Source organism: Heptranchias perlo, chromosome 10 (assembly GCF_035084215.1).
Source record: "Heptranchias perlo isolate sHepPer1 chromosome 10, sHepPer1.hap1, whole genome shotgun sequence".
NCBI lineage: Eukaryota > Metazoa > Chordata > Chondrichthyes > Hexanchiformes > Hexanchidae > Heptranchias > Heptranchias perlo.
This window is the reverse complement of record NC_090334.1, coordinates 52,659,736-52,915,615: the sequence shown is the minus strand read 5'-3', so window position 1 is coordinate 52,915,615 and position 255,880 is coordinate 52,659,736. Positions and strand designations below refer to the sequence as shown.

General features: G+C 42.6%; 1 protein-coding gene across 1 annotated transcript; it reads left to right on the top strand.

Moving 5' to 3' along the window:
• Nucleotides 1-79,146: 79,146 nt before the first annotated feature.
• rcor1 (REST corepressor 1) lies at nucleotides 79,147-204,645 on the top strand. The gene is made up of 12 exons (XM_067991775.1): nucleotides 79,147-79,509; nucleotides 79,628-79,684; nucleotides 133,210-133,290; nucleotides 172,008-172,060; nucleotides 177,786-177,947; nucleotides 184,989-185,110; nucleotides 187,284-187,368; nucleotides 192,084-192,281; nucleotides 194,622-194,699; nucleotides 197,416-197,473; nucleotides 199,354-199,583; nucleotides 202,359-204,645. Exons 1-12 carry the CDS (start codon nucleotides 79,368-79,370, stop codon nucleotides 202,398-202,400), a joined length of 1,308 nt encoding a protein of 435 aa, XP_067847876.1. The 5' UTR covers nucleotides 79,147-79,367; the 3' UTR covers nucleotides 202,401-204,645.
• The last annotated feature ends 51,235 nt before the right edge of the window (nucleotides 204,646-255,880 follow it).

Sequence of the window (255,880 nt, the reverse complement as noted above, 5' to 3'; positions counted from 1 at the left end):
AGAGTGTGGCTAAAGGTTAAAACGGCAGTGGGATTGAAGTAAGTTCAATGGTGGAGAGATGGAGTTGCACATTGTCAGTTTACATACAGAAACTGACTCCACTGGGACATCATGTACAGAAGGAAAAGGAAGGGGCCAAATGTGGAATCTTGGGGTATTCCAGCAGTGATCCTGGTAGGGGTGCGAGGAGAAGCCATTGTTGGAGATGGCACATGCAGAATACTTCTGATGCTACATTTACATTACAACTGATCTTGCTAATACAAATTACCACCACTGCTATAATATAAATGGAATGGCACTCCTGCTTCCAGCGCCACAGAGTACCATTTTAAGATGTAGATCATTTTCTCTGACCAAGGATGGGCTGGGCGTTCAGCTTGCCTGTACAGGCTAACAATGTGATTTTTGAATAGCTGGCCCGTGCAAACCTTCCCCTAACCTCTGAAAAAGGTCATGGCCGGAAAGTTAAAATTACTTTAAGCATTTTCCCATTGCACAAGGTTACACATGCAGTTTTTTTTGTTTGTGTGTTACAGTTGACATTCTCAAATCTGCCCTGAAATATAAACAGGGTGGATTTCAGCACACCATGAGCTGAAACACACAGGATCCATTTGAAACAGTTCTGTTCAATATAAGCTGGACTTGTGATATTGTAACTACCCGTGTACAATAATCAAGAAAGAAGGGTGCCAAGTGCTATAGCATGTCTGTGTACTAACCTATTGCACTGTGAAATGCCAGGGCATGGGATTGTCCTGAGATGCCCCCATGTGGAAAACATACTGGGCTCGATTTTAGCACCCGCGATCGGGTGCGTTCCTGGTGGGGGGGCTACGAAAATCGGGGATTCCCAGGGCGGGTCGGGAGCCCGGCTCCAACCCGCCCATTTCCGGGTTCCCCACTGACGTGCTCACATGCGCGCGCAGCCCCCGCATGTGGGACTCGCGCTGGCAGTTAAAGCCGGCGGGGTGCCACTTAAGGTATTTATTTAGGTATTTCAGGTCATTTAGAGACCTGATTAACATGATATTTTAGGAGGGTTGGGACTTTGCAAACAACTGGGACTGTTTCCCGTACTGGGGGAAACACTCCCAGTTCAAATGGACGTGTTGCAGCCATCAGCCTATGGCAGCTGCAAAGGTCCATTTGACAGGTGAGGGGGGGAGACCATCACTCATTGCAGGAGGCCACTCTGTCACTTTGGACAAAGTTTGGCCTCCACCACCCTCCTCCTAACAATAAAATTCACCAACTTGCACACTTACCCCAGTGTCCAGACACATGTACCTACCTTGCGGACCCCCTCAGATGTACATCTTCCGGATGGGGGCTGCCATAGCTGCAGTCATGACCTCCTCGGAGGGCGAACAGCATCACCAGCCTTGCCGGCCACGCCGTCCACCTCTGACACGTGGAGCTCCACAACACAGTGCTATGACACATCCAACTGCACAGCAGGATGGAGGGCAACCGCAGAGAGAGATGCGTCGCAGAGGGCACTACCCTCGCCACAGGGTCCACAGACCGAGGCTCAGCTTCCTGGACCTCTCTGAGCAGCAGTGCACACGGAGGCTCAGAGTCACTCGACATGTAGTCGTGGACATCTGCAGCCTCCTTCATGCCGAACTGCTCCTGGCTGGCCAAGATTGGGTTGAGTGGTAGTGGTGGGATGAGTACTGGCGAGGTGAGTAAGTGCAGGTAAGATGAGGATGAGCTTGAGTGGGTATGAGGGGTGATGTGACAGAGTAGTGTTGGCTGTGCAGAAGGAGATGTGAGGTGGGGGCGGTGATGTGGCAGACGGAGTGTAGGGGAATGAGTAAGTGTACTCACTTTGGCTGACCTACTTAGGTCATTGAAGCGCCTCCTGTACTGTATGCAGGTGCGCGATATGTTGGTGGTGCAGGTGACCTCCTCTGCCACCTCGAGCCAGGCCTTCTTGTTGGCAGAGGCAGGCCACTTCCTCCCGCCCGCCGGGGGGAAGATCTTTGTCCTCCCCCTCCTCCTCATCCCATCCAATAAGAGCTGGAGTGAGGCATCATTAAACCTGGGAGCAGCCTTCCCCCTGGGCTGCTCCATGCTGTAATTTTTCCTATTTCTTGCAGCATCAGTCAGTGGAGGACTGCCCCTTTAAATAGGGCTCCTCCAGCTGACAGACCTTACTGCGCATGCGCAGTCCGCCCTCCGCGCAGCTTAGAAGCGAGGAACCCGGAACAAGAGGTAAGTGGATCCAATCAGCCTGCGATTGCACGCGGGGCAGGCTGATTTCACCGGGCGCATTACCCACACGCCCAATCGACCCCCCCCGCCGCGAACCCGCCGCCCTGGTAATATCGGGCCCAATGTCCTGGTTGCTCAGGGAAACAAGAGGTGACAGGAAAGACCAGGAAGCTTAGAGTGTGCAGTTTAGTTGTACTTATTACCATGGTTGGCAAATCAAATGGACAGCAGATTCAATATCCATTTACTTCAAGTTACGAAACTGCCATCACCCCTGTAGTTGCTGACCTACATTGGCTCCCCATCCCCCAATACATTGAATTTAACATCCTCGTCCTTGCCTTTAAATCCCTCGGTGGCCTTTCCCCACCCTGTCTCTATAATCTTCTTTGGCCTTAAGTCCCCCCGAACTCTCTGTTTGCCACCAAACCAATGGTGTTAAAATCCAAAATCGGCAGGAACGGAGTGAGAAATGGAACTGCTCCATTTTTTAAATCCCCCCCCCCCCCACACCAGCGGTTTTCAGGAGCCAGTGGTGCTTCAAGCAATAGCTGGAGAGTACAAGAGGTATATGTTGTGGTACAGCATTTACAAATGCCTTACATGTGCTAATTGGCAGACAATTCCTGAGAGAACGTTAATGTATCACCAGCATGAAAAGTAGTGCCTGTACGTCAGGTATCCTTTCCTTGGGAATTGCTTTTCTGCCTCTCGTGCTGTAATATAAATGTACCATCAAACTACTGATCAGAAGTTCCATGATGCAGCACGGCAGTTGCATATGTTTATCCCTCAGTGTAGCTTATACACATCAGTAATATTAGCTGGCTGGATAAAAATTTAAAAACAAATACTGTGACTTTCCCCCTCTACCTTTCTGCTTGATGAGGAAGAAGGAGCCAGAAGGGTCATGCCTCATCTTCATTACAATTATCCAGTTACACTACTGATGTGATGATGTCCTTCAATGTGGTTGATGCCATTCTAAAATGTGTTTAACAAATACAAAACATAATTGCCAAACACTTTTTATGAAGAATGTCACCTTTAAAATAAGGAGCACAATAGTTTCCTGGGAAAATCCTTGGCATGGATGATTTCTCCCTCAGAAGTAGATCACCTGACACATCAACTTGTGCTTACTTTTTAAATATAGGCCATTGAAAAATTGTTGTATGAATATATACCCTTAAGAGCCTTGGAGAGGGTGCAGAGGAGGTTTAATAGAATGATAACAGGGATGAGGGATTTCAGTTACGTGGCGAGACTAGAGAAGCTGGGATTGTTCTCCTTGCAGCAGAGAAGGTTAAGGGGAGATTTCATAGAGATGTTCAAAATCATGAAGGGTTTTGATAGTGTAAATAAGAAGAGACTGTTTCCACTGGCAGGAGGGTCGGTAACCAGAAGACGCAGATTTAAGATAATTGAGGAGAATTTTTTTAATGCAGTGAGTTGTTATGATCTGGAATGCACTGCCTGAAAAGGTGTTGGAAGCAGATTCAATAGTAACTTTCAAAAGGGAATTTGATATATACTTGAAAAGGAAAAAATTACAGGGCTATGGGAAAAGAGCAGGGGGGTGGGACTAAATGGATAACTCTTTCAAAGCCAGCACAGGCACAATGGGCCGGATGGCCTCCTTCTCTACTGTACGATTCTATGATTAACAAGCCTGACTATGAACAAAGGATGCAAAGGCACATTACTGCCTGCTTATACTGTGAGCCTCACATGGTTGCAATCACGTCAGGTCATCATGACCCCTACTGAATGTGATCCATTTGGTTTTGTGCAGAGGATTGCTCTATGTCAGGAGGTCTAATGACCCACCTAATACATACACTAATAAGATTTAAAGCAGAAAAACTATCAGGAGTGTCAGGTTGGACTATTTATACCATATGAATATGATATGAATCTCCAGCCCAGATCTGTATCAAAGACAAAGAAACATGGGAATTATTTCACTGATGTGCGATTGGAGTAAATAACCACACTGTTTACACTGAGCTTCTTGAAGCACGTCAACTGCTTCATAACAGCTGTGAATTACCAGCTGTTGCATGAATGGGCCCGGTTTATACTGATCCTGTGCAACTGAAGCAGCAGAATTGTCTTTCACTACGTTGATGCTGAAACCCATTGTTGTAATGTGAGTTCAACATTCAAACCCACACAGGCATTTTTTGTCAACTGCCCAATTTATTTAAAATAGTATCAGAATATGCACACTGCAATGTACGGGCGTTTTCTTCCTCTTTTTAAAAAAAAAATGCGTTCTGCTTTCCTGAAGATGATGGACTCTTCTTGTCACATGGTTTGATAAGCCTCTTGGAACCTTGCCCAAGTGACTATTCTTCAGTATGAACCTAGACAGTATTGGGAGGTTATTTGATCAGGGGGGCAATCACAGCTAAACTTGATCTTGACCTCACCCAATGGCTACATACACACACCTTTCAGCAATGGTCACTGGAAAGTGAGCAGGAATTCTTGCTGGGTTTTTTCACTCCTCTCCAGCTCTGTGGTGCTGGGGCCAATTGTAGTCCCCCTTATCCCTGTCGCAGCATGGACCAGGGATTGAACTCGCTCTGCATGAATGAGTGCAGAAGGCTGTTAGGGAAGCCTTTTAATTTTAAATGTTACTATCCCTCACAAATGCATAATGTGTGTACGTTTTAAAGGAAGCTTTCTCTCGTACCCTCAACAAAAGCCAATGCCATTACAAGAGGATGGAAAAAAGGAGAGGGGGAGAAAAAAGTTCTCTGCTATGAACCACCAATGTTCCTTTCCTCTGTGTAACATTGCAGGCAGCAAACACCTTACAGGAGAATAAGTGATCAGTTGTCACCATCCGGGCTCAATATTAATGCTATCTGCATTGTGCATCAGAAGGAGATTCACCATGTGAATGGGGAGGGGAGACAGAAGATAGCAAATTATATATGTCATAGCAAACTATAATTTAGCTACTAGCTTTATGGAAGTCAACTGTTGTTTTTGACTGATCAGCAAAGCAGACACAGTCAAAGTGGCTTTCTAGCACACCCAGGGGAGAGATATTATAGTATACCTGGAGGACATATGGCAGTTGAATACTTGCAAACAAAAGCAATCTACTGCCTCAGATGGTGCTTAATTCAAATGCATCAAATAAAAACGCATTTCACTGGAGACTTTATAGAAGTTAAACCTAATAATTTTAAAATAATTCAGTGTAAATACTCTGGGGAAGAAGGAGTTAAGGCACTGTGTGGTGTGCACAGTCGCACAAATCAGGAAGATCCCAGGTTAGGTCCATAGACCATGCTGAGTTAGCTGATTTCAGCTGGGCGGGTAGGATGGGGAAAAATTACAGTTAGCCTCATTACTCCCAAGCCAGGGTTCCCATTCCTTTTTGTTATCTAGTGGCACCTTCTGGAAAGTGCAGGTCTTCAGGTGAAAACAGGATCGGGCTCAGCTGCAGTGGCTCCTCCATAGGTGAATAGTCTGATGAGATTCACTGTCTAGGCTCAAACATGAAGAATGGCCATTTGGGCGAGGTACCACATGATTGACAACACATTAGCATTGATTTGGGTGGACTATTGTACATACTGTCACACGTGGGTCACATTTTGGCTGATTTCAAAGCCAACCTGACATTTATGGACCTCTTGGGATAACCAGGATATTGGACATAGATACCCATATAGAGTCAATTATCTCCTTTTTGCTTTGTGTCTGCTTTGTGTATTATGATGTGCATTTTGTACTTTGTTATTTAATGATCTCAAGTGGCCTCTGGTTTCAGAATCAGACCCCCATTACAAATGAAAGAAAGTTAATCCATCTAATCTCAGATCCAAAGAAATAGTTCACATAGTGCATAGATGTTTTTATTATTGGACTATAAATTCTAGTGATTACCTAAATGACCAGATGGTTGTTAGGGTGGTACAGTTAGGGAAGGGGTTAACAAGATTTTTTTATATTTCTTCTTGGGATGTGGGCAAGGCACTATTTATTGCCCATCTCTAGGGCATTAAGAATCAACCATATAATGTGGAACTGGAACTGTCTAGGCTCGTGCTTGAAGGGGTGTCACTTGACCGAGGTACTGGAGAACAGCCGGGGACCGTAACTCAGCATGAGTCAGCACCATCAAGAGCGGAAGAAAAAAAACTGGAGGAAATACACAAAAAAAAAGCTTACAGGTCTTGAGCTCTTACTGGGGCTGCATGGCTGTTAATTATAGTGGAAGTGGCAATGCTCTAACTTTTATCTAACTAGCACCTAGAGGAGGCTTACCATACTGGAGCAGCTAGAAAAAGGCACAAAACAGCAGAGGGAAGGAAGCATTTGAGTTTCAGGTACAATTCCAATGGTATAATGTAGCTTTTTTAACAACTCTTTTTTTAAGTTATTCTTTGGTCTTTTTCACTGTTGCTGTGGCAACATGTGCGGTTTCACTCTATGTTGATGCTGAAGGTTTTGTTTGAATCTTTCTGGAATTTTAGGCCTCAAGTCTAACTGTTCCCTCCTTTGTTGTTCTTCCACAGTTCTGCTGCTGATCGTATATATCATATCATCTGGCATTTGAGGTTATTTTACACATTTGGTCCTGAGGGCATTTGACTGTAAGCTGAAACCAATTTATTCAAATATGCTCTTACTGCAAAATGGTTCTGATTCTACCAACAAAGAAACCAGTGGGGAGCAAAACCTCCCAAATACTTTTAATTGATTGCAGTTCCAATTACCAAGGAATTTGGATCCCACAAAACTTACTGCAAAGTTTGTGGACCCTGGCTTTTATTCTCCTGGTGATCTGGTCTTACTTTTAGTATAGGGGTAAGTACCAGAGCTTGCGCTATGTTATCAATCTTAAAACTATTCTAAACATACTTTTAAAGGATGAAGAATATAAATATATATAACCAGTATCAGAGTAAAAGGCAGATTTTAACCCCCTGCGCCCGCAGGTGACGGCCTCATAAATATACAAAAGTCAGAGTCCTGTGATGCAAATCCTTAAAATCGGATGCTTAAATGTGTGGGAGTAAGGATGGGGTGGGGGGGAGGGGAAGGTTCCTTCTATTTGCTATTTGTAATGACATTGTAAACTCATTGGCTCCAAAATTCATCCAGGGAAGTTGCACCAGATTTGTGCCAATGAGTCAGGAGATGTGCCTGCAGATGGTGTGCAGAGCTGAATCCACTAGAATTTTGCAGATCAATTCATTTGTATATCCATTGGAGTATCTCCAACATAAATCCAATGTAAAATGGGAGTAATGTGCTGGGGGTGCTTGGAAATTAAGAGTGCCGTCTTTTAAAAGCCAGGTCTGGCTGAAGATGGGAGCAGCAGGTAAGTAGGAAAATATTTTAACTTTTGGTGATCGTGTAAAATGGATGATATCGGATTGGCAGCCCATTATACACCTTCCCCGATTTACCTTTCGGGAGACATGTATAACCGGCAGCCGATCAAATACTGTCCATTTTACCCAAGTTAAAATTACCCCCACTGAGTTCACTCAGGTAGCTGATGTGTGATTTTTGTCTCATTTTTCAAGAATGTCTTCCACTGGAGGATCTGGTGCAGACAGCCGAAGAAGGGACAAGGGTGTTGCAAGAAGGAACATAAGAAGAGCTCACAATTTCAGTGAGAATGACTTCCATAATCCTCATTGAGGAGATTGAACAGTGAAGAGAGAGCCTGTTGGGTCTGCATGAAAGGAATCTTCAGAAAGATATCTCTCACGCCATGTGAAGGAAGGTGGCACTGATGCCAACTCACTCATATGAAAAATCCAAACCAGTGCCACAAGAAGTTCAATGACCTGACCAGGGCAGGCAAGGTAACACACCAACCACCTTTTTTTGCTTGGGCACCAGTACATTCTTTACTTTCTAAAATTAACAGCTGTACAACTGACACTGCACACTGGTTATAGGATTTGAAAGCTGCCATTAGACCAGCCAGAAGAAGCATGACGTTGGGAAAGAATAGGTTGGCTTATGTTCACTTTGGACTTTGTTGTATTAAAATAAACTGTGTATTTATGTCATGCTTTGTTTTTCATGGGATTTAAAGTCATACAGGAAAGGGTGCACTTGTCTTGTACTGACTTATTCAATCAGACGATATTTTTGGTCAAGAAGGGACAAAGAGGTCTGATATGCTGTCATGTTCTAGGATGAATACTGAATAACAGGAATTGTCCTTTATTTGAAGATGGAGAAGAAGGAGTTATGGCAGTGGTGACAAAAGTAGATTTTGTTAAACAGAAGAGAAGACTTCACAGTTGTGCTCTGATATCCCTTGCAACAATCACTGAGGAATCATCTGAGTGACTGCCATTGTGATGCTCTCCTCAGTGTACTTCTGCCTCCAAAACAGGCTACCTCACCAGGAATGTCCAAGATCAAGCCTTTTTGGATGGTGGAATTGTATAAGGTACAGCAGGCTACAACAATGCAGAAGTTGAAGCATACTGTAGAGCCCTCCATCCCTTTTGAAGCAATGAAAGCATCCTTTCAAGACCTCAGTGGTCCTCTCAATGGCCACTCTGGTAGAGATGTGTGTCTCAGTGTGGCGCTCTTCGGCTGCTGTTCGGTCATTCTTGGTGGGGTAATTATCAATGGGGTAATGAGCAGGGAGTAGGCCTTGTTACCCACAAGCCATTGTTGACATGATTTCCTCCTTGAAGATCTCCAGGAGGGCTGAATTCTGAAGGATAACTGCATTGTGACAACTTCCAGCAAATTTTTTATTGATGTGCAGGATTCTTTGCATGTTCTCACACACAATCTGTATGTTCAGGGAGTGAAAGCCCTTTCTGTTGAAGAAGTTGAGGAGGTTGATTATAGGAACTCACAAACAATGTGCATGTCATTAATTCCACCCTAGACCCAAGGAAATCCAGCAACCTCATAAAATTAGTTGCCCTATCTGAATTCTCCAGCTCTGCTCAAAAGTTCGGCAGTCAGATGATGAACATGTGCCCATATGTTGGCTGATGTTATAGAGATCCTCCAAAGTTGCCTGAAAAGATCCGTTGAGTGTGGTCATAGCCATAGAATTGTCTGGGCAGATAACCATGGCTCCAGATCTTCGTGCAGCATCGAGTCTACAGCACAGAAACAGGCCATTCGGCCCAACTGGTCTATGCTGCTGTTTATGCTGTATACAAGGCACCTCCCTCCCTACTTTATTTAACCCTATCAACATACCCTTCTATTCCTTTCTCCCTTGTGTGCTTATCTAGCTTCCCCTTAAATGCATCTATGCTATTTGCCTCAACCCCTCCCTGTGGCAGCACGTTCCACATTCTTACCACTCTTTGGGTAAAGAAGTTTCTCCTGAATTCCCTATTGGATTTATTAGTGACTATCTTGTATTTATGACCTCTAGTTTTGGGCTCCCCCACACGTGGAAACATTTCTCTACATCTACCCTGCCAAACCCTTTCATTATCTTAAAGACCTTTATCAGGTCAACCCTCAGCCTTCCCTTTTCTGGAGAAAAGAGCCCCAGCCAGTTCAACTTTTCTTGATAAATATATCCTCTCAGTTCTGTTTTCATCCTTGTGAATCTTTCTTGCACCCTCTTCAATGCCTCTATATTCTTTCTATAATATGGAGACCAGAACTGTGCACAGTACTCCAAGGTTCTATACAAGTTTAACATAACTTATCTACTTTTCAATTCTATCCCTATAGAAATGAACCCCAGTGCTTGGTTTGCTTTTTTTAATGGCCTTATTAACCTGTGTCGCTACTTTTAGTGATTTGTGTCTCTGTACCCCCAGATACCTCTGCTCCTCTACCCCATTTAGACTCATTATCCAAGCAGTATGTGGCCACCTTATTCTTCCTACCAAAATGCACCACCTCACACTTATCTATATTGAAATGCATTTGCCAATTACCCACCCATTCTGCAAATTTATTAATGTCTACTTGTATTTTGTCGCATTCTTCCTTTGTATTAACTACACCCCACAATTTGGTGTTGTCTGCAAATTTTGAAATTGTACCAATTTGTTAATGTAAATTGTGAACAACAGTGGTCCCAGCACCAATTCCTGTGGATTATCGAAGGCCTTTTGAAAATCCAAATATAGTATATCTACTACATTACCCATGACTACTTTTTCTGTTAGGTGGCAAAACTAACCCTGTTGTTTCTTGAGTAAAGCACACTTGTCTAACACAGTTCCTCACCAAGATCCTCATAGAAATGGTGTTGCCTGTATATCTTTTGAAGGGAGGGTAATATTTGGTGGGTGTAGCCTCTTGAAATGCCTCCTCACTGTCCTTTCCTCCATCTTCCCCTGCCACTCCTCCTCCGTGATAATACCCTACAAAATAATGCCCATAGGGAATGTCATCCCTGTTTCTGCGAAGCCCTCACTGTGGGGGAGGGGAGAGTCGAAATCTCCCAGTTGTCTCACACTCCCAGAGTCAGGGGCTATGTAAGCTGAGTGCAAAAAGAAAATCTGCCTAAAAAGTCACTCCCAACTGCAATATTTACTACTGTACTTTTAACGGTCTTCAGGCTGAAAACCTCCTCACTTCCGCCTGTCTCAGCTGATCCTGGCAGCTGTTGCGCTTTACATTTCTCAATCTAACTTAACCCTAGTGCGTTGCGAGACAATATGGGCTGCGGTGCCACTGGCCCTCATTATAATATGTTAATTAGGTGGGGATGGGGACTCAGCAGACAGATTGCAGGGAGGATCAATTTTGGGGTGGAAGCACAAGTTGCTCCAAATTAATGCTGGAGAACTGCCAGGAACAGTTTAGCATTTCAGAGCCATATACTTTACAATTGTGTAGACAAACCATGTGCAGAGGAAACCTTCCCCCAGTGTGGTTAGTGTTTTATCTCAAATAATAGGCATCCGAGCTTGAGGGTAGGGCAAACTTTTGTCGGTAACACTTATGCAGGTAATTTAAGGATAAACTTATTGGATGGAAGCCGTGATTCCTCCATCATTCCTATCATTGCATTGGTTTGCTTTACTGCTCCTACAAACGAGCTCTATCACTGCCACAGTAATTAGACTGCTTACCAAAAATTAAGATTAGTCATTGGACACCAGCTGCATGCAAACAAATAATTAGCTGGATTAGGAGGCAACCATTATTTCCAGGCATTGTCATCTGGAAGATAAATAAGGTATAATTAAGGATTCAGTTTTAATTTTGAATTCCGTCTTTTTTCTTTTATACTTCAGCTGTTGAATATTGCTTTCAATGCTCCATGCATAGGTTCAGCCCTTTGTCCATTGGCCATGGTAAAATAGTTAATTACAATCCTGGCCCTTTGTGTAGCATTCATACAAAGTAATAAGCCTGCAATTTAGCATATAGTGGGGCATATTTTCCTGGCTCCTCTCTGCCTCTCAGGCTTGCACCTTTGCTCCATTTTGCTCTCTTGTTTTCCAACGCTGAGCCTGTCCAGCCTAAGCTGAGGCAGACTTTGGGGTCCTGAGTCAATAATATGGCCTGGGGACACCCTCAATGCAGGCCTGCTTCCTGACGGGGCCTAGCGCTGGAAAATGAGGAAGCAAAATGGAGCACAGCTGCAAGTCTGTAGCTGTGGACCTGGCCACACTTTTGGTGACTTCTGGCTCCTAATGGAAAACCTTATTTACATGAGATCAATGGGCCTGTGCCTAATACAGTGTAAAAATCCTCTTTTACACTGTATTATTGTTGGAGACCGAACAAAATAGATTTCTTTCCCTTTTTCCTGACCTTTGCACCTGGGGAATGGACATTCCTTGGGGACAAAGGACAGGAAAGTAGGCCCTAGTATGTTTAAGGAGTATTCATTTTATTGAGAGTGCTTTGCTTTCTTTTATTTGTACTTGGGACATGGGCAACACTGGCAAGGCAATATTTATTGCCTATCTGTAGCTGCCATGAGATTCAAGTACATAATGTGGAATTGGAATCACACACAGGCCAGACCAGTTAGAGGTGGAAGGTTCCCTTCTCTGAAGGACATTAGTGAAGCACTTTGGTTTTTACAACAACCTGGCAGTTTACATAGTTCTGGTGCCAGCACCACAAATGACCAGATTTAATGAATTTATTTTCTCACTTGCCGTGGTGGGATTTGAACTCGTATCCACTGGGTTGCTACTTTGGTCTATAACTGCTAGGCTACCGGACCTAATTAGTTGTATGCATAGTTGAAATGCATGTTGAAGTAGGCCATGTAAATGCATCGTTGAAACTGGTTCCAGTATATTGCAACATACAAATCTGCAGCCTGGCATGTAGCCTTGACAGTATTGCATAATAATCCATTTTCTTATACCTCAGTAAACTGCTTTTGCTTTTATCCAACTGTTTGTAGCATTCCATTTGAACTTGCTGACAAAAGTACTGGTCAAAGGTCTGCCCTGGATTACGGAGGTGGAGTAAATCATGTAACACCTAGATAAATAATATCTGTTTAGTTTTTATTGTAAATTTCACTAACAGAAGAAATGCTACCACCAGGCCTCCTCTGTGGAGTGCTTTGTTTAACCACTTAGTGTCATAGTAGGTACAGCACAGGAGGAGGCCATTCAGCCCATTGTGCCTGTGCCGACTCTTTGACAGAGCTATCCAATTAGTCCCATTCCCCTGCTCAATCCCCTGCTCTTTCCCCAAAGCCCTGTATATTTTTTCCCTTTTGAAAGTTACTATTGAATCTGCTTCCACCACCCTTTCAGACAAGCTATTCAACTCCAGCAGGCATTATAACTGAGGCTGATCCAGTTCTTGCCTAGCAACTATTGATAAGTACTTTAATCAGGGGTTGTTGGATAGTAATCAGGAGCAGGAACCCCTGCCATATCTTCCCCCCCCAACTCAGCACCACTAGCTTTATGGTAGATTTACAGACCAATTGTGGGTTGTTTTTTGTTTGATTTTTTTCAATCTCTGTTGAATATTTACATTTTAACTTTTTATGCTATGGCAGATCAGGAGGCTCTAAAGTTGAACTTACTAAAAAATACAAACTACTTACTACTGCAAACTACAAACATTCAAGAATGGGGCTCAAAGGAGGAAGTTCAGGCTTTTTGAAGAGATGTGTTAATGCTCAGTCCACTTGTTTAAAACTTTTTAAAAACCAGGATTCACCTGTACCTAAGCTGAGTCGCCAACTCTCCCAAATGTATCAGTTTTTACTTTATTATTGCTAAAATAAAATGTGGATTTTTTAGACTAAGCTTCTAGTGGTTCTTGAAGTTAGGTACACCTCAGCTGAGCTCACTGGCTACCTGAAGGCTGCCAATGCCTTGTACATTATCAGACAGCCATTTTGAGTCAGGTGATTTGTACCTGCTGTAATAACTACTGTCTGCTCCTTCTACCTGTGGCATACATAAGAAAATCATTTTTAACAATGGGTCAAAATGAACCCCACACATTTGGGGGACATGCTGCATTGATTTAATTTTTAGTTTAAACAAATAAAAATATATCCATTATTATTGGCTATTGTGTTCTGATCAGGTTAATTTCAATATGTGCTTTGTAAACCGAGTCAAATGTAGAATGATAATTACACTTAATATTTATTTGTATCCTTACCAGCAGTCTATTCTCAATGCTGTTCAGCTTTGCAGAGTTTTAGCCTGAAATGTATACAGCAGTGATACATTCATGTTTAAGTATAGCAGCCAATTTTAGTCATGATAAATCATGATGTGATCTTTGCCTAACAAACCAGTTAAATATTAATGTTGTCCTTTTCAATGGAGTATGTAGTGTAGTAGCTGGTCATATGCTCTCCCAACCCCTTCCCTCGGTATCCAAGTCTGCTGTTTCTATACATTTTATAACTTCAAAAAGTTCCATCTTATTGATGTGGAGAGCAAAATAAAGCAAGGCCTTTGTCACTTTAGTGGAGAGTGATATGTTTCTTGTGGCCTCTGCTCTTGAGCTTCATTCCTTACTGCTCTGCTGTTATCATTTTCATATGGTCAGTAAAAGCAAGTTTAAAAGTCAGTACTTTCCTATTTCCACTTACCTGATAACTTCCAACTATCTGCCTTGCCAAAGTTGTTAATTGAACGTCACTACTAGATGATGTAGCAACTTCAGTCCAAAATACATCAGGACAAAAATCTGCCTGTTTTAAAAGGTTGCATAGAAATTGATTTTCTCATTTTATCTGGAACTGCACACAAGTGGATTTCCCTGAAAATATTTGTGAATTGAGTTTTGTGATTTTCTGTATTGTGAGGAAATTGTTTGGTCACCAGTTTTTATACACTGTATGCAATGAGATGAGAGTTAACCATTTCAGAAGCTACAAATCTAGTCAGCTATCAAAATATACTGTTCATTTCTTTCACATTACTGAAAAGAAAATATTTTTGGCATATTCCTAATGATAAATGTTGTAAAGTAGAACAGAAATATAAAACATTTCATGAAAAAACATTTCAGAGAGCAGATTTCCCTGACCTTTGCCCCCGGGTAAGGCCCAGTTCTCTGATGCAAAGGTCAGGAAAAAGGGGCAGAGACTCAGTTCAGCAGGTCCCTGTCCCTTTTATGTTGTCCTGGGATTTCTGAGACTTTCCCCGAGGGAGGGGCAGCGTTTGGTCTGTGTCCACATAGGCAGAGACCTGTCGCAAGCATGTAAATAAGGTGGGAAGAGTCATTCCCAGCCTTCCATTTTCCGGAATCAACATTCAAAGGGTACTCATAGGAGCATCTAGAAAACTTGATGGAGTGGCCTTCCCCTAAACCCCTGCTGACTGGACAAACTGCAAGTAGCCTGGGGGCAGGCCAAGGACTAGAGTTCTGAAAACTTTTAATTTCTTGCCTCCTGCCCCCTAGCACTAGGCCCTGTGTCACAGGAAATCCCAGTGATCCTGGGACTGGATGGGAGCAGCACCACAGGAAAATTTGCCATCATAATTCACATTAATCTCCGATCAAACAAAATAATTAATCTCATAACAATTTGTGTTTGGTTGCTTACTCAGTTATGCACCGTCCTCCTTTAGTTCATAGGATGTGCCAATGCAAAATATAGACATAGCATAGAGTAGAAATAGATGCACTTTGAAGCTGGAGAAATTGATTTCTCTCATTTTCCCCGAAGTTATTGAGGGAGATATGACACAGAGGGGGGCAATTTTCATCATCAGGTTTACGTCATTTTTAAATGGTTTAGAACTGGTGCTAATCCTTTCTGAAAAATCGGGGGGTAACTTTCACCTTCACCGCCTGGATGGTAATCTGGAGGAGCTGATTTCCTCCCTCCCCCACCCCATTGTAGAACCCACCCAATTTTCATTCCATTGATAATGGATGAAAAGGGGTAGGTTCTACAATGGGTGAGTGATGTGCTCCTTTGGATCACTGCCCTGGTGTGAAATTTAAAATTATCGCCATCAAGTGCAAATAGCATTCAATTCTCTGTTCTCAGGTCATTTGAATAATTATTTACAATTCCAAGTGCAAACTAGACAAGTCAAGGAAAGACGCTGCTGGTGGGAGAGGAAAATTGTAAGTGAAATTCAAAAGGATTAGGATAATTAAAGGGGAGTGTCACAATGGGGGAACAAAAATTCTGCAAATCTCAAAAGGTTCTCATAACCTCCTCATAAGGGATAACTGGACAGATGTTAGGAGATCCACTTCCTGCAAGTGTTCTCTAGCTTTTATCGGCTGTCCTCTCCTGCAAGTGGAGCAAGTGAAGCAAGTGAGAGGTTGCAATTATTCTGATGATACACTGTGCTACCGAACTGTCAACATGTAGCCCACAATTTGATGGTATATTGTAGCGTGCAGCTACATTACATGAGATGGATTCCTTGGGCGAAAGGCATGCAAGCTGAATGTTCCAGGGAAAGCTGACGGTGCGAAGTGAACCCAAAAGCATAATGGTCATTCATGCCAGCATCCAGAACAGAACCCCCCTCCTGTGCTTCACTTTTTTTTTCATTCGTTCATGGGATGTGGGCATCGCTGGCGAGGCCGGCATTTATTGCCCATCCCTAATTGCCCTCGAGAAGGTGGTGGTGAGCCGCCTTCTTGAACCGCTGCAGTCCGTGTAGTGACGGTTCTCCCACAGTGCTGTTAGGGAGGGAGTTCCAGGATTTTGACCCAGCGACAACGAAGAAACGGCAATATATTTCCAAGTCGGGATGGTGTGTGAGTTGGAGGGGAACGTGCAGGTGGTGTTGTTCCCATGTGCCTGCTGCTCTTGTCCTTCTAGGTGGTAGAGGTCACAGGTTTGGGAGGTGCTGTTGAAGAAGCCTTGGCGAGTTGCTGCAGTGCATCCTGTGGATGGTACACACTGCAGCCACTGTGCGCTGGTGGTGAAGGGAGTGAATGTTTAGGGTGGTGGATGGGGTGCCAATCAAGCGGGCTGCTTTGTCCTGGATGGTGTCGAGCTTCTTGAGTGTTGTTGGAGCTGCACTCATCCAAGCAAGTGGAGAGTATTCCATCACACTCCTGACTTGTGTTTTGTAGATGGTGGAAAGGCTTTGGGGAGTCAGGAGGTGAGCCACTCGCCGCAGAATTTTTTTTTTTTTAAATTCGTTCACGGGATGTGGGCGTCGCTGGCAAGGCCAGCATTTATTGCCCATCCCTAATTGCCCTCGAGAAGGTGGTGGTGAGCCGCCTTCTTGAACCGCTGCAGTCCGTGTGGTGAAGGTTCTCCCACAGTGCTGTTAGGAAGGGAGTTCCAGGATTTTGACCCAGCGACAATGAAGGAACGGCGATATATTTCCAAGTCGGGATGCTGTGTGACTTGGAGGGGAACGTGCAGGTGGTGTTGTTCCCATGCGCCTGCTGCTCTTGTCCTTCTAGGTGGTAGAGGTCGCGGGTTTGGGAGGTGCTGTCGAAGAAGCCTTGGCAAGTTGCTGCAGTGCATCCTGTGGATGGTACACACTGCAGCCACAGTGCGCCGGTGGTGAAGGGAGTGAATGTTTAGGGTGGTGGATGGGGTGCCAATCAAGCGGGCTGCTTTATCTTGGATGGTGTCGAGCTTCTTGAGTGTTGTTGGAGCTGCACTCATCCAAGCAAGTGGAGAGTATTCCATCACACTCCTGACTTGTGCCTTGTAGATGGTAGAAAGGCTTTGGGGAGTCAGGAGGTGAGTCACTCGCCGCAGAATACCCAGCCTCTGACCTGCTCTCATAGCCACAGTATTTATATGGCTGGTCCAGTTAAGTTTCTGGTCTATGGTGACCCCCAGGATGTTGATGGTGGGGGATTCGGCGATGGTAATGCCGTTGAATGTCAAGGAGAGGTGGTTAGACTCTCTCTTGTTGGAGATGGTCATTGCCTGGCACTTATCTGGCGCGAATGTTACTTGCCACTTATCAGCCCAAGCCTGGATGTTGTCCAGGTCTTGCTGCATGCAGGCTCGGACTGCTTCATTATCTGAGGGGTTGCGAATGGAACTGAACACTGTGCAGTCATCAGCGAACATCCCCATTTCTGACCTTATGATGGAGGGAAGGTCATTGATGAAGCAGCTGAAGATGGTTGGGCCTCGGACACTGCCCTGAGGAACTCCTGCAGCAATGCCCTGGGGCTGAGATGATTGGCCTCCAACAACCACTACCATCTTCCTTTGTGCTAGGTATGACTCCAGCCACTGGAGAGTTTTCCCCCTGATTCCCATTGACTTCAATTTTACTAGGTGCCACACTCGGTCAAATACTGCCTTGATGTCAAGGGCAGTCACTCTCACCTCACCTCTGGAATTCAGCTCTTTTGTCCATCTTTGGACCAAGGCTGTAATGAGGTCTGGAGCAGAGTGGTCCTGGCGGAACCCAAACTGAGCATCGGTGAGCAGGTTATTGGTGAGTAAGTGCCGCTTGATAGCACTGTCGACGACACCTTCCATCACTTTGCTGATGATTGAGAGTAGACTGATGGGGCGGTAATTGGCCGGATTGGATTTGTCCTGCTTTTTGTGGACAGGACATACCTGGGCAATTTTCCACATTGTCGGGTAGATGCCAGTGTTGTAGCTGTACTGGAACAGCTTGGCTAGAGGCGCAGCTAGTTCTGGAGCACAAGTCTTCAGCACTACAGCTGGGATGTTGTCGGGGCCCATAGCCTTTGCTGTATCCAGTGCACTCAGCCGTTTCTTGATATCACGTGGAGTGAATCGAATTGGCCGAAGACTGGCTTCTGTGATGGTGGGGATATCGGGAGGAGGCTGAGATGGATCATCCACTCGGCACTTCCGGCTGAAGATGGTTGCAAACGCTTCAGCCTTGTCTTTTGCACTCACGTGCTGGACTCCGCCATCATTGAGAATGGGGATGTTTGCAGAGCCTCCTCCTCCCGTTAGTTGTTTAATTGTCCACCACCATTCACGACTGGATGTGGCAGGAGTGCAGAGCTTTGATCTGATCCGTTGGTTGTGGAATTGCTTAGCTCTGTCTATAGCATGTTGTTTCCGCTGTTTAGCATGCATGTAGTCCTGAGTTGTAGCTTCACCAGGTTGGCACCTCATTTTTAGGTACGTCTGGTGCTGCTCCTGGCATGCTCTTCTACACTCCTCATTGAACCAGGGTTGATCCCCTGGCTTGTTGGCAATGGTAGAGTGAGGAATATGCCGGGCCATGAGGTTACAGATTGTGCTGGAATACAATTCTGCTGCTGCTGATGGCCCACAGCGCCTCATGGATGCCCAGTTTTGAGCTGCTAGATCTGTTCTGAATCTATCCCATTTAGCACGGTGGTAGTGCCACACGACACGTTGGATGGTGTCCTCAGTGCGAAGACGGGACTTCATCTCCACGAGGACTGTGCGGTGGTCACTCCTACCAATACTGTCATGGACAGATGCATTTGTGACAGGTAGATTGGTGAGGACGAGGTCAAGTAAGTTTTTCCCTCGTGTTGGTTCGCTCACCACCTGCCGCAGGCCCAGTCTAGCAGCTATGTCCTTCAGGACTCGGCCAGCTCGGTCAGTAGTGGTGCTACCAAGCCACTCTTGGTGATGGACATTGAAGTCCCCCACCCAAAGTATGTTTTGTGCCCTTGCTACCCTCGGTGCTTTCTCCAAGTGGTGTTCAACATGGAGGAGGACTGATTCATCAGCTGAGGGAGGACGGTAGGTGGTAATCAGCAGGAGGTTTCCTTGCCCATGTTTGACCTGATGCCATGAGATTTCATGGGGTCCAGAGTCAATGTTGAGGACTCCCAGGGCCACTCCCTCCTGACTGTATATCACTGTACTGCCACCTCTGGTGGGTCTGTCCTGCCGGTGGGACAGGACATATCCAGGGATGGTGATGGAAGAGTCTGGGACGTTGGCTGACAGATATGATTCTGTGAGTATGGCTATGTCAGGCTGTTGCATGACTAGTCTGTGGGACAGCTCTCCCAATTTTGGCACAAGTCCCCAGATGTTCGTGAGGAGGACCTTGCAGGGTCGACTGGGCTTGGTGTTTTGCCGTTGTCGTGTCCGGTGCCTCGTGGTCCGATGCCGGGTGGTCCGTCCGGTTTTATTCTTATTATGACTTTTCGTAGTGAGATTGTACAACTGAGTGGCTTGCTAGGCCATTTCAGAGGGCAATTAAGAATCAACCACATTGCTGTGGGTCTGGAGTCACATATCGGCCAGACCGGGTAAGGGCGGCAGGCTTCCTTCCCTAAAGGACATAGGTGAACCAGATGGGTTTTTACGACAATCCGGTAGTTTCATGGCCATCATTACTGATACTCGTATTTTAATTCCAGATTTTTATTTAATTAATTGAATTTAATTAATTAATTGAATTTAAATTCGCCAGCTGCCGTGGCGGGATTTGAACTCATGACTCTGGATTTTCGTCCAGGCCTCTGGATTATTAGCCCAGTAACATAACCACTATGCTACCGTACCCAGCCTCTGACCTGCTTTCGTAGCCATAGTATTTATATGGCTGGTCCAGTTAAGTTTCTGGTCAATGGTGACCCCCAGGAAGTTGATGGTGGGGGATTCGGCGATGGTAATGCCATTGAATGTCAAGAGCAGGTGGTTAGATTCTCTCTTGTTGGAGATGGTCATTGCCTGGCACGTATCTGGCGCAAATGTTACTTGCCACTAATGAGCCCAAGCCTGGATGTTGTCCAGGCTCGGACTGCTTCATTATTTGAGGGGTTGCGAATGGAACTGAACACTGAACACTTGCTGCAGCCGAATTTCTGTGGCCTGATCCAATAAACAGGGAGTTCTCTGTGCTGCATACTTCCTGCCAGACCAAGGAAGTTTGCAGCCCTGAAAAGTCAGACACCATGATGTCTGGTCCTTTTAAATCCCAAAGCAGCATTTCATTTCCCACCCTCCAATGGGTGAGCTTCCAATGTCATGCACTATTCACGCCAAGAGCTTGCCCCATTATACAAATCACGTTCGTCCTTCGATATACATGCATGCAGAGTTAGTGCATTGCTCATTGACGGGGTACTCTTCTTGTACAACCATACTTCCACAACGAAAAGTCTAACATTGTGCATCAGCTAGCTATTTAACTTTGGGGAGGGTGCATCACAACCAAGCCAAGTCCTCTATTCACTCCACATCCAAACATGTGCAGTTCCATCAGAGGGTCAATATGTAAGCGATTCGGAAGTGTCAGCAAATTGGGTACAACAGTCATTATTTCAAGCACAAGCGAATATTAATACATTTCAGTATTTAGTGAGAAGTAAAACGATATTATTCCGTTCCTCCCCTGGGTAGAGCGCGTAGTCCAGCTGGCCCTTTCCAGTGCGGCATCTCGACCTCTACAACTCTATCCAGTGATATGCCCTTCCTTTATATGGTTCTAGTCACATACGCCCTTTCAAACAAGGAATTTTTTTTTACAAACCTCCAGGTGGTTATCAAGCAAAGTCAATGGATTTCCTTTTACTGTCTTAACTGTCTCGCCAATGTTCCTAAAGTCAATGGTTTTTCTGCTGCTGTCTTGGAACATTGATCCGTTATCTTTCTGGAGTCAGGCAGGAGTCTTGTAACTGTCTTGTGGTTTGAGTTATCTAAGTTCAGTCATTGTGTTAAGCCAGTAATCTTCCACTTTAAGAAAAAGCAATCAAGAATGATTCACAATGCAGGATGGTTAATATAGCCAAACAAGAGATGTCCATTTTACTCCTATCCCCAATATTCTTACAGACTCCCCACCTTGAGCGTGAAGAACAATTTCTGATCCTTGATTATTTAATCAATGATGCTAATTCATAGTTATACATTTGCCGTGACAATCGCTGCATCACACGCTTAAACCAACATACCAAGATAATTAAAACAATCAATACAATTGCTAACGCTATTACAAAGCATATGGAGATTATTCGATACTACAGGTGCGTTCCCACATTATAGACTAATTACCACCACTCGTGATCCCCTAACTTTTGTATTGTCATTGAACTGCCTCATTGCCCTGCTTCATCTCTATTAGGTGCTGTGTCGATACCTGCGTTCAGGCCAAAATAGCCATGAGATTTAGGGATAGTGGAGGAATCGGATGCCATAGCCTGCATGGCCTCTGCCTGCAGTGAAACATTGACCTGGATCTCAGCTACATTGTGAATTTGGACCAGCATAAGGGTGTGGTCTCCCACCTGGGTAATTTCAGTAGGGGTCAGGCAGAAGGAAGGACTACTTATAGGACAGGTCACACCCACAAAGTGGCACTAGTAGTGATGCAGTATCTACCCTTATTTTGATAAGCTGACCTCGTCCCCCTCCAACGATTGGTCACCCGGATGGTACATTCCAGATCCTCTTCTCCCATCGTGGGAACCCACATCGTGATATGTTAACTTGAAGCACATCACAACAGCAAATCTAAGGCCTCGCCACCAATCAGCAACAGGACAGGTTGGTGGTGTGCCATTCTCCGTGGTGCCCCTTCACTAAATGTTTTGGGTATCTCTCAATTCCCTTAAGGGTACCCCCTCTAATGTCCCCACCGACTCCACACTAAACACTTCCATAGGTTCTCTGATAATACGGGGTAGGGCCAATAGTAGGGGCAGGACCATCTTTCCCTTTGTGGTATTACAAGGTTTCCTGACCAGATAGGCACTCCCATAATTCCTTGCCTTACATTGGTCATGGTCTGCTTTATACCATTTTCATAGATGTTTATCTGTCACCCACTTTGGCACCCTATTATTCTCAATATCGTTCAATTCCTGCTGCACTTGTCCTAGTACAAAACTTCCATACATCCCGCAGGTAATTCCTGTAAAAACCTTCTGATTTTCATAGTCCTCATTTGTGGCGTTGATCATCTCATTGATTTTGCCCATATCCATAGTCAATTGCTGGATGGAAATCATCCCCTGCTCAGTTTCATATATTAAGTCTCAGTCCACCTGATTCAGTCCCCTGAGCATACTCTGAAGTTGTGACCTCGTGACCTCATCATGCTCCCACGAGGATTCTATGTCTATTCTGTTCCCAATGCCAGTTCCTGCAGTGGCCCCTATTCCTATCCATTCTGCCACGCTACACTTTTTCCAAATATTTGTGTACTCTTGTTCCGAAGGGGACCTCCTCCTTACTATCCTCCCTTCTGGCATTCCATTGGTGGAAGGCGTGTACCAATTCTTGTAGCATTGCTCCGTACAATCTTACATAGGTGGGGTGGCACAGACCAGGGGTTACGTGGACCTTTGAGAGGGAAACTAGTACTGGCGCCAAGTCATATCGGGTGTCATTGCATAATTTCTGATCAATGCGTACAACCACCAACCCATTGCTGGGTCCCGGTTGCGTTAAGGGGAACCCTGGGTTATCTGGTTTCACGGTGGTATTGGTTTCGTTAAATTACGCAGCAATCTTGAGGATTAGCCACCTTGTCCCAAAGACCCACTGCCCATTCCACGTGCTATTTTTCATCAGGCTGGCCTGGTCTCCTGAGGTGCTTATATAATGGCCACATAGTTTCCTCCGTGCCTTTTATGCACTTTGGGAAACTGCCTTATTGACAATTGGAAACGGCCCTTTCCACTTTGGCTCAAACACATGACCTCGTTTCCCATAGTCCACCACCATTACAACACCTCCCACCTCGTACTCAAATGGTTACACTTTTTTGTCAAAGTACCTCTTAATTTGTTTCTTTGATTTCCCAATATTCTGAGCTACATACCAATTAGTTGTTTGGACATGTTTGATCATCTTTACCATCCATGCTCCACCAACTATTCCCTGTAACAATGGGGTTGCTGTCGGTAGTAATAGGTGTCCTGGTGTGCACATAAGTCGGCCCGTCATTGGTTGGTAGGAAGAAACTTCCTTGGTGACATGGGGGGTCGATCTTATGGTCATCGAACACATTGGCAGCAGGCTCGATCACTGAGTGTGGTGATCTGCACAAAATTTCCTCAACATTGTTTGTAACATTCGGTTCCCCCTCTCTACCACCACTGATGACTGTGGGCGGTGTGAAATGTACAATTTTTGAGTACTCCCCATAGCCTTTTGTATGCCATAAAAAATATTCCTGTGAAGTGGGACCTTTGGTCACTGTCCACCTGCATTGGCACTCCCCCGCCCCCCCCCCCTCCCCCCTGCAGATTACCTCACTCAGTATGCGAGCAGCTGTAATTGCGGTATTTGCCTTGCAAGGGAACGCCTCCACCCATTTAGTGAAATTATCAATAATGACTAGATGTCCTTTTGTTTTATTCGTTCATGGGATATGGGCGTCGCTGGCGAGGCCGGCATTTATTGCCCATTCCTAATTGCCCTTGAGAAGGTGGTGGTGAGCCGCCTTCTTGAACCATTGCAGTCCGTGTGGTGACGGTTCTCCCACAGTGCTGTTAGGAAGGCAGTTCCAAGATTTTGACCCAGCGACGATGAAGGAATGGCGATATATTTCCAAGTCGGGATGCTGTGTGACTTGGAGGGGAACGTGCAGGTGGTGTCGTTCCCATGTGTCTTCTGCTCTTGTCCTTCTAGGTGGTAGAGGTCGCGGGTTTGGGAGGAGCTGTCGAAGAAGCCTTGGTGAGTTGCTGCAGTGCATCCTGTGGTTGGTACACACTGCAGCCACTGTGCGCCGGTGGTGAAGGGAGTGAATGTTTAGGGTGGTGGATGGGGTGCCAATCAAGCAGGCTGCTTTGTCCTGGATGGTGTCGAGCTTCTTGAGTGTTGTTGGAGCTGCACTCATCCAAGCAAGTGGAGAGTATTCCATCACACTCCTGACTTGTGCCTTGTAGATGGTGGAAAGGCTTTGGGGAGTCAGGAGATGAGTCACTCGCCACAGAATACCCAGCTTCTGACCTGCTCTCGTAGCCACAGTATTTATATGGCTGGTCCAGTTAAGTTTCTGGTCAATGGTGACCCCCAGGATGTTGATGGTGGGGGATTCAGCAATGGTAATGCCGTTGAATGTCAAGGGGAGGTGGTTAGACTCTCTCTTGTTGGAGATGGTCATTGCCCGGCACTTATCTGGCGTGAATGTTACTTGCCACTTATGAGCCCAAGCCTGGATGTTGTCCAGGTCTTGCTGCATGCGGGCTCGGACTGCTTCATTATTTGAGGGGTTGCGAATGGAACTGAACACCGTGCTATCATCAGCGAACATCCCCATTTCTGACCTTATGATGGAGGGAAGGTCATTGATGAAGCAGCTGAAGATGGTTGGGCCTAGGACACTGCCCTGAGGAACTCCTCCAACAACCACTACCATCTTCCTTTGTGCTAGGTATGACTCATGGCGGTGTCTTGTGCAATGGACCTATAAAATCGATCTGAATGTGGGTCCATGGACTGTCTGGGGGTGGGTTGGTTCGTAAGAAAGCGTGGTTAGGATGCGAGGTTGGGTTATGCTGCAAGCAGACCAAACATCATTGGACACATTGGGTTATATAGTCGCGGCAGTCACACCACCAAGCAACTTCATTTAACTTATGATAGGTGGTGTCTACAGAATAATGTCGGATGAGAGTGGAACACCCACAATAAGGGTGGGAGTGAAATATATCACAGAAATCCTTGGCCAACGAGGGTGGGACGCATACGTCAGGAATTAAGTCAGATTGTGGCTAGTACATTAACAAGGATTATTCAGCCCTGATGAGTACGATGTCTCCTGCCAAGGAGTTGGCTGGGGAAGGGGTTTATCGTCTAGATACTATGCGATGACTTGTTCATACAGTGCTCATGATGTTTGGAGGGCATGTAGATCTAGTGAGGGTTTGACATGGGATATGGACGCCACAGTTGGTCCTGGTGGTTGCCAGGGATCACCGATATTTGCTGCCTCTTTGGTCGTTTAGTCTGTTGCTGAATTACCTGGGGAATGGGGATCCGCAGCCTTAGAATGGGTTTTAACTTTTCCAATAAAACAAGTGACTTTGAGGGTTTTAAGAGCTTGCCACAATTGCTGGAAAAGATGGGCATGAATAAGGGGTTACCATCAGTGGTATTAAATTGATTTTTCTGGTATAGTGGCAGATATAATGGGGCAGAAATCGCTCCCGAAATAATGGAGAGCTCAACAGTGCTCTCCGTGGTTAGTGGCGAAATGAAAGCTCAAGTTCTGGCGTTCGCACATACGCAGTGAAACGTGGAAATCCGGAACTTGCTCCTAGTGGTTTGCCAGTGATATGACAGCTTCAAATTAAAGGGACATCACACACTGCAATAGGAGAAATCATTGAAAAATCGCAAACTTGCTTATCTGCCCAGCTGGAAAGTAACTAATTACACCACTAAACAGGTACGTTTAAAAATACCAGGTCTAAACTAAGTTTTAACAGTCTGTCTTTAACAGTAAGTCTTAATGACAGCCAAACAACTAAAAATTAACTTTTAAAAATGTGGAGTCTCATTACTCCTTATTTTAATAGTTTTTGGTCATTTAAAAAATTTTTAAAAAATAATTTTTACTTTTTCCTTCTGTCTCTTTTATTTAATTCATTTATTTCTTACCTTTTTTCTTTGCTGTCTATAACTGTTCTTACAATGATTTTAATGTTGTACCTTTCACTTCCTGGTTTAACTTTGCAAGCCTGCAGAGGCAGCTGTCAAAAATGCTGCAATCTGATTGGTCGAGGGGAGGGATCGATCCTCTTGCTTCTCCCAGGGTCCCAGCTTTGCTTGAACTGACGCCGGGCACTTCTCCGCTTCCTATCAGGGGAAGTGGCCGAAGAAAAGACCGCGGTAAGTTTGTGGGTTAGTATAAATCTGTGGAGTGGCGAGCAGTGTTGGGCAATTTCTCCCCAAAGTGCTGTTAATGGCATAGGCACTATTGGACCAAACGTTCACAGACCGTTGAGAAGTAACTAGGATCGCAGTTAGGAGAGCTGCAAGTTCGACATGCTGGTTTGGATGAATGTTACATTTGTATTGCAATGTTTCGTCTGGGAAAATGACAGCAAAACAAGCAAGGGGTTCCTTTCCTTGCTTGTGGAATGACGATTCATCAATGTATACATCCGTAGCCTCTGGTATAGGATTCTTCTGAACGGGATGGATTTTGAATTGCAACAGGGGAAGTGGGCACTCATGAAATTCCCCTTCATATAGCATTAACTGTGGTAGTAGCATGGTTTGTTTTGGGATGATGTCCAAGTGTCTTTCTATGAGTTACAGGTTCCAGTGGCTCAACCTGACATTGGATACTAGTGTATCGCCAGGTCGCATGAGCTGGTTCAGTGGTGTATGCAGGGTGTTAAGCCCTAGAATCTGGAGTTCGGTTATAAAGATGAAGTGTTTGACCGCCCAAAAGGTGGTGTTCACAGAGGTTATAAGCCTTTTCCACTCCATTGAGTATTCTGGAGGCATATGCAATGGGAAAGAGTTTCCCTTGAACCTCCTGACAGAGGATGGTGACCAGTCTCCAATCGGTAGACGCCACCTCCAGGTGGAATGGCTTCTCAGGATCTAGGGCGATAAGGCATGTGGCCTGCATTACAGCCTCCTTAAGCGCCTGTACCGCCATAGTATACTCCTCCGTCAAGTGTACCCTTTCAGTAGCTCATACAAAGGTTTAGCCAATTCAGCAAAACGTGGAATAAATGCTCGCTGATATCCTACCAATCCTAATAGTGATCAGAGCACAGTCTTGGATGCAGGCAGCGGGGGTCTCTGTATGGTTTGCACCTTGTGCTGGTCTGGGCTCTAGCCGGTGTGAAAGATAGATATCCCCAAGAAGATGACCTGTGGCTGCATTAGCTGTGCCTTTCTGGGATTGACCCTCAAGCCAGCTTCCTGTAAAATCTGCAGCAGTTCCGTCAGCCATACTTTATGTTCCTCCTTGGTCTTTGTGGCCAGCAGCAGATCGTCAACGTAGTGCAGAAGGCACTCTGGAGGGGAGAATCCCTTTAAGGCCTCAGCCATTCATTTGTGAAATGTAGTGGATGCGTTGTGGAAGCCCTGCGGCAAGCAGGTCCAGGTATATTGTTGTAATGTAAAAGCAAATTTGTATTGGTCCTCTCTTCGGACTGGGACGTTCCAGAACCCATTCGAGATGTCTAAAGTGGAGAACCACTTTGCCCCCGGTGGGATCTGGGAGAGGAGAGTGGGCACCTCCCTTATGACTGGTGAGCAGGCTGGTATCACTGAATTGAACTTTTGATAATCAGTAGTGAACCACCAACTACCATCAGGTTTCTTCATAGGCCAAATAGGTGAGTTGGTGGTGAAAGTGCCTTTCTGTATAACACCATGTTGTAGCAAGGAATCGATAGTGTCCCGTACGTGGAAGTGACTTTCTAGTGGTATTGGGTATTGTTTAGCATGTGGGTGATGTGGTCCATTGACCTCCTCTTCCCCCTGCAGCTTTCCACAGTCATGTCTACAGGTTGCGAATACAGATTGATGAGCAGTAACTATGCTTTTGATATTGGTGTTGGGGTGGCCGGGAACGGAATAGGCCTCAGATTTCTTTAACGTGAACACTAAATGTGCACTGGACACGACCCTCAAGTTGGTGGATAGCCATTCAAACCATAGACAATTGTTACATTAATCAATCACTACCCCATACTTATGCATAGCATCGGACCCCAATATCCCTCTCCCATCCACCATACGCATCGCCACTGTGGTGTTCAACTGACAACTTGTTTCCAGAAAATGTAGCATTACCGAAATCTGCTCAATAGCATATTGAGTAGATCCATCAAAGCCAAGCAAAGGCATGCGCGTCCCTCTGGCCGCTAGATAACTTTTGGGATGTGAAGTATGTACGATCGTGACTGCAGAGCCAGAGTCTACCAACATTTGCTGCTGCTGGGCCCCATCTAAAGCAACAGACAAAGGGTCATGCATCACGACCCCGCCAGAACCTCACTACTAGCTGGTTCGGGGGGGGGCCGATAATTTTCATTGACTCCCCTCTGAGACATGAGGTAGCAGTAAAACCAAAGTGACGGCTGCCACTCTCTGTCCCCCTTTTTGCGTTAGTTGTTGTGCGGTTATTAAAGCCAATAGTTTATCCAATTTCTCATTAGTCGGGCCTTGGGGGTATATGTTGGAGGGGATTCATTGGAGGGGATTCGTTCTCTGGCTCTCTGAGGCGCCCTGGCCCTCAGCCCACTTCTACAGTCCCAGGTGAAATGTCCAGTACGTCACAATGGAAACAGCGGGGCTCATCTCTGGGAAATGACCTTCTAGTCGAGCGGACCTTTGGTTTCCCCATTGCACTCTATACTGGGGCCCTTCTACCAAAGCAACTGGTCTATCTCCCTTTGCTTTTCCCTCCTGACCTGTCCCTTTTCCCATGTGGTTTGTTACATATCCCTAATGTTAAGTAGTCAGCACATTATGTTATCCCATGCTTGGGTCTTGTGTACTGCCACTCCCAGTGCTGTTTTTACCAGGGGATGTAGCTGACTTAGGAACATTTGCTTAAACAATTCGTCATTTCTCCAATTGGGAGGGGCAACTCCCGCATCAGGTGCCCTTGTGGGCTGGGTCAGAACATACTGATTGAACAGGCGATTTGCAAATGCCTGTGGCTGCTCAGTAGGACCCTGTAGAGTCTGGGCGCATAACTGCATGGCCTTTATTTGATCTGGATCTACTAACTCTAGTACTTCCCCCATCACCATATCAGGCCCAATAGCTGGCAGATACACTACCGGGCTTAATGCTAGTTTGAAGGTTGCCTCGCAGGCAGCCGTGATAACCTTCTTCTTATCCTCATCACTCAGTTCCGGGTGTCCCCTCCTAAAGTTGCCCCATGCTCGGGTTACAACCATGGGGTCATCCCCTTCTTTTATAGGGCCAAGTTCCCATGCCAACGCACTAGCTTCTTCTGCCTTTAGGAGTCATTCCTCGGTCTCTTGTAACGTGACTTGCCCCTGAGCGTTTCGCCAAACATTTATTATCACATTCACTAGCATCCCTTGTGATAAAGTGCCAGAGCTTCGCCATCACAGTCTGGTTTATGATAGCAGGTTATCTAGATCATCCCAGTCTCTAATATCATCATCCCCATCTCCTGCACATTCTCCCCTTGAGATGGCTGAGACCAGAGCCACTTGCCTTCCTAGCTTTGCCTGCAACGCGTAGATTTTTAGTCTACACTGAGTCTGGACTGCCTCTCCTGTGACTAGGTTCCTCATCTCCCATAGTGCTCCCCGTGCATCTTCTAGTCATTGTTTCAACTGACGATTTACCGCAGTTAAATGGTCTACCTGATGTTTAAGTTGTTGGGACCCCAATCCCTTTGACCGTGGCTGTGGCTGCAGCCATTTGGGCACATCCCAGCATTGAACTTATTCCTTTGGTTAACTTTTTCCATCTCTTTTTTCATGTTTTCCCATCTCTTCTTCTTTTTCACACAATAATTTCACCACCCGCTTTTCGCTTCTTTCCACGCAAAAATGAGTCGCATACATCAACTTTTACCATGCTGTCTTGAGCTTCAGTTTCTTTTTGTCTACCAATCCTTGAATCCAATTCTTTGCCGCCTCATATGGTGCCTTGCCCATTGTGAGTACCTGTATCAACTCGGCAATGGGGACTTTCTCTAGCTTCCTTTTTAACGCCTCTTCTACGACCCCCATGACTACCTATGTTAGTGGCGGTCCCTTTACGAGACCCGTGCTCGCGCAAAACGGTTTCCTCCCTTAACAAATGGGGTTGTACTGTCCTGGCCTGTCCTAGGGACTTGCTTATACTCAAAACACTGGCTGCTGTTTGTCACCTCCTACCGGGCTCGCCACTTTGTAAGAGATTCAGAGGTGATACCAAATTGGGTACAATAGTCCTTTATTTCAAGCACAAGCGAGTATAAATACATTTCAGTATGTAAGCAGTAATTTATTGAGAAATAAAACAATATTATCCCGTTCCTTCCCTGGGCAGAGCACATAGTCCAGCTGGCCCACTCCGGTGCAGCATCTTGACCTCTACAACTCTACCTGGTGATATGCCCGTCCTTTATACATGTGTACCCTTTCAAACAAGGAATTGTTTTGCACAAACCTCCAGGTGGTTATCTAGCAAAGTCAATGGATTTCTTTTAACTGTCTTAACTGTCTCGCCATTGTTCCTAAAGTCAATGGTTTTTCACTTAACCATCTTAACGGTCTCGCCATTGTTCCTTAAGTCAATGGTTTTTCTGCTGCTATCTCAGAATCATTGTTCTATTATCTTTCCGGAGTCAGGCAGGCAGCTTGCAACTGTCTTGTGGTTTGATTCATCTAAGTTCAGTGATTGTGTTAAGCCAGTAATCTTCCACTTTAAGAAAATGCAATCATGAACGATTCGCAATGCAGGATGGTTAATAAGGCTGAACAAGGCATGTCCACTTTATTCCTATCTCCAATATTTTTAAAAATAGATGATCAGTAGTGGGAACTGCTGGCCAGCTTTTCCCTTCCAATGCCCCAGCTGAAATCAACTAACTCCACACAGATCTGGAACCAGACCACAAAATACATTTTACTCATTGAGCAATTGCTGGGAACTCACTGGTGACCTCCTGGATTCAATCAGGCATTGTTGAATATGTGGTTCCAGTAATCGTTCCCTGGTGCTTGGTAGTACTTAGTAGCATAACAGTTATTAGCTGGATTTATCTTCCTAGCTACAGGTAATGCAATTGCTACTAGTAAGTATAATTCCAGGTCAGTATGAGAGCTATCAGTAAAAATAACTCTGCCAAGATGCAGCTACAGCTGCTTTGTAAATGCCCAGTTATTCGATTTTGTCCTGTAAATCCTCTGGAAGAATTATTGCTTCTCCTCCAAATTCCCCTTTTCTCTATTCTCCTTCATATTTCTCCACTGCGTAATAACTGCCACATGCCTGGTACAAAGCCAAATTAACAACTGCAGTGTACATAGTGTGGAAAACACCATTTAGACTATAGCTTTTAATTCAAATGCAGGGTGTATTGACAGATCCACTGAGTTAATAGCTGTCTCGTAATGGAAATAATGTGGAGCAGGGAAATCAAAGAATTAGAAAGAAAAAGGTGCCATCGCTCCATCTTGGATTTGGAAGATCTTTGCTGCTGTTTACATTGGAACAAGAATAGACCATTCAGCCCCTCGAGCCTGTTCCACCATTCATTTAGATCTTGGCTGACCTGTACCTCAACTCCATTTACCTGCCTTTGTTCCATATCCCTTGACACCCTTACCTAACAATAATCTGTCCTCTCAGTCTTGAAAATTTTAATTGACCCAGCATCCACAGCTTTTGGGGGAGAGAATTCCACATTTCCACTACCCTGTGTGTGATAAAGTGCTTCCCGATTTCAACAACAACTTGCATTTATATAGCGCCTTTAACATAGTAAAACGTCCCAAGGCACTTCACAGGAGCGTTATCAAACAAAATTTCACATTGAGCCACATAAGGAGATGTTAGGACAGATAACCAAACGGTTGGTCAAAAAGGTAGGTTTTAAGGAGCATCTTAAAGGAGAAGAGAAAGGTAATGAGGCAGAGAGGTTTAGGAAGGGAATTCCAGAGCTTAGGGCCCAGGCAGGTGAAGACACGGCCACCAGTGATGGAGCGATTAAATGCGGGGATGCGCAAGAGGCAAGAATTGGAGGAGCGCGGAGATCTCGGAAGGTTGTAGGCTGGAGAAGGTTACAGAGATGGGGAGGGGCGAGGCCATGGAGGGATTTAAAAACAAGGATGAGAATTTTAAAATTGAGGCGTTGCTGGACCGGGAGCCAATGTAGGTCAGCGAGCACAGAGGTGATGGGTGAACGGGACTTGGTGTGAGTTAGGATACAGGCAGCAGAGTTTTAGATGAGCTCAAGTTTGTGGAGGGTGGAAGATGGGAGGCCAGCCAGGAGAGCATTGGAATATTCCAGTCTGGAAGTAACAAAGGCATAAATGAGGGTTTCAGCAGCAGGTGAGCTGAGGCAGGAGCGGAGACGGGTGATGTTACGGAGGTGGAAGCAGGCAGTCTTGGTGATGGAGCAGATATGTGGTTGGAAGCTCATCTCAGGATCAAATAGGACGCCAAGATTGCAGATGGCTTGGTTCAGCCACAGACAGTGGCCAGGGAGAGGGATGGAGTTGGTGGCTAGCTAACAGAGTTTGCAGCGGGGATGAAAGATAATGGCTTTAGTCTTCCCAATATTTAGTTGGAGGAAATTTTTGGTCATGTCGGACAAGCAATGTGACAAATGAGAGTCAGTGGAGGGGCCGAGAGAGGTGATTTTGAGGTAGAGCTGGGCGTCATCAGCGAAGATGTGGAATCTGATGTGTTTTTGGATGAAGGGGCAGCACGTAGATGAGAAATAGGAGGGGGCCAAGGATAGATCCTTGTGGGACTCCAGAGGTAACGGTGCAGGATCAGGAAGAGAAGCCATTGCAGGTGATTCTCTAGCTACGACTGGATAGATTAAAATGGAACCAGGCGAACGTAGTCCCACCCAGTTGGACGACAAAGGAGAGGCGTTGGAGGAGGATGGTGTGATCAACTGTGTCAAAGGCTGCAGACAGATCAAGAAGGATGAGGAAGGATAGTTTACCATCGTCACATTCACATAGGATGTTATTTATGACTTTGATAAGGGCCGCTTCAGTACTGTGGCAGGGGCGGAAACCTGATTGAGGGTTTCAAGTATGATGTTGCGGGAAAGGCGTGCACAGATTTGGGAGGCGACAACATGTTCAAGGACTTTGGAGAGGAAAGGGAGGTTGGAGATGGGGTGGTAGTTTGCAAGGACAGAGGGGGGTGATGATGGCAGATTTGAAGGGGAGAGGGTCAGCACCTGAGGAGAGGGAACCGTTAACAATAACAGCTAACATGGGGGCCAGGAAGGGAAGTTGAGTGGTCAGCAGTTTAGTGGAAAGGTGAAGATGAGCTCAGAGAGGGTGTGAGGGGAGATAGGAGAGAAACTAGAGAAAGATATGAGTTCAGGACTAGGGCAGGGGGGAACTGTGTGGGAAGTTTGACTTGGGCAAGGGGACGGGAGGGAAGTGTCAGAGGCAGCTGAACAGATGGTCTCAATGTTGACAACAAAGAATTCCATGAGCTCCTCGCACTTGTTGTTGGAGGTGAGGGTGGAGGGAGCAGGGGAGAGGGGGTTGTGGAGAAGAGAAGCCGGGGGCTATCTTTGCATTCCAAGATGATCCTGGAATAGTGAACAGTTTTGGCAGAGGAGAGGAGGGCCTGATAGTGCTTTATATGGTCCAAGCCAGATCTGGCGATGAATGGCTAAACCAGTTGTCTGCCATAAACATTCAAGTCTGCGTCTCTTGGATTTAAGGGGGCGGAGATAAGGGTTGTACCGGGGGAGCGACCAGGTTGAGAGAGAGTAATGGTTTTACTGGGGACAAGGGCATCAAAGGTGGAGGTGAGGGTGTGATTGAGCAGATCGATTGCTGCAGAAATACCGTGGTGAATGAAGGGCCAAAGGCTAGACAGTTGGGAATTTGGAAGTGCCATTATAAGTGACTTGGGCAGACACAGAAGGAAGTGGGGTTGGGAGGGAGAAAGGAGATGTGGGTGCAGAGGGATAAAAGGAGGTGATCAGAGATGGCCTTATCCATGATTGTCACGATGGAAGTAGAGAGGCCACGTGAGATGGCAAGGTTGAGGGAGTGGCCGTGAATATGGGTAGGTGAGTTTATATGGAGGGAGAGATTAAGGGAGGATAGGAGGGCAGTGAACTCAGAGGAGCGAGAGCATGATGAGTTGAGATGGAGGTTGAAATCCCTGATGATGAGAAGTCGCTTGGTGCAGAGGTTCAGGGAGGAAAGCTGTGAAGATATCTCGGTGAGAAACTTGGCGTAGTACTTGGATGGGCGGTAGAGAACGATGATTTTAAAGGAGAGGTGAGAGGGGTGGAACAAGGTGAGATGCTCATAGGAAGAGGAGATGGAGACAGACCAAAGTGTGATAAGGGCCACACCGCTATGGCGGCGATCTGGACGGGCAAGTAGTGGAAGATATAGCCAGGCATGGAGGCTTCATTAAGGGGGAAGTTGTCATCACCCGTCGGCCAGGTTTTCGTCAAGGCTATGATGTCAATGTAATCATCCACAATAAGCTCATGGATGGCAAGAGCCTTGTTCACAAGTGAACGGACATTTTGGAGAGAGATGCGGAGAGGGGTAGTGATAGTTGATCCACTGGCAGAGCCCACAGGGTCTAGGGCTGGGAGGGGTGAGTGGAATGGGAAGGAGATTGGCAAGATTAGCCCCCAACGGGCACGCTGGGCGGGAAGGTCAATGAGAGAGTAGGATGGGGGAGTTGGGGTTGCTGCTCATAAAGAGGCAACGACGAGTGTCTCAGTGGGCCCTTTGGAGGATGCCAAGGGAGGTGCAGAGGGAATCCTAAATGGCCTAGATCTAATTTTAAGGTTGTGCCCCGTTGTTCTGAATTGCCTCACAAGAGGAAATAGCTTCTCTGTATGTACACTATCAAATTCTTTTCTCATTTTAAACACCTCAGTTAGATCACCTTTCAACCTTCTGAACTCAAGGGAATACATGCCAAGTTTATGCAACTAGATTCATCAGGCATGACCTACCCTTTGCAAATCTATGCTCTCTTTGATCAGCTCATACTTGTTCAAGTGCTGAGTCACTCTGCCCTTGAAGATAGATTGCAGTAACTTCCCCACAAATTATGTTAAACTGATAGGTCTGTAGTTTTCTCATTTCATCCTCCTCCTTTTTAAATAATGGTGTGACATTTGCAATTTTCTAATCCAACAGCACAATTCCCAATTCTAGAAAGCTTCAGGCACTGATCCCTCCCTTTCAAAACCAGTATTATCACCCCGCTCCTCGAAAAACTCAGTACCCTCCTCGAAAAACTCAGTACCCTCAACCTCTGACCTTGCAAGTTACTGCTTCATCTCTAACCTCCCTCCTTCTCAAGTCCTTGAACAACTCCAGGTTTGAATCTCTCCGACCAGGTTTCGACACTTGCCACAGCACTGAAATGATCCTAATCAAAGTCAAGCATGACATTCTCTGTTACTGGAATCATAGTGTATTTTCCCTTCGTCTCCTCCTTGGCCTCTCTGCAGCCTTTGATATGGTGGACCACATCAACCTCCTCCAACGACTCGTCTCTATTGGTCAGCTCAGTGGAATGCCCTCACTTGATCCCACACTTTCCTATCCAATCATAACCAGAGCTTCTCCAGCAATGGATTCTCTTTCCATCTTCGCACTATTACCTCTGGTGTTTCCCAAGGATGTATCGTTAGCCATCTAATCTTCCGCATCTACATGCTACTTCTTGGCAACATCATGCAAAGACATGGGGTCAGCTTCCACGTGAATGCTGATGACATCAAACTCTATCTCTCAACCACCTCTCTCAACCCTTCCACTGCCTCTGTGCTGTCAGACTGTTCGTACAAAATCCAGTCTTGAATGACCCACAATTTCCTCCAGTTAAACATTGGTAAGACCAAAGCCATTGCCTTTGGCCCCTACCACAAACTCCATACCTTTGCCACTGATCCCATTCCCCCGCTGTCTCAGATTGAACCAGAATATTGACAGCCTTGGTTTCCTAATCGACACTGAGCTGAGATTCCTACCCCATATCTTCTCCATCATAAAGACTATCTACTTCCACTTCTATAACACCGCCTGCCTCCACCCTACCTCAGCCCATCTGCTGCTGAAACTGTTAGCCGTGTTTTAGTCACCTCTGGACTCAACTATTCCAATGCTCTCCTATTCGGTCTTCCATCCTCCACACTCTGTAAACATCAACTCATCCAAAACTCTGCTGCCTGTACCCTATCCCACACCAAGGGCTCGATTTTAGGGTCGGGTTACCTGCGGGTTTCCAGCGGGGGGGCCCCGAAAATCCCGATCTCCGATCACGTGACCGGATTCGGACGAAATCCCGGCCACTTCCGGGTACCGCGCTGACGTGCGGGGCTGCGCGCGAAAGCCCCGCTGGTGGGAATCCCGCAGGCAATTAAAGCCAGCGGGGTTCCACTTGAGAGCACTTAACTTGCTCGTTGTGGTCAGTTAATGAGCTGAAGCAGCTGTCAAAAGAGGAAGTGTGGGATTTTAGGTTCAAAGCAGTCAGTTTCCCACACTGGGGGAAACAGGACCCTTCAAACCAGGCGTGTTGCAGCCAGCAGCCTGTGGCAGGTGCCAAGGTGCGCTCCACGGGGGAGAGCCCTCACCCACGCAGGAGGCCACCGCGTCACATAGGGCAACCCCTGCCCCCCACCACCCCCCGGCCAAGCCAGAGGACAGACCGACACGAAACCGCAGCCCCAGTCCGAGGACCCACACACCTACCCTGCACAACCCCTCAGACCAACACCTGCCAGTTGGGTGGTGTGTGGACACCCTCGGAGGACGAAGAGCATGACCACCACCAGCAGCCTCGCAGTCCACGCCGTCCGTCGCAGAGACGTGGATCCCCCCAACACGGTGTGGTTGCACGCCCACCTGCACAGCAGGAGGGAGGGCTACCGCAGAGAGAGACGCGTCGCAGAGGGCACTACCCTCGCCACAGGGTCCACAGACCGAGGCGCAGCTCCCCGGACCTCTCCGAGCAGCAGTGCACAGGGAGGCGCAGATTCGCTCGACATGTAGTCGTGGAGATCTGCAGCCTCTTTCATGCCGAGCTGCTCCTGGCTGGCCCCAGCACCAACTGCTTACCTGTCGCTGGCAAAGTCACCACTGTCCTCCACACCTTCTCCTCCGCATCCTTCCAGGGTGCAGCCGGCTACACCGCCGATGTCTCTCAGTCGTCTGCGCGGACGAGCCCTGCAAATACACCTGCACCTACTCTGCAGTAACACGATGGGTGGCATCAGTGGTGGGTCCTCATAGTGATACCCAGGAGCGGGCATTATTGGACACAATGGACAGGATTCGCGGAGACATGGCAGTGGTGGTGTCAATATAATGTGTGCTGTTTGTGGCTCTGAAATTCAATATGGGTAACACCCATGACAAACCCTCAGACACCCTTGTGCGCCCCCTTCATGCTGACGAGACGTTTGCCTTACCCTGCCTACTGCACATATGTGATGCATGCCCTGTGGCTGCAGCACAGGTGGTGGCAGGTTGAGTGAGGCTGGCCGTGAGGGAGATGCACGAGAGGGTGAGTATGGGATGGAGCCATGAGATTGTATGAGGATTGGGTCGCGTGTTAGTGGCAGGGTGAGTACTGGCGAGGTGAGTAGGTGGAGGTAAGATGAGGATGGGGTGTGAGTGGGCATGAAGGGGTGATGTGACAGAATAGTGTTGGCGGTGCCGAAGGAGATTTGGGGTGGGGGCAGTGTTGTGGCAGACGGAGTGTAGGGGAAAGACTTCGTGTTCTCACTGTGGCTGACCTACTGCGGTCATTGCAGCGCCTCCTGCACTGTATGCAGGTGGGCGATATGTTGGTGGCGCAGGTGACCCCCTCTGCCACCTCAAGCCAGGCCTTCTTGGTGGCAGAGGCAGGCCGCTTCCTCCCGCCCGCCGGGGGGAAGATCTGTGTCCTCCCCCTCCTCCTCACCCCATCTGATGATACCTGGGGTGAGGCATCATTAAACTGGGAGCAGCCTTCCCCCTGGGCTGCTCCATGCTGCAATTTGTCCCATTGGTTGCAGCATCTGTCAGTGGAGGACTGCCCCTTTAACTAGAGAGCCTCCAGCTGACAGATCGTACTGCGCATGCGCAGCCCGACCGACGCGCAGGCCAGCGCCGTGGACCCCGGAGGAGCAGGTAATTGGATCCTATTAGTGGATTGCCTGCTACGATCGCGTGGGCAACCCACTAATTTCGCCGTTCGCGTTTTCGACGCTCCCGGAGGACCACCCGCTGGGAACCCGCAGGCCTGCTAAATTCGAGCCCCAAGTCTCACTTGCCCAGCACTCCTGTCTTGCTGACCTACATTGGCTCCCAGTCCCCCAACACCTTCAATTTAACATTTTCTTCCTCGTGTTCAAATCCCTTCATGGCCTCACCCTTCCCTATCTCTGTAGCCTCCTTCATTCCTACATCTCCGTTTCTCCAGATATGACCTCTTGTGCATCCCACCCTCCCTTCACCCCATCATCTAGTTATCTAGGCCCTATGCTCTGGAATTCCCTTCCTAAATATGTCTGCCTCTCCACCTCCCTCTTCCCTTTAAGACCATACTTAAAACCCATCTCTTTAACCAAACTTTTGGCCACCCCTCCTAATATCTCCTCCATTGGCTTGGCATCTATTTTTTCTGATTATACCTCTGTGAAGCACCTTGGGAAGTTTCTATGTTAAAGGCGCTATATAAATGCAAGATGTTGTTGTTGTTGAATAAATTCACTAAGCTGCTTGGGAACCAATACAAACTTGTTTTAATTGTACCTCAGACTTCAAATTTGCTTAAAGTAAACAAAACTTAATTACAACGGGTCCAAAAATGTATTAGGACCGTATCCTGCGTAAGAGCTGAAATGCAGCCACCCATGACTTCTGGTGCGGACCCCGTCTAAATGTGGTGGGGGGTCCATTCATTTAATACCAAAGGAAGTCGCATACCATGCCGTAGTGTGCTGGTTTTGGGGGGATGCCGCCCTACCACTCTGGAAACACTACACGAGTGCCATTCTGGTGCTTTTGTAAAGGACTGAAAAGTTTAAAAAAATTATCTGGCTTCATTGAGGATCCAGGCCATAGCCCCTAGTTGATCGGGCAGATATGCCAGATCCCAGACACCCGGTGAATATGAGGCTGGGACATGGGAATTACTAGCACTGGGAGTCCCCACCACTGATCCCGTCCCTCCTACGCCAATACCGTTATTTGGGGCAGGGGGAAATCCCACCCCATACAAGACAATCAGGGAGCTCCAACATAAGACAGCCGGCGTATCTTGTTCCTAATTTGTGGCCGTTCCACCAAACTCCTGCTGGTATTATGGAGGGGGTGTGCTGGAAGAGCCACAGATTTTCTGTTCTGTAATATACAAGCATTCTAAAATATTTTGCTTCAGTGACATTTTAGAAACTATGGGACTGATTATTATGAATTGGTGTAAATCAGTTCTAATTGGTGCTAATCTCACCAGAATGAGAATGTGCTAATAGAAAGAAAGAACTTGCATTTATATAACAATGTGCATGAACTCAGGATGGATCCCAAAGTGCTTTGCAGCCAACCAAGTGGTTTTTTGAAGTGTTGTCACTGTTGTAATATAAGGAAACGCGGCAGCCAATTTGTGCACAGCAAGGTCACACAAACAGCAATGAAATAAATGACCAGGTAATCTGTTTTTGTGGTATTAGTTGATGAATAAATGTTGGCCAGGACTCAAGGAGAACTTCCTTCACTTCTTCAAATATTGCCATTGGATCATTTACATCCACCGAAGCAGGCAGATGGGGTCTCGGTTTAACATCTCATCCAAAAGACAGCACCTCTGACAATTCAGCACTCCCTCAGTACTGCACTGGGGTGTCAGCTTAGATTATGTGCTTAAATCTCTGGAGTGGGGCTCAATTTTCCAGGGTCAGCTTATTTGCATAATTATTTACTGCTCCAAGTGCAGATTTGTGTGGGTGCATGAAGCTTGTCTAGTGGTGGAATTGGAAATTTGCATGGGGGTGAAAGGGATGTGGACAATTAAAGAAAAGTGGCAGAATTGGGGGGAGGGTTGCAAAAATCCTTCTTATTAATTCTCTGCAAAAATGAGGTTTGTGCACCTTTGCCTACACATGTGCATGTGAGGGTGCCAAACAGGTCAGGCTGTGGTGCAGCCTGACCTGTTTGGCATCACTTTGCTGGTCTTCTTCCTCCAAAGAAAGGGGGACTCACATTAGGAAACCCATTGATGGCATTAGTAGGAAAAATAAAGCTTCAGAACATTTGCTACAAAAAGCTCACCGAAATCTAAATGGCAGCAGAGAAACAGTGCATTAATGGCATTAAAACAACATATGAAGCCCATTAAACTTACTTCTGTATACAGGTCAGTGCTTAACAACCCTTTATGCCCATTATATATAGACATCATTTATAATCTGGTGCTGTACCAGTGCAGTGGCCAGAAAATTACACAGGAGGCATGATGAAACAACTTTCAGGCAGCAACATCCTACACCCACCCCCGCAAACAGAACAAAGACCCAACTTTGCACCATTATGCCCACAAACTGGCATACATGGAGTTATAGTCCAGCAATTTTATTTTAATTTCACAAGCTTTCGGAGGCTTCCTCCTTCCTCAGGTGAATTTTGTGGAAAATTCACCTGAGGAAGGAGGAAGCCTCCGAAAGCTTGTGAAATTAAAATAAAATTGCTGGACTATAACTTGGTGTTGTGAAATTGTTTACAATTGTCAACCCCAGTCCATCACCGGCATCTCCACATCATGGCATACATGGAGTTTAACAAACATGAAAATTGGCTCCTATTGTTTCCTTGGGATTTTTTTTTTCTTTGCTTTGCCATTTTTTTCTTTTTGTACATGCCATGCTATTTCTTTTTCTAATTGTTTCTTCCTCTCTAAAATTTCTTCAGTCCTTCTTTCTTTTCAGCTAAAGTTCTTGGAATTGACACCAATTTGGTTGCAAATAATCTTTATTGAGTTTGACTGAGTCTTGACACATTCAATGTCTTAAGCAATAGTCATACAGAGAAATAAACAGTATAACCCACTTTCGCTCTGGACAGAGAACGTAACTTTCGTTGTCTCTTTCATTCTTGCCTTTCTCTACAAATTGTGAAGAAAAGCTTACGATCTTTATAAGGCTCTAATCACGCACAGCCATCCCTTAAAAGGAGTTGTTTTTCAATTTCCTAACTGATCTGTTGATCATTGTCTTGTTTGTTTGTGATATAGGCTACCCTCTTATCCGGGAGACCACTGACCTCCTACTCAACTTTCCTTGCTAACAAAAGATCTCTCCTTGCTGACAAAGCCTTTTCTTGCTAAATGTCATCCATACCCTGAAGAATTCTGGGAAAGAGCAACTGACCATTTTATTATTTCTATCTACAGTACAAGTCTACAAGCTATTTATAAGTGAATAGAAAGCAAAAACCTTAATCATATGAGATTAAACCAAATCCTAATCCTACGTATATATGTATATAAGAATAGGGTATCTTACAGTTCCCCTCTTTGAGGGTGAAGAAATCACTTTCTGATCCCTCATTTCTGATTCAACAATCCCACCATTTTTAATTGTTCAAACTGGTGTTTTAAGCTTCTCGCTAGCCTTCAAACCCACTGAACACTAATCAACAATGCTATGATTGCTACCATCTGGACAATGAGAAACACATGAGACAACAACCTCACCCAAGGTGTTTCTTCTGTATTGTACACAGTTTGCCACCAGGAACAAGCTCCTAGCACTTGTATCCCTCTACCGGCCTCCTCAATTGTTTTGTTGCATTTATACCTGATGTCTTTGAGATGTCTAGCTATTACACTCTGCAGACCAAAAGACAGAGGAGGTATAGGGTGTCCAAATGCTACAATTGCTTTTAAGGCTTCTGCATGAAGGTCACCCCCTCACCTGTATTTTGGTAATGTGTTTTGCAACTGGGACTGGAAAAACGGATGGTTTACCATCCCAAATATACGAGAAGGTAAACACACCCGTTTGGTGTGGGTAGCAGGCAATCGCTTCCACATGGTAAAACATGGTTTCTGAGGTGATATAACAATACTCACTTTTTCCTTTATATGCAATATTCATCCCCCCTCCCCCCAAAAAGAGGTTATCCACATATCACATAATGGTGATTTGTCTACAAAGGTATATCCACATGATTGTGATATCCTAATATGATTAGCTTCAAAAGGCAAGTGATCTCCTTATCTAACACATGAATCCTAACTCACTTTCATCCATTTGTCCCCTTTTGCTAAGTATGGTGGGTGATTAAGGTACTCCATTAGATTTTTACCCTCTACTTGTCCTATAGACTGAATCTTATACAACTGTTGTCCAGTTTGGTTCCCAAACCGTGGTACCTTAATAAGGGCCCCAAATGACCCACTAGTGGATGTACAGTTACAGAGTATTTGTACGGTATGAACCCGAGTGAATCGTCAAAGCAAGCAAAGGTTCTTTTCCCCCGGCACTCATTTTCATAATTATTCGTCAGATATCCAGTTGGGTAATTTCTCATTTATTAGATCCTCTAGTCTCTAATTTACCATATTCTCCCAGTGTGATAAATATAAGACACACATAAACGCACCCGAGGCATTTGAGACTATCACGTTTATTTTATTAACCTTGTCCTTAGTCATATCTACCCCATTTACAATTTCCCTAAATGAGATTATCCCTTCCAATCCTCCTTTAATTAAGGCCATATTGTTTTGTTCATACTGGAGAGTAACCCTTTCAGCTGATTGGTTAATTTGCCTTGATTGTAATATTGATTTTCTATATCTAATTGGTTCCACACGGCCCCAGCTGCAGTTCCTCTTGCCACCCAATCCATAATGAACCTTTTTTGGCGAGAGTGTGCTGAAGCATTGTAGGATAGAATAGAATCATAGAATGGTTACAGCACAGAAGGAGACCATTCGGCCCATCAAGCCCCTGCCAGCTCTCTGCAAGAGCAATCCAGCTAGTTCCACTCCCCTGCCCTTTCCCCGTAGCCTTGCAAATTTTTTCCCTTCAAGTACTTATCCAATTCCCTTTTGAAAGCCACGATTGAATCTGCCTCCACCACCTTTTCAGGCAGTGCATTCCAGATCATAACCACTTGCTGCGTAAAAAAGTTTTTCCTCATGTCGCCTTTGGTTCTTTTGCCAATCACCTTAAATCTGTGTCCTTTGGTTCTTGACCCTTCCGCCATTGGGAACAGTTTCTCTCTATCTACTCTGTCTAGACCCCTCATGATTTTGTACACCTCTATCAAATCTCCTCTCAATCTTCTCTGCTCTAAGGAGAACAAACCTAGCTTCTCCAGTCTAGCCACGTAACTGAAGTCCCTCATCCCTGGAGCTAATCTAGTAAATCTTTGCTCCACCCTCTCTAAGGCCTTCACATCCTTCCTAAAGTACGGTGACCAGAATTGGACACACTACTCCTGTTGTGGGTGAACCAGTGTTTTATAAAGGTACATCATAACTTCCTTGCTTTTGTACTCTATGCCTCTATTTATAAAGCCCAAAATTCCGTATGCTTTTTTAATCACTTTCTCAACCTGCCCTGCCATCTTCAACGACCTGTGCACATATAACCCCAGGTCTCTCTGTTCCTGCACCCACTTTAGAATTGTACCCTTTAGTTTATATTGCCTCTCCTCATTCTTCCTACTAAAATACTTCGCTGCATTAAATTTCATCTGCCACGTGTCCGCCCATTCCACCACCCCTTCTATGTCCTCTTGAAGTCTATCACTATCCTCCTCACTGTTCACTGCACTTCCAAGTTTGGTGTCATCTGCAAATTTTGAAGCTGTACCCCGTACACTCAAGTCCAAGTCATTAATATATATCAAGAAAAGCAGTGGTCCTAGTATCGACCCCTAGGGAACATTACTGTACACCTCCCTCCAGTCCGAAAAACAACCGTTCACCACTACTCTGTTTCCTGTCACTGCCCTTTTTATTCCATGGGCTTCAACTTTGCTGACAGGCCTATTATGTGGCACTTTATCAAATGCCTTTTGAAAGTCCATATGCACTACATCAACTGCATTGCCCTCATCAACCCTCTCTGTTACCTCATCAAAAAATTCAATCAAGTTAGTTAAACACGATTTGCCTTTAACAAATCCGTGCTGGCTTTCCTTAATTAATTAACACTTGTCCAAATGACTGTTAATTTTGTCCTGGATTATCATTTCTAAAAGCATCCTCACCACCAAGGTTAAACTGACTGGCCTGTAGTTGTTGGGTTTATCCTTACACGCTTTTTTGAACAAGGGTGTAATATTTGCAATTCTCCAGGCCTCTGGCACCACCCCCTATCTAAGGATTATTGGAAGATTATGGCCAGTACCTCTGCAATTTCCACCCTTACTTCCCTTAGTGACCTAGGATGCATCCCATCCGGACCTGGTGACTTATCTGCAGCCAACCTTTCTAGTACCACCTCTTTATCAATTTTTAGTCCATCCAGTATCTCAACTACCTTTTCTTTTACTGTGACTTTGGCAGCATCTTCTTCCTTGGTAAAGACAGATGCAAAATATTCATTAAGTACTTTAGCCATGCCCTCTGCCTCCGTGTGTAGATCTCCATTTTGGTCCCTAATCGGTCCCACCCCTCCTCTTACTACCCATTTACTATTTATATGCCTGTGGAAGACTTTAGAATTCCCTTTTATGTTAGTTGCTAGTCTAGTCTCATACATTCTCTTTGCCCCTCTTATTTCCTTTTTCATTTCCCCTCTGAACTTTCTATATTCAGCCTGGTTCTCACTTGTATTATCAACCTTACACTGGTCATACACCCCCTTTTTCTGCTTCATCTTATTCTCTATCTCTTTCGTCATCCAGGGAGCTCTACCTTTCCCCGTCGTGGGAATGTACCTAGACTGTACCCAAACCATCTCCTCTTTAAAGGCCGCCCCATTGTTCGATTACAGTTTTGCCTGCCAATCTTTGATTCCAATTTACCCCAGCCAGATCCATTCTCAACCATTGAAATTGGCCCTCATCCAATTAAGTATTTTTACTCTAGATTGCTCCTTGTCCTTTTCCATAACTAATCTAAACCTTATGATACTATGATCACTGTTCCCTAAATGTTCCCCCACTGACACTTGCTCCACTTGACCTACCTCATTCCCCAGAACCAGATCCAGCAATGCCTCCTTCCTCATTGGGCCAGAAATGTACTGATCAAGGACGCTCTCCTGAATACACGTCAGAAATTCTTCCCCCTCTCTGCCCTTTACATTATTACTATCCCAGTCTATATTAGGATAATTGAAGTTCCCCATTATCACTACTCCATAGTTCCTGCACCTCTCTACAATTTCCCTGCAGATTTGTTCCTCTATATCCTTCCCACTAGTTGGTGGCCTGTAGAATACGCCCAGTAGTGTAATGGCACCTCTATTATTTCTTAATTCTAACTAAATACATTCTGTCCTTGACCCCTCCAGGACATTCTCTCTTTCCAACACCACAATATTCTCCTTAATCAATACTGCCACCCACCCCCCTTCCTTTCTTTCCTTCCCTATCTTTCCTGAACACCTTGTATCCAGGAATATTAAGCACCCAGTCCTGCCCTTTTTTGAGCCAGGTCTCCATTATCGCCACAACATCATACTCCCATGTGGCTAATTGCACCTGCAGCTCACCAACATTATTTACCATGCTTTGTGCGTTTACACACATGCACTGTAAACCTATATTAGACCTTCTTGTATTCTCTCTTAGTCTGATTCCACCTAATACCATACTATTTCTTACTCTAGTGATATCTCTCTCTCCCAATCCTTTGTGCACTTTGTACTCTCTTTCTGCCTCCCAATATCTCCCAGCAGTACGTTTATGGAACCAATCCCACCCTTGTTTAAGCACTACTTGAGCCCAGTCTACATAATGATTATCACGCAGCCCCTGAGATAATGTGATACTTGTTAAATCAATTACAACCGGCTCAGTTTCATATCGCACCTTCGAGTATGCCACTTGATGTGTAACCTGAGCCACCAGTCCATTATTGGGTCCCTCTGTAAAGTAGACCCCATCACACACCATTTCCTCGGCTTGAGGGTCGTAGGTTTGAGGGTCTTGTAGGACCTGGACAGATATTGACTCATGTGCCCATCCTGGGTGACAAACATCGCGATTAATCCTAACCCGATTCCAGCACTTTATTGCTGCTATGCACCCGTACTTGCCCTCATGTCTTTTGTGAATATAAGGGAAATGTAATTGCCACAGTGGCTCGGCAGTACCTGGCGTAAAAATAACATAAGGTATCCCTGGGGAGGATGCCCTGCATGTGATTTGTCCATGCTTCTTAACCCCCAACCCGATGGCATTTATTGAAGCTTCAGTAGCCATCATCTTTAACTGTGCTCCACCAACGTTCCAAGCCCGTACTAGGACTGGGCGTATCCCTTGGCAACCATGTAATATTAACTGGCAGTTGCATTCTGCACTCTAAGATCAATGATGAGCCACCTTGTAAATCACAGTTTGGTTTATGGGTCCATCAGCAGAGATGCGATACCATGCCCGAACTCGCTCATCATCTTTGTTTCCACATACAAGTCCCAAATGTTACACACATAATCATAGTATCATCATCATCGTGGTCTTTACATCTGTAAATCAAGCATTGTATCTAGATTACTTATCAGATCAATTTCTGACCCCCCTACACAGTCTTCAACTGATTAATGTGATGTCATCTAGTACTTTTACGTTTCTTTTTATCCATGTATTGTATAAGGTTCACAGCTGGACTCGCCTTAGCCACAATTGGAAAAGGTCCTCACCATTTAGGTGCAAACACATGATCCTTTTTTCCATAGTCTATGGTGTCACTGACTTCATGTTCAAAAGTTTTAACCTTTTTATCGAAATACTTCTTAATTTGATTTTTCGATTTCTCAATCTTTTGGGCCACATATTGATTGGTGGCCTGGACATGGTCAATCATATTAACCAACTATGTGTCTCCAATCGTTCCCTGCAGCAATGGTGTTGCTGCTGGTAGCAAAAGGTGTCCTGGGGTACATATTAGTTGCCCTGTCATTGCTTGGTAGGATGACATTCCTGTAGTGGAGTATGGGCTAGAACGTAAAGCCATCAAGCACATTGGCAGCATGGTTGCCCACTGAGTTAGGTGATCTGCACAAAACTTTTTAAGCATCATTTTCAAGTACAATTTCCCCTTTCAACCACCCCTGATGACTGAGGATGATGGGATACATGTAATGTTTGTGTAATTCCCATTGCTTTCTGTAATTCTGTAAAAAAATTTCCCTGTGAAGTGTAAACCTTGATCACTATCTACCTATATTGGTAGTCCGCACCCTCAGATCACCTCTATCAGTAGCAAGTGTGCTGCAGTGAGTGTCACATTAGTTCTGCATGGGAATGCCTCAATCCATTTGTTGAATTTGTTAATAATCACTAAGCAATGCTGGTAACCCGCACTGGACCTGTGCAGGGGTCCGATAAAATCAATTTGGAGGTGGGCCCTCAGGGGGCGGGGTGGATCGGAGAAAGACATGGTGAGTGTGCAAAGAGGGATTATGTTGCAGGCAAGCTAAACAGCGCTGGCAGCGTATTTCAATATCCTGCTTCATATCAGGCCACCAGGCAACCTTACTCACTTTTTGACAAGTTACCTTGGCTGAGTAATGGCCCCCTGTAGGATGAGAATGAAACCTGTGAAAGAAATCCTCGGCAAACTGTGGGGGCACACACACGGTGAACACTGGGCAATTGGGCAGTTTATGGACTAATAGGGGCTGATCTGTCCCCAGTGTCTCAGTATCCTTAGCCCACTGAGTAGGCTGAGGCAGCGGTTTGCCAGCGGCGTGCCACTCCTTGACCATTTGGTAAGGTTCAAGGATACTAAATCCAACTCTCATGGTACTGTCTTAGCTAAAGTGAGAACGCTGACCTGGGGAGGTTCCCAAGGCCGGACTATTCAAGCTGCCTATTTAGCTGCCCTATCAGCCATTGAGTTTCCCTGTGAATGTTTACTACCTGTCTTAGTATGTGCCTTTACTTTACCAATGTGGCGTTGGGCCTGTCTGGATTTGAGGGCGTGCCATAAGGAAATCAATGGTGATGCGTGTATTAAAGTTTTCCAGTCGGACGTTTTAAAATCACTTTTATGGTATAGCGGGAGGGACAGCGTGGTTTTAACAGCATTGACATTATCTGACCAGATATTGACGGGCCACTGGGAGGTGTCCTTCACAGCTGTCAGCAGAGCAGCTAGTTCGGCACACTGAGCTGAATGAGGGGTACACTTGTACTGGCTGACGTCGTGCAGAATACAAACAGCGAATCCAGTCATAGGTGTAACATCTTGGTGAAAGGATGACCCATCTATATAAACACCTTCACCATCTGGCAGTGGTTCCTTCAGCACAGGGTGTGTTTCGAACTCCAACGGGGCAATGGATGCTGGTGAGGTTCCCCTGGATAGTCAAAGTTGTGGTAGTAAGGTAGTTTTATTTGGGGTGATGTCCAAATCACGCTCCATTAGTCACAAAGTCCAACGGTTCAGCCTCGCAGAGTAAACCAGAGTGTCGCCCTGTCGCATCAGGAGATTCAAGGGTATATGAGGGGAGTGGAGAATCAGCAACTGCAGACCAGTGATAAAGGTAAAATGTTGAACTGCCCAAAACATGGCTAGTAAATGTCTCTCACAGGCATTATATATCTTCTTCACCCCAGTGACAATCTGTGAGATAAATGCAATGGGAAGTCGTTTTTTCTGAACCTCTTGGCGTAAAACTGCGGCCAAGCTTTCATCAATAGCAGCGACTTTGAGGTGGAATGCTTTATTTGGATAGGGTGAGGTAAGGCAATTAGCTTCCATCGCTGCAACTTTTAACTGTTCGATTGCTTTAGTGTGTGCTTCTATCTAGTTATCTTTAAGTTCTTTATCCTGGAGCTTCAGCAGGTCATGCAGTGGTCTGGCGAGCTCGGCAAATTGTGGAATAAACCATCGCTAGTAGCCCACCAACCCCCAAAAAAGATCGCAAAGCTGTTGTAGAAGCAGGCAGGGGCAGTCTCGGGATCACATCTACTTTACGTTGACTGGGGCTGCGTCCTTCATCTGAGATGGTATTGAGGAAAGTAACTTCAGGTTGTAGGAGGTTTGCCTTTCGAAGGTTAATTTAAGACCAGCATCTGTCAGCAGCTGCAGCAATTTCTGAAGCAGTTGCATATGCTCGTCACAGGTTTTGGTGGCAAGACGCAGATCATCTATATACTGTAACAAACAATCTGGGAAGTGAAAGGTTATTGACCGTTGCTGCCATTCTCTTATGAAAAATAGTGGGAGAATTATGAAACCCCTGTGGTAGGCAAGTCCAGATATATTGTTGATTCCCGAAAGTAAAAGCAAATTTATATTGGTCCTCCCTCCTTACAGGAATACTCCAGAAACTGTTGGCGATATCGAGTGTCGAGAACCATTTGGATTTCCTTGGTATCTGGGATAAGATCGTGGGGATTTCTCTCACCACCGGGGAGCAGGCTGGGGTCACCAGATTGAACTTCTGATAATCGGTTGTGAGACGCCAGCTCCCATTCGGTTTCTTAACAGGCCAAATGGGCGAATTGCTCTTGAAAGTGCCCTGCCGTGGAACACCCTGCTGTAACAGCACCTCGATCATAATCTGCAATGCAGGATAGCTCTCAGCTGGAATAGAGTACTGCTTAACTTTAACATGTGTCAGCCCGTTAACTCTCCCTTCAGGCGCCCACAGTCGTGCTTGTGTGAGGCAAACACTGCTCTGTATTGTATTAATAGTGCCTGTATATCTGGATCTAGGTGTGAGGGTAAGGGATATAGCTCGGGTCTCTTAATCTCAAATTTCTCCTCATCTCCGTCTTAAATGGGAGACCCTTTATTTACAACGGGACGATTACTACGATCATGCCAGAACCCTAACACTGACTTTGGGGAGGTCCCGCTTCGTCATTGCGTGGCGTCCGTCCCTTCCTTGCAATCAGGAGGAGTGGATGATTGTACACTGGCCACAGTTTTATCATTGTTATTCACCTGTTGAGCTGACATTGGATCAATTAGCTGTCCCAATTGTTGCTCTACGGTGCTGACTTTGGGTAATTCCATTAGCGTAGGCCCATTTTTACGTCGCTGATCGTGATTGTCAAAGCTGTGGCTACAACAATCCCATGCATGGTGCCCAAATTTCTGGCACCGATTGTTACAAAAGTTGTTTCCAAATACGAACATACGAATTAAGAGCAAGAGTAGGCCGTTCGGCCTCGCGAGCCTGCTCTGCCATTTGATAAGATCATGGCTGATCTGATTGTGACCTCAACCCTACTTTCCCATCTACCTACTATAACCTTTGACTCCCTGTTAATCAGGAATCTATCCAACTCAGCCTCAAAAATATTCAATGACCCTGCCTCCATCACTCTCTGGGGAAGGGAGTTCCACAGACTTATGACCCTCTGAGAGAAAAGATTTCTTCTCATCTCCTTCTTAAATGGGAGACCTCTTATTTTTAAATTGTGGCCATTAGTTCTAGTCTCTCCCATAAGGGGAAACATCCCCTCAGCATCTACCCCTTCAAGTCGCCTCAGGATCTTATATGTTTCAATAAGCTAACCCCCTAATCCCAGGAATCAGTCGAGTGAACCTTCTCTGATCTGCCTCCAAAGCAATTATGTCCTTTCTTAAATAAGGAGACCAAAACTGCACACAGTATTCTGATGTGGTCTCACCAATGCCCTGTACAACTGTAGCAAAACATCTCTACTTTGATATTCCATTCCCCTTGCAATAAATGACAAGCTAAATGGGCTAGATTCAGAACAGATCTAGCAGCTCAAAACTGGGCATCCATGAGGGGCTGTGGGCCATCAGCAGCAGCAGAATTGTATTCCAGCACAATCTGTAACCTCATGGCCTGGCAAATTCCTCACTCTACCATTACCAACAAGCCAGGAGATCAACCCTGGTTCAATGAGGAGTATAGAAGAGCATGCTAAAAATGAGGTGCCAACCTGGTGAAGCTACAACTCAGGACTACATGCATGCTAAACAGCGGAAGCAACATGCTATAGACAGAGCTAAGCGATTCCACAACCAACGGATCAGATCAATGCGCTGCAGTCCTGCCACATCCAGTCGTGAATGGTGGTGGACAATTAAACAACGAACAGAAGAAAGAGGCTCTGTAAACATTCCCATCCTCAATGATGGCGGAATCGAGCACGTGAGTGCAAAAGACAGGGCTGAAGCATTTGCAACCACCTTCAGCCAGAAGTGCAGAGTGGATGATCCATCACGGCCTCTTCCCGCTATCCCCACCATCACAGAAGCCTGTCTTCAGCCAATTCGATTCACTCCATGTGATATCAAGAAACAGCTGAGTTAACTGGATACAGCAAAGGCTATGGGCCCCGACAGCATCCCGGCTGTAGTGCTGACGACTTGTGCTCCAGAAATAGCTGCGCCTCTAGCCAAACTGTTCCAGTACAGCTACAACACTAGCATCTACCCGACAATGTGGAAAATTGCCCAGGTATGTCCTGTCCACAAAAAGCACGACAAATCCAATCCGGCCAATTACCGCCCCATCAGTCTACTCTCAATCATCAGCAAAGTGATGGAAAGTGTTGTCGACAATGCTATCAAGCGGCACGTACTCACCAATAATCTGCTCACCGATGCTCAGTTTGGGTTCCGACAGGACCACTCGGCCCCAGACCTCATTACTGCCTTGGTCCAAACATGGACAAAAGAGCTGAATTCCAGAGGTGAGGTGAGAGTGACTGCCCTTGACATCAAGGCAGCATTTGACCGAGTGTGGCACCAAGGAGCCCTAGTAAAATTAAAGTCAATGGGAATCAGGGGGAAAACTCTCCATTGGCTGGAGTCATACCTAGCACAAAGGAAGATGGTAGTGGTTGTTGGAGGCCAATCATCTCAGCCCCAGGACATTGCTGCAGGAGTTCCTCAGGGCAGTGTCCTAGGCCGAACCATCTTCAGCTGCTTCATCATTGACCTTCCCTCCATCATAAGGTCAGAAATGGGGATGTTCGCTGATGATTGCACAGTGTCCAGTTCCATTCGCAACCCCTCAGATAATGAAGCAGTCCGTGCCCGCATGCAGCAAGACCTGGACAACTTCCAGGCTTGGGCTCATAAGTGGCAAGTAACATTTGTGCCAGACAAAAATGCCAGGCAATGACCATCTCCAACAAGAGAGAGTCTAACCACCTCCCCTTGACATTCACGGCATTACCATCACCAAATCCCCCACCATCAACATCCTGGGGGTCACCATTGACCAGAAACTTAACTGGACCAGCCATATAAATACTGTGGCTACAAGAGCAGATCAGAGGCTGCGTATTCTGCAGCGAGTGACTCACCTCCTGACTCCCTAAAGCCTTTCCACCATCTACAAGGCACAAGTCAGGAGTGTGATGGAATACTCTCCACTTGCCTGGATCAGTGCAGCTCCAACAACACTCAAGAAGCTCGACACCATCCAGGACAAAGCAGCCCACTTGATTGGCACCCCATCCACCATCCTAAACATTCACTCCCTTCACCACTGGTGCACTGTGGCTGCTGTGTGTACCATCCACAGGATGCACTGCAGCAACTCGCCAAGGCTTCTTTGACAGCACCTCTACTACCTAGAAGGACAAGAGCAGCAGGCACATGGGAACACCACCTGCACATTCCCCTCCAAGTCACACACCATCCCGACTTGGAAATATATCGCCATTCCTTCATCGTCGCTGGGTCAAAATCCTGGAACTCCCTTCCTAACAGCACTGTGGGAGAACCTTCACCACACGGACTGCAGTGATTCGAGAAGGCGGCTCACCACCACCTTCTCAAGGGCAATTAGGGGTGGGCAATAATTGCTGGCCTCGCCAGTGACGCCCACATTCCATGAATGAATAAGAAAAAAACATTCCATTTGCCTTCCTAATCACTTGCTGTACCTGCATACTAGGTCAGGACCCGGAATTATTATGGGAAGAACCCTCAATAGCTGTCGCAGGCTTTTTTTTCACAGCTGCGGTGACTGATCTGGTCCTTCAGAGAGTCCCATGCCCGAGAGGCAGTTTTAATAGTATTAATCCAAGGGTATTTTTATTAAGCTTCTTTTGAAGAGCTTCCTTGACAGTCTCCATGGTTACTCGTACTACTGGAGGGATAACCCAACGCACCCGCCGAAACGGTTTCCTGCCTTTACGGACTGGGTTTAGCTCCTTGTCCATCATAGGCACTCAGTCTCCCTCAAGTCATGAACAATTAAAAAAAAGTCAGATTATTGCTTGTCAAGTCCCTTCATTGTCACCATTTTGCAAGGTTCTTGAACTTGACACCAATATGGTTGCAAATAATCCTTATTGAGTTCGATCGAGTCTAGACACATTCAATGCCTTAAGCAATAGTCATACAGAGAAATAAAAGATATTACCCTCTTTCACTGTGGATAGAGAAAATAACCTTTATCGAATCTTTCGTTCTTGTCTCTCTCTACGAATTGTGAATAAAAGCTTATGATCCTTTATAGGGCTCGAGTCACGCACAGCCATCTCTTAAAGGGAGTTGTTTTTCAGTTTCCTAACTGATCTGTTGATCATTGTCTTGTTTGTTTGTGATATAGGCTACCCTCTTACCTGGGAGACCACTGACCACTTATTCAGCTTTCCTTGCAAACAAAAGACCTCTCGCTGCTGTCAAAGCTTCTTCTTGCTAAATGTCATCCATACCCTGAAGAATTCTGGGAATGAGCCACTTGACCATTTTATTATTTCTAGCTACAGCTCAAGTCTACAAGCTATTTATAAGTGAAAAGAAAGCAAAAACCATAATCATATGAGATTAAACCAAACCCTAATCCTACACATATATGTACATAAGAATAGGGTATCTCACACCGGATGTCCTGCAGTGATAGATGACCTAATTTTGTCAGCTGTATCCTAGTGCTCCAGTGAAAAAAAAAGTTTAGTGTCCCAGATTTTTATTGATCCATTCAATGTCCCACAAAATAATAACAAAAGCACTTACAATGTGATCTTATTAGGACAAAATGCTTAATGGGGACAGAAAATGATAACCCACTACTGTCAAAACTCACACATGAGGTAGGAGCAGAGGCAGGCAATATTGTAGAGGTGAAAGTAAGTTGTCTTTGTGATGGAGAGGATTATAGGATCTGAAGCTGAGCTCAGTATCAAACTGGACAGCCAAATTGCAAATGATCTGGTTGAGCCTGAGAAAGTGGCTGGAGAGGGAAAAGTAATCAGTGACAAGGGAGCAGAGTTCATGACAGGGGGCTCGATTTTACCGTCGGGTTTCGTGTGGGTTTCCAGCGGGGGGGGGGGCCCCGAAAATCCCGATATCCAGGCACGTGACCGGATCGCGCCACGATCCCGCCCACTTCCAGGTTCCCCGATGACGTGCGGGGGTGCGTGCGTGGCCCCCGCTGGTGGGAATCCCGCAGGCAATTAAACCCAGCGGGATGCCACTTGAGGTTATTTATTTTGCTTGTTCAGGTCATTAACTGACCTGATTAAGGGACTGTGTGTGATTTTGGGGAAACATGGGACTGTTTCACACACTGGGGGAAACAGTCCTAGTTGAACTGGACGTGTTGCAGCCGTCAGCCTGTGGCAGCTGCAAAGGTCCATTTGAAAGGTGGTGGGGGGAGACCCTCACCCATTGCAGGAGGCCGCTCTGTCACTTGGGACAAAGTGTGGCCTCCACCACCCCCCTCCGGACGGTCAAAGTCACCAACCTGCACACTCACCCCGGGGTCCGGAGACATGTGCCTACCTTGCGGACCCCCTCAGATGTACATATTGCGGATGGGGGCCGCCGTAGCTGCAGTCATGACCCCCTCGGAGGGCGAACAGCATCACCAGCCTCGCCATCCACGCCGTCCACCTCTGACACGTGGAGCTCCACAACAGAGTGTTGTGACACATCCACCTGTACAGCAGGAGGGAGGGCTACCGCAGAGAGAGACGCGTCGCAGAGGGCACTACCCTCGCCACAGGGTCCACAGACCAAGGCGCAGCTCCCCGGACCTCTCCGAGCAGCAGTACACATGGAGGCACAGATTCACTCGACATGTAGTCGTGGAGATCTGCAGGCTCTTTCATGCCGAGCTGCTCCTGGCTGGCCCCAGCACCATCTGCTTACCTGTCGCTGCCAAAGTCATCACTGCCCTCCACAACTTCTCCTCCGCATCCTTCCAGGGTGCAGCCGGGTACACCGCCGATGTCTCTCAGTCGTCTGCGTGGAAGAGCCCTGCAAATACACCTGCACCTACTCTGCAGTAACACAATGGGTGGCATCAGTGGTGGGTCCTCTTAGTGATACCCAGGAGCGGGCATTATTGGACACAACGGACAGGATTCGCGGAGACATGGCAGTGGTGGTGCCAATATAATGTGTGATGTTTGTTGCTCTGAAATTCAATATAGGTAACACCCATGGCAAACCCTCAAACACCCTTGTGCATCCCCTTCATGCTCACGACATGTTTGCCTTACGCTGCCTACTGCACATATGTGATGCATGCCCTGTGGCTGCAGCACAGGTGGTAGCAGGTTGAGTGAGGCTGGCCGTGAGGGAGATGCACGAGAGGGTGAGTATGGGATAGAGCCATGAGATTGTATGAGGATTGGGTTGCGTGTTAGTGGCGGGGTGAGTACTGGCGAGGTGAGTAGGTGCAGTTAAGATGAGGATGGGGTTTGAGTGGGTATGAGGGGTGATGTGACAGAGTAGTGTTGGCGGTGCCGAAGGAGATGTGGGGTGGGGGCAGTGTTGTGACAGACGGAGTGTAGGGGAAAGACTACGTGTTCTCACTTTGGCTGACCTACTGCAGTCATTGGAGCGCCTCCTGCACTGTATGCAGGTGGGCGATATGTTGGTGGTGCAAGTGACCCCCTCTGCCACCTCGAGCCAGGCCTTCTTGGTGGCAGAGGCAGGCCGCTTCCTCCCGCCCGCCGGGTGGAAGATCTCTGTCCCCCCCCCTCCTCCTCACCCCATCTGATGATACCTGGGGTGAGGCATCATTAAATTGAGAGCAGCCTTCCCCCTGGGCTGCTCCATGCTGTAATTTGTTCCATTGGTTGCAGCATCTGTCAGTGGAGGACTGCCCCTATAACTAGAGAGCCTCCAGCTGACAGATCGTACTGCGCATGCGCAGCCCGCCCGACGCGCAGACCAGCAGCGCGGAGCCCGGAGGAGCAGGTAAGTGGATCCAATTAGTGTGTTGCCTGCTACGATCGCGCGGGCAACCCACTAATTTCACCGAGCGTGTTGACCACGCTCCCGAAACCCAACCCGCCGGAAACCCGCAGGCCTGGTAAAATTGGGCCCAGGGTCTTCCTGATGTTGAGCTGGAGGAAGTTGTGCTTCATCCAAGCCTGGATGTTAGACAAGCCGTCTGACAACACAACAGCAGTCAAGGGAGAAGGTGGAGAGTTAGTACTAGGTGTCTTTAGCGTACTTGGCTATGGATGATGTCACCGAGGGGCAGTGTGAGGAATGGGAGAGGGCCAATAATGAACCGTTGGCAGGCTTCAGAGGTGATAGTGAGGGGCGGGGGAGAGGTGAGGGGGGGGAAGAGAAGCCATTTCTGAAGGTGCACTGGTTACGTTCAGATAGGTAGGAATGGAGCCATGAGACGGTCCCAACAGGATGATGTGGTCAACCGCGTTGAACGCTGTGGAGAGGTAGAGTAGAATAAGGAGGGATAAAGCGTGCCACATCCGTGTCCGTTTCCAGAGTATAGCACAGATTAAAATTGGTTCCTACTGTCACGTAGTTTTAAAAAATTTGTTCATGGGATGTGGGCGTCGCTGGCGAGGCCGGCATTTATTGCCCATCCCTAATTGCCATTGAGAAGGTGGTGGTGGGCCGCCTTCTTGAACCGCTGCAGTCCGTGTGGTGAAGGTTCTCCCACAGTGCTGTTAGGAAGGGAGTTCCAGGATTTTGACCCAGTGACGATGAAGGAACAGCGATATATTTCCAAGTCGGGATGGTGTGTGACTTGGAGGGGAACATGCAGTTGGTGTTGTTCCCATGTACCTGCTGCTCTTGTCCTTCTAGGTGGTAGAGGTCACGGGTTTGGGAGGTGCTGTCGAAGAAGCCTTGGCGAGTTGCTGCAGTGCATCCTGTGGATGGTACACACTGCAGCCACTGTGCACCGGTGGTGAAGGGAGTGAATGTTTATGTTTAGGATGGTGGATGGGGTGCCAATCAAGCGGGCTGCTTTGTCCTGGATGGTGTCGAGCTTCTTGAGTGTTGTTGGAGCTGCACTGATCCAGGCAAGTGGAGAGTATTCCATCACACTCCTGACTTGTGCCTTGTAGATGGTGGAAAGGCTTTGGGGAGTCAGGAGGTGAGTCACTCGCCGCAGAATACCCAGCCTCTGACCTGCTCTTGTAACCACAGTATTTATATGGCTGGTCCAGTTATTACTGAAACAGTGTTGTTGCATAATAGTTACACAATATGACAGTGAACATATGGGCACCGGACATAAACATTGCACACAAACTTGGAGTAAGTGGTCACTGGCTTGATATTCTTTAAAATGTTTCAGGTCCCACTGGATTAAGGTAAAAATGTTAACTTCTTTCTATAATCCTACTTTTGTTCAACTATGGTTGCTGTTGTGCTGTGGTGTCCAATTAAAATTTACTTCCAACAAAAATTATGAATTTTCCAAATACTAACTCATTTATATCAATATTTTATAGGTCTGTAATTACCAAACCTGTTGAAGCCTTTTTCTTACACACCCCTTTTGCGCTTATGTGCTTAACATTTTCTTACCCGGATCCGAAAACAAGCTCATTATTTTCACAGCCATTTTTCACTGCCTTGGCTGGAAAAGAGTTATGTATGCATGTCTGTAATTATTGTCACACCCTTAGGGGAAATGAAGACCTCATAATTAGAATTGTTTGTCTGCATCTGTCTCCTAACCAATAAGGGATATATTTCAGATAAAAAGGGAAAACTGAAAATGTTGGAAATCTGAAATTAAAGAAAAGAAAATGTAGGAAACACACAGCAAGCCTGTCAGTATCTGAAAAGAGAACAGGTAGTTTAGCATTTCAGGCATAAAATTGTCAGGAATTTATCTTCCTCTTTTGCTCAAAAAGAGTGAGTTGCAGTGAAGCCATATTTCATGACCACCAATCAAAATGGCAGATGCTCCTGAGTTCATTTCAGATGGTTTCATCCAATTTGAAAATGGGAATAACAAAAACCAACCAATCACAATGCACTTCTAAGAATGTTCATTTCACACTTCTCAAGCAACTGAATTGGCAAATAAACAGCAAAATGGGAAATAATTCATTCTTAAAGCTGGAGTGTGCAAAGCAAAATCAAAATGGTCCAACAAAGAATTTGCAAAGCCCATATTACACTGGGTTGTTGAGGTCTTATTATGTAGCTTGATCGAATTGCATGGCCTCCGACCCGACCCCTACTAGCAGATCCAACCTGACCGATTTCTACTGGCAGCTCATACAATCAAAATGAATGCAATTGCGGTAGACCAGTCAACTGTATCTTCATTCATTTGTGTGTGTGAGCTGCCAGCAAGAGTTGAGTTGACTGGAGCTTTTACTGGGTGTCAGCTCAGTGCTGCTACTGGGAGTTGGGTTATAATAAGGTGAAAGCGACCAATAAGTCTGTCACTGATTATTTTTCAATAATATGTAGCACCCGTGTTGACAACTGACTTTTAACAGTCCTCAACGAGCATTTTTTTTTAGCGAATTGCTTTTTAGCTTTTCACAATGTAAGCAAGATGCAGAATAGCACAAATAGAATTTTTCATCTGTTTCTGCTTCCAGCTAGTCTTGCTTACCTGTTTACTTATCTCTACTTCTTTATCCACTTTGTACCAAGAGAAAATATAACCTTTACTTACTGTATTATGACACCAAAAAATACATACATTTTATACAATCATGATGAATGTAATGCTTACAGATCATATGATCATTTATATTAAATCTCCTAAAACTATAATTATGCAACAATTATATCTTTGTAACACAGCCACCTTTCTGATTTCACATTATGGACTAGTAGACATTCATGAAGCTGAGGCAAACCATGAATCTGGAGAGCTGAGGTCTATGTGACAGAGCATGAGGCCAGACAGAATGTGAGTGTGTGTGGATGGGTGGAAATAATTAGGAACTTGGAGTCAGTTCAAAGGAATTGGATCTTCAAGCCAGGTAAAAGAAAGTGTGTGCAGAAAAACTGCAATTGGAGGTATTTTCAAACTGCAATGCTGGTTCTGCTGTAAATCAGCTTCATCTGCTGTCTCAAAACCATGGTGTATATATCAATCATGTCAGCTTTTTCCTGTACACACAGATTTTCTCATATATTTTCCCCCGATACATTAGCAGCCCTTAATTCCTTTTGTTTGGTGAATCTCAGGACCTGCAATACTAATAATGCAGTAGTAAATGCCTAAAATAAATTGTAATAGCTGAGTGTTAAAAAGTAGAGCAGGCGTGAACTCTACATTTGAAATCCACAGGATATGAAGAAATGATTGGGCACTTAATATGTTCTGGGTTCTCACTGTATATGATTAATTGCCTCACTTTAAAAGTGCAAAGGTGTGACCATAGGGAGCACCTGCTCAGAAATTCAAAGAAACAAGGATTATTTTATGAGCATTGCGCAATTCTCCTAATCATCATTGGCCCTTTTTTTGAGAACATCAGTCATAGATGTGTTTGCTTATTTTGTAATGTAGCTCAAACAGGCTGGGTGGTTAGTTCACTTTTATTATCAGATATGAATGGACATTTCCTGTTGTGGTCTATGAAGTACTCTTATTACCATGCTACTGAATAAGTTTTCACCTGTTCTATGTGCTGTGGCGCTGTTATATTTCCATACTCTATTGAATAAAAACTTGATCTAATCTCTTTATTTAACCTTTGATACACTCCTTTTTTTCCTTACTGGATTTGTACCATTCCCACCTCCTGTTTAAACATTTCCCATTGCTGGTTTACAGTTCAATTGCCAATTTTTCCTTCCATTTAATGTGAGCAAGGTTCCTTTTCATCTTGTTATAATTTGCTTTTTCCAGTTAAATACTGTTGTTCTTGACTTTTCTTTTTCCTTTTCAAATCTTATGGTGAATGTAAATAGCCATTTCTCCCATAAATGGCCATATGTATGTCTATTTTAGTTCGTGTATATCTCTTTACTACATGCCATTTCTCTTTCTTACAAGCATTCTCCCACTTCATATGTTTCTGTCACGATTCTTTCTCTCAATATATGTGTTTGTGTATGTGCCACTCACTGTTTATTCATGTATATCTCTTTCTCACCTTGTGTGTCTTTTTTCATTGTATTTTTCAGTTTTGTGTGCATGCAGCCTCTTTTTCTCATGGTCTTGGATGGAATTATTCCACACTGAATGTAATCTGAAAATGGTGTAAGATGATCTACTGGAGGGGATATTCTGCCTTATGGCTTTATTGCCCCTGGTACCGTCCTGAGCTATACTACCACTTTTGTCTTGGTGCACACCCAATATGAAAGTGGCAGTCTAACTGCACAATTTTTTCACTTAATGTACATACTTCTCTCTCATTTTGTTCCTTTATCTCTTTTTTGCCCTATCTCTTTCTCCTTCTTTTAGTTTTGTCCTTTTCTTTCTCAGTGTCTTTCTAATTGTGTCCAAACGTCATTTTCACTGTGTCATTTTCTCACCCACGGTGTTTCTTTCTCGTTATATTTTTTTCTTGCTCTATCTTTCACCTCATTTTTCTTACTCTAACTGAGTCTCTCACTTTTACTTTGTATTTATCTATTTTTCTTTTTCACTGTGCGTACGACAGTTTTTCATTGTATGCATGTTTATCTCGCTCATTTTGTTATTGAATGTGTGCGTGTGTCTTTCCCTCTCCATGCTACTATATTTGTTTATGTGCCTTTCTTACACTGTGTTTGTATATTTCATTGTGTATACAGTATTTATGCGAGTATGCCTTCCTCTCTTTCTGTCTATTTAAGTCTGCGTTTCTTTGTGCAATTATGTCTGTCTTTCTCTTTCGTACTGTCTGTATATGTCTATTGTGATTGAAAAATATATATTTTTTTGTTTTTGTTCCTTTCATGTATTTTTTTTGCTGTCTTTGTTCTTCAGCGTATCTTAAACTACAGAGCCAAGATGATCAGTAAAGTTTATAAATAAACTTCTAGGCTTTTAGACACGTCAAAAATGGCACACATGTTTCCTCTTATTTTGAAAGCTGAAGCACTCTTTCTTGCTGACTTCAATTTTCTCTTTATAATTCTATCTTTATACAGTGCCTCAAGATTGTATATGAATTCTTGCACACTTATGGAGTGTATTGTACGTTCCAGGGGCATGACTGTCGGAAGATCCTATTCACAGTCTTCTAGCTTTAAGATTACAAAATAAATTGGAACAAGGTTTTGTTGACCTGCATAGACCATCTGAAAACCATAAAAATATAATATTAAATTTCACTGAAACGCAATTTAGTCTTCTTTCCAAGCTTTTTCAATACAGTATCTGCTATGTTTGACCATTATCTCATTCCCTGAAACATGGAAAATGAAAAATTACCTGTATTACTGTGGGAAATTATTCTGTTTAGCTGGATTTAGAAAGTGTCACCAATGTTGCTAAAGTAGTACCCAACAGCAAAAATAAATACCACATAATAGAGTATAAGCTTCCTTCTTAAAATTCAGTTACTATGGCCTTTCTTTGCAGTCAGTATGACTTACCAGAAACTATCTATCTTGCTAATAATAATTCTGTAATAAAAACAGAAAATGCGGGAAATACTCAGCAGGTCAGGCAGCATCTGTGGAGAGAGAAACAGAGTTAACATTTCAGGTCGATGATCTCTCGTTAGAATAATAATTATGAGTCTGATTGAGAATGACAATTTCTTTCCCAATATTTCTCTTCTCTTCTCATGATGGCAGTACTCATACTGGAGCATGGTTCCTTGCACAACTGAGTGGTCTAGCAAGCCACTCAGTTGTATCAAACTGCTACAAAGAATAGGAAGAATAAAACTGGATGGACCATTTGGCAGCGACCTAGGCATCGAATTAAGACATGACGAGGGCACACCCAGCCCAATTGACCCTGCAAAATCCACTTTATTAATATCTGGGGACTGGTGCCAAAGTTGAGAGAGCTGTCTCACAGACTAGTCATAATCACAGAATCATAGGTATGATTCTGTGATTATGACTATCAGACAATGTCCCAGACTCCTCAATCAACATCCCAGATGTGGGGCACAGTGGTATAGAGTCAGGTGGGAGTGGCCCTTGGAGTCCTCAACATTGACATGGACCCCATGAAGCCTCATGGCTTCAGGTCAAACTTGGGCAAGGAAACCTCCAGGATCACCACCTACTATCCTCCTTCAGTTGATGAATCAGTACTCCTGCTTGTTGAACACCACTTGGAGGAAGCACCTAGCAAGGGCACAGAATATGATCTGGGTGGGGGACTTCAATGTCGAATACCAGGAGTGGTTTGGTAGTATCACCACTGACTGAGCTGGCTCAGTCTTGATGGACATAATTGCCAGACTGAGCTTGTGGCAGGTGGTGAGAGAACAAATGTGAGGGAATAACTCATTTGATCTTGTCCTCACCAATCTATTTGTCACTGATGCATCTGTCCATGACGGTATTAGTAGGAGAGACCACTGCACAGTCTTTGTGGACACCAAGTCCTGTCTTCACATTGAGGACACCCTCTGTCATGTCATGTTGCACTACCATAGTGCTAAGTGGGATAGATTAAGAACAGATCTAGCAGTTCAAAACATTCCGGCCACACAAGTGCCAGGCAATGACTACCTCCAACAAGAGAGAGCCTAACCACCTCCCCTTAACATTCAATGGCATTACCATTGTCAAATCCTCCACCATCAACATCCTGGGGGTCACCATTGATCAGAAACCCAACTGGACCAGGCATATAAATACCATGGCCACCAGAACAGGTCGGAGGCTGGGTATTCTGTGGTGAGTGGTTCACCTCCTGACTCCCCAAAGCCTCTCTACAAGGCACAAGTCAGGAGTGCGATGGAATACTCTCCACTTGCCTGGGTTGGTACAATTGCAACAACGCTCAAGAAGCTCAACACCATCCAGGACAAAGCAGTCTGGTGATCGGCACCCCATCCATCAGCTTAACCAGCCACTCCCTCCACCACAGGTGTGCTGTGGCTGCAGTGTGTACTAACTACAGGATAGACTGCAGCAAGACGCCAAGGCTTCTTCAGCAGCACCTCCCAAATCCCAACCTCTACCAACTAGAAGGATAAGGGCAGCAGATGCACGGGAACACTATCAACTCCAAGTTCCCCTCCAAGTCAGACACCATCCCAACTAAGACATTTATCGCCATTCCTTCATCGTCGCTTGGTCAACATCTTGAACTCCTTACCTAACATCGTTTTGGAAGTACGTTCGTCACATGGAGTGCAGCAATTCAAGAAGAAGGCCCATCATCATTTTCTCAAGGGCAAGTAGGGATGGGAAATAAATGCTGACCTTGCCAGTGACACTCATATTCCGAGAATGAATTAAGAAAATTACAGGCCTCCAGTACTTTGCCTCAGTGGCTATTCTTAACATTTTAGCTGTAGGATGGTATGGTTTTTGGCAAATTGAGAATCTGTGAGATTAAAGGAGATGTTTTTGTATATAACTCTGGCATAATTCTATATCTGAATAGAATTTAGGGTAAATTTTGGGACACCCCATGGCACTGCTCAACTTTCCCTTCCTGTCTGTGGATGAATAGTGAGCACCTGCTAACAAGCTGGTTTGAATGAACTATCAAAAATTCTAGAAGGAATCTGACCTCCGGTTAAAATCCAAGGATCCCACTTGGACATCAATAAGTTTATTTCTGATATCAATAGGGTTGCCAACCCTACTGGATTTCCCCGGAACTCCAGGAATTTAAGATTAATCTCCAGGACACTGTTGCGAGCAATCTGGGAAAAAAATTATAGGGGGCATTAAAAAAATTGTGTTTTTCATTTTTGTTTATTAGTTATAAAAATATTGGAGAAGGATTAATAGGAATATGTCTAACCAGAGTTGGCAACCCTAGATATCAGTGAGCTGGTCAGCTTCTCCATTAAATTTAGGATTTATAACATTCCTTGTTGAGAAGCCTGGTTTGGTTTATTTAATTGGAAAGACAGATTCCAACTCTATAAAGTTTGTTTCTATATTATGGTTACCAGAGCCAGTTCAAAACACCACTGAATCCTATGATCCCATGGATCTCCCAGCTTGACAATGGTCTTGATGCTGTACTACATAAGTCTTATTTGGCTCTGAGTTATTTTTTCAATCTTGCTGAATTATGAAATGTGCTGTGAAATCAGCTATACAGGAGCTCGGGGATCAGAAGTATAGGTAGAGAGTAACAGAGAAGCACAGAAAGCAATAGGAGATTGGAGACACAGAAGAAGAAGAGTGAAACTCAAAGAAGGAGAGTAATAGAGATGGGATGAGGTGCTGACATTTTTGTCTTAATCACAGGAAATACCACCTTATACAGTTTATACTGTTTTTTTGTAAAACTTGTCAAAACAGGAATTTCAGCCCCAGGAAAAGACAAACAGAGGGAGAAACAAGACACAGGGAGGGAATAACAGATAGAGATACTTCTATTGGGCTCATAAAACCAGGACTGGGGGACGGTCTTATCCAGATCTCAGTAAGATCAATGAACGAGGTAAGTGGGAGGACTGGTTCCCCCAAAAGGGCGAGGGATTCTTCGTGATTCTCATGTGAAAAAAGGGGTCGGTGATACTACAATGCTATGGAACCATTCACAAGTTATACAATGATGGTTGTACATAACTTTGGAATGTCATTCATCCAAGGAGGATTGTAGCAGACTTCAGGAGGATATAGATAGACTGATGAAATAGATGGACACATGGCAGATGAAATTTAATGCAGAGAAGTGTGAAGTGATGCATTTTGGAAGGAAAAATGAAAAGCAATATAAATTAAATGGTACAATTTTAAAGGAGATGCAGGAACAGAGAGACATGGGGGTTCACATATATAAAATCTTTGAAGACGGCAGGACAAGTTAATGAGGCTATTAAGAAAGCATTCAGGATTCCTGGCTTTATAAATAAAGGCATAGAGTACAAAAGCAAGGAAGTTATAGTAAACCTTTATAAATCACTGGTTAGGCCTCAGCTAGAGTATTGTGTCCAATTCTGGGCACCACACTTTAGGAAGGATGTCAAGGCCTTGGAGTGGGTGCAGAGGAGATTTACCAGAATGATACCAGGGATGAGGGCCTTCAGTTATGTGGAGAGATTGGAGAAGGTAGGATTGTTCTCCTTAGAGCAGAGAAGGTTAAGGGGAGATTTGATAGAGGTATTCAAAATTATGAGAGGTTTTGATAGAGTAAATTGTTTCCACTGACAGGAAGGTCGGAACCAGAGGACACAGATTTAAGATAATTGGCAATAAATCCAGGGGAGAAATGAGGAGAATTTTTTTATGCAGTGAGTTGTTATGATCTGTAATGCACTATCTGAAAAGGTGATGGAAGCAGATTCAATAATAACTTTAAAAAAGGAATTGTATACTTGAAAAAGAGAAATTTGCATGGCTATGGGGAAAGAGCAGGGGAGTGGGGCTATTCGGATACCTCTTTCAAAGAGCCGGCACAGACACGATAGGCCGAATGGCTCCTTCAGTGCTGTGTGATTCTATGATTCAAAGTTATATTCATATAACTATAACAAGACTGATGTAACTAAATTGTGAAAACCTAATGGGAAAAAAAAGCAATTCCAAACAGTGTGTGGCAAGGTCATAATATAAATTTGGATGAGTAAGGCTGTTTGGCCTATCTTAGTTCATCCATCCAGAAAGACCCTACTGCCTACCACCATTGTGGCCTCCAATTGTATCCTAAGTTATTCCAGAGTTTTCTACCTTAACCAAAATTCCATTCTACGTATTGGTCACTCTTTGTGTGAAGACCTTCCTGACAATAATCCTACATTTGTCTTTTACTAGTTTGAAATAGTTTGTCCAACACTTGCTATTTAATTTTAAGTAATTTTGCAGATTTACCTTTTCAATACCGTTTACTATCTTAAACACCTCTACAAGGTCACCGCTCAGTTACCTGCTTTCAAGACTAAAAAAAACAAGTTTCTCCAGTTTCCTCATACCGCAGATGTCTGACACTAAAGATCAGCCTTATTTCTCTCTCTGAACTACCACCAAAGTCCCTTGTGTCTTGATAATCAGAATTACACATAGTACTTAAGGTGTGGTCTGACCAAAGCATTATACAGTTTAAGCATGGCTCATGCTGACTTGTAGCTCTACTGTTTTAGCTTTATAATTCAGGGTTCTAATTGCTTTGTTGATTGTTGCTGTGAAGTGGTTGAATATATTTAGCGTCAAATCCACTAAAACTCCTAGGTCTCTTTCAACTTCATCTTAGCTATTTCAACACAATTGATGGAATACTTATGTCACTCATTCTTTCTTCCTTTATGTAATATATTATATTCACATTATACTCATTTGCCAACATTCTGCTCAATTACGTATTTTGTCTAATTCATTTTATATGATTCTGCCTTCTCAGAATCAACTGCCTTTCCTCATTTGGCATCATCTGCAAATTGATCATGTTGTATTATGTTTCTAAAGTGAAGTCACTGATTGAAGTTGGAAACAGTAGTTCACTCACTCACCACCTCCTCCTCACCCAATTTAACTCCTCTAACTAGTTCCTGCAGCCTTCTATGTTTCAGCCAATGTTGTATCCTTTCCCAAGACTTAATTTGAATCGCCACCACTTTCAGCATTACTGGTAGCCTTTTGTGCAGAACTTTGTCAAATGTTTAATGGAAGTATAAGTACAACACACTGCATGGCTTGCCACAGTCTACTTAGGCTGTCACTTACTCAAAAAGGTAAAGAAGATTGGTCAGGCATGATCTTCCCCTTCTGAAACCATGTTGGCTTTCTCGAGGTGAATCCTGATTTATTCTATTATTTTACACAATATTAAAGATTAATGGGTCTATAGTTGCCTGTATTTGCTTTGTCACTATTTTACAAAATAGACACTACAATAGTCTGTTTCAAGTCTATTGTTCATCTTCCTTCTGATATTTGACGCCAATGCTTCACTAATCTCCCTAGTCTCTTCGTACTCTGGGATAAATAGCATCTTCCCTGTGGACTTAAGCAGTTCTAGCCCGTCCACGACTTTCATCTCATTATATTGAAGTGACTAATTCTACTTAGGTTATTGTTACTAAGGGAGGGCATGTTCATCATGTCTTCCTTTATGATTACTTATACTTGGAGGAAGTGGTCATTTAGAATATTAACTATCTTGCGCTTATCCTCTGTCACAGCTCCATTCATATCTTTTATGGTTCTTGCTTCTTTTCTCACTGCCCACTTACTGTTAAAGTACAGAAATAATTTCTTACTGTTATTCTCTGTAAATGCAGCTGTGCTTTTTTCAGGTCTCTCTTTGCCCCATATGACCATTCTTTTATCATGTTTCTGCACATTCCTATATCCCAATGAACGACTTCACTTTTCACTCTGCAAGAGGTTGTACTTCCTCCTTATTTCACTTCTAATTAAATTGTAAATCCATTTAGGGTTATACTTGTTTAGTCTACTCCTTGCTGATTCTAGGTATGTATTTATCCTGCTTGCTTAGCTTTATGGCTGTGAAAATCCATGAACTGTGATCCTAACACTTACACCAGGATCACACCCTCCGGTACCCTCCAGCACTGACCCCATCAGATTTGCAGGGTCAGCATGAGGGTACCTAATTCACATGGGGCCCCCAGGCGCCTGCGCCATTATTGGCGCATCACCAATGCCCGCATGCCCCATGCAGCCAGAATATTGTGAAATTGGGCTGCCCCAGCGCCTGACTCACCCCATGCAGCCAGCACATGTTTGTCATGTGGAGGGGGTTTTCCTAACCCTCTCCCATACCTCTCCCATACTGCAATCCCCCAAGGACTCACTTTTGAGGTCCAATGCTAGCCTACACAATTCACTGACTTTTTATGACTTACTTATTGAATCTAGTACTCACCTTTGATAATTCCCTTGCATTTGTCTGCTTTGTAAGATCCTGTACCCTCTTAAAACCATAACCTTTTTCTTAAGCTTTTTGATTAATAGACAATTTTCATACCTTACTCCATCTATTTTACACGGCTTTCTCATGCATTAACATCCCATAGGAAGCTCACCTCGGATTCTTCATCCTATTTATATTTCTCTTGTGTGCTCCTATTTTCATTCTACTTCTCTGAAATACACTCTTTTAAATTTTACTTCTCTTAGACACTCACTTTATAATTTGACTTCTTTCATATGCCCACTTTAATTTTACTTTTCCTGGGTGCAGATCTGTGCCCGGTATTCTGGCAGCAGTCATTGTTAATTGTATCAATATGATTTATATCAATTAATGTTAATTGTATTCAGGTGGTGCATATCAATTGAGGACTCTCTTGTATCCATTTATAAGAGAGCTTATCTATGGTGTAATGTGGAGCTCTGTGAATAAAGGCTTGGAAGCAACTGAAGACCAGGCTCTAGTATTCTATCCTTCACCACCTGGCTTTCCAATTTATAACAGTTATGACTCATTTATCCTGCACCAGTCCTCTGTGCCGCCTATATTCCAATCAGGCCATCAGATTATAGGCTGGCTACCAGGTGACAAAGGCTATCCCCATCAGACTTGGCTCATTACTCCTGTCAGGAACCCGGGCACAGCTGCAGAGATGACTTACAATAAGAATGATACTACCACCAGAAACGTTATCGAGTTGCATGCTCATGCAACACTTCCACTCCCTGGATTGTTCCGGAGAAGCTTTGCACTATAGCCCTGAGTGGGTTTCCAGGTTTGTAGCTGTCTGCTGCATGCTGTATAACTTTGCCATCATGTGGGACCAACCCTTACCACCACCTGGGCAGCAAGAAGTGCATCAGGAGAAGGAGCAGCATGAAGAGGAGGAAGAGCTGAAGCAGCATCGACCGCCAGTGCCCCAAACTGCCACAGCTCTCAAAGAGCAGCATATCCAAGAGAGCTTCATGTGAACCATCCCTCCCATCCTCAATACACCATAATCCTTATCACCATCGTCCTTACTACCACCATCCGATTGTCTTCCTTCAGTCCAGTATTATGGGTGTGGAGTTCCTTCACTACATATATTAACACCAATATTAAATCCAGAACAAAAAACAAATTTATCGAACAACTCAATTCCATCTGTGTCTAATAGTTAACAGGAATAATTAAGAATCACCCTTATTCAACCCCATAGTGCCTGTCTTCTACCTATCCTAGTGCTCCTATGATGTATTTCCCCAGTGCCTACCACTTTGGAGGTGGAAGGATCCAGACCTTTCATTGGGACACTTCAGATGGCTATGGTGTATGACCTCAAGCAGCTCTGGGCCTTGAGGGCCCGGCTGCAGACTGCAGCATCTTGGCGTGGTCCAAGGCAGTCTGGCCCAGCTGGCTGTGTGGCACTAATAAGGGCACTGGCAGAGTGGGTGTTGGGGAACAGGCATGCTGTCTTCCTGAGAGTATAGCAGGTGCCTCTCCCATGGAGCCAAGGCCACTGTCCTGGGACTGCACCACCGCACTCTTGCTGCCCTGCGTGAGAATAGAGTGCAGGGGTGATGTGATGCCCTAGAAGCCCCTGTCAACACTAGCCCCCAGAGATAAGATGGCAGCAGTGTGAGCTGCCATGGAAGCTGTCAGAGCTGTCAGCAGAGACTCCATCATGGTGGATGCCGCTGTCGTGTTCATGGAGCTCACCACTCGGTCCATGTTGGACACAATTCTCTCCATGCTCTGCGTGAACCCCCGACGCAAGTTGGAGTTGGACTCCTCCATACCCTGAACAATTGTGTGCAAGCTCGCTGGCAAGCTGCCCTGTGCACCTAGCATTTCCTGATGTATGCACATCAACCTTCTTCAGAAGCCTGGGCCCTCAAAGTCAGCATCTGAGTCCTCTGCAGCAGAGCTAGTATCTGATCTCGCTCTCTGGCAAGGTGGCACCTGTGGTGCCCTTTCTCCCTGCCCTACCTCCTACACATGTGCCTAGTGATACACCACGTGAAGACCACTCCTCTAGCCTTGCCTCTAAAGTACATGTGGTGCCAGTCTCTGAGTTGGTACTTGCTAGGGTCAGCTTGAGTGACGTTGCATCTTCAGGAAGTGGCAGAGGTGTCTCCACATTTTTAGCACCTCAAGTGAAAGAGAGGCACAAAGCTTAGCTTTTAGTGTGAAGGGAGAGCAGAGGATGATGTGGCTGGTGAAAGCATCTGAAGTTTGTCATGCAGAGTGTGTTGGGTGAAATAGAACTAAAAAGGGGAAAAAGTGTGTTAGTGACATCCTTGTGAGATGTTTATAGAATGTGCCTGAAATGCAAGAATAATTGGAATGCAGTGAGTAAGATGTGAGGTGTGGAGAAGTGAGAGTTGCAATAATGGTGAGTGTGTGAATATGAGGAGAAGGAGATGGAGTGAAGTGTGGTGCAGTGATTGTAGGAGAGCGGAGAGGAGTATTGTGAGTAGTGAGGCTGGAGGTGATGGAGGTGTGAACAGAGAGTAAGAGAGCAGTATTCTTACCTTGACGACTCTGGTGAGGTCATTGAACTTCTTTCAGCATTGCAGCCCTGACCTGGGAGCTAAGCTTCTCGCTCTGCCCACTGGCGGCGGAGGTGTTGCCTGGAGGGCTTTCTGCCCCCTGGGGGGATCACAGTCTCCCTCTTCCTGTCCACCGCCTAGACCTGGGCCTCCAACACAGCATCAGAGAACCTGAATGCCCTGTCTGGATCTCTTCCAGCCATTTTATTCAATTCCTCTGTTGTCTGCAGCCAGAGTGCATTTCCCCTTTAAGAGTTGCTGGTTGCCTTTAAGTGGCGTCAGAGACGCTTTATTTCCCTGCCCCCCAAACAGGTGCGGGTAGCACTAGCTGAAGACCTGAATCATTTTAATGAGGTCCCAGCACCAATTTTGCATTTTCTCGGCCAACATCTTTTATCAGCTTTAAATCCAAACATAATGCAAAGTTCACGGGCATTGCCGTCAAATTATTATATTCACTTTTATATTCCTTGTTCAGGCTTTACCCTTTTGAATGTGATATTCAAATTAAATTTGCCACTCAATCAAATGAAATGGGAAGAACAATCCAGTTTTACAGCACTAAGAAATGGTAAAATATATTTCTTGTTTCAAGTTACAATTTCTTGTATTTTCTTCAATTTAAAATCGTTGGCAGAACATATATGAACCTTTAGACCTTATGGTTTATTAAATTCTCTGGGTTCTATTGATATTTCAGTACATTCCTACTAAGGAGCTCATTGACCCTTAGTCTGCCTATCATCTGTGTTCACACATTTTGTTTTAATAAACAGAATAACTTTAGCTCCTTTCAGGTTTTGCTGGAGTTTTTAAATTGTGCTGCAGTAAAAACTAATTGGAAAAAAATATAATGATTTGCAATAAGATGACTGTATGGAACATGATTTTAAACTGGTTAAGTGCCAGGTTAAGGTCATCAGTTACAATACTGGATCCAGGATATGGACAACAAAATATATTTTTAAAACCTGAAACTTGTTTTAAACTTATAAAATAGGCCTCCAGAAACTGACTGTTGAAGAAGTGTTCTGCCCATTGAATTTAAGTCATTTGGATGTTGGACCTTGCTGTTAAAGATATATAGTTTTGCAAAACAACAAATTTTCAAGTATTTGTGGAACCTATTTTTGGTCCATATCCTGGTTCTAATATTGAAATTGTTGATCATACCACTGGAGTCTAAACAACTTAAAATCATACAGTATTTTTATTATCAATCATTATAAATGTTTCCAATTTGTTTGTGCTGCAGCACTGTTTAAAAACATTGGCAGAGCCAGAAGTTTGAATCCACTATCTTCATGTCTAATAAGGCCACACTTAGAATATTTATCCAATTTAGCTCTTCATATCTTCAAATGGATATTGATTTGTCAGAGTAGAGAAGAGAAAAACACAGACAAGAGGCAAATTTAAAATCAATCAGTTATAGGAACTGAGATTATTTTGTTTAGTAAAACAAAATGTGTGAACACAGATGATAGGCAAACTAACGTCAGTGAACTCAACAGTAATACATAATAATTTTAAAAATAATTCTAACTACTACAAAGGAAAATGCACAAAGGAAAATAACTTTCAGACAGAACAGAGGATAGAGAAACTAGGGGACATAATGTGACTAAAAGGAAATTCGGATTAAATAGGGAAGTCAGGCAGAACTATTTTAACAAAGGGTAATAGATACAGGAAATAAGTCACCAGAGAAGGCTATTGAAGCAAATAGTATAAATAGGTCAAAGAGACAACTTTTTCTGGAGAATGAGTGGCTGAGGAATACGATGAGAAGGCTGCAAGATTGGGTTGAGATCAAACAAAAAGATTTTGGCCTTTCCTAAAATTTTCTATGTTCTTATGTTTACCACTTATCTAATTGCAGCCATTCACTGTTTTTAATTTAATTTACCAGCTTTTACTTTATCTAGTATCATAGTATCATACAGCACACAAGGAGGCCATTCGGCCCATTGTGCCTGTGCCGGCTCTTTGGTACAGCTAGAAAATTAGTCTCACTCCCCTGCTTTTCTCCATAGTCTTGTAAACATTTTCCCTTGAAGTATTTATCCAATTCCTTTTTGAAAGTTATTGTTGAATCTGCTTCCACCATCCTTTCACGATGTATGTTCCAGATCATAACAACTCGCTGCGTAAAAAAATGTTTCCTCACGTTGCCTCTGATTCTTTTGCTAATCACCTTAAATCTGAGTCATCTGGTTACCAAACCTTCTGCCACTGGAAACAGTTTCTCCTTATTTACTCTATCAAAACCCCCCATAATTTTGAACACCTCTATCAAATCTCATCTTAGCCCAAGGAGAACAACCTAAATAACTGAAGTCCCTCATCCCTGATACCATTCTAGCAAATCTCTTCTGCACCCTCTCTAAGGCCTTGACATCATTCCTAAAATGTGGTGCCCAGAATTGAATACAATACTCCAGCTGAGACCTAACCAGTGTTTTATAAAGGTTTAGCATAACTTCCTTGCTTTTGTACTCTATGCCTCTATTAATAAAGCCCAGGATCACATATGCTCTTTTAACAGCCTTCTCAACTTGTCCTGTCACCTTCAAAGATTTGGTGTATGTGCAACCCCAGGTCTCTCTGTTCCTGCACCCCCTTTAGAATTGTACCATTTAGTTTATATTGCCTCTCCTCATTCTTCCTACCAAAATGTATCACTTCACACTTATCTGCGTTAAATTTCATCTGCCATATGTCTGTCCATTTCACCAGTTTGTCTATGTCCTCCTGAAGTATCCTCCTCATTGTTCACTATATTTCTGAGTTTCCTGCAAACTTTGAAATTATATAATGTACACCCAAGTCTAGATCATTAATATATATCAAAAAGAGCAGTGGTCCTAAAGCCGACCCCTGGGGAACACCACTGTATATCGGAAATAGTGGGGAACCAAGGGCCTAATGAGAGTGAGGAACATAAAGTAATTAATATTAGTAAAGAAAAAGTGCAAGAAAAATTAATGGGCTAAAAGCTGACAAATCCCCTCGACCTGATGGCCTACATCCTAGGGTTTTAAAAGAGGTGGCTGCAGAGATAGTGGATGCATTGGTTTTGATCTTCCAGAATTCCCTAGATTCTAGAACAGTCCCTGTGGATTGGAAGGTAGCAAATGTAACTCCACTATTCAAGAAAGGAGGGAGAGATAAAACAGGGAACTATAGGCCAGTCGGCCTGACATCAGTAGTAGGGAAAATGCTAGAATCTATTATTAAGGGTGTAGTAACAGGGCACTTAGAAAATCATAATATGATTAGGCAGAGTCAATATGAAAGGGAAATCTTGTTTGCAAATCTATTAGAGTTTTTTGAGGATGTAACTAGCAGGGTAGATAAGGGGGAACCAGTGGATGTAGTATATTGGATTTTCTAAAGGCATTCGATAAGGTGCCACATAAGAGGTTGTTACACAAGATTAGGGCTCATGGGATTGGGGGTAATATATTAGCATGGATAGAGGATTGGTTAACAGACAGAAAACAGGGATTAGGAATAAACAGGTCATTTTCAGGGTGGCAGGTTGTGGGGTGCCGCAAGGATCAGTGTTTGGGCCTCAGCTGTTTACAATGTATATCAATGACTTAGATGAGGAGACCGAGTATAATGTATCCAAGTTTGCTGAAAATACAAAGCTAGGTGGGAAAGTAAGCTGTGAGGAAGATGCAAAGAGGCTGCAAAGGGATATAGATAGGTTAAGTGAATGGGCGAGAACGTGGCAGATGGAGTATAATGTGGAGAAATGTGAAATTATCCACTTTGATAGGAAGAGTAGAAAAGCAGAATATTTTTTAATAGGTGAGAGACTAAGAAATGTAGGTAATCAGAGGGATTTGGGTGTCCTTGTACACGAATGACAGAAAGTTAACATGCAATCAGCAAACAATTAGGGGGTTGGAGTAAAAAAGGAGACCTTGCTGCAATTATATAGGGTTCTGGTGAGACCACACCTGGAGTACTTAAGGAAGGATATACTTGCCTTAGGGGAGGTGCAACGAAGGTTCACTACATTGATTCCTGGGATGAGAGGGTTGTTCTATGAGGAAAGATTGAGTAGAATGGACCTATATTCTCTGGAGTTTAGAAGAATGAGAGGTGATTTAATTGAAACATATAAAATTCTTAGAGGGCTTGACAGGCTAGATGCTGAGAGGCTGTTTGCCCTAGCTAGAGAGTCTAGAACTAAGGGTCACAGTCTCAAGATAAGGAGTCAGCTATTTAGGACAGAGATGAGGAAAAATTTCTTCATGCAGAGGGTTGTGAATCTTTGGAATTTTCTACTACAGAGGGCTGTGGATGCTCAGTCGTTGAGTATACTCAAGACTGAGATTGATAGATTATTGGACACTAAGGGAATCATGGGATAAGGAGATAGGGTGGGAAAAAGGAGTTGAGGTAGAAGATCAGCCATGATCTTAATGAATGGCAGACCAGGCTCGAGAGGCCGTATGGCCTACTCCTGCTACTATTTCTTATGTTCTTATACTTCCCTCCAGTCCGAAAAACAACCGTTCACCATTACTCTCTGCTTTCTGTATCCACACTGCCACTGTCCCTTTAATCCCATGGGCTTTAATTTTGCTAACAAGTCTATTATGTGGTACTTTAGCAAACGCCTTTTGAAAGTTGATGTACACATCAACCACACTACCCTCATCAACCCTCTCCGTTACTTCATAAAAGAACTCAATCAAGTTAGTCGAACACGATTTTCCTTTAACAATTCCGTGCTGACTTTCATTCAATAACCCATACTTATCCAAGTGTCAATTCATTTTGTCCCGGATTATTGTCTCTAAAAGTTTCCCCACCACGAACATTAGACTGACTGGCCTGTAATTGCTGGGTTTATCCCTCTCGCCTTTTTTAATAGGGGTGCAACATTTGCAATCCGCCAGTCCTAATCTATTCTAATCAAATCAGTTCTCACATTTTATTTTGCTAAACAGAATAATTTTAGTTTGTATAGTGTGTTCATAGTTGATTGGTCTAATTCTGTCTTGTCTACTGTTTGCATTCTCTGTACCCTATCTAATGCATCAGTATCTTTTTGGAGGTATGATGATCTAAATTAGATACTGTATCCTAAATTTGGCATCACTAAATAATAAAAGAATTCATACAATATTCTTGACCCTATTAGTGAATCTCCTGTGACCTTGCTCGTGGTTAGTTGGAAGAAATGGTATATCCTTTTAGCTGTGTTTGTTAAAACAGGCTGAGAATGGTTACAGTGCCATCTCTGAAACAAGTAAGAATAACAGGCAAAATAATAGGAGCATGACGGTGGCACTTATGACAATGTATGTGTTGGAGGTGTTACCTGTTACATTAATGTAAAGAAGCATCATATATTATTGATTAAAGCATTACTTAAGTGTTACCAGTGTCATGGAAATATTACTAAATTGGGACAACAGAAAAATTGTGTGATATACAGGAAGTTACAAGAATTTTAACATATATTGGTCAATCTCCAGCGTTGTCGCAAATGGGGAGTTAAGACCAAATGTAGTTTTCAGGTGAAGTGGGGTTAAAGGGTGAGAGATAACTGGACCAGGGTACACAGACATGTTTCAATCCCCATTTTAAGATCATACATTCTGTCCTTATTTTTATCTAATACTTTGATTTTATATATTATTGTTCTTATTATTATTGTTGTTATTAGTTAAATAGCAAAACCTACTGCAATTTGGGAAACTGAGGGGCAGAGTTGATTGAAGCATAGGAGTTTTTCTGCAGTACAGGCTGAGCAGCTGGCCGATGCAAAACTGAGGTGCTACAGTGCCCTTCCTGATGGGAGGGTGTAATTACAACATGACAAATTTACATAGGGGTCACCATTATAAATGTGGATATAAGAATTCATAATAGGAAAAGTTAACCCAAGAGTGTTACAAAAACATGACACTCTTATCAAGACGTGATACTTTATTTTGAAATCATGGTTCAAGTTTTTTGAAACTACATCTAAATGACGAAATACCATGTGCATTTCTCAGCCCAACTATTGTGCCTCTCCAAATTCCTTCCAGTGGTATGGCATATCAATCTTCCCCAAAAATACTGCCTTCCTGCAAATTCTTTTGATACAGGCATCTCGGTCATTATGTAAATTGCAACAAGTACAATTTTGAGAAGCCATCCATGACAAACTCCAATATTAACACTAAAGATCTTTTTATTAAGATAGCTTTTGTTAGTGACAAAGAAAAGGACAGTTTCCCCTCTGTTATGGAGCCATCCTGTACTCTACGAGAAAAGGAAAGTTCGAAATAAACATAATTTCTATATTTCAAAGTATGTACCAAGTAACAAGCAGTATAACATCATGATCTGGTTGCAAAAGGATTGCTAACAATATCTCAAAACCAGTTAGAAGCTGCCAAGAGATAAGTGGAAACAATCAGTTTGAAAGAGGAAAAAGCCATTATATTCAATATATCACAGAGTGAAGACGTTTGCTGTACATTATTAACTATATGGTTTGGATGTCCCAAGTTTTTCTTTAAAAGGGTAAACACTTCGAAAAGAGGTGGACAGTATTACCCAATGGGCTTCACTCTAAAGGGTGTATAGCACAACTTGAAGGGTAGGATTTCAGATTTAGTTGTTCTTTAGTCAAAACCTCACCATAAGGAATTCGTAAAGGATATACGTGTATGAGAAACTGACATCATTTGACATTTTTATTTATGTATTCTCTTTCTTTCACCATGGTTGGATATGTCCAATGTATTTTCATAAAAAATATAAAATTGCACGGGACAAGTGCAGCTGAAACATAAATTCAATGTTCAAAAAGATTTACGCGGGCTACTAATGCACCACAAAGGCTTTGAAGGAGACGATCTTAGTACCTAAGTCATCAGAAGTATAAACTTTTTGTTTACTACACTCAACGGAGTAATGCTGTATCCCTGTTACGTTACATGAAACACTATCTTTAATTGCTTCCTCCATTGCAACCAACTGGATGATGCTGGGGAGCAGCCTAATGGTGAACTCAGGTTTTTTAGACTTGCCCAACAGAAAGTATCAAGTACCTTGTCACCCTTGTCGGTCTCCACCGTCACATATCTAATGTTGCAACATTTTTACCTTAAAATCCCCACTATGTTAAACTATTATTAGGAGTTTGCTAGTGGATATGATGTAACCAAATATTTGCATTGCAATATTAAAACCATCATGCATTGCGTGTTTTCACAAAGGAATGGAAATGATAGAAGTTTTATAAATATTTAATCAAGTATTTATTAGAATTTTTGTTAAATTCACCCGAAGTCGAATAATGGGCGTTTAATGAACTACAGTTGGACCCGGGCGTTGGACTCCTTAAATCATGAACAGATAATCTTCCATAATTTGTAGACGTAGTCCAGTACATTAGGGTTATTTTTAATGCATCTGACTTTCTAGAGGTAAAACAGTCAAATTATAGTTTATTATATAATCAGCTTAAATAATATCAATTATCAAGAACATAACTTTAAACCTTTTAAGTACCTAAAAGCACTTCTTCTGTGCTACGAGTTTATCCTTTTAAAGATGGCAAATCTTTCAGTTCGGTGGTAACTCCCAGTTTATGGAATAATTTAATCTACATCTTAACTGTAATTATATAGGAAGAGCTGAATGAAACTTAATAAATATTTTTTTTAAAATAAAGGCAATTCCTCTATTCTAGCCACCTTCAGTGTTCTTTTTTGAGTAAGTAGTCCTCCGCAACAATAAATAGTTCGAAAGAATGACCAAAATTCTTCGTCAAAGACGTGTAACGTACAATAATAATTATGTTGTTCATTTTTAAAAAAAATCTTTGATTATTCTCCGCACTTATACACTAGATAAAAGTATAACAAAGAACAAAAGTAGATGTGATGTGTATGTATTCGTGGGCACCAGCGGTGGCGTAGTGATTGAAAACCACGTACAGTAGTGCGCGCTCAACCTAACTTGGAGACGGGAAGTGCAACGGCCCGTTTGATGGACGTGCGGCCCGACCAATAAGGTGAGCGCAGCCGTGCCGAAGGCGGCCCTCGGCCAATGGGAGGGCGCGTGTGGGCGGGGTCCGGGCGGCGATCAGGTTGGGTTGTGCATCAGTGTGGTCGGTGGTGGAGAGGGAGCGCGGAGCTGCGCTGGAGGCTGAGGGTGCTGCCGCCGCCGTTCGCTCACTCACACACGGAGGCGCTGACACACACCGAGACAGAGGGACAGAGACAGACAGGCAGAGAACCAGGTGGAAAGTTTAACGCAACAAAGTGTCTCGGCGCAACAAAAGGGGGCATCACGGAGGCAAAGCAGCGCTTGCCGTACAGGAATAACAATGCCGACCATGATAGAGAAAGGGCCCGAGGTCTCGGGCAAAAGAAGAGGAAGGAATGGTGCTAAAAGTTTTGCGGGGGGAGCAGCGACGAATGGCAATAACTCCTGGGAAGAAGCGAGCAGCGGCTCTGATGACGAGCACGGTACTGGCAGTAGTGGAGTAGCCTAGAACTGACTTTTTATCATTGGTTTTATTTAAATGCACTGACATCGGTTTGTTCATTTATGTTAATAGAAATATATTTTAACTACTTGTTACAGGTGGAGGAATGCGAGTGGGTCCTCAATATCAGGCGGTTGTCCCTGACTACGATCCTGGTGAGTTTTTCTTTAATTCTGTCTGTGTCTCTGTACAGAAATAGCCTCAAACTGCCTTATTCATCATCACCCCCCCCCCTTTCCATTACTTTATTTAAAGGGTTAAATTAAATAGGAGACAATGAAGGAGAGGGGTGAGTGTGAAGAAAACAGATTGGCTTCATTCTGGGTCGTCGTGAGAAGAGTAAATAAAAGCAGATATAAAAGTACAGGACATTAATTATAATGAAATGAGGACAGATGAATAACTTTTTTCCCCTCTTCACCCTGCTGTTCGTCTTGAGAATAGCAGCAACAGCAGCGTGTGCTGCAGGCGTGCTTTGACTTAAATCATCATTTCCTACCCCACCCTGGATAAAATTGAAATATTGCACTAATATTGTTCGTGCGTTCAAAAGTTCTTGATGAGAAAAATCTTTGCTCCCGGGTTTAAATGTCGCTAATTGGTTTATGCGATTTATAAAACTTCCCCCCCCCCCCTCTCGCTTCAGGTGCGGTTACTTTCACATTCGTAATGAATGAGGGTAATGAGCATGAAAAAATGCATTTGAGCAAATTTGGGCTTTTAAAACTACTTCGATACTCTATTCAAATTCGTTGTGGTTATATCGGTTTAACTCAGGTCGACAGTGCGATTAAAAACTAAAGTGTATTTTGAAGTCTGCATTATTTACCTCTGAGCGCATGTGCGAGAAATAGGAAAATAAGAGGGCACCGAAAACGATGCTAAAGTTGTCGTCTAGTCAATATATATGTCGGAATATAATTAAAAGTTGGCCAGTTACATATTCTAAGGTATTAGTGCGAGTAAAGGTTCGATACTAAAGCCCTTGTATTTTATGTGTACGGTAGGAAAGTCATCTACTGTAAGACGTTGAAGGGAAAGTTTCAAATCGATAAGAAATTGTATTTAATGTAAACATTGGTAGTCATTTTTATTCAATGGTGAGTAGTTTGTAGTATCCTCACATTGAAAATATTTTTTATTGCCTATGACAGAAGTGTTCCAGAATTTGTGTTTGGATGTTGTAGCTTGGTCTGCAATCTTTTTAATAAAGAAAATGTTTTAAAACCACAATTTTAATTTAAGCTGCATGCCGTTTTGTTTGTCACAATAGTAACAAGATTTAGGCTTAGGTCAAAAAGATGCAACTTAAAAATTGGCTTTGTTTGAAATCAGAAATTGATCTCAAAAGATAATTTAATTTCTCAAGTTTCAGATTTTGTTGTCTTGGGTGATTTTGGAAAGTTTAGGGGATGAAGGGGATGTCATAGTAATAAAAGTTGCAGCCTACTTACAATAAGTACAGTGCTGCAGGGCAAGTGTACTAAAGGTTGAGAACTGCAGTAAATTGATGATTTTCTGATGGTCAATGTGATGGGGTTGATGGAGATATTAGAGGTGACTAAAAGCTTGGTCAAAAAGATGGGTTTTGAAGAGGGTCCTAAAGGAGGAGAGGGAGGTGGAGTTTAGGGAGGGGTGCATAACAGGCTGGAATCACAGGAATAATCAGTCTAGGGGACTTTCATAGAAAGTTACAGTACAGGAGGCAGCCATTCAGCCCACCGTGTCCGTACCGGCCAAAAAAGAGCTTATCCAGCTTAATCCCACTTTCCAGAACTTGGTCAATAGTCCTGTAGGTTACGGCACTTCAAGTGCACATCAAAGTACTTTTTAAATGAGTTCAGGTTTCTGCCTCTACCACCCTTTTAGGCAGTGAATTCCAGACCCTCACCACCCTCTGGGTGAAAAAAGTTCTCCTCAGCTCCCCTCTAATCCTTCTACCAATTACTTCTTCAAATCTATGCCCTCTGGTCACTGACCCCTTTGCTAAGGGAAATAGGTCCTTTCTATCCACTTTATCTAGTCCTACGATAATTTTAGATACCTCAATTAAATCTCCCCTCAGCCTCCTTTGTTCCAAAGAAAACAACCCCAGCCTATCCAGTCTTTTCTCATAGCTAAAATTCTCCAGCCCTGGCAACATCCTCGTAAATCTCCTCTGTACCCCCTCTAGTGCAATCACATCTTTCCTGTAATGTGGTGACCAGAACTGTACACAGTACTCAAGCTGTGGACTAACCAATGCTTTTTACAGTTCTAGCTTAACCTCCCTGCTGTTATATTCTACGCCTCGACTAATAAAGGAAAGTACGGCTTTTTAACCATCGTATCTACCTGACCTGCTACCTTCAGGGATCTGTGGACATGCACTCCTTGTTCCTTTACACCTCTCTGTATCCTCCCATTTATTGTGTACTCCCTTGCCTTGTTTGCCCTCTCCAAATGCATTACCTCACACTTCTCTGGATTGAATTTGCCACTTTTCTGCCCACCTGACCATTGGAGAAGGTTATAGAGATGGGGAGATGCAAGTCCATGAAAGGATTTATCAAAAGGGTGGGAATATTGAATTTAGATATTTGGGGACTGGGAGTTGATGCAAGTCATTGTGGAAAGCATGATTGGCAAGCGGGACTTGGTGTGAGATAGGCTATGTGTAGCAGAGTTTGGAATGAGCGGAAGTGATGAATGGGATGCTGACCAGGAGAACAGAGGAATAGTCGCGACTAGTGAATACAGACCTTGACTCTTTTTTCACATCGTTCACCTGACGAAGGAGGAAGCCTCCGAAAGCTTGTGAATTTAAAATAAAATTGCTGGACTATAACTTGGTGTTGTAAAATTGTTTACAATTGTCAACCCCAGTCCATCACCGGCATCTCCACATAGTGAATACAAAGGCATGGATGAGGGATTCAGTGGCAAATGGACTGAAGTCGGGGATGTTTGGAGATGGAAGTGGACAGTCTTTGTGATGGAGAGTGTATGGGGTTCGTTCTGAATAGGATGCTAGGTTATAAACAGTCTGCTTCAGTCTGAGATAATAGCTGGGGAGGAGAGATTGAGTTGTTGGCAAGGGTATAGAGTTTATGGAAGGATTCTTGAAGGGCCTCCCAAGATGTTGGGGTGGTAAGAGAAGCCACCTCAGTGTTTTGCACTGAACTGCAATTACTGATATGGAGGCTAATTTATTTTCACATTCGATTCATTATTGGGTGAGCTTGACTTTATTACCTGGTCATTTTTGATATATGAGCATTGATGGTGAGTTTTGCTGGGCTATTCATCTGCAGGCATCACAGTTGGGCCCAGTCTGTCTTTGCCCAACGTCCAGATGTGAACTTCCAGCAGGAGTAGCTGAATAGTGATCAGGAGTACAGACCTTGACTCTTTTTCTACTCTATCCATAACTCAGCAGTGCTGAAATTGTGGTTGCCCTAGCTGAGATCAGTTCACTCAGCATAGTGGATTGAACTTGGGACTGTTCTGGTCTGTATCACTTGTTACTGATTGCATGAATTCTTTGAACCATTTGGGGCGCAAACTTGAATTTCCATACATGTCGATTGTATGTGATTGTTTGCTAGGCTAAATAAAGGTAACTAGGAAATCTCTAAGGTTGATAAATAGATGACCTAGCCAAAGAACAGAATTTATTTTACATTGAAATGGCCTTGTATGGAATTTTGTTATCTTGAGTTTGGTTTGATTTTTCAGAATTAATTGTAATATGACTCTACTGTATCAATACTGCATAGAATAGATTTACACTTTTCAAAATTAAATTATGGTACCAGTATTACTGTTTTTCCTCGCATGACATTCTGGTTTGTGGGACTCCAGTTTTTTGTTGGTGACATTTTGGCCATCATGGTTATACATTTGGTGAATGACTAAAAGTAGTGGCTAGTGAACATAAGAAAGGAGTAGGTCATTTAGCCCTTCGAGCCTGTTCCACCATTCAGTGAGATCATGGCTGATCTGTGACCTAACTCCATGTACCCGCCTTAGCCCCATATTCCTTAATACCTTTGGTTAACAAAAATCTTTCAATCTCAGATTTAAAATTAACAAATGAGCTAACATCAACTGCTGTTTATGGAAGATAGTTCCACATTTCTACCACCCTTTGTGTGTAGAAATGTTTCCTAACTTCACTCCTGAAAGTTTTGGCTCTAATTTTTAGGCTACATCCCTTAGTCCTGGACTCCCTAACCATCGGAAATAGTTTTTCTCTATCTGCCCTTAATATCTTGAAAACGTCAAGCAAATCACCTCGTATTCTTCTAAATTCCAGGGAAAACATCCCTAGTTTGTGTAATCTCTCCTCGTAATTTAACCCTTGGAGTCCAGGTATCATTCTAGTAAATCTATGCTCCACTCCCCCCGAGGTCAATATACCTGCCTAAAGTGTGGTGCCCAGAACTGTACACAGTACTCCAGGTGTGGTCTAACCAAGGGTTTGTATGGCTGTAGCATAACTTCTACCTCCTTGTATTCTAGTCCTCTATATATAAAAGCCAGCATTCCATAAGCCTTTTTGATTATTTTCTGTATCTGTCCATGACATTTTAATGATCTATGTACGCGGACCCTAGGTCTCTTTGGACCTCCACTGTTTCGAGCTTTTCACCATTTAGATAGTACTCTGATCTATCCTTTTTAGGTCCAAAGTGGATGACCTCGCACTTGCCCACATTGAAATCCATTTGCCACAGTTTTGCCCATTCACTTAATCTATTAGTGTCTCTCTTAATTTTATACTTCCATCTACAATGCTGCTTATCTTTGTGTCGTCGGTAAACTTGGATATGTGGCTCTTTATCCCGTCATCTACGTCGTTAATAAATACAGGGAATAGTTGAGGCCCCAACACAGATCCCTGTGGGACACCACTAGTCACATCCTGCCAATTTGAGTACTCGCCCATTTACCCTACTCTCTGTCTCCTGCCGCTCAGCCAATTTCCTAACCAGGTCAATAATTTGCCCTCAATTCCATGAACTTCAATTTTAGCTAACGGTCTCTTATGAGAGACTTTATTGAATGCCTTCTGGAAGTCCATATAAACAACATCCATTGACATTCCCCTGTCCACTACTTTAGTCACCTCTTCAAAAAATTCAATCAGGTTAGTCAGGCACGATCGACCCTTCACAAATCCATGCTGGCTCGCTCTCGTCAGCTGAAAATTTTCAAGGTGTTCAGTCACTCTATCCTTAATTACAGACTCTAGTAATTTCCTGGCAACAGATGTTAGGCTAACTGGTCTATAATTCCTTGGTCCCTCTCTCACCTTTCTTAAATAGTGGAGTGACGTGCAGTTTTCCAATCTAAAGGAACTGTTCATGAATCAAGAGAACTTTGGAAGATTATAGTTAGGGCATCTGCAATGTTCTCACCTGATTCCTTTAAAACCCTGGGATGGAAACCGTCTGATCCTGGGAATTTGTCACTCTTCAATGCCATTATTTCTTCTTTTTGTTAATTTGCATAGTTAATTATTGAGTCCCCGTCCCTGATTCAAAATTAGTTTTCTTGCGTCCGGCATGCTATCCTCTTCCTCCACTGTAAACATGACATAAGAACATAAGAAATAGGAGCAGGAGTAGGCCATACTGCCCCTTGAGCCCGCTCTGCCATTCAATCAGATCATGGCTGACCTTCGACCTCAATTCCACTTTCCTGCCAATCCCCATATCCCTTGAATCCCCTAGAGTCCAAAAATCTATCTGTCTCAGCCTTGAATATATTCAACGTCTCAGTATCCACAGCCCCCTGGGGTAGAGAATTCGAAAGATTCACAGCCCTCTGAGTGAGGAAATTCCTCCTCATCACAGTCTTAAATGCCCAACCCTTTATCCTGCGACTGTGCCCTCTAATTCTAGACTCTCCAGCTAGGGGAAACAACCTCTCAGCATGTACCCTGTCAAGCCCTCTCATAATCTTGTATGTTTCAATGAGATCACCTCTCATTCTTCTAAACTCCAGAGGGTATAGGCCCATTTAACTCAACTCTCCTCATAAGGCAACCCTGTAATCCCAGGAATTAATCTAGTGAACCTTCATTATACTGCCTCTAAGGCAAGTATATCCTTCCTGAGATAAGGAGGCCAAAACTGTATGCAGTACTCCAGGTGAGGTCTCACTAAAGCCCTTACAATTGTAGTAAGACTTCCTTACTCTTGCACTCCATCCCCCTTGCAATAAAGGTCAACATGCCATTTGCTTGCCTAATTACTTGCTGTACCCGCATGCTAACTGTTTGCGTTTCTTGTATGAGGATACCCAAGTCTCTGAACACCAACATTTACTAGTTCCTCAACATTTAAAAAATATTTTGTTTTTCTGTTGTTCCTACCAAAGTGAATAACCTCACATTTCCCCACATTATACTCCATCTGCCACCTTCTTGCCCACTCACTATATCCCTTTGCAGACTCCTTGTGTCCTCCTCACAACTTACTTTCCCACCTAGCTTTGTATCATCAGCAAACTTGGATACATTACACTCTGTCCCTTCATCTAGGTCATTAATATAGATTGTAAATATTGAAGGCCTACGCACCGATCCTCACGACACCCCACTAGTTACAGTCTGCCAACCTGAAAATGACCCGTTTATCCTTACTGTTTTCTGTCTATTAACCAATCTCTATCCATGCTAATATGTTACCCCCAACCCCATGAGCTCTTATCTTGCGTAACAACCTTTTATGTAGCACCTTATCAAAAGCCTTTTGAAAATCCGAATATACTACACCAACTGGTCCCCCTTTATCTACCCTGCTAGTTACATCCTCAAAAAACTCTTAATAAATTTGTCAAACACGATTTCCCTTTCATAAAACCATGTTGACTGTGCTTAATCATATTATGATGTTCCAAGTGCCCTGTCATCACTTCGTTAATAATGGATTCCAGCATTTTTCCGACGTTTGATGTTGGGCTGACCGACCTGTAGTTCCCTGTTTTCTCTTTCTCCTTTCTTGAATAGCGCGGTTACATTTGATACCTTCCAATCTGTTGGGACCGTTCTAGAATCTAGAGAATTCTGGAAGATCATAACCAATGCATCCACTATCTCTGTAGCCACCTCTCTTAGAACCCTTGGATGTAGGCCAACAGGCCCTGTGGATTTATTGGTTTTTAGTCCCATTAGTTTCTCAATTACTTTTTCTCTACTGATATTAATTACTTTAAGTTCCTCAGTCTCATTAGCCCCTTGGTTCCCCACTATTTCTGGTATATTTTTTGTGTCTTCTACTATGCAGACAGATACAAAATATTTATTTCTGCCATTTCCTGATTTCCCCATTATAATTTCTCCTGTCTCAGCCTGTTAGGGACCAATGTTTACTTTTGCTACTACTCTTCCTTTTTACATACTTGTAGAAGCTCTTACAACCTAGCTCTTACTTGCTAGTTTACTTTCATCGTCTATTTTCTCTTGTTTTATCAATTTTTTGGTTGTCCTTTGCTGGTTTCTAAAACTCTTCTAATCCTCAGGTTTACTACTCTTGGCAACATTATAGGCCTCTTCTTTTAATCTAATACTATCTTTAACTTCTTTAGTTACCCATCGATGGATCACTTTTTCCGTGGAGTTTTTATTTCTCAATGGAATGTATATTTGTTGAGAACATTGAAGTATTTCTTTGAATGTTTGCCATTGCTTATCAACCATCATACCCTTTAATCTAATTTCCCAATCTACCTTAGCCAGCTTGACCCTTATTGCCATATAATTGTAAACAATTTTACAACACCAAGTTATAGTCCAACAATTTTATTTTTAATCCCACAAGCTTTCGGAGGCTTCCTCCTTCCTCAGGTGAACGGTGTGGAAAAATCTTTTTTCCACACCGTTCACCGGAAGAAGGAGGAAGCCTCCGAAAGCTTGTGGGATTAAAAATAAAATTGTTGGACTATAACTTGGTGTTGTAAAATTGTTTACAATTGTCAACCCCAGTCCATCACCGGCATCTCCACATTATGCCATATAATTGGCTTTGTTTAAATTTAAGTCTCTAGTTTCTGACTTAAGTACGTCACTCTCAAACTCTGTGAAATTCAAGATATTATGATCACTCTTCCCCAGAGGATCCTTTACTTTGAGATTACTAATTAACTCTGACACTGATTAATTTTTTACAATATCACCATTATCAGTTTTTAAGGGGCCCACATTGCTCTTGACCACCTTTTTTCCTAATATAATCGTACAAAATTTTTGTGTTGATTTTGATATCCCTTGCAAGTTTCTTTTTATACTCCCTTTTTGTAGCTCTTACTATCTGTTTTGTCACCCTTTGCTGTTCTTGGTATCTCTCCAAGTCGTCAGGATCTGTGCTTTTTTTTTGCATTTTTGTATTCTTTTTCTTTTAATTTTATGTTGTCCCTTGCCCTTTTTGTCATCCATGGCTTTTTTTTGGCAAGTAGAGCTCTTGCCCCTTAGTATAAACTGGTCCTGTATCATGTTAAATTCTTTTTTTGAACACCTCCCACTGATCTTCTGTCATTTTACTCATTTGCCCAGTTTACTGTGGACAGTCTCTGTCTCATCCTGTTGAAGTCGGCCTGACCTAAATTTAGAATCTTAGTAGCTGATACGCATTTCTCCCTTTCAACTCAACGTTGAACTCGATTGTATTATGATCACTATTAGATAAATGTTCACGCACCGATAGGCTGTTAACTAAATCTGTCTCATTCCTCATTGTTAAATCTAATATGGCCTGTCCCCTTGTTGGTTCTGGGACATATTGTTGCAGAAAGCTGTCCTGAACACACAAGAAATTTGCCAGCTTTTTGACATGAGCTCTTCTGCTTATCCCAATCTATATGAAAGTTAAAATTCCCCATTAAAACCACTCTGCCGTTGCTACATGCTTGTCTGATCTCTGCATTCTACCACTTCACAGCTGCTACCAAGGGGCCCATACACAACTCCCACTATAGTCTTAGATCCTTTTGTATTTCTTAATTCTACCCATAAAGTCTCCACTGCCTGCTTACCTCTCGTCATATCCTCTCTTATCATTGAAGTGATTTCATCCTTAACCACTAAGGCTACTCCTCCCCCTCTACCAGTTTCTCTATCCTTCCTATAGACCTTATAACCTGGCATATTCAGTTCCCATTCCTGACCGTCTTGCAGTGGTTTTGTGTCGTGAAAGTTTGGGAACCCATGGAACCAATCATAGATGATTGCAGATGGAACAAACCCAAGTATTTTCTTCTTGGTTCGATTTATTGGTAAGCAGAAACCTTTTTGTGACAGTTTGCACTACGTATAATTGGTTTTTTGCAATGTGGCAGCATTGATTAAAACAAATATCTGTCTGACTTTTGAAAAGAACATGAAGAACTGAAGATTTAAAAACCCTTTTTATCAATGCTAAGTGAATCATTTATAAATGTAGGAGTGCACCTAAGGTCCAAACTTCAAATATTTCTTGGGCGGGAGGAAATCTGTTAAAAGAATTAGTTGGTCTGTAAAATAAAATAAAAAATTGACAGTTCAGCAGAGGAATAATATGTGGCAGAGATCTAAATAGATGCTTTTGTTTCCATTTTTACTAATAGTGTTCTAAGCCATGCAACCAAATGTGAAGTTATGATTAGATACATTACAATGAAGAAAGTTGGTTTTATTCCAAATCTATTAACTGCTTGTATTTGGTCATATGCCTCCAAGGATATTTAGCTAATGGGAAGCAGAGGAGAAAGACAGAAATATAAGAAATTGGAATGGACTACAGAGAGGTTTTTTTTTAAAATGAAGAAACAAGACCCTGCTCTATAGACTGTTTTATTTTTAGAGGAAGTATTGGAAATAATTAGAATATGCAGTTTTGGGGAATCATTTTTTAAGTGGATTTAAGGGATAAAAACAGAAAAACTACAGAAAGATGTAAGAGCTATAGAGTAGTGAGAATAGGTGATTTCAGTTAATAGACTGGGATTGTAACAGTGTAAAGGGCAAAGATGGGGATGAATTCCTGAAATATGTTTGAGAACTTTTTGGAACAGTGTGTTTCCAGTCCAACCAGGAAGGAAACCGTGCTGGACCTAATTCTGGGGAATGAAGTAGGGCAGGTAGAGCATGTTTCCATCAGGGAGCATTAGGGGACAGTGATCATAATATCATTAGGTTTAGAATAGTTATGGACAAGGAACAATCAAATGTGAAAATGCCTAACTGGAGGAGGGCAAATTTCAGTGGGTTAAAAAGGGATCTTGCCCAGGTGGATTGGAATCAAAAATTGGTAGGCAAATCAGTAATTGAACAATGGGAGGCCTTCAAGGAGGAGTTGTTTCGGGTAAAGAGTAGACACATCCCTACGAGGAGGAAAGGAAGGGCATCCAAAGCTAGAGCTCCCTGGATGACTAAAGATATGGAGATTAAAATGAAACAGAAAAAGGAGAGTTATGACAAAAGTAAGGTTCATAATACAGTAGAGAATCAGGCTGAATATGGAGAGCACAGAGGCGATCTAAAAAAGGGAATAAGAGGGGCAAAGAGAGTATGAGAATAGATTAGTGGTTAACGTAAAAGGGAACCCAAAAATCTTTTATAAGTATATAAATAGTAAAAGGATAGTCAAAGGAAACATGGGACAGATTAGGGACAAAAAAGGAGATCTTGTGGAGGTACTAAATGAATACTTCGCATCCGTCTTCACTAGAGAAGAGGATGCTGCCATTGTAGCAGTAAAGGAGGAGGTAGTAGTGATATTGGATAGGATAAAAATAGATAAGGAGGAGGTTACTTAAAAGATTGATAGTACTCAGAGTAGAAAAGTCACCTTGTCCAGATGGGATGCATCCTAGGTTACTGAGGGACGAAAGGGTGGAAATTGCGGAAGCTCTGGCCACAATTTTCCAATCCTCCTTAGATATGGGGATGGTGCCGGAGGACTGGAGGATTGCAAATCTTACACACCTGTTTTTAAACAAAAGAAGAGGGATACACCTGGCAGTTACAGGCCAGTCAGCCTAATGTCAGTGGTGGGGAAACTTTGAGGCAATAATCCGGGACAAAATAAATTGGCACTTGGAAAAGTTTGGGCTAATAAAAAAAAAGTCAGCACGGATATGTTAAAGGAAAATCGTGTTTGACTAACTTAATTGAGTTCTTTGAAGTAACGGAGAGGGTTGATGAAGGTAGTGTGGTTGATGTTGTGCATATGGACTTTCAAAAGGCATTTGATGAAGTACCACATAATAGACTTGTTAGCAAAATGAAAGCCCATGGGATTAAAGTGTCAGTGGTAGCATGGGTACAAAATTGGCTAGGGGACAGAAAGCAGAAAGTAGTGGTGAATGGTTGTTTTTCGGTCTGGAGGGAAATATATAGTGGTGTTCCCCAGGGGTCAGTATTAGGATCACTGTTCTTTTTGATATATATTAATGATCTGAACTTGGGTATATAGGGTGTAATTTCAAAGTTTGCAGATGACACAAAACTAGGAAATGTAGGAAACAATGTGGAGGATGTAGACAAACACATGGTAGATGAAATTTAACGCAGAGAAGTGTGAAGTGATACATTTTGGTAGGAAAAATGAGGAGAGGCAATATAAACTAAATGGTACAATTTTAAAGGGGGTGCAGGAACAAAGAGACCTAGGGGTGTGCATACACAAATCTTTGAAGGTGGCAGGGCAAGTTGAGAAGGCTGTTTTTTTTTAAAAAAAGCATATGGGATCCTGGGCTTTATTAATAGAAGCATAGAGTACAAAAGCAGGGAAGTTATGCTAAACCTTCATAAAATACCGGTTAGGCCTCAGCTGGAGAATTGTGTTCAATTCTGGGCACCACAGTTTAGGAAGGATGTCAAGGCCTTAGGATGCAGAGGAGATTTACTAGAATGGTGCCAGGGATGAGGGACTTCAGTTATGTGGAGAGACTGGAGAAGCTGGGGTTGTTCTCCTCACAACAGAGAAGGTTAAGAGGAGATTTGATAGAGATGTTCAAAATCATGAACGATTTTGATAAGAGTAAATAGTGAGAAACTGTTTCCAGTGGCAGAAGGGTCAGTAACCAGAGGCCACAGATTTAAGGTGATCGGCAAAAGAGTCGGAGGCTAAATGAGGAAACGTTATTTTTACGCAGCGGGTTGTAATGATCTGGAATGCATGCCTGAAAGGGTGGTGGAAGCAGATTCAATAGTAACTTTCAAAAGGGAATTGGATAAATACTTGAAGGGAAAAAATTTGCAGGGCTTATGGGGAAAGAGCAGGGGAATGGGACTAATTGGATAGCTCTTTCAAAGAGCCGGCACAGGCATGATGGGCTGAATGGCCTCCTCCTGTGCTGTACCTACTATGATAAAATGCTGGAAATACTCAGCAAGTCAGGCAGCATCTATGGAGAAAGAAGCAGCTAACGTTTCAGGTCAATGATCTTTCGTCAGAACTGGAAGAAGTTAAAGATTTAACAGTTTTTAAGCAAGTACAGAGCCAGGCAAAGGGAAAAGTGGTGGTGGGGGGGTGGGGGGGATTGTTGGAGGCAAATGAAGAACAAAAGGGGAAGGTCTGTGATAGAGTGGAGGGCAGTAGTGATTAAATGACAAAAAGGATTATGGTGCAAGGCAAGGAGGGTGGTAATGGGACAAGTAACAAAACAAAAATGAGTCTCGAGGAGCTGTAAATGGCAACAGCAGACATCACCAGCACCTGTTGTCCAAAAAATTGGGAACAGTGGTTATGATCTGAAGTTATTGAAATCAGTGTTGAATCTGGAAGGTTGTTAAGTGCCTAATCGAAAGATGAGGTGCTGTTCCTCGAGCTTCCGCGTAGGAGGCCGAGGACAGAGAGGCCAGAGTGGAAGTGGGAAGGAGAATTAAAATGGCAAATGACTTGAAGGATATGGTCATGCTTGTGTACTGAATGGAGGTGCTTGGCAAAGTGATCACCGAATCTGCAATTGGTCTCCCCAGTGTCGAGCAGACTGCATCATGAGCAGCGAATACAGTATACTTAATTGAAAGAAGTACAAGTAAATCGCTGTTTCACCTGGAAGGAGTGTTTGGGGCCCTGGTTGGTGGGAAGGGTGGAGGTGAAAGGGCAGGTGTTGCCTCTCCTGCGCTTGCATGGGAAGGGGAGCGGGTGTTGGAAGAGTAGGCCAGGTGTCGTGGAGGGAATGGTCCCTTCAGAATGCTGAGAGGGGAGGGGAAGATCTGTTTGGAGGTGGCGGAGGATAGTCTGTCGAATATGGAGGCTGTTTGGGTGAAAGGTGAGGACAAAGGGGACCCTAGCGTGGTTTTGAGGGAGGTGAAGGGATGAGGGTAGACATGCAGGAAATGGGACGAACGTGATCGAGGGCCCTGTCAACTACAGTGGAGGGGAAACCCTGGCTGAGGAAAAAGGAAGACCTATCAGAAGCACTGGTGTGGAAGGTGGCATAGTCAGAACAGATGCGACGGAGAAACTGGGAGAATGGAATAGAGCCCTTTACAGGAAGTGAGGTAAGAGGAAGTATAATCAAGGTAGATGTAAGAGTTGTAGGGTAAAAGTAGATATTGGTTGACAGCGTATCCCCAGAAATGGAGATAGAGAAGTTGAGGAAGGGAAGAGTTGGAGATGGACCATGTGAAGGCGAAGGAAGGGTGGAACTTGGAAGCAAAGTTGATTAAATTTTCCATTTCAGGGTGAGAGCAGGAAATGGCATCGATACGGTCATCAGTGTGCCGTGAGAGAGGGGACCTGAGTAGGACGAACGAAGAATGTTCCATGTATCCCACAAAAAGGCAGGCGTAACTATGCATACTGCATCTGCAGTATTTTGCTTTGGATTTAGGGGATGTAGCTCCTGCTTAAGTCTATTCGTTTTTAAGTCTCTCTCTTGCAAAAAGTGAAATAAGAAGGAGGACTTTGGAACGGTAATTGACAGGTAATTTTAACCTGTCTTGACAATGTGTCTATTAAGGATGTATGTTGAGATTTGGAATGGAAGTCTAAAGAGGTAATGGAATGCATTAGACATACATAATCCATTAAATATTGGTTCCTCTTTGTCTTGAGGCAAATGTAGATGCTGTAGAAAGAATACTGGAAAGAGAAATTGGGTGCAGCTCCTGGAGCTATAAGGGTAAATTGAAAAAGCTTTGTTTAATTTGCTTCAAAGGAGAAAAGAAACAGTAGGGTGTGAAAGAGTCAAAGCACTTTGTGTGCTTATTTTGATTTTTTTTCCAGTAGAGTGATGGATTAAAATAAAAAGTCAGTTAAATATTTGGGGATAGAGTTTCCACTTTGGGCGTAATCGGCAGTTGGGCGCACATTGCACCTGAAAATTGCGCTGGCTGGGTTTCATTCCAAGTTTCTGCTAAAATGCATTAACACAATCACAAACGTAAAATCTTACATGAATCAGCACAATCCGGCAGCTTAACAGAGTGTAATCGTTCCTTTTTTTTTTGCAATAAAAATATATTCATTGATGCATTTAAGAGTGGTAACCTGGTGCAGTTTTATTAATACAGCTGAAAATGGGTTTATCACAAACAATAAGCATTTGTAATAAGTGTCCAGTCCTCCACCTGTGAGTAACCTGATTCTAAATCACTGAAAATGACTTTTTAAAAAAAACTATACTGAAACATTTACTACTTTCATTGGTGTACACTAGTCAGTTTGTTATTTTCAAATATTAAAAAATATTTAATTTACTGTTTAGAACATGCCTTCTAGTGCCTCTGTGCCTAAGAAAACTAGCATAATTTGAAGACCCTCACCGGACGGCCACAGGCGGGCGCAATCGGTGGAAACTTGCCAGCCTCGTTATTTCTTTCGGGGGCCAGTTTTGTGGTCGGGGGTCAGCTTCAGCTTGATGATTTTTGAACCAGCGTACATCAAAATTCCTTGATCTTTTGCGCTGAAAAAGCCAGTGCAATCTAACGGAAACTCGACTGCTTGGAGTTTGTATAGTGTCTAAACTGGGTCATGGAATACAATGGAAATGTTTGCGTGTGACTGGTCATGTCTGGATTGTAAGCTAGTTGGGCTAATTTTTAGTTATAGGATGAAACTGTAAAAAGCTTGCTTTTGAAAACTATTACTTTTAAATGCCACTTGGTTTGTACAGTTTACTGCAGATATGAAATTGCAAAGAAACTGATTTGGCCAGAGTCACAATTTTAATAGTTGATTGAAAGCGAAATGAATAGTTCTGATGTAGTTTAGACTCGTTGCTGTCTCCATCATTTCATGCAAGAAATGATATTTTGAACCTTGTAGTATGTTCTAACGTTCAAAACTTTGAATGATGGAGGCATCGCCACAGTTGTGATTGTACACTGTCAGTTTGACCCAGTGGTAGCACTCTTGTCTTCTGATTGTACATTGTCAGTTTGACCCAGTGGTAGCACTCTTGCCTCTGAGTCGGAAGGTCATGGGTTCAAGCCCAACTCCAGGGACTTGACCTAGGCTGACACGAGTGCAGTACTGAAGGAGTTCTGCTTTGTCTGAGGTGCAGTCTTTCTGATGAGATGTTAAGCCGAGCCCCCATCTGCCTGTTCATATGGACTTAAAAATCTCAAGGCACTGTTTAAAGAGTCCAGACCTACATTTTTCCCTCAATCAACATCACCATAAATAGATTAACTGGTCATTTATCTTATTGCTGTTTGTGGGACCTTGGTTAGCGCAAGTTGGCTGCTCAGTTTGCCTACGTAATAACAGAGGCTACACTTCAAAGTAATTCGTTGGCTGTAAAACATCCTGAGGATGTGAAATGCACTAGATAAATACAAGTTCATTCTTTGTTTCTCTAGTTTTAGTGCCTAGGTTGGCTAGCGGGAGGTGCAGATTCTTGAAGGTGTTGGATTTGCCAATCATATTAACATGGAGAAAGCAAAGTAAATATTCAGAATTTTAAAAGTCTGATGAGATCTGAACTTAGTCAAAATGTAGGATTTGATATGCAACTGACTTGGAAAAGATGAATGTGGGATATAATCTTGTGGGTGGTTTCTGCCACTGAAGGTAGTTTTTTCATTTACTTTGTTCACTTAGCAACCTCTAGCAGGCAACTGTTTCGTCTTAGGATTCTGAGTACTTCTGTTTGTCCAGTGAAGAAAATAAAATGCAGGCTTCACTTTTGGTTACACTTCAATTTGGTTTGTTTTGGGACCAAGCTGTGTCACATGTACACCACAGAGAATGAAGAGCTGAACTAGGCAGTTGCAGAACAAGGCAGCAAACGGTGAAAAATAAAATTGTCATTTTTTTCTATTGCCTGGAAACACTTTATCATTTAGATTTACAGTGATCATCTGTAAATGCTATTAGAGATGATTTAAAATTGGATCATGTGCCACATGGTTTCTTTTCTGTGCTTGAGCTGCGACTTCTACTAAACCACTTGTCATGGTTCTGTCTATCTGATACTTCACACTGCGAACAAAAATAACCATTAAGCTTTTCTGATTGGCTCAAATAGTCACTGGTTTTGTGGGTTGTGGAATTAACGTTCAAATTGCTGCAACAATTTTTTCTGAATCCTCTCAGTGGTGATACTCTTTCTTCAACCAACCAAAGGCCCTTCTGTCTGTGTTTTAAGGTTCTTCAGAAATAAGAACCTTATTTCTTAATAAAGTTCTTATTGTCCTTTTTCAGCTAGTGATCCTGGTGTTGCCCAATCTGACCCATTCCTGAGTGCTTCTGGGCGCCCGACCCATACTGACTGCTCCTTGACTCAACCCAGCCTTAAATTCTCCTAGCTTTGTTAGCCCTGCTTTCAGAACTCTTGCTTTGCTCTCGGCCTCACCATCAGGCTTGGTCTGGTGACCCATGTGCCCACCTGCTTTCTCCCTCCCATCTAGCGACCACTAGGCCAAGCTTCTTGCTTTCCCTAGCCAGGGAAGCCTGCCTACTCTATTCTGGCTCTGCTTCTAACCAGTGCCCACGAATAATGCCACAGATCATCAACTAGTATTACTATAGTGAAGATGTGATATGCATTTTGAGTTGTAAGAAGGAGAAAGATTTCACTCACTATGGAAGCAACTTTGGTCTTACTGGTCTTCAAATGTTTGTAGACTTTAGCCATGTGCATTGAAGATCCTGTAAACAATGTAATGAAACTGGGTTCCTTAATTAGCTGTGAATTATTTGACTGTAGCCCTATGCACTGCAATTCCTTCCCTAAAACTCTCTGCTTCTCCACCTCTCCTTTTAAGACCCTCCTTAAAACCTACCTCTTTGACCATGCCTTTAAGTTACCCCTGCTAATAGTTCCTTCTTTGGCTAGGTGTCAATTTTTGTCTGATTATGCTTCTGTGAAGTACCTTGGGACATTTCCCTAAGTTATATATGCTATATAAATGTTGTACCATAATCTTGCATCAAATAACTTGTATTTGCACTGTACAAAATACAGTACTATACAACAGAATTAAGGACATACACAACCTAATTGGCAATAATTTGTCACAATCAAATTCCTTCACGCCAATTCTTTTTGTCAACCCATATCTGTATATTCTTGAACTTTTATCTGCATGTATACTAGGCAGGCCTGCACTGCTCAAATGGTGGGGCACTTTATCTCCTGCCTCATTTCTTATTGTAAAAGAGCCATGACTTCAGTCCATTTCTCAGTTCTTCCATCATAATCAGCAGGAGCAGTTGCTTACCGTTGTTCCCTCAGCGATTAGTTGTTCTGTTCTAATTTATAGCCATAATTGTTCAGCATTACCTCAACCTGAGTTTGGTTGATTGTTTTGCATCAATATATATTTTATCTACTCTGGAACATTTACTTTTTTTCCAATTACATTTTGTGTATGAACTTAAGTTGCTTTGGTATGGGCCTGCACCATTTAATACGCTGCACATTCTGTTTTGGAACTATTTCAACTACTGGTCATCTAAAGTATATTTTTATCTTCCATCAGAACAATAACTTTAATGTGTAAAAGGTGCCTTTATTTCTTTCAAATGGGCAGGTCAAGACAAAATGCTTGGAAGTGATCCCTGGGGAAAGAAAGGATGGCTTTGCTTTGCACAGGTTACAGGATTTCAGAATTAAGTTTCTCATCTAAATCTAGAAAGTAGTACAAGTATTCCACATTAGAGAGGGATTTGGTCAATATAGAAAGACCTCTGTAGTCATGGAACATGTCAAATACAGTTATTTGTTAAGGCAAGTGTAGTGATCATGTTACTGAACTAGTAATCCAGAGACCGGGACGCATCCAGAGACTCTCACCATGGCAGTTTGAGAATTTAAATGCAGTTTAAAAAAAATCTGGAAGTAAAAAGCTTTTGTTACCAATGAGAGTGACCATGATCTGTCTGATTGTTGTAAAAACCTAACTGGTTTACTAATATCTTTTAGGGAAGAAAACCTGCTTCCTTTCCTGGTCTGGCCTATATGTGACTCCAGTGCCACACCACAGTGCTTGACTCTTAACTGCTCTCTGAAGTGGCCTGGCCAGCCCCTCAGTTGTATCAAACTGCTTAGGGCACCTAGGGATGGCCAATAAATGCTGCACTTGCCAGCGACGCCCACATCCTGAGTTTTTTTTTAAAGTTCCATACCTCCATGTATGGCTGGGAGAAACCAGCAGACCATGTTCCCCCAGCTCTTGGCAGCTCTAGTGTTATTCATTGAAGTAGTAAGCATTTTGAGCTTGACAAATATTAACACTTGTGACGTACTTGTATATTTGTTATATTTAATGTAAGGTGTTTGACCTGCTTGTGAGTGTTTCAGAGCACTTTCAACTCTGGGTAAGGCCACAGGCATTAGCCTTGGCCTGTGACCTGATGCAGTATTTGCTTATTTCTATTGCACATGCTTTGTTTCACTCTACGTTTGCAATGTACTTGGAGGTCTTTCTGCCAAAGACCCTTGAGGGATGGAAAGGAGATGTAGAAGAGAAAATATTGCCTTACGGTGCTCATCACTGATATCTCTGGATAGATTTCTGTTGAGTATTTTTGCCCAGTGCAATCTCATTTGGGTGCACCACTTGCATATCTAATTGTGCAGGCTATGAATCTGTCTTGAAACTTTTTGAACTTTCTATGGCCTGTGATTTCTGCATTTCACATCTTGCCTTCTTTTGTGATCTGTCTCATTTGGTTTGGAATATCTTGGGCTAACTTTTCATTAGCCCTGGCTATGATGGGCATAGACTATATAAGTGCCTTGTAAAGGCCTCCAGAGAGGAATTTTAAAAAATGGTATGAGCACCAGAAGGGTTCACTTCCAGGCACTGTAGCTGTGAGGATGGCTACAGTCCAAGCACATTGAATCAAGTTTTGCCTATCAGCAAATAACACAGATTGACCCAGATATTCCAATGAAAAAGATTGACCACTCTAGAGATTGATGCTATCAGCTAAGAGAATGTCACTTCTGATATTCTCTAGACCATTTAATGAAAACAAGAAACTGAGTAGGGTTAGTTCTCTGAGGGATTCCCATATTGGTACTGTAACAAGATGATGGAAGTCATTATGTCACATAAGACCTTGAGATAGGAGCAGGAGTAGGCCATTCGGCCCCTTGAACCTGCTTCGCCATTTAATGAGATCACAGCTGATCTGATTTTTACCTCAACTCCTTTCCCGCTCTTTCCCCATGTCCTTTGACTCCCTTGCTGATCAAAAATTTGTTTAACTCAGCCTTGAATGTATTCAATGACTCAGCCTCCACAGCTTTTTGGGGTAAAGAATTCCAAAGATTCACAACCCTCTGGGAGAAGAAATTCCTCCTCATTTCCGTCTTAAACGGCTGACCCCTTTATTCTGAGACTATGCCCCCTAGTTTTAGATTCCCCCATGAGGGGTAACATCCTCTCAGCATCTACCCTATCGAGTCCCCTCATAATCTTGTATGTTTCAATAAGATCTCCTCTCATTCTTCTAAACTCCAATGAGTGTAGACCCAACCTGTTCAATCTTTCCTCATAAGACAACCTTTCTGTGCCCTGTGAGGAAGTTATGTGCCCAGTTCAGCTGCCAACCAGATACATCACAAGTGACCAGCTTGTCATTTTGAGGCCTGGAAATACTCTGTCGAGGACTTGAGATATTTAGAACTGCTGTTCTGTTCTTATTGAGAAGTCCTCCACTTCTAGGTTAAGAACATCATGAATTGGCTTTGAGTTGGTGATATACCAGGTTTTGATTGTAATTATTTGCTATGAGTTCCATGAGCTTTGACATGGATGATGTGTGGATATGACTCTTATTAATTTATACAATGTTTAATGCTTTCCATTTAGATGAAACTGTACTAGTTGATAATAGTACTGGGAAAACAGCTCAGATCATTCCTCATAGGGCTTTAATAATCTGAGCTACTGTTGCATCAATTCAGTAGTTGCTTTTTTTTGTGATCAAACTTTTAAAATAAATGTCCAACTTCCTTGTGCTTCATCACAACTGCTGGTTGAACTTTTGGTGCCTGCCCTTTGTTTTCAGACATCTTCTGTAATGTGTTCAACTCTGCTTTATCCACTGAGGTAGTAGATTGTTGGAAGTAGATTTGATTAACTTCCACCAGTTTATGGAGCTTTTTCGACAAATTTCATGACACAGCCATTGAGTCCTAATTTTCTAAAGTCTTTTAGTCTGAAAATGGGATGATCTGTAGGCATTTCATTGGCTCCTGATTCTGAACTTGGTACGTTATTTTCTTATGAAGCAATACCATTGTAATCCTGTTTGATAAAAGAATAGTTCTTGGATCTGTTAGATTTCAATGCCAGTCAACTTGTAGCTGTTCAGAGTATCATAGTATGGTACACCACAGAAGAAGGCCATTCAGCCCATTGTGCCTGTGCCGGCTCTTTGAAAGAGCTATCCAATTAGTCTCATTTCCATGCTCTTTCCCCAAAGCCCTGTAATTTTTTTTCCCTTCAAGTATTTATCCAATTCCCTTTTGAAAGTTACTATTAAATCAGCTTCCACCACCCTTCCAGGCAGTGCATTCCAGATCAGAACTCTCTGCATAAAAAAATGTTTCCTCGTGTAGCCTCTGGCTCTTTTGCCGATCACCTTAAATCTGTGTCCTCTAGTTACTGACCCTTCTGCCACTGGAAACAGTTTCTCCCTATTTACTCTGTCAAAATCGTTCATGATTTTGAACATCTCTATCAAATCTTCTGTTAACCTTCCCTGCTCTAAGGAGAAGAACCCCAGCTTCTCCAGTCTCTCCACATAACTGAAGCCCCTTATCCCTGGTACAATTCTAGTAAATCTCTTCTGCACCCTCTCCAAGGCCTTGACATCCTTCTTAAAGTGTGGTGTCCAGAATTGAACACAATAGTTCACTGAGGCCTAACCAGTGTTTTATAAAGGTTTAGCATAACTTCCTTGATTTTTGTACTCTATGCCTCTATTAATAAAGCCATATGCCTTTTTGAAACAGCCATCTCAACTTGTCTTGCCATCTTCAAAGATTTGTGTACATACACCCCAGGTGTCTCTATTCTTGCACTCCCTTTAAAATTGTACCATTTAGTTTATATTGCCTCTCCTCATTCTTCCTACCAAAATGTATCACTTCACACTTCTGTTAAATTTTATCTGTCATGTGTCTGCCCATTTCACCAGATTGTGGCCAGTGCCTCTGCCATTTTCATCCTTCCTTCAGCATCCTAGGATGCATTCTATCTGGACTGACTGGCATTTCTCCTTTTGAGTACTGCTAACCTATTAAGTACCTCCTATTTGTCTATTTTTATCCAATCCAAAATCACTACTACCTCCTCCTTTACTGCTACATTGGCAGCATCCTCTTCTCTAATGAAGACCAATGCGAAGTATTAATTTAGTACCTCAGCCATACCCTCTGACTGCACATGAAGATTTTTTTGTCTCTAATCGGCCCCGCCCTTTCTTTGACTACCTGTTTACTATTCACATGTTTTTAAAAGCTTTTATGTTAGCTGCTAATCTATTCTCATACTCTCTCTTTGTCCCTCGTCTTTCTTTTCTGAACCTTGCATTTGTCATAAGCCTCTCTTTTCTGTTTCATTTTAATCTCCATATCTTGAGTTATCCATGGAGCTCTAGCTTTGGATGCCCTTCCTTTCCCCCTTGTGTGAATGTGTGTACTCTGTTTCCGAACCATCTCCTCCTTGAAGGCTTCCTATTGTTCAATTGTTGTTTTGCCTACCAATTTTTGATTCCCGATCCACCTGGGCAAGATCCCTTTTTAACTCACTGAAATTAGCCTTCCTCCAGTTAAGTATTTTTACCCTTGATTGTGCCTTGTCCTTTTCCATAACTCTTCTAAATGTGATATTATGATCACTGTTCCCCAAATGCTCCCCTACTGAAACATGCTCCATTTGCCCCACTTCATTCCCCAGAATTAGATCCAGCACTGCTTCATTCCTCATTGGGCTGAAACACACTGATCAAGACAGTTCTCTTGTATGCATTTCAGGAATTCCTCCCCCTCTTTACCCTTTACACTGTTACTATCCCAGTCTATATTGGGATAATTGAAGTCCTCCATTATCGCTACTCAATAGTTCTTGCACCTTTCTGTAATTTGCCTGCAAATGTTCTCCTCTATCTCCTTCGCACTATTGGGTGGCCTATAGTATACACCCAGTAGCGTAACAGCTCCTCTATTGTTTCTTAATTCTAACCAAATAGATTCTGTCTTTGATCCCTCAACTACATCAACCCTTTCCAGTGCTTTTATAGTTTCTTTGATCAATAATGCCACCCCCTCCACTTTTCTTACCTTCCCTATCACCTTGTAGCCAGGAATATTAAGTTCCTAATCCTCCCCTTCTTTGAGCCAGGTCTGTTTTATTGCCACTATATCATAGTCCCACTTGGGGACTTGTGAATGCAGCTGATCAATCTTATTTACCACGCTAAGTACATACATACATGTACTCCGAACTCATCTTAGACTGCCTCACATTTGCCCCCTGTCCGATCCCTCCTATTTCTGAACTATTCTTTACTCTGGTGCTATTTCTCTCTTCCTGTCCTTTCTGCACCTTGTTTCTCCTTGCTAATGTTTCATCCTGGTACCATCCCCATGCCAGATTATTTAAACCTCCCCCACAACACGAGTTAACCTCCCCGTGAGGGCATTGGTCCCAACTCTGTTGAGGTGCAACCTGTCCAACTTGAATAGAACTGGTCCCAATGCCCCAGGAATCTGAAGCTCTCCCTCCTGCACCATTTCTCCAACCACCATTAACCTGTCTTATCCTATTATTCATAAACTCACTAGCGTATGGCACTGGGAGTAATCCAGAGATTACTACCTTTTTGAGGTCCTGCTTTTTAACTTCCTCCCTAGTTCCTGAAACTCCAACCGCAGGACCTTGACCTTTTTCCTTTTTGTGTCGTTGGTTCCCACATGGACCATGACTTCTTGGCTGTTCTCCTCTTCACCCCCCCCCCCCGCAAAATGCTCTGCACCTTTTCAGTGATGTCCTTTACCTTGGCACCAGGGAAGGCAACACATCATGTGGGACTCATGTCGGCAATTGCAGAAAAGCCTGTCTGTCCTCCTGACCCTTGAATCCCCTACAACCACTGCATTCCTACACTTCCTTTGCACCACGGTGCCATGCTCCAAATTCCACTCCTTCGAGGTGTCGTCACCCTCACCGGTATTCAATACCGAGAACCGGTTAGTGAGTGATACACTCTGAGGATTCCTACCCTGCCGGATGGCCACTCACTTACTGTCCTGAGCTCTCTCAGATCCAGGAAATTTTCAGTCTTCCATATGCCCTGCAATGATTCCAGCCCCATCTCAAGCTCAGAAACTGAGCTTGAGTAACCGGAGGCACTTCCTGTACTCGTGGTCTCCCAGGACACCTGAAGTGTGGAGTTCCCACATGGCGCAGGAATTGCAGGCAACGGGTTTCAGCTGGCCTTCCATTCTGTTTCGAGTCTACTTACGTTTTTTATATATATATGTTATTTATGTGTTTTATCTTAGCACCCCTTTAACTCCTATTTATTTACCCTTTTTTAAGATAGTTATTTCACAATCAATGATAACCTGCTGCAATTAATATTATAGAGTGTATACTAAATTGACTTACCTTAGCTGTCACGGGCTCCTCCGCTATTTCGACTGTGACGTCACTTTTGCAAATTTTCTCAGTTTGTTTTCCCTGCTCTCCCAATGCACTGATGTTGCTGTGCCGTGCACTGGTTCTCAAAACTTAGCAGATGATGCATTTTCTCTCAGAACTGGTTCTTGGGCGGTTAGTTAATTACATCTCTCCCTTCTGTGGTAAGTACACTCAGCATACAGGAAAATATTTCATTTTAGTGGCATGTATGCCATGTGGAAAAGATGCATTTTGTGGTTGGGACAATCCATTTACCACTAATATTTACATGATCTGAGCCTCATTAATCCTGATTACACCTAACCTAGAAATTATACTATATCATGCTCCTGTGGAAGAAAAATATGTGGGAGATCAGCTGTGAGGTTGCTTTTCTGAGAAAGATCTGGATAATTGGGCATTTTGTCTGAATCTTTCCTCAGCATGGGATTGAAATAGCTGTTTATAAACTTTGATATGCTTCTGATTAACTTTTGAGTATATGCCCCTTAAGATCTTAAATTTCCTGCTCTTAAAATGGTTTCACTTTTGGACTTGATTTTGGTACTTGGCATCGTAGAGCTTGAAGCTTGTTGGGCTACTGAATTTTATCCATTAATAGGGTTAGAAATTTTTCTTGAAACTTGAGTTGGATCTGTTTTTGAGGTTACGGTGCACAAATTAATTTGTCGTTGCATCCCTCGAAGGCTGAATGCTGACTCTGTGTAGTCTGGCATAATATACAAATGAGGCAAGATTCTTGGCAATCAAGCCCTTTCCAATAATTGTCACTAATAGTGGTGAAATGTACACCTCTTATAAACTGGCAAACTGACCTGCCAGGAAAAGCAAAAGTTCATTCAATGTAAGCCAACATCGAGTTGACTGAGCTCTACGAATGCACATGTAGCAAATATAGCTTATCTTCGTGACATGATGTCCCATTTTGTCTTCAGTCCTCAACGTCAAATCATAAATAGCCCTTTTTCCCACAGCTGGGGAAATAAAATGCTGTACGCTATGGTGGGCAACAATTTAGCTTCCCATTACTGCTTCAGTACCATTCATTCCCTACAGTTGAGCCCATCCTATTATAGAATGACATGAGTGTTCCACTGTCCAATCAAGTAGTCTAAGATCTGAAGCATGAAGAAACAATATAACTGTTTGGAAATGCTCATCAGGAGCAAATGATGTGTGTTTCTCTGGTACAGGTGTGGAGCAGATGTTGCTTGCATTTTCTGATTTATGATGGTGGTTGAAAACGTCTTAATCAGACACTCAAACCTTGTGTAATAATCCCATGAAAAATGGCTCCTTTTGCAATAGTCAGGCTGAGAAGAATACTATTCTGTGTATGTAATCACTTCTGGAAGAGTGATTTGCAGATTTGAGCCTCTGATACACTCAAGATGTGAACTTTTGTTCATTTCTACTATTTCTCCCCCACAGTTATCTCCAGTAATACTAATTGGTACTTATAGAATTCATAAGATGAAGATTTGAATTTAAAATTGTTTAAATCTTCCATAACTTATGGCTAGGCATTCTGTAAATTTTAAGATAATTTCCTTGCCCTTTATCCACTCCTGCAAATGTCAATATTTTTTTCCTAAGTGTGCTAAGGGAGGAGTATGTATTGCTTTCTGTGATGAGAATACTATACATTCTCAACTAATGGCTATTGTCATGTTTGTTTGCATGTACAACATTTTCTCAAGTTATTTTTATATTGCGCTAAGACCTTTGCTAGTGGCTCTTGATACATGGATCTTGCTGTCAGCTGATATCTGAAAGTAAATTTACTGAGATTATTACTGTGCCCTTTTGCCCTGTGTACACGAGATGATATAATTTGGCTTCCCAAGGATGGCCACATAGTTGTCACAATTTGCCGCCTTCATAAGTTATTTTATATAATTACTTAACCTGAAATGTTAAATTTAAAAGCTTAGTGCTTTTAAGATTTTGCTGCCAAGTGTGATTTGAGGTTTGTTTTTAGCTGGCTAATGCCCATTTACTGTATATTAAATGCTATCTTTTAGTGTTGTCACTGTGTTTATGTAACATTGAACATTGTATTTTAAAATCTCAAGTTTAATTCATTCAGTACGTTAAACTTCTGTTGATGCTTTTAATAAAAAATAAAAGTGCACAGAATTAGTGGTAATCATGTGTCATGGGTTTGTAATTAGTTAAAAGGTAGGCGACAAGAGAGTAGGGATAAAAGCAATGTACTCTTGAGATGTGACAAGTGCCATACCCCAGGGATATGTACTGGACTTCAGCATTTCACCATATATGTCAATGAATTGGATGAAGGAATAGAGAACTGGGGTAGTGGACGCTCTCCTCAAAGGCTGTGGATGCAGAGTCAATTGAAATTTTCAAGACTGAGATGAATAGATTTTTGTTGGGTAAGATTGTCAAGAAAACTGGATCAAAGGCAGCTAAATGGAGTTGATGTATATATCAGCTGTGATTTGATTGAATGGCAGAACAGGTTTGAGGGGCTGAATAGCACACTCCTGTACCTATGTTCCTACCACCATTATTTATTGCATAAATAATTTTAAAAATTATTTCTCAATATTGTGCAGTAAAAAAAAATGTAGGCTATCTACTTCAGTACTATAGCAATTCATTGCTTGTTAAATGTTAATTTTCTGTAATTTTTTTATATATCCTGCATTTTAAAGCTGAAATACCATTTGCAGAGTGAAGTATTGAGAATAGAAGTCTGCATCATTTTAAAATAAATGCATGAATGAGAAATTTAGTCTCCTACAGAAAAACAAGTTTTCAATTGTAGTTTGAATTTGAAACTCTTTTTGATGAATGGCAATGACAGTGCGGGAAGTTAGAACTTCTGTGGCTCTAATCTATAAGTCACTCTAGAAAAACTGGTGTTGTAAATTAGAATACTTATTTCCCTTCTGTGGGATCTAGGTTTAAATCCAGACTGATGAGCTGAAAGCCTCTACTATTTTAAATGTGCGGATTGAGTTTGGACAGTCTTGATCCGGGGGTGTTCGAATAATTGAATTATGGCATGATTTTAGTTACTCAATTTACTTCCCTTCTGAAGGTACTGAGTATTGGTTGGATATGGTTCTGTGGAGAGCAGTGGCTTACCTATGGATGAGGCTAGACAACGAGTGTCATCGGATCGTTGGGACTGTTGCAGTTGAGCCCAATCCTGTCCTCGCGTGATGTGAACATGGGATCAAACTTGAGACCTTTTCTGGTCTGTTCTACTCTGTGCTATGCTAGGATATATGTTTACCCACAGAGCAGCAGAAGTTTTTAAAATTGGAAATTTTGCAAGGGTAGTTATGAAGCAATGAGATAGTTATGTTGACCTGATTTTAATGAGCTTTGGTACTTAAGTAAGGTTATACCTTTTTGGAGGAAAAAAGTGTGGAAGTAATTGGGTCGCATGTAGTTGGCATCCAGTTTGGAAAAATGAACTGCAGTATTTACTGATTGGATTTTATTGGTCTTAGAGCTGTATGTAAGTATCATCTATCTGTGTTCTATTTCCTTTTGAACCTAAGGCTGCTTTACTATAATTTTAACCATTCAAAACAACAAGCTCGCACACTGTTTTGATCTTGGCTGTGTGACCTGTGATCTAAACAGACTGCATTGCTGATATCCAAATGTCTTGGAGGGTATGAACATGTTCATTTTTAAGAAAATCTATTTTCACTTTGAAATTCTGTGCCAAAGGAGAGTGAGTGAATATTTTGAAGACAAAATTATCCAATTGTCAAATTCCATCACAATCTGAATTATGTAATTTACAGTGCACTGATTTGGGGTCATTTGACAGCTTTTTAAAGGGAGCTGAATTGGGAACTAGATAAATACCCTTGATGAGGAAGGTTAACAGTTAAAGCGATAGTAATAGAACCTTCAGGGGAGGTAGTAGGTGCATGGGAGGGAAGCCCACGTTAGAATAATCATACATGGGTTCTGGGTGGAGTGCACTTTAACGGCCAAAATTGCGTTTTCACGATTTGGATTTTCTTTTGTTCACTTTTTAAAAAAAAAACTTCTTCTGTATTCATCTTTGATAGTATTCAACTAAAACTAATTTTATCTCAATAAGTAAATGATATCTTCAGTATTATTTTGTCACAGTGTCCATTTCGTGGATCAACAACAACTTGTATTTATATAGTGCCTTTAGCATAGCAAAACATCCCAAGGCGCTTCACGAGTGTTATCAAACAAAATTTGACACCGAGCTACATAAGATATTAGGACATTGGTCAAAGAGGTAGGTTTTAAGGAGTGTCTTAAAGGAGGATAGAGAAGTTTAGGGTGGGAATTCCATGGCATAGGGCCTAGGCAGCTGAAGGTGGAGCGATTAAAATTGAGGATGTGCAAGAGGCCAGAATTGGAAGAGTGCAGAGGTCTGAGGGTTGTAGGGCTGGAGGAGGTTAGAGAGATAGGGAGGGCGAGGCCATGGAGGGATTTGAAAACAAGGATGAGAATTTTAAAATTGAGGCGTTGCTAGGTCGGGGGCCATTGTAGGTCAGCGAGCACAGGGGTGTTGAGTGAGTGGGACTTAGTGCGAATTAGGATACGGGCAGCAGAGTCTTGGTTGAGCTCAAGTTTATAAGAGGTTGGAAGATGGGAAGCCAGCCAGGAGAGCATTGAAATAGTCAAGTCTAGATGAGGGTTTCAGCAGCAGATGAGCTGAGGCAGGGGCGGAGACAGGTGATGGTACGGAGGTAGAAGTGGACGGCCTTGGTAATGGAGCGGATGTATGGTCAGAAGCTCATCTCAGGGTCAAATAGGATGCCAAGGTTGTCAGTGGTCTGGTTCAGCCTCAGACAGGGAGAGGGATGGTGTCAGTGGCGAGGGAACGGAGTTTGTGGCGGGGATTGAAGACAATGGCTTCAGTCTTCCCAATATTTAGTTGGAGGAAATTTTTGCCCATTCTGTACTGGATGTCGGACAAGCAGTGTGATAAATGTGGAGAGGTCAAGAGATGTGGTGGTGAGGTAGAGCTGGGTGCGGTCAGCATAAATGTCCAGCCTGACGTATTTTTGGATGATGTCGCCGAGGAGCGTGTAGATGAGAAATAGGGGGCTAAGGATAGATCCTTGGGGGACTCCAGAGGTAATGGTGTGAGAGCGGGAAGAGAAGCCATTGCAAATGATTCTCTGGCTGTGACTGGATGATAAAAATTGAACCAGGCGAGGGCAGTCCCACCCAGCTGGACGATGGAGGAGAGTTGTTGGAGGAGTATGGCGTGGTCACATAGGATATAATTTGTGAATTTGATTCGGACCATTTTAGTGCTGTGGCAGGAGCGGAAACGTGTTTTGAGGGATTCAAACTTGGAGTTGCGGGAAAGATGGGCAGGTAGTTTGAAAGGACAGGGGTCAAGGGTGGCTATTTTGAAGAGGGGGTGATGATGGCAGATTTGATGGGGAGGAGACAGTGCCTGAGGAGAGGCATCCGTTAACAATATCAGCTAACATGGGGGCTAGGAAGGGAAGTTGGGTGGTCAGCAATTTGGTGGGAATAGGGTTGAGGGAGCAGGAGGTGGGTCTCATGGACAAGATGAGCTCGGAGAGGGTATGAGGTGAGAGAGAAGAAAAATTAGAGAAAGATGTGAGTTCAGGGCTGGGGCGGGGTGGGGGGGGAATCCTTAGGGGAAGTTTGACTTGGTGGGCTGGGGAAGGAAGGGAAGCGGCAGAGGCAGCTGAACGGATGGTCTCCATCTTAGTGACAAAGAAGCTTATGAGCTCCTCGCACTTGTTGGAAGTGAGGGTGGAGGAGGAAGGGGAGAGGGGTTTAAGAAGACTATTTGTACTGGAAAAGAGATGCCGGGGGTTATCTTTGCAGTCCAGGATGTTTCTGGAATTGTGAGCAGTTTTAGCAGAGGAGCGCAGGACCCGATAGTGCTTTATGTGGTCCGGCCAGATCTGATGATGAATGGCTAAAGCAGCTATCCACCATAAACGTTCAAATCTGCGTTCCTTGAACTTAAGGGAGCGGAGATGAGGGTCGTACCAGGGGGAATGACCAGGGCGAGAGAGAGTAACAGTTTTAATGGCGACAAGGGCATCAAAGGTGGAGGTGAGGGTGTGATTGAGCAGATCGATTGCTTCAGAAATGTCGTGGTGAATGGAGGGCCAAAGGCTAGACAGTTGGGAATTTGAAAGTGCCATTATAAGTGACTTGGAGAGAGTTTTTTTCCAGGGGCGGACACAGAAGGAAGTGGGGTTGAAAGGGGGATGTGAGTGAAGAGGGATACAAGGAAGTGATCAGAGATGGCTGTATCTGTGATTGACATGATGGGAGTAGAGAGGCCACGTGAGATAACAAGGTCGAGGGGGTAGCTGTGATTATGGGTAGGTGAGTTTATATGGAGGGAGAGATTAAGGGAGGATAGGAGGGCAGTGAACTCAGAGGTGAGAGGGCATGATGCGTTGAGATGACGGTTGAAATTACCAAGGATGAGAAGTCGCTCGGTGCAGAGGATGAGGAATGAAAGCAGTGAAGATATCTCGATGAGAAACTTGGTGTGGTAGAGAATGAGGACTTTAAAGGAAAGGTGAGAGGAGTGGAACAAGGTGAGATGCTCAAAGGAGGTAGTGCCAGAGCAATAGGGGGACAGATCAAGGTGTGATTTGGTGATAAGGGCTACACCGCCACTGTGGCAGTCTGGATGGGCAAGTGTAGAAGATATAGCCATGGTGGCGAGGCTTCATTAAGGGGCAAGGTGTCATCACCTATCAGCCAGGTTTCTGTCAATGTCGGTGCAATCATCCACAGTAAGCTCATGGATAGCAAGGACCTTGTTCATAAGCGAATGGATATTCTGGAGGGAGATGCGGAGAGGGGTAGTGATAGCTGATCCAGCGTTGGGGGTGGTGGGGGGTGAGTGGGATGGGAATGAGATTGGCAAGATTAGCCCCCAGCGGGCGCACTGGGCGGGAAGGTTGGCGACAGGGTGGAGCAGTTGGGGTTGCTGCTTGTACAGAGGCAGCAGCGAGTGCCTCGATGGGCCCTTTGGACGGTGCCAAGAGATGCATAGAGGGAAGCTGTCGGCTTATCTAGAAGGGAGTCAAGCCTGGGACAGCGGCAGGAGAGTAGGAAAGTCGAGGAGTGGTGAAGGGTTGGGGGTCAGGGCTGACCATCCCACATTTTCATAGTGGATGGTTTTGCTGTGGATCATGACAGTTGTGCAATATTTGGGTTTGTTTTGTAAAATAATGTGGACATTTCATCAGGGGAAGTTGTATATTTTATGCTTTATGAAAAGAACATGTAAATCTTGTTTCTTTATTTTCTCACCTTTAACTTGCAATCTGAACTTGGTTTTATGCACCCCGTCTTCCCTTCAGTTTTTTTCCACCATTTAAAAATTGTTTTTTTTCCTTAGACTGAAATTTACGAGCATTGGTTTCATGGATGGTTGTGTACACTATAGTTATTGACCAGCTGGAAGCGAACCCTTGACCAAATTCTGGCAATATTCCACTCAATTTTTGGTAACTGTCTTTTTTTAAAAAGGTCACCGCGTTTTATATTGGCTCCCAGTCTTACTGGGAGAACTGCCTAATTTGTATTGTAGGGTAGTTTTTACAGTAACCAGATTCACTTCAAAAGATTTGTTTTAAAATTGTAACTGGCAACTATTTATGAGATCCAAATACCTTCGCTAATCCATGCAGTTCACCAGCAGTAGACTACCCTGTCAGCCTGTGTAAAGTGGAAGTGCAGCCTTCCCTCCTCCTCCCCTCCTTCGATGATTGGATAGCAGCTCACATAAGAAGATAATGTTAATCTGTTCGGTATATTGATAAAGAATAAATTGTGTTCTGACACTCATGGTCACAGTTTCATTCCAGAGTACATCTTCACCTTCTTTCAGAAATTGGAGGTTGGTTAATTGGCCTTTCTGTTTTGTGTCCAGCAGAGATTTTTGAAACCCTCCAATCTGCAACAGATCCAAAGTTTGTAAATCTGCCCATTTTGTACCTCTGCAACAGCAGAAAAATATAAAATGGTATTGCAGTCTCCAAAGCATTGCTGCATTTGCTTCGTTGCATAAGTAAAGATTGAAAATATTACTGAATTTACCTAAAATATCTAATTTTGGGAGTTTTTGTTATGTTATTGGGACTTTTACGAAACTCTTTTTTTATTCGTTCACGGGATGTGGGCGTCGCTGGCAAGGCCGGCATTTATTGCCCATCCCTAATTGCCCTCGAGAAGGTGGTGGTGAGCCGCCTTCTAACTATGAGCTACATGAAGACAGCTGGGTTATGAAAGAGCCTGATGCTTGCAAATTTTTAAACCTGCCCCCCTCCAAAATGATATGAAATACTGTGGTCCATGACAGAGCCAGTGGTACAGCAGTTGATTGATGTGCCTCAGTTATAAACTACCAGCCCAGAGCACTTGCTGCGTGGATTTAACTGCAAACAAAATTCAAAGGTTCATTTCTGAGATGTGGAGGAAGTGCCATCCTTTTGTTTGAGGACTGTTTTCAAGCATTTTAAGTGTTTATCATTGAAATGAAAACCAGGGGTTATATGTTTCAAAGTGTGATTTGATCAAAGATGCTATTTGTCAGTTGCTGAAAATGCTCCATCACTAGATGTACAGAACTTAAAGCTTTGTTACAGACTTCGCCTTGTTCGATGCAAGATTTTAAGCCAAAACATTTGATATCTAGATTATCAAACCCATACTTTATCACAAACTGAATATCGCACCTGTTATGCCTATGAACAAAACAGATGTATGTAAAATCAGAAAGGACTTGGGAGAAAACGGCAGTGTAGCACAGCTGCTTCCATTGAAGAGAACTGAGCATGACTTCAAATATTGCGCCGCTTTATAAGATCATGTGTGTTTCACAGGTTCTGCTGAGCAAAGCTCTTAAAAAGGACACTTATGATTTTGACTGACAATTAACCTAATCTTAATATGTGTGTGGACTAAAAATAAAGATTGCGGTGCCAAAAATAATTATTGTTTGTTTGATGTTTTGCTGACTTTCAGTTTTTCATTTTTTAATATGATAGGCTATTTGACAAAACTGAAAAAAACATTTTGAAAGTCAAAATTTACTTTGGAATTGACTTTCTATAGCAAAAGGCATTTGATGACGTTCATAATTTGACAGTTTGCCATTTTGTTAACGGTTATAGCTATTTTAAAAAAATAATTTCAGTTGGTTTGGGAGAGACCTATGACTGAGAGGGTGAAGGGAGTAAAATCATATTTTGAGATTTTACCTGGAGGAGGTGGTTCTTTGATTCTTAAAAACAAATTTTGTTGCAAATTTTATCTGTTTTATGAATTTCTGTTTTGAGTCTTGTTTCAGTGGATAGGCAGCACGATAATCCGCATTCAGCTTTCAATCCACATGGGTACTTTCTGCCTTGTTTATACTTCTGGGTGGCTTTGTGCATGAATGATGTATACTTGTCACTTGGCAGAATATTTGAATGCAGACCAGGGGTGACATAAGTGCAAGAGGGATGGTCTGGTGGGAAGTTGTGTGCTGCAGCAGCACGTGGAGCAACTACATTGGTCTTGGTGACATTTCCCTTGGTGGCCTGCTTTACATCTGTACTGATTCAGAATACGTAGATTGGCTGATCTTTATTGTCGCAAGATTCTTGCGAACAATCTAATTTGGTTGCCACTTTAAATGTGGTTTTACGTGGATCTATACTACTTCAACTTTGGCCATTCTGCAATTCTATACTTTATTCCAATCTTTTCCCATAAAGGCCTTTGTTTCCGTATGCTCAGGTGATATGATTACAGCAAAGCTAACATTTTGAGAGGGATTTCATCCTAGCCCCATCTAACAGCAAGTATAGTCCATTTGCGACCTAGTGCATACAATTTCTACCTGCAGCAAATTTTAAAAGGGCAATGATGTCAAGGCCTTGGAGAGGATGCAGAGGAGATTTACCAGAATGATACTAGGGGTGAAGGACTTCAGTTATGTGGAGAGACTGGAGAAGCTGGGATTGTTCTCTTCAGAGCAGAGAAGGTTATGGGGAGATTTGATAGAGGTGTTGGAAATTATGAAGGGTTTTGATAGAGTAAATAAGGAGAGACTGTTTCCACTGGCAGGAGGATTGGTAACTAGTGGACACAGATTTAAGATAATTGGCAAAAAAAAGAGAGGAGATGAGATTTGTTTTTATGCAGTGAGCTATGATCTGGAATGCACTGCTTGAAAGGGTGGTGGAAGTAGCTTCAATAGTATCTTTCAAAAGGGAATTGGATATGTACTTTAAAAAGAAAAAAAATGCAGGGCTATGGGGAAAGAGCAGGGGAGTGGGACTAATTGGATAGCTCTTTCAAAGAGCCAGCACAGGCATGATGGGCCAAATGGACTCCTTTGCTGTATGATTCTATGGACCGTCTAGTCCTCTAGCACAATTTTACTTTCCACAGAATTTTGAAATATAGTGTGAGCCTCCACTATTTCTTCCCTAGCTTCTCTCAGGATCCTCGGATCTGAACAGTCAGGTTCCAGTGGCTTTCTACCTTAAGTTTGAGTAACTTTATTTAGTACCATCTCTCTGAAGAATAACCTTCACTGACTGTTCTACATCCAACTCTAGTGGACCTATAATTTTAATATCCACCTACTCTGTGAAAACTGAGGCTAAGTTCTTAGCATTACTAATCTCCCTTTTTTGTAGCTGCATTTGCCCTGGCGCGCTCATTTATTTTCCATTCTGTAAGCATTAATTGATTTTTTTAGTTTCAAATTTGATCTGATCTCTCCATTTCTCCATGGAACTTAAACCTTCAATGCACTCCTTTTTTCCTTATTGCAGTAATTGTACCCTTTGCATCTGTTTAAATATTTCTGTTGCCGATCCCCAGTTCTGGTTGCCAGTTTTTCCTTCTGTTTAATCTCGGCACATTCTTTTTCATCTTGTTATATTTTTCTCTAGTTAAGTACCTTCTTATCCTCAACTTTTCATTATAAAAATAGAAAATGAAAAATAACTTAATTATATTGTGGTCACTGCATCTCAAATGCATTTAGGTCACCCATTTGCTCTGCTTTATTACCCAGAACTGGGTCAAGTAGTTCTTCCTTGATGGAGTAGCAACGTATTGACTGAGAAAACCGTCCTGAATGCACAACAGAAAAACACCCTTTTTTCACCATAAACATTTTCTTTGTTCCAGTCAATTTTGGATAATTTTTTTTAAAATTTGTCCACAAATTTCATTCCTTTTATTTGCTTTCCATTGGTCAAGAATATATTCCCACTAGTGTGATCCCTTTTTGTTCCTCAGCATGGCCATTGGGATTTTACCCTTTGAGCTCTCTAGGCCTAATGGTAGCTGTTAATTTCTGTTAAATCCAGTGAAATTGCCCAATAATAGCAGATGTTGGGTTAAGAAAAACTACAATATACTGCAGCTTCAAAAAAAAATTGAATGCTGTTCTCATTTTGTCATGTACAGGTACAGTAGCATAGTGGTTATGTTACTGGACTAGTAATCCGGAGTCATGAGTTCAAATCCCACCCCGGCAGCTGGGGAATTTAAATTCAATTAATTAAATAAAATCTGGAATTAAAAAAAACTAGTATCAGTAATGGTGGCCATGCAACTAGCGGATTGTCGTAAAAACCTATCTGGTTCACTAATGTCCTTACCCGGTCTGGCCTATATGTGACTCCAGACCCACAGCAATGTGGTTGATTCTTAATCGCCCTCTGAAATGGCTTAGCAAGCCACTCAGTTGTACAATCTCGCTACAAAAAGCCATAATAAGAATAAAACCGGACGAACCACGCAAGGTGGCCCTCACTAACATCTGGGGTCTTGTGCCAAAATTGAGAGAGCTGTCCCACAGACTAGACAAGCAACAGCCTGACATAGCATCACTCACAGAATCATACCTTTCAGCCAATGTCCCAGACTCTTCCATCACCATCTCTGGGTATGTCCTGTCCCACCGGCAGGACAGACCCACCAGAGGTGGCGGTAGTGATATACAGTCAGGAGGGAGTGGTCCTGGGAGTCCTCAACATTGACTCTGGACCCCATGATATCTCATGGCATCAGGTCAGACATGGGCAAGGAAACCTCCTGCTGATTACCACCTACTGCCCTCCCTCAGCTGATGAATCAGTGATCCACCATGTTGAGCACTACTTGGAGGAAGCACTGAGGGTAGCAAGGGCACAGAATGTACTCTGGGTGGGGGACTTCAATGTCCATCACCAAGAGTGGCTCGGTAGCACCACTACTGACCGAGCTGGCTGGGTCCTGAAGGACATAGCTGCCAGACTGGGCCTGTGGCAGGTGGTGAGCGAACCAACAGGAGGGAAAAACCTAGTTGAACTCATCCTCACCAATCTACCTGTCGCAGATGCATCCATCTATGACAGTATTGGTAGGAGTGACCACCGCACAATCCTTGTGGAGTTGAAGTCCTGTCTTCACACTGAGGATACCATCCAACGTGTTGTGTGGCATGACCACCGTGCTAAATGGGATAGATTCAGAACAGATCTAGCAGCTCTAAACTGGGCATCCATGAGGCGCTGTGGGCCATCAGCAGCAGCAGAATTGTATTCCAGCACAATCTGTAACCTCATGGCCCGGCATATTCCTCACTCTACCATTACCAACAAGCCAGGGGATCAACCCTGGTTCAATGAGGAGTGTAGAAGAGCATGCCAGGAGCAGCACCAGGCATACCCAAAATTGAGGTGCCAACCTGGTGACGCTACAACACAGGACTACATGCATGCTAAACAGCAGAAGCAACATGCTATAGACAGAGCTAAGCGATTCTACAACCAATGGACCAGATCAAAGCTCTGCAGAGTTGTCACATCTGGACGTGAATGGTTGGTGGTGGACAATCAAACAACTAACGGGAGCAGGAAGCTCCATGAACATCCCCATCCTCAATGATGGCAGAGTCTAGCAAGTGAGTGCAAAAGACGAGGCTGAAGCGTTTGTAACCACCTTCAGCCAGAAGTGCCGAGTGGATGATCCATGTCGGCCTCGTCCCGCTATCCCCACCATCACAGAAGCCAGTCTTCAGCCGATTCGATTCACTTCACGTGATATCAAGAAACGGCTGAGTGCACTGGATACAACAAAGGCTATGGACCCTGACAACATCCCGACAGTTGTGCTGAAGACTTGTGCTCCAGAACTAGTCATGCCTCCGGCCAAACTGTTCCAGTACAGCTACAAAACTGGCATCTCGCCTACAATGTGGAAAACTGCCCAGGTATGTCCTGTCCACAAAAAGCAGGACAAATCCAATCCGGCCAATCACTGCCCCATCAGTCTACACTCGATCATCAGCAAAGGGATGGACGGTGTCATCGACAGTGCTATCAGGCGGCACTTACTCACCAATAACCTGCTCACCGATGCTCAGTTTGTGTTCTGCCAAGCCCACTCGGCTCCAGACCTCATTACAGCCTTGGTCCAAACATGGACAAAAGAGCTGAATTCCAGAGGTGAGGTGAGAGTGACTGCCCTTGTCAGCAAGGCAGCATTTGATCGAGTGTGACACCAAGGAGCCCTAGTAAAATTGAAGTCAATGGGAATCAGGGAGAAAACTCTTCAGTGGCTGGAGTCACCCCTAGCACAAAGGAAGTGGTAGTGGTTATTGGAGGCCAATCATCTCAGCCCCAGGACATTGCTGCAGGAGTTCCTCAGGGTTAAGCATCCTTGGCCCAACCATCTTCAGCTGCTTCATCAATGACCTTCCCTCCATCATGAGGTCAGAATTGGGGATGTTCACTGATGATTGCACAGTGTTCAGTTCCATTCGCAACCCCTCAGATAATGAAACAGTCCATGCCTGCATACAGCAAGACCTGGGCCACATCCAGGCTTGGGCTCATAATTGGCAAGTAACATTCACGCCAGACAAGTGACAGACAATGACCATCTCCAACAAGAGAGAGTCTAACCACCTCCCCTTGACATTCAACGGCATTACCATCACTGAATCCCCCACCATCAACATCCTGGGGGTCACCATTGATCAGAAACTTAACAGGACCAGCCACATAAGTACTGTGGCTACAAGAGCAGGTCAGAAGCTGGGTATTCTGCAGCGAGTGACTCACCTCCTGACTCCCCAAAGCCTTCCTGCCATCTACATGGCACAAGTCAGGTGTCTGATGGAATACTCTGCACTTGCCTGGATGAGTGCAGCTCCAACAACACTCAAGAAGCTCGACACCATCCAGGACAAAGCAGCCCGCTTGATTGGCACCCCATCCACCACCCTAAACATTCACTTCCTTCACCGATGCACCGTGGCTGCAATGTGTACCATCTACAGGATGCACTGCAGCAACTCGCCAAGGCTTCTTCGACAGCACCTCTCAAACCCGCGACCTCCACCACCTAGAAGGACAAGGGCAGCAGGCACATAGGAACACCACCACCTTCACGTTCCCCTCCAAGTCACACACCATCCTGACTTGGAAATATAACGCCGTTCCTTCATCGTTGCTGGGTCAAAATCCTGGAACTCCCTTCCTAACGGCACTGTGGGAGAATCTTCACCACACGGACTGCAGCGGTTCAAGAAGGCGGCTCACCACCACCTTCAAGGGCAATTAGGGATGGGCAATGCTGGCCATGCCAGCGATGCCCACATCCCATGAACGAATAATAAAAAATAATTTCAATATGTACAACTAATATTGGATAACCTAGGTTTGAAATTATTTTTGAAGAATATTTTCTAACTGGGAAAGTTAAGTTTAATCCAAAAGTGTCTGGATTATGTGAATAATTTTGGGGACTGCAGAGTAGGATTGATTTTTAATATCTTAATATACTGGTAGATTTAACTAAATGTGTCTGAATTATGGTTTCTTTCATTTGAATGTTTGTAATTTAAATGACTGAATTTCAACCTATATAACCTATCCAGTCAGTCAACCATTGTGTGATTTATTGTTCATTTTCTCTACATTTTATTTGGAGTGAATGCTGATTGTTTTGAGTATGAGTAAACTAGTTTCCCTGAAAGTGCTTTTATATTGCACTCGTGCCACTGTTCCCCAAGCATGGGTGTCCAGCTGAAAACTGGTCATCCAATATTGGGGAGTCCTGCTGGTTTTACATTTAACTTGCAGTCAGCTTCACGAGACTTGTGCTTTGCTAACCCAATAGCACCAGCTTGGATCTCATGCACGTTAGAAGTACCTGAAGTGACCTTGCCATATGTTTTTCACATTTTAAAGTTGGTTCATTCAGCAATACCCAAAGTTGGGTATTAGATTTGAATTTTTTTTTGAAAAAGTAATGTTCACCTGTGCCACCTTTGCTGAACTGTACTATCACTGCAGGATTTCAAGTTCAATCTGTAACATAGATCAGTACAGCTGTAGGAAAAATAATAATTTATATCAAGTCGAAATGAGGCTTTGAGTCAGAAATGTTGTACAGGTGCCTAATAGGGGCAGAAATGATTATTTTTTGTAATGAGATTGATTTTTCCATATATAAGTCTTCCAAAGCCATGTCCTATCTGCAACTGAGAGGAAGGACAGTCAGATCCTTGGCCACTGTCTGTACCAGATTTCAGCTGGCTGTTGAGCTGGGGTGCTCATGACAGAAGCCCACTAATCTTTAATCTTTCTCTTTCCCGCGCTCTCTTTCATCACCTCCCCCTGCTCCCACATTATAGCAATGCAGTTAAGGTTGGGATGTCCATGGTGTGGATTTTCACTTATGCTGACTTTTGCTAACTGTCACATGTGGACCGCATAACATCAGTCACAGGTTTATTGTATCTCATTTGCTTTGCCTCTTTGCTGTCAGCAATAGCCTGAAAGTTTGCATCAAGATGGTGCATGTATTAATTCATACCTTTAACAGTAACTTGAATGCTTCTGCACAGTGGATTAAGCAGCTGAAGACGCTATGCCCATAGTGGACAGGCTATTAAAGTGGCCTTCCAGTCACTGACCTGTATTGAACTTTTCTCAGGCAAAGTCATTTTGTAAATTTAAAAATAAACAAATGTATGAAAGTTTGCGCAAGCATAATTATTATTTAAAGGTAGATTCAGCGTTGTAAAAATTGCTCTGCATTATAAATGGGGCAGTTTTTATAGCATTGAGAAGTACATTTCAGAACTGCTTCCTGAATTGGCTCTAAAATATAAATGCAGCATTAGACTTCAACTTAGAATACCTGAAGTTATCCCACTGATGCTTTTACACTGTTGCTGTTTTAGTTTTAGTCTTGTAAAACAACTCCCCAAGTTTATACAACTAAACCTGTCTCCCTTATCTCAGAAGTGGAATTACAGATCCATGGAAAAACTCTCATAGTGAACAAAAACAGCAACAAAAGTGGCTGTAGGCGAGTCGAGACACCTTCCACAAAAAATGCTTGTCCAAAATTCTGCCGCTGGATTAAGGAGTTGGTTTTAGCAGTGTAAATGTGGGTGCATAGCTGGTACACAGATATCGCCTCCCCCCTCAGTGACATCATCCGAATGCATGACATTGGGTTCTACGTGTGTGTTGGCGACACTCAGTTCTACCCCTCAACCACCTCTCTTGACCCCTCCACTGCCTCTGTTGTCAGCCTAATTGTTGGACATTCAGTCCTGGATGAGCCGAAATTTCCTACAGTTAAACATTGGGAAGACTGAAGCCATTGCCTTTGGCCACCCCCATAAAGTTAATACCCTTGCCACTGAATCCACCCCCCTCTGCGGCCACTGTGTCAACTGAACCACACTGTTCCTATTTGATTCTAAGCTGAACTTTCGACCCCTATATTCTCTCCATCACAAAGTGCCCACTTCCACCTCCATAACATCACTCGTCTCTGCGCCTGCCTCAGCTGATCTGCTGTTAAACCCTCATCCATGCTTTCGTCATCTCCTGGCTTGGCTATTACAATGCTCTCCTGGCCAGCCTCCCATCTTCCACCCTCCATAAAGTTCAGCTCTTTCAAAACTCTACTGCCCATATTCTAACGCGTTCCAAGTTCTGCTCACCCACCACCCTGCACTTGCTGACCTGGCTTCTGGTCCCCCACACCACCTCCAATTTAAAATTACCATCCCTGCGTTCAAATCCATTCATGGTTTCGGGCCTCACCCCCCTCTACCTTAGTAATGTCCTCCAACCTTACAACACTCTGAGAACTCTGCGTTCCACCAACTCTGGCCTGTTGCACACCTCCCACTTCCTATGCCTCACCATTGACAGCTGTGTTTTCAGTCGTCTGGGCTCTAAATTTTGGAATTTCCTCTCTAAACCCCTCCACTTCTTTCCTCCTTTAATACCCTCCTTAAAACCTACATCTTTGACTAAGCTTTTAGCCGCCCTCCAATGTCACGTCTATTACAGCCACTATGGTGGAGCTAATGTAATCTGCTATTGCCACAGACAGGAAGTGGGAGGATAATACTCACCTGACCCTTTATCTGGAATATGTAATTGAATCCAGTCTGTTGCAGAGTAATTCAGGTTCTCTACAATGTGTAATTTGATCCAGTCGTTGTCAGGCAGGCTACAGAGTTCAGACAAGGCACGGCGCTGACACTAGTTCAGAAAACGCACAGCGCTCTGTACAGCTGTAACATAACTTCCACTCCACCCCTTTATATTCCAGCCCCCTTGAGATAAAGGCCAACATTCCATTAGCCTTTTATATTATTTTTTGTACCTGTCCACTAGCTTGTAGTGATTTCTGTACTTGGATCCCTAAATCTCTCTGCTCATCCACAGTTCCTAGCTTCTTGCCATTTAGAAAATACTCTGATCTATCTTTCTTAGGTCCAAAGTGAATGACCTCACACTTTCCCACATTAGACTCCATCAGCCACAATTTTGCCCATTCACCTAATCTATCAGTGTCCCTTTCCAACTTTCTGCTCCCATCTACACTACTTACTGTGCCACCTAACTTAACGCGCAACAATCGCCAAACAGGAGGGTTCCCTCCCAGTCTGGGAACACTTCAGCAGTCATGGACATTCATCCACCAACCTTCGGGTAAGCGTACTCCAAGGCGGCCTTCGAGACACACGACAACGCAAAATCGTCGAGCAGAAATTGATAGCCAAGTTCCGCACCCATGAGGACGGCCTCAACCGGGATCTTGGGTTCATGTCACGCTACACGTTACCCCACCAGCGAACAAATGTTATCTGTTTTTAATATAATGGGTCATTTGCTGGCTCTCTCTGCCTTCCGGATGTTTCTGCCTCTCTCTGTTTTTTTTCTCTGTTTTTTTTCCCTGTTTGTTTTTTTGTTGAATGTGTATTCGGGGGTTCTGCAGGTGACACCTCTCTGTCTGAACACGGTGATTGCCTTGGCAACGGGCAGTTGCAGGGGCAGTCTGTAAACACCATGTATTGTTCTATATGTATAAATGCGTAGGCTTCAAGGAGCTCCTGAAACATTTACCTGAGGAAGGAGGAAGTCTCCGAAAGCTTGTGAATTTAAAATAAAATTGCTGGACTATAACTTGGTGTTGTAAAATTGTTTACAATTGTCAACCCCAGTCCATCACCGGCATCTCCACATCATAACTTAATGTCGTCAGCAAACTTAGAAATACGGCTCTGTTGCTTCATCGAAGTCCTTTACAAATATAGTGAAAAGCTGTGGTCCCAGTACAGATCCCCGGGGGACACCACCAGTCACATCCTGCCAATTTGAGTACATACCCATTATCCTTACCCTCTGCCTCCTACTTCCTAACCAGTTCCCTATCTAAGCCAATAGATTGCCTCCAATTCCATGCGCTCTCATTTTTGTTAACAGTCTCTTATGTGGAACCTTGTTGAAAGCTATCAACATGATTGTTAAAACTCCAACAAAACTCCCATCTGCTGGGGAAGTGAGTCCTTCACGTTACGAGTAACTACTGGAGGGATTGCGTGGGCAGGCATAAGTCCCATTCTGCCACTTCACCACACTGTCTCATCGCTGTTTGTGGGACCTTGCTGTGTGCAAATTGGCTGCCGTGTTTTGCTTCCTTCCCCTGGTATGGCCCTCACCACCTCTCCTGCAATCCCAAGGGGCACAGGTTTGGGTGTATCTGGTGCACAATATGCTTAACCATCCATCACCATATCAGGATGGACAACAAGTGCTTTCAGGCCTCACCCTCCTCTGCCAAGACTGCCTACTACTCCAGGGTCATCCTAGAAAGCAATGATAACCCTCCTCCTCTTTACTGGTCCACGCTCTTTCCACCCCCCACCCCGAGGTGACCTACGATGCGCCTGCATGGCAAGATCGCCGTTGCGCGCATCTATGTCGTTGAAAGAGGAAGTAGGCGCTATCCTTGGCACTTGTTATGGCACCCCATCTAATATTTGAGTTGGTGCAATGTCAATTTTTGTCTTATTATCCGAGTGTGAAATGTGTTGGGGCATTTTCCTGCGTTAAAGGTGCTACATAAATGCAGGTTGTTGATTCAAACTGCAAAAGTGCGAAATCTTGTGGTTAGATATATAGGTATAGAACTTGTTTATTCTGATGCTAAGGGGTTGTATCCCTCTGTTTGTACTTAATTGGCTGTGAAGCACTTTGATGTCCTGGAGTTGTGAAAGGTGTTATTATTTCCTTCTCATTTTGTGATGGATTCTCAGAAATGGACTTCATTTTCGCTTCCCCAGATTAACCTCAGACTAAAATCCTGTCAACAGGAACATACCGAGTTGGAAAACCTGATTGGATAAAGTAATATACAATTTTATTTATGTACCTTTTCTACCTACCACTTCAGTTTTTCTGAACAATTTACATTTCTCAAAATAATGCACAGATGCTATGGAAATTTTGTCATGCTAATATTCACACATTTTTGAAATTACCAAACTTTTTAATATGGAGGTATTATTTCATTTTCAAAATACAGCTATAGATAGAATCAGTTTGTTTGACCTTCACTCTTGCTCAGTTTCTCTCTGAATTTTCCTTTTGTTCCCAGATTCTTTCTCGTTTATCTTGCTTTTTTGTGTGTTTTTATTTTTTGATTCTGTCCATCTCTTGTGTATGTTGGAGGTTAGATACAGGTGGGGTGTTCTTTAACGGGTTGTTTTACAGAATTTGGTTAGTTGCAATTTTCTCATGCAAATCAGCAGCTGACACATCTAGCTTACAAGGGCAAGAGAACAAGCATTTGTTGCCAGGTACAGTAGCTAGATCTGTTCAAGTGGGGGATGGGTGGGGTAGAGGAGTTTGGGCTCCTCAGGGTCCTAGTGCTTGGCAGAATTTTATTCAATTTGTTGGGTTTTTGTAACCATGCACTTGGTGACGTAGCAAGTGGCAGAATATTTCCAACGAGTAATATTTAAATGCCTTAAACTATTAATAAACCCTTGCTGTAAAATGTTCAAATAATGTTTAGAAATTACAAATTTGTATTTCTTGTATAGTCTTGACATTTTTATAAATATACAAAAACGATTGGCTTTATGTTTAGTGCTTCTACAGTTCAGACTGTGGGAGAATGGAGCATTAGTTTTACATTACTAAACTGACTCCCTTACCCTAAAGGCCGATCATAGAACCGTAAACGTTGGGGTTGAAACTCCTTTCCCTCTTGTTGGGATATAACCCTCACCCCCTCCCCCTTTTCCCTCTTGTTGGGATATAACCCTCACCCCCCCCCTTTTCCCTCTTGTTGGGATATAACCCTCACCCCCCCCCTTTTCCCTCTTGTTGGGATATAACCCTCACCCCCCCCCCCTTTTCCCTCTTGTTGGGATATAACCCCCCCCCCCCCTTTTCCCTCTTGTTGGGATATAACCCCCCCCCTTTTCCCTCTTGTTGGGATATAACCCCCCCCCCCTTTTCCCTCTTGTTGGGATATAACCCCCCCCCCTTTTCCCTCTTGTTGGGATATAACCCCCCCCCCTTTTCCCTCTTGTTGGGATATAACCCCCCCCCCTTTTCCCTCTTGTTGGGATATAACCCCCCCCCCCTTTTCCCTCTTGTTGGGATATAACCCCCCCCCCCTTTTCCCTCTTGTTGGGATATAACCCCCCCCCCTTTTCCCTCTTGTTGGGATATAACCCCCCCCCCCTTTTCCCTCTTGTTGGGATATAACCCCCCCCCCTTTTCCCTCTTGTTGGGATATAACCCCCCCCCCCTTTTCCCTCTTGTTGGGATATAACCCCCCCCCCTTTTCCCTCTTGTTGGGATATAACCCCCCCCCCCCTTTCCCTCTTGTTGGGATATAACCCCCCCCCCTTTTCCCTCTTGTTGGGATATAACCCCCCCCCCCCTTTTCCCTCTTGTTGGGATATAACCCCCCCCCCCCTTTTCCCTCTTGTTGGGATATAACCCCCCCCCCCCTTTTCCCTCTTGTTGGGATATAACCCCCCCCCCCCCCTTTTCCCTCTTGTTGGGATATAACCCCCCCCCCCCTTTTCCCTCTTGTTGGGATATAACCCCCCCCCCTTTTCCCTCTTGTTGGGATATAACCCCCCCCCCCTTTTCCCTCTTGTTGGGATATAACCCCCCCCCTTTTCCCTCTTGTTGGGATATAATGCTCCCCTTTTTCTTGTGGGGGGGAATAACCCTCTCCCCTTTCCCTTGTATGGCAGAGTCTTGGACCAAGCCACCATTTCTACTGAGGAGCTTGGCTTGCGTGGTGCTACCCACATATTGTTGCGACACTGGGTGCTGCTCTCTTAAAGTGCTTTCTTTTTAGTGTCTCTGCAAAATTTATTTTAATTGCATCTGTGGCATCAGAAACGAGATGCAAGGCAGCATATTCAAAAATTCTTCTCGTAGTTATGTTAGCTGGGAATGGGAATCTTAGAAGGTAAGTTTGGAATTTCAGTCAGAATTTCGACTGAGGATAGTCTTGACTACCCTTAAATAAAATTGGAAAAAATGTACATACTACTGTAGTGGTTTATTTACATTGATGCCAATGTTCAACTTGTTAGTTACCTGACTGTTGGCTGAATTGCCATCCCATCCTAGTGCTAAAGAGTTTTATTTGCTTCTACTGTCTGCTTTAGTTCTTGAAATGTTTTTATATAATGTGGCATTTAGTTTTCCCTTATCTGTACAGGATCCATTTTCATTCTGCTATGGTCCTGTGGAGATTAATTCTTGTTTACTTCTAGTGAACATGTGTGTGCATGGTGTATGTGAAGCAATATTGATGTATTTTAGTTGTATTTGCACTGAGTAAAAGTAATATGAATGTTGGAATACTACTTGGGAAGCAAATGACTCAAAGTAGCTCTAATGACAGTGTTAGTGCTAAGACTTTGAGCGTCTCATTGGATGGCTGGAAACAATAAACCTTCATTTCCAAACCATAACCCGCAAAAGTATCTGTAAACAAGACTGACTTAGTATTTCAGCTCCAATGTAGGGGAATGGGTAACCTCTACCCACCTGGATACCTTTTTCATTTAAGGGCTCCTCCCTCAAGATATCCACAAATACTCTGATGGAAAGGATTTGAGGAAGCATGTGCCAAGGTGATGTCTTTTCCTGAACAATGTGCTGAGGAATTGTAGAGCACACTACATGACTGATTTGACTCCTGAGCATAATTGTCATTGACTTGGTGGAACCAATAAGTGGTGCTTCTGAAGGCCCAAAAGGTGCTTTAGAATGTCCCCAACAACCTAAAGACAATTGGGAGCAATACTTGAGAGAGAGGAATTTCCCCACCAATGAATGAAATCCTTCCTGCAGATCTCAAGATTTACATTTAGTCTGGATTGTGGGAGAATGACCTTCACTCTGCCAAACCCAGCTCCCTTGTTTTGGCAGCAGAATCATCGATGTTTTTTCCCATTTTTTTAGTTTTAAATTACATAGAATGTACAGGACAGAAACAGGCCATTTGGCCCAACAAGTCCATGCCGGTGTTTATACTCCACACAAGCCTCTTCCCTCCCTACTTCATCTAACCCTATCAGCATATCCTTCTATTCCTTTTTCCTGCATGTGTTTATTTAGCTTCCCCTTAAATGCACCTATGCTAGTCGCCTCAACTACTCCTTGTGGTAGCGAGTTCCACATTCGAACCACTCTCTGGATAAAGAAGTTTCTCCTGAATTCCCTATTGGATTTATTAGTGACTATCTTTTATATTTATAACCCCTAATTCTGGCCTCCCCCACAAGTGGAAACATCTCCACATCTACCCTATGAAACCCTTTCATGATCGTAAAGACCCCTATCAGGTCAGCCCTCAGTCTTCTATTTTCAAGAGACAAGAGCCCCATTAACTTCTTTAAACACATTCAGAACATGCGATCAAACTGCTCTGTCTTTCCTGTTTGGTATAACTTCTCAGTTCTGCTATCATCCTAGTAAATCTTTTTTGCAATTTCTCCAGTGCCTGTATATCCTTTTTATAATATGGAGACCAGAAGTGTCCACAGTACTCCAAGTGTGGTCCAACCAAGGTTCTATACAAGTTTAACATAACTTCTCTGCTTTTCAATTCTATCTCTCTAGCAACGAAACCAAGTGCTTGGCTTGCTTTTTTTTTACTACCTTATTAACCTGAGTCGTTACTTTTAGTGATGTGTATACTCCCAGATCCCTCTGCTCCTCTACCCCATTTAAACTCTTATTATCTTAGCAGTATATGGCCCCCTTTTTCTTCCTACCAAAATGTAATACCTCTCACTTATCTATATTGAAATTCATTTGCCAATTACACTCCCTTTCTACAAGCTTATTAATGTCTTCCCATATTTTGTCGCAGTCCTCCTCAGTATTAACTATACCCCCTAATTTGGTGTCATCTGCAAATTTTGAAATTGTACTTCCAATTCCTGAGTCTAAATCATTTATGAAAATAGTGAGCAACAGTGGTCCCAGCACCGATCCTTATGGAACACCACTTCCCATGTTTTGCAAGTCTGAGTAACTACTTTTAAACCCTACTTTGTGTTTTCTGTTTTGTAGCCAGCCACCCTGACTCCACATGCTCTGACCTTAGTCATGATACTACTATGCGGTACCTTATCGGAAAATCCAAAAATATATTACATCTTCTACGTTACCCTCGGCTACACTTTCTGTTACTTCTTCAAAGAATTCAATAAGGTTGGTCAAGCATGAACTTCCCTTTTGAAATCCGTGCTGACTATTCTTTTATATTTTTGGTTTCTAGTTGTTTTTCTGTTACATTTTTAAGTAAGGGATTCCATTATCATTCCTACCACCATCATTAAGCTATTTGGTCTACAGTTCCCTGGACTGGAATCACATTAGCTGTCCGCCAGTCATCTGGCACTATTCGCTGTGCGTGCGTGCGTGCGTGCGTGCGTGCGTGCGTGCGTGCGTAGTGTGTGCGCGCGATCTCTTCCCTAACTTCTTTTAATATGCGCGGATGCAATCCATTTGGACCAGGGGTTTTATCCTCTAAGTTTGATTAGTTTATCAATTATCTCCCCCCTTTCTATTTTAAATGTCTTTATATCTTTTTTGATCTCTTTTTCTAATGCCATGCCCACTATGTTAGTCTCTCAGGTAAATACTGAGGCAAAGTAATTATTTAATATTTCTGCCACTTTGCTTTCATTACCTGTGAGTTTATCGTGTCTACCTCATAGTGGCCCTATCCTGATTTTTCTTTTATTTACGTGTCTGTAGAATACGTCACAATTTTTATATTCCTTGATCATTTAATTTTGTAGTTTCTCTTTGCCTTCCTAATTTTTTTTTAACTTCTTTCCTAACCATTTTGTATTCCCTTTTGTCATCCTCTCCTTTGTTGTCTATGTACTTGGTGTATGTCTTTTTCTTTAGTTTCAACTTAGCCCTTATTTCTTTATTCATCCATGGTGTATCATTACTGGCTAGTTTGTTCTTGCTTTTTAATGGGATATATTTCTCTTGGACTGTATCAATCACTGTTTTAAATGTTTCCCACTGCTGTTCTATTTATTTGTCTTTCAATACATTTTTTCAGTTTATTTTCCCTAAATCCATTCTCATCCCCTGAAAACCAGCTTTTTTCCAATTTATTACTTTGGTCTTTGTCTTACTCATGGCCTTCTCAGTCTTTATCTTCAACCTTATGTTGTGGTCGCTATTGCATGGATGTTCCCCTACACTCTCTTATCTGTTCTGGTTCATTTCCCATTACTAGATTCAGCAGTGCTTCCTCTCTTGGGCTTTTTACATACTGGGTAAGAAAGGAGTCCTGTACACACTGTAAAAACTCTATTCCCTGTACCCCTTTACCTACCTCTTGCCAGATAATTTGGGGATACTTAAAATCTCCCATGATTATTATTCTATGTCCCTTACTCTTTTCACACATTTGCGTTCATATTTCTCCTTCCACCTCCTTTCCACTATTAGGTGGTCTGTAGTATACCTCAATTAATGTGATCAATCCCTTCTTGTCTTTTATTTCAATCCATATTGATTCTGTTTCTTTCCTTCTGTTAGTTAAAACCCTTTTTCTACTGCCATTATGCTATCTCTAATTAGTACAGCTACTCCATCGCCCCCCCCCCCTCCAATAGTGACATCCACCATTGGAGTTTAAAGACAAAATGGAAAAGAATTTGTCCAGTAGTCTTCTAAATCACTTTGTCCTATCTTGCATGAGTATTTCCCACACCTGTTTGATATTGGTTTAAAACCCAATTCTATTTGTGTTTATGTTGTGGCTGTTTAAGACCAATTTGAGTTTGGATCATCTGGGAGAATCCCATTTTATGTGTTATTGGATATTGTGACTAGTTATGTTCAGGTTCCTAAGTAGAACCTTAATTTAGTTTTTCACAAGGTAATGTATACCCCATTCGGACCTCTTTGAACATGAGTTTCATTTTCTTGTATAAAAGTTGTACTATCAGCAGCTGTTTTGGCTTGCAGAGTTATTGATTTGCAAGCCCATATTGTAAGTCAGCCATTTTTTAATATTTGTTCTTGAGATGTTGGCAAGGCCACATTTATTGCCCCTCCCTAGTTGCCCTGAAAAGGTAGTGAAGGGCCGCCTTGAACCGCTGGAGTCCTTGTGGTGATGGTGTTAGCTTAGGGAATTCCGTGATATTGATCTAGCGACGATGAGGGAACTGCAATATGTCCAAGTCACTATGGTGTGTGACTTGGAGAGGAACTTGAAGATGATTATGTTTCCACAACAGTACCACTCTTGGCCTCCTCAGTGGTAGAGGTCGCAGGAGAGGGAGATGCCATCAAAGTAATCTTGGTGAGTTATTGCATTGCATCCTGTAGATCATACATAATGTCGCCACAGCGTGCCAGTGATGGAGTGGGTGAATATTTAGTCTAGTGGCAGGGTGACAGTCAAGCTAACCGGAATTCTGGATGATTAGCTTTTTGAGTGTTGCAGCTGCACCCATCCAGGTGTGAGTGTTGAGTATTCCATCGCACTCCTGACTTGAGCTTTGTAGATGGTGCAGAGGCTTAAGGGAATAGTTGAGCCACTTGTCACAGAGTACCTAGATCTGCTTTGCTCTTGTAGCCACGATGTCAGTATGGCTGTTCCATTTTAAGTTTCTGGTCAGTGGTGCCCCCCAAGATGTTGATAGTGAGGGACTTGGAGATGCTGAAGGTCATAGAGAGGTGGGTGGGCTTTCTTTTGTTGGAGATGGTCATTTCTTGCACTTTATTTTGCAAATGTTAGCCCAAGCTGGATATTCTCTAGGTCCCAATGCAGGCTGGTATGGGCTGCTTCATTATTGGAAGAGTTATCAATGAATACTGGATTAATCAACAAACAGACCCACTCCTGACCGTATGATGGACGGGAGGTTGTTTATTAAACAGCTGAAAATGGTTGAACCAGAAACCCTTACTTGGAGAACCCTTGCAGTGATGTCCTGAGGCTGCAATAATTGGTGCCTCTCAGCCACAACCACCTTCCTTTATGTTAGGTATGACTTCAGCCATCAGATGGTTTTCCCATTGCCCTCAATTTTGCAAGAGGTCCTCTGTGCCATAATGGTTGAACACTGCCTTGCTATCGAAGGCTGCTTCTCTCACCTCTCCTTTGGCATTCAGCTTGCATCCTTGTGTGGATGACATTGTGCCATTAATTCCCCAGCCAAACAAAATCTGTACCCATGCAAGATAGATGTGTGGTATTGTGTATGGAGAATGCACATCATTTGAACAATGACTTCTGGCTAGGATTTATCTGGACTTCATACCTAAAACCACGTATGTAATATCGCTTGCCCCCGCCCCCACCCCCACCCCTTCCTCAGCTCATCTACTGCTGAAAGTCTCATCTCAGCCTTTGTCATCTCCAGACCCGACTATCCCAATGCGGACTTGGCCAGCGCCTCATCCTCCATGTTCTGTAAACTTGAGCTCATCCAAAGCTCTGTTGTCCGTATCCTGTCCCGCTCAACCTTCACTCCTGTCCTTGCTGACCTACGTTGTCTCTTGGTCACTCAATACTACCGATTTAAAATTCTCATCCTCTTGTTTAAATCACTTCATGGCCTCGTCCCTCCCTATCTCTGTAATCTCCCCCAGCCCTACAATCCCCTTTTCTTCTCTCTCTTTCTTCCCCCCCCCCCCCCCCCACCACCCCTGAATTCCTCCAACTCAGGCCTCTTCTGCATCTCTCCCTCCCTTTGCTGCTCCATTGGCAGCCATGCTTTCAACCATCTCAGTCTTGCACCCTGGATTTTTCTTCCTAAACCTCTCCGCCTCTCCACCTCCCCCTTTCTTTTAACACACGTTTTAAAACCCACTTCTGACCTAGCTTTTGGTCACCTCTCCTAATACCTCCTGCTTCACTTCGCATCCATTTTTGTCTGACTACCCCTCTTTAAATTTTAAATCATTTTTCTTACTTTTCCTTCGTGTTCCTTTTTTCTCTCTTTTAATTCAATCTTTATTTCCCTTTCTATGCCTGATTTGACTCTAATTCACCCTATTTCCTTCTCCGTGGTACCTCTGTTTCTTTCTCAATCCTTAAATCTCATTGGTTAAGGAGATAGACTGTTGCTCCCATCGTTCACCAAGGTCCCAGATGCCCCATTGCCCTCGCCATGCCGTTATCAGCTTGCACTTCCAGCAATTTGCAGTGCAAAATTTTTTTGAGCTGAAGAGTGAGGGGAAAAAGTTTAACACGGTACTCCAGCAAAATCTGGGCCAGTTATGTTTTTGTCGACTTCGTTGAAGAAGCTTTACCATTTAATATTCTTGTTATTCACCAATCTAACTAGTGTATGTGGCAGACTTAAATCACTTCCTCTTCAGGCTTGTGTCACCCATTTGGAACATGGGCTAGTCTGCCATTTCTTTTGTGTACAGTTGGCTTGAGGTGAAAGCTTTTAGACGTATAATTAATACTCCTGTTGTGCTTATGTATTTTTTAAATTTTTTAATCTGGAAAAGTGACTTGCTATAATGCTGCTGGCTTTGATGAGAACTACTTGAATGTATTGCTGTCTTATGTAAATCAGACAGATTGATTCGTGCTAATAGTCTTGAACCGAAGCTGAGTTTTAGTCAGGTGATGCAAGCTCTTCAGTAGCTTTCATAATAAGTAAAATGGGATGGATTTAAAAGGGCAGAATTGCACAATAGTGCTTCTCTGGTTTTGGCTTTCATTGTTCCTTTTTGTAGGTAAGCGAAAAGGATGCTGCAGCTTTAATAGAACATGTTTGTGCTGGCCAACAGAATCCAGGTATAAAGATTGTAGAATGCTGTTTGAGATGCAGTGGTGACTTCTCAATTTAAAAAAAAAACAAAGCTCACAGAATGTACCTTGTTAAAACTCCCTAATTGGCTTATGGAAAATGAGGTGTACAATTGAAGTAAGTTCACTTAGATCCTTGATGCTCAGTATTGTTACACGTGATCAAAAAAAATGATACGACCATTTTTTGAAATTGAAGCAACATATGTTTGGACATAATTCACTCTTTTCAAAAGTCATATTGCACATATTCTTGCTGTGGTTTATTAAGCAATCTGTCTAGAATATAACATTCAAATCCATTATTAGGCCAGATTTTTCCTATTGCACGCAATAACCTGGATGTCAACATTATTTAAACATATTTTCAATACTATCCTTTCAATTATTGAAAATATAGATCTCCAGTACATTGTTATAATGCACCTATCCAATTTTGGGTGTAATTATTGAAATTTTAACATGCTTATAAAGGTGTAGTTTTACAGTTCTAATTGTGACATTGATTTTTGCAAAGTTATTTGATATTTTAACAATTAGTGACTTCTCCTTTTCACATGGACCTGATGCTTGTATACAGTATAATTATTGCTGCTAAATTGTATTAATGTCAACCTATTCAAACTCGAGATATGCAAAGATATGTATACTCATGCTGTTAGGAATGGGACAGTAACCTTGAAATAACTTTGTATGGGGGAAGGGAGAAAGTGAAAATTGAATCTAGGAGTTGTTCACTGTTTAATATTATATATGGTGAATGGATGCTTGATCCTTTGAAATTAAAAGGGAAACCATCTGGTCTTGCCATTGTTGCTTAACTTTCTTTATATACGCACACGCACACACACTTACTTGTTAATTTCTGTACAAATGCCAGAACTAAATATATGTAGCGAATATAAACTATATTTTAATATTTGTTTTTATTATCCTCACATACAGAAGTTGCAAAGCATTGTCAGGAAAGGGAGAACCTTGGAATGCTGGTCTGGTCACCTAATCAGAATGTCTCCGAGTCTAAATGTAAGTCTGCACTTCATTTTATGGTTCTAGTCTTTTTTTCTTAGAAACTATAAATTTTTCCCCAATTTTCAGAGAAGTGGTTTCTGGCGGATATTGAATTTACACCTCTAATTGCTATTAGGAAGTCTATTTGGAGAAAAGTAATGGAAAATACTGTCCACACATAAGTGAATATCCTGTTTTGAATTTGTGAGAAACAAACTTGTAATAAAGTGGAATGCTAGCTCCTCCGTTGCATGATTTCGAGGTATGCCAAGGTAAGGCTGTGTAGATTTTATCCTCTAACATCTTTTGTCAGGGGAGGCAAGGGGAGAAAGAGAACCCCATGTCTAATTATATACTGTGTCTGTGTGCCTGCATGCACTTGTTTTAGACAAGTATATATGGAATAGCTGACCTTGACCACATTTGCGAGTCTATGTCTGGAAGATGGACCTCTCTTTGTTTAATTTTTCCAATAGGAATGTACCTAATGTAGAGCCAGATTAATTTGAACTAGAACAATTTAATCATTTTTGTATCTACTTGTGCTGCCTTTTTGTTCTTGTAATTAATCTACATAGCAATAATTTTGCTAACTCTCATTTGTGAGGTGAAGTTACCATAATATCATGAGGTCTGCCCGTCATTAGTATCCTTCAGTGGGCAGAGAATTGCAGAGCATATTGGAGGAACTCCGAAAGATGCGGAAGCCTGCATTTACATGGCCACTGGTCTGTTGGTACGGGCTTTATTAGCACTGGCAGCTTCATTCTAGAGCACTCCAAAGGTTTTTCTACATAAGCTAGGAAGTTTATTTTTTAAATTGAGAATTGAGGAAACTCTGAGGAAAGGGTTGCTTCCCCCTTGGCTATCCCAATCTGAAGTGCATACTGTAAATCTACATCAAACAGTATTTTTCCAAATTCGAGTTGAGCACTGAAAAATCATACTATGATTGACATAATTATTCTTCCACTAATCCACAAGATTAGACCTCCAGTATCTTCCAGAACTTTAAAAGTTATAAAAATATAAATGCAAGGTTACCTGTTGTTTTAAGGGGTCACTTTGACCTAATTTTAATTTGATCCAAATTTATAACTACCAACAGTTTTTTTGAGGTTTATCATTTCAATCACAATACTGTTTGAACAGTGAGGCAGAACCAGGAGAAGGCTGCTGATTTTCACATTTCTGAGAAGCTTTGATTTAGCAAGTACTATATACTGTATCTCCATTTCCTTTTAAGGACATCTAAAGCGCATGTACAGTAGTGAAACAGGCATAGTTTCTCCAAGTAGGCACTGAAATATCTGATGTCGTCTTGAAGCATTGATGAACTGAGATTATAGTTCATCAGTATGATTATTAGACATATAGTTCCTAATGTACAAAAACAACATCCATGTGAAAATGTGCTTTTTGATGTCAAAATAATGCCAGAACTCTTATTTCAACTTATCTGTTGATTAAAATCAAAATTCCCGCAAAAAATAGCCTCCTGTGTTGTATTTATTTAAATTGTTTAATATGAAATACCAGATAAGTCAATTTTTTCAGGCAAAAAACTACTTTGCGTTAACAGGAGTGGTCTTTATTTCCTATAAGCAAACTCATATAGTAGTATGATGAATCTTAATCCCTTTAAAGTAAAGGAGAGAATGTGATCATGTTATTGACACTGTTGACCTCCCTTCATTTATTCCCTCACTGTTGTGCATTTTTGCTTAAGATGGTGCATGACTAGAATACAGTAGAACACAATTTCCAGTTCCAATTCTTGCTTACTTTTTTTCACCCCACTGTGGATTCCACAGGGCAAGGCAACAGATTTGAGTGTTGGGAATGTCTTGGCCTCAAATGTGGTGTAAATATCAAAGCCTCTACACTACTGAGTAATGAATATATGGCATCAAGGATACACTGTTGAGTAATTTACTGCTTGCATGGCATATGTATTTTACGAAATCAAAATGATTTGCCTACAGATTTGTACATTAATAATGCTACATTGCTGAATGAGCAGGTGTCTTTGAAACTGCTGTTCTAACAGTTGAATAATGGAGTTTTTTAAAAAAAATGTTAAAGCTGGATTATATTACATACAATTTTGTAGAGTTAATATATGTTGGGGCAGTGTTGTATTGCGAAGTGATTTGCAACATGGAGATTGATTAATATCTGAGCTTAATTCAGGATTTCAGGAGTTGGAAAATCCTATATATAAATTATGTAAAATCTATGATTTGAAGTCTTGACACCTGAACTTTTTATTTTCATAGATTTTTGAATATCCAAAGAGCTATTACCCTGTGTTTTATTTTTTATAACTTTACATAATAGGGAAATATTGTTATGTTTAAGCCAGTACAGTAACTAATTTTACTCTAAACTGCTCTGACATAAGTGCTTTTAGTTTTTCATTTAAAAAAAAGTTTTTACTAAGATACTCTGCAGATTACCACTGGATTTCAATGTGTGATTCCATGGCCTTACTATGACTATTATAGTAAGTGCATCCAAAATGGTTAAAAATGTATGAAAGGAAAAGATATATAAACAAAAATTGAACTACTTCAACCCTAAATTACTTGTAATGAAATTAGTTGTTGATGAATGTGAAGAAGTTAGCTAATTGTGTTGAAGGCAGATTTGGAAAATTTTCAAAATTAGTAAGTGTGAAACGGGGAGAAGGAGGAGGAAAGTATAACTAATTCTGTGGGAAACAAGTTGATATCACATCATTCTCTGAACAGTTATTGAATTCTATTTTGTTTTTTAGTCAGCTGGATCAGTGACATGTACAGAAACCCATCACCATGTTTAGTCTCAATCATGTTATCGAGAAATCTACACAAGTAAAGTTTGTTTGTCCAGTATGAATTGCGCATTGGGCCGGAAATTGCTTTAAAAAAATAACAGTGAGCTCGACAGCGCTCACTGTTGCTAATAGCGAAATTGAGGAGCAAGTTCCGCGTTCGCACATGCACAATCACAAGCGGAAATCCGGAACTTGCTTTTCCTGGTTCGCCAGCGATATGACAGCTTTGAATTAAAGGGATATCGCTGGCTGGAATCAATGAACCAGCATCAACTTGCTCTTCTGCCCAGCTGGAAAGTAACTAATAAAAACCAGGCCTAAACTAAGCCTTAATGACTGCCAAACAACTAAAAATTAACTTTTAAAAATGTGGAGTCTCATTACACCTTTATTTAATAGCTTTTGATCATTTAAAAAAAAATGTTTTTTAAGATTTAAAGAATTTTTATATATATTAAAAAAACTTTATCCTTCTGTCTTTTTTATTTAATTTGATTATTTCTTACCCTGTCTCTCTTTCGCTGTCTCTAACTGTTTTTACAAATGATTTGGTGTTGTACCTTTCACTTCCTGGATTTTACGTTTCAGCTTGTAGAGGCGATTCACAGCTTGTCAAAAATGCTGTAATCTGATTGGTCGAGGGAAGAGTGTGATCCTCACGCTTCTCCCATGGGTCCTAGCTTCGCTGGAGCTAACGCTGGGCTCTTTTCCGCTTCCTATTAGAGGAAGTGCACTCAGTAAAAACTGCGGTAAGTTAGTGGGTTAGTATAAATCTATGGAGCAGCGAGCACCGTCTGTTTGCCACTCTGAGCAATTTCTGGGCCATTATCTCTCCCCATATGGACACAACCCATTTACCAAAGTCCAGTGGGCTTAGGCACAAGTTGGCAGAACCAAGTCATGGAAACCCCCCACCAAGTACTGCTAGAATGTAACTAGCAAAAACCACACAGCCTAACAGCACAGAGCACTGGTAACTTTCTGGCTACTTGTCCAGCCAGGGTAACCCTATCTATTGGGCCATTGACTTGCAGGGTTATATGGAACCAAGTGGAAAGATTACAGTCCCCAGCGACAGATTTACCCCTCCACGTGCATTAATAAGCCAAACTAGCTGGCCAATCATCAACAGTTCAGCAAGGTCACAGGTAGTTGAGTTGAGTGGAGCCATTACTCCAAATAAGATAATTCCATGAATACCTGTAACATAAACAAGTTATATTTTGCCGCCTAATGCTGTTTCTTAGTCTTTCAACTAGTTCTGTTGCTACATTCATGAGCTGTGACTTTGAGAATTAGTTAACAAATCTCCCCGTTCTTTTACATCTCAATATTTGGTTTAGATATTAAATTCTAAAACTAGCCAGCAACTGATTAATTGTTAGACCATATTTCTATGTGACTGGCTGATATTTTTTTCTTTTGATTGTTATAATGACTATTCAAACCATTCCAATGCATTTCTTGTGAAAACCAATATCCATCACATCAATAAATTGCACTGGCTTGCAATAACAATTTAGATTTCTGTAATACTCACCATGAACCAAAATCTCAAAGCCCCTTACAAGGTGGCAGAAAATGGTGAGCCTGGTGAAAGGGGAGGGGTTTTTGTGGAACTCCTGCTCCATGCCGCTACCATCCCGTCTCTTTACTGCCTTTTTTATAGAAGTGTAAGTTGAAAATCCAATCTTTAAGAGGAAAAGTGCTAGATTTCCCATCTAAAGTGGGAAGGTTTAAACATAATTCTTTGTAATTATTTTGGAATGGGGTGATTTATTTGAATTTTTAAGTGACCTAAGCAAAGCTACATGTGCTTGGTACATGTAAGAAACTGCTGTCTGATACAAACTGCAAGCAACAACAACGAAAACTGAACTATTGTAACCTTCAGATTAATTTGATTCTCTGTTTTCAGATTTCAAACTTCATGGGTATCATTCAGAATGACACAGTAAAAATGGCAGCAGTAATGCTGGCTAATAAACTAATGGTCATATAGCCAGCAGTGCTAATATTTATTTCCAGGAGAGAGCTGGTTACTCTCCAGGTTAAGACACATATATATTTTGCTTGTACTACAGAATAGCTTTGTCATTGTCAATATTTTAAATAAAGCAGTATTGATATGAAGACACGTGGCATGGTTCTGGTTTTTTCTTTGGCACGGTACTGTCTGTTCATTATGTGGTGTGATCTCCATGAAATACCTCAGTAAATAAAATCATAGTGTGAATGCTAAAAAGAAATTTACCAAAAATAATTTCAGTAACTATACAGGCCACAACATTGACTAGAAGGCACAGACAGCATTGGCTAATATGCATGAGGAGTCTTGATAGTAAACTAGCTTGTATCCTTGTTCTGCTGACATCAAAGTGGTAAGTTTTGCAAATCTATTTGTCATCTTGAATTCTTAATTCTGCAAAGAATGATAATTAATAAATATTTTAGTCTATCCAAAAACCCAGCACACAGTTTAATATACATTTGTCCCATTACCAACTTCCTTGCCTTGCACCATCATCCCTTTTGTCATTTTATCACTTTTGCCCTCTACCCTATCATAGAACTTCCCTTTTGTTCTTTCCTCCCCACCCCTCCCTCCGCCCCGCCCCCCACCTTTCCCTGGCTGTTTTGCTTAAAAACTTTAACTCTTTAACATCTTCCAGTTCTGACGAAAGATCTTCGACCTGAAACCTTAACTCTGTTTCTTTCTCCACAGATGCTGCCTCACTTGCTGAGCTTCTCCAGCATTTTCTGTTTTTTTTTCAGATTTCCAGCATCCGCAGTATTTTGTTTTTGATTTAATATACATTACTTTTTTAATCTAATCTTTCACCTCATTGTTTGAGGTTGCTGTTTGCTTCAGAGTCTCCTGCATCACACCTTATTCCCCAATCCATACATCATTCCTCAATCAAGATGGAGGAGCTGCATAACAATGGCCTGGATTGACTTTTTAAAAAACTGTCCCTTTAGCAAAGCACTCTAACCACTTGCCTGTAATATTGCAAAGACAAATTGTAATGTAAATCCATGCATGATTCAGTTTTAAAGGTTAATGGAAAACAACCATTTCTAAGTTAAATTGCATGGTATGAAGTTCACAAAAGTCCAATTTTGTATCTTTCTATTTACCTGTGTTAGGGTTTCATTACAAACCAGATTTTTAATTTACTGAACCAATTATGTGGATGTGTTGGTAAAATATTACCCTGACTTAGCAAATCAATTGCAAGATCCTTGGGAGGAGACACATTTCTAAGTTAGACCATGCTCACGATTTGGTAATATTTTGGTTAATTTATGACCTTCAGTCAATGTTCCTGGCTATTTTCCTAGTTCTAAAACTCTTCCTCCTAAAGAAAGCATTTCATGAAATCCTGAGAGAAATTTTCTAAATAACTACTGGTTGATTCCTGACCCTATTCTGTTTTGAGAAATGCTTTGAAAAATGAGATATTGCTTTTCTTTATCCTCTTCCTGTCACAAGAACATAAGAAATAGGAGCAGGAGTAGGCCAAACGGCCCCTTGAGTCTGCTCCGCCATTCAATCATGGCTGATCTATGACCTCAACTCCAATTGCCTGCACGATCTCCATATCCCTTGATTCCCCTAGAGTCCAAAAATCTATCCATCTCAGCCTTGAATATATTCAATCACTCAGCATCCTTAGCCCTCTGGGATAGACAATTCCAAAGATTCACAACCTTCTGCGTGAAGAAGTTCCTCCTCATCTCAGTCTTGAATGGCTGACCCCTAATCCTGCAACTATGTCCCCTAGTTCTAGACTCTCCAGCCACGGGAAACGATCTCTCAACATCTACCCTGTCAAGCTTCCTCATAATCTTACATGTTTCAACGAGATCACCTCTCATTCTTCTAAACTCCAGAGAGTATAGGCCCATTCTACTCAAACTTTCTTCATAGGACAACCCTCTCATCCCAGGAATTAATCTACTGAACCTTTGTTGCAGTGCTTCTAAGGCAAGTATGTCCATCCTTAGATAAGGAGGCCAAAACTGTATGCAGTACTCCAGGTGTGGCCTCACCAATGCCCTGCACAACTGTAGTAAGACTCCCCTACTCTTGTACTCCAACGCCCTTGCAATAAAGGCCAACATGCCATTTGCTTTCCTAAATGCCTGCTGTACCTGCATACTAACTTTTTGTGTTTCTTGTACGAGGACACCCAAGTCACTCTGAATACCAACATTTAATAGTTTCTCACCATGTAAAAAAAATTTTGTTTTTCTATTCTTCCTACCAAAGTGAATAACCTCACATTTCCCTACATTATACTCCATGTGCCACCTTCTTGCCCACTCAATTAACCTATCTATATCCCTTTGCCGACTCTGTCCTCTTCACCGCTTACTTTCCCACCTAGCTTTGTGTCGTCAGCAAACTTGAATACATTACACTCTGTCCCTTCATCTAAGTCATTAATATAGATTGTAAATAGCTGAGGCCCAAGCACTAATCCATGTGGCACCCCACAAGTTACAGCCTGCCAACCTGAAAATGACCCGTTTATCCCTACTGTCTCTTTTCTGTCCTTTAACCAATCCTCTATCCATGCTAATATATTACCCCCAACCCCATGAGCCCTTACCTTGTGTAACAACCTTTTATGTGGCACCATATCGAATGCCTTTTGAAAATCCAAATATACTTCATCCACTGGTTCTCTTTTATCTACCCTGCTAGTTACATCCTCAAAAAAACTCTAATAAATTTCTCAAACACAATTTCCCTTTCATAAAACCGTGTTGATTCTGCCTAATCATATTATGATTTTCTAAGTGCCCTGTTATCACTTCCTTAATAATGGATTCCAGCATTTTCCCGACGATGGATGTCAGGCTAACTGGCCTGTAGTTCCTTGTTTTCTCTCTCCCTCCAGGCCATGTCATCTTCATGTTCCTGCTACTATTTTTTAGTGTCTCCTCAATTTTCTTTTTTATCTTCCTCACTTCTCTCTGTCCTCTTGTTCTTTCTCTCTCCTGTCTGTTTCGGCCAAAGGTAGTAGTTGGCATTTCGGGGAAGGCAACATTTTATTACGGGGCAGGGATCTGGCCAGTGCTGCAGGCTGGTGGATTGTGAGTGCCTTTTGGGAGAGGGGAAGAGGGAAAGGATGAGGAGCAGGAAGGAACAGGATGAGGAACGGGAAGGAAGAGGTGCTCAGATGGGAGACGATAGGGTGAGGGGTAAAACAGGATGGAAGGAGGGGCTGAAAGCGCTCATGTTCCCCTTGTAACCTCAGATTTGGGGAAGCTCCTATTGTTCAAAGCCTTTTCAGTTAAGTAACTGGGGTGGGGGGGGGGAGAGGAGAAGAGTGGGCTTCCCCAAAGTCATGGAGCACCCTTTAAGGGAATCCATTCCTGCAGATGAAAAGACTGTTCCTGGCCTTAACTGGGAAGTGACTTCTGGAGTGTGGAGTGGTATTCCATAAAGTGCTTCCCCACAACTTTGGGAGGCCCCCAATATTTAAAGTGAAATGCATTTTTTTTTTAAAGTCTTTTTTATTCATGGAGAAGCCATCGGCGATTCCTTCCCTCACACTTCAAAAATTGGTATCTGGTTAAGTCCAGGAATGGGCTTTTGAAGAACAGCAAGCCTTTCCAACCTGTGGGAGCAGTAGGAGTGGCCATGGGTTGGGTAATGCCAGGGAAAAATGAAGAGCAGCTATCTGAAGGAGGAGTGGGTGGGGTGCCTATTGGAGGATGGGATTGGATGTTTGTTACTCCATTTTGCTTGTTTTCTTAGGCCCAGGGTTTGTGAGTGGGACTGGCAGTTGTCTGGGAGGCGCACAATAGTGGGTGGAACTGGATAATTTGCCCCACTGTGTCACCAGTGGAGGGAAGACTGAATTGCAGGTATCGGTGTTACTCAATGAAAGTAATGCAGGCAACTGGAGCTGTCATTTTATATAGCGCATTTTTAAAAAAATCCCTAGATGTATGCAAAATTGCCCTCAACTAGGAAGGGAGGATTTAGGAGGCAGGACCAAAAGTTCATCAAAAGGAATGGGTTTAGAATAGCTTTTTAAAGGAAAACAGCAGTGGAGAGGTTATGGGGAGGAATTTGTGAGTAGTACCTCTAGCAGCAGAGGGTTCTAGTGCCAATAGTGGGACAAGGGGAGGAGGATGCACAAGAGGCCATAATCAGAGGAAAGGAAAGTTAGGGGTTAGAATCATAGAATCATAGAATCATAGAAGTTACAACATGGAAACAGGCCCTTCGGCCCAACATGTCCATGTCGCCCAGTTTATACCACTAAGCTAGTCCCAATTGCCTGCACTTGGCCCATATCCCTCGATACCCATCTTCCCCATGTAACTGTCCAAATGCTTTTTAAAAGACAAAATTGTACCCGCCTCTACTACTGCCTCTGGCAGCTCGTTCCAGACACTCACCACCCTTTGAGTGAAAAAATTGCCCCTCTGGATCCTTTTGTATCTCTCCCCTCTCACCTTAAATCTGTGCCCCCTCGTTATAGACTCCCCTACCTTTGGGAAAAGATTTTGACTATCGACCTTATCTATGCCCCTCATTATTTTATATGGATAATGTTGTAGAGCTAGAGGAGATTGCAGTGATACGAACTTACAAATTAAGAGCAGGAGTAGGCCATTTGGCCCCTCGAGCCTGCTCTGCCATTTGATAAGATCATAGCTGATCTGATTGTGACCTCAACCCTACTTTCCCGTTTACCTACTAGAACCTTTGACTCCCTTGTTAATCGGGAATCTATCTAACTCAGCCTTAAAAATATTCAATGACCCTGCCTCTCTGGGGAATGGAGTTTCACTGACTCACGACCCTCAGAGAAAAAATTTCTCCTCATCTCCGTCTTAAATGGGAGACCCCTTATTTTAAAACTGCGGCCCCTAGTTCTAGTCTCTCCCACAAGGGGAAACATCCTCTCAGGACCTATCCCTTCTAATCCTCTCAGTTTCATTAAGATCCCCTGTCATTCTTCTAAACTCCAGTGTATACAGGCCCAACTTGTCCAATCTTTGCTCATAAGATAACCCCCTCATCACAGGAATCAGTCGAGTGAACCTTCTCTGAACTGCCTCCAAAGCAATTATGTATTTTCTTAAATAAGGAGATCAAAACTGCACACAGTATTCTAGATGTGGTTTCACCAATGCCCTGTACAACTGTAGCAAAACATCTCTACTTTTATATTCCATTCCCCTTGCAATAAATGACAACATTCCATTTGCCTTCCTAATCACTTGCTGGACCTGCATACTAACTTTTTGTGATTCATGCACTAGGACATCCAGATCCCTCTGCATCTCAGAGTTCTGCAATCTCTCTCCATTTAAATAATATACTGCTTTTCTATTCCTCCTGCCAAAGTTCACATTTTCCCACATTATACTCCACCTGCCAAATGTTTGCCACTTACTTAACCTATCTATATCCCTTTGCAGACTCCTTATGTCCTCTTCACAGCTTACTTTCCTACCCTACCTTTGTGTCATCAGCAAATTTAGCAACCATTCATTCGGTCCCTTCATCCAAGTCATTGATGTAGATTGTAAATAGTTGAGGCCCAAGCACTGATCCCTGTGATCCCTATCCCACTGATAAGGTGGGATGACATGCGAAGGGAGATAACAAGAATTTTGAACATGAGGCGTTGACAAATAGGGAGCTGCTATAACTCAACAGGGATGATGGGAGAGCGGGACTTTACAGGGCAGGTTATCTATAGCAGAGTTTTAAGCAAGTTTGAGTTTTGAGAATGGGAGGTCAGGAAGGAGACTGTTGGAGTAATTGAATCTGGAGGTGACGAAGGCATGTATAAAAGTTTTGGTGGTGGAGGCGGGTGATGCAAAGGTAGAAGTAAATGAACTTTTTGATGGGGAGCATATGGGGTCTGAATCTCATCTTGGGGTATAACAGGACTCCAGGTTGTTAACTGTCCAGTACAGCCTCAGAGTGGCCAGGAAGAGGAATGGAGTTTGTGATGGGGACTGAAGATAATGGTTGAGCTGGAGGAAGTTAAGACTCATCCAGGATTGTTGAAGCAGTCTGACAATATAAAGACAGTCGAGAGGTAAAGGTTGCATGTCTGCAGATGATGTCGCCAAAGAGCAACATGTAAATGAGGAAGCCAAGGGTAGACCTTTGGGGACTCCTGTGGTAACAGTGCAGCTCTGGCTATGATCGAATAGGTAACAGTGGAACTGAGACTAGGCCCTCCCAATGAGCTGGGCAACAGAAGCGTTGGAGGAGGGGACAGTGTTTACGACCATGTCAAACGCTACAGAGGTTGAGGAGGGATAGAGCACCATGGTCACAGACGCAGAGGATGTTGATTGTAATATTGACTAGGGATTCAACAGAGTGAGATGGCTACAGAGCTTGGAGGCAATCACATGTTGAAGCATCTTTGAAAAGGAAGGAAGTTGGAGGTGGGATGGTAATTGGTAAGGATGGCAGGATTGAGGGGGTGTCGGTGGTTTTTAAAGGGGAGAAAGATTGTCCCTGAGGAGTGAAACCATCATTAATATCAATTAGCATGGAGGCCAGGAATGGGTATTGGGTGGTTGGGAAGAACTGAGTGGGAAGGGTTTGAGGGAGCAGGAGGTGAGTCTAAGCTTGTGAAGACATGGGTTTAAATGGGGCAAAAGCTGCAGAGACAGATGTTTAGGGCTAGATTGGGTGAGAGTCTGTGCTGGGGCCTGAGTGGAACAGGAGGATGCAGTGGAGGTAGTTGTATGGATTGTTTTGACCCTTGTGGCAAAGAAATCCATGAGCTCTTCGCACTTGGTGTTTGAGCTGATGGTTGTGGAAAAAGGAGCCCGGAGTTATCTTTGCCCTCCAGGATGTTGCTGGAATAGCAGGTCGTTTTGGCAGAGGAACCTGGTGCGTTGAACTATAAGTGTGATCGTATTAAATGTCACAAAAGTGTGACTAAGTTGTGATGACAGGAAATAGGTGTGATAAATAGGAAGTTGAAAGAATTTTAATGTTATGTAGATGGAATTCAAGATATTTACCCCATCCAAATAGGGTGCTGAAAGAGTTTTTGGAAGGTTATACGATAAGGAAATCTGCACACTTTGGATAAACCATGCATAGGAGTTTCATGGGTGAAAATGCATCTGAAGTTTTCAAGATGGCTGTACCTGGGTTATTTATAAGCATTGTTGGTGTTTCTGGTGCATTTTAAACAGTACCCCAACTCAAATCTACTAACTTAGCATAGACTGGGAACTGAACCTACGACTTCTAGTCTGTATGTTTTAGTGCTACAGCAAGCAGTGCCCTTAACCACTGGGCATGGGAGACCTTGCTCTTGGGAAACGCATCAGCCATTTTGCTGCAAAGTCCCACAAACAGCAATGAAATAAATGACCAATTACATTTTTTTTTAGTGGTTTTGTTTAACAGCTAAGTATTGGCCTTGACACTGGGAAAATTCCCTAGCTGCTCTTCTAATGAGTGGGCAGGTGGGATCTCAGTTTAACGTCTCATCCAAAAGATGACACCTTTGACAGTGCAGTACTGCATTGGAGTGTCAGCTAAGTTTATGGGCTCAAGTCCTGAAGTTGGGTATGAATCCAGGACTTCCTGTCAAAGAGGTGAGAGTGCTACCACTGAGCCAAGGCTGACCCCTAATTTTTTTAGTAGCTGTTTGCTGATTCTTGATTGGTAGTTTTGCCGTTTCTTGTTTGTTGGTAGGTTTCCTATCTGCAGCCCTAACTGTTCAGTAATATTTCAGGCAGTTAAGAGTTCAGTTTTTTTAAATGAATATTATTTTAGCTAAACAACATTGCCCCAGATATTTTCATTGAACAGTTTACACACCAGGACATGCTGTGGTTTTGTTGAATATAGTTAGTTCATTTCAACTGGTCTGGAGGCAACCATGTGGTTCTGATAAGCCCATGAGTTTAAGATGGGGGAGGAATGAAGAGGAGGGGCAATTTAGTTCAAATCAGCAGAAATGCACTTATTTATTGCATGTAAGTTTTTGTGTGGGTGTCTGTGGATGTGCAATTCTAATTAATACTTGCATTTATGCTACAGTAACTTGAAAGCCATACTAAATGTATCCTATATTCACAAACTCTATGGTTAGATTGTATTTTCTCATAATTACATTTAAATAGTTTCCAGAACCATATCCACTCTACCACCATTCTTTTTAAGTGGGGATTTTTTGAGTATAACTCATTTTTCAAATTGAAATTTAATAGGATGTGGTAAACCAGCCCAATTCAAACTGATCAAAAGGCACCAACATTTACCTCTACTGACATCTCTAGTATTGCATGTATGATGAAATGTCAAAAGAAGAAAATGCTGAATGTCTTGTAGTGCTTTATAATGTGCTGAAATAAGATTTTATAGGTACTGTGACCAAATGCTGATAGTAAAATGTCTTGTAGGTGGCTAGTTGTTTCAGCTGTGTTTATGAAAGTGACCTGCATGTGGATGACCTGAAGGGTACCACCTTTTTGGAAAAATATCTGTAATATATTCATGCTGGGTTCAACCTAGACCTTTCTTGGATTTTAAACTAGGGCTCCAACATTGGCTAAAGAGAGGATCCATAAAGCAAAGCTTGAATGGACTATGTCAGCATCTGAAATGTTGCTGTATTCAATGTTTATAAGTGTTCCTTATGGTTTGACGTTTTTGTAAATTTACTAAGAACTTACGCAACAAAAAAGCAGTCATCTTTGTCACATTTTTGGTCTTTTCTATCCATCTAAGTTTTTTGGCTTCCAAATTTCAGATAATTCTCTGAGTCGAAATCCCTAAGCCTTTGAGAGTGACTCCAATAGCCTTGATATCTTATCAGGGCTTTTGGTAATTCACCCAGGATGATGAACGGAACAATCTTTGTTTATTGCTTTAGATACTGGAAATTATCTTGTGCTTCCACAAAATTCTAATTTCTTCAAAAGCAGTACAGCACCACATCAGACCTTGCTTTTAACTTTAACCTATTAAGCAAATTTAATGAAAACAATAAGATCACAATCAATATGTTATTTACAGATTGTGTGTGTGTGTGTGTGTGTGTGTGTGTGTGTGCATACATATCTTTATGTAATATAGATCTAATCTGTAGATAGATCTTTATAGATATATATATCATTAAGTTCCTTTTGGCTTAATAGAACTCCACTCAGTAATTCTCCTCTTAACTTGGCTTAATGATCAATTCCAGCCACTGAAATTCCCTTTGGTTAGCTGTCAAGGCTTGTTTGCTGAGAATGGGAATAACTGACTCAGATTCAACAATTTAGGCTGGAACAGTACAGCTGGCTTATAAATTGTAACTCTCAAAATTAAAGGGGCAGCTACCACACCAAAACAGAACAGCTTCATTTTTGTCATGCATATTTTTCATACTGCATAGAGTATAGCATCGGTTAATTATGTTCTGGGGAAATTGCCTGCTGAGCACAGAAAGATGTAATCTTGACATTGAAGATAGGCGGTGTTGCATGTGGCCTCTAACTCCGGCTTGTATAAAGCCCAGGACCTGTGCCATTGCACAAGCTAAAGGCTTTTTGCTTCTCAGACCTCACAGTCTATGATAGGGACCCTGAATTCTGTTTTATAGGAATAAGCTAGTTTAGACTTGAGAGCATTATTCTGTTGTTTAATCCAGTTTGTCAGGATTCTTTTTTCAGCTTTTTTAGGTGTCTAAGGTTGTGACAACAGTTGGCAACAGCTGATGAACTTCAGAAAGTATACTACACTGCCCTTTTAGGACAAGGATACAAAATAAAGAACACTATGGTTTTGTCTTGTTCTGAATAATGAGAAGCCCAGTTACTCCTTATGTGTTCAATTCAGGAAGCCAAGGCACATTTGGCAAGTCACAGTATTCTGTTTTTGCAAAAAGAATTTTATGCAACAATTGTAAACATCAGCCATCATGAGTGGACTGTTGAATTTTGTACAATAGTTGAAGCTTTTGGTAGATAGTGCAGACTTGCTGATTCAACTGTCGAGGCATTTAGTTGTTTTTGATGCAAGCAATATAGTGCTGTTTAACATACCATATGACCCAATGTAGCTGGAACATACTGTCAGTATAGCCCTCAGAAGAGCAATTAAAACAGACAAGAACAAACCAGTAAGAGTGTGTGTACAAGGAGCTAAAGTACAGTCTGGAATTCTACACCCAGGCAGTGGACAGTAAGAGACCATGAAAATTCTGTCCCACATTACTCATTGGTGACTCCAGGTCACTGAACCTCATTACATAGTTTCATTTCCATGCATCCAATCATGGAAGGTTAAGCACCTCACATTACGGATATCTTCCCAAAATTTAGAAGAATTCATTTTCTCAGCAGCTAATAAAAGAAAATTTACATTTATATAGCGTTTTTCACATCCTTGGGCCATCCGAAAGTGTTTCAGTCAATCAACTTCTTTTTGAAGTGTAGGCAAAGGTGGCAGCCAATTTGCACACAGCAGAGATTCATTAACAACATTGAGAAAAATGACCAGGTAATCTTGGTTGAGGGAAAAATGTTGGTCAGGACATGGAGAACTCCACTGCTGTTCAAATAATGCCACGGGATCTTTTATGTCCACCTTAAGCAGGGAGACGAGGCATCGGTTTAATGTCTCATCAAATAGTGCAGCACGTCCCAGAACTGCACTGAGTGTCAGCCTAGATTATGTGCTTAAGGTTCTAGAGTAGGCTTTGAACCCATGACCTTCTGAGAGTTCTATGACTGAGTCAAGGCTGATATCCTAACAAAAAGTTGACTGACAAAAGTACCACTGGGTGATGGGCTGGGTACCGATATGGGTTGTGCACCTTCTCCTTTGTAACTGTTTTTCTGATATTTTAGTCAGGCTTGGGTTTCGTGCAGCTTTACTTCAAATGGAATTACTTCAAATAGCTTTACTATTGCTCGGCTATCTGGAATATACCTGCTTAACTGGGACAACTGATACCTGACCAATGGTATCAGTTTTCAAAATTGGCATCACCAATCTTGTATTTAAAAAAGAAAATACTTTCTTGCCAATGAATGACCTTAAGGTTTCAGTCATTGAAGTTGTACTAGAATAGAAATAAAGCTATTGCAGATGCAGTCACACCTTCAACATGATCTGTTTCTAGGACAACTTGCATTTATACAGCATCTTAAACATGTTCCTAGGCATTCATGAAGGCGATGGGCACACAAAGCCATCCCTGCTCAGAGAAAAGACATTCCAGGAGAGATTTGCTATCCACAAAAAGCACTCAATTTATGAATGCATCTCAATAAAAAGCGATGTCATTCTACAACTCTGTAGCTTCCAAAACAAGTACAGCACGAGTATGGAAATGTAATGAATGAAATGAGACCCCCATGTCTTGAACATTTGAGCTTGTGGTGCTAATGTCAACTATAAAAGTTAGAAAAATTGCATATTTGTTTATGAATTACATTTGGAAGGAAATTTGGGACTGGATTTAAATTTAGCTCATTGTTGAGAAGAAAGCGGTATTAGCCTATTGGCTGTGAGGGCTTATGTGAAATGAGTTTGGGCAGTCGCAATACACTTCCTAATGTTTGTGCACAATATGAAACTGGCCCTAATTTGGCACTAATTGGTGGATTAATTTGAAGCGGCAAAAAGGTGTGAGAAGTAAAAAAAACATACTCTCGAGCAAGGGTTTAAAAAGCACAGCATGAGCCAAATTCAGCCGATGAGCTTTTTATCCAACTCCAAGTTCGTGCCAGTTCTTTTCGTCTTTTGTGCATTTGTGCTAAAGCTGCTTTTAACTTTGGCTCAGTTGTTGCTCTTTAAACTTCGTGGGCTGAGACACTATCCCTGATTTTAATGCATTTAAACCCTTCAGGATTCAGTCCGTATCAGTTCTCTAAGTCCGGGAAGTTTGAGGAGTTGAGGCTCAAACTTAGTTTTCATATGGGAGAGGGTGAGGGGCCTACGAATTTTCTGTATTTTTGTGTATGGGGGAGCTTGGATTTTTTTTGCGTATAGGAGCGTATATTTTTATGGAGGACTTGCATTTTTTGTATGGGTTGGGAGGGAGGGTTTACATTCTTATGGAAAAATATGCAGTGCATTTACTAGTTATGACCCATATCTAGCCCCCCAGCTTTGAAGGTTGGACATCCAACTGTACTATGGGATGCTCTTCTGAGGCTGGAGCTGAGGCAGAGTAGAGCAAGCTTTACCTGTTCCGGGAAACTGGTGGTGGCATAAACAAAACATTGAGAAGTCGGGATGGAGATTGTGCTCACTGGAGGGCTCTGGTAACTTGACACCACTAGCAGTGCATTGTGTGAAGTTTCTTTGGAGGACAGATTACAATGTGCGGCACAACTTTATTCAAGCCTCTAAATTTCCGTGAGTTGCAGCCAGTTCCTCTGGGTGTTGCTCTCTGCATCTATGTGCAATGTCACCTCCTACTCTTTGCTGCTCTGCTGTGTGGACATTCTCCTGGGGTTCCAAAGAAGTCCGTTCTGTCTTGCAGCAAGAAAACATCCCCAAAAGCAACTGGAAATTTCTATACACATGGTGCTGCAACACTTCTCTTCCAGTTGGTCTATAAAATCCTTGAAATGTTTGAAGTTTTCCAACAAAAGAATTGCAGCTCTCCTTTAAGCTGCTGCTGCAGGACTTAAGTTCTGCTGCAGCACAAGAAATCCAAACCCACAAACAGTGAGATCCCACTGGCAGGTGTTGTTTATGCCAGGAGCTCACTGGGAAAATTACATTGACGCGAAACTGGATGTTCCAGCATAGTCAGCATTAAACTAATGCGGGTGCAAACCCTGCCACAGCAGCCTCCATCTGCTCAGACAGGAAAATTCACACTTGACTGTCCAAAATGGAAAGTGCAGTTTTAGCATTGCTAACCTTGATGCCACAGAGTACACCTGAGAGGGGCAAGGAAAGTTTCCTTTTTTTAAAAGAAAGGGAACAAACCTTTTAATTTGCATTTGTTTATTCCAAATGCTTTCCAAAGCATTTGATAAAACCAAGATCCTCGCTGCTCCTCAGTATTTCACTGATTTTGAAATGTGATCTATAGCTAGGTAAAGATGAAGAAAGAAACTCATAAAATTAATTTTTTTTAAAAGCAGTAAAGCTACTTTGCTTATACTTTATATTAAAAAACAAGTTTGGTATTCAACTGAATCACAACAGATTTTTTTCCTCTTTTTCTTCACCCGCCACCCCAAATGCTGCAAACTGTTCCCTGACAAAGAGTAGACAGGCAACTTACTGTCTGGTTTCTGCAATATCAAATTAAATTGAAAGCACCACAGGCAACTTGACAACAGTTACTACCTTGCTTCTGTTCAGTCTCCCCACACAGCCCAATTGAGATCAGAAACACTGAGTGGGAAATGATGGTAAAACCCCAAACACTGACAAAGATGTTAATTTAGCATCTCCGTTAAGATCTATGCAAAACCAATTGCCACTCTAAGCACGTGTGATCACAACACCTTGGACAATCCATCCATTTTGTGAAGACAAATGGATCAGTAAGTACAAAAAGCTTGCAGTGTGGAAGATTGCATTCCAAACATTTCCCCAGTTGCCATATTTTGTAGTTTGTACTGTACTTTTGTACTTTTTTAAATTTCTGATTTCCGAATTTGCTTTCCTTTATCCAAACAAAAACAGTACAGAAGCTGCCCGTAAACAGCAGCATAACTATGTTCCTCCACTGTAGTTTTGATCAGAGTGAATTAAAGATTCCACTCAACCACCCACAGTTAATATTCAAGAGCTGGAACTCTTGCTGCTGGGAATGTGAATTGTAAAAATTGCAAACAAGACCATAAAATGGCAGATAGGACCCAATAGTCAGCATTCATCACCTCCGTCCAGCCTCCCTGAGCTGGAACCAAGTACTGAAATGGTGCCTGAAGCTTGAAATCAATATGCCCAAGCTAGGGTCAATGATCCATAGGTCAGCTCATCAGCTTGCTGGAACTTCAAAATAACACTGGGATATTAAATTGGGCAGCAAGCCCATGGGGTAAACAGGTCCCAAAAGTTGGCGTACTCTCCCTCACTGCCTCTTGGCACCTCCTAGCTTGTAACCAACATAACCTGAGCTGGAGCAGCGATCCAACCTTGCTGGAAGTTCAAAAGAATACGACCAAGAATTAAATAAGGTGGCAAGCCAGCAAAGCACCAAAGCATAGGATGCTTGAGGAAACCATTAGGGATGCAATATACGACTGTTTAGACAGAGAAGGGCATATCAGGGACACCCAATACTGCTTCCGAAAAAGAAAGTAGTGACATACCAATTTCATTGTATTTTTTGAAGAAGTCACCAAGATAGTAGATGAGGGAAACCCAGTAGTTTCTCCCACTCCGTCTCTTTCTCTCTCTTCCCCCCCACTCCCCCTAGCACTCCACTGATATTTGTCACTGTCCACTTCCTCAACTCCCGTGCCTCCATCTATGCCCTCATCTTTACCAAATCGCAGATAGTCTCCCCAACCCCCCCACCACCTACTGTCCGTTTTTCTCCTTTAACCTTTGCACCAAGCCTTGTCTCGGCCTTGGTGATGTCACCCTACACTAAACACCAATACTCCCGTTTCTACCATCCACTCCTACGACCCTCACTATTCAACCATTCAGAAACCCTCTTCTTGCTCTCTCACTGATTAAATCGCAAAATCCTCTTCTCTTTGGCTGTCCACTTACTGCAACATTTCTACTGCTATCTTTCATGCCTTTCTTACCTTCAAATCACACTTTCTCCCATCCTACGGTTCCCATGCTTCCCATTCCCCTGGTATAGCCCCAATCTTCCCTCCCTCATATCAGAGGGTTGTAAATTTGAGCATACATTGCTGTTGCACATCCGCTGTGGTTTTCCTTCTCCAGATTTGGGTCAACCATGTCAAGTACTACCATGTCTTGCTCTCTTCAGCCAAAGCCGCTTACTATTCCAGGATCATTCTAAAGGGAAAGGACAATCCAAGGCTCCATTTCTCCACAGGTAATTGCCTCCTCAAAGCTCTTTTCACCACCCCATCCTCCCATGCATCCAACACAGTGCGAAGAGCTCATGGATTTCTTCGTACGGCTGTATGCATCTTTGTAGTTGCCTTTGCTGTTAATTCCGCTTCCTTCTTTTCTCTTCCCCTACCCCACCTTTTTTCCTATTGTCTACACAATTGTCTGTTTTATCTGAGGTTCTCAAAACACATTGCCACCCATCTTAATGCCCATCTTTCAAAACACCCTGTCTTAATTTATCCAGTCCTGTTTTTGCCCTGGTCAAAGTCACAAATAACATCTGACTGAAGGTGGTATGTAATCCTTCCTCATATTCCTGACCTCTCTGGAGCATTTTATGCAGTGGCCCACACTACCCTTCTTCATTGTGCATCTCCATCAGATTGCATATATGTGGTTCCACTCCTATCTATCCAAACACAGGAAGCGCATCTCCATCAGTAGCTTCTCTTCCCACCCTACACCATTAGCTCCGGGTTCCCCTAATGAGCTGTCTTTGGCCGCATCCTTTTCATCTTGTACATATTGCCACTCGGTGACATCATCTGCAGATATGGGTCAGCTTCCACATGTATGCTGATAATGCCATGCTCTACCTCTCTACCACCTGTTGACCCACAGTCACCCCTGTTTCTGTCTAGCTGTCGGTTTGACAGTCATGCATGAGCTACAACTTACTCCAGTTAAAATTCAGAAAGACTGAAGCCGTTGTTTTTGGCCTCTGCTATGAGCTCTGCTCCTTTGCCATCGATTCCTTTCCCCTTCCTGGCTACTTGCTCTGACTGAACCAGCCTATGCTTGACCCTGACCTATCTATCACAAGACCAACTATTTCCATCTGCGCAACATTGCCCGCCCGCACCTCTACCTTAGCTCCTCAACCATGGAAACCTTTATCCATGCTTCTGTCACCTAGATTTGATTTGTTTCAATGCCTTTCTTGTCCACCATTCTCCACTGCTTCAACTACAGCTTGTCCAAAATATAGCAACCCATCATCATGTCCTTGCTGACCCACACTGGCTTCCTGCTTTCCTTCTCCCCTTCCCACCCCCCCCCCCCCCCACCCAAAACTATTAAATTTGTACTCGTCGTTCTCTTCAAATCCCTGTACAGCCTTGCACCAGCCTACCTCTGCAATTCTCTCCAGCCTTACAATTTAACTCTCTCCCTGCACCATGCATCCCTGTGACTCTGGTCTTGTTTTTCCACCCAACCCCATTCCCCATCATTGTTGACAGAGCCTTCTCTCTTCACTTCCCCTCCCACCCCATTATCATGTTTGCACTGCATATTTGTGTAACAAACCTTTCTGGTTTGGGTCTGCTGTTTTATACCTTATACATGTAAATTGCCAGGTATAGTGGCACCTGAACAGTATTCTTGTTCACTTTTTTTAGTCATGACTGGCCTGATGTGCAGACTGTATACAATGTTACACATAATATTTTGTGGGTTTTCTAGCGATGTCAGTGCTACTCTTGTCTTTGACCAGTAGAGGGTGCAACCGTGCCTTGGATAAGAATCATGTGAAAGATTGGAATGCAAATATCAGTGCTCAAAACTTAAGATAGCTGTAAAATGTCATTTATGTAACATAAGCAGTATTAAGGTATTCAACAAATGTATAAACATTTTCAAATTACTTGAAATTCAAAGTTTCCATTTCTCGGAGAGGCAACATACGATCTTTGCATTTCTTCATAGATATTGTTTCTTCGTTTGTGCAATACAAGCGTAGTAACTGGTGAAAATGAGCACACTAGTTCTGCATAACTGAATGCTCAGTTTGAACGTATTGCACATACATTTATAGTCCTAATGACCAAATAATGCGGGAAGATGTTCTATGCAGTTATTGTGTTGTTCCACCCTCCAAACTTTTTGCTGTTGCTTAAGACATACACAAAGAACAACCAAGTCTTGAATAAGTTTCACAGAAATCACTGGAAGATCAGCTAGATTCACTTGGAGCCTGTGAGGGTTTTCCTGTCCTCTCCTGAAGGCACTGACTTATGGGCTATGGTTCCTTGGCACAGCTACCATCTCGTTCAACTAGCCAATATTCTTGTATAAGCTTGGACATCAAACTATTCACTTGGGGGAGGGATTAGGAGAATCACAGACTAGCTCAATCCTGTTCTGGCTTGACTGACTTCACCCACCTACTTCCCAAGGGGCTGAGGCAAATTGTACCACCACTATAGCTGAGATCAGCAAACTCTGGGTTGAACGTGCTGAGGCAAATTATACCACCACTATATACTGAGATCAGCAAACTCTGGGTTGAACGTGGAATCTTCTTGGTCTTTGTAGCTCAGTTTCATGCTGAGCTGTACATTTACTAATGAGTGTTGTGGGATAGTTGCTTGGTAGGTTTTATAACAGAAAATCAAATCTACCAGAAAGTTGGGCTTTGTTTATTTTTTTAGCCTAAACGCAACCAGGTATATTTTAGGGTTGTTTATTCGAGAGTTGTTTTCATATGGCCTCCCATTTTCTAATATATACCTAATTACTTACTGTTCAGAGGTATGGCTGCTCCCAATTTCCTCACCTCATCTGAAAAGAGCAGGCCAAAGTATCCCCTAACACCACTCTGGCATGTTAACTGTTCATTTTTTTATGGTGGCTTAGACATACAGTGGGGCAAAGCTCCAGTTGTCAGATTTATGTCATCTAGGGGTAGGTACTTTTATCACTTTTGCTTGTAGCTCATATTTTACTATTCAGTTAGACATCATTCCATTTATGATGAATCATTTGTTTTCCTCATTTGTTAGGTGGCTCAATACTACCTGCAATATTAAAAATGTCTTACCAATGGGTGGGCAACACCCTGACTTATTTCTGCAGGTGGTAAGGCTTTGTATCTGCTTATCTATCTATATATCTATGTGTATATGTATATGTGTATATATATATATTTTATATGAATATGCATGTAATGGCAAATGAAAGCCTTTTCATTAACTGTATTCACATTATAATAAATGGAGTGTAGATGTATTTTTGAATTGGAGGAAATTATTTAATCTGAACAGGAGTTCTATTTATTGTGACTATAAATGGGCAATAATTTAAGAGTAAGAGGCTTCATGACTTTTTTGATCTGTAGACTCACCACCCTTAACTTAATATCTATGCAAATTACTTGCTTTCAGGGTAACTCAAATGTTGAAAATGAACTGAAGTCTCTACTTTTAGATTGCAAAAACCCCAAATGAAAGCGATTAAAAATATTTTAGTTTCATGCACGTGATTTAGTGGTGAGTAAGTTCAAAAAAGAATTGTTCAGTCTTTCTAGTTACACGGCACCAATAGTTGGGTGAGCAGCTACTTTACGCTCAGTGGTAGCTCCTTCCTTCCTGCCTGGAAGTGCCTGGCCTTCACTTGGAATCTCAATAAGCATCATAACTGTGTTTGATGAAAATCCAGTGGAGCAGGCATCAAACTTGTTCTCCAATCCCCACCCTTTATTTGATTCAAGTTGCAACACTAACAAAGAACTTGAGTATGATGACTTTAGTTTGCATTACAGTTGGATAAAAATACTTCTGGGGGGAAAAAAATGGAATTGCCAAGAACATATGATTTTTGGCTGTGCTTATGATGATATTGCTGAAAACAGTTGAAATTCTCCAGCTCTGTTTGGTTTGAATTCATGACAAATTACATCCTTTTTTTAAAAGACATACTTGAGGTACTCAAAATAATTTCACTGATAGGAAATGCATCATGTTATACTGAGAGCCCCCATTTGTACAGAATAAACTAAACTGCTAACTTTAACTAGGCGTTAAAAACTGGAAGGCGTAAGGCGATTAACCCAGCATCAAAGCTGTGGCAGGGGGTTGGGAACCTGAGCAGGGAGACAGAGGAAAGCTTGTCAGGAAGGGACAGAAGGTATGGAGTAAAAGGTAAAGTGTTAAAAAAGGAAAAAGCAGGAACTAAGTGTCACAAAACATATTTGAAAGTTCTTTATCTGAATTGCACGTAGCATTCGTAACAAAATGGACGAGTTAACGGCACAAATAACTACGTATGGGTATGATCTTGTGGCCAATACAGAAACATGGCTGCAGGGTGACAACGACTGGGAATTAAATATGCCAGGGTATTTAACAATCAGGAAGGAAGGGGAGGTGGGGTGGCTATGTTAATAAAGGAAGGAATCACTAATACAGAGAAATGATATTGGGACAAAGGATCAGGATAATGAAACAGTTTGGGTAGAGATAAGGAATAAGGGGAAAAAAAACACTAGTGGGTGTAGTATATAGGCCTCTTAATAGTTGCAACTCTGCTGGAAGAAGTATTAATCAGGAAATAGTCGGGGCATGTAATAAGGGAACAGCTATAATTATGGGGGATTTTAACTATCATATTAACTGGACAAATCAAATTGGGCAGGGCAGCCCTGAGGAAGAGTTTATTGAGTGTATTAGGGATGGATTTCTTGAGCAGTATGTAACTGATCCTACAAGGGGACAAGCAACCTTGGACCTGGTCCTGTGTAATGAGCCAGGATTAATTAATTAATGTCCTAGTTAAGGATCCCCTTGGAATGAGTGACCATAACATGGTTACATTCCATATCCAATTAGAGGGTGAGAAGGTTGGTTCTCAAACAAGCGTTCTGAGCTTGAATAAAGGAGACTATGATGGTATGAGAGCGTAATTGATTAAAGTGGACTGGGAAAATAGATTAAAGGGTAAGACGGTACATGAGCAGTGGTGTTCATTTAAGGAGTTATTTTACAACTTTCAAAAAATATATATTCCACTGAGGAAAAAAGGGTGTAAAAGAAATGACAGCCATCCGTGGCTAAGTAAAGAAATTAAGAATAGTATCCGACTAAAAACAAGGACATATAAGGTAGCCAAACTTAGTGGGAGGATAGAAGACTGGGAAGTCTTCAAAAGACAGCAAAAAGTAACTAAAGGATTTATTAAGAAAGGGAAGATAGATTATGAAAATAAATTAGCAAAAAAGATAAAAACAGATAGCAAGAGTTTCTACAGTTATATAAAAAGAAAAAGGGTGGCTAAGGCAAACATATGTCCCTTAGAGGATGAGACCGGGAAATTAATGGTGGGAAACATGGAGATGGCAAAAATGCTGAACAAATATTTTGTTTGTCTTTACGGTAGAGGACACTAAGAATATCCCAACACTGGCCAAACAGGGGGCTCTGGGGGGGGGGAGGAGCTAAATACGATTAAAATCACTAAGGAATTGGTACTCAGTAAATTAATGGGACTCGAGGCGGATAAACCCCCTGGACCTGATGGCTTACATCCTAGGGTCTTGAGGGAAGTGGCAGTAGGGATTGTGGATGCTTTGGTAATAATTTTCCAAAATTCTCTAGACTCGGCAAAGGTCCCGGCAGATTGGAAAACTGCTAATGGAACACCCTTATTTAAAAAGGGTAGTAGGCAGAAGGCTGGAAATTATAGACCAGTTAGCCTAACATCTGTGGTGGGTAAAATTTTGGAGTCTATTATTAAGGAGACAGTAGCAGAACATTTGGATAAACATAATTTAATAGGACAAAGTCAGCATGGCTTTACGAAGGGGAAGTCATGTCTGACAAATTTGCTTGAGTTCTTTGAGGACATAACGTACAGGGTGGATAAAGGGGAACCAGTGGACGTAGTGTATTTAGACTTCCAGAAGGCATTCGACAAGGTGCCACATAAAAGATTATTGCTCAAGATAAAGAATCACTGGATTGGGGGTAATATTCTGGCATGGGTGCAGGATTGGTTATCTAACAGGAAGTAGAGAGTTGGGATAAATGGTTCATTCTCGGACTGGCAACCACTAGCCAGTGGTGTTCCACAGGGGTCATTGCTGGGTCCCCAACTCTTTACAATCTATATTAACGATTTGGAGGAGGGGACCAAGTGTAACATATCAAAGTTTGCAGATGATACAAAGATGGGAGGGAAAGTAGAGAGTGAGGAGGACATAAAAAACCTACAGGGGGATATAGACAGGCTGGGTGAGTGGGCGGAGATTTGGCAGATGCAATACAATATTGGAAAATGTGAGGTTATGCACTTTGGCAGGAAAAATCAGAGAGCAAGTTATTATCTTAATGGCAAGAAACTGGAAAGTACTGCAGTACAAAGGGATCAGGGAGTCCGAGTGCAAGAAAATCAAAAAGTTAGTATGCAGGTGCAGCAGGTGATCAAGAAGGCCAACGGAATGTTGGCTTTTATTGCTAGGGGGATAGAATATAAAAACAGGGAGGTTATATAAGGTATTGGTGAGACCGCACCTAGAATACTGCATACAGTTTTGGTGTCCATACTTAAGAAAAGACATACTTGCTCTCGAGGCAGTACAAAGAAGGTTCGCTCGGCTAATCCCAGGGATGAGGGGGTGGACATATGAGGAGAGGTTGAGTAGATTGGGACTCCTCTCATTCTTCTGAACTCCAATGAGTAGCGATCTTATTGAAACATATAAGATTGTGAAGGGGCTTGATCGGGTGGATGCGGTAAGGATGTTCCCAAGGATGGGTGAAACTAGAACTAGGGGGCATAATCTTAGAATAAGGGGCTGCTCTTTCAAAACTGAGATGAGGAGAAACTTCTTCACTCAGAGGGTAGTAGTTCTGTGGAATTTGCTGCCCCAGGAAGCTGTGGAAGCTACATCATTAAATAAATTTAAAACAGAAATAGACCGTTTCCTAGAAGTAAAGGGAATTAGGGGTTACGGGGAGCGGGCAGGAAATTGGACATGAATTTAGATTTGAGGTTAGGATCAGATCAGCCATGATCTTATTGAATGGCGGAGCAGGCTCGCGGGGCCGATTGGCCTACTCCTGCTCCTATTTCTTATGTTCTTATGTTTACTGGTCTTTCTATTGAGGAGGGGAGAAAGAAACTTTAAACAAATTTCTAAATGTGCAGCAAACTGGTGCCACCCTCAAATATACTCCAGCAAGGTAAATGTAAAGAGGAGTTTTAACTTGTCTCTGGTGGGTTAAGCTAAAAATCAGAAAGGCAATATTAAGAGTGTAGATTATATCTTATATTAAAAATCTTACATCTAGCATGTATTGTTTGCTACACTTCCTGTATCACAATTTGATCACGTCTGGCAATCATATCTAGTATCTATGTATCCTCTCTGTCCCTTTTCTGACATTCTTTGGCTTGGCCTTCTCATTCCTGGTGTTCCCACAACATCTGGGGGCCACTATATTTTTCACCTGCTCTGCTCCCATTTCTAACCCCAGCCTCCATGACCTGTTGATTTGTGGGCTGCTGCCCCCTTCCTAATCCACCATTCTCGCCGGCAAGGGCTCAGTGGGCCGAATGGCCTCTTTCTGTGCTGTTTATCCATTCTGTGATTCTATATGTGGTTGGGTCTGCCACCTTAGGCCACAGCCCACTCCTGGTTCTGCTCTAGAAAAGCTTATTCCACTATAAATACAGTATAGTGCAATAACCACAAACACCATAGAGCAGCGGTGAGAGTGGGAGAAAGGGGGACTAGGAGTGAGTTGGGGAAGGGTGCAGCAAGGGAGATTGGCAGTAAGGAGAAGGCTGACAGAAGGGTATAGATGGTGGAGGATGGGAAATGTGATTACGGATGAGTTGCATAGTGTTTTAAGTAGGAGGGGTGACCGAACCAAATGGCACATGGGGTGTATATGGGGAGATGAGAGATGAGGAAGTGCCCATAAGCTGTTGGGGGTGTAACGGTCGAGGAGTGGAGGATATAGGCATAAGATGATGCTGTGAAACAAAAGGTCCCTACCCAAATGGATCTTTCATAGTATTGCTCGTGGTGAGTTGAAGGTTTAGGAAGATGTTATGCCAAGTAGTATTATCAGGGATACTAACTGCGGCATTGGGGTGGCCCTAATATCTAGGAGAATTTGGAAGCGAGCCTGGAGTCGGGTTGCACTGGAATGGAGTCTTCAGGTCTAGTGATATTTTGAGGGGCCTCCCGTGGTCTGGGAATTCTGGTGAGGGGTTTCTGGAATCACTGGGAGAGGACACCTGGGACATTGGGCAGAGATGCCTTTGGTGTGAGAGCGTTGATGGTGGTTTCAATCAAGGTGCTTTGTGAATGGGATCCAAGGGTTTGTGAGCATGGGTTTGAGGGGGTTTGGAAACTCAGGATTTTGGAGTGGTGGGAAAGTCATGGGGAGGTTGGTCTTGAATTCCAACAAAACTGAGGAGAATGTTTTGGAGCATTGGGGCCTAAAGTCTGGCAGTAAGAGAGGTTGCTGGGATCTGGAAGTATTAATGGGAGCAAGTTCCAGAATTCTGTGAAGGAAGGATGACCCAGGTGAATAAAACTGAAAACTGTCCTTGTTCCCCTTTGGACCTTTAGGTGCAACCTTATTTCCCCCCAGACCTATCTCATCAGCTTCCTGCCTCACCCATATAGTCTCTTGTGCCCTCAGGTACCCTTCCTCAACTGTCCCTGTCATCAGTTGTTCCTGCTGTTACATTTTTGCTTAAAGCATTTTAAGGGTAAATTTTCCACTTTTTGCGTTCCTAGCACACAATGGCAGCATGTATTGTACCTCCAGCCTGTGACTTTCCTACCATTAATTTTAATGGGCAGAAAATCACTGGCTGGGGGTGTGCAATTTCCCAATATGCACTTGGTGTGTGCATCAATTTGGTACATATGCTTATTAGAATATTAGACATTCTGCCTACAACTAAAGCAAAGTGGAAAATTTATCCTTTAGTGTACTGTTGGTGAGTTTGCTAATTTAGTCTGTAAGAAACATATTTCTAAAAATTACATAAAACACTCAATGTCATTGTTAATTCACACTTTGTACATTAAAAATTCCATAAGCCTCACAAATGGTTATGAAGAGAGAATTTCATTGATTAAAACAGTTCATTCATGATAAACAATCTTTTTCTTTTAAATTCTGCTCTAATCACAGGTTCTATCTGCCTGTAAGGTGTTTGTAATGGAAAAGCAGCAGTTAATATATTTAAATGTCAGGCAGGCCTGGAATAAACCATTCATATTTCAATCTCCAGTTCTTCTGGGGAAAAGTCAAGAAATTCTCAACTCATGCTGATGCACAGACTGCACACTGGGAAATGTTTGCAGTTCTGTCCAGCTGTTAGGATGAAAATACCCAGTTTAAGGCCAGACTTTTGAGACAAGCTAGGAGCATTGACGTAAAAACTTTTAATGATGGCATTAAAAGACGTGCTTGACAATTCAGTGGGTAAATCTAATAATATTATTGCGAAATGTTATTTTTGGAATTTTTAAATTCTGTTTAACACCTTATTTAGAAAGAGAAAATTTGTTTACGGAAGAAAATGGCAGTTGACAATTTACAAAAGCATTTTGAGTGAATCAGTCCTCCTCCATGTTGAACACCACTTGGAGGAAGCACTGAGGGTAGCAAGGGCACAAAATGTACTCTGGGTGGGGGACTTCAATGTCCATCACCAAGAGTGGCTCGGTAGCACCACTACTGACCGAGCTGGCCGAGTCCTGAAGGACGTAGCTGCTAGACTGGGCCTGCGGCAGGTGGTGAGCGAACCAACACGAGGGAAAAACTTACTTGACCTCGTCCTCACCAATCTACCTGTCGCAAATGCATCTGTCCATGACAGTATTGGTAGGAGTGACCACCGCACAGTCCTCGTGGAGATGAAATCCCGTCTTCGCACTGAGGACACCATCCAACGTGTTGTGTGGCACGACCACCGTGCTAAATGGGATAGATTCAGAACAGATCTAGCAGCTCTAAACTGGGCATCCATGAGGCGCTGTGGGCCATCAGCAGCAGCAGAATTGTATTCCAGCACAATCTGTCACCTCATGGCCCGGCATATTCCTCACTCTACCATCACCAACAAGCCAGGGGATCAACCCTGGTTCAATGAGGACTGTAGAAGAGCATGCCAGGAGCAGCACCAGGCATACCTAAAAATGAGGTGCCAACCTGGTGAAGCTACAACTCAGGACTACATGCATGCTAAACAGCGGAAGCAACATGCTATAGACAGAGCTAAGCGATTCCACAACCAACGGATCAGATCAAAGCTCTGCAGTCCTGCCACATCCAGTCGTGAATGGTGGTGGACAATTAAGCAACTAACGGGAGGAGGAGGCTCTGCAAACATCCCCATTCTCAATGATGGCGGAGTCCAGCACGTGAGTGCAAAAGACAAGGCTGAAGCGTTTGCAACCATCTTCAGCCAGAAGTGCCGAGTGGATAATCCATCTCAGCCTCCTCCCGATATCCCCACCATCACGGAAGCCAGTCTTCGGCCAATTCGATTCACTCCACGTGATATCAAGAAACGGCTGAGTGCACTGGATACAGCAAAGGCTATGGGCCCCGACAACATCCCAGCTGTAGTGCTGAAGACTTGTGCTCCAGAACTAGCTGCGCCTCTAGCCAAGCTGTTCCAGTACAGCTACAACACTGGCATCCACCCGACAATGTGGAAAATTGCCCAGGTATGTCCTGTCCACAAAAAGCAGGACAAATCCAATCCGGCCAATTACCGCCCCATCAGTCTACTCTCAATCATCAGCAAAGTGATGGAAGGTGTCGTCGACAGTGCTATCAAGCGGCACTTACTCACCAATAACCTGCTCACCGATGCTCAGTTTGGGTTCCGCCAGGACCACTCGGCTCCAGACCTCATTACAGCCTTGGTCCAAACATGGACAAAAGAGCTGAATTCCAGAGGTGAGGTGAGAGTGACTGCCCTTGACATCAAGGCAGCATTTGACCGAGTGTGGCACCAAGGAGCCCTCGTAAAATTGAAGTCAATGGGAATCCGGGGGAAAACTCTCCAGTGGCTGGAGTCATACCTGGCACAAAGGAAGATGGTAGTGGTTGTTGGAGGCCAAGCATCTCAGCCCCAGGGCATTACTGCAGGAGTTCCTCAGGGCAGTGTCCTAGGCCCAACCATCTTCAGCTGCTTCATCAATGACCTTCCCTCCATCATAAGGTCAGAAATGGGGATGTTCGCTGATGACTGCACAGTGTTCAGTTCCATTCGCAACCCCTCAGATAATGAAGCAGTCCGAGCCCGCATGCAGCAAGACCTGGACAACATCCAGGCTTGGGCTGATAAGTGGCAAGTAACATTCGCGCCAGATAAGTGCCAGGCAATGACCATCTCCAACAAGAGAGAGTCTAACCACCTCCCCTTGACATTCAACGGCATTACCATTGCCGAATCCCCCACCATCAACATCCTGGGGGTCACCATTGACCAGAAACTTAACTGGACCAGCCATATAAATACTGTGGCTACGAGAGCAGGTCAGAGGCTGGGTATTCTGCGGCGAGTGACTCACCTCCTGACTCCCCAAAGCCTTTCCACCATCTACAAGGCACAAGTCAGGAGTGTGATGGAATACTCTCCACTTGCCTGGATGAGTGCAGCTCCAACAACACTCAAGAAGCTCGACACCATCCAAGATAAAGCAGCCCGCTTGATTGGCACCCCATCCACCACCCTAAACATTCACTCCCTTCACCACCGGCGCACTGTGGCTGCAGTGTGCACCATCCACAGGATGCACTGCAGCAATTCGCCAAGGCTTCTTCGACAGCACCTCCCAAACCCGCGACCTCTACCACCTAGAAGGACAAGAGCAGCAGGCGCATGGGAACAACACCACCTGCACGTTCCCCTCCAAGTCACACACCATCCCGACTTGGAAATATATCGCCGTTCCTTCATTGTCGCTGGGTCAAAATCCTGGAACTCCCTTCCTAACTGCACTGTGGGAGAACCGTCACCACATGGACTGCAGCGGTTCAAGAAAGCGGCTCACCACCACCTTCTCAAGGGCAATTAGGGATGGGCAATAAATGCCGGCCTTGCCAGCGACGCCCACATCCCGTGAACGAATAAAAAAAATTTTTTTTAATTCAGTTTTTTTTAATATTGGTAGATTCTCCAGACTGGTCTTTCAGGACTGATTGCTTTAATAAATTCTTAGGAGTTTCTCATTGGCAGTTTTCTACCACTTGTCTTTTGCTTTGCATTTTCCCTATCTCTGCAATTCTTATTGGCTCAAAGTAAATCAGCAGCAAATCAACAAAGTGTGACTTACAATGCATGACTGAAAATTATGACATGATGTGTACAAGAAATATAAGCTATAAGCAAGGCATTTTTTGAAATTTGAGTGATTATTGTCATACTATGCATCAATTTGGTACATATGCTTATTAGAATATTAGACATTCTGCCTACAACTGAAGCAAACTCCTTTTAAATTCTGCATCAGGGTAAAGCTGCAATATTTTTGGAACTAGACAACAGAAAAATATGGTTAACATTGTTAAATTCCTAGATGGTTACCTGTAAGCAGAACAGTTGTGACCTAGATCTAGTAATGGGTCTGCATAGATGTAACAGAATTTACTCCTTATTGTGTAATAGAAACCTCTGTACCTGATATTAAAAGTTATTGAATTATTGTGTTCATGAGCAGCAAGAGAATTTGATTTTTTTTCTATCAATACATACCTTGGCTGAATGGCTTAACCATAAAGTAGCAAGTATGTGCTAACTAGTTGAAAGTGCATTTTAATCTTACATAAAATCTAAAATTGGAGATTAGGCAGTTTTAGCTATAATCCATGTCTCGTTGCTTTGGAAATGATGGGAATGTTGTGCAGACTTTGCGTAGAAAGTACTAAATTCCTACAGCTGTGGTGGTTGCAGAAGATTCTTCTGCAAATTTAACCTAAGTTTTAGTTTAACTATACCCTCTGCTTAAATTGAGAGAGATAAAAATTGCGATCACATTATCATAATCTGCAAACAAAGTCAGTGTAGCTGTTGACAAAAAATGGCCTATTGAGTTCTAGCAGGATTGTATAGCAAAATTTGGCTGAGAACATATGGTCTTCCATCCTCCCAATGATATCAAATAGGATTATTTTCATGCTCAATAATAAACAAGGTTAGCACAATATACGATAAAGTAACCAACTTTGTAACACAGATCTGGGAATACGGATACATAAATCACTAAAAGTAGCAACACAAAGTAAGGCTATAAAAAGTGCAAACAAAGTACTGGGGTTCATTTCTAGAGGAAAAGAATACAACAGCAGAGAGGTAATGTTAAATTTATATAGACCCATGGTTAGAACACACTTGAAGTACTGTATGCAGTTCTGGTCTCCATACTACAAAAAGGATATTGAAGCACTAGAGAAAATGCAGAAAAGATTTCCAAGGATGTTGAGAAGATGCAACTATCAGGAAAGATTAAGCAGGCTTGGGCTCTTTTCTCTGGATAAGAGAAGACTAAGAGGATACCCGATGGAGGCCTTTAAAATTACAAAAGAGTTCGATGATGTGGATAAACTATTTTCACTTGTGGTTGTGTCCAGAACAAGGGGGCATAAATATAAGAGAGCCACTAGTGGATCAAATAAAGAATTTAGGAAGAATTTCTTTACACAGAGAGTGGTGATAATGTGGAACTCGCTGCCACATGGAGTGGCTGAAGCAGCTAACATTGATGCGTTTAAGGGGAGACTTGTGCATACATGATGGAGAAGGGAATAGAGGGATATGGGAGTGGGGTGGAAAGAGATAATTAGAGTAGGAGGAGGCTTGTGTGGAATATAAAAACCAGCATAGACTAGTTGGGCCAAATGGCCTGTTTCTATACTGTGGATTCTTTGTAATTCTGTGTAATTCTAGTGCAGGATGCTACCTTGGTTAAAAAGAGGGGATAAATTGCGAAGTAACACAGTCATACCTGTTTATTTGCGATGTGGAGATGCCGGTGATGGACTGGGGTGGACAAATGTAAGGAATCTTACAACACCAGGTTATAGTCCAACAGTTTTATTTGAAAATTACAAGCTTTCAGAGCTTACCTCCTTCGTCAGGTGACGAAGGAGGTAAGCTCCGAAAGCGTGTGATTTTCAAATAAAACTGTTGGACTATAACCTGGTGTTGTAAGATTCCTTACATCTGTTTATTTGCAACTAACCCATTTGCAAATCGCATTTTAATGCAACCATTTCTATAGTTTGTTCTTTCTGTATACTGCAAATTGTGAAAAGTTTACTTTATCGCAGTTTTGTTTATTGCAATTCCTGCTTATATGCAAGTGTAGGCGCAGAACTCCCACTTTAACGAGACTTTCCACCTTTGAACCTGAGACTTTCATCCCACAATCTGGGTTAATTGGCCAATGTGCCGTAAAACCGGTTTGACCTGATTTACAGCCATCTCTAATGTTAGTGTTGTGTAGGTGAGGGAGGACTGGAAGTCAAATTTCAAGATGGCTCAACAAAAAAAGCGCCATGATTTGGTGCTGCGCCAGCAAGTGGATGTTTTGAACAGTGTAAAGGAATTTAAGATTCAAAAGCTAGTCACATCGAAGCCTGGCATTTCAGAATCTCGGGTTGCTAGAATTCTGAACAGAAAAGCGAACATCTTGAAGGACTGGGAAAGACATGAGAACCAGGATAGGAAACCGAAGTGTGAAAGTAAAATGGCCAATGTTGATGCAGCGCGGCTTAGATGGTTTAGTCACAAAAGAGCTCAAAGTCCTGCTTGATGGCTGCCTGTTGAAAACTAAAGCTAATGCGATTGCCAAAGAACTTGGCATGGAGAAGTTTGAAGCATCAATAGGTTCCTGTGCTGCTGGAAATTGAGACACAACCTTTTGTCTCTGCTCTTTCAAAGAGCAGGCACAGGTATGACTAGCCGAATGGCTTCCTTTTAAGCTGCAAGATTCTTTGATTCTAATCTTGTTTACAAAAAGTTATGTGGTGAGAAAGCGGACAGTGACAAACCAGCTGCTGGTGCATGGACTGAGGAAGTGTTGCTGGGTTTGTTGGTAGAGTATCCACCATGTGCAATTGTGATGAGATCAGTCTTTTCTATCGTGCCCTGCCTAATCAAACCCACACAAAAAAAGGAGAGAAAGTGAGTGGTGGCAAAGTGAGAAAATGGTATGTTGGCCTTTATTACAAAAGGATTTGAGTACAGGAGTAAAGATATCTTACTGCATTATATAGGGCCTTGGTAAGACCGCACCTGGAGTATTGTGTACAATTTTGGTCTCCTTACCTAAGAAAGGATATACTTGCCATAGAGGGAGTGCAACAAACGTTCACCAGACTGATTCCTGGGATGACTGGATTGTTGTGTGAGGAGAGATTGAGTAGACTGGGCCTGTATTCTCTAGACTTTAGAAGAATGAGAGGGGATCTCATTGAAACATACAAAATTCTTACAGTACTCGACAGGGTAGATGCAAGGAGGATGTTTCCCCTGATTGGGGAATCTAGAACCAGGGATCACAGTCTCAGAATAAAGGGTAGGCTGTTTAGGACTGAGATGAGAAATTTCTTCACTCAGAGGGTGGTGAATCTTTGGAATTCTCTACCCCAGAGGGCTGTGGAGGCTCAGTCATTGAGTACATTCAAAACAAAGATCAATAGATTTCTAGATAGGCATCAAGGGGTATGGGGATGTGCAGGAAAATGGCATTGAGGTAGAAGATCAGCCATGATCTTCTACCTCAATGCCATGTTATACACTAACCAAACCATCTCGAGCAAGGTGAAATCTCTCGATTGGAAAAACCAAAAACCCTTGTTTTAAAAATGTGAATTTCCAACTGATTCTGAAGCTATTGCTGGAATGCCACAAATAAGTTTTGGAAAGTGGCTGCAGTCTTTCGATGCTAGCATAAAGAAAGCGGCACAAAAGGTGTTGCTTTTGATGGATAATTCTACTTGCCGTGATGTGGCTCTTAATCTTTCACACATGAAGGTCCAATTTTTACCATCTAACACAACTTCAATCACCCAGCCCCTGGACCACGGTGTCATTCATATCATGAAGCAATTCCTGCACAAGATGGTTTCTGTTTTAGATTCCACTGAGGAAACTGTCACTTCACAGGATATGAAAACCCATGGCCTGTTGGATGCTATGCACTTATCCAGTGAAGCTTGGAATGACACACAGCTGCATCAGTCTTTGCTTTGGATACTGCGGCTTGGTTTCTAGCGAGGAAAACAATGACCCAATCGAAGTTGGGGTTGATGGAGATTCCCTGCGGTTTGAGTGAGGTGTAGATCAACTTTTTGGTTTCGATGGATGATAACCTTAACATCTGCGGAGAGATGATTGGTGCAGAAATTATTTCTTCTTTGAAAGACTCAGAAACAGAGGCTGCAGAGGATGAAAATGAACTGGAAATTCCCAAAGTTAAGGGAGGTAGATTCTGCACTGTTCATTTTGTATCGATTCATTGGGCATGATTTGTACATGGGGCAGGGGAAGAGACATAATTGGAAGCAAAACCCGGAAGAAAAGTTGGCTGGATGCAATCTGCGATCGCAACCTTAATGAGGGCAATAAATTTTACTTCTAGGTTTCATGCCCTGCAGCCAGCCTGATTGACAGGCTCATGGGCTGTTGGGCAGGAATCAGAGAGGAGGGAGGGAGAGATCGCGGGCCAAAGAGGACATGAGGTGGTGGGGGGGCGGGCTGATACCAGGAGGAGATCAATGGGGGGGGGGGCTGATGCCAGGAGGAAATTGAAGGCAGATGGGCAACAGCAATAAGCCCTCTTGACAGCTGAAAATATTTGCCTAGCTCCCTCCAGAGTTGCTATAAAATGACAAGACTCCTCCCTCCATCGTCCTATATAATAGTTCCATCCCATAATCAATATAAATTCTCAGTCAAATCTGTTGCCAGATCTACAGAAGAGTCGGAGGTCGGTCGAAGTTTGAGAGAAGAGATCAGAGGTCAGATGAAGAGTCGGATGTAGGGGAGGCCACTATCGTTTGTGGGTGGGGTGGGGGGGTCCTGGCACGCCAGGGGAGCTTGTTGGGCATGGTTGAAACATTCCTGCTCCTTCTAGCCCACAAGCAGTAAAATAAAGCACTGACCTCATGGATCCGGTCCTTCTCGCCTGTTTTCACCTAACATGAATCAGAAGCGATGGGAAACCTGAACAGGTCAGGTAAAATTCGTTTGACATTTCTAATACACAAAAAATTAAATGCCTCAACTATCGCAATGAAATATGTTGCCCTTTAAATATCGGCCTGCTGGCTTTAAGTGGGGACAGGACTTCCGGGTTTCTGCGCGCACGCATCCAAACTCGCCTGGGTTAAACCCGGAAGTGGGCTCGTTGGAGCTGGGAAGCGGTCTCATTCTAAAAACAAACTATTATTACTGCCTACCCGCCCCCACCCAACCTGTTCTTGGGAGTTAAAATTACCCCCATTGAGTCAAAAGATAATGTATTTTATGTACTGGAAGGGAAAGTGTAGAGGCTGATGTCTTCTAATCAACAAAAAAAAAATCCGAATTTTTCAGAGCATTAAGAAAAAGTCACGAGACTTGAGCATTTTTCTTCAGTTTTTAAGATGTTATACTGTACTCACCATTGTTCTAAGAAATTTAGGCAAATAAAGAATGATATACTCCAGACCAGCTTTGATTTTTGTTGCTTCCGGCTTTATAGACATTCCCATTTTATTGCTGACTGCGAGGTAGTCCTGAGCAGTTGCAATTAAATGAGTTTGTTCAGCTGATGGCAAGTTCGTGATTTTAAAGCCTGTAGATCATTGGTTGGAAGGAAAGACTAAATGCTTTAAATGTTTAATCATTGAAGATATTTTCACCTACTTCTGTTTCTGATATCGGTTAGCAATAGTTTCTGTTCTACAAACTTTTTATCTATCTCGTTAATGCAAGCTCTTTAATCAATCAAGTTCTTTTGGCATACTGGTAGAATAAAATATTCTAATTGATTGTTTAAGTGTAATAAACTATTAGAAACATTCTACTACTACAAAAAGTGCATGGACCATTTTGTACACTAATTCATTTATGTAGGTTCACCTAATTCAGGTTATGTTTTTTTTTGATTCAACTGTCATTTGCTTGAGTCATGAATTTGCTAAAAGTACCTTTTTTGAGTTTTTCCAAGGGCTCAAACAATGTCCGTTTTCTGAAGATTAGGTTGAAAATGGTAACTTTAAGTGCTGGGCAAACATTAGCTGTATTTTAAATTTACTTTTGATGAGCAATTCTTCAGCATTATTTTACATACTGCTTGAGTAATTCCAAGGAGTGAAGAAATTGTTGGCAGTGGCATCAGAATTGACCTTCCGTACCAGTGGGATGCACTCGTTCCTCCATCCTGTGTTGCATATTACCTGGGATACCACCTTCAGTTTTGTTTATAAGCCACTGCTGTACCTGTAAGAGCCCAACAACCAAACACCATATGGCACGGGCAGAATTCACAACTTTTAATATCTTGGCACCAATATCTCACTACAAGGAGGAAATTCTTGGTGGAAGTTTCATGTTGCTTATCTTAAAAAAAAATAGATTCATACTTTGGCAAACTACAGCTGTGAAAGCTCCAAGTAATCAACACAAAACTTAATAAATGGGAATCCCCATTTTTCTACCCAAGGATACGATTCTTGGCCTAAAGAGCGAGCTGTTAAGTAGTGATTTCAATTGTCCTATAGCTGCTCATACATTGAGATACAGTACTGTGAACAATGTATATTTTCACTACCCTTGAGGATCCTAGCACATCATGAGTCAGGGTAGTCAGTAAGACAATACACTGGTGTAACCTGAAAGATGAGGGTGAATTTTTCTCGTCACTGCATGGGCAGTAATCTGGTAGAGTGGATTGCACATCCGTTATAGAACCTGCCCAATTTCATTCCATTGATTTAAGTGAAATTGGATGGGTTCTACAATGGGATGGGTGATCCACTCCACTAGATTACCATCCAGATGGTGAAGACAAAAATTTTATTAACTATCACTAAATATGCCAATTTGAAGTTGTAATAGTTTTAACTTTTTGTTTTGCATTTTCAGTGGATGAGTACATTGCAATAGCTAAAGAGAAGCATGGCTACAACATGGAACAGGTAATATTTTAAGATCTAAAATTTAATCCTTGATCTGTTTCTGACTAAACTGTTGACCATCCAACTTCCCTTTCTGCCACACATTAACTGACATTGAAAATGGCTCCCTCTCCTGTACTGTCCCCTCTCCCTTTCAAAACTGCAATCATCACATCCCTCTCAAAAAACATTTTCGAACCCTTTGTCCTTGCAAGCTACAGCCCCATCTTCAATTTCTTTCCTCATGTTGAACATATTATCGCATAGCAAATCCGTGCCCGTCTTTTCCATACATCCTCTTAGAATCTCTAATCGGGCTTCCGTCCCTGCCGCTGCACCGAGACGGTCACAAATGACTTCCTCTGTGACCATGGTGCGTTACCCCTACTCAACTTCTCTGCAGTGTTTGACGCGGACGACCGCCCCATCCATCTCCAACGCTCCTCCTCTGTTGTCCAGCTTGGTGGGGCTGCTCTAGCTCAATTCCACTCAACTATCTGGTTATAGCCAGAACAGCTGCAGTAATGGATTCTCTTCCTGTCCCTGCACTGTTACCTCTGGAGTCTCCCAAGGATCTATCCTTGGCCCCTTCCTTTTTCTTAATTACATGCTCCCCTTGGTGATGTGATATCCTCAAACATGGGATCAACTTACACATGTATGCTGACATCATCCAACTCTACCTCTCCAACTCCTCTTTCGATCCCTCCACTGCTTTTGTTATCAGACTGCTTGTCCAACACCTGCAATTTCCTCCAACTAAACAATGGAAAGACCCGAAGCCATCGTCTTTCGACCATGTCAAAACTCCATACCCTTGTTGCCAATTTCATCCCAGTCCCCAATTCCTCAAATATAAAATTCTCATTCTCGTGTTATAATCCCTTCACAGCTCTGCTCTTCCCTATCTCTTTCACTTCCTCCAGCCCTACAACTACACTCTCCCCAAATTCTCCGCTGCTATAACTCTGGCCTCTATTCCCCCTCCTTTTGCCTTCAGCTGCCAGGACCCCACACCCTGGAATGCCCTTCCTAAACCCCTCCACGTTCCTCTCCTCCTAAGGTCCTCAAAATAGGAAGCTTTTAGCCACGCTTCCTATTTCCTCCTTCTTCGGCTTGGCGTCCAGTTTTTGATTGTGCCCGTGTGAAGTACCTTGGGACGTTTTCTGTGTTGAAGGTACTATATAAATGCAAGTTGTTAATTTCACAATATTAAATAACTTCTAGAAAAGCCTTGTGTATTGAACATGCTCAGTCCTTTTTACTAAAGACCAGTGTCACTGCTTTTATTCCTCTCTGGGTGAATGCAAACCTTTTTAATTCTTGGAATTATAGAATAATTCACAGATGGAGGTCATTTGGCCCATCATGCCTATTCTGTCTCTTTGAGCTATCCGCATGGTTCCATTGTCTTCTTTTCCTATACTCTTTAAAAAAAATTTCTCTAATCAAATATTTAACATTTCCCTTTTAAAGGCTATTATGGATCCCCCTTCCAACGTTTCTGGTTCATATTCTAACAACTATCTGTCTTAAATATATAATAAATCTCCTAACCATTCCTTTCGTTCTTCTGGTGATCTTAAATTTATGCCCTCTACAGAGTTATCGACGTAACAACCAATGATGAAAATAGTTCTTCCCAATTTACCTTATCGAAACACCCATAATTTTGAATACCTCTGTCAGATCTCCTCTTGACCACCTCAATTCTAGGAAAAAGTGCCCAGTATCTTTTAGTATTTTCTCATAACTGAAGTCTCTCATCCCTGGTATCATCTTAGTGATCTTCACTTCCTTGCCAAAAAAGGGTGCTGCAAACTGGACATAATATTCTAACTGTTGCCTAACCAATTATTGCAGAGGATTGGATTGCCCTTCTCTCCTCTGGCACACCATCCATTTCAGGCGATGTTTGAAAGGTTGTGATTAAAGCTTCTGCTATTATCTCTGAGTACCTCAACATTTTGAATGTGTGCCATCAGGTGCCTTTTCCACTTTTGAGTTTGCCAACTTTTTCATAGTACTTCCTTATCTATAATTATGCAGTCTAATTTCTCCAGCTGCTCATCTCGTATGCTTTTCTTCCTACTATTAGACATCTGAGAACAGAGGCAAAATACTTATATATCTCCACTGTTCCTTTTTCCTTCTTGAAGATGCCCTCTTCCTTTTTACTCTCTACCCTTTCTTTAACTATTCTTCAAGTCTGTAAAATCTTTTACTATTCTCTTTTGTGTTTTCTGCCTTTTGTTAGTCTAATTTTAATTTCTCTACTTATGCAGGGAATTCCAGCAACTTCTAATTCTTGTGGGAATATGTCTACTTTGTACCCACTCACTGTTCTATTTTTCTTTCCAATGATCAAGAAGGCCAACGGAATGTTGGCGTTTATTGCTAGGGGGATAGAATATAAAAACAGGGAGGTATTGCTGCAGTTATATGAGGTATTGGTGAGACTGCACCTGGAATACTGCATACAGTTTTGGTGTCCATACTTAAGAAAAGACATACTTGCTCTCGAGGCAGTACAAAGAAGGTTCACTCTGTTAATCCCGGGGATGAGGGGGCGGACATATGAGAAGAGGTTGAGTAGATTGGGACTCTACTCGTTGGAGTTCAGAAGAATGAGAGGCGATCTTATTGAAACATATAAGATTGTGAAGGGGCTTGATCGGGTGGATGCAGTAAGGATGTTCCCAAGGATGGGTGAAACTAGAACTAGGGGGCATAATCTTAGAATAAGGGGCTGCTCTTTCAAAACTGAGATGAGGAGAAACTTCTTCACTCAGAGGGTAGTAGGTCTGTGGAATTTGCTGCCCCAGGAAGCTGTGGAAGCTACATCATTAAATAAATATAAAACAGAAATAGACAGTTTCCTAGAAGTAAAGGGAATTAGGGGTTACGGGGAGCGGGCAGGAAATTGGACATGAATTTAAATTTGAGGTTAGGATCAGATCAGCCATGATCTTATTGAATGGCGGAGCAGGCTCGAAGGGCCGATTGGCCTACTCCTGCTCCTATTTCTTATGTTCTTATTTATTTGGTTAGTTCCCTTTTTTTAATCTTGCTGAATTTTTTTTTTCTCCAGCCTTTTTGTCTTTGTTACACTGCTTTTCAATTTTTATATCTAACCTAATTATTTTTCTTACACAGGTTCATTATTCAACCATGAAAAATCAAAGGGACAGTTGTCCCTTTTAAGAGCTTTGCTTGCTGTAGAATTTAGAGCTGTGTGATCTTTCTTGACTCCATAATATATAATATCAGTCCTCATTTTCCCTACACCCTTGTTTGGGAGCAATAACTTATGGTTGTTTTTTTACCTCCTATTAGAAGCAGCATCTTTCAGTTTCTTTAAATCTTTAATCAGTCATCCATTCCTGCTATCACCTTTGCCTCAAGTTGGAAGAAGTTGTTACTCCACTCCAGAACAATTCTTGTTTGATCCAAGCTTGCTTTGGTCCATTTTTGCTTCAAGCTCTGAATTTTTCCCAGTAATTAATGTTTAATAAGTATCCTTCCTGTTTCCATGGGAACAGAAATTTGAGGAGTGCAATGTTCATTTCCATCGCTCCAGAACAGCATGCTGAGAGAGATGGAAGTGCTGGAAAGTGATCTTTGATTATTGAAGAATTGCTTGGCTCTGTGTAATTCCTCCTTGCCACAATATAAGAGTAAGCCTTTGGAAACATGAAACCAAAATCTAAAATCTGCAAATGCCTCAAGTCAGAAGAACATGACATTTGTTGAAATTGGCAGGTTGCAATGACATACACAATGACTGATTAATGTAAGTACAGCACCACCATTGGCAGGAGGATGTAAATACAGCAAGACAAGTTTACTTGGCAGTTTCCATCCTAAATGTGGACATAGAAGTTTATAATGGAAATATAAAAATAAAGACATAATGTGCCGCTTTAAAATGGAGACTGAATTACATATCTGCCTGCTGATCCAACTCTTCCTTGACGTTGAACCCACCCCCCCCCCCCCCCCCCCTCCTTACCTGAAGACTAAACTTTACCATGGAGTTTGACTGGTCCCCCTCCATTGGATGATAGATATGCCATGATGTTTATGGAGAATATACTTCAAAGAAAGAGACCGTACCAGAAGTATATTAATGTAACTTTTCACCGCCCACCACCCCCTCCACTGCCATCACCACTTTCAATGCTGCTTTGTTCAGTTGAGATGGTTTGGGCTGCAGCCTACTTTGTGGACAATGGTTATTCCATTCTGATTGGCAGTGATGCACTTTTGTACAGTGGGTCTGAGTGCAGCAGCTTTCACTTCTCTGGTGTTGGAATGCTATGCCAAGACATATGAGCATTGGAAGCAAACACTGAAATGCTAAAATTACCAAGCTACTTCATGCAAACATTGTTTTTAAAGTGTTCTTTTTGATTAGAATGCTTGTTTATATTCTGTTCTACATGACTTGTATTCTGTTCTACACTTATGACTGAAGATGGATCTTACTTCTTTGAAGCAAAATTTGGGCTAAATGTTTTCAGATTAAGATTTCTTTTGTAAACTTTCTAAGCTAAATTTGGTCACTTGCTTTGTTCTAATTTGCAAAGTACAGCTTGAGAACCCAAATTAGTGTGGTGCTGTAGATGGGACTTCCAGATCATCTGATTAAGTACTAGCATATAACACCCATAGATAATAAAATATATTTAAATGTGTCAAATAAAACTTGAAATGAAATTAAGAGTCAAAAATTATTCTACAATTGGTAAAAGTTTATCAAACTACAACTTCTGAAAATATAGAATTTAGCCATGTTGCATCCTAACTGTGAACTCACTTCATATAATACAATATAACAAAGTAATAGGATGACACCCAGGTTATGCACCTTTGTCCAAAACTCCGTACAACACATTTGGGAGTTCTGCGACTTGTTTTTTTTAAATCAAATATCAAACCTAAATAATTGCAACATGTGTGTTTAGGAAAGTTTTGGAAGGGATTACTTTGTTGAATTAGTCCTACACTGTTTCTAAAAGACATTTGTTGTCGAGGATCAGTCATGACTAATTTCCTTTCAAATGTTATAACATACTAAATAGTTTGGTTTCAGTTTAACACATTAAGCCACAAAGCTTCAGTTTAATAAACACATATTGTAATGCAGCACCACGTGTAGAAAGTTTGAAGTATCCACTTTAAAGGTGGTGAAATTTGTTTTAATTTGATCTGCTAGTCCGATCTCACTGCAAGTTATGATGTTGATGTGTCTCTGGAGTTTGCAAGTGATAGAGCTATTCTTCATTCTGCCCACTGTGTCTCGTATTCCATCCATGAGCATTCTCTCATTCAGTTGAGTCATTCTTGATAGCAGACAATACCTGTTGTTTCAACCGTATTGAGAGATGACCAGCCAGCTGTAAGTAGCTGACCATGATTAGATGAAATATGCAATTTATAGGGCACCTTTTCTAATTCAGGATCAATCCTTTCGATTCAGAGTGAGTAGACCAATCCTAAATAGGACTGTTGCTCTCCCAAGAAGCTACCATTGTTATCACATTTTGCCAATAAATGATTGAACTCTTGGGGCACCGTACATGCAGGTCTGCAATTATGACTGCCTGCCTCATTCAACATCTATTTTGCCACTTGTCTGTCACTTTAAGACTTTGCTGCAACCCTCTCTTGCTTCAGCATACTACATATTTAATTTTAATGTCTTGAGGATATTATTTGTACTCACTCGATGAATTTTTCATAGGCTTTAGGTATGCTCTTTTGGCACAAACACAATATTGAGAAGTCCTTGGCTGACCTTCCAAACTTCACACCATTCCCAGATGAGTGGACTGTGGAGGACCGGGTTCTCTTTGAACAAGCATTCAGTTTCCACGGGAAGACCTTCCACAGAATCCAGCAAATGGTAGGAAGAAAATTAATTAAGAAAAATAAAACCTTTTTTTAAATAACTTGTCACGTTTTGCCAATGAATGGTTGAACTCTTGCGGCACCATACATGCAGGTCTGCAATTATAGGGAATAGTTGTACGTTGCATAAAGTAATTACATTGTGATGCCAGTTACACAAAGCATATGTATTTCCTTCTGTGACCTCAACCTGCTGGAACTTAGTGGCCGGGTTATGCTAAACACAAATGATCACAACATTAATACAGTTCAGCCTTTTGTGCATATTTTCCTTTTCTTTCTGTGCAGTGATCCTCCCCTATCTGAGAGGCTGGGCTTGAGACAGGCAGGCTCCTGTTAGATACTGCTGTACAGCCAGACACTGCAATGTCTGGAATCTGCTTGGTGCATTACTTTGAAGTTCCCAGCATACTGCACCACTGTGGCACTATTAAATCATCAATAAGTACATAGTCTAGTCAGGGATATCCATCAAATCCAGTGTTTTTTTGTTAGAAATTAGTGTTACCAGATCCATTTTGGAATTTGAAGGCTTTTTAAATACAGTAAAAATGGAAGCAAGATTTACTGACTTGCATACTGTACTTAGTTTTTAGCATTCTTCATTCTTGAATAAAGATAATATGCGCTGAGATTGTTGATTTTAACCATCAGAGCAAGAGGAGCCTCTGTGTTAGAGGGAAATATTGGTGTAGTTCCTGTTCAATGATCACCATCCAGAGACCACTACTGGAAGTGTGCATTGGATGAGGACAGGGCTGAGGTTGGCTATGGTCACTCCTGCGGCCATTAGCCTACCGACGATCATTATTACATAGAATGTATAGCACAGAAACAGACCATTCGGCCTAACAGGTCCATGCCGGCGTTTTTGCTCCACGCGAGCCTCTAGCATTACAGATGGAGACTGGTTGCTTGGATGAAGTATTGGAGAATGCATTGCACCTGTGGAACCATGCACAGTGAGGTGTTCAGGTCTTCAGGAGAGGAGGAAGATGGGGAGAAACTTGGCACTGAATGGAGGACGTTTCTTTTTAGACTGGCAGACTTCTGTCATTGTCTGACAATACAGCAGCACTAACAGAAGTCCCTCAACCCAGGGAATATACATCGCATAGAAAGAAAAGGAAAGCATACACAGAAGTCTGAACTGCCAAAGTTCTGAACCTTTGTGTTTGTTATAGGCTAGCCACTAAATTCCAGCAGGTAAGATCACAGAAGGAATTAAGGAATTACACAAGCATAATCTAATGCTATTGCTATATATACACATACCTTTACATATATATGAGAGATAGATAAGTAATTTCATTGGAGCTTCTCAATAGAAAATACATTTGTGAATAAAAATGTGAGTCTTTTCTCAGTGCTTTAAATTTGTGATTTTACTGGGACTTTTGAACATTTACTGCTTTGCTGTTTTTAAAATGGAGTAGCTTTAAAAAGTACAGTATTCTTCTTTTAAAAATATAACCGGTTAAGTTGCACCTCCACATCAGTTGATTTTTTTTTTTCCTTGCGACATATTGATGAGCTACGTTGTAGGGAGCAGATGGGCTAAAATAATGCATTTTAATATCCGCATGACTTGGATTTATTTTATTTTTAGACAAATCCAAGTATTTACATCCTGTGGGGTTTTTGAGCAACTTAAAAAGTTATGTGCAAAAAATATTATGTCTGAACCTTGGAATCCTGTTTGTTGTGTTGAAGGGTTTCTACCATATGGCTCAGGAAAAGGAGGCTGTGCCTGAACCTCTGTGAATTACTGGAAACTACAGATTGTTAGTTTATCAGTCAGTGTTTAAAAACCTGAGGCTTAAGAAAAGTATTGATTTGTGGCCTACAGGCTGAGTAAAAGTTGGAGGTAACTGGTGGATTGGGACTGTTCATAGGGATCAGGGGGTAAATTTTAACCCCCCAGGAACGGGTGGGTTGGGGGCGGGCAGTGAAAATACTAAGTTTTTGGAGCGGGGCCGCAACACACCTACTTCCGGGGTTGACCTAGGCATGTTTGGATGCGCACATGTTTCTGACACCCGGAAGTCCTGCTGGCACTTAAAACCAGCGGGTCGATATTTAAAGGGCCAATTTAGGCATTTAAGCCACTTATGGGCGTTTAACTTTTTGTGTGTTGAGTTACACAAACCATTTTAACTTCTCCTGAACATGTCTCCTGTGGCCTCTGAACCACGCCGTGGAAACGGAGACGAGTTGCAGCCGACACTCATTTGGACCTTTAAACCAGTAATTGAATAAATCATCTGAATAAAAGATGAGTTTTTGTAGCAGGGCACTCTGTTCTCTCAGACAAACCTTTGGCTGGGAGTTCTTTGTTTAGACTGAGATTTCTTTGTTCACACTGAGAATGCTTGTGTTCTGACATATTTACCTACATTTTGGACCCTCTCAAACTGACAACATCAGGATGGGAGGGTGGGGGGGTGCACAATGGATCTGTTCAACAGTACATCTGAGGAGGAAGCACATCACCATCCACGGCAGGCACGGCGTGCAGTTCAGGGAGATGCAGGTGCACCACAAGGACCTGCAGAAGAGCAGAGAGGGGACCAAGGGAGGGGCCGAGATCGCAGGAGGCACTACCCACTTGAGAGGGTGTATATGCAGAGGCTGAGGTTCCTGGACACCCCTGAGGAGCAGTGCCCAAGCTTCCTGGACCCCTCTGAGGAGCAGTGCCTACGCAGGCTCAGATTGATGCCAGGTGGTCACAGATATCTGCACTCTCCTTCATGCAGAGCTGTTCCCGGCTGGGCCTGATGACCAGCATTGCCCGTCACACTCAAAGTAACCACTGCCCTCAATTTCTTCACCTCCGGATCCATCCAGGGCACCACCGGTGATACCTCCAGGGTGTCTGTCGTCTGCACGTAAGTGTATACGGCAGGTCACGGATGGCTTGTTTGCCAGGGCACCCAACTACGTCAGCTTCCCCTGAGACGAAAGCCAGACTGAAAGGGCAGTGGGTTTCAACTCTCTTACTAGCTTCCCACAAGTGCAGGGCGCAATTGATTGCACACACGTAGCAATCAGAGGACCTCCACACGAGCCAGGACTGTTCTTCAACTGAAAGGGATATCACTCCGTCAATACACAGCTGGTTTGCGACCACCGGAAGAGGTTTCTGCAGGTGTGTGCCAAATTCCCGGGCAGCTGCCGTGGTTTCTTAATTTTACGTGAGTCCAACATCTCGGCCCTCTTCCATGCACGAGACAGACTTAAGGGCTGGCTCCTTGGAGACAAGGGATACCCCCTGCAGATGTGGCTTATGACATCTGTGAGAAATCTCACCAATGAGGCACAGCAGCGGTACAACGACAATCACATCACCACTGGTCTGTCATTGAACAAACCATAGGAATGCTGAAGATGCACTTCAGTTGCCTGGATCAATCTGGGGGAGCCCTTCAGTACTCACCAGTGAGGGTGTGCAGAATAATCGTCGTGTGTTGTGTCCTGCACAATATTGCTCAGCAGAGAGGGTTATAGGTGGAGGAGCTCGAATGTGCTCATGAAGCATTCTCATCTGGAAACATTGAAGAAGACGATAAGAAGGAGGATGAGGGTGATGAGCAACCCATCACCAGAGCAGCGTATTGCTGGGGAGTCACTCATACCTAACAGGTTTGCATGAGATGTACAAACTGAAGATAGTGAACTACCTCAGACCGCCTGGCACAACCACCAGCCTGCCCCCCCCCCCCCAACCACTTGCACAAAACAGCCCTTCAACCACGCATACACCCACTGTAAACACACCCAATGGGTGGCATCAAGTCTTGGTGTTCATGATGAACCATATGAGAGGGCACTTTCACAAAGGGGACTAGAATGGACAAGATGTGGCAGTGGTGGTGACAATTAGAACATTTATTGTGCATTTAACAAAAAACAAATATAAATTTTTTTTAAAACTCACATTCCGTCAGACACCCTTGTGCATACCTTTTGGTGATTACAAAATCTTCCTCTTCCTAGCACTTCTACGTGGTGCATCCCCCGTGCCTTCAGCAGAGGTAGTGGCAGGTTGCTCAAGTCCCTGCCCTGACTGCTGAGATGTACTCGGCCTACGACCCCTGGGTTTTGGAGCCAGAGAGTCCCGCCAAAGACTGCTCCACCTGCACCTGTGCAGGGGCAGACTCGGCCATCGGGAGAGGAAGCAGCATTGCGTGGTACTGGTTGAGGAGGGGGCAGCAGGTGAGACATGGGATCGCTTTGAGTGGAATCCCCACTTCCATGTCCCCTTTCGCCATCATCCCTCTTCTGGGCAGGGCCACATCACTCCTACTGCTGGACAACAGCTTGGAGCAGAGTTGTGATGCGTTCTAAGGCCATGACTAAAGTATCTGTCTGCCTGTTTAAGGCGGCAGACGTGTTGGTGTCCAGAGTCCACACAGCCGTTGTCATGCTTGAAGCTCAGTGGAGGCTGCCATTCTCTCCATCACAGACATTCCCACACTTACCTGCGCCACCATTCTACTAATGTTGGAGGTGAACTTCTCCATCCTCTCCGCTATTGTGGAGTGTGTGTGTGTGGCACGTTTTCCAGTACCTCGCAAAGGTGCAGATGTATCTCAATTATTCTCAACGCTGGCCCCCCGGGGTTCATTGGAGCAGAGCTTGGAGAGGAGTGTGCCCTCTGACTTTCCACAGCTGCCCCTGCCACCAGTGTCTGCTCATGCACACTTGTGAGCGGTGAATCACCAGGTAACAACCCGGTTATCTGCCTAACAGGACCCACCGAAGTGCCAATATCTGTGCTGATGCATGGCTGGATATGATGTGATGGTGCGCCCTCAGAGGAATGGCGGTCTTCTGATGAATCACCCTCTTCCACGGCGCCTCTTCCATGGTGCCTCCTTATTAATTCTTGAAGGCCCTGGAAGAGAACACAAAGCAATATTAACAATCATCACAGAAGTTAGTTTGCAATGAGCATACTGAGGTGTGCAACAGGTTAATCATTGATAACATCAATTCATGATGTATGTGAAGATTGTTGAAGTTCTGTCATCAGCCGTTTGTGGGTTGCCAGTCTCACTATCTCCGATGGCCAGGCATTCAACCGTGCGGCTGAGCTTCAATGCCACCACCTCCGCATCTGTCAGGCACTATTTGTGGTGGCCCCCCTCCAGTCCTCCTCCTCCTCCTCCTGTGCATTTTGCGCGCTCTTCACTGGAAGAAAGAACAGATGTGTAAGTGAGTGAAGGTGATGTGCTCACCCGATGGATGCATTGCTTTGGCTGAGGCTGCCAATAAAACAGTTGCATTAGAGGGCGAGTATCAGACAGATTCATCACTTTGCATCAGGATTGGGGTGAGTGGGAGTGGTGAGTCACAAATGGGGAGGTGAGGAAGTGCACAGAAAGTGAAGATAAGTTGATAATGAGACTTAAGTGGGTGTGAAGGATGATGTGATGGAGTAGGCTTAGCAAGACAGTGTGTTGGCCGATGGTGGGGGGGTGCACAGACATAGGTGAATCAGTAATTGTACTCACTTTTCCTGACCTGGTTAGGTCATTAAAGCACTTCCTACATTGTATTCACGACCTTGCCACTGTGCTCCTGCTACTCAGCGCTTCTGCCACCTCCAGCCACACCTTGATGGCAGAAGCAGGCCGCTACCTCTGATCAGCCGGGTACAACATCTTCCTCCTGCTCCTCACACCAACCAATAGCAACTCAAAAGAAGAGTTATTAAAGTGGGGTGCGCCTTACTCCTTTGGTGCTGCATCTCTGCACATTCCTCCTTTCTCCCTCAAAATCCATGATTGCAATGGCCCTTTAAATACTCCAGTTCACAACATGACATTCAGGTGCATAGTATGTCTGCTGCGCAGCTTGAAGGCGCGAAACCAGGAAGTTACATTAAAGACCTTCAATTTAGTCGCAATCGCTCGAGCCAATGCACAGAAAATTTTTCCGGGTTTCCCACGCTACTATTCCACACACACAAGCCCCCCCCCAGCTGAGTTCCCGCTGCCATTTTAAAATTATGCACTAGGCGTCTGATGAATTATTTTCACCTTTTCTTGTGATAAAAGTGTTGCAAGGTAGGTCTAGGTTTTTTTTAAAACACTTCTCTAGGGTGCGTACATACTTCGTATATTTGCTAGTTTGATAATGTAACTGAATTGTAAAACCCTGCTACATCTGAATTCTTCTATGTACATTTGTATTAACATTTTCGCAGATCAGTTGTATGATTAATGTACAAAATAAGAATCGGGCTATAGTGGAACAGTGTCATTTTTCACTGACTTTTCTAAGCTTGCCATTTTCTGGCAAAACCCTACTAATGTAGTTAATGAACACTCTCTGCTCAGATGCAACACTACATGAGAAAGGAATCTCTTTAATGAAAGTTGTTTAATTTAAAACTGTCATGCAATAAATCTACTTAGGCAGAGTAAAAGATCTTCAAATGCTAGAATGAATGCTTCATTGCATTGGATATGCTAAAATCTGGTCTAACCTCTACTTGTCATCCACACCCTTAACTTTTCTGCCCACCTTTTTTAAAGGTAGAGTAGACCAGCAATCCTCTAGTACCTCATCCAAGTGACAATTTTTTTCATCTATGAACATAGGTAGGGAGTGTTGATAGGCAATTTGACAGTGGAAGCCAAATGTTTAACTCGTGTGTTTTCCAGCAGGTGTCATTGCAGTGGAAACCGTCGTTGACTTCTCCACAACCTGTCACCCAAGCACAGGAGTACTGAAGCTAATTGTATTACTCCCGCTGCTGCCCTAGGTGGGATCAACTAAATTAGTGCAGACTAGGAATTTGAACCAGAGATCTTTCTGAATGTTATGGCTCTGTAGTACAGCTATAGGTGATGCATTTGCCCATTGAACTATCGGGTCACCTTCATCTGCATTTTTATAACAAATATAAATAATTCTATAAACTTTTTCATTTGATAAAACCACAACAACTGTGAGGTAGATACACTAACTGGATTTTTGAAATTTAATTACACATCACAAAACTGGTTAACTATGTATGTTTCTGCAGTTGCCTGACAAATCTATAGCTAGCCTGGTAAAGTTCTATTACTCCTGGAAGAAGACACGGACCAAGACCAGTGTAATGGATCGTCATGCTCGCAAACAGATGAAAAGGGATAAGGAAGGAAGGTAAATAACTGTTATATCAGCCACATCTGGTTAGTATGAGTTGCTGGATGTAGTGAATTGTACAATAAACATTCTCAGGCTATATACAAATATTGATTTTTTTTTTCATTAGTGGTAGAGCTTACGTGATACGAAGCGTTGGAATAAATAAATGCTTCAGAATAATGCTGTATGAATGTTTGACCGTTGATTAATACTATTATAAAAATAGCTACCAATAAAGGAGTGAATTTGCTTCCCTAATGAAATGTATGCAGCCCATAAAATAGTGCGCCCTCATTGAGGAATGAGTGGCGCGCTTAATTGAGTAATATATACCTAAATTGTAAAATGGATAGGTCACCCTTTAAAGCTCAAATAATTCTTTTCTATATAAAGTAATTTTCTGTAGTTATTCCTATGTGGACAACTTCCTTTTTGTATTTTAAGATTGGTTTGCATTTATTTATTTGCTTAACTTATTCATCTTTCTGGGGAGAGTTCCTAAAGTAATGGTGTTCCAAAAACTGTTCTGTATATTGTGCTACTTTGCAAAAGGCTTTCAATTTCTCCTGTTACTCCAGTTCTCAATATAAATTAAATGTCCAAATATAGTTTACTCCCATTAATTCAAAGGTTTTTTTTTGCTGGGGGAGGGAGAATGCACATTATCCAATAGTTCAAATTAAGCAATTTTAATGAAAAAACACAGTAAAACACTACTGGCACACTAAAAACAGCCATAAGATATCAAAACAACTATTAAAATGCACCTGATTGCGCAGCTTGTGTGGTGCTCAAGTTTCGATATAAACTTCAGTCATTTTTCAAAATACTGCAAATCTGATTAGCTTCTGTTTGCACATTCATTCACCAAGTATTTAAAGCAGAAAAATGTTCCATTGGGACATCAAGTTTTGAGCCATTTACTCAGCCATCATACAGAATTGGAAGCCATGGCCAAGGTGTTGGGGGCTGGATCCACTCGGTTGAGCTGCAGCTTCATTCTCACTAGCAGCATCATCTTCCATGATAGCATCAATAATCTGAACTTCAGGACTTCCTTGTCAACAGCAACAGTGGATTCAAACCTCATGTCTACTAACAGACACAACAGAGAACACACGCTCAGAGTTTGCTATTGGTACTCATGTGGGATCCTCAACAGACAGATTCAGCTGAATTAATTAGTGCCAAAAGAAGTTGGCAGTTGATTCTATTTTAAGATGCAGGTATTCGCAAGAGCCACACAGTTGTCAACTATTGTGACGACTTTTCTGCTTTATGATGCCATGCTTTGATCAAACTTCTGCACCCTCTCCTCCATAGAGCACCAGTCATCCATGTTTTTGTAGGTTAGAGGCGGACTAACAACACTACAAAAACATTGAGGGGTTCTAAAATTCCCAATTACCGGCAGCTTTCTTTTCCTTCCAGTCATGCTAATGCAGACCACAAGGGTAATTTACTGCTTTTTTTCTCCACTGAGCATTTTTCATTGATGAAAGCTACCATTCTCCTTGGGTGCAGCTTGTAAAGGAGAATAGGTTTAACAGCATTGAAGTAATTTTCTGCTTTATAACAAGATAAAACTTCAGGAATTTTATCACTCACTCAGTTGTCAATGCTTTCTGTCAGAACATCACTTGCCTCCTTATGTGTGGAGCTGGAATTTATTGTGTAATGGCTTTTGAAGTTACTGATCCAAAATTGAGCAATAGAGTTGGTTCTAAATCTTTCAGCATATTCACCTTTTCCAGTAAAATAACCCAGAAAGGTTTGTACTTTTGGCCTGCTTGAATCAGGTTTGAATCTGAATTGAGCAGCAGATTTTACTGATTAGGACCAATTTGGTGGGGAAATTCGAATTAACCAATAAATCCAATTAAGAGATTTGAATTGAGCAAAAAATGTCAAGCATTTTCAGTGGGAGTCGTTTTTGCATGGTTTCATTTGAATTAACAGGTAACTTGAATTAATAACTTTAAATTAAAGACTGAACTGTACACTTGCACACGTGGAACTGAAAATTATATGGTTTTCTTTGAGAATTTTTAATTTGTAAAGGCTTTGCTTGCAATTTTTCTGTTTAGGGCTGTTGTGCAACTATTATTTTGGGTCTGGTAAGTATTGCCTTTTTGTAGTGAATTGCCAAGTTCCATGATTCATTTGCAAGTCTGGCTTTCTTCTGCAGTGGTGATGAGATTGAAGAATCTAATGCAAATACAAACAGTATCGTTGACAGTGAAATTGATCCAAGCAAAGAGGCAAAAAAAGAGGTGAGTTGGCTTTATGTTTCGCTTTCAGATCAACTGTGTATTTGACTGGTTTTCTATGACAATGTTCCTATCAAGTTAGATGGAAATTGATTTTAGGTAGAAGTTTCAGATTTTGACTGTAGCCTGAAGAAATACTAAATGCAAAACTCTTGATTGTAAATTAATAACATCACATGATTATAAAATCTGTAATGAGTGGCTTATAGTTGTACAAATTTTTAAGAACCAAATCAGTTCTTGATGCAATACAGATCCTTTTCACAATATATCCTAGATATCACTCACTCCAATGACACTGACTCATTTATACTGCCTTCACAGAGGTACTGTTCAGTTACAAATTTACTGCTTTGGCTGAGTGCACGAGCTGGAAGCCCAAATTATATTTAATTTAGCTAATGTCTAAACTTCTGACAGTACCTTGTTTGTGTCTGACTAGAAACACCGAACACAGTTAATCATTGTTTTTATATTAGATCATGTTTGTACATTGGTTGGCATTCTTTAGTGCAAGCATTGCACTACCTTTTAATAAGAGTGCTATTGGAAACTTTGCTTTGGAATTGAATCTGTTTTGGATTTATCCTCAGTCACCAGTGCAAATGTGGCTAAGATAGCAGAAAGGAATGATAGAGTAAAGTAGTTTGTACTATTTTCTGTGTAACTGCTTGGTATTTAAGGCCAACATTTAAAATTTGCAGTATATTGCAGCTGCAATGTGACCTCATCATAAAAGCATCACCTACTCAAATATACCTAAAGACTTGAACAAAATTGGGCGGACAGGCCTTGTGGGAAATTTGGAGATTTCCCGAGTGTCCTTGTGATTGATTTCATAGTGCTGCATTATCAGTCTCTTTTCTCCCTCCCCCTTTTTTCCAAAGAATCCCACGCCTGTTTGGGGAGCCAGTCCGCTCCTGCTTGACATTAACTTGCTTCACTGACATTCAAAGTTGTATAACAAAAGTGCATTTTGATTGGGTCTTTGACTGATCAACCGTTCCTCATTTTAATGACATTGCAGCAGCATCTGTTACTAAAAATAAATGCTGAGTTCAGTACTGGACATGTAGTGTTAAGGAATAATGTACAACGTATACCAATGCTTGAAACTGTGTAAATAGAACATGTAAAGAAATGATGGTAAAATCTTTTTGGAGGTTGAGATTCAGATCTAGTTTGTCAGATCATGCAGCGTATGTTGTTTTAGAAAAAAGTATCGCCAACAAAAATCAAAGTCTTGTGTAGGCAACAGATATTGATAATTGAACAGGAAATTTATTCTTTAATGAAATGTGGAAGCTGTATTGTATTCTCCTGGAATGCAGTAGCTTGCATTCATACTGCTTTACAGCTATAGCTATATGTTGGATTCGAAGAATCACATCTACTCTTGGGGTATGGAATTAAGCTAGCACGTAAACAAGACTATACTGTATTGTAATGGAGTTTCATTGTACCTTCCCTCGCTACCCTGTGGGAATTTCCCCACTGTAGTTATCCAGTCTGTCAGATGAGATGGGGGGAAAATCTTAATTCATTAACCAAGCTGTTCAATCTGCAATTAAATGAAAGTGTGCCTGTAATAGCTTTTGAAGTTGTGATTACTTTTTTTAATTAAAATTTTAACTAGATTTTGTAGTCACTTGCATGTAATTAGTTAGAGAATGTGTCATGGATCTCCTGTCTTGAAGCAATACACGAAGACTCACCAGCAAAATGCCTCATGCTTATCGCTATATTAAGTGTAAATGGAACGGGGCAGGCTGTACTAGGGTCTGGTGCTCAATCAACAGGTCCTTGCACTTTTTTAAACAACTTCCTTTAATGTATAAACTTCAAGTTTCTATATCCAGTCCCACACAGTAAGCAATCGAAGTTGGATTTGGGAGGCTGCAGGGCCTTGGGATTCAGGAGTGAATCCTATATGCCAGTTTAGTGGACAGTACAGTTTTAACTCTGGCCTCATTCCCAAAAGCAACATTCAGGTGAGTTTGGATAATTTTGAAGTACGGTAGACAGTTTTAGTTCTCCAAAAGGAGGCTAGATTTGGCAAGCTGTTACTGATATGAGAAATCCAGTGTCAATTTCACAATATCAAAATGTTGAAGGTGTTTGGCATTTTAAGCAATCTCAGCTGATTTAGAAACATCTTGCCAAAACCATCACACTGAATGATCTGCAGTTCAACAATAGAATACTTTCATTTATATAGCACCTTTTAATGTAAATAAATGTTCCACGGCATTTCACAGAGGTGTATTAAAAAAAAATTGTACGTCCAAGCCAAAGAAGGGGGTGACGAAAAGCTTGGTCAGAGGGGGGTTTTAAGGAGGGTCTTAAAGGTGGAGCATTTGAAGTGGGTGGAGAGACCGAGGGGTTTAGGGAGGGAATTCCAGACTCTGGGACAAAGGGGCGGGGGGTGGGGGAGGCACAAGAGTCCAGAAACTCAGAAAGAAAGACTTGCATTTACATAGTGCCTCTCACGACCTCAGGCATTCCAAAGTGCTTTACAGCCAATGAAGTACTTTTGAAATGTAGCCACTGTTGTAATGTAGGAAATGAGGCAGCCAGTTTGCACATGGCAAGGTCCCACAAACAACAATGAAATAAATGACCAGTGACAAATAAAAATGTAACTTTCCGTGGGCCTTGCTTGCTTCTGGACATAGTACAGTTTAAAGTTGTGCAGATAAGATGATGGCGAGGTAGATCTGGATGCCTTTGATGTACGTGTGAGGGGTATCTGCTTTCCGAATATCTAGGTTAAAAAAAAAAGGAGACCCAGGGGTTGAACAGAGAAACCTTGCTGTTAAACTCTGGCTGATTAAAATTTCTCGTGATGGTCCTTGTCTTCAGTAGGTAGATGAATATATAGTTTGTCAAATCACAGCTCGCTAAAGAAAATTTACATAGCATTAATAGATAAATGAACAGTATTTATCAACAACAATAACTTGCATTTATATAGTGCCTTTAATATAAAGAAATTACTCCAGATGCTTCACAAGTAGATGAAGGAACAAATACTGAACCAGGAAAGGAGAGATTAGGAGGGAGAACCAAGAGCTTGGTGGAAGAGATAGTTTTCAGAAGGTTTTAAAAGGTGTAGGGAGAGGTAGAGAAGCAGAGAAGTTTAGGGAGGAAGTGGGTTGAGGCTGCTGAAGGCTATACCATCAACGGTGGGGCAAAGGGACTAGAGATGCACAGAAAATATCACAGGAATGTAGGGGCAATATAGGATTGGAGGAGATTTCAGAGTTGAGGGATAAGGCTGTGAAAGGAATTGAAGACGAGGGCAAGGACTTCAAATTTAATATGTTGGAGGCCAGGCAGTCAGTGTAAGTCAGCAAGGATGGGTTGATGGGTAAGTGGGATTTAAAGCTGGGCAATATATGTGTGGCACTATAGACAGTGAAGGATGGGAGGTAAGCATGGAGAGCGTTAAGAGTAGACGAGTCTGAAGGCGGTAGAAGAGGCAGATGTTGTTTGAGGTGTAAGCAAGCAGTCTTGGTGATGGATTGGATGTGGGATTTAAAGCTGCACTTTGGGATGAACAGGACGACAAGGTCATCATAAATGTTGTGGTTCAGTCCAAGACAGCAGCCAGGGAGGGGATGGAGTCAATGGCAAGGGAGTAGAGTTTGTGGCAGCAGCTGGGGGCAGTGGCTTCGGGTTTTCAGTTGTTGACCTGGAGGCGGTTGACAGGTGGTCAAGTGGTAGAGCTGATTGTCATCAGTATAGATGTGAAAACTGACCCTGTGCCTGCCAATGATCCAGGGGGGCAGCATGTAGATAAGCAAGAGGAAAGGCCAAGGATAAATCTTTGGGGGACTCAGGAGGTAATGCTATAGGGGAGGAAAGAGAAGCCATTTCTGGAAATGCATGACTACATTTGGATAGGTAGGAATGGAACCATGCAAGGACAGTCCCACTAAACTAGGGGACAGAGGAGAGGCATTAGAGGTAGATGGTGTGGTCAGTTGTCTCAAGGGCTGTGGAAAGGACGTGGAGAGATAATGCACCACAGTCCCATTGGATGTCATTCATGGGTTTGGCTAGGGCTTTTTCAGTGCTATGAGAAGAGCAGAAACAGGGCAGGAGAGATTCAAAGAGTTTTGAGAAAGTTGCGCAGGAAGCTGGACGATGACATGTGTTCAAGGATTCGGTACAAACAGCATATTTAGAGCAATTTACAAATTTCAAAACAACAAAGTCGCTTCTCCCATGCAAACTTCCAATATAATCTTAATGCTTAAACACTTGCTCACTTCTTACATAGTGAAACACTACCATGAAGTCACTGACTTGGTGGTATATCTTTAGCTGTTGACGGAGCTAGGTGCAGGTAGCCCAAGAATAGCCTGCACTTGGAAACTCCAGACTGTAGGGCTCTTAGTCAAAGGGACTCAAATGAATCTTTTTAGAATGGTTTTGGAATTAATTTTAATTTATTGTGTCCCTCTCCTACTGCTTGTTGATGAGCAGATCACTTATTTTGTTCCATAACTTAGGAGAAGAAGCAAGTATTTAAAAAATTGCATTAGAAAAATATATAATTCCTATGGTAACATGCATCATGAAAGATTTAATTTTATTTGTGCAATTTCATAGGGCAACATATGTTCTGGATTAGTAATGGAAAATTACTTTTTCTAAATTCCTATGTAGTCTATGCCTGGTGCCTTTAATGTGTGTGGTCTTTTATCTAACAGCAAGGATCTCAAACTGTGAAAAGTGTCCCACCAAAGAAGGATACTCGAAATGTCCAAGGAAAGCAAAGAATAAGTCAGAAGCCTCCAAGAGGGATGTTCCTAATTCAGGAAGATCTTGATGCATTGTCTACGAGTTCCGGTGCTGCTAGCACAGTCCTCAGGCAGCTTGATATGGAATTGGTCTCACTTAAACGTCAAGTAAGCTCTGCAGCTTGTTCATTTCAGTTACATTCAGCTGAACTCCTTTTTAGTAGCTTCTTGAAAGCTTTTTTAAGAAAACTTAATTGGTCTTCCATTATACTTCTCACAGTACCGTATTTGCAATATTAGAGATGTAGCTGGAAAAATTAGAGGGATGCCTATCCTTACAGCTAGGATCTTTCCTTCTCCTGGCTATTTGAGTGGACCTTCATGCATAACACCTGTAATATGATTTCTATGCTTACTTTTCCTATACAAGAGTAAAACTGAAAATGAACAAGCAAACATGCAGAGAATGGGTGAAATATTTACAAATAGTCAGATCATAGTTGGTTAATTTTTAATATCTCTTTTAATTTGCACGTCAATTCCAGAAGAAGGATCCTTAAAAAACCTCTGTGCAGCCCCTCCTGCATTTGTCTTGTCATTTGCCTCTGCTTTCTTGGTTGGAATGAGGCAAATTAATATAAAAACAACGCAAAAGATTGTTTACTCAAATGCCCCTGTGACTTTTTTAAAAAATGAATCTGGTAGAGCTAGTTCCATGCATGAGCATGCTTTCATCATTTTGCAAAATTAGATTTATGCTGATTATTTCTGATTAGTTCATGCAAGAAATAGTTTCTGCTGCAAAAATGCTTGTGACAAAATCTGTACTTTATAGTCTTTTTATAACAATATTTATAAAAAATTGCTTCCTCAGAATATGCTTTCCTGTATGATTTAATTGGGATGATGTGAAACTACAATTAAATTTCATGAATTAAAGAACAGAAATCTTTAATAGAAAAGTTTTTTTTGCCCATCCTGCAGTGTAGTCAAGGAATGGAAAGGTGATTTTCCAAATAGACCAGAATTCTGGACAGGACAGAACATACCAAACATCAGTCTTTGTTTTGAGGTGTCAGTCTGCTCCCATGAGCATCTTACTTTTATGGTATCTGACTCTCAAAGCCCTATATTTACTTGTACAATGGCAGAACCTAGGTGTGTAATGATGGAACCCCCCTTGTGACCTGTCTGGAATGAGCTGCCAGAGGCAGTAGTAGAGGCGGGTACAATTTTGTCTTTTAAAAAGCATTTGGACAGTTACATGGGTAAGATGGGTATAGAGGGATATGGGCCAAGTGCAGGCAATTGGGACTAGCTTAGTGGTATAAACTGGGCGACATGGACATGTTGGGCCGAAGGGCCTGTTTCCATGTTGTAACTTCTATGATTCTATGAACCACATATCAGTGTCTTGTGCATGTGCATTCCTTCAATCTCTGAGGCGAGACTTAGGTCGAACCGTTAAGTTACTTTACTTCAAAGTAAAGTGAATATACAGAGCAATAATTGTGATGAGTTTCACTTGGTTCAGTCAATACAAGTTAGTGTAACAACATGAAAATAATGTATACACCACATTACCCCACTTCAGTGCGTAATCTTACTTGACTTAAACAGACTGCTCTGCATTTTGTCTTTTTGAGCATGTCTTTTCTGGCATCTTTCTGCTTCAGCTGCAGCTTCCATTGCAAACGCTAGGCTCCTTTTCAGGTGTCTGAACTTCTGATATATTCCTGAATATTCAATCACAAGGAGATCAAAAACCTTCCAACACAATGGTTGAGAGGTATTCATCAATTATGGAAACAAACCACCAAATTGTTTCTTATTTCCTCATAGATTGTAAGTAATATCAAGGAGAGCTCATGAGCTGCTTAATCACATATCATTTCAGACCCCCGTTTTATAAATAGATGCAGCAATACGCTATGCTTTTAAAACACGTTTAAAGTAACACACTTTTCCCCTAAATTTGTTCTGTACAAAAATGGTCAAAAATTCTGAAAGATATACAGCCAATGAAGCTCTCTGGTTTGATCTTCAGTCTGCACTGAGTTTGGTGATCTCAGCCAGGAGAGTATATGATCGATGGTCTGGAATTAGATCAAGAAAAAATTAACCACTGAATACCATCCAGCAAATCCTGCTGAAAGTGTGTTTGTGATGTCAAGTGGGACTTGGTCAGGTTTGACTACAAGGCCCCCCCAAAATCGAATGGCCTGCCAGCACTCACTGTTTATACATGAAGAATGGCAACTTGAGCAAGGTACTAGAGAGCAACTAGTGGCCTTAGAAATGTACCCCAACAAGGAGTTGATGGCTTCAGAAAATGAGGGGAGAAAATGGTCATTCTTTGTCTAGTCGCTTGTGCTGCTAATGGTAAAATAAACTGCGTGGCAGCATTTAAAAGACATAAACACAATATTCCCTCTTAGTCTGTCTTTGAAAGTTTCATTAGTGGCTTTATATTTATTGGGTCATTAAAATCTGAGTTTATTATTCTAGATCCAGAATGTGAAACAGATAAATGGTGCTCTCAAACAAAAGTTAGACGGTGGGATAGAGGAATTCAAGCCACCTGAGGTAAGGAACTATCCACCTAGTTAAATAAAATTGGGGTGTGATATTATATATTGTCTTTGGGTACTGGTCTGCCTAACTTACGGTGAATTTGAAATTACGGTAAAGTCCATTATTCATTTCACATTCTCTGTGCACGTTAAGAGTACAGGCTGGTTTGATGGTGCTTTGTATGATTCAGATATGATGTGGAGATGCCGGTGATGGACTGGGGTGGACAAATGTAAGGAATCTTACAACCTGGTGTTGGAAGATTCCTTACATGATTCAGATAGGCAGTGCTACACTTGGTCTTATACTCCCATAGTGTATAAAGCCCCATGACCTATGCCATTGTCCCTGTTAATATTCCCCATTTTTTTTCTCTTCATGTCATCCTCTCGTCACCAAACTTTGGAATAAAGTCTCCAGCCTCTCGACAGGAGGAGGTTAGGTAACTATTCCAGATATTTTGTAGTTCCCAAAAGATAGAAGTAACTCTGCCCAATAAGGCTCCTAAACTGATTTTGTTTTAAATGACTACTTCAGATGAACCTGTTCGGCCAGTGGTACTTAGGCCAGGATTGGCCAGTATCCTGGCCTTACACGGTGATCACTGGTTAAGTGTATTGCAAGGCAATCCCCTAGAGTACCTTTGCCATAATTGACAATAATAACAGATGTGCACTTCATAGGATGACATATCCATCTGCAAGGAAACTAGGCTCAGGGCAAGTCTACAATAGAGTACCCCACCTCTTTGAATGTGAAAGTTTAAATTTTTTTAAAACTTGGAAAACCAAACTGTTCATGTTAGTTTCATCTCTCAAAATTATTGAACTATAAAAACAACTTGCACTTGTATAGCGGCTTAAATATGGAAAAGCACCCAAGCACACAGATTACAACTACCCTTTTAGTGAAAAATGCTTCCTGATTTTGTTTCTTAATGGTCTAGCTCTAATTTTAGAATTACGTTCCCTCGTTCTTGATTCCTCCATCAGAGGAAAGAGTTTCTCTGCATCTACCCTATCGAATCCTTTTAACATTTTAATCACCTTGATCAGAACACTGCTCAATCATCTTTACTCAAGGGAATACGAGCCAAGTTTATATAACTTGTCCTCATAATTTAACCCTCTAAGCCCGGCATCATTGTACTGAATCTGTGCTGCAGCGCCTCCAAAGCCAGTATATTCTTCCTGAGGTGCAGTGCCCAAAATTGAATGCAGTACCCCAGATGTGATCTGACCACGGCTCTATACAATGGTGGCCTTTATCTCAAGGGGGCTTGAATACAAAGGAAGTGTAACTTCCTCCCCTTTGTATTCAAGCCCCCTTGAGATAAAGGCCATCATTTCATTAGCCTTTTAGATTACTTTTTGTACCTGTCTACTAGCTTTTAATGATTTGCATACTTGGACTCCTAAATCTCTTTGCTCCGCTACAGTTCCTAGTTTCTCATATTTTAGAAAATACTCCGATTTACCTTTCTTCAGTCCAAAATGGATGACCTCATACTTGCCCACATTGAACTCCATTTGCCATAGTTTTGCCCACTTACTTGATCTGGCTATGTCCCTTTTGTAACTTGCTACTCCCATCTGCACTACTTACTGTTCCTCCTAACTTAGTGTCATCTGCAAACTTGTATAGACATCACTCTATTCCTTCATCCAAGTCATTACTAAATATGGTGAAAAGTTGAGGCCCCAGAGCAGATCCCTGGGGATCACCACTTGTCACATCCCGCCAATCAGAGTACGTCCCCTTTCTCCCCACTCTGTCTCCAACCTCCCAACCAATTTCCAACCCAAGTGAAAAGGCTACCTCCAATTCCGTGCGCTTTTATATTTGCTAATAATCTCTTGTGTGGAACCTTATTGAATGCCTTAAAGGAGTTCATATAGATAACATCCCCGCAGGAATATAGTTTTGAGGTGAGATTGAGGTAGAGAGTTAAATTAGATTAGCTCCAGGTCAGTATGAGCTCACCCAATGGAAGAATTGCAGGAGCTTTACACAGTGCAGAAGTAGAGGAGAATATGTGGCACCTATCTGAAACATAGTGACATTTTCATATGAATGCTCAGCACATCATTCTCTCAGAATCTATCAAGTTTAGGCTAGACTGATGTGGCAAATTCAAATAATTTGAAGAACTGAGAGGGCCCTACTAAGTAATTAATCTATTTTTAAAAAGCCTTGATTAACCCTTGAATGGGTTAATGTTGGTCAGTTTTCAGATTTGCAGCAAATAAGAATTGTTTAAAATCTGCTGTTGTATTTTTTTTAAAACCAAATGATTGCTGAAATATTTTTCGTTAGTACCTGTCCTGCCTCTGAGTCAAAAGGTTATGGGTTCCATTTCTATTCCACTCCAACTCGAATGCAGGCTGACACTTCTGAAGCAGTTTTGCGTTGTCAGATCTGCAGTCTTTCAGATGAGATGTTAAAACAATGCCCTATCAACCTTGTTTCGGTGGACATAAAAGATCTCATGGCAATATTTGAATCAGAGCAAAAAGTTCTTCCAGTGTCCTGACCAACGTTCATAACTGAACCATCACTGCCAAAACACATTAACTGGTCTTTTATCTAATTTGCTGTTTGCGGCATCTTGCCATACTCAAATTATTCTGCCACTTTGCCAACAAAACAACAGTGACCATCCTTCAGAAGTAATTCATTGGTTGTGAAACACTTTGGGACACTAAATGCAAGTTTGTTCTATCTTTAGACAAATCAGAAAGTTAACGCTCGTTGGACAACTGAAGAGCAACTACTAGCTGTGCAGGGTGAGTAAATGCTCCACTTGTGTTTATGTTCAATTTTTTATTCGTTCATGGGATGTGGGCGTCGCTGGCGAGGCCAGCATTTATTGCCCATCCCTAATTGCCCTTGAGAAGGTGGTGGTGAGCTGCCTTCTTGAACCACTGCAGTCCGTGTGGTGAAGGTTCTCCCACAATGCTGTTAGGAAGGGAGTTCCAGGATTTTGACCCAGCAACGATGAAGGAACGGCGATATATTTCCAAGTCGGGATGGTGTGTGACTTGGAGGGGAGCGTGCAGTTGGTGGTTCTCCCATGTGCCTGCTGCCCTTGTCCTTCTAGGTGGTAGAGGTCGCGGGTTTGGGAGGTGCTGTCGAAGAAGCCTTGGCACGTTGCTGCAGTGCATCCTGTGGATGGTACACACTGCAGCCACAGTGCGCCGGTGGTGAAGGGAGTGAATGTTTAGGGTTGTGGATGGGGTGCAAATCAAGCGGGATGCTTTGTCCTGGACGGTGTCGAGCTTCTTGAGTGTTGTTGGAGCTGCACTCATCCAGGCAAGTGGAGAGTATTCCATCACACTCCAGACTTGTGCCTTGTGGATGGTGGAAAGGCTTTAGGGAGTCAGGAGGTGAATTACTCGCCGCAGAATACCTAGCCTCTGACCTGCTCTTGTAGCCACAGTATTTATGTGGCTGGTCCAGTTAAGTTTCTGGTCAATGGTGACCCCCAGGATGTTGATGGGGGATACGACAATGGTAATGCAGTTGAATGTCATGGGGAGGTGGTCGTTGCCTGGCACTAGTCTGGCGCGAATGTTACTTGCCACTTATCAGCCCAAGCCTGGATGTTGTCCAGGTCTTGCTGCATGTGGGCACGGACTGCTTCATTATCTGAGGGGTTGCGAATGGAACTGAACACTGTGCAATCATCAGCGAACATCCCCATTTCTGAACTTATGATGGAGGGAAGGTCATTGATGAAGCAACTGAAGATGGTTGGGCCTCGGACACTGCCCTGAGGAACTCCTGCAGCAATGTCCTGGGGCTGAGATGATTGGCCTCCAACAACCACGACCATCTTCCTTTGTGCCAGGTATGACTCCAGCCACTGGAGAGTTTTCCCCCGATTCCCATTGACTTCAATTTTACTAGGGCTCCTTGGTGCCACACTTGGTCAAATGCTGCCTTAATGTCAAGGGCAGTCACTCTCACCTCACCTCCGGAATTCAGCTTTTTTGTCCATGTTTGGACCAAGGCTGTAATGAGGTCAGGAGCCGAGTGGTCCTGGCGGAACCCAAACTGAGCATCGGTGAGCAGGTTGTTGGTGAGTAAGTGCCGCTTGATAGCACTGTCGACGACACCTTCCATCACTTTGCTGATTGAGAGTAGGCTGATGGGGCAGTAATTAGCCGGATTGGATTTGTCCTACTTTTTCTGGACAGGACATACCTGGGCAATTTTCCACATTGTCTGGTAGATGCCAGTGTTGTTGCTGTACTGGAACAGTTTGGCTAGAGGCACGGCTAGTTCTGGAGCGCAAGTCTTCAGCACTACAGCTGGGATGCTGTCGGGGCCCATAGCCTTTGCTGTATCCAGTGCACTCAGCCGTTTCTTGATATCACGTGGAGTGAATCGAATTGGCTGAAGACTGGCTTCTGTGATGGTGGGGATATCGGGAGGAGGCCGAGATGGATCATCCACTCGGCACTTCTGGCTTCAGCCTTGTCTTTTGCACTCACGTGCTGGACTCCGCCATCATTGAGGATGGGGATGTTTGCAGAGCCTCCTCCTCCCGTTAGTTGTTTAATTGTCCACTACCATTCACGACTGGATGTGGCAGGACTACAGAGCTTTGATCTGATCCGTGCAATAACTCTTTGTTGATTAGTCGGAATTTTTTTTCCCACAGCAATACGAAAATATGGCCGGGATTTTCAAGCTATTTCAGATGTAATTGGCAATAAGACAGTAGTACAAGTGAAAAACTTCTTTGTAAATTATCGGCGTCGTTTCAACCTTGAAGAAGTTCTACAGGAGTGGGAAGCAGAACATGGTAGTGGAGAACCAAATGGACGCATTGGTGACAAACCCCAAAACTCTCCAGATGTTGCTACTAAACTTTCTGAGGAGGAGGAAGAGGTAACTTGCCATCCTTTGCCTTAAGCACTATTTATTAGACTTGAGTGTGCAGTCACCTGATTCTATTGCTTTTTAAGACCCTGAAAAACATGTTTGACAAGGATGTTGTGTGCAGCTCCTAACGAAGGGGTACTGTCTGTGCCAATTGGCATTTAGATGTTAGTGCAGGAAAATATGATTCATTGCTCTGCGGTGTCTTTGTGTAAATGGTATGACAGCAATTAATTGTGCAAATAATATTTGAGTGTTTAGCTAAATTATTGCCTGTAGCAATTATAGTTGGGCTACACTTCTTGTTCTTGTCTTTTTCTGACTTAACAACATAAATGCTTTAAAAAAGCATGCATGCAGTGAAGAATAACACATTATTGTTCTACTTGGGTCCTTGGGTTTTCTTGTGCTTGGAAAACAGAGATTTTAAAAATAATTTTAAAGATTTTTTTTATTCGTTCATGGGATGTGGGCGTCGCTAGCGAGGCCAGCATTTATTGCCCATCCCTAATTGCCCTTGAGAAGGTGGTGGTGAGCTGCCTTGAACCACTGCAGTCCGTGTGTTGAAGGTTATCCCACAATGCTGTTAGGAAGGGAGTTCCAGGATTTTGACCCAGCAACGATGAAGGAACGGCGATATATTTCCAAGTCGGGATGGTGTGTGACTTGGAGGGAAACGTGCAGGTGGTGTTGTTCCCATGTACCTGCTACTCTTGTCCTTCTAGGTGGTAGAGGTCGCGGGTTTGGGAGGTGCTATCGAAGAAGCCTTGGCGAGTTGCTGCAGTGCATCCTGTGGATGGTACACACTGCAGCCACAGTGCGCCGGTGGTGAAGGGAATGAATGTTTAGGGTGGTGGATGGGGTGCCAATCAAGCGGGCTGCTTTGTTCTGGATGGTGTCGAGCTTCATGAGGGTTGTTGGAGCAGCACTTATCCAGGCAAGTGGAGAGTATTCCATCACACTCCTGACTTGTGCCTTGTAGATGGTGGAAAGGCTTTTGGGAGCCAGGAGGTGAGTCACTTGCCGTAGAATACCCAGCCTCTGGCCTGCTCTTGTGGCCACAGTATGTATATGGCTGGTCCAGTTAAGTTTTTGGTCAATGGTGACCCCCCAGGATGTTGATGGTGGGGGATTCGGCGATGGTAATGCTGTTGAATGTCAAGGGCAGGTGGTTAGACTCTCTCTTGTTGGAGATGGTCATTGCCTGGCACTTGTCTGGCGCGAATGTTACTTGTCACTTATGAGCCCAAGCCTGGATGTTGTCCAGGTCTTGCTGCATGTGAGCACGGACTGCTTCATTATCTGAGGGGTTGTGAATGGAACTGAACACTGCAATCATTAGCGAACATCCTCATTTCTGACCTTATGATGGAGGGAAGGTCATTGATGAAGCAGCTGAAGATGGTTGGGCCTAGGACACTGCCTTGAGGAACTCCTGCAGCAATGTCCTGGGGCTGAGATGATTGGCCACCAGCAACCACTACCATCTTCCTTTGTGCTAGATTTAGTTGATTTAAGGGGATAGAACAGTATGATATTACTCTCAGTTGGGAAAATGATAATCAAATTTTACTGAAAACATTTTCTTGATTAACAACATGTAGTAATTGGCACCTAGTACAATCGATACACCCGCTGTGGACTCTAGGGGAATCGAAGAATGCAAATGTAAATCAAGCCTAAAAATGAAGACACCCAGCTGGACTCAAAGACTATGTATAATAGCAGTGAAAGGAATAATAGATATGGTTGTCTGCAAATTTAATCCACAGGATAGGCTTACAACTCATTAGCTTTTATCAGCCTTTTATAGCCAAAGAATTATAATTTGCAAACAGAATTTATCAAATCTAGTGTATAATTTACTCTTGTATGCTTAACTTTTGCTCATTTTTAAACTTAATATTAGATATATTATAATTACACCATGACATATATGTCAAGTAAAGGCAGGTCAGGTTTGGCTGAAATATCTCTGGCCCAGTGATCAAATAGCCTAATTGCACTCCAGTCAGGCTTACATGTGAATAATGATCGTTTGGGTGAGGTACCAAGTGCCACTGGCATGCATGGAACTAAACCCTAACAAGGAGTCAACGCCTTCACGTGGGGAGAGAAAAAGTAAAGTTTTTTTTTAATTGTTCACCCACCCACCATGATATTTGAGAATGCCTTTTCGTAATATGGAAGCTCGTGTTATAGAAGATAAAGCTACCCTGACTTTGTTCATGATCTCAAACCAGATTCAATGCCCTCTTCAAGATCTTACTTTTTTTTTAAACTGATTTCTCAGTAACTAGCATAACTGTCCAAATTAAGAGCTATGCAATAGTAGGAAAGTATTTTTTGTAGAGGTGGTTTAAAAATTACTCAGCAGAAATGTATTCCCCATCTATGAAAATTCTTGCATTGCCTTTTACTTTAAAGGAGTCACCTTAAATGGCCTATATAATTCTATTTTGACATGCAAATGTTAGTGGTCATCAATTCCTTTTTACGTTCTGTATAATCCATATGAACTTTATACACTGATGTTTGGGAAACTTGTCATTTATGGTTGTATCCCTGCCTCGATTTGACCTCTTGTTTGAACCCCTGTCGTAGTGCGAATGGATATGTTTGAATTAAAAATCCTACAAGGATCTTAATATGCTTTAAGGTTTCTGATACAGCTAGCCTAACACAAGCTGTTGGAGCTTTTTATGAACGTACTTAAAATTTGTGTAACTAATATAATTTCTGAACTTCTACGCATGTAACCTTTTTTAAAACAATATTTTTCAGGTTCCTTCTGTGCTTGATGTAAGATATCATTCTGCATCGTGAGAGTGATGCACAACAGGTGATCTGAACATGCTATGTTGACTACTGTTTAGCCCAGGTTATCCAATGATGCCAAACTTCAACCAACCACCTCCACAAACTCACCAGGACCAGCTTCTAGCTTAACACCAAAAAAGCTACAATATTCACAAATGGACACTTCTGCCTTACCCTGCCTCTGACACCAGGACAGCGTCCACTATTCATGGAAGTCATAGAAAAACCTTTGATTCGACATCCTTCTAAAATATTGGGAATTCACAAAAATGCTTGTGAATGTCTGTTGTCTTTCACTTAACTAGTTCATGACTTAATGTCCACAGGGCATTGATAGTTTGTATATTTTTGGAACTGTGACTGCCATCGGATACATCTTTATTACTTTCCTCACAAATGTTTTATGATTTAATGTGAATGCCATGATTGTATAGTGTATTAACTGGCATACAGGAAATGGATGTCTGAACTATCTCTAAATTATTGGGTACTTTAACTGTAGTTTGGACTGTGTATCATAGACTTTAAACATACCTCCCAGTCTGAGGAAACTTGAAGGTAAAGTAGGGCCTTTTATTAACATTTTCATGAAAAGAAAAATTGGTCTGTTTTTATTTAAGTTGCATCTTGTTTGCTGTACAGTATTTTAGAGTAGTTCTTCCACATCAAGTATGGAAAGACTATTTACTTGAATATTGCAGTTACTGGATTGAAACTGATCATATTCAGGTACTGAAAGGTAGCACAGCTAAACTGTCGAGCAGAATCTGTTGTGCTAACTATATGGAGTTCCTGCTTATTTAGCATGGTAAGGGTTAAGCACAACGCGCTACAGATCCATTAAAGTCATTTGAGTCTATGCATGTTTCCGTGTAAGAATGGGTGTTTACAATTTCTACATTAATATTTACCTGAAATGCAAACCCTTATTAGTCCTTTCTGGGAGTAATATCCCAGCATTTAGAATTTTCTAAATTAAGTTTGTTAAATTTGCTTATGGGTTGCTGCTGATATATGTAGTGATGTTTGCCAGAATTTCAAAATATATAAGGATTTAGTTTGCAATAAATTGGGCATGTTTTTTATATAGCCTCTTGATGTGCTCAATAGGATGACATTCTTTTTTTAAAAAAAAAGTCAGTGTGTTTATATTGCAGATTTATATTTTATTGCCTGTTATTGCTAATTTTAACTGAGAAATAATTATGTGACTATTTCCAAGGTTTTGAGCATTATATACCATGGTTCCACATTGAGAAATGGTAATATTACAATACTGCTTTGAATATTGTGCAGGGTTCTTGCTAACCTTAAATTTTTAAGAAACTTTATTATTACAACTTTGCATCCTTGCATCCAGGAAGAGTGGGGGGGATGTAAATCATAGAGCAGAAAAGGAACAAAGAAAAATGGGAAAACTGTAAATGCCACTTGTATAAAATTGTACTTCTAACTTCTCAATATGCACACAAGAGTTTTGCTACAGCAAAACAACTTTTAAAGATAATTTTCAGTAAGGAGAGGACCTTCTTAAATCCCTTTATTTTTCTAAGGTTAAACTTGTAAAAATGCTAGTAAGATTCTGATGGATGACTTTTTGTGCTTGTGAATATTAGAACAGTAATATAACTGTCTTAAAAATCTTAAATATCTAGTAGCCTACTAATTATAATGTTTCATTGGTTGGGAGGGAAAGAATTATGAAGCATTTGATCTCAAATGGAAAATTGGTCAGAAAATCTACATTTTAATTTGTTTGAAATGCCTCTTGGAATAAAACAAACAAACAGAGTTACACCACTGAATAAAATGTATACACTAGATACTTGGACATTGCTGAGTTACAAACCACATTATACAAAACAAAATTCTGCATTGCACGTTCTGAAAATACATAAACTTTCCACGGCAGAACACACACACTAATGCATTAACTAAAGTGAAAGCAATTGTTCAAATACATTGAAAAAATCCCTTTCTTAATGTGGGCAGATTGTAGGGATAGAGTACCTTGTGTGCTGTGAGAAGTTTGAGGAACAAATGGTCATCTCACAAGGCACAGTGTTGTGTTTCTAGAAGTTCTGTCATTTGTTTCACCTTTAAATTTGAAACCCAAGTGGCTGTTTGATTTTAAACAAGCTTACAATGGTTGTTTTTATTCTTTCTAGATTATCTTCTTTCTGACTTGATAACCAACTAAAGTAACGTGAAAAGAATGATTACAGATAAATAAACCATTGTTTGAAACAAAGTTTCTCAGCATGACCAGATTTATTATATCTTTACAAGTGTGTGCAAAATAAGTTTTTTTTTAAAAAGGCCTGAAAAGCTGATTGGACTAAAGTTTGTGCGTACATATTCGATGAAAACAGGAGGATAATGTCATACTTGGTAAGAATTCAGTGCCAGGGGAATTTGGATTAGTGATCTTTCAAATTTAGGAATTTAATTCAATTTTATTTCAATAGTCAAATAATCTGAGCAAATCTGAGTGGAAAGAACAGTGATGAAGTGCATGAACTATGTAATAATGTAATCCAGCCTGATTGAAGTTCCAAACAGTCTCTAATCTGGAATAATGAAGACCAATACTATTATGATTTCCCATCTCCAGACACAAGTTATATGTGTTGTATTTTTAGAAATTCATCATAAGAGACCGAGTGACTGAGCACTTGGACAAGTATCAGCTGATCAAAGAGACAGCATGAATTTGTGAAGGGTAGGTCATGCCTGACTAATCTAGTTAAATTTTTTGAGGAAGCCACTAGCATGGTGGATAGGAGAGTGTCTACAGATGTCGCCTGTGTGGATTTCCAGAAGGTGTTTGATCAGGAAAAGCCCAAGAGATTATCAAAAGTGAGAACACACAGAATTGGAGATAATCTTGTGAAATTGGTTGGGAGATAGGAGACAGCGAGTAGGGATAAAGGGAATGTTCTCTGATTGGCAGGGCGTGATGGGTAGTGTTCCCCACGGATCTGTACTGGGGCCTCAGCTTTTCACCATATATAAATTACTTGGATGAAGGAATAGAGTTGTATTTCCAAAATAGCAGGTGACACTGTGTAGATGGGAGCAGGATGTTACAAAGGGATATAGCAGACTAAGTGAGTGGGCAAAACTATGGCAGATGGAGTTCATTGTGGGGAAGCGTGAGATCATCCACTTTGGATCTGAGAAAGACAAATCGGAATATTTTCTTAATAGTGAGCGACCAGGAGCTGTTGAGGAGCAACGGGATTTAAGTGTTCGTGTACACAAATCACTAAAAGCTAGTGCACAGATACAAAAAGTAATTAATAAAGCTAATGGAATGTTGGCCTTTATCTCAAGGGGATTGCAATACACAAGAGAGGAAGTGATGCTTTTCTGTACAGATATCCTTGGGGTTAGATCCCATCTGGAGTACTGTGTTCAGTTTTGGGCACCAAACCATAGGAAAGATATTGGTCTTAGAGGGGGTACTGGGCAGTTTCACCAGAATAATACCAGGGCTAAAAGGTTGTACCTATCAGGAAAGATTGAACACGCTGGGGCTCTTTTCTCTAGAAAAAAGAATGAGGGTGACTTGATGGATGTCTTTACGATTATGATGGGATTTGATAGGGTAGACATAGACAAGATGTTTCCACTTGCAAGGGAGACCAGAACTAGAGGGTATAAATAGAAGATAGTCACTAATAAATCCAACAGAGAATTCAGGAGAAACTTCTTCACCCAGAGTGTGGTTAGAATGTGAAACTCGCTACCACAAGGAGTAGTTGAGGCGACTAGCATTGATGCATGTAAGGGGAAGCTAGATAAACACGAGGGAGAAAGGAATAGAAGGTTATGCTGATAAGATTAGATGAAGAGGGAAAGAGGAGGCTCATGTGGAGCATAAACACCGGCATGGACCCGTTGGGCCGAATGGCCTGTAATTCTATGTAAGGGTATTAAGGGATATGGAACAAAGTGGGGTAAATGGAGCTGAGATCTAATTGAATGGCGGAACAAGCTTGAGGGGCTGAATGGCCTACTCCTGTTCCTATGTTCCTGATTAAAAAAGGTGCCTTCAGTTTACAGCTTTTGTTTAATATTAGATCTGTAATGATTTAATTAAATATTTTAGACTTCCCAAGGCAACCTGCTCTGGAACAACAGCTCCTCCTGAAGACTTGGGTTTTGTGTTGGAGCCAGTTATGCATGAATCTGCACAAGAAAGTATGGACCAAGAAGTTATTTGGCCTATGTATATTTTGATCTGTGCTACTTGTTTCAAGGCCAAGGATTCACAAGTAGCAGATCTGTGCCTAAATCCAGACAATATTTTCTAAAATGGTGAGGATATTCTGTAAAATTCATTCAGCTCTGAATGCTGTTCAGTTCCTTGAGGGAGCCAGTGTTAAAAGTCCCTCATTCTGAAGGCACATTTTATCTACTTGTATATTCCTGTGCGTTTTACACATTCTCAAGGGATTGGAAACTATATGAATTGCTCCTTTTAAATGCACATTGTCTGCTGGATTGGACACTTGTTTAATAACACTTGCTAATGCACACTGTCACTTTGCTATAGTTAAAGGCTGCACTTTGGCAATTTCTGTTTTGTGTATATGTATGGTCACATTGTAAAGTTTCAGTAGAGGGCTCATTTCTCCTTGTTGAGGTCTCTAAACCCTTTCATGTTGTTGGGATTAACAGCAAAAGTTGGGTAAAACAGGCATCCAAAATGTTAAATTTTGTCAAATAATTAATTTGTCAGTTCTTAGCTTTTGCTGCATCTAGACAATTGGACAGCAGCTACATAGAGTAACCACCATTCCTTCCAATGTTGCAGATAAATATATTGGGCCAGAATTTGCTATCAAAATAACAGGTTTATGGCACTCGCCGTTATTTATGCGTAAATGGTACAGCAACTTCAGGTGAGGAGCAGATGCGCGGTTCAGTGTGAATATCCTAAAGTTGTTGTCTGAGTTGTGCCATTCTGCCATTAGCTTCGCGAAAACTGCATCATGTTGTCTGCCTCACCATTAACATGCATTGAATGTCACGAAGTTGCTGTATTTGCGCGATAGATACAAAGCAAACCCACCGCAGATATTTAGGGCTAGTAATTAGTAGTGTAAGTACCATTTTAATGTTGTGATAATTGTTAATTTACTGCCAATCAAACACTGGGACCAAAAATTAACTATTACAAGTGTGGAATCTCATTCCTTAAGGTTTTTAATTTTTCAGGGAGATTTTAAAAATGGCTAATTTAATTTTAAATTTTTTTTTACTTTTCCTTTGTCTCTGATTTTCTTATTCCAATCTTTCCCTCTCTTTATTTCTCTTTCTGTACCTGATTTGACATTGAATTCGCCCCCTTTAATTCACCCTCCTTTTCAGTCCTCCTGTATTTATTTCCCAATCCTCAAATCTCATTGGTTAAAGAGATATCCTGTTAGTTGCCCTGTTCATTCAGGTCCCAGATGCCCCATTTCCCTCAGTGAATCATTATCATCTCACACTTCCAGCAACTTGGGCAAAAATGTTTTGAGCTGAAGGGTGCAAGGGCAAACCTAACTAACAGCAAATGCCATTAGATGCTCTGGTACAGCAAAATGTGGCCGATTGTAATGTTGCCAGATTTCTGATAGTGTCCAATTTGGCACGAGAAACTTTAAACCTGATTCCTTCTGGGTGTGTGCTAACCTAGACCTAGACAGAATAATATAGATTCATAACTGCATTTATTATGTAGTTTAGGTGAATTTAGCCTACCTTCAGGTGGATCAGCACTATAATTGTGTGGCATCTCGCCTTTTCCTTCTTTATTTCCCCCCATCTTCCCCAATCCAAGTGTATGCTGAGGAGAACTGAGCAATACTGAACAGACTCCCCATCGGGAAGTGGTAAACATAATCATTTGTGTTGTTTAAGGCTCTAGTGCAGGCAAACTACTGCTCAAGTATGATCTGATTTAAATAACAATTCTTAATGAAGCTACCATTCTGAATATACAATAATCCAGGCTGACACTTCAATGCAGGACTGAGGGAGTGTTGCATTATCAGAGGTGCCATTTTCAGACGATACTTTAAACCAGAGCCTGTCATGCCCTCAGATGAACGTTAAAAAATCCCATTATGCTATTTGGCGTAAAAGATCCCACGGCACTATTGGAAGAAGAGCAGGGAAATTCTCCCGTGTTCTGGCCAACATTTATCCCTCAATCAATACCACCAAAAACAGATTAGCTGATCATTCTTATTGCTGTTTGTGCAATCTTCCTGTCTGTATGTTGGCTGCAACATTTGCCTACAAAACAATGACTACACTTCAAGATGAAGTTGTTGGCTGTAAAGTGATTTGGGATGATTTGAGAACATGAAAGACGCTATATAAATGCAAAATTCATTTTCTGCTTGGATGTTCAGCATTGTAACCTTGCAGGATAATTTGGCTGTAGGTAACCCCATTGGGCAATATATATTTTATTCGTTCGTGGGATGTGGGCGCCGCTGGCAAGGCCAGCATTACTGCCCATCCCTAATCACCCTTGAGAAGGTGGTAGTGAGCCGCCGCCTTGAACCGCTGCAGTCCGTGTGGTGAAGGTTCTCCCACAGTGCTGTTAGGCAGGGAGTTCCAGGATTTTGACCCAGCGACGATGAAGGAACGGCGATATATTCCCAAGTCGGGATGGTGTGTGACTTAGAGGGGAATGTGCAAGTGGTGTTCCCATGTGCCTGCTGCCCTTGTCCTTCTAAGTGGTAGAGGTCACTGGTTTGGGAGGTGCTGTCGAAGAAGTGAATATATTGCTAGTGGGATATCAAAACCGTGATTATGAACAAGTAGATTCTCAACTTCATGAACTAAAAGTGCATTCTACTTGCTATGGCCACTTTGTGAGTCACTTGAGTATTTATAAAGCAGCCTCCACAACTTGACTATACACTATTGTCTGAACTTTTCCAAAGATGATTTTGCCATAGACTATGACTGGGTAGAAGATTTATACTCCTTTCAAGCCATTAAGGTGGTCTTAGCCTCAATATGTGGCCTTCTACCAAAACTTTGTTCATGGATATCAAGTGTCTTCTCATCTATGCTTCAGTTGATGACTCTCCATATTACTTTTTTACCATTAGCTCAGGAGTTCCCCAACTGCACATCCTCCAGGACTCTTGCAATGCAATGGTTAAATAATTACATTTGATCTTTATTCCTTTCAAGGGGGTAATTTAAAATGTTTGTTTAATTCTTTAAACACTCTATCTACCAAAAGTCTAACTAACAGTTACCATTTACCTTTGCCTTCACCTTTTGTGAGGCTAACCCCTTTGACGTCAAATGGAACTCTTAGATTTCCATTACTAAAGCTGTCTCAAAGAGGCTCAGTTTCCTCTTTCGTGCTAAATATTTATTTACCCATCAACAGCTCTTAACTCTATAAACACCAAGTCTGCCCAAGACTTGCATACTGCTTTCCCATCTTGGGAGGCTCTGATAACCTCATGTCCTGGATAGGATGCAAGAAAAGCATAATTTTCTCCTGCTAGCCCCCAACCCCATCTCTATGGTAACCTTTTATCGTGTCTCAATTTTATAAGTATTATCGTCAGTGCTGCTTTGAACTTTCCTCTTGTTCTTTAAAAGATCCAAATACACCATACTACATTCATTTCTTTGCTCCCTACACCTTTGCATCAAGACTTACCACACAATCTGCTTCATCCTTTGCCAGGATTTGAAAATTGGAAATTCTTTGCTCCCTCAATCTTTTCTTCCTTCTACAATCCTAACCTTGATGTTATCTAATCACCTAATTTACCTCTTCTAATCCTCTCGTAAACCTTGGTAATCTCTTGCTCAGTGGAGTTCGGCCCTTCACTTTAATTTCTCAGTTTAAAATTAAAATCATACTTAACCACCATATTTGGTTTTAGCACCTAGGTCCTTGGAGGGTCAACATATCAAGTAGGATTATATAACTTCTGTACAGTCTTTCTTATCTCATGTGGTTTCTTGTCTGCCTACCTTTCACGCCCCCCCCCCTTGATTTCTACCTCTGATTTGGATACCATGGCGATTTAATTTTGATACATTTCTAGCACTAATTATAACCTACGCTACTAGTTCCTTTTGCCAAAAGGTTGGACTTTTCTTGCCCAGAGGAAATATCCCATGACTTCACAGATTATAAAACGCATGAAATTGGAACTATCCTATTTATTTTGCCCAATTGGATGATGGGCATATACAATATATGCAGCAGAAACTACATTTAAAGAATGAAAAAGATCATGCTGAAGTAATATAACAATTTATTCCTGCAAGCTGTTTTTAGGAAACAATGAAACTCTTACAGAATTTGTGGTCATATAATCCCATCTGGGAATTATTCAGGGCCGTCTTGCAAACAAAATATTCATTTTCCTTTGCTTACTATTGGTGTGAGTTTAGATGCTGCTTAGAAATTTTTACAATTGTGTTGTGCCCATGACTGCACCGCTGCTGTATGTAAACAAGTGCAAATATATTCACAATATGTGAATGAGGAAAATCCAGAACATCTACATCTCAGACGGTGCAATGCATAGTCCTGTCTGACCACAAACAAGTTAGCAAATCTGGTCACTAGTTGTGGGAAAGTTTCTTTCTTGGCACCCCCCCACCGCCTCAGTCTCGCTTTCCCCTTGAGCATTAGTTCTTTCTAAACCTGTCATCTTTATAAAAAGCTTGTCCTATGAGGTTTAAGGTCCATATAGGGAAAAAGTTGAGACATAAGAGAACCAAATTTGAATAGGGCAGAATTTAGAAAGATTAGTGAGCTAGTTAAGGTGGAAAGAGAAAGTGGCACACAGGAATATAGATCAACAGGGAGATATTTTATAAAGGAGATTTCAAACATGCATAATAAATATATACCATTTTTAAAAAGCAGATTATTTCAAGTTTCTGAATGTGTGGACAAAGAGATTAGAAACAGTGATATTGAAGAAGAGGTCATATGAGGCCAGTGGATATGCTAAAAATAAGAGAATATGAAGAAAAATAATAAATGCGAGAGGTTTAGGTTAGATAGCACGATAAACTTTTTTTAAACAGGGTTGTAATTTCTGTTTAATTCTATGTAACTTGTCCAGGACCTATGTTGAACGAAGTACAGTTGGTTATACTCTCTCTCATTATTCAGGTCATCAGGCTGGGTCTTATAACCTCGGGTCAAAAAGATGTTAATTCCATTAAATAATTAGAGAATGTGGTGGAAATTTCTTGGGCTTTCGGTTGATGAATATGTGTTGTTGTTCCGAAGGGTTTTTAACAGTTGCCAGTCAGTGCTGCTGTTGTTCTGTGGCTCCTAATGACATGCCTACCCCACCTAGATTATCTGCTTGTGCAAACAAACTTGCAACTGTGGAAGACTTCACCAGTTGAATTTACTAAAGAAGTCCCATTTGGAACTTTTGAGACTTGGCTGTGTAAGAACCAAATTAAAAATTCTTCATTTAAAAAAAATACCGGATTTTTAAAAAATTCGTTCATGGGATGTGGGCGTCGCTCGCGAGGCCGGCATTTATTGCCCATCCCTAATTGCCCTTGAGAAGGTGGTGGTGAGCCGCCTTCTTGAACCACTGCAGTCCGTGTGGTGAAGGTTCTCTCACAGTGCTGTTAGGAAGGGAGTTCCAGGATTTTGACCCAACGACAATGAAGGAACGGCAATATATTTCCAAGTCGGGATGGTGTGTGACTTGGAGGGGAACGTGCAGGTGGTGTTGTTCCCATGTGCCTGCTGCTCTTGTCCTTCTAGGTGGTAGAGGTCACGGGTTTGGGAGGTGCTGTCGAAGAAGCCTTGGCGAGTTGCTGCATTGCATCCTGTGGATGGTACACACTGCAGCCACTGTGCGCCGGTGGTGAAGGGAGTGAATGTTTAGGGTGGTGGATGGGGTGCCAATCAAGCGGGCTGCTTTGTCCTGGATGGTGTTGAGCTTTTTGAGTGTTGTTGGAGCTGCACTCATCCAGACAAGTGGAGAGTATTCCATCACACTCCTGACTTGTGCCTTGTAGATGGTGGAAAGGCTTTGGGGAGTCAGGAGATGAGTCACTTGCCGCAGAATACCCAGCCTCTGACCTGCTCTTGTAGCCACAGTATTTATATGGCTGGTCCAGTTAAGTTTCTGGTCAATGGTGACCCCCAGGATGTTGATGGTGGGGGATTCGGCGATGGTAATGCCGTTGAATGTCATGGGGAGGTGGTTAGACCCTCTCTTCTTGGAGATGGTCATTGTCTGGCACGAATGTTACTTGTCACTTATCAGCCCAACCCTGGATGTTGTCCCGGTCTTGCTGCATGCGGGCTCGGACTGCTTCATTATTTGAGGGGTTACGAATGGAACTGAACACTGTGCAATCATCAGCAAACATCCCCATTTCTGACCTTATGATGGAGGGAAGGTCATTGATGAAGCAGCTGAAGATAGTTGGGCCTAGGACACTGCCCTGAGGAACTCCTGCAGCAATGCCCTGGGGCTGAGATGATTGGCCTCCAACAACCACTACCATCTTCCTTTGTGCTAGGTATGACTCCAGCCACTGGAGAGTTTTCCCCCTCATTCCCATTGACTTCAATTTTACTAGGGCTCCTTGGTGCCACACTCTGTCAAATGCTGCCTTGATGTCAAGGGCAGTCACTCTCACCTCACCTCTGGAATTCAGCTCTTTTGTCCATGTTTGGACCAAGGCTGTAATGAGGTCTGGAGCCGAGTGGTCCTGGCGGAACCCAAACTGAGCATCGGTGAGCAGTTTATTGGTGAGTAAGTGCCGCTTGATAGCACTGTCGATGACACCTTCCGTCACTTTGCTGATGATTGAGAGTAGACTGATGGGGTGGTAATTGGCCGGATTGGATTTGTCCTGCTTTTTGTGGACAGCACATACCTGGGCAGTTTTCCACATTGTCGCGTAGATGCTAGTGTTGTAGCTGTATTGGAACAGCTTGGCTAGAGGCGCAGCTTGTTCTGGAGCACAAGTCTTCAGCGCCAAAGCCGGGATGTTGTCGGGGCCCCTAGACTTTGCTGTATCCAGTGCACTCAGCCGTTTCTTGATATCATGTGGAGTGAATCGAATTGGCTGAAGACTGGCTTCTGTGATGGTGGGGATATCGGGAGGAGGCCGAGATGGATTATCTACCCGGCACTTCTGGCTGAAGATGGTTGCAAACGCTTCAGCCTTGTCTTTTGCACTCTCGTGCTGGACTCCACCATCATTGAGGATGGAGATATTTGCAGAGCCTCTTCCTCCCATTAGTTGTTTAATTGTCCACCACCATTCACGACTGGATGTGGCAGGACTGCAGAGCTTTGATCTGATCCATTGGTTGTGGAATCGCTTAGCTCTGTCTGTAGCATGTTGTTTCCGCTGTTTAGCATGCATGTAGTCCTGAGTTGTAGCTTCACCAGGTTGGCACCTCATTATTAGGTATGCCTGGTGCTGCTCCTGGCATGCTCTTCTACAGTCCTCATTGAACCAGGGTTGATCCCCTGGCTTGTAGGTAATGGTAGAGTGAGGAATATGCCGGGCCATGAGGTGACAGATTGTGCTGGAATACAATTCTGCTGCTGCTGATGGCCCACAGCGCCTCATGGATGCCCAGTTTAGAGCTGCTAGATCTGTTCTGAATCTATCCCATTTAGCACGGTGATAGTGCCACACAACACGTTGGATGGTGTCCTCAGTGCGAAGACGGGACTTTGTCTCCACAAGGACTGTGCGGTGGTCACTCCTACCAATACTGTCATGGACAGATGCATTTGCGACAGGTAGATTGGTGAGGACGAGGTCAAGTAAGTTTTTCCCTCCTGTTGGTTCGCTCACCACCTGCCGTAGGCCCAATCTGGCAGCTATGTCCTTCAGGACTCAGCCAGCTCAGTCAGTAGTGGTGCTACCGAGCCACTCTTGGTGATGGACATTGAAGTCCTCCACCCAGAGTACATTTTGTGCCCTTGCTACCCTCAGTGCTTCCTCCAAGTGGTGCTCAACATGGAGGAGGACTGATTCATCAGCTGAGGGAGGGCGGTAGGTGGTAATCAGCAGGAGGTTTCCTTGCCCATGTTTGACCTGATGCCATAAGATTTCATGGGGTCCAGAGTCAATGTTGAGGACTCCCAGGGCCACACTCTCCTGACTGTATATCACTGTGCCGCCACCTCTGGTGGGTCTGTCCCGCCGATGGGACAGGACATATCCAGGGATGGTGATGGAAGAGTCTGGGACATTGGCTAGAAGGTATGATTCTGTGAGTGTGGCTATGTCAGGCTGTTGCTTGACTAGTCTGTGGGACAGCTCTCCCAATTTTGGCACAAGTCCCCAGATGTTAGTGAGGAGGACTTTGCAGGGTCGACTGGGCTTGGTTTGCCTTTGTCGTGTCCGGTGCCTAGTGGTCAGTCCGGTTTTATTCTTATTCTTGTGACTTTTTTTAGCGAGATTGTACAACTGAGTGGCTTGCTCGGCCATTTCAGAGGGCAATTAAGAATCAACCACATTGCTGTGGGTCTGGAGTCACATATAGGCCAGACCGGGTAAGGACGGCAGGTTTCCTTCCCGAAAGGACATTAGTGAACCAGATGAGTTTTTACGACAATCCAGTAGTTTCATGGCCACCGTTACTGATACTAGTATTTTAATTCTGATATCGTAGTTTTAACAAGTATAACATTAACCATCTTTCAGCAAGATTTCTGACAACATCTAGGTCATTTCCTTTCTTCAGTCAGTGCACAATACGAGTCTTCAATTAGGACTCTTCAAATTGTAAAACAGCCATTATATAAACTTTTCATCTCATTAAAAGGAGCTTTGCTTTTGCACTGTACAAGCTCTCACTTCCTTTTGAGTCGAGCCTGAACTCCTTAACCTGAAAAAGGTTAATTTTATGGCAGAGGCAACTAAATGTCATCTACGAGTACTGAATCATCATACCTAATCTGGCATGATTCATTACTCTAGTCTTAATTTTCAGGTACCTAATTTCCACCCAATTTAGGACATCAATATACTTTATTTCTGCTTTCTTGTATCATATTTGAGAAGTATCACATTTGACAAGTAACATTTCCACCTTGTGAATGTCAGGCACACATTTTAAGTGGTGAACGCATTGGAATTTCCAACATATGGCACCATGGGGTAGTGGAATGTTGGTTCAAAACCTGTGCTTCCTAATTCCAGAGGTCCTGATCTCACCTTTGCCACAATAGGAGGGCACTTGTCTGTAGGGAAAAGGAAATTACTCTGCCACTCTTGCATACCTTCTAATGGTCAGATTAACAATAGCATAGCTGGAGGCGTAGGAACAGGTTGTTCACCCTCTTGACCATAGTTAGTGCATGGGCGACCTTGAAGAGAAGGGAGATAAATTGGAGGGGGAAAAGATGGTATATACTATCTCAAAAGTGGCAAGCTCTGCTATTATGAAGAAGGGATTAAAGACTATTTTTGATTTATGGAGCGAGGCCTCTGTCACATCCCTTAGCAGACCGTAAATGTCTCACCAGCACTGCTTCTTGCATTATCAATTAGCAACGGCAACCATCGACATTTGGAGCTCCGGCTGCTATTTAGCCAACAGTCTACTACGTAGCCAATTTGATTAATCCATATACCATCAGCAACCATTACTACTAAGATTTGATTACTACGATTTGACTGCTATGATGGACATGTAGTTTAGCACCATTCTCCTTCCACCCTTCCTCTTGTAGAGAAATGTGTTTGGATATTCACCAAAGATTCCACTGCTCGGGCTACCTCTTAACCTGCTACATATAAATAACAACCAGCCTTGTCGCAGCTTTTGAGGTTGGCTCTAATTACAAATCTTGGTCTGGATTGAGGCACCTCCTGGAAGTTTGTCAAGGGACAAGAGGAGAACAGAACTTCTCATGAAGCTACAGCTCTACAGTTACCATTTAAAGCTAATCGGCCAGAAATCGCACAGAGTGGCGAGGCAACGCTCACGGTACCTCCTGCGAATTAAATTAACAAAAATACTGCGGGCTCTGTGGCATCGAATTGCTAGCGCACAATTTTTGTAAAAAAAAATTGAAATCTATCAACCCAGCTTCTGAGTAGCATTAGTTGACACGCAAGGAACAGTCTGAGAGAATAGAAGACACGGCCACAAAGTCTTGTCAGGAGGAGAAGTCACGCCCACAGATTCAGGCTGCATTGCTCAAGCAGGCAAGCAGACTTCATTCATTTAAAGTTAGCATTCTGGATGTCATTGTAAATTATTTTTTAAATTAAAAACCAAAGAAATAATTGAATTTCTTAGAGAAAGAAGGGAAAAATAAAAATTAATTTTTTAATTTAAAGTTTTAGAATCATAGCAATTTACAGCACAAAAGGAGGACATTTGGCCTATCATGTCTGTGCTGGCTGAGAAATAGTGATCCTGCCTAATCCCACTTTCCAGCTCTTGGCCTGTAGCCTCATAGGTTGTGTCACTTAAAGTGCATATCCAAGTACTTTTTAAATGTGGAGGGTTTCTGCCTCTACCACCCTTTCAGGCAGTGAGTTCCAGACCCCCAACACTCTGTGAAAAAATTTCTCCCCAGCTCCCCTCTAATCCTTCTACCAATTACTTTAAATCTATGTCCCCTGGTTTTTGACCTTTGCTAAGGGAAACCGGTCCTTCCTATCCATTCTATCTAGGTCCCTCATAATTTTATACACCTCAATTAAATCTCCCCTCAGCCTCCTCTGTTCCAAAGAAAAGAACCTCAGCCTATTCAATCTTTCCTCAAAGCTAAAGTTCTCCAGTCCTGGTAACATCCTCGTAAATCTCCTCTGTACCTTCTCCAGTGCAATCACATCTTTCCTGTAATGTGGTGACCAGAACTGTACGTAGTACTGTAGCTGTGGTTTAACTAGTGTTTTATACAGTTCTAGCATAACCTCCCTTATCTTATGTTCCATGCCTCGCATAATAAAGGAAACTATCCCGTATGCCGCCTTAACCACCTTATCTACCTGTCCTGCTACCAACAGGGATCTGTGGACGTGCCCTCCAAGGTCCCTCTGTTCCTCTACATTTCTCCATATCCTACCATTTATTGTGTATTCCCTTGCCTTGTTTGCCCTACTCAAATTCAAATGCATTGCCTCACACTTCTCCAGATTGAATTCCATTTGCCACATTTCTGCCCACCTGACCAGTCCATTGATATTCTCCTGCAGTCTACAGCTTTCCTCCTCACTATCCACCACACAGCCAACTTTTGTATCATCTGCAAACTTCTTAATCATGCCCCCTATATTTAAGTCTAAATCATTGGTATATACTACAAAAAGCAATGTACCTAGTACTGAGCCCTGCAGAACCCCACTGGAAACCGCCTTCCAGTCACAAAAATACCCATCAACCATTACCCTTTGCTTCCTGCCACTGAGACTGACTGGCCTGTAATTGCTCGGTCTATCCCTTGCTCCCTTTTTAAACAATAGAACAACATTAGCAGTCCTCCAATCCTCTGGCACACTGCACCTGTAGCCAGAGTGGATTGGAAAATGATGGTCAGAGTCTCTGCTATTTCCTCCCTTGCTTCTCTTAACAGCCTGGGATACATTTCAGCCGAGCCTGGCCATTTATTTACTTTCAAAGATGCTAAGCCCCTTAATAATTCCTCTCTCACTATGTTTAGCCCATCCAATATTTCACACTCCTCCTTAACTACAATGTCTGCATCATTCCCCTATTTTTTGAAGACAGACACAAAGTATTCATCAAGAACCATACCCATGTCTTCCGCCTCCACACACAGCTTACCTTTTTGGTCTCCAATAGGCCCTACTCTTTCCCTAGTTATCTTCTTGTTTTGTATTTGTAAAGCATCTTTAGGTTTTCCTTGATTTTACTTGCCAATATTTTTTCATGCCCTCTCTTTGCTTTCCTAATTTCCTTTTTAATTTCACCCCTGCACTTTCTATACTCCTCTAGGCTTTCTGCAGTATTGAACTCTTGGTATCTGACATAAGCTTCCCTTTTTTGCCTTATTCTACCCTGTATGCTCCTTGATGTCCAGGGGGCTCTAGATTTGGGAGTCCCACCCTTTTTCTTTGTGGGAACGTATTTACTCTGAACCCTTATTATCTCCTTCTCGAATGCCTCCCACTGCTCTGACACTGATTTACCTACAAGTAGCTGTTTCCAGTCCACTTCTGCTAAATCACATCTCAACTTAGTAAAATTAGCCTTTCCCCAATTGAGAAATGTTATTCTTGGTCTATCTTTGTCCTTTTCCATAACTACACTGAATTATGATCACTACCACCAAAATGCTCTCCCACTGATACTCCTTCCACCTGACCAGCTTCATTCCCTAAAACTAAGTCCAGAACTGCCCCCTTCTTGTTGGGCTTGCTACGTACTGGCTTTAAAAAAAACTTCTCCCGAATGCATTTTAATTGTATCCCAGTTAATATTAGGGTAGTTGAAATCCCCTACTATTACTGCCCTATTGTTTTTGCACTTCTCAGAAATTTGCCGACATATTTGCTGTTCTATCTCACTCTGACAATTTGGGGGTCTGTAGTACATTCCCAGCAGTGTGATTGTCCCTTTTTTGTTCTTCTGTTCAACTCATATGACATTATTTGATGATTCTTCTAACATATCATCCCTCCTCACAGCTGTAATTGTTTCTTTAACCAATATTATGACCTCGGCCCCTCCTTTTTTTATCCCCCTCTCTATCTCGTCTGAAAACCCTGTAACCAGGAATTTAGAGCTGCCATTCCTGCCCTTCTTTAAGCCATGTTACAGTAATAGCTTTGATATGATATCATACTTCCACGTGTCTATCTGTGCCCTCAACTCATCTGCCTTATTCACTAGACTCCTTGCATTGAGGTATATACCAATTAGTACTGCCACACTCCTTTGTTCTCTATTTTCTAGCCTTTGTTTCCTCTGCCTTCCAAACTTGCTTACTAATTTTCTGCCTTCCATTCTCAGCTCTGCTTTTCTACCTTCTGAATCTACGCTCATGTTCCCATCCCCCTGCCAAGCTAGTTTAAACCCTCCCCAACAGTACTAGCAAACCTCCCCACGATGATATTGGGCCTGGCCCTGTTGAGGTGCAACCCGTCCGCCTTGTACAGGTCCCACCTCCCCAAGAACCGGTCCTAATGCCCCAGGAATCTAAAGCCCTCCCTCCTGCACCATCTCTCCAGCCACGCATTCAAAAAAGAACAAAACACTCCTTAAATCACTTTAATAACCAAAAACTATTAAAATAAGGAATAATATGAGACGTCACATTTTTAAAATTTAATTTTTAGTTGTTTTGCAGTCATTAAGACTAACCGCGCTATTAAAACTTAGTTTAGACCTGGTATTTTTAAACGTACCTGTTTGGTGGCGTAATTAGTTACTTTCCAGCTAGGCTGATGAGCAAGTTTGTGATTTTTCAATGATTTCTCTGATTGCAGCGGCGATGGCCCTTTTAATTCGAAGCTGTCAAATTGCCGGCAAACCAATAGAAGTACTTTTGGAGGAAAAGGAAAGGGGGAAGAAAAGGTAACGGGACGAGTACCTAAAGTCACGAGCAAGTTCATGATTTCTGCGTTTTAGTGCACACGTGCAAACGCGGGAACTTGCTTCTTCAATTCGCCCTTAGAAACGGAGAGCACTGTTGAGCTCCTCTGTTATTTTCTGGCCCATTGTCACTTAGAGAATCACCACTTAGGAGGGCAAATGGTGATGAGAAGCACAGCTTCCTGGGTGTCCAAATATTAGTGCAGATTGGAAGAGGAATCTGTGGTCAACTGATGGAGCAGTGCAGGACCTAAAGCCTCATTTGATAGGTAGCAAAGTGAAGGTGCTGCTGTATGAAGTAGGTGTGAGGATGATTGTATTGTTTTGGCACATCAAGGCAGTGCAGCTTCCCCAGGCTGTGACAGGCAGAGTTAAAGCTGCGTCTGCTAACCATAGGACTTTGTCATCTTCTTCCACACCTATTCCTGATTCTTGAGAAACTGCCAATGTTTAGCTGCCTAATAGTTCCATATATCAGATTGGTACTGTCAACATGGTACATATTTACTGCTGGCCACACTAAGCCCTCAGGTAACCTTACAATTCCTTCCTTACTTACCATATAACCAGCGGAGCGCACATTAAACTGGAACTTACACCTAAAAGCCTTAGCAAACTGACATAAGGGCTTCTAAAATCAAATTGTAACGTAATGTACCTGCGGGATCAGTTACTGACATAAAGGATGAGCTACTGCTTTGGCCTATCTGCCACTGTATATAATCCTTCAATTTGCACCAGCTCAAGATGATTACTCTGCTTGCAGGATTAAATGGTACATAATGCAGCTGCAGTAACACTCAAGCTTGACACCATCCAGACATAATTGTTTGCTTGATTGGAACCCATGTTACAGGATTCAATCTCCATACTTCACCACTGTGGCGGCAGCATATGCTATCGACAGGATGCACTACAACAACTCACCAAGCTTACAGCACTTCCCAGGCCTGCAGTCTCTACCGTTGAGAAGTACAAGAGCAACACCAGCCTGAAAACAATATCACCCCTAAGTCACACACTATCTGACGTAGAGATATAGTGCCATTCCTTCATGATCGCTAAGTCAAAATACTGGAATTCCCTACCTAACTGCATAATGGGGGCAGCATCACCACACAATTGCAGGGGTTCAATAAAGTGACCCACCACCACCTTCACAAGGCACCTAGGATAGGCACTAAATGCAGCTTTTACAATTTCAGGTATGTCATGGATAACTTCTTGGTTTCACTGGTACCACTCCCACCCATAAATAGATCCCACATCCCTTACATTCCTGAGTTGAATTACACCACCCAATATCTGAGACAAGACCAGAATGAAACATTATACTGTTTAATTTCTCAGATACCAAGTGAACATACCGAGCAAAAGTTATCATTGAATTAAGTGAGTCCAATCAGTATTACTTGTCTTTGCGTAATAATGCAAAATAATGGGAGTGTTACACTTACATCAGTGAGTCGTCTTGCTTGACTTTTTAAAAAGAACCTTCTGATTACCCTCCTGCTTCCTAACCGCCTATGTCTGAGTGAATGCCAGTTTAAAATTCTTGAGTATGATTGATATTTCTGTACCTATTTTATACCCCTGTATTCACCACCAGAGAAAAGGGCCTATGCCAAACAAACACTGCTGGGTGTCCGGGACCAGCGACTGCACAACAAAATAGGTGTGAGGTATTAATGAGACAGGCTAACAAATTGCTTAATGTTTTCAGTCTTTGGAGAAATGACGTCAATCCCTCGTTCATTACCATGTTAATCACCTTTCACCTTGGTGCTGGTTTTTTTTTTAAAAACTTGCATGAATTTACTTTGCTTCAAGACCCCAACATTTAAATGTAACTCTTTGCCAAATCCTTTCTGTGGAACAATGTTTGAAAAATCACAATGTGTCATACTTCCCTTCCTTTCTCGCTTGCCCAAAGACTGTGCACCCAAACTAGGTATGCCAACCTGCCTGCTGATCCTCTTGAACTGCAGGAGGCCACAAGCTATGTAGAAACCTACCCAAGAGATGTGCAACCCCTGCACTTTGTACCTCTAGCCCTTGGGCCAACTGCAGTACCACATATTGTACTGGTAGACCCCAAATTGCCTGCGAGGCCTCTGCAACCGGACCACCAGCTTTGTCTTAGGACAGTGGCTGGGTGTTGTCTCTCAGTGCTGCCAGGGGGCTTTCTTTGCCTCTCCATCCACTACCTAGCCAAAACCGATGACTAGCCTTACCCCCAGCAAGGTGCGTGTACCACATGTCCTCTCATGTGTCCCTCTGAACGGGTAAGACACACGAGGCTATTCAATACTGCACGAGGTATAGTGCAAACCTTCTTCCCGAACACTGCGTGTCCCCCTGTGTGCTTGAACGTTCTAACCCACAATTTAGAGCCTTTTTAAATTTAGTGTATGAGGTGAGGGGTGAGCTTTATGCCTACCTTTCCCTGAGCTCACTGCATGGTCAGGCAGTTACAATTCCTTTATTTCCCCTCTCCCCCAACCCGGAGGCCTCCTTGGACTGTGTAGCCGCTGGAATCATTGGTGCATGGAGCCAATCCAGCAGGCACATGTGCCTGAAATCACCATGCTCCCACTGAATTTCTTCAGGTGTGAGAAACCCTAGACCTCATGAAACCTGGTCAGCAATTTCTGCTGCTGCCTGCCCTGGACCAACAGGGCCGGCCATGCCCTGTTTTGCCCTCACTTCCTCTTCCCTGAGCCCCTTGCATTTATGTCATTACCAATCAAAATATCAAATGGCAAGAACGGATTCCGAGGATAATAAGACCATAAGAGATAGGAGCAGGAGTAGGCCATTCGGCCCCTCGAGCCTGCTCCGCCATTTAATGAGGTCATGGCTGATCTGATTTTTACCTCAACTCCACTTTCCCGCCCTTTCCCCATATCCTTTGACTCCCTTGCTGGTCAAAAATTTGTCTAACTCAGCCTTCTCAGCTTTTTGGGGTAAAGAATTCCAAAGATTCACGACCCTCTGGGAGAAGAAATTCCTCCTCATTTCCATCTTAAACGGGCGACCCCTTATTCTGAGACTATGCCCCCTAGTTTTAGATTCCCTCATGAGGGTAATATCCTCTCAGCATCTACCCTATCGAGTCCCCTCAGAATCTTGTATGTTTCAATAAGATCTCCTCTCATTCTTCTAAACTCCAATGAGTATAGACCCAACCTGTTCAATCTTTCCTCATAAGACAACCCTTCCATACCTTGAATCAACCTAGTGAACCTTCTCTGAACTGGCTCCAATGCAAGTATGTCCTTCCTTAAATAAGGGCACCAGAACTGTACGCAGTACTCCAGGTGTGGTCTCACCAGCACCCTGTACAGTTGTAGCGTAACTTCCCTGCTTTTATACTCCATCCCCCTAGAAATAAAGGCCAATATTCCGTTTGCCTTCTGGATTACCTGCTGCACCTGTATGTTGACTTCTTGTGTTTCATGTACGAGGACACCCAGATTCCTCTGTACTGCAGCATTTTGTAGTATTTCTTCATTCAAATAATATTTTGCTTTTTTATTTTTCCTCCCAAAGTGGATGACTTCATATTTTCCCACATTATATTCCATCTGCCAAATTTTTGCCCATTCAATTAACCTGTCAATATCCCTTTGCAGACACTTTGTGTCCTCATCGCAACTTGCTTTTCCACCTATCTTTGTATCATCAGCAAATTTGGCCACGAGACACTCTGATCCTTCATCCAAGTCATTGATGACCATGGAAGTACCAGTACCAGTACTAGTACCAGTACTTGATTTCATTGTCTTCATAGGCTTTTGCTTATCTGACCCCTCTGGTCTCATCCAGGGCCTGCCATGTTTGACCATGAGATTACATGAGGCATCTGGTCTCCCACCAAGGCAACTGCTCACCTGTGCTTCCTAACCAACTTCATAACATGTTTTGAAGAGTTGATATCACAAATTGAATGGGAAAGCCAAATGACTTAGTGCAACCTGGACTTCCAAAAGGTCTTTGCTTAAAAAAAAAGACATCTTGATAAAATATGATTGGTGGGTAGCAAGGTAAGATACAAAAGTGGATAAGTAATTGGTTAAAGGAATGTTAGGTCAAAACAGGTGATGATATTGAGTGGGGTGCCTCAGGGGTCAGTGCTGGGAGCCCTCATGTCCCTGGTATACATAAATAGCATAGATTTACAATCCCAATGCAATAAAGTTCAATTGGTTGACTCCAAGCCAAGGGCAAATGTGGACTCATAAGAAGTAAGCAGGCTCTTACAAAGAAAGTTTGACAGAGTTTGCCCCTGGTCTAATCAGTAGCAAATGAAATATAATACAGACAAATGCAAGATACTAAATGTGGAAATTAAAAAGAGGAGGCATGTGCACTCAATGAGTAGAATATAACTTGACACGGGGCAATTGAAAGAGATGTAGGCTCTAGTTGCTCGCTATGTTTAAACAATGTGAGGCAGCTAAACAAAGCAAACAGGATGTTGGCTTATACTGTTAAATCAGTTAATTGTAAATCTCCTGAAGTCATGCTCAATCTGTACAGTGCTTGTCAAGCCACATCTGGAATACAATGTCACCATGACATCATGAGACTATTCATGCATTACAGAGGAGAACAACAAAGCTGATCCCAGCATTAGAGGAATGAGCTGTGAAGAACAGCTAGATAAGTTGGGGCAGTTTTGAAAATATAAGTATCATTGGAGATTTTATAGAGTTTGTAAAATACTTAACGAAAAAGTGCACCCAAAACAATAATTTCCGATGCGTCAGGACAGATGGCACAAATTTATGCAGTTAAAACACTGAACTCACTATAGAAACGGTAAATCATATTTTCACTTTTACTAGGAAATGCAACATTTAAATCAATAATTTGAATCAGTCATTTTTTAAAAGTCAATATCGTTTAATTTTTTAAAAATTAGTTCATGGGATCTGGGCGTCGCTGGCAAGGCCAGCATTTATTGCCTATCCCTAATTGTCCTTGAGAAGGTGGTGGTGAGCTGCCTTCTTCAACCATTGCAGTCTGTGTGGTGAAGGTTCTCCCACAGTGCTGTTAGGAAGGGAGTTCCAGGATTTTGACCCAGCAACAATGAAGGAATGGCGATATATTTCCAAGTCGGGATGGTGTGTGACTTGGAGGGGAACATACAGATGGTGTTGTTCCCATATGCCAGGCTGCCCTTCTCCTTCTAGGTGGTAGAGGTCGTGGGTTTGGGAGGTGCTATCGAAGAAGCCTTGGCAAGTTGCTGCAGTGCATTGCAGCCACAGTGCACTGGTGGTGAAGGGAGTGAATGTTTAGGGTGGTGGATGGGGTGCCAATCAAGCGGGCTGATTTGTCCTGGATGGTGCCGAGCTTCTTGAGTGTTGTTGGAGCTGCACTCATCCAGGCAAGTGGAGAGTATTCCAGCACACTCTTGACTTGTGCCTTGTGGATGGTGGAAAGGCTTTGGGGAATTACAGCAACATTATTATTCAAACTCTGGCAGGTACCTCCACAGGCTGTTCTTGAAACAAAACAACACAGCCACCATGGCACGCCATATTGTCCATTCAATTGCACCAGAGTGCCCATTTGGCTGACAACTGAAAGGAGCTAAGAAAGGAGGGTGATTGTTTATAGATTAAAGACAGCAATCTGGTCATGATTCCTGTTTTGTGAGTTGCTTTTTAGACCACTTTATCATAGTCATTCTAGTGCATAAAAGTTGTTGGTACTGCATTAGGTTAGATCCAAGGTTTTTTTTAATATAAATATTGGACCTATATTTGCATTGAGAAGCAATGTTCATTCCTGTTACTTTTGTTCTTCTCATGCATTTGCAGCCGGTTAATAAGTATTGAGTCACTTGATCATATTAAGGTGATAAATTAGTACAATTTACTCATTACCATTGAATGGTTTAATTTACTGCCAGTTATAAGAGACAAGGACAATACCGTACAGTTCTTGACTAGCATTTACTATTAATGATGTTACGGTCAAATGCCCCTTAATATGCCACTCAACATGATTGCCTTTTCCTCAATTTTGTCACATCATAACAGGACTTTCTGCAAAGTTGCAGAAATATCATTTTTAATCTTTGCATATAGAGGGGCCATTCATTTGGAGAACAAGAATTGCTCTCTGGAGGTGACTGATATGCCTTTGTTGTATATTTAACACACCAAGTTTCAATTGACTGAATTAAAGGCAATTTAGGCTTTGTAATGAAACATTTAAATTTTAAAATGACACCACTTAAGTGGGGGAGACAACAGGTTTGATAAGCGGTATAATGAATACCTAATACAAATTTAGATAAAATAACGGTCATGTAAATGGAAGAAAGCTGTGTTAGATTACACCTGTAGATATTGAAAAATGTGACATTTTCATGAAAAAATCTTTTTGTACAATTTATACAAAGGTTGTTAAACTTAAGTTTTTATTTTAACATGTTGCCGAACCTACCGTTTCATGAAATTAGGATAAATTGTGAAAAATCTATTTCCTGCAGCTGAGGAAAAGATGCCATTTTCACAGTAGGTAGTTGAAGTTTCTGGATCCATTGAGGGTATCACTTTGTTTAATTGTTGAGAGTTCCATTTGGTAATGATGACACTTTCTAGTAAAGCCACACCTTCCCCAAATTTGATTTGCGTGACACCTGTTAAAAAAAGACAAAGATGATCTTAAGCAGCAACCAACTAGTCTAACTAGTTTACAGAACCTGGAATTCAATAAGATGCCCCTAGTCATATTTAGTCGGATAAATCCAAATGAATGAAGTAAAAGTCAGATATGTCTGAACATTTTGTCCTATGGGACTTAAAAATTCTGAAGATTGCGGTCTAGCAAATGGTGGGTGAAGGGATCAATGCTCGTGAACCTTGTGACCATCACAAAGATAAACGGAGCATATCAAATATAACAATTGGATGAGAATAGCTCCTTAAAGTAAACAACTAAAATTTACAGTGAGCATTTTCAGCATCTTAAAATCTTTCCCGCTAAAACATCAATATATCTGTAGAGGAAACCAAGCCGTGCACTTTACTTTTTCAATATAAATTATACAGTTGCACTCCTGCTCAACTTAAGTGAGGTTTAATTTTATAATTTGGAATTTTAAAAAAAAGTATCTATTGTAATCCTTCAAATGTAGTACTTTTGATATAGTAATATTTCAGTATATATGTATATACAATCTAACCTATTTATTTCCCCCAACTATCAAATATTGTCATGGAAATACTGTAGCCAACCTCATTTAAATTATGGTTGCGTATTATTTCCTCACACAAAACCGGGTAGAATTTCCATTTGTTTACACTAGTTTTATGCCCCAATTCCAGCGCAATCGGCTGAACCAGCGCAAAAGATCGGGGAATTTTAGATGTGAGTTATGCCCAAAATCAATTACGCTCGTATGTTCCATGATCTTTTACGTTGGTTCAAGATTCAATTCGCCCGATTCAGGCCCCACCCACAAAACTGGCCACGCCCCCAGGTTGAAATTGAGAGTGTCTGCGGATTGTGCTGGTTTGGGAAGACTCTTCAAATTGCACTCACTTTCTTAGGCGCACAGGCACATTTTAAGATTTTCACATCAAAAAATATTTAATTTACTAAGAAACTGACTAGTGTACACTAATTAAGCTATTAAGTGGTTTAGTATAGTTTTTAAAGTCATTTTCAGTGATTTAAATTGGGGTAGTCACAGGTGGAGGACTGGACACACTTATTAAAAATGCACATTTTTGCTGATAAACCCATTTTCAGTTGTATTAATAAAACTGCATCAGGTTACCACTCTTAAATACATCAAAGAATACTTTTTAATGGAAAAAAGAAACAATTACGTTCTATTACGCTGCCCGATTGCGCTGGTTCATGGAAGATTTTACATTTGTGATTATGTAAATGAATTTTAGCGGAAATTGGAAGGCTAACCTGACCAGCGCAATTTCAAGTGCATTTTGAGCCCTATTTCCTGATTATGCCTAAAGCGGAAACTCTACCCCAAAAGAATTACTACTTAATGCGTGAAGATCCAATGAAATACATTTAGAGGCACTGACTTATTAATTCAAATTATGGTATTGATATAAGTCATAGTTTGCCTGAAAAGTGACTTACTAAGACCACTGTTGGATGTAGTACTGTTTCAAAAATCTTTTTCAAACTAGTATACTGTTATTTGCTTTACATTAGCAGGAGTTACTGATAAGTAGGGCGCTGGGATATATCCTCCAACAGATCTTGACCTATTTTGTGAAACGTGGTGTCTGTTACTCAAAGTGGCCTTATGAGCCTTCCATAATACAGCATTATGCATTAAGGTGGGATATTGGTATCTGGTAGTTTGGGAAGATACTCGGCTAGATACTCGACTTGGAATTTCTTCACATCTTAACTGCTTGCAGAAAGATGAATACTGTACATTTCTAAAGTGTAAGTTGCTCTATCACCTTCACAAACAATAAAAGGGGTTTTCCTGCATCAAGCCTCAACCGTAACAAGCTGCTTCCTGTTCTAATGCTTCAGGTTGCATGCAGCAACCTTGCAGAATCACGATTTGTTTCTGATCCGTCCACAATCATTAATGTGAGTCTTCGTATGAAATTGACCTATACATCTATTAATGAACAACGATGAGACAGAAATTGTGTCTGGAATCTCTGGGGAAAAGGAGGAATGAGGTACTGCTTTGTTGATGGCTGCGATGGAATTTATATATCCAAAGTGACATTTCCTCCTTTGCAAATGAACCCACCTGCTTGACTGAATTAATAACTCGATGAATATGTTTCATTATTCAGCCACCAATTATTATATAAACCTGAACAGGCCAGTGCGACATTCTCCAAGATTGAAGCTAAAATGTTGTAAAATTTAAGTTATACATACGCTGCAATTAATTTCAAATATTTGGAGAGTACCTGTGATTGGCCCTAATTTATGAAAACTATTGGGTTTCCCATTGTTTTATAATGACGGGAGTATTATGCCATATTAATGCACATTGTATTAGTCTGCTGCTAGGGTGAAGCTGTGTTTCAACACATCCTGGAGACCTTCAGATTAATTGTTTGGTCAGGGATCTGTAGATTGGAATTGCTTATCAGTTGCACATTGAGGCTCAGAAGCAGTCAACATTTTAAGATTGTTTTGCAGCATTAACAAATTGTGATGTGTGCACATACTAAAGTCCTATTATTATATTTACAAGTCAATCTTCTGAGGTACTGCACACAATAAATTGGAGAATGTGCCCTCTAGCCTCTCTGATATCTTCATCTTGCCGTTCTCCACTGGCAGTTGGTGATCTTTTTGAGGAGTGAGGCACAGTCATATCTGCCCAACCATGCCAGTGTGTTACCCTGGAAAAGGACCCTTCCTGTGGAATCCCATCACAAAAGGAGACAGGGATAAACCAGAAAATTATAAGCCAATTAGTCTTACTTCAATTGGTGATAAACTACTGGGGTCTACACTACAGAATCAAGTTACTTAGCGCTCAGAGAAACGTGAGCTGATAATGGCCAGTCAATAAAGATTTCTAAAAGGCAGATCATCTTTAACCAATCTTACAGAATTCTTTGAAGAAATAGCAAAGAGGATAAATAAAGGAAATGCAGTGGATGTGGTTTATATGAATTCTCAAAAGCATTTGATAAGGTACAACATAAAAGACTTATAGCAAGGATAATGGCACATGAAATTAAAGGGAATGTGGCTGCACGGGGGGAAGAGAGAGACGGCTGGAAGGCAGAAAGCAATGGGTGGGGGTAAAACAAAGTTTCTCAGACTGGGGAAATATGATGAATGGAGTTTGGGGATGCTCTGGTTTATATCTTACCTTTACGATGTGCACTTAAGAATTCAGATAACAATATTGACATTTTCCGATGATGCCAAATTGTGGGGCATGATATGACAAGGATTGTAAAAGACTACAGGATGTAGCTAGGTGAGCAAGGTGGGCAGATGGGTGGCAGATGCAGCTGCATGTAGAAAATGTGAATTAATACATTTTGGAAGTAAGAATAATAGTAACATTGGTAACATTTTAAATGGAGTATAGGAGCAGAGAAACCTCTGCAGATACACAAGGTCATTAAAAGTTGTGACACAAGTAGATAAGGCAATAAAACCGATAAACAGAATTGTTGGTTTTGTCTTTAGAAGCAGAGAATAACTCCTTGCTTTTGCAATGTTGAATTTATACAGGTGCTTAGTTCAACTGCAGTTGGATTATTGTGTCCAGTTTTGGGAATCCTATTATCAGAAACCTATAAAAATAATGTAAAAAGTGTAGCTTGGATTCAATGGCATATTGCCAGTGATGAAGGGTTATAGTTATAAAGAGAGGCTTGAGCAGTTGGGGTTTTTTCACGAGAAAAGGTTAATGGGTTACCTGATTGTCGTCTTCAAGAAAATAAAGGGTTATGATAAAAATAATAATTGTTTCCACTGATTAGTAAGAGGGTACAAAGTTTAAAGAGGAAGTTAGAAAAAAATTCTTTACACAGGCTATAGTTAGCATGTGGAATTCTCTGCCATAAACTGTTGTTGAAATCGATAAATTTTAAAAGGGAATTAGACTTGCTTGAAAAAGAGAAATATTAAAGTGTATGGGGATTGAGCAGGTAAATGGAATTAGACTGGTTGGCTCATGTAGATAGAAAATCCAGCACAGACTTAATGGCCCAATTTTGTGCTGTAACATTGTGAAGAGTGCAGTAAATCGAGACATAGATGGGCAAATACTCCAATTGTTCCAGTCCAATTTGTTCTCCCTAGATCGTGCTCTGAAGTTTTCAGTTAAATAATGTAGAATTCTAAAGTTACCTATGGTGGCTATTATAATTTTGCCTGTAGTTAATCAATCCCCTATAGGGGTTAAAACAATGTTAGGATCTCCACAAAGGGCTGAGTTTATGCTGCTTGGGAAGCCTTTAGCAAAGGCTGAACTCCATTCCAAGTGTCAAGAAACTTGACATTGGGTCAATGAAATTGTTGGAAGCCTTTAAGGTGGATATAAGGTGGAAGCCAGAGTTGTCAAATTTAAGAGATGTTTGGCTAGAAATTGTTCATCGTTCTTCCCAAATGGGGACAAAATTTCACAGGGTTATGTCCTGCACCCCAAATACACCTGAAAAAAGTCTTGACATCATATTGGCCTCCGACAATTTTCAGGCATCCAAGGTGGCCACATAAAATAGGCGTTATGCCCTTTACATATGCAAATGAAGAACCTAATGCCTGTTTTACGATCCCTCTGAGAAATTAGGCTGCCCTGAGCAGAGACGGAGTCAGGCCTGTTGCGCTCCAGTTTTCCTGGTGTGGATGCAGCCGAGCAAGTGGCCACCACCAAAAAGGTAAGTTTTTTTTTAATTATGTGGAATCAGGAATAGCAGGAGTGCTCCTCCCAGCTCCACGTTACTCCTGACATCCACTGACGGCCACGATTGGCCCCGCCATCCGCTGTGCTACCCCACTCCCCTTCCCCACTCATGGCACTTACCTGAGGGCCTCCGCCAGCAAAGCAAGCAGCCCAAAATTGGTTGTCTGAAATGGGTGAGCTGCCTATGGAGGCACGACAGGCAGCTCACCCACATTATTTTGATGAGGCCCAAGACCTAATTTCGGACAGGCCTTGGGCCTCCGGAATCAGATGTGCATTAACTACGCAGCACCAAGTCTGGACCTGAAAACGGACACAGACCAATTTTTACCCCATGATCTTTTGCTTCTATAGTAGGTATGAAAAGATAACTGAAGTCAGTGGGAGACTTGATGAAGAGTATTCTGTCAAAACTGTTGAACCCTAGTCTACAGCAGCTGGGCAGCAATCAGGAAGTCAGATGTTTGACTGCCCAGTGCAAATAAGGTGTGTGGCACATTTTTTTTATTTGTTCATGGGATGTGGGCATCGCTGGCAAGGCCAGCATTTTTTGCCCATCCCTAATTGCCCTTGAGAAGGTGGTGGTGAGCCGCCTTCTTGAACCGCTGCAGTCCGCATGGTGAAGATTCTCCCACAGTGCTGTTAGGTAGGAAGTTCCAGGATTTTGACCCAGCGACGATGAAGGAACAGCGATATATTTCCAAGTCAGGATGCTGTGTGACGTAGAGTGGAATGTGAGGTGGTGTTGTTCCCATGTGCCTGCTGCCCTTGTCCTTCCAGGTGGTAGAGGTCGCGGGTTTGGGAGGTGCTGTCGAAGAAGCCTTGGCAAATTGCTGCAGTGCATCCTGTGGATGGTACACACTGCAGCCACTGTGCGCCAGTGGTGGAGGGAGTGAACGTTTAGGGTGGTGGATGGGGTGCCGATCAAGCGGGCTGCTTTGTCCTGAATGGTGTTGAGCTTCTTGAGTGTTGTTTGAGCTGCACTCATCCAGGCAAGTGGAGAGTATTCCATCACACTCCTGATTTGTGCCTTGTAGATGGTGGAAAGGCTTTGGGGAGTCAGGAGGTGAGTCACTCGCTGCAGAATACCCAGCCTCTGACCTGTTCTTGTAGCCACAGTATTTATGTGACTGGTCCAGTTAAGTTTCTGGTCAATGGTGACCCCCAGGATATTGATGGTGGGGGATTCGGCGATGGTAATGCCGTTGAATGTCAAGGGGAGGTGGTTAGACTCTCCCTTGTTGGAGATGGTCATTGCCTGGCACTTGTCTGGTGTGAATGTTACTTGCCACTTATCAGCCCAAGCCTGGATGTTGTCCAGGTCTTGCTGCATGTGAGCACGGACTGCTTCATTATCTGAGGGGTTGTGAATGGAACTGAACACAATGCAATCATCAGCGAACATCCTCATTTCTGACCTTATAATGGAGGGAAGATCATTGATGAAGCAGCTGAAGATGGTTGGGCCTAGGACACTGCCCTGAGGAACTCCTGCAGCAATGTCCTGGGGCTGAGATGATTGGCCTCCAACAATCACTACCATCTTCCTTTGTAGGTATGACTCCAGCCACTGGAGAGTTTTCCCCTCATTCCCATTGACTTCAGTTTTACTAGGGCTTCTTGGTGCCACCCTCGGTCAAATGCTGCCTTGATGTCAAGGGCAGTCACTCTCACCTCACCTCTGGAATTCAGCTCTTTTGTCCATGTTTGGACCAAGGCTGTAATGAGATCTGGAGCCCAGTGGTCCTGGCAGAACCAAACTGAGCATTGGTGAGTAAATGCCGCTTGATAGCACTGTCGACAACACCTTCCATCACTTTGCTGATGATTGAGAGTAGACTGATGGGGCGCTAATTGGCTGGATCACTTCCGACTTTGGTATTTGAGTGAGAAAGGGAAGGAGCCGACATGGAGCAGCAGTCCAAAATAGCTAATGCATCCACTGACAGGAGCTGATCACACTGCCTCAACAGCAGATTGGCAGACAGGCCCTATAAAGAAGATAAAGGGGTTATCAGCTCTTAAAGCAATGCTGTTGCTGGTAGCAGTTGGCGCTGACGGTGCGCATATATGGGGAGTCCCTGCATGGGTCAGCGTCAACAGCAGCAGTGCACTAGGAATCCCGTGTTGTGTGCTCTGTGAGGGGATTTGCGTCATTGCCAGAGATTTAAGTATTGGTCTTGGCCTGGTTCTGAATGGGGGGGCAAAGTTAACTTGATCCAGGTTCTAATGATGCTGACACAGTGGACCCCAGTCGTTAGAAGCCATATAAAGAATGGAGGCATGGCTTAAAGACGCCAATGCTGATTGGAGGTATTTTTCCAGCGTGCTATTGGTACTTCTTTAAAAGGCAACAATTTTAATTGAAGAGATGAACTTACAGGTTTGCGAGATCGTTGATGTGTCATTGATGGGTTAAAGGTCAGTGCCTTTTCTGGTTCAGTCAGTATGGAGGAGATGGTTGCAGGCCGTGAATATGCTCAGACAAAAGTGCTTGCAATGTGGTCTGCAACTGTGGCAGTACAGCATAGCCTATAGGAACCAGGGAGTTCTATCTATGAACTCCTGAGCAAGGACAAAGCACAGGTGATGAAGACGTTCTCGCATATGTAGACTGAAGATGATAACAGATTTCACGTTGTACCAGATTGTGTTTAGCTGTGAGGCATTTTAAATATTTATTATACCCATCTGCTGAGGAAAAGGCATCAGAGCACTTAAAGCGGTGCTTAAAGCCAGGCATTTTGATTGAAGGTCCAGGGACATCATAGAGTAAAAAAGAGCCAGTAAAATAAGTTTATATGGTGGACCAACAAAAATAAAATATTTATGAAATTTTTTTTTCAAAAGTGTATAATCTGACAAGTGTGAAAATGCAGAGTACTTTTTACTAAACTGGAAAATATGAATTGAAGCCTCAAAGGCAGAGCTTGCTTTATGGATTGTGAGATCAGGACACGGTCATCTCTGATGCCACAATACACATTACAAACCCCTGAAAAGAAAAGGTTATTCTTCTTCCCCCTGCATGAACAGGACAACCCCTGTGCTAGCTCAATCGAGAGGTGTGAGAAGGATCTGTACTGTAGAAGAATAGCAACAACTTCCATTTGTCCAAAATATCTTTACAATCAGCGTTTTGATTTAAATACCTTTTGTATTTAATAAGCTCCAAGCCCGTCTTCTCCTGTACACTCCAGGCTGATGGAGGTTAATTCTAGTGATGAGTTAATGAAAACGTGCTGTGCGATGTACTTGCCAATTACAGCATGCCTAAGTGATTAATAATTCTCTGCAGGGCTAATGCACTTCAGAGGCAGAATTGTGCTATATATTCTTGACTTTCTTTCCTCCATGTGTTTTTGTTCACTGATGTTAGGCTCTTACACTAAAGTGTGAGTAAATTTTAATTTCAAATAATCGAAAATAGTTTGATATAATAATTTACAACTTTGATTTACAAATCTATATGAGTTGGGGTAGTACTTGAGGGCTAAAAGTGTTTAGGGACCAAACAGCATTTCATTTTGCTTTTTATGTATTTTGGGAGTCTGTGCAGCTGAGGCATTTGTAAGCAGCTCAGCTGTTAGATGACACAGAGTGAGAATCTGTTGGGAGGAGAAGGTCATCTGTTGTCAGTGTGCTGATGTTGCAGGAAGCTTGAGAATCTACTGTTTCTGGCTCATGACCAAACTGGAAGGTAAGCATTGCTTTGGCAACTGTTGTGTGATTGAAGTGTGTCTGCCAATGGAAACTAACTTCTAGTCAGTGGGCAAAGCACATCAAAATAAGCTTGTGTACAAGGCTAGGAGTTAGAGCAGGAGGGGGTCTGAGGAATCATGTAAGAAATTTTGAAGGATATTGTTGGTAGAGTTGTATGTTTTCATGGTGTGCATTTTTGTTGGGAAGACCCAATGATTTGCATAAGAATGTTTTATACAGATATTAGGAACTTATACAAATCATTGTGTCCCCTCAACATTGTAGGTTGCTTAGACTCAGCATAAAAAATTAATTTTGTAAAAAAAAAATTACATTTGATCATTCGGAATAAGAAACCAAAGATGATGCACATTTACCAAGAAAGGAAGCCTCCCAACTATCGGACAACCATTGCAAGCAAGAAATTTTGTTACTGAAGTCAGGTCATGTACAGGTTGTTGGACAGGTCTTGTCCAAGCCAATCAAGGCTGGTTTAGTACAATATTTGAATAAAAGAATTACATTGAAGTGAAATCTCTAGGTATTTTTTGAAGTAAAACGCCTCTATTTAAAAAAAAAACCCTGCAAATCTGAAATAAAACAGAAAATGCTGGAAATACACAGTAGATCAGCCAGCAGCTCTGAAGAGTAAAGACGATTCAGATATAGCCTTCATTGGAACCCTTTTTTATTTTGTTTAGCATCTCCCATCAGAGGTTGCTCTTGCGTTGATAGTCCCAGAATAGTTAGAATTCCTGACCAGGGATTGCAGAAACAATTAAAATTAACGATTTGTTAAAATCGGTCAGTCCCTTTGTTTCTGTAACAATCTTTATTCAAAAGGGCTGCTATTCCAGTAAGGACTGTGCTAATTGGTGAAGGAGCCAAATATTTTGGAAAGCAAGATGGATTTGAAGCAGTCTGAATTGGTCGTTCCATTTAACCTGTCTCTATGATGAAAGAAATCTTAAAGATGAGAAATATTTTGTTTCTTCAGATGCTTGTACATTGATATCATTTCCATGGCATTGACAGAGGCAGGGAATTAGCCAGGTACACACACCTGCATACTTTTTGTTTTGCAGCGAGGCCAGTTCTAAGTGAAGGATGACAGTTCATCGTGACATCGCTGTGTGTCAATCAGGGGCTTATTAGGAAGGCTGTCGGCATTTTGATCCCAATAACGCATGGGGATGTCATCACACAAAGTCACATGAATACACACCTCCAAACTCAACTGTTGTACAGGAAACCCATGCTTTCAGATCACTTTCTTCCAGATGATATGAGGAAAGTTCCAAAATTATGATATTTTAAGATCTGGATTAGGTACATATTTGATGATTTAGAGAATTATTCAAATTTATATGAGAACTATGGAAGACTTGCAATAAATGGTGACACTTATTCCTTTTCAAAAAACAGTTTTGACAGTAAAAATGATGAAATTCTTGCCTAAAAATAATTGATTTCTTGCAGTTTAAAAAACACTAAACGTAGAATTCACACTATCATGTGATTTTCAAAAATTACCTTAATTGATCCTTGACAGACTTGTAGAATTTGAGTGTGTATTGAAAAAATGAGGCACTCCTGCAAAACAGGCAAAATTAGGATTTATGGAGTCGTCTGACTCAAATTTATGCCAGTGTGATGTTGTAAGTGCTGTTACTGTGCAGATGGTCATGTACCCTATGTTGTATAGAGGCTGTATATTTCTGTAGTTTTGAGTTTTAATTCTTTTTTTAATTTGGTGCTGGTGGGTCCCGATAAAAACTGAGCACAGTCTATAAGATGGACTGAACATTCATAACAGTTCACAGCCCTTTCCCCCTCCCAACCCCACTTCCTTATGTGTCTGCCCTGCAAAAAACTCTTCCCCAAGTCACTTACTTTCAAATTCCCAATTGTCTAGCCTTTGGCCCTCCATTCACCATGGCATTTTTGCAGCTACCGATCTGTTCAATCACACCCTCACCTGCTCTCCTCTGCCAAAACTGTTCACTATTCCAGGATCATCCTAGAATGCAGAGATAACCCCAAGCTTCTCTTCTCCACTACAAACTGTCTTCTTAAATCCCTCGCCCCTGCCTCCTCCACTCAAACCTCCAACAACAAGTGTGAGGAGCTCATGGACTTCTTTGTCACTAAGATTCAGACCGTCTGTTCAGCTGCCTCTGCCAATTCCCTCCCTTCCCCTAGCCCACCAAGACAAACTTCCCCTAAGGTTCCCTCTTGCCCTAGCCTTGAACTCTCCATCTTTCTCTAGTTTCTCTCTAACTCCCCTCATGCCCTCTCCGAGCTCATCTTGACCATGAGATCCACCTCCTGCTCCCTTGACCCTATTCCCACCAAACTGCTGACCACCCAACTTCCCTTCCTGGCTCCCATGTTAACTGATATTGTTAACGGTTCCCTCTCCTCAGGTACTGTCCCCCTCCCCTTCAAATCTGCCGCCATCACCCCCTCCTCAAAAACCCACCCTTTACCCCTCTGTCCTTGCAAACTACCGCCCCAGTTCCAACCTCCCTTTCCTCTCAAGTCCTTGAACGTGTTGTCACCTCCCAAATTCGTGCCCATCTTTCCTGTAACTCCATGTTTAAATACTTCCAATAAGATTTCCGCCCAGTACAGAAACGGTCCTTATCAAAGTCACAAACGACATCCCATGTGAATGTGACCGTGGTAAAATATCCCTCCTCATCCTTCTCGACCTGTCTGCAGCTTTTGACATGGTTGACCATACCATCCTCCTCCAACGCCTCTCCTCCATCGTCCATCTGGGTGGGATTGCCCTCGCCTGGCTCCATTCTTATCTATCCAGTGGTAGCCAGAGAATCACCTGCAATGGCTTCTTTTTCCGTTCCCAAACTATTACCTCTGGAGTCCCCCAAGGATCGACCCTTGGCCCCCTCCTATTTCTCATCTACATGCTGTCCCTCATTGTATTTTCGGATGATGTCGCCATCAGGTTCCACATGTATGCTGACACCACCCAGCTCCACCTTACAATCACCTCTTTTGACCCCTCCACTGTCTCTCATTTGAAACACTGCTTGTCCGACATGAGCAAAAATTTCCTCCAACTAAATATTGGGAAAACCGAAGCCATCGTCTTTGGTCCCCGCCACAAACTCCGTTCCCTAGCCATCAGCTCCATCCTTCTCCCTGGCCACTGTCTGAGGCTGAACCAGACCGTTCACAACCTTGGTGTCCTATTTGACCCTGAGATGAGCTTCCATATCTGTTCCTTCACCAAGACCGCCAACTTCCACCTCCGTAACATCGGCCGTCTCCACTCTTGCCTCTGCTCATCTGCTGCTGAAACCCTCATCTATGCCTTTGTTACCTTTAGACTGGATTGTTCCAATGCTCTCCTGTCTGACCTCCTGTCTTCCACCCTCCATAAACTTGAGCCCATCCAAAACTTTGTAGCCCGTATCCTAACAGGAACTCCTCCATTTTAAAATTCTCATCCTTGTTTTCAAATCCCTCCAATGCCTCTCTCCTCCCTACCTCTGTAACCTCCTCCAGCCCTACAACCCTCTGAGATCCCGACGGTCCTCCAATTCTTGCCTCTTGCGCATCCCCGATTTTAATTGCTCCACCTTTGGCTGCCGTGCCTTCAGCTGCCAAGGCCGTAAGCTCTGGAATTCCCTCCCTAAACCTCTCCGCCTCTCTACCTCTCTCTCTTCCTTTAAGTCGCTCCTTGAAACCTACCTCTTTGACCAAGCACCTGTCCTAATATCTCCTTGGCTTGGTGTCAAATTTTGTTTGAAAATGCTGCTGTGAAGCGCCTTGGGTCGTTAATGGCGCTGTATAAATGCAACTTGTTGTTGTTGTTGTATGTGGAGGTGAACAACCATTAGCACCTGAACTACATGCAGGTCTTCAGTGGCTGAACTGTGACTCTTTTCACCTACCCACAGGCTCAGTCACTCTGTGAGAGATACTGAACTACATAAAGGGCACAATCAGCCAAAATATAGCTGGTAGCTTTCCTTCCATGAGGGAAAAGGGGGATAAGCGAGACAGAGGGAGAATATGGGGCTGAGTTTCCTCTGCTCTCCATCCTAAGCTTGCCGGTTTTTGAGGTGCTAAGCAGAGGAAAATGAGCAAAGGCGCATTCTTCAGGATCTCTGTTTCATTCACACTTCACACACGCTAAAGGGGCAGGCAAGGGCTGCTTCATTGTGCCTCAAAGAGATGTTAGTATTTTAATATTCTAAGTGAGATCAACCGATATCATACTGAGCTGCAGCCATGTTTTCTACACTTCCTGTGGTTGCAGGTTAGCTGCAGGCTGTCCTTTTTAAATTGGGCACTGAGTTTCGTTACACTGCATGTTTCCAAAACTGACAGGTTGAATGCCACAAAGTTGTTAAGAAGTGAATCTATCTTTTCTCGTACATTGTGCTGTTACAAATTGTGAGGTTTGCTGCTGCAGTAAGGGTGAGCTTTGGGCACAACTTATTATGGAAAGCAGGCCAGCTCTCAGATCAGAACCATCCGCCTTAGCAGAATGGCGACCCCATTTAACATATCCTTACACATATGCTATTTGGAGGATAATAATCAAAAAGCATTTTTGGATGTCAGAGACATCTTGCTTGACGAATGGATTGGCCCCACAGGACTTTTTCTGGACAGAAGAGCAATGCCTTTGCAGCCCTGGATTCAGTAAGGGGGTAGTCCAATCGTTAAATGCCCTGCTACAGGACGACCTAAAGTCACACTCAAGGGCAGGCATGGTGCTGCTAGTGGCAGTCAAGATCACCAATTCTTGACAAGAACAACTTCGCCAAACAGTTAATATGGAGCTAATGATGTAAGCAAGCTTGCAAGTCAATGCTTATGTGATTAAATAGGATGGAGTGCAGAGAAAGGGTAAGTGTTCTACTAACCCTGAGCTGTGGCCGTGCCTCCGGCTTTCTATCTCCAGCCTCCTCCTCCAAGTCCTAGACCAATATTTGTAGGGCATGCTCTTCAAATGGTGTCAGACCATGTAAACTTGCTGCTTTCCTCCCCCTCCCCTCCTCCGACCCAATCCGGTTTCTGACATTTGCCTCTTGCTATGCACTGCCTTCTACAAAATCAGAAGGGTGATTTCAGTATCTTACTGGCTGTCCTGAATCTCGCCCATGTGTGAAGGTGCATTCTGTAGGGGTTGTGAGTTCAGAAATATGCAGCACGCAGTAAATGCAAGGAGTTGGCAGCTAGTTGTCCTGGGTATCCTTGTGTAGAAGGAGGTGGTGAGAGGTGCACAGTGGAGCGTGGTGGGCACCCATGGGAAGGAGCAGAGTAAGTTAAGGAATGCTTGAGTAGGAAGAAAGAGAATATGTTAGTACTTAGCAGTCCATGGCATAGATAAGAGACCATGCGGCATCCACCTATCTTTCCCCTCCTAGCAAGGTTGTTAATTTTTTTCCACATGGCAGCCACGTCCTCTGCATATATTACTCCTGGTATTTACCATCTCCTGACAAGCTTTTCAGCCCACACTTCTTGAGAATTTGTGGCCATGGCAGGAGAATATGACATCCCCCCTCTGCTCCACTTCTGCAGCAAAACTATTATGGTGTCTTCCTCAAAGCAGGGAGCTCTGCTTCTTCCACCAGTGCTGCCAGACACGATGTGTAACTTCCCTTGGGGAAAAAACACCATTCACAATCCAAGCATGCAGAAAAAAAGTGCGATTCCACAAAAAACATACAATTCCAAAGCCACAAAGCCAAAACAAAAATGTTCAACTTCAAAATGCAGCCAATGAAAAGAGAAACAAATGCAAACAGCTACAATGACCACAAAGCCAGCGCGCCTATAAGCTGCTGCAGTCCTCCCGAGAATGGATATGCGCCCAATCACAGACACTATGAGCGTCTGGCACACACCCAGTCTACGCTAATTATCTGAACCTGGAAATGTGGGCAGGTTTGGGTGCTTCTGTGTGTAGTGCACTCAGGCATGGGCACAGGGTGAGAGGAAAATTGGCCCTTAATCTTCTTTTAGGATGATTGAATTATTTGTAGCTTTTAGTTTCTTTGTAATTTATTGTTTTTTTTTAAAAATGCAGTAAAGTCAGTCTTTGATTTCATATTGTTTTGTTTGACTATAAGGTGTTTGGTCCTTGGCTATTTCAGACAACTGATAAAATGCACTCTGCCCTTCTAAGCCTGAATGCCTGATTCAAGGTATTGTAGTGATGAACCTCACATAAATTGATTCATAAATCTATCAACTGTGAAATAAAAAGTGTTTGAAAGTTAACCAGCATGGACTATATTTTTAATATATCCTATCAAAATTTTGCAGGGAGGGAACTGCTCCCAGATTGATGAATGCTGTGAGGGACACCATTTGGAAGGAGTGTGTATAGCTTTAAATTTTCTGCCTAGACTCCTGAACACAAGTGCTATTGTTTCCTTCAAAATATGTTTTTTTTAAAAACTGAAAGCTACAAAATTCATCAGTAGAGTTTTATTTTACAAATCAATTTGCAAATCAATTCTTAATACACAAGGTATTAAAAACTGTTAGATACCGTCACAGACAGATGAGGATAGTAGAGATTAGTAGTTGGTCCTTCAGTACTCCCTTATAAAGAATGTAATAAACAATACAATTTCCGTCGATACGATCATTTCTAGACTTGGCAAAGTGAGTCAGCACTTATATCACCTGATTATAATACTCTATGGTATAACCAGCACCGTGTGCTGCATCCTCAGTAAATAAAGATAGGCTATAAACTGTGTATTTTATCTGACCTTTCTGTCCCCTCAATTTTTTTTAATTCTCTCCTGAGAGTGCTTACTCATGTGGTTCCATTGATGCTGGCAATTTCCACCGATATGGCTATTCTTCATGTACAAGCCTGAACAGTGTGAGTCACAGGCTATTTGTCTGTTGAGGCCTCACAGTTGAGCATGATTCTGGTCTCATCTGATGTCTACCTGTATCTCACACAGACCAAGGATCCAACCTGGGATCTTTCTCATCAGCATGGGCTCCTGGCACTATGGGAGATGCATTTATCTACCAAGATCCTTATCATAGTTTTTAAAAGTGACATTTTATAGAGAGTCTGCTATACTTCACATTCTAAATTCTGGTTTACATCACAGTGGTTGGTTTCATCCCTACTGGAGTGAATCACTTAAAACCACCACTGGTGTGCTTTGTTGATTTGTAGATGAGACAGAGCGTGGAAATCCTACCTTGGAGGAAAAATAGAAACACTGTGCACTCTCCATCCAATGAGTGTCTCTGCCCTTGGGGGTAAACAGAACTATTACTGACGCCAAGCAAATACCAGCTTCAGCTCCGGATTTAACGATGCAACCACCTTGGAGTGAATCATATTTCCTTTTTTAAGCTGTTAAGTATTTTCCTTTGGCTGCAATGACTAAAGCCAAGAATTGATCTGGTGCTGTGTACTACACTGTTATTCACATTATCCTTTAGGATATTCCAATTAGTTTTTCAAATTTCGAAATAAAGTGGAGAAACATTAGATCTGCATGAATAAGGCGGCTTTGACTCTGAACTGAAGAGAAGCTTGGGTAGAAGAATTATATTTTATAAGAGTCATTTTAGAATTCCATGACTTGTTCTGAGCCAAAAAAACAATTTCATGACAAAATTGACTGGTTTGGTTTGTTATCCTTAGTATGTTGTAGAAGTAAAAGAGGATTGAAAACAAGTAGTTAGTGTGGTCCATAAGATTTAGCAGTAAAGAACTGGAATTCTATTTGGAGATTCGTAGTCTGAATTCTAGTCTTGACTTTTTAAAATTCAATATTCCACAATGAGGGTCATCTCATCAGCTTCCAGTGGAGCCACCAGGTGGAGCATTTGGTTGTAGCACAGCAACAGTTTACATTCTCAGACCCTGAGAATTATCGACCTATTGGTTTGATGTTGGTCAAAGGGAAGGTGTTGGAATGCATTATAAGGGATGCGATTTGTAATCATCTGGACAGGTTGGCAGTTATTAGAGAATTCCAGCGTGGCTTTAAAAAATGGAGGCCCTGTTTCAGTAATCTGGTTTGCGTTCTTTGAGGAAATAACCAATTTGGTGGATGAATGCAGTCCTGTAGATGTTGTAAGCATTGATGAAAGCTCTCGATAACATTGTCATTTATAAAGCTATTGGGTAAGATTTCATCACGTAGGATTAGTGGTCAGATATTATGCTGGAAAGCAAATTCGTTGCAATCTTATTTAGTGATTTTGACACTAAAGTCCTTAGTTTAGTTTTAGTTCTTTTAGTAGCACTTTGTCTAGTATATGTAGAAAGGTGTCGCTGTAAGATCAGGAAGTGTATCTCTGACAGAGAGAGGTTACTGAAGTTATGATTGTATGGCTATACCAGCCATATATATGTCACTTAGATATACCAATTTCCCTGAGATCAAGGGAGGTGAGATTTAAGTTAGTTCGTCCAGATAATCCACCAGCACGGAAGGTGAATTTACCCAGGAGCAGAGGATCCTGGAGGAATGGGTAGGACCTCTACAGAGGGAGGTTCGTTACTTTGATGTCTCGGAAGGCTAACACCATCCTCCCAGAGGAAGGCAAGGCAACCAGTTCATTCATGTCAGCTCATAAGGGCGAGGTCATATAAATAGTGGAAACATTGCTAACTATAAGCACTTAAACTTTAATCTGTTCAATATACTGGCTATCTAATGCTGTTAATTTGTCAGTTATCAAGGGAGTATAATTCTAAATTAATCTCACCAATTTATATCAATCTCAGATACTGATCTCAGCTGTAAATTTATAATTTACTTAGTATGCAGTTCATGCTGAGTTACTGTGACACAACTAGGAACATGGGAACGTAGGAACAGGAGTAGGCCATTCAGCCCCTTGAGCCTGTTCCGCCATTCAATGAGATCATGGCTGATCTGTGACCTAATTCCATATACCTGCCTTAACCTCATATCCCTTAATACCTTTGGAGGAGCACAGAGATCTTGGAGGGTTGTAGGGCTGGAGGAGGTTACAGAGATTGTGGGGGGGGGGGGGGGGGGGAGAGGCCATGAAGGGATTTGAAAACAAGGATGAGAATATTAAAATTGAGGTGTTTCCGGACCAGGAGCCAATGTAAGTCAGCGAGCACCAGGGGTGATGGAACGGGACTTGGTGTGTGTTAGGATACGGGCAGCAGAGGTTTGGATGAGCTCAAGTCTATGAAGGGTGGAAGATGGGAGGCCTGCCAGGAGAGCATTGGAATAGTCCAGTCTAGAGGTAACAAAGGCATGGATGATGTTTCAGCAGCAGATGAGCTGAGGCAGAGGCAGAGATGGGTGATGTTGGGTGGGACTAGGTGGTCTTGGTGATAGAGCAGATATATGGTTGGAAGCTCATCTCGAGGGCAAGTACGACGCCATGGCTGCCAATGGTCTAGTTCAGCCTCAGACAGTGGTCAGGGAGAGGGATGGAATTGGTGGCTAAGGAACGGAGTTTGCAGTGGGCACCAAAGACAGTGGCTTCGGTCTTCCCAATATTTAGGTGGGCTTTGTATAGGTCTTAGCTTCTACCTCCTTGTATTGTAGTCCTCTAGATACAAAGGCCAGCATTCCATTAGCCTTTTTGATTATTTTCGGTACCTGTCCATGACATTTTAATGATCTATATACATGGACCCTTAAGTCTCTTTGGACCTCCACTGTTTCGAGCTTTTCACCATTTAGAAAGTGCTCTGCAGTACTGCAAGAACTGAACTGCTTTTGTAACCAGTTGTTTTGTCAATTAACCATATGTATTAATTATTTGCATATTTGATGTTTCTGAGGGTAATAATAGTTGATAGTGTATAACTTGGTGTCTGACTTCTTTGATTTGGCAAGAAAGGTTAATTCATTCACTCAAGAGCTTGCGTTTATTCTAATTGAAGGTTGGTAGAGTAAATTCTAATGTACTGCAGTTCGGCTAGCCAAATTTGGGCTTCATTCACTCCTAGGGATAAACTGGGTGGTAAATCCCAGACGGTTCTTTGACGGGGAGTTAAAGTGAAGGATTAAGGATTCATATGGCGCCCTTGATCAATATTCTTGTCAGTGTATTTATTCTAACACCTCTCATCTAGCTTATAACCAATTTAGGACTTACATCCTCTCCAATATCCATGTCTGCAAAATTGATATAAGGACCTCATAAATATTTTTATCAATTTCCATTTATCCTCTACTAACTTACTATCCTCTCTGCTCAGGGGTTCCACCTCACTTTTAATATTTCTTTCTTTACTGATCAGTTTGTAGAATATGGCTCTTTTTAATATTTTTGTGATTCTTTCCTCATACTCATATCCCTCTCAATCTCTTTTCATATTTTCTCATTTTCATTTTTACTTTTATCATACCCATAGGCCCTATATGCCCTCTTCTTCAACTTTAGTTTGTTTCTAACCTCTTTATTTAACCACAGCATCCAGAAACTTGAAGTAGTCTCCTTTTCTAATGGTACATTTATTTTGCACCTTTGGAATCTCATTTTAAAAATATCCCATTGTTGACCTAAAGCCATATGTGTCAATTTCTCTTTCCAATTCGTTTAAGCTCCACAAGCAGTGTGATGAGGCCATTGGGAAGGCAAATGTGGTTTTAGGTTGCATTGCCAGGTTGGTACAATATAAAAATAAGTATGTATACATAGACTGTACTAGGCCTTGGCATTGATGCACTTGGAGTATTGTGCTCAGTTCTGGTCCCCACATGTAGTCCATATTGGGGCCCTGGAGAATGTACAGCGGAGGATGATCAAGATGATATCCAGTCTTGGGGAACTTAGTCATGAGGGTAGACTTGATGAATTGGAATTATTTTCATTAGAAAAATAAAGCCTTTGAAGAGATATGGGGGTAAATTTTAATGGAGAGCCGGGAAGAGGGCGGGGATGGGGAATTCCTGACGGGTTTCCCGGACGCCCTTATGATTTTGATTTAAGAGCGTCTTTAATTTTTTTTCTGTAGGTTTCCCGCCCGACAGGCCAGCCAGATTGACAGGCTGGCTGTCAGTCAGACGGGAGAGCAGCAGGTAAGCCTTAGATCGGGGAGTGGGTCATCGGTGGGGGTAGGGGCTCACCAGGGTGGGGTCGGGGGTCAGTCATTGAGGAATCGGGGGTGATCGGAATCGGGTCGGTCATCAGGAGAGTCATTGGGGGCGGCGGTCATTGGGGGTCATCAGGGGCTCAGTCACGGGGTCGGACATCATGGGGGGGGTCGGAGATTGGGGAGGGAGGGTTGGAGATCGTGGGGTGTCAGAGATCATGTGGGAGGGGGTCGGAGATTGTGGGGGGGAACGGTGTTGGACACGGGGTGGGGGTCAGTCAATCGCGTGTGGGATCGCGGCAGAAACCATGTTGGGCCTGGAGGAAACACTCCTGCTCCTCCTGGCTCACAAGCAGTGCAATAAGGGCACTTATCTGCTGAGCTGGGCCTTCTTGCTACCTCTTACTTGGTGTGAAGTAGAAGGCCCGGGAATCCCAGCCCCCAGGAGTTAAAAATAAAAATGCTGTCAAAATGGAGGCCCGCAGCCACTTAAAAGATTTCAGTGACCGTCCCGCCTCCTGAGAGCGGGTTTTACTTTTTTACAATTTTTACTTTCCCACCCACTCCCAACCCACCCATTCATGGGGTTCAAATTTACCCCATGGTGAAAGTTTTTAAAATGATAAAGGGACTAGATTCTATCCTGTTGGATAGATTGTTTGAGATGGATGTGGAAGGGATAAATCAGCGGCATGCATATAAAATACAGGCGTGAGTTAGGTTAGATGCCAGGAAGGATTTCTTTTCACGGAATCGGTGTCCTCTGGAACAGATTACAGAAGCACACAGTCAGTATAGATTTCCTACAGTCCTTCAAAAAGGAACTGGACAAGTTCCTGAGAGAGGAGGAATATTTCAAGTAATAAAAAACAAGCTATATGGCAGCTGAGAATAGTTGCAATAAGGTCTCCTGGAGCTTGCTTAGGGGAATTTTTACCAAAATGGGCTCAGTTTTTCCTGATTTTTTTTTCTTTTCCCAGGAAATTGCATGAGTAATGGGGCAGGTTGACATTATACACTGTGTCTGGATAGGTAGGGCTTGATGGACTGGATAGTCTTTTCCCATCCTTCTCTCTATTTGTATGTTCATATATATAATGTCAGTCTTAATAAATGTAGCGGACCAGGTGCTTCGATTGACCAATAATAATTTCAGTTCACTCCTGTAAGTTGACATGGCTTTAAAGAGTAAACGTGAGGATTACCTGTATGATGATAACCTAGAAGAGAATTCTGTTTCAATTTAACGTGATGCCTCCAAAGTTGTATATTCACTTAAGCTGCAGGCTAATGAGACAAAAAGAGAAAGGAACCCTAACAGACACAGTGGTTAACAGAAACCAGTTTGAATATTATTGTCTTTTTTTCCCCTCTTTCCTGCTCCCCACAGATAAATTTGACTTTCCTCTGTGTTGATTACGTGTCTGGATCTTTTCTTACTTTGTTCCAAAGCACCTTAGCATCTTTTCACAAAGTTGAAAGTGTGAAGCTTGCAATGCATATCACGTAAGCATCTCGGACTCTGTCTGTCTGCTCCCAAGGCCCCGCCAGCTGCTGCTACAAACTACAGTCCAGTCAGTTTAACCTCGGTGGTGGGGAAGCTTTTAGAAACGATGATCCGGGACAAAATTAATAGTCACTTGGACAAGTGTGGATTAATAAAGGAAAGCCAGCATGGATTTGTTAAAGGCCAATCGAGTTTAACTAACTTCATTGAGGTAACAGAGAGGGTTGATGAGGGGAATACGGTTGATGCGTATATGGACTTTCAAAAGTCGTTTGATAAAATGCCACATAATAGGCTTGTCAGCAAAATTGAAGCCCATAAAATAAAAGGGGCAGTGGCAGCATAGATACAAAATTGGATAAGTGACAGGAAACAAAGAGTAGTGGTGAACGGTTGTTTTTCGGACTAGAGGAAGGTATACAGTGGTGTTCCCCAGGGGTCAGTACTGGGACCATTGCTTTTTTTGATATATATTAATGACTTGGAATTGGGTGTACAGGATACAATTTCAAATTTTGCAGATGATACAAAACTTGGAAGTATAGTAAACAGTGAGGAGGATAGTAATAGACTTCAAGAGGACATAGACAGGCTGGAGGAATGGGTGGACACGTGGCAGATGAAATTTAAAGCAGAGAAGTGCGAAGTGATACATTTTGGCAGGAAGAACGAGGAGAGCCAATATAAACTAAATGGTACAATTCTAAAGGGGGTGCAGGAACAGAGAGGCCTGAGGGTATATGTGCACAAATCTTTGAAGGTGGCATGACAGGTTGAGAAAGTGGTTTAAAAAGCATATGGGATCCTGGGCTTTATAAATAGAGGCATAGAGCACAAAAGCAAGGAAGTTATGTTGAACCTTTATAAAACACTGGTTCGGCCACAACTGAAGTATTGTGTCCAATTCTGGGCACCACACTTTAGGAAGGATGTGAAGGCCTTAGAGAGGGTGCAGAAAATATTTACTAGAATGGTTCCAGGGATGAGGGGACTCAGTTGCGTGGATAGACTGGAGAAGCGGGGTTGTTCTCCTTCGAGCAGAGAAGGTTGAGAGGAGATTTGATTGAAATGTTCAAAATCATGAAGGGTTTAGACAAAGTTAATAAAGAGAAACTGTTCCCAGTGGTGGAAGGGTCGAGAACCAGAGGACACAGATTTAAGGTGATTGGCAAAAGAACCAAAGGCGACATGAGGAAAAACTTTTTTACGCATCGAGTAGTTATGATCTGGAATGCCTTGCCTGAAAGGGTGGTGGATGCAGATTCAATCGTGACTTTCAAAAAGGAATTTGATAAATATTTGAAGAGAAAAAATTTGCAAGGCTACAGGGAAAAGCGGGGGAATGGGACTAACTGGATTGCTCTTACACAGAGGCCAAATGGCCTCCTTCTGTGCTGTAATGAGTCTATGAAACTTAAGTTCTCCTCATTAAATGTGAACATATCATCTAATTGACAGCCTTGTCATGGCAATGAGAAAAAAATGTAGAAATTTTCCTAGGGCCTGTGCCACTGCCATGGCCTCGTATATGGAAAATCAATGATGCACTGGCTGCAATTTTTCCATCCATTGGACAGAAAATTGTGCGCAAGACATTTGTGATTTTCCCTTAAGCTGCCTGTGAGCCCTGCTGGTGGTGCAAGGTCACGAAATATTTCACCCAACATGACCCAGGGGATGCAGCAACTCATTTCAGGAACATCACATAAGGGTTTTTGGGCCTGATAGCCAGGAGTTGTGTGGCACATATGGCTGTAGTTTTGGACATCTTTACCATAGGGGCCTCCAAGTATGAACAGAGGTACTGCTGAAGTTTAATCAACTAAAATTACACAGTTTACAAGCAAAGGACATTGGTGAGCTGACTGGCCGATAGCCATTAGGTCATTGGCTTTGAGGGGTTATCGTGTAAGAGTGGGAAGAATCATAGTCTCTTGTGACAAGTCTACCCCCCCCAATCCTATTAGTGAACCAGATTGGCTGATCAATCAACGGCAATGCCCTGAAGAGATTGCAGGTGGGAAAAGGCTGTGCAGGGATTTGTAAATGAGGATGAGGATTTTGAATTCAATATATTAAGAACTAGTGAAAGTTAACAAGGACAGGAATGATGGGCAAGTAGAACTTAGTGTAGGACAGGATGTGGTCAGTTGAGTTTTAGTGAGCTAGAGTTTATATACAGTGCTGGTGAAAAAGGATTTGGAGAAGCTAAGCCATGAGGCAACAAAAGAATGGTGAAAGACTTCACTGGGGATGGAAGTGAAGTAAGGGCAGAGACGAACGATGTTTTAGAGGTGGAAGTAAGCGGTCCTATTGATGGGTTAAGTATATGGTTTGAAGCTGAGCTTAAGCTCAAACAACATTGTACACTGTTGGTTTCATCCCGATGAAATAGCCAGAGAGGAGGACAAAATCAGGGCAAGGATGCTGCATTTTTGGCTTTACTTCCTATATTATCATCCCATTTGAGATCAGCTAACAGCATAAAAACTTACATTTATATAGCGCCTTTAACGTAGAAAAACGTTCCAAGGCGCTTCAAAGATCAAAGAAAGAGATATTAGGAGGGGTGATCTAAAGCATGGACAAAGAGGTGGGTTTTAAGGTGGATCTTAATAAAGGAGAGGGCGATGGAGAGGTTGTGCGGCTTAGACAGGAATTCCAGAGCATGTTGCCTAGGCACAACCTCCAGTGGTGGGGTAAAGGAAATGGGGGGTTTCACAAAAGGCCACAGTTGGAAGAATAGGGAATTTTGTGGGGGGGGGGGGTTTGTAGGTCTGGAGGAAATTAGAGATAGGAAGGGCAAGGCCATGAAGGCATCTGAAAGGATATAAACACAAGGATGAGATTTTAAAATTGGAGGTGTTGGAGACCACGAATATCAGTAACATTGCCCACCTCCACCCTTACCTCAACCTATCTGTTGCTGAAACCCTTACCAATGCCTTTGTCATCTCCAGACTGGACTAGTCCAATGCATTCCCGGACAGCCTCCCATCCTTCACACTCCATAAATTTCAGATCATAGAATCATGCAGCACAGAAGGAGGCCATTCTGCCCATCGTAGAACCGTAGAACCATAGAAAAGATACCGCAAAGAAGGGGGCCATTCGGCTCATCGTGTCCGCGCTGACTCGAAGAACAACCAGGTGCCCGTTCTAATCCCACCTTCCAGCACCCGGTCCACAGCCCTGCAGCTTACAGCACTTTAGGTGCAGGTCCAGGTACTTTTTAAAAGAGTTGAGGGTCCTTGCCTCTACCACCAATTCGGGCAGCGAAGTCCATAAACCCACCACCCTCTGGGTAAAAAAGTTTGTCCGCATGTCCCCTCTAATCCTTCCGCCAATCAGCTTAAATCTATGTCCTCTAGTTCTTGAACTCTCCGCTAGGGGAAACAGGTACTTCCTGTCTACTCTATCTAGGCCCCTCATAATTTTGTACACCTCAATCAAGTTTCCCCTCAGCCTCCTCTGCTCCAAGGAAAACAATCTCAGCCTATCCAATCTCTCCTCGTAGCTGCAATTTTCAAGCCCTAGCAACATTCTCGTAAATCTTCTCTGCACTCTCTCCAGAGCAATTACGTCCTTCCTGTAATATGATGACCAGAACTGCGCACAATACTCCAGCTGTGGCCTCACCAGCATTTTATACAGTTCCATCATTACATCCCTGCTTTTGTATTCTATACCTTGGCTAATAACGGAGAGCATTCCGTATGCCTTCTTCACAACCTTATCTACCAGTACTGCCACCTTCAGGGACCTGTGCACATGCACTCCAAGGTCTCTCACTTCCTCTACCCCTCTCAATATATTCCCGTTTACTGCATATTCCCTTTTTACTGTTTGCCCTCCCGAAGTGCATTACCTCACACTTCTCCGGGTTGAACTCCATTTGCCACTTTTCCGCCCACTCCACCAACCCATTGATATCTTCTTGGAGTCTACAGCTATCCTCTTCACTATCAACTACACGGCCAATTTTTGTGTCATCTGCAAATTTGCCAATCATGCCCCCTACATTCAAGTCCAAATCATTAATATATACCACAAACAGCAAGGGACCCAACACTGAGCCCTGTGACACACCACTGGAAACAGATTTCCATTCACAAAAGACATCCATTGACTTTTACCCTTTGTTTCCTGTTACTGAGCCACTTTTGGATCCAATTCATCACATTTCCCTGTATCCCGTGGGCTTTTACCTTTCTGACCAGTCTGCCATATGGGACCTTGTCAAATGCCTTACTAAAATCCATGTGGACAACATCCACTGCACTACCCTCATCAATCCTCCTTGTCACTTCCTCAAAGAATTCAATCAGATTTGTATGGCATGACCTTCCCTGAACAAATCCATGCTGACTATCCCTGATTAAACCATGCCTTTCCAAGTGACAGTTTATCCTATCTCTCAGTATTGATTCTAATAGATTGCCCACCACTGAGGTAAGACTGAGTTTGCAGTCTTCCAGTCCTCCGGTACCTCCCCTGTATCTAGTGAGGATTGGAAAACAATCCTCAGAGCATCCGTTATTTCCTCCCTGGCTTCCTTCAATAGCCTAGGAAACAATCCATCCGGCCCTGGTGACTTATCAACTTTCAAGGATTCCAGTCCCTCTAGTACCTCCTCTCTTGTTATGTTTACCTTATGCAATATTTCACACCTCTCCTCTTTAACTACTATGTCCGGATCATCCCTTTCCTTTGTGAATACGGAGACAAAATATTCATTTAAAACCCTACCCACATCCTCTGCTTCTACACACAAGTTACCCTTATCATCCCAGATAGGTCCCACCTTTTCCTTAGCTATCCTCTTGTTCTTAATGTACTGATAAAACATCTTTAGGTTTTCTTTAATCTTACTAGCTAATATTTTTTCATGCCCTCTCTTTGCTTTCCTTATTTCCTTTTTTACGTCATCCCTTTTACTTTCTATACTCCTCTAGGCTTTCTGTGGTATTTAGTTTTCTGTGACAGTCATAAGCTTTTTTTTCTGCTTTATTTTGCCCCGTATACTTCTAGTCAACCAGGGGGCTCTAAATTTGGCAGTGCCAACCTTTTTCTATGAGGGGACATGTCTGCATTGTACCTGTAGAATTGCACTTTTTAGTGCCTCCTACTGGCTTGCCACTGATTTCTCCTCAAGTAGTTGTGTCCAGTCCACTTCTGCCAAATCATCTCTTAGTTCTGTAAAATTTGCCTTCCCCCAATTTAAAATGTTTACTCCTGATTTAACTCTGTCCTTTTCCATAACAATGCTAAAACTAACTGAATTGTGGTCACTATCCCCAATATGTTCATCCACTGTCACTTCACCCACTTGCCCATCTTCATTTCCCAGGACTAAATCTAGAATTGCATCCCCTCTTGTTGGACTTGTCACGTACTGGCTAAAAAAGTTCTCCTGGACATTGATCAAGAATTTTGCACCCTCTGTGCCCCTCATACTGTTTGAATCCCAGTTGATGTTAGGGTAGTTGAAGTCCCCTAATATTATTGCCCTCCTATTTTTGCACTCAGAAATTTGTTCTTCTATCTCCCTTTCGCTATTCGGGGGTCTATAGTACACTCCCAGTAGTGTGACTGCCCCTTTTTTTATTTCTGAGCTCAACCCATATGGCCACGATTGATGATCCATTTAGCATATCATCCCTTCTCACAACTGTAATTGATTCTTCAACCAATAATGCTACCCCCCCTCCTTTTTTATCACCCACTCTATCCTGCCTGAAAATTCTATATCCAGGGATATTGAGTTGCCAATTATCCCCCTCTTTAAGCCACTTTTCCGTTATAGACTCATGCTGCCATGTGTCTATCTGTGCCCTTAGCTCATCTGCTTTGTTTGTAATACTTCTTGCATTGAAGTATATACCTTTTAACCCTGTCAAATTCCTGTGCTGAACACTATTTAACCTTTGCTTCTTTTGCCTTTCTGAGTTGCTAACTACCTCACTAACTGCTTTTCCACTTCCCGTTTCCTGGTCTGAATTTGTCCTATCTGTACCTGCCCTTTGGTTCCCATCCCCCTGCCATACTAGTTTAAACCCTTCCCAACAGAACTAGCAACTGCCCCGCGAGGATATTGGTCCCAGTTCTGTTTGTGTGCAACCCATCCAGTTTGTACAGGTCCCGCCTTTCCCAGAATCAGTCCCAATGCCTCAGGAATTTAAACCCCTCCCTCCTACACCATCTCTCAAGCCACGCATTCATCTGGTCTTTTCTCCTATTTCTGCTCTCGCTAGCATGTGGCACTGGGACTAATCCTGAGATTACTACCTTAGAGGTCCTGCTTTTTAATTTATTTCCTAACTCTCTATATTCTGCTTGCAGGACCTCATCCCTTTTTTTACTGATGTCGTTGGTACCGATATGGACCACGACCTCTGGCTGTTCAGACTCCCCCTTCAGAATGACCTGCAGCCACTCCGTGACATCCTTGACCCTAGCACCAGGGAGGCAACATACCATCCTGGAGTCATGTCTGTGGCCGCAGAAACGCCCACCTGTTCCCCTTACGATGGAATTCCCTATCACTATTGCTCTCCCATTCTTTTTCCTCCCCTCCTGTGCAGCTGAGTCACTCGTGGTGCCACGGTCTTGGCTCTTGGTGCATTCCCCTGATAAGCCATCTCCCCCAACAATATCCAAAGCAGAATATCTGTTTGAGAGGGAGATGGCCCCAGGGGACTCCTGCTCTACCTGCCTAGTCCTTTTACTCTGCCTGGCGGTCACCCATTTCCTTTCTGTCTGCGTAATCTTTACCTGTGGTGTGACCACCTCACTGAATGTGCTATCCACGATAATCTCAGCATCGCGGATGCTGCACAGTGAATCCACCCGCAGCTCCAGCTCCGAAATGCGGTTAGCCAGTAGCTGCAGTTGGACACACTTCCTGCACACATGGTCGCCAGGGACACCAGTAGTGTCCATGACTTCCCACATAGTGCAGGAGGAGCATATCACGGGTGCGAGCTCTGCTGCCATGACTTGCCTTAGATTAAGCTCGTTAGTTACTCCCTTTAAGGAGTTTACTCCTTTAAATTACTCTTTAATTTAGAGAATGTTAACTACACTAGGGACCTTGATTCACTAAAAAACGTTACTTGCTATAACTAAATTAAGTTTAGTTTTTTTAAAAAAAAGAGTTTTATGCTATAAGTTACTTAGCCCACAGTCCTAAGAAAGAAGAAAACAGAAGATCGTGCCTGTACCGGAACTCAAGGAGGCCACAAAGCTGCCTGCACATCTAAAACTCTGCTGCCCTTATCCTAACTCGCACCAAATAACTCTCATCCATTACCCCTGTCAGCAAGGACAATAGAGGAGGGGCATTGGAGAAGGATGGTGTAGGCGACCATGTCAAGGTTGCAGAAAGGACAAGGATAATGCACCATGGTCACACTCCCAGAGGATCTCATTTGTAAACTTTGGTTAGGGCCATTTTGGTATTGTGTTAGGGATAGAAACCTGATTGAAGAGATTCAACATGGAGTTGCAGGAAACAAGGGCATGAATTGGGAGGTGACATCTCATTCAAAGTCTCTGGAGAGGAAAGTGAGGTTACAGATGGGGCTGTAACCTCACCATCTGAACTGAAACTGTGTTGGGTGTGCTTCTAGCAACAAGTGCAAGAAGCTTATGGATTTCTTTGTCACTAAGATTGAGACCAAAGGGGTCAAAGATGGATTTGAGAAGAGGGGGTGATGACAGCTGTATTGAAAGGGAGGGAGACAGAAGAGGGAACCATTTACAATGTCAGCTAGTATGGGAGCCAGGAAGGGAAGTTGAAGAGTCAGCAGTTTGGTGGGCATGGGGTCATGGTGGGCATGGAGTCATGGTGGGCATGGAGGTAGGTCTCATGCATAAGATGAGCTCAGAGAGGACAAGAGGAAAGCTAGGAGAAAAACTGGGAGTTCTGGGGTGGGGGAGGTTTGGCTTGGTGAGCAAGGAAAATTGGGGAAAGCAGCAAATTGCAGCCAAACAGATGGTCTCAATCTTAGTGACAAAGAAATCCATAAGCTCCTTGCACTTGTTAGAAGCACACCCAACACATTTTCAGTTCAGATGGTTCCCACTCGCATAAAAGTCAATAATGTCACAGCATTACACAGTTCCATGGAAAAGGGGACTGGCTATTTTTATATCTACCAAACAAAAGTGGGCACAAGTATTCTAATTTGAGGGAGGCTTATTTTGCGGAGTTGATGTAGATAAATACCATCCAATGAGGGCACTAGCA

Bases quoted from the DNA above. Each gene is read 5' to 3' on its own strand.
- rcor1 (XM_067991775.1), top strand. From the start codon at position 79,368: ATGCCGACCATGATAGAGAAAGGGCCCGAGGTCTCGGGCAAAAGAAGA. The intron at 79,510-79,627 runs GTACTGGCAGTA...TACTTGTTACAG, and splicing joins CGGCTCTGATGACGAGCACG to GTGGAGGAATGCGAGTGGGT. The intron at 177,948-184,988 runs GTAGGAAGAAAA...ATGTTTCTGCAG, and splicing joins TCCACAGAATCCAGCAAATG to TTGCCTGACAAATCTATAGC.